The 288358-nt window shown below is 51.0% G+C and overlaps 2 protein-coding genes and 1 pseudogene across 3 annotated transcripts in view; all 3 read left to right on the forward strand.

Moving 5' to 3' along the window:
* The first annotated feature begins 26326 nt into the window (after window positions 1–26326).
* txnrd3 (thioredoxin reductase 3) lies at window positions 26327–78995 on the forward strand. The gene is made up of 16 exons (XM_086002129.1): window positions 26327–26670; window positions 34345–34405; window positions 37032–37141; window positions 41259–41363; window positions 43325–43397; window positions 43938–44057; window positions 44947–45089; window positions 49124–49239; window positions 51839–52064; window positions 52987–53079; window positions 56102–56178; window positions 65416–65572; window positions 66190–66297; window positions 70985–71080; window positions 75949–76083; window positions 77362–78995. The coding sequence occupies exons 1-16, from the start codon at window positions 26557–26559 to the stop codon at window positions 77431–77433; spliced, it is 1806 nt and encodes a 601-aa protein (XP_085858255.1). The 5' UTR covers window positions 26327–26556; the 3' UTR covers window positions 77434–78995.
* Window positions 77774–239227, forward strand: LOC147111338 (uncharacterized). The gene is made up of 33 exons (XM_086000011.1): window positions 77774–77861; window positions 85043–85130; window positions 89712–89905; window positions 91291–91374; window positions 93386–93495; window positions 95885–96007; window positions 97237–97310; window positions 110605–110822; window positions 113275–113440; window positions 114194–114400; window positions 115854–116015; window positions 118068–118151; window positions 119415–119580; window positions 121089–121163; window positions 124028–124180; window positions 125704–125806; window positions 127012–127117; window positions 129291–129490; window positions 134781–134875; window positions 138042–138131; window positions 145024–145138; window positions 148330–148478; window positions 151539–151686; window positions 155520–155593; window positions 182983–183108; window positions 185798–185825; window positions 191185–191231; window positions 192851–192870; window positions 223598–223642; window positions 229781–229923; window positions 236860–237043; window positions 237760–237961; window positions 239110–239227. The coding sequence occupies exons 1-32, from the start codon at window positions 77774–77776 to the stop codon at window positions 237944–237946; spliced, it is 3852 nt and encodes a 1283-aa protein (XP_085856137.1). The 3' UTR covers window positions 237947–237961; window positions 239110–239227.
* A 33620-nt stretch (window positions 239228–272847) lies between these two features.
* LOC147111339 (carbohydrate sulfotransferase 11 pseudogene) overlaps window positions 272848–288358 on the forward strand; it is a 59535-nt pseudogene continuing 44024 nt past the window's right edge. The window contains exon 1 of the transcript XR_015080085.1: window positions 272848–272937. The product of XR_015080085.1 is annotated as a carbohydrate sulfotransferase 11 pseudogene (transcript). The remainder of the gene's footprint in view (window positions 272938–288358) is intronic.

The following is a 288358-nucleotide window of genomic DNA, read 5'->3' on the forward strand; positions in this document are numbered from 1 at the left end:
TACGCCCAGATTGAAAAGGAATGTCTAGGCTTGGTAGTTGGACTAGAAAAGTTTCACGGCTACATATATGGACTTCCCACCTTCACAGTTGAGACAGACCACAGCCCACTGGTTGCCATCATAAAAAAGAACCTGAATGAGATGTCTCCAAGGATTCAACAACTCATGATGAAGCTGCAAAGATATGACTTTGAACTGATCTACACACCAGGCAAATACATAGTGTTAGCAGATGCACTATCCCGAGCACCCACAATGAGTCATGTGAGCTCTACTGAAGAAGACGTGGATGTTCATGTGAGTATGGTCACTGCTGTGCTGCCCGTGTCAGACACAAAATCAAAGCAAATAGCAGAAGAAACAGCAAAAGATACAGTATTACAAACAGTAATAGAGAACATTCATCATGGTTGGCCAAAAGGTACCTGTCCAAAATATTTTCACATAAGGTCAGAATTGAGTGTCGCAAGTGGACTATTACTAAAATAGAACAGAATAGTCATTCCACAGGCTCTACGTCGAGACATGCTCAAAAGGATTCATGAGGGACACCTTGGAATTGAAAAATGCAAAAGGAGAGCAAGAGACACTGTTTATTGGCCTGGCATAAATAAGGACATTGAGAACATGATAGGCAAATGTGAGACATGTCAGAAACACCAAAACAAACAAGCAAAGGAACCAATGATAGTAGCTGACATGCCAACAGCACCATGGCAAAAGGTTGGTATGGACCTTTTTCATTTAAATGGTAAAGACTATTGTGGTAAACCACTGTTTGTATTCCACTGTGTACATGTCTGTACATGCCTTGGCTGACTCCTCCCATGAGTCCAGGTATAAAGGTGACTGCTCCACAGTCCCTCTGTATTCTGGACTGGTCGACCACTCGAGGCACACCTTCATTCTCTTGTTAATAAAAGCCTGTTAGTTACTCGCTTAACCTCAGTCTTTTGAGTAATTGATAGCGCATCAATTTTATTAACAAGATTTTTTATAATGGAGAAGATCCTCACACCAGCATGCCTGGACTTAGACCATCGGGAGGCGGACGCATCCACCAAGTTTGCTCACTGGCTTAAGTGCTTTGAAAAATTCCTGATCGCCTCCGCTGCAACGGTCAAATCGGATGAGGACAAACTGGATGTCCTGATCTCCAAAGTGAACCACCGAGCGTACTCGGTCATCCAGGACGCGACCTCGTACACGGCTGCTCTCAAGCTCCTCAAGGACCAGTACACGCGCCCAGTGAACGAGGTGTACGCCAGGCACCTCCTGGGGAGTCGTAAACAACAACCTGGGGAATCGACCGAGGAATACCTTCAGGCACTGTCTGTGCTTGGCCGGGCCTGTGGTTGTAAGGATGTAAAGGCCGCCGTGTACACAGAGGAACTTATCCGGGACGCTTTTGTAGTGGGCCACAGGTCCAATTACACCCGACAGCGACTGTTGGAGCAGAGTGACCTCGACCTCAACAAGGCCTCTGAACTCGCACTATCATTGGACGCAGCCTACTGGGGCATGGATGCCTACTCCTCTGCACCGTGGACGCCGCGGGGAACGACAGCCTGGGACACGGTAGGACCGTCTCATAGCGCCGTGCCACCCCAGCCACATCCCAGCAACGGCCCAACTACCGCAGCAGTGTCCCAAGGCCAGAAATGCTACTTCTGTGGCCAGTCCAAACACCCCAGAGCGCGCTGCCCGGCGAAAAATGCGATCTGCTCGGGCTGCGGGAAGAAGGGACACTACGCCAGCGTCTGCAGGGCCAAAGCCACCCCGAACCCCAGCAGCGCCGCGTGTGGGCCGTGCGGGCCGCCATCTTGGGCCTCCCCAGCCATGTGCGAACCACCGGAACAGCAGCCATTTTGGACGCCTCCAGCCACATGGGGATCATGGACGCCGCCATCTTGGACGCCAGCCGCCATCTTGGCCCCCAACACCGCCTCATCTGATACCCGCAACGACACACCGACCCCTACGCTGGCCTCCGTTACGCTGGACCAAGCGAGACCGCACCAACTGGCCCGGTCCACAATGGACATTAAGGTAAATGGTCACGATACAATCTGCCTTTTTGACTCTGGGAGCACGGAGAGCTTCATCCACCCCGACACGGTGCGGCGTTGCTCTCTCCCAGTCCTGCCTGTGCACCAGCGGATTTCTATGGCCTCCGAGTCCCAGTCGGCGGACATTGGCGGCTACTGCGTGGTGACACTCTTAGTAGACGGGACTGTGTACGATAATTTTAAACTTCTGGTCCTGCCCCACCTCTGCGCTGCCGTCCTACTGGGGTTAGATTTCCAGTGCCACCTTAAAAGTGTTACGATGGCGTACGGTGGACCCCTCCCCCCACTCACAGTCCGCAGCCAGCAGCTTCCAAATTGCCCGCCGCGCACCAGGTGCAACCTCTCCACACTCAGAGTCACCCCCCTGATATACCTATCAATTCATCCAATGAAAAGCGACGAGTTAAGAAAGTAACTATAGGTTTTTATTGGCTAAATAACAGAGCCCACCCTCGTGGGTGATCGGATCCAACAAGGAGGAATACCGGCCAGTCGACCACCTTTATACCTGGGCAGGTAGGTGGAGCCATGGGCGGAGTCCGCAGTGGTCAGCCCAGGTATAACAGCATGACAAGAGGCGACCTCGTATAGTGATACAACAGTGTGAACAGTGATAACGATATAACAGTGATAACTATAGTGTAACGATAGTGAACGACAAAAGTGGTTTACCACATTCACCCCTTGTTTAGATTTGAGTCCGGCGGGGTGAAGTGTACTACCAGTTCTGGTAAGTCAGTCTGTCCGGAGGCCTCGTAAGCCTTTCTGATCGTCGCAGCGGCGGTGTTGCATTCTCCGGTGTTGATGCTGGTGTCTGCGTGGTCGGCGAAGGCTTGTTGGATCCGATCACCCACGAGGGTGGGCTCTGTTATTTAGCCAATAAAATTGATATACCTATCAATTCATCCAATGAAAAGCGACGAGTTAAGAAAGTAACTATAGGTTTTTATTGGCTAAGTAACAGAGCCCACCCTCGTGGGTGATCGGATCCAACAAGGAGGAATACCGGCCAGTCGACCACCTTTATACCTGGGCAGGTAGGTGGAGCCATGGGCGGAGTCAGCAGTGGTCAGCCCAGGTATAACAGCGTGACAAGAGGCGACCTCGTATAGTGATACAACAGTGTGAACAGTGATAACGATATAACAGTGATAACTATAGTGTAACGATAGTGAACGACAAAAGTGGTTTACCACCCCCCCCCCCCCCCCACTGTTTGCTAACCTCACCCCCGACTGTAAGCCCATCGCCACAAAGAGCAGGCGATACAGTGCCGGGGACAGGGTTTTCATTAAAACCGAAGTGGAGCGGCTCCTGAAGGAGGGGGTTATTGAGGGCAGCACCAGCCCCTGGCGAGCCCAGGTTGTGGTCGTTAAGACCGGCGAGAAGCAGAGCCTGGTCATCGACTACAGCCAGACAATAAATCGCTACACCCTGCTGGACGCTTACCCACTCCCCCGCATAGCTGATATGGTCAACCAGATCGCGCAGTACCGCGTCTTCTCGACCATTGACCTGAAATCAGCGTACCACCAGCTCCCTATCCGCCCTGAGGACCGCCAGTATACTGCCTTTGAGGCAAACGGCCGCCTCTATCACTTCCTTAGGGTTCCCTTTGGCGTCACCAACGGGGTCTCCGTCTTCCAAAGGGAGATGGACTGGATGGTCGATCAAAATGCGTTGCAGGCCACTTTCCCATATCTGGACAATGTGACCATCTGCGGCCATGACTTGCAGGACCATGACGCAAACCTCGAAAAATTCCTCTGCACCGCCCAACTCCTGAACCTGACGTATAACAAGGAGAAGTGCATATTCCGCACAACCCGCCTCGCCATCCTTGGCTGTGTTGTGGAACACGGAGTCATCGGTCCCGACCCCAACCGGATGCGCTCCCTTATGGAACTCCCACTGCCCCACTGCCTCAAGGCCCTGAAGAGGTACCTAGGGTTTTTCTCCTATTACGCCCAGTGGGTCCCCTACTATGCGGACAAGGCCCGTCCGCTGATCAAGTCCACCTCTTTTCCCTTGACGGCAGAGGCCCGCTTAGCCTTCCACCGTATCAAGGAAGACATTGCCAAAGCCACCATGCACGCAGTGGACGAATCCATCCCCTTCCAGGTGGAAAGCGACGCGTCCGACTTTGCCCTGGCCGCTACCCTTAATCAGGCGGGGAGACCCGTGGCCTTCTTTTCACGAACCCTCCAGGGCCCGGAGACCAGACACTCCGCTGTTGAGAAGGAGGCCCAGGCTATTGTGGAGGCTGTGTGTCATTGGAGGCACTACCTGGCCGGAAAACGATTTACCCTGCTCACTGACCAGCGTTCAGTTGCTTTTATGTTTAACAACAAGCAGAGGGGCAAAATCAAAAACGACAAGATCTTGAGGTGGAGAATCGAACTTTCCACCTAGAATTACGAGATCTTGTACCGGCCCGGGAAGCTCAATGAACCCCCGGATGCTCTATCGCGTGGCACCTGCGCCAGCGCGCAGATCGATAGACTGCGGGCCCTCCACAATGACCTCTGCCATCCGGGGGTCACCAGGTTCTTCCACTTCATCAAGGCCCGCAACCTGCCCTACTCCATTGAGGAGGTCAGGACCATGACCAGGAACTGCCAAGTCTGCGCTGAGTGCAAACCGCACTTTTATAGACCAGACAGGGCTCACCTGATAAAAGCCACTCGCCCCTTCGAGCACCTGAGCGTTGATTTTAAAGGGCCTCTCCCCTCCTCCGACCGTAATGTGTACTTCCTCAACATTATTGATGAGTACTCCCGTTTCCCGTTCGCCATCCCCTGCCCGGACATGACCAGTGCCACGGTCATCAAATGTCTAAACGACCTCTTCACCCTGTTCGGTTTCCCCAGCTATATCCATAGCGACCGGGGCTCATCGTTTATGAGCGACGAACTCCGCCAGTACCTGCTCGCTAGGGGTATTGCCACAAGCAGGACCACCAGTTACAACCCCCGGGGGAACGGACAGGTGGAAAGAGAGAATGCGACAGTTTGGAAGGCCGCCCTGCTAGCCTTAAAGTCTAGGGGCCTTCCGACCTCCCGCTGGCAGGATGTGCTACCCGATGCGCTCCACTCTATTCGGTCACTGCTCTGCACTGCCACTAATGCCACCCCTCATGAGAAAATGTTTGTCTTCCCAAGGAAGTCCACATCGGGGACATCGCTACCGCCATGGCTGACGTCCCCAGGGCCGGTCCTACTGAGAAGACACGTGAGGACCCATAAAACGGACCCCCTGGTCGAGAGGGTCGACCTCCTCCACGCCAACCCCCAGTACGCTTACATTGCGTACCCGGACGGGTGGGAGGACACAGTCTCCATACGAGACCTCGCACCCTCGGGGGCCCCAGTAACCCACTACCCACTACCACCCCCCCCCCCACGATCCAATATCCAACCCCAGCAGACGGCAGGCCTGGGCCCCGCGACCCGCTCGACACCCACGAGGGCTACACACCAGTGCCCCAGCCTACGCGGGACTCGACGCCGGAAGCTTCACTACCCCTGCCGTCGCCACGTCGATCACAGCGGCAGACAAGACCTCCGGAGAGACTCCAATACACAAACTTTTAATACACTTCACCCCGCCGGACTCATTTTTAAACAAGGGGTGAATGTGGTAAACCACTGTTTGTATTCCACTGTGTACATGTCTGTACATGCCTCGGCTGACTCCTCCCACGAGCCCAGGTATAAAGGTGACTGCTCCACAGTCCCTCTGTATTCTGGACTGGTCGACCACTCGAGGCACACCTTCATTCTCTTGTTAATAAAAGCCTGTTAGTTACTCGCTTAACCTCAGTCTTTTGAGTAATTGATAGCGCATCAACTATCTAATAGTGATTGACTACTATTCTAACTATCCTGAGATGGCGCTGCTCTCAAGCACCACAGCAAGCAGTGTCATAATGCATGTGAAATCCATCTTCGCCAGACATGGAATTCCCAGGATTGCCGTTAGCGACAATGGTCCGTGCTTCAACTGTAAGGAGTGGCAACAGTTTGCAGCACATTATGACTTTCAACATATCACATCCAGTCCTTTGTATGCTCAGTCGAATGGTAAGGCAGAGAAAGGTGTTCAAGTTCTCAAGCAGCTACTGAAGAAAGCAACAGAAAGCAAGTCTGATCCTTATCTCGCCCTGCTGAGCTACCGAGCCTCACCTTTAGACTCTGGTTCTTCACCTGCTGAACTCCTAATGGGTCACAAGTTGCGTACCACGCTACCCTGCTGTGCAAAAGAAAAGCAGAGTAAGGAACTGAGACAGAGACTTCAACTGTTAAAGCTGAAACAGAAATCATACTATGACAAGTCATCCAAAACTCTGAAACCATTGACAAGGGATGATGTTGTCAGGATTGAGGATCCAGATGCATGGAACAGGAAAGCTACAGTTCTTGAGGAAGTAGGACCAAGGTCATACACTGTTAGAACTGAGGAAGGACAGATTCTCAGGAGGAACCGCCGTTCCCTCCTAAAAACACAAGAGACTATCGAAGAGCAAATCGATGACAATGCCGCAACTGAATCTTGTCACTCACCACCAGAACAATCTAACACAAATACACATACAGGCTCTCATGAAAACACATCAGACTTACCTGTGCTGAGAAGATCCACACGTGAAGTAAAAAAGCCTGATAGACTTAATCTTTGAGTACAAAGAAAACTACATTGAAAATGTATTGACTGTTGAAGATGTTTATGTTGTTATTGATTGATATTGATTGATACTGATTTTGTTTAACCTCAAAGAAAGGGGGATGTAATGATCAGTAACCTGTCATTCTGGAATGGTACACTAGGTGGTGCTGTATGTATATAAGAGTGGGCTACCCACGATGCAGGAGGCTACCCACAAGGCAGCAGTCAAGATGGAGGACTCTACAGATACTGTACCTAGTCCACATGTGCTCAATAAAGTGTCTAGCAAAAGCTAGCTGTTCTTAATAAAAATGACTAGTTATTAATGACTAGCTTGAGCAGTGGTGCAAGGGAGAGGGATTTAAATTATTGAGGCATTGGAACCAGTTCCTGGGGAGGAGTGACCTGTACCAAGGGGACGGTCTACACCTGAACTGTGAGGGAGCCGATGTCCTCGGGGTAATATTTTCTAGGGCGGTTCGGGAGGATTTAAACTAATTTGGCAGGGGGATGGGAACCTAGGTAGTGGAAAAGAGGGAAGTCATATGAAGTCAGAAATAGATGGTAGAAAGGTGAGAAGCAATAAGCAAAGGAGAGAAACACAAAGGGCCAAACTAATTCATAATGAGAGTGTGAAAAAAGCAAGCCTGAAGGCTTTGTATCTTAATGCTAGAAGCATTAGGAACAAGGTGGATGAATTAGTTGTGGAAATAGAGGTAAACAAGTATGATTTGATTGGGATTACAGAAACGTGGCTGCAGGGTGGGCAAGGCTGGGAACTTAACATCCAGGGATATACAATATTTAGGAAGGATCGGCAAAAAGGTAGGGGAGGTGGGGTAGCATTGCTGGTAAAGGAGGGGATTAATGCAATGGAAAGGAAGGATATTAACTCGGATGAAACGGAATCTGTATGGGTAGAAATGAGAAATAGCAAGGGGAGGAAAACGTTAGTGGGTGTGATATATAGGCCTCCAAATAGTAATATGGAGGTGAGGGAAGGCATAAAAAGGGAAATTAGAGAAGCGTGCGATAAGAGCACAGCTGTCATCATGGGTGACTTTAATTTACATATTGATTGGACTACCCAAACTAGTAAAAATTCTGAGGAGGAGGAATTCCTGGAATGTTTTCGGGACGGTTATCTGGACCAATATGTCGAGGAGCCGACTCGAGATCAGGCCATTTTAGACTGGGTATTGTGCAATGAGAAGGGACTTATCAGCAATCTTCTTGTACGAGGCCCCTTGGGTCAGAGCGATCATAATATGATCGAGCTCTCAGTCGAGATGGAGAGTGAGGAAATTGAATCAGAGACTAAGGTCCAGAACTTAAATAAAGGGAATTACGAGGGTATGAGACGGGAATTGGGTAAGATTGATTGGGTGGTGTTTCTGGGGGGATTGACAGTGGATAGACAATGGCAAGCATTCAAAGATAGAATGGAAGAATTCCAGAACATGTTTATACCGGTTTGGCACAAAAATAAACCTAAAAAGGTGACTCAACCGTGGATAACAAGGGAAATTAGGGACAGCATAAAATAAAAAAAAAGGGCATATTAACTGGCAAAAAAAAGCACCAGACCGGAAGATTGGGGGCAGTACAAGATACAGCAAAAGAGGACAAAGGGATTAATCAGGAAGGGGAAAATAGAATACGAAAGTAAACTTGCAGCAAACATAAAGACAGACTGCAAAAGCTTTTATCGGTATATCAGGAGGAAAAGACTGGTAAAATCCCAAGTCGGTCCCTTGCAGTCCGATTCGGGAGAATATATAATGGAGAATAAGGAAATGGCAGACCAATTAAACTCATACTTTGGTTCTGTATTCACAAAGGAGGACACAAATAACCTCCCAGGAATATCGGCAAACATAGGGACTAATGAGAGGGAGGAGCTGACAGAAATTAGTATCTCTAGGGATATGGTGCTGGGTAAGTTGAGGGGACTGAAGGCCGACAAATCCCCGGGGCCTGATAAACTACATCCTAGGGTACTTAAGGAGGTGGCCTTGGAGATAGCAGATGCTCTAAGGATCATCTTCCGGAACTCCATTGACTCGGGAACAGTACCCGTGGATTGGAGGGTAGCTAATGTTACCCCAATATTTAAAAAGGGGGGTAGAGAGAAAGCAGGGAATTATAGACCAGTAAGCCTTACATCGGTTGTGGGCAGAATGCTAGAGTCCATTATTAAGGATAAAATAGCGGAGCACTTGACAAATGGGGAAAGGATCGGACAGAGTCAACATGGATTTACAAAGGGTAAATCGTGTTTGACTAATCTGCTGGAATTTTTTGAGGAAGTAACTGGTAAAATAGATGGGGGAGAGCCAGTGGATGTGGTGTACCTTGACTTCCAGAAAGCCTTCGATAAGGTTCCACACAAAAGATTATCATGCAAAATTAAGGCTCATGGGATTGGGGGCAAAGTATTAACGTGGATAGAGAACTGGCTGGCGGATAGAAAACAGAGAGTTGGAATAAACGGCTCGTTTTCGGAGTGGCAGGCAGTGACCAGCGGGGTGCCGCAAGGATCTGTCCTGGGACCCCAGCTGTTCACAATATATATAAATGATCTGGATCAGGGAATTGGATGCAATATTTCCAAATTCGCTGACGACACTAAACTAGGAGGAGGGGTGGGCTCTGATGAGGATGTCAGGAGGCTACAGTGCGATTTGGACAGGTTGGGGGAATGGGCGGATACGTGGCAGATGCACTATAATGTGGATAAATGCGAGGTTATCCACTTTGGGGGTAAAAACAGGAGGGTAGATTATTATCTAAATGGCAATAGATTGGGAGATGGGGAAGTGCAGAGGGACCTGGGTGTTCTTGTGCACCAGTCACTGAAGGAGAGCATGCAGGTGCAACAGGCGATTAAGAAGGCAAATGGTATGTTGGCCTTCATATCAAGGGGGTTCGAGTATAGGAATAGGGATACCTTACTACAGCTGTACAAGGTGCTGGTGAGACCGCATCTGGAGTATTGTGTACAGTTTTGGTCGCCCCATCTGCGGAAGGATGTTCTTGCCATGGAAAGAGTGCAACGGCGATTCACCAGGCTGATACCTGGAATGGCGGGAATGACCTACGAAGAGAGATTAAATAGTTTGGGCTTGTACTCACTGGAGTTTAGAAGATTGAGAGGGGATCTCATCGAAACATATAAAATTATGGCAGGCCTGGACAGGCTGAATTCAGAGAGAATGTTTCCAATGGCCGGGGAGCACATAACCAGGGGCCACAGTCTAAAAATAGCGGGCAAATCATTTAAAACAGAGATGAGGAAGAATTTCTTCACTCAAAGAGTGGTGAGCCTGTGGAATTCCCTGCCACAGAGGGCTGCGAAGGCTAATTCAATAAATATTTTCAAGAGAGAATTGGATATATTTCTGAAGGCTAAGGGGATTAAGGGTTACGGAGAAAAGGCGGGGACGGGGTACTGAACTGGTAAGATCAGCTATGATCTCAGACGAAGATCAGCCATGATCTCATTGAATGGCGGAGCAGGCTCGAAGGGCCGAATGGCCTACTCCTGTTCCTATCTCCTATCCTATCTCTATAACAGGTGTGTGGTAACTACCGAGGTATCTCCCTTCTTTCTTCGACAGGAAAAGTGCTTGCCCATGTCCTTGCTAACAGACTTTTGCCGTTATCTGCGGAGGTGCTTCCGGAGTCGCAGTGTGGTTTCCGACCATCCAGAGGAACAGCTGATATGATCTTCACAGCACGTCAATTACAGGAGAAATGCCGTGAACAAAAGCAACCACTGTTTATAGCTTTCACAGACTTAACTAAAGCTTTTGACACCGTCCACTGCCAGACTTTATGGCATATCTTGTCTAAGCTTGGTTGCCCCGATAAATTCATCTTAGTTCTGAGGCTGCTACATGACAACATGTCCGCAGCAGTTCTCAGCAGTAGCGGTTCTATTTCAGAGCCCTTTACAGTTGAGACAGGAGTAAAACAGGGCTGCATCATTGCTCCAACCCTTTTTGCAATGTTCATCTCAGTTATCCTCCACCTCATCGGCAATGATCTGCCCACTGGAATTCAAATCCTTTACCGTACTGATGGCCGACTTTTCAATCTCAACAGGCTTAAGGCCAAGAGCAAAGTCTCCATCACTACCATTATAGAGTTACAGTATGCAAATGATAACGCCATCACAGCTCTTTCCGAGCATGATCTACAAAACACCTTGAATGCTTTTTCCAGAGCCTACAAACTTCTGGGCCTCACCATGAATATAAAGAAAACCCAGGTGCTCCACCAGCCATCACCTAATCAACTTGCAACTCCTCCCTCTATAAAGATTGATAATAACACCCTTGAAAATGTCAACACCTTTCCATATCTTGGTAGCCATTTATCCTCCAAAGCTGACATTGATTCTGAAATCCATCACCGCCTGAGTTGTGCAAGTGCAGCCTTTTCTAAACTGAGGAGGAGAGTCTTTGAAAATCATGACCTCCAAGTCCAAACTAAAATTCTTGTATACAAAGCCATCATCCTTCCCACCCTTTTATATGGAGCTGAAACCTGGACTACGTACAGTAGACATCTCAAAGCCTTAGAGCAATACCACCAACGCTCTCTACGCAAAATCTTGAGGGTCAGCTGGGAGGACAAGCGTACCAACTGGAGTATACTTGAAGAGGCCAATATCTACAGCATCACTACGCTCATCATGCAGCATCAACTCCGATGGATTGGACATGTCATTCGCATGTCAGACTCACGTCTCCCAAAACAGGTTCTGTACTCCCAGTTGAAGGAAGGGCAGAGGTCTCCTGGTGGTCAAAAGAAGCGTTACAAAGATAACATCAAAGTAATCCTTAAAAAGTTCCATATCGATATTAATAACTGGGAGAAAATCGCACTGGACAGAGACAATTGGAGAAAATGCATCCACAACGGTGCCGCACTACATGAAAAGAATCTCCAGCGTGCCGCTGAGGATAAACGCCAGCGCCGTAAGGAGAGACAACTTAAGAAGACCCATACTCCAGTCACGACCAATAGTCTTACATGCCCACACTGTAGTAGAGTCTGTGGATCTCGGATTGGCCTCCACAGTCCCTGAAGACCCACAAGTAGATGACTGATGAAGGACATACCATACTCGAATTCGAGTGGTCGCCGATGATGATGACTGAGGGAGCGCTGCACTGTCGGAAGGGCAGTACTGAGGGAGTGCCGCACTGTCGGAGGGGCGGTACTGAGTGAACGCCGCACTGTCGGCGGGGCAGTACTGAGGTAGCACTGCACTGTTGGAGGGGCAGTACTGAGGGAGTGCTGCACTGTCGGAGGGGCAGTACTGAGGGAGCGCTGCACTGTCGGAGGGGCAGTACTGAGGGAGCGCCGCACTGTCGGAGGGGCAGTACTGAGGTAGCACTGCACTGTTGGAGGGGCAGTACTGAGGGAGTGCTGCACTGTCGGAGGGGCAGTACTGAGGGAGCGCTGCACTGTCGGAGGGGCAGTACTGAGGGAGCGCTGCACTGTCGGAGGGGCAGTACTGAGGGAGCGCTGCACTGTCGGAGGGGCAGTACTGAGGGAGTGCTGCACTGTCGGAGGGGCAGTACTGAGGGAGCGCTGCACTGTCGGAGGGGCAGTACTGAGGGAGTGCTGCACTGTCGGAGGGGCAGTACTGAGGGAGCGCTGCACTGTCGGAGGGGCAGTACAGAGGGAGCGCCGCACTGTCGGAGGGGCAGTACTGAGGGAGTGCTGCACTGTCGGAGGGGCAGTACAGAGGGAGCGCCGCACTGTCGGAGGTGCCATCTTTTGGATAAGATATTAATCCAAGGCCCCACCTGCTCTCTCAGGCGGATTTAAAAGATCCCACGGCCACTATTTTGAAGAAGAGCAGTGGAGTTCTCCCCGGTGTCCTGGGCCAATATTTATCCCTCAATTAACATCACAATAACAGATTATCTGGCCATTATCACATTGCTGTTTGTGGGATCTTGCTGTGTGCAAATTGGCTGCCGCGTTTCCTACATTACAACAGTGACTACACTTCAAAAAGTACTTCATTGGCTGTAAAGTGCTTTGGGACGTCCTGAGATTTTGAAAGGCGCTATAGAAATGCAAGTCTTATTTATATTTTACTAGCTGGAGTGCCCGGCGGTGCCGAGGGAACTCAAGAACCCTGTGCCAGACAGAGAGAGGGGGGGGAAGGAGAGAGAGAGGGGGGGGAAGGAGAGAGAGAGGGGGGGAAGGAGAGAGAGAGGGGGAAGGAGAGAGAGAGAGAGAGAGGGAGGGAAGGAGAGAGAGAGAGGGAAGGAGAGAGAGAGGGAAGGAGAGAGAGACAGAGAGAGAGAGGGAGAGAGAGACAGAGACAGAGGGAAGGAGAGAGAGAGGGAGCGAGAGAGGGAAGGAGAGAAAGGGGAAAGGGTTGTGGGGGGAAAGGGGTGGGGGGAAAGAGGGGGGAAGGGGGGAAAGAGGAGAAAGGGGTGGGGGGAAAGAGGAGGGGAAAGAGGGGAGGGGAAGAGGGGGGAAAGGGAAAGGGGGGAAGGGTGTGTGTGGGAGGAGGGGAAGGGGGTGTGTGGGAGGGGGGAAGGGGGTGTGGGGTGTGGAGGGAGGGGGGTGGAAAGGGGGTGTGAGGGAAGGGGGTGTGGGGGAGGGGGGAAAGGGGGTGTGTGGGAGGGGGGAAGGGGGGGTGGGAGGGGGGGAAAGGGGGGGTGGGAAGGGGGTGTGGGGGGGAAGGGTGTGTGGGGGAGGGAGTGTGTGGGAGGGGGGTGGGAGGGGGGAAAGGGGGGGTGGGAAGGGTGTGTGGGGGGGGGAAAGGGGGGTGGGAAGGGGGTGTGGGGGAAGGAGGGGGGAAGGGGGAGCCAGCAGACCCTCTCCCCTCTGCCAGTGTTGAGAGTTGCGCTGCCGGCGGCGGTTGCAGAAGGCTAGGCCCCGGGGCCTCGGGCACCCGCACTGACATGGCCCAGCCGAGCCCAGCGCCCCAGGCAGCCCGAGCTCCGCAGCCACCGTTCGGCCGCAGGCCACAAAGCACCCGAGCCCAGCGCCGGCGATGGCTCCGCGGAGCTCCGTACCGCCCCGCCAGCCTTTACAAAGATGGTGGCGGTGGCTACGCTCGGCTCAGGCCCGCCCCGCCAGCCTTTACAAAGATGGCGGCGATCGTGGGCCGCTTGTTGAGTGGGACGGGAGGTGCCTAGCTCGGGCGTGGCTGGGGAGGAGAGGCTGAGGCTTCGAGGCCTGCAGGCGGGGTAACCCTGGAAGGTTGCGGCGCCCGGCGGAGGTAGCGAGTCAAGAGGGAAAAAAAAAGGGTGAAAGGCAGGAAAATTAATGAGATTAGAGAAAATATTTACAAATTAATTAACTTTTTTAAAAAACAATTTAATTGTGTTTTAAAAGCAACTTTTTTTTTTGCTGGAAATCTAGATTTGAAAATAAACACGCAGAAAGTGGGAAAAATAAATGAAGAGTTAGGAATCAAGATGGCGGCCACTCACCTCAGCTCAGAAGGATTAGGCCCGCCCACACACGCAATGAAATGCCCCCCGTGACGCACCGATTGGTCAACCATCAGGTTAATCCCCTGTACGATTGGTCAACCATCACGTCACTCAAAGCTAATGAGCGGAATGTTGCCATTTTTTGAACATTTTTTGTATACTGTGTGAACAATTTTTGTCTGACCAAAAAGTAAATACGCCTATTAGAGTCCCCAAATGATAAGCTTTCTTTTGATATAACATATGTGTAGGTACGCGCTATAACTTTTGATTGTATAGCCGGACAGACAGACAGAAAGACAGACGGAACGACGGAAAGACAGATGGACCGTTTTATATATATAGATAGATTTTACTAACTCACTATACTCTCCTCTCAGGGGGTTCACCTCATATTTAACAATTCTATTTTCACTGATACATTACTGTTTTTAATATTTTTTCAGATTCTCTCCTCATTTAAGGTGATTCACAAAAGACATGAGGAAAAACTTTTTTACACAACGAATGGTTAGGATTTGGAATGCACTGCCTGATAGGGTGGTGGATACAGATTCAATAGTAGCCTTCAAAAGGAAATTGGATGAACACTTGAAGGAGAAAAAATTGCAGGGATACGGGGAAAGAGCGGGGGAGTGGGACTAACTGGATTGCTCTTCGAAAGAGCCGGCGCAGACTCGATGGGCCGAATGGCCTCCCTCTGTGCTGTATTATTCTATGATTCTATGATTCATGCTCCCTCCTTATTCTCCTCTCTTAATATCTTTCCTTAGCTTCTCACATTCTCGCCTATTTTTATTGTACCAACAGGCCCCATAAAGCCTCTTCAATTTTAATTTGTTTCTAACCTTTCTTTACCCACAGAATTCTAAAGCTTTAAGTTGGTCTCTTTTAAAAAAAAAAAATGGTATATCTTTATTCTGCAACTTTGCAATCTCCTTTTTACAAGTATCCCATTGTCGGTCTACCGTCCTGTGTGCCAATTTCTCTTTTTTAAAATTCTTTATTCAAGTATAACAGTACTTATACAACTCATCAATTACAAAGTAAATCCATTACATCCATTGACCACAATAAGAAAAGAATAAAGCCTTAAAAAACAGCTTTATGGTTAACAATATAAATGCAATGATAAATTTTTACAAATAAATCAATAATATTTACAGTACAAACTACCACTATTTCAATAAACCAAGAAAAAACCCCCGTATCACACCAATCCTACTGGCATCGTTTATCCATTCAATCGTTCAATCATCCATTCGTTCGCTTGTTCGCTCGAGCGTAAGTTCCATTGTCCTGTGTGCCAATTTCTCTTACTGCCTCACCTCAGCTAGCTCACTCGACAATTTTCTCAAATTTGCCCTATTCCAATCTGGCACCCTTGTTTTTTGTACTAAGTTTTGTAATTACTTTTCTATTTGGACTGATAGTATAACTAAATATAAACGAAATGGTACAATTTAAAGGTGTGCAGGAACAGAGAGACCTGGGGGTGTACGTACACAAATCTGTGAAGGTGGCAGGACAGAAGGCTGTTCAAAGAGCACACGGGATCCTGGGCTTTATTAACAGAGGCACCGAGTACAAAAGCCAGCAAGTTATGGTAAACCTTCGTAAATCACTGGTGAGGCCCCAGCTGGAATATTGTGGCCAATTCTGGGCATCGCACTTTAGGAAGGATGTCAAGGCCTTGGAGAGGGTGCGGAGGAGATTTACTGGAACGGTCCCAGGGGATGAGGGACTTCAGTTATGTGGAGAGACTGGAGAAGCTGGGGTTGTTCTTAGAGCAGAGAAGGTGAAGCTGAGATTTAATAGAGGTGTTCAAAATCATGAGGGGTTTTGATGGAGTAAATAAGGAGAAACTGTTTCCAGTGGCAGGAGGGTCGGTAACCAGAGGACACAGAGTGAAGATAATTGGCAAAAGAACCAGAGACGACAGGAGAACTATTTTTATGCAGCGAGATGTTATGATCTGGACTACACTGCCTGAATCAATAATAACTTACAATAGGGAATTGGATAAATAATTGAAGGGGAAAATTATGCAGGGCTGTGGGGAAAGAGCAGGGGGAGTGGGACTAATCGGAGAGCTCGACCAAAGAGCCGGCACAGGCACAATGGGCCGAATGGCCTCCCTTTTGCTGTATCAGTCTATGGTTCGATGACCGTAAACCATATGGTTATTACTCCTGAGGAGCTCACCCACATTGAACTTGATCAGACCATATGTTGAAACTCCATGTGACAGACAGTGACTGAGGATATTAGGCAGGGTGACTGAAGACTTGGTCAAAGAGGTTTGCTTTAAGGGGGGTCTTTAAAGGGAAGGGATCTGGGGAGGGGGAGGAGTTTAGGTAGGGAATTCCAGAGGGTGGGACTAGGTGGCTGTAGACTTGGTCACCAACGGTGGGACCAAGTGGTCAGAGTCAGAAGAATGGAGAGATTGAGGAGAGTTGCAGTGATGGAGGAGGTTACAGAGATAGGGATGGGGCCAAGACATGGAGGGATTTATATAGTGCCTAATGTAGAAAAACATCCCAAAGGTGAGAATTTTGAATTTGGTGGACTGCGTGCCAATGTAGCTCAGTGAGGACAGAGGTGATGAGTTGGCATGACTTAGTAGGACACGGGCAGCAGAGTTTTGGATGAGCTGAAGTTTACGGAGTGTGGAGGATGGGAGGCCGGCCCGGAGAGCGTCGGAATCATTGTCTCTGGAGGTGACAAAGGCATGGCTGAGTGTTTCATTATAGGTATATCGGAACAGGAAGAGGCCATTCACTATTCCACTGTTCAATTAGATCATGGCTGATCTGTTTCTTAGCTCCATCCTCCCATCTTGGTTCCATAACTCTTGATACCCTTGGGCTAAGGCAGGCGTGGTAGTGGGCGATATTACGGTGGTGGAAATAGGTAGTCTTTGTGATGGAGGGGATCTGGAGCTGGATGCTCTGCTGGGAATTGAAGAGGTCGCTACGATTACGAAGAGTCTGGTTCAACCCGAGACAGTGGCTGGGCTGGGAAATGGAATCAGTGATGAGGACAATGAGTTGATGATGGTGGTGGGAAGTGGGGTGGCGAAGACAATGGTTTCAGCCTTCCCAATGTTTAGCTGGATGAAATTGCGGCTCATCCAAGACCGGATGTCGGACAAGCAGCCTGACAACACAGAGGTGGAGAGGGATGGTGAAGAGGGTTTACATAGAAACATAGAAGATAGGAGCAGGAGTAGGGCATTCGGCCCCTCGAGCCTGCTCTGCCATTCAATGCGATCATGGCTGATCATCCAAATTCAGTACCCTGTCCCTGCTTTCTCCCCATACCCCTTGATCCCTTTAGCCTTAAGAAATATATCCAACTCCTTCTTGAATATATTTAATGAATTGGCCTCGACTGCCTTCTGTGGTAGAGAATTCCACAGGTTCACCACTCTCTGGGTGAAGAAATTCCTCCGCATTTCTGTCCTAAAAGGCCTACCCCTTATCCTTAGACTGTGACCCCTGGTTCTGGATTCCCCGACCATCGGGAACATCCTTCCTGCATCTAGTCTGTCCAGTCCTGCCAAAATTTTATAAGTTTCAATGAGATCCCCTCTCATTCTTCTAAACTCCAGCGAGTACAAGCCCAATCGACCCAATCTCTCCTCATACGTCATTCCTGCCATCCCAGGTATCAGCCTGATGAATCTTCGCTGAACTCCTTCCATGGCAAGAATATCCTTCCTCAGATAAGGCGACCAAAACTGCACACAATACTCAAGGTGTGGTCTCACCAAGGCCCTGTACAACTGTAGCAAGACATCCTTGTTCCTGTACTCAAACCCTCTTGCTACGAAGGCCAACATACCATTTGCCTTCTTAACCGCCTGCTGCACCTGCATGCTTACCTTCAGCGACTGGTGCACAAGGACACCCAGGTTTCATTGCACTTCCCCTTCTCCCAATCTATTGCCATTCAGATAATAATCTGCCTTCCTGTTTTTGACACCAAAGTGGATAACCTCACATTTATCCACGTTATATTGCATCTGCCATGCTTCTGCCCAATCACCCAACCTGTCCAAATCATCCTGTAGTTTTTTGGCATCCTCCTCACAGCACACACGTCCAACCAGCTTTGTGTCATCTGCAAATTTGGAGATATTACATCTAGTTCCTTTGTCTAGATCATTAATATATATTGTGAATAGCTGGGGTCCAAGGATCGATCCCTGCGGTACCCCACTAGTCACTGCCTGCCACTCAGAAAAAGACCCGTTTATTCCAACTCTTTGCTTTCTATCTGCCAACCAGTTCTCTATCCAAGTCAATACCTTGCCCCCAATCCCATGTGCCTTAACTTTACACGCTAATCTCTTATGTGGGACCTTATCGAAAGCCTTCTGAAAGTCCAAATACACCACATCCACTGGTTCTCCCTTATCTATTTTACTAGTTACATCCTCAAAGAATTCCAGTAGATTAATCAAGCACGATTTACCTTTTGTAAATCCATGTTGACTTTGTCCGATCCTGTCACTGCTTTCCAAGTGATCTGCTATTACATCTTTTATAATGGACTCTAGCATTTTCCCCACTACCGATGTCAGGCTTACCAGTCTATAATTCCCCGTTTTCTCGCTACCACCTTTTTTGAATAGTGGGGCAACATTAGCTACCCTCCAATGCATGGGTACTGTTCCAGATTCCATCGAATGTTGGAAGATGATCAGCAATGCATCTACTATTTCTAGGGCCACTTCCTTAAGTACCCTAGGATGTAGATTATCAGGCCCTGGGGATTTATCGGCTTTCAATCCCATCAACTTCCCTAACACCATTTCCCTACAAATACTGATTTCTTTCAGTTCCTCCCTTTCATCAGACCCTATGTTCCCCGACATTTCTGGGAGGTTATTTGTGTCCTCCTTTGTGAAGACAGAACCAAAGTATGAATTTAGTTGGTCTGCCATTTCTTTGTTCCCCATTATAAATTCCCCTGATTCTGACTGCAAGGGACCTACGCTTGACTTCACCAATCTTTTTCTCTTCACATATCTATAAAAGCTTTTACAGTAAGTTTTTATGTTCCCTGCCAGCTTACTCTCATATTCTATTTTCCTTTCTTAATTAATCCCTTTGTCGTCCTTTGTTGAATCCTAAACTGCTCCCAATCCTCTGGATTACTGCTTTTTCTGGCCAATTTATATGTCCTCTCCTTGGATCTTATGCTATCCCTAATTTCCCTTGTTAGCCACGGTTGAGTCACCTTTTTTGTTTTATTTTTATGCCAAACTGGGATGAACAAATTCTGTAGTTCATCCATGCGGTCTTTGAATGTTTGCCATTGCCTATCCACCGTTAACCCTTTGAGTGACATTCCCCAATCAATCCTACCTAATTTGCGCCTCAGACCATCGTAGTTTCCTTTATTTAAATTGAGGACCCTAGTCTCTGAGTCAACTACTTCACTCTCCATCTTAATGAAGAATTCTATCATATTATGATCGCGCCAACCCAAGGGGTCTCGTACAACAAGATTGCTAATTAATCCTTTCTCGTTACATAATACCCAGTCTAAGATGGCCTGATCTCTGGTTGGTTCCTCGACATATTGGTCCAGGAAACCATCCCGTAAACACTCCAGGAATTCCTCCTCCATGGTATTGTTACTAATTTGGTTAGCCCAATCTATATGTAGATTAAAATCACCCATGATGACTGCTGTACCCTTTTTGCACGCTTCTCTAACATAGGATTACATAGGATTACTCAGGATATATGGCACAGAAACAGGCCATTCGGCCCAACCAGTCCATGCCGGCGTTTATGCTCCACTCGAGTCTCCTCCCGTCTTTCCTCATCTAAATCTATCAGCATAACCCCCTATTCCCTTTTCTATCATATGCTTGTCTAGCCTCCCCTTAAATACATTTATACTATTGGCTTCAACCACTGCTTGTGGCAGCGAGTTCCACATTCTCACCACTCTCTGGGTAAAGAAGTTTCTTCTGAATTCCCTATTGGATTTCTTGGTGACTATCTTATATTGATGGCCTCTAGTTTTGCTCTTCCCCACAAGTGGAAACACTCTCTATGTATCCACTCTATCAAAACCTTTCATAATTTTAAAGATCTCTATTAGGTCACCCCTCAGCCTTCTCTTTTCAAGAGAAAAGAGACCCCGCCTATTCATCCTTTCCTGATAGGTATACCTTCGCATTTCTGGTATCATCCTTGTAAATCTTCTCTGCACCCTCTCCAGTGCCTCTATATCCTTTTTATAATATGGCGACCAGAACTGTACGCAGTACTCTAAGTGTGGTCTAGCCAAGGTTCGATACAGGTTTAGCATAACTTCCCTACTTTTCAATTCTATCCCTCTAGAAATAAACCCTAGTGCTTGGTTTGCCTTTTTTTATGGCCTTGCTAACCTGTGGCGCAACTTTTAGTGATTTGTGTATTTGTACTCCGAGATCCCTTTGTTCCTCTACCCCACCTAGACCCGCACCCTCCAAGTAATAAGTGATCTCCCTATTCTTCCTACCAAAATGTAATACCTCACATTTATCTGTGTTGAAATTCATTTGCCAATTATATGCCCGTTCTGCAAGTTTATTAATGCCCTCCTGTAATTTGTTGCAGTCCTCCTCAGTATTGACTATCCTCCCCAATTTGGTGTCGTCTGCAAATTTAAAAATTGTGTTTTTGATGCCAAAGTCTAAATCGTTAATGTAAATTGTGAACAGCAGTGGTCCCAGCACTAATCCTTGTGGAACACCACTACCCACCTTCTGCCACTGTGAATAGCTACCCTTTACCCCACTCTCTGCTTTCTGTCTTGAAGCCAGCTAGCAATCCATCCTGCTACTTGTCCCCTGACTCTGCATTCTTTGACCTTATTCATTAGTCTATTATGTGGTTCTATTTTCAGACCCTCAAAATCAGCTTTTTTCCAATCTATTACCCTGGTCTTTGTCATACTTAGGTCCTTCTCAATTATTTTCTTAAAGCGTATTATATTATGGTCACTATTGCCTAGATGTTCCCCTACTTTTACTTCTCTTATTTGCTCTGGTTCATTCCCCATTACTAGGTCCAATAGCGAATCCTCCTTTGCTTTTTACATATTGGGTTAGAAAGGAGTCCTGTACACATTGTAGGAACTCCATTCCCTTATCCCGTTTACCTACCTCTTCTGTCCAATTAATAGTTGAAATCCCCCATGATTATTAATCTATGTTTTTTACTTATTTCTCCATTTGTTTGCGTATTTCTTCCTCCCTGTGAGCATGTGGGCACTGACCCCAGTCAGTGAGACAACAACAACTTGTATTTAAGCCACATAAGAAGATGTTAGGATAGGGACATAGACAGGCTAAGTAAGTGGGCAGAGACTTGGCAGATGGAATACAATACTGGAAAGTGTGAGGTTATGCACTTTGGCAGGAAAAATCGTAGAGCAAGTTATTATCTTAATGGCAAGAAACTGGAAAGTACTGAAGTACAAAGGGATCTGGGGGTCCTGGTGCACGAAACTCAAAAGGTTAGTATGCAGGTGCAGCAAGTGATTAAGAAGGCCAATGGAATGTTGGCTTTCATTGCTAGGGGGATAGAATATAAAAATAGGGAGGTATTGCTTCAGTTGTACAAGGTATTGGTGAGACCGCACCTGGAATACTGCATACAGTTTTGGTGTCCATACTTAAGAAAAGGCATACTTGCTCTCGAGTCAGTACAAAGAAGGTTCACTCGGTTAATCCCGGGGATGAGGGGATGGACATATGAGGAGAGGTTGAGTAGTTTGGGACTCTACTCATTGGAGTTCAGAAGAATGAGAGGCGATCTTATTGAAACATATAAGATTGTGAAGGGGTTGGATCGGGTGGATGCGGGGAGGATGTTCCTGATGATGGGTGAAACTAGAACTAGGGGGCATAGTCTTAGAATAAGGGGCTGCTCTTTCAAAACTGAGATGAGGAGGAACTACTTCACTCAGAGGGTGGTAGGTCCATGGAATATGCTGCCCCAAAAAGCTGTCGAAGCTACATCATTACATAAATTTAAAACAGAAATAGACAGTTTCCTAGAAGAAAAGGGAATTAAGGGTTACGGGGAGCGGGCAGGAATTTGGACATGAGTTTAGGTGCGGATCGGTCATGGCCCTGTGGGTAGCGGAGCGGGCCCAGGGGCCGTGTCGCCTGATCCTGCTCCTGTTTCGTGTGTCTAATTCTGTTAGATTCAGGAGATAGTCCTGTCATAGTGGATTGGCGGTTAGGATCAGATCAGCCATGATCTTATTGAATGGCAGAGCAGGCTCGAGGGGCCAATTGGCCTACTCCTGCTCCTATTTCTTATGTTCTTATGTTCTAAAACTTGGCCAAAGAGGTAGATTTTAAGGAGCATCTTAAAGGAGGAGAGAGAGGTAGAGAGACCAATGTTGCCCCAAATTTTTTTTGTGTGCACGGCCCATTCAAAGTTTTGCGCACGTAGGAAATTTCACATTGGAAAAGGCAGTCCTGGGCTGCGTGGCCACGCAGCTTACAGGGAGCATTGGTAGTGAGGTGGAGAGGTTTAGGGAGGGAATTCCAGAGCATGGGGCCATGACAGCTGAAGGCAGGGCCACCAATGGTGGAGCGATGGAAATCAAGGGATAGAAACATAGAAGATAGGAGCAGGAGTAGGCCATTCGGCCCCTTTCAATGAGATCATGGCTGATCATCCAAATTCAGTACCTGGTCCCTGCTTTCTCCCCATATCCCTTGATCCCTGTAGCCTTAAGAACTATATCTAACTCTTTCTTGAATATATTTAATGAATTGGCCTCAACTGCCTTGTGTGGTAGAGAATTCCACAGGTTCACCACTCTCTGGGTGAAGAAATTCCTCCTCATCTCTGTCCTAAATTGCTTACCCCTTATCCTTAGACTGTGACCCCTGGTTCTGGACCCCCCCGCCATCGGGAACATCCTTCCTGCATCTAGTCTGTCTAGTCCTGTTAGAATTTTATAAGTTTCAATGAGATCCCCTCTCATTCTTCTAAACTCTAGCGAATATAAGCCCAATCGACCCAATCTCTCCTCATACGTCATTCCTGCCATAGAGTCAGAGAGTTATACAGCACAGAAAGAGGCCCTTCGGCCCATCGCGTCCACGCCGGCCATCAAACCCTATCTAATCTAATCCCATTTTCCAGCATTTGGTCCGTAGCCTTGTATGCTATGGCATTTCAAGTGCTCATCCAAATGCTTCTTGAATGTTGTGAGGGTTCCTGCCTCTACCACCCTTTCAGGCAGTGAGTTCCAGATTCCAACCACCCTCTGGGTGAAAAAGTTCTTCCTCAAATCCCCTCTAAACCTCCTGCCCCTTACCTTGAATCTATGCCCCCTTGTTATTGACCCCTCTACTAAGGGAAAAAGTTGCTTTCTATCTACCCTATCTATGACCCTCATAATTTTGTACACCTCAATCAGGTCCCCCCTCAGCCTTCTCTGCTCCAAGGAAAACAACCCCAACCTGTCCAGTCTTTCTTCATAGCTGAAGCGCTCCAGCCCAGGTAACATCCTGGTGAATCTCCTCTGCACCTTCTCCAAAGCAATCACATCCTTTCTATAGCGTGGCGACCAGAACTGCACACAGTATTCCAGCTGTGGCCTAACCAGCGTTTTGTACAGCTCCATCATAACCTCCCTGCTCTTATATTCTATGCCTCGGCTAATGAAGGCAAGTATCCCATATCCCTTTTTAACCACCTTATCCACCTGTTCTGCTGCCTTCAGGGATCTATGTACATGCACACCAAGGTCCCTCTGATCCTCTGTCTTTCCTAGGGTCTTACCATTCATTGTGTATTCCCTTGCCTTGTTAGTACCTCCAAAATGCATCACCTCACACTTTTCCGGGTTAAATTCCATTTGCCACTGTTCTGCCCATCTGACCAACCCATCTATATCGTCCTGCAGACTGAGGCTACCCTCCTCGCTATTTACCACCCCACTAATTTTCGTGTCATCTGCGAACTTACTGATCATACCTTTTACATTCACATCCAAATCATTAATGTAGACCACAAACAGCAAGGGACCCAGCACCGATCCCCGCGGTACCCCACTGGACACAGGCTTCCAGTCACAAAAACAACCTTCGACCATCATCCTCTGCCTTTTGCCACTAAGCCAGTTTTGGATCCAATGTGCCAAGGCACCCTGGATCCCATGGGCTCTTACCTTCTTGACCAGTCTCCTATGCAGGACTTTATCGAAAGCCTTACTGAAATCCATGTATACCACATCCACTGCACTACCCTCATCCACACACCTAGTCACCCCCTCGAAAAATTCAATCAAATTGGTCAGACATGATCTTCCCTTGACAAAGCTATGCTGACTATTCCTGATTAATCCTTGCCTCTCCAAGTGGAGACTAATTCTGTCCCTCAGAATTTTTTCCAATAATTTCCCTACCACTGATGTTAGGCTCACTGGCCTGTAATTCCCTGGTTTATCCCTACTACCCTTCTTGAATAATGGTACTACGTTAGCTGTTCTCCAGTCCTCTGGCACATCCCCTGTGGCCAGAGAGGTTCTGAAAATTTGTGTCAGAGCCCCTGCAATCTCCTCCTTTGACTCACACAGCAGCCTGGGATACATCTCGTCCGGGCCTGGGGATTTATCCACTTTTAAGTCTGCTATCCCAGGTATCAGTCTGGTGAATCTTCACTGCACTCCCTCCATGGCAAGAACATCCTTCCTCAGATAAGGCGACCAAAACTGCACACAATACTCAAGATGCGGTCTCCCCAAGGCCCTGTACAACTGCAGTAAGACATCCTTGTTCCTGTACTCGAACCCTCTCGCTACAAAGGCCAACATACCATTTGCCTTCTTAACCGCCTGCTGCACCTGCATGCTTACCTTCAGCGACTGGTGCACAAGGACACCCAGGTCTCGTTGCACTTCCCCTTCTTCCAATCTATTGCCGTTCAGATAATAATCTGCCTTTCTGTTTTTGCCACCAAAGTGGATAACCTCGCATTTATCCACATCATACTGCATCTGCCATGCATCTGCCCAATAACCCAACCTGTCCAAATCATACTGGAGTTTCTCTGCATCCTCCTCACAGCACACACGCCCACCCTCAAGAGGCCAGAATTGGAGGAGGGCGGAGATGGCGGCGGTTTGTGGGGCTGGAGGAGGGCGGAGAGGGCGGCGGGTTGTGGGGCTGGAGGAGGGCGGAGATGGCGGCGGGTTGTGGGGCTGGAGGGGGGCGGAGATGGCGGCGGGTTGTGGGGCTGGAGGAGGGCGGAGATGGCGGCGGTTTGTGGGGCTGGAGGAGGGCGGAGATGGCGGCGGGTTGTGGGGCTGGAGGAGGGCGGAGATGGTGGCGGTTTGTGGGGCTGGAGGAGGGCGGAGATGGCGGCGGGTTGTGGGGCTGGAGGAGGGCGGAGATGGCGGCGGGTTGTGGGGCTGGAGGAGGGCGGAGATGGCGGCGGGTTGTGGGGCTGGAGGAGGGCGGAGATGGCGACGGGTTGTGGGTTGGAGGGGGGTCACAGAGGGGGGGAGGGGTGCCTGTCTGGGCCCACCCCACAGTGCAGGAAGCCCACAGCCCACTAAGAGGCGCTCTGGCGCGGTGCTGTGTTGCCATGGAAACAGGCTCCTGACTCCAGCCCTTGGCAGTGCCTCAGTGGTCCTGCAACACCGTTCACCCGCAGAATAAATCCCACTTGCGCACTACACATGGTTTTATTTAATGTGATGCGGGCAGCGGTGGCAGAATACATTAAAAAAAAGAAAAATTAAGTGTTCATCAGGACCCCCTTTTAGGCAAGTGCGGGAGACAGCTTCGGGGGGAGTGGGCGGGGCTCAGGCAAGCCGGAGCATGCGCAGTGGCTGAGTGCGGAGTGGGGGGGGCTCAGGCGAATCGGAGCATGCGCGGTGGCTGGGAGCGGGGGGGGGGGGTGGGCGCGGTTGAGCATGCGCAGTGGCTGTAAGCGGGGTGGGCGGGGCGCGGCTGGCGAGGCGGAGCATGCGCAGTGGGTGAGTGTGGGGTGGGCGGGGCTCAGGCAAGCCGGAACATGCGCAGTGGCTGGGAGCGGGGTGGGCGGGGCGCGGCGGCGAGGCGGAGCATGCGCAGTGGGCTTTTCTAGCCGCCAGTCGGAACACACAGCGTTGTCGAGCGAAGAGTCGAGAAGGTTCCGGCGCCCTCTCCGCCTACCGAATAAATCCCTGGCGCCGATTGAAAGCAATAATTCCATTTTCCGCTGCATTGATGATTTTCATGAGGTAAAAGTGAGCCGAAGGAGGTGCTTTTCAGTCGTTGTTCGAGCGGGACGCGTCGCTTCAGTCGGTCTACCACCGTCCCCGGCAGCATGGCGCCGACCGGCTCCTCCGCTTCCGAGGAGCTCAAGATCCGCATCCAGCGGCTCATCGACTCGAATCTGGTGATGGTGTTCAGCAAGAGCTTCTGCCCGTACTGCAAGAAGGTGAGTGCGGGGCGTGAGGTGGGTGAGGGGGGTAATGTGGGCTTTTCTCCGGCCCCGTCTCTCGGGTGGAGCCAGCTAAACTGTCCTTCTTGCCATATTGCGTTGTAAATTGCTGTGTGGAGTTACAATTGTCATCGCCTATGTAAACATGTCACGCTGTACTCGGTGCTGCAGCGCCCCCACTGGCGGAGGTTGTAGTTACACCCACCCTCATTGCATTTCTGCAGCGCCTTTCACATTCTCAGCACCTCCCAGAGCGCTTCACAATGAAATACTTTAACTGTAGTCACTTTTGTAATGTGGGAAACCTGGCAGCCAATTTGCGCAAAGCAAGCTCCCACAAACAGCAATGTGATAATGACCAGATAATCTGCCTTGGTGATGTTGATTGAGGGATAAATATTGGCCAGAGCACCTGGAGAGAACTCTCCTGCTCTTCAAAATAGTGGCTGTGGGATCTTTTGTGTCCATCTGAGGGGGCAGACGGGGCCTCTGCTTAACGTCTCAGCCGATAGACGGCCCCTCCGACGGTGCGGCGCTCCCTCAGTACTGCCCCTCCGACGGTGCGGCGCTCCCTCAGTACTGCCCCTCCGACGGTGCGGCGCTCCCTCAGTACTGCCCCTCCGACGGTGCGGCGCTCCCTCTACTGCCCCTCCGACGGTGCGGCGCTCCCTCAGTACTGCCCCTCCGACGGTGCGGCGCTCCCTCAGTACTGCCCCTCCGACGGTGCGGCGCTCCCTCAGTACTGCCCCTCCGACGGTGCGGCGCTCCCTCAGTACTGCCCCTCCGACGGTGCGGCGCTCCCTCAGTACTGCCCCTCCGACGGTGCGGCGCTCCCTCAGTACTGCCCCTCCGACGGTGCGGCGCTCCCTCAGTACTGCCCCTCCGACGGTGCGGCGCTCCCTCAGTACTGCCCCTCCGACGGTGCGGCGCTCCCTCAGTACTGCCCCTCCGACGGTGCGGCGCTCCCTCAGTACTGCCCCTCCGACGGTGCGGCGCTCCCTCAGTACTGCCCCTCCGACGGTGCGGCGCTCCCTCAGTACTGCCCCTCCGACGGTGCGGCGCTCCCTCAGTACTGCCCCTCCGACGGTGCGGCGCCCCCTCAGTACTGCCCCCTCCGACGGTGCGGCGCTCCCTCAGTACTGCACTGGAGTGTCAGCCTAAATTTATGTGCTCAAATCTCTGGAGTGGGACTTGAACCCACAACCTTCTAACTCGGGCGAGTGAGAGAGTGCTGCCCACTGAGCCACGACTGACACTAAAAGAGCTGTATAAATACCAGAACATCACAACAGAGCCTAATTCTGTTCACAAATGCATAATTTCTAGTTTAAGTTCCTGCATAATCGGCTGCCTTAAATGCATAATGGTGAATGTGAAACTTTCATACATGATGTGTATCAACTGGGGCTCAGTGGGTCGCACTCTCTCGCCTGAGTCAGAAGGTTGAGAGTTCAAGTCCCACTCCAGAGAGTTGAACACACAATCTAGGCTGACACTCCAGTGCAATACTGAGGGAGCGCTGCACTGTCGGAGGGGCAGTACCGAGGGAGCGCTGCACTGTCGGAGGGGCAGTACCGAGGGAGCGCTGCACTGTCGGAGGGGCCGTCTTTCGGATGAGATGTTAAACCGAGACCCCGTCTGCCCTCTCGGGTGGATGTAAAAGATCCCATGGCACTATTTGAAGAGCAGCAGGGGAGTTCTCCCCGGTGTCCCGGCCAATATTCATCCCTCGATCAACATCAGTTTTAAAAAATAAAAAAAAATAAAAAAAAATATCTGGTCATTATCACATTGCTGTTTGTGGGAGCTTGCTGTGTGCAAATTGGTTGCTGGGTTTCCTACATTACAACAGTGACTACACTTCCCAAAATACCTCATCGGCTGTAAAGCGCTTTGGGATGTCCAGTGGTCGTGAAAGGCGCTGTAGGAATGCAAATCTGTCTTGTCAAAGATTAGCTTGTGTCCTTGTATTGGTTCAAGCACCTCTCCAGGATTGGAGTACATCTAAGATCAACCTGGTACTGAGGGATGGAGTGTTGAATATTGAAGCGCTGTCTTTGGGGTCGTCGTCGTACGTGTCTTCACACTGTTCCCTTTGGGGAACTGTATGAAGTGGTGGAAGGATTTCTGGCCGTGTTAACGCTCCTTCCGTGACCGTAACCATCTACATACCAGCCATTAGGGTGGTTAGTCCTATGGCGGGCGGCTTTTACGGGCTCCCACAGCCCATACGAGGGGGGCTGACCACCCACACCCACGGACGCAAGTATCCCGCTGGATGTCAACCCAGAATTTAGAGCCGGAGCTCAGTCCCGGCAAGTGGAGTCGGAGTGGAGCGGGGTTCGAAACCCTACACCTTCTGGCCCAGCGGCGGGGATGCTACCGCTACGCCAAAGGCCCACTCTGTCTTTGGGGTGATGTATATTAAATGAGATCATGCATTCCTGTCTCATATGCCTGTTCACAATGTACAATATCTCCTGGTGCTATTTGAATGGAAGAGTTTCTCCTGGTGTCTTGGCCAATGTTGCTCCCTCAACCAACACTTACCAAAACAAATTACCTGCTCATTTATGTCAATCACAGTTTGTAGCTTGTTGCAAATTGGCTATTGCATTTGTCTACATAATGTGACTGCACTTTAGAAGTAATTAACTCTGTAAATAAAAGTTTGTTTGTTCTTTCTGCCTTATTCCAGTAACTCTTTTTTGTTTTGTGTGTGGCACTTTGTAATGTCCTGAGGCTGTTCCCTGCCGTGGAGAAAATGCAGAACCGATTCACTAAGATGATGACTGGGATGCGATGGTTTAGTTCTGAAACTAGAGAAATTGGTGTTCTCTGTTAGAACAGATTAGGAGAGCTAATGGAGGTACTCAATATTGAGGCAAAAATGTGGGGGAGGGTGAAGAGAGGGAACTTTGGAGTCTGTAACTGGAGTGCATAACTTTATCAAAACAACAGAGAGGGGCAAGGTTTAACGTGGGGGTTGTAAGATATGGAATGCCCTACCAGAAACAGTGGTGGAAACTGAACTCATAATGGCGTTTAAAATGAAAGTGGATAAATATTTGGGCGGGGGTTATTGGAAAGGCACCTGCTTTCAAAGCAGGCACAAGTATGATGGGCAGGATAGTCTCCTTTGCTATAAAATGCTGTGATTCACAGCTGCAGCCAGTCCTATCCTTGTGAACAGTGCCACCAGAGCTGGTCCAGCTGTCTTTCTCCTCCCTAACTTGGGGAAGCTGAAGACGACTGCAGTGCCCCTTCCACTTTCTTGGCTGAGATCTGCATAGGACGAAGTTGAGAATTCCCAGTCTGCATGTCTAATCTCACTGGATAAGCTTGCTAAGTCATTTGGAGGAGCCCCCATTTTAAATGCATGTAAAGTGTGGTAAATTATAATGTATTTATAAAATTAATCTTAATTTATTTTGATTTTGTAGAACTATTAGGGTCACTTGTCTTGCTGGTGAGCAACTTGCCATGTTTCCAAAAAAATGGGGTCATAAAATTTCTGACCTAATCTAAATTCAAGTTTTTTGAGCGCTTTGCATATCAAAACTAATGGTGAGATCTGACAAACTATTTTCTACCATCCGTTATGAACGGTTCAAATACTTGGCTCATCTGCCGCTGAAACCCCTCTAGACTTGACTGTTCCAACGTTCTCCTGGCTGGCCGACCTCCCACGATCTACCTGTTGTAAACTTTGTCATCGGAAACTGCTGCCCGTGTCCTAACTCGCACCAAGTCTCGTTCACCCATCACCCCCTGTGCTCACTGCCCCGTGTCCTAACTCGCACCAAGTCTCGTTCACCCATCGCCCCCTGTGCTCACTGCCCCGTGTCCTAACTCGCACCCAGTCCCGTTCACCCATCACCCCCTGTGCTCACTGCCCCGTGTCCTAACTCGCACCAAGTCTCGTTCACCCATCGCCCCCTGTGCTCGCTGCCCCGTGTCCTAACTCACACCCAGTCCCGTTCACCCATCACCCTCTGTGCTCACTGCCCCGTGTCCTAACTCTCGCCCAGCCCCGTTCACCCATCACCCCCTGTGCTCACTGCCCCGTGTCCTAACTCACGCCCAGTCCCGTTCACCCATCACCCCCTGTGCTCACTGCCCCGTGTCCTAACTCACACCCAGTCCCGTTCACCCATCACCCCCTGTGCTCACTGCCCCGTGTCCTAACTCACACCCAGTCCCGTTCACCCATCACCCTCTGTGCTCACTGCCCCGTGTCCTAACTCTCGCCCAGTCCCGTTTGCCCATTGCCCCCTGTGCTCACTGCCCCGTGTCCTAACTCACACCCAGTCCCGTTCACCCATCGCCCCTTGTGCTCACTGCCCCGTTTCCTAACTCACACCCAGTCCCGTTCACCCATCACCCCCTGTGCTCACTGCCCCGTGTCCTAACTCACGCCCAGTCCCGTTCACCCATCACCCCCTGTGCTCACTGCCCCGTGTCCTAACTCACACCCAGTCCCGTTCACCCATCACCCTCTGTGCTCACTGCCCCGTGTCCTAACTCTCGCCCAGTCCCGTTTGCCCATTGCCCCCTGTGCTCACTGCCCCGTGTCCTAACTCACACCCAGTCCCGTTCACCCATCGCCCCTTGTGCTCACTGCCCCGTTTCCTAACTCACACCCAGTCCCGTTCACCCATCACCCCCTGTGCTCACTGCCCCGTGTCCTAACTCACGCCAAGTCCCGTTCACCCATCTCTCCCTGTGCTCACTGCCCCGTGTCCTAACTCACACCCAGTCCCGTTCACCCATCACCCCCTGTGCTCACTGCCCCATGTCCTAACTCACACCCAGTCCCGTTCACCCATCGCCCCCTGTGCTCACTGCCCCGTGTCCTAACTCGCACCCAGTCCCGTTCGCCCATTGCCCCCTGTGCTCACTGCCCCGTGTCCTAACTCACACCCAGTCCCGTTCACCCATCTTCCCTGAGCTCGCTGACCTACATTAGCTCCTGGTTAAGCAACGCCTCAGTTTTCAAATCCCCCCCCCCCCCCCCATGTCCTCGCCCCCCCCCTATCTCTAATTTCCTCCAGCCCCACAACCCTCCGATATCTGCATCCCTCTAATTCGGTGCTGTTGAGTAGCCCCGATTTTAATCGCTCCACCATTGGTGGCCGTACCTTCACTGCCTGGGCCCCAAGCTCTGGAATTCCCTCCCTAAACCCTTCCACCTCTCTCCTTTTAAGACACTCCTTAAAACCGACCTCTTAGACAAGTTTTTGCTCATCTATCCGAATATCTCCTTATGTGTTTTGGTGTTGAATTTTATTTGATAACGCTCCTGTAAAGCGCCTTGGGACATTTTACTAGGTTAAAGGTGTGATATAAATACAAGTCATTGTCGCGTCCGTCGTTCTGTAACAAATGCCTTGAACACTGTATCTTTTGATCATCTAACTTTCCTGGCAGCTCGATTGATCAGGTGTTGCTATTTGAGTGAGCTTTCCATGTTACAATGTAATAAATATATTCACTTGTTTTTCCTGTCATATTTTACATAACCAGGACTGGAGAAGGGAAAATGAGATGACAATGTTCTCTCATAACCCCTATCATAAACAAGTGCATCTTAAGTCCCCTTTCCCCAAACAAAATCACTCTTTGCACTGCAGAATTGTTTTGCAGGTGGGGTGGCGGGGGCGGGAAAGGGGTGGCGGAGTAAGTGGCAAGCAAAAGTTGCCATTTTTCTTAAGGTGAGCCAAGTTTGAAGTTATTTTATGCTGTCACAGCCACACATTTGGTAAGTTCTCCTAAAGCCACTTCAATCAGTGTAGACAATGTGTCGGGTGTTGGCCTTTTAGTGCCGTGAGAGGTGAGGCAGAAGTAGTATCTTCTGACTTCTGTAAGTATACCAAAAATCCAACTTTTCCTGAATAGTAGGAGCCAAATTGTCTAACATTTTCGGTTCCACTTTACTCTGCCTTATTGAACTCCTTGAAGTGGTAAAAGTTGTGAATAATTTGCTTTATTAAATTTTCCCCCTACCTGCATAATTTCCATTTTGTGGTATAATTGAATGTTTCTGCTTTAATGCCAAGTTTTTTTCCTCCCTCTTCAGAAAGTGCTTACTCATTTCCACAGGTGCTGGTAGCCTTCTGGTGCAAATGGCCATTCTTTGTGTAAACATAAATGGTGTCATGCTGTTCTGTCATGGGGGGAACATCATGACCAAAGCAGATTCTGCCTGCAGGATCCTAGGATAGCAATCGGTGTTGGAACCACAATTTTATTTCCTCATTCCTTCCCACCCCGCTCTTTTTTTTTTCTCCCCCCACCCCCCCCCCAAAAAAGTTGGGAAGACTTTAGTTTCAGTGCTCACGCTGTTGTCCTGTCAGCCAACCCACACTAAAAGTGAAATCTGAGATCCTCCCCGAGTTACATGCTTCACATAACACATTTACTTACCATTGGCACGGTAGCATAGTGTTTAGCACTGTTGCCTCAGCGCCAGGGACCCGGGTTCAAATCTGGCCTCGGGCGACTGTCTGTGTGGAGTTTGCACATTCTCCCTGTGTCTGCGTGGGTTTCCTCCCACAGTCCAAAGATGTGCAGGTTAGGTTGATTTGGCTATGATAAATTGACCCTTAGTGTTAGGGGATTAAATACGTGGGGTTACGGGAATAGGGTGGGATATGTGTCGGTGCAGGCTCGATGGGCCGAAATGGCCTCTATCTGCACTGTAGATTCTGTGATTGAGGTTGCATGTTCACTTTTAAATGCCACATCTTCCAGTTTAACCATAGACTGAGACTCCCATGGAGTAGTGAGGTCATCAGCTTTGTTTAGTAAGGATGTGCTGCAGCTGTGTCGCCTTCTGTGTGGCGTATCTTGTTTTCTATATTTATTGACTCACTTATTTCTCTGTTGTGTAACGAGCAGTGTCTGTTTTTAAGAACTTCAGGATGTGGTGTGTGTGTGTCTTTTGCCCCACATGCTCGCTGACACTAAGTGGTTCCCTCCCCATCGGTTGATTTTCATTGTGTCTGGCTCCCTACATGCTCTTGCTCCCTTCCTATCTTTGTACACTCCTCCAGCCCTACAACCACTCTTCCCTTTGAAAGAAGTGCCTAATACTTTCCGAACATTGCCGAGATTGAGAATCCCTTCTGTATTGTGCCTCCTCACTTGTCACTGACTATCAGGAGTTGATTGGCTAGATTAAAATATCTTAATATACCAAGCATTCTAAATGTAAACCAGCAACACAACCTTACAGATGCGATGGACCTAGGTTCCATTACTGCTCTATGGTGAGTTTGCTGAATGCATCGGCGCAGTGGTTTATGCTCTAAAACTGGCCTCTTGCCTGACGGCTATTGCTACTGAAAAATGTGGCTAGCAAGATTGGCTTGGCTGTGAAGCTCTCCAAGGTCAAATAGGCTGCCTACACTTTTTTTTTGTTTGCACATAAACAGTCCTCAGATGGGTGAGGTACTGAAACACTGCCTGTGGAATCATACCCCAGCAAGAGTGAGCACCTTCAGGATGGGAGAGGGATCATGTATAAGCCCAGTGTTTTTTGACATTGATTTGTGGTGCAGAATACGGTACTTTGGAGTACTCCATATATATGGTGAATGTGGACATTTTTAGTTCTGTTGGCACTCGTTTTTTATAATGCCTGTCTCTTTTATGTTTTGTTTTATGTAGGTTAAAGAACTGTTTAAAGGCCTGGACGTTGATATTCATGTTGTGGAAATTGATTTAATAGGTAACATTATTCTTTACTGTCCAAAATATAAAAGCTTAATAGTGTTTTTTTCCCATTCCATTCCAAGATACTGTTTAATATTTGACATGCTGCCACTTATCAGTGTAGACTTGACCTTCAGTGGAACTTGCAAATAAAGGGGAAAATGCAGAGTCATGCAGAGCAAGGGAAATATTCACATTCCAGCCCATGCTTGTTTGTTTTTGAGAGATAGCTGTGTTATTTTATGACTACAGTCCATAATATACAATGAAGCTGCTGCTGAATCATACTCGTGCCTTAATTTTCTTTCCTCTTGTGAAAGTGTTACACTGGGATATCGTTCCATAAGAATGGCAACACTCCGGTATCTCACCCGAGTGGTTAGTTTGTCTGCGGGCCACCTGGCTATCAAATATTTGCTTTTCAGGAGGAGACACTGAATAGTAATCGGGGCAAGGAACCGTATTTATTTTAAGATGAATTGTACACTCATTGCCTCACGTTTTTTAAAGTAGGAGACACCAGGTACTTTCCACTCCTGGAGGGTCCAGTTAAACTTGTTGACGAGCAGCGATCAGAAATAACTTTACTCTACCCTCTTGGTCAGAGAATGGTGTCTAGCATAGGGTGAAATAACACCTTTAGAATCACAGAATGATACAGCACAGGAGGCCATTTGTCCCATCATGCCTGTGCCGGCTCTTTGGTAGAGCTATCCAATTAATCCCACTCCCCTGCTCTTTCCCCATAGCCCTGTGTGTTTTTTTCCCTTCGTGTTTTGAAAAGTTACTATTGAATCTGCATTCCAGATCACAACAACTTGCTGCGTTTATTTGAAAAAGAAAGTTTCCTCCTACTTCCACTTGGGAGTAATTTTTTTTAACTAGTTTTCGTCCCCCTTCTACTTGAGAAACATAGAAGATAGGAGCAGGAGTAGGCCCCTCGAGCCTGCTCTGCCATTCAATGCGATCATGGCTGATCATCCAATTTCAGTACCTGGTCCCTGCTTTCTCCCCATATCCCTTGATCCCTTTAGCCTTAAGAAATATATCTAACTCCTTCTTGAATATATTTAATGAATTGGCCTCGACGGCCTTCTGTGGTAGAGAATTCCACAGGTTCACCACACTCTGGGTGAAGAAATTCCTCCTCATCTCTGTCCTAAATGGTTTACCCCTTATCTTTAGACTGGGGGGAAAAAATAAATAAATCATGCCATTAGAGATGTTCAGCAGTGGACTAGAGAATTCAGAGGGTTGGCCAAACAAAAAATGGATTCAGAAAGGAAATTTTCATCTGAAGTAATTCATGAGAGCAAGCTTTCATTTATACCGTGCCTTTTTTGTCCTCCAGATGTCGCAAAGCACTTTATAGCCAATTAAGTACTTTTGAAGTATAGCCACTGCTGTAATGTAGGAAACGTGGCAGCCATTTGTGTACAGTAAGGTCCCACAAACAACAAAATTCTATGGAAAAGAGGGGATAATTGAGCAAACTAGATGGACCAATAGGTTTTTCCTGTAATAAGTGTAACAACTTTCAAACCAAATCTGTGATAGCTGAAGGATGTGTAGAGCAGTAGTTTTCATCTTGCTGGAATTGCTTTTAAACTATCAAGACACCAGTGGGTTTCTTAAACTCAGCAACTCAAATTGGAAGGTGTTTCACAGAATCATAAAATGCTACAGCACAGAATTCGGCCCATTGTGCCTCTGCTCTTTGACAGAGCTGTTCCAATTTAGTCCCAAACCCCAGCTTTTTCCCCATAACCCTGAAAATGAATCCTCTTCAAGAACATGTCCAAATGCCTTTTGAAAGTTTCTGTGGAATCTGATTCCACCACCCTTTCAGGTAGTGCGTTTCAGATCCTTCTCGAGGGCAATAAACAGCGCCCATATGCCAGGAATGAATTAAATAAAAATCCCAGCTTCTCCAATCTCTCTACATCACTGAAGTCACTCATCCCTGGTACCATACTAGTAAACCTCCTCTGCACCTTTTCCAGGGCTTTGACATCCTTCCAAAGTGTGGTACCCAGAATTGTACGCAATACTCGAGCTGAGGCCTAAGTTTAGCATGACTTCCTTGTTTTTGTATTCGGTGCCCCTATTTACAAAGCCAGGTAACCCATATGCTTTCTTAACCGCCTTAGCAACCTACCCTGCCACTTTCAAAGTGCCTCTGCTCTTGCACCCCCCCCCCTCTCAAAATAGTACCATTTAGATCATACTGCCTCTCCATGTTGTTCCCTCCAAAGTACATCACTTTACACTTGTCTGCATTAACTTGCATCTGCTGTCTGTCCTCCCTCTTTCTAAGACCTGTTTGGACTGCTTCACCAGTCACTATATATGATTTAGCACAGCTGAATCCACACCAGTAAGTCCTCTTGTTTGGTGCAGCTCTGTTTATATGATGCTTGATCCACCCTTCCTTTCCCAGCATTCAAAACCAGACTTTTTTTACTTTAAATTACCAGTTGCTGACCCAAGAGAGGCATTTGAGTGGACTGCACTTCATTCACAGCACACCAATATCTTGTGTATTACAATTTCGGATTATAGAATTTTCTGTTTGGCCACCTTGCTATCATGATACTAAGTTGGACGTTTTTTGCATATGGCTTTTCTCTTTTTTTCCCCAGAGGGGGGACCCGAGATGCAGGAAACATTGCACGAAATGACTGGTCAGAAGACAGTTCCCAATGTATTTGTTAACAAGGCTCATGTGGGTGGCTGTGACAAAACTCTGCAGGTAATGAGGTTTTTGGTGAAAATGCACACACCTGACCACTAAATATTCCATACAACAGTAATTCTGTAAAGGAAATAGCTTTGCAATTGTCTAGCTCCTGTCATGTGTTTCTTATTTATGCTTTACTCTGTCATTATTTAGGAATGCAGTCTGAAGTGTAGTTTAAAAGTTGCACGATTGGGTGTGGAGTCCATTTAAATGGGTATTGGGACTTTCTGGATAAATGTGCTGCCTGCTGTGATGATGGAACTATATGGACCAAGAGTGAGCCAGGTTGGATTCCTCAGTCTGTCCCAGGTTAACTAATCTCATCCTGAGGCTGTGTTCGGGGTGTTACAGTTGGTCTCTGTACCGAGGGTAGGGAGGGGAAACGGCCGGGGTTCCTGCTCCCAATTGTTAACCAGCAATCCTTGCTGGGGAAATATGCATGTTTGGACGTTGGATGTGTGCAGAATCTGACTTGGTCATGGTGCTCTATCAATTTGTAAAGCTTGCGGACCTACACTGTGCTCAAAGAATAAATTGGGGGGAACAATAAGTGTTGAATCCGGTCACTGATGTGAACTATTACCTGCTTCAAAGAAGGGTTTTGAGAAGGTTGATGGAGCGACCCTGCAAACCTCTATCTTTGGCAAAGTGACGGGGGAGTGGTAAGAGAAGTGTGCTTTCTCTGCATCGACTCCCCAGCACCGGTTTCCTTTTTAGCTGTTTGCGTTGTAGAATTTCTTCCAACCCTACTCGAGGGTAGAAACTTCCATGAGAGCTGTCTGCCAGAGCCCAGGCATTGCAACAACAACAAAAAAAACTTGGTACAGAGCAAGGCTGGATTTGAGTGCTGAATGCCAGACTTGGGATAGGATGTCATTCCTTGCTCTGTCTAATGGCTGTCCCTCTTCTGGCAGGGAGATTATACATACTGTCTTTGGTTCTTGCCTCTTTTCCCATTTGACTGCACTGTCCCTATGAGAATGTGTGGGGGGGTTTTCTCCTGTAACTGGGTGGTTTGAATGTTGATTCATTTGGTTACTTCATTTCCCACCATTCAATCCTGTTTAAAAGTAGTGGGAGAGGGGTGTCGAAATATTTACACCTGCTTTAATTTTCTTTTAGGGAAGGAAGTAGTATTTCCTGAAGTAGGGCATCTGTAGCTGGTGTAGAAGGGACGTCCATAATGGTCTCATCACTCTACTTTCATTGCCTCTCGCAGCCTGGTCCCTGTGCATCTTACCAGCTTGTGGGGGGGGGGGGGCATTTTTCCCCCCTTTGTCTCGTGGCTAGTGGCACTAAGACTGATTCTTGAAATGCCTTACTGCTGCTGCTGTGGCCTAAATCTGGCTACTGAGCATAGGTCAGCGATTGAGCCCACGATATTGAAGGAACTGGCTTCTCTATAGATTGAAGATAATTTTACAATAGCCAGAGAGCTGTCCTGCGAAGAGGTTATGCACTGTGTGGTGAAAGGGTTACTGGGACACTTGACCTTAACGATAATGCATGCGGATAGTCATGTGTTTTCTGTAGGTAGGTGGTCTGTTTCAGGGCGTTGGTTCTGACTTGAACCTTTCTCTCTCTGGCAGAATGAAAGGAAGTGGGGATGTTAATTTCAAGAAGTGCTTTCTGATTTTGAGGAAGGAAGACCGAGAATTGTGAGCAATGGGGAGAGTAACTTTAGTCATGATCCAAAAGGGAAGAGAAGGTCATATTCAAGGGGGTGGAAAACTGGTAATGAATAGAAATTTTAAAAAATAGAAGCAAAGAGAAGGTAGACACATCAGTAAAGGCCAGAGATGGGCTGGACAATGTTTAACTATATTTTCCCTCGTTGCCTCATGATTTTTTTTTGGGAGGGCGGGGGATTAAATGTTGTGATCAATGTTGCAGCATTTTTCTGTCATCCAAATTGCACTTGAGCAACAGGATGAGTTAGTGGAAGAAACAAAACAGTGAGGGAAGTTTTAATCTGTACTGAAAATGGCTGATTTTCCTCATTCTGAGGCCCTTGAAATTCAGGGGATCGAGAAGAAAGAAAACACTTCCGTTTTTCTTCACGTATTGCGAGACGTTTAGTAAGCTGGCTTAAAAATCTATATAGATGGTGAAATGTTACAAAATCTTGACATTGCAAGGTTGAGATATCTGACCTCAGTGTCTCCGTCTTGAGATTGTGTTGCCTTCTTGGAACGTGTGAACATAATAGGAGCAGGAATCGGCCATTCGGCCCCTTTACCCTGCTCCGCTATTCAATAAGATCATGGCTGATCTTCTACCTCAACTCCACTTTCCTGCATTATCCCCATATCCCTTAATTCTCTTAATATACAAACATCTATTGATCTCTATCTTGAATATATTCAATAACTGAGCTTCCACAGCCCTCTGGGGTAGAGAATTCCAAAGATTCACCACACTTGAGTGAAGAAATTTCTCCTCATCTCAGTCCTAAATGACTGACCCCCTTATTCTGAGGCTGTGACCCCTGGTTCTAGACTCCCCAGCCAGGAGTAACATTCTCCCTGCATCTACCCTGTCAAGCCTGTAAGAATTTTGTATATTTCAATGAGATCACCTCTCATTGTTCTAAACTCTAGAGAATATAGGCCCAGTCTACTCAATCTCTCCTCATAGGACAATCCCCCCCCATCCCAGGAACCAGTCTGGTGAACCTTTGTTGCACTCCCTCTAAGGCAAGTATATCCTTCCTTAGGTAAGGAGACCAAAACTGTACACAATACTCCAGGTGTGGTCTCACCGGGGCCCTATATAATTGCAGTAACACAGCTTTACTCTTCTACTCAAATCCTCTTGTAATAAAGGCCAACATACCATTTGCTTTCCTAATTGCTTGCTGTACCTGCATGTTAACTTTCAGTGATTCGTGTACAAGGACACCCAGGTCCCTCTGAACACCAACATTTCCCAATCTCTCACCATTTAAAAAATACTCTGCTTTTCTATTTTTCCTACCCAAGTGGATAACTTCACATTTCTCCACATTATATTCCATTTGCCATGTTCTTGCCCCACTCACTTAGCCTGTCTCTATCCCCTTGAAGCCTCTTTACATCCTCCTCACAACTTACATTCCCACCCAGCTTTGTATCATCAGCAAACTTGGATATATTACATTTGGTCCCCTCATCCAAATCACTGATGTAGATTGTAAATAGCTGAGGCCCAAGCACTGATCCTTGCGGTACCCCACTAGTTACAGCCTGCCAACCCGAAAATGACCCGTTTATTCCTACTCTCTGTTTTCTGTCCATTAACCAATCCTCAATCCATGCTAGTATATTACCCCAATCCCATGAGCCCTAATTTTGTTTAATAACCTCTTGTGTGGCACCTTATCGAATATCCAAATACACCACATCTACTGATTCCCCCTTCTCTATTCTGCTAGTTATAACCTCAAAAAGCGAAGATTCGTCAAGCACGATTTCCCTTTCATAAATCTGTGACTCTGCCCAATCCTATTATTATTTTCTAAGTGCCCTGTTACCATGTCCTGAATAATAGATTCTAGCATTTTCCCTACTGCTGATGTCGGGCTAACTGGTCTGTAGTTCCCCGTTTTCTCTCCCTCTTTTCTTAAATAGTGGGGTTACATTTGCTACCTTCCAATCTGCAGGAACCGTTCTAGAATCTATAGAATTTTGGAAAATGCCACTATCCCTAAGGTGATGATATCTTTGATCTTTATGGGGAAGGAGCAAAGGCGGAGGGTAATTTGGTGACCATTACAAGCCCACCTGCACAATCTTAGTGGCAGCTTAAAGGACATTGGCAGAGGCCTGGGAACCGGTCAACTCCTTGCCCTCTTCAGGGAATGGGGAAGAAAAAGTGAAAGCCTAATGGAGCCTATATTGCGATATTTCAGTTTGGCTGCAACAATCTCTGAAGTGATTTGAGGAATGGAGCACTACCCATTCCCACAGCAAGTTTGGTACAGGTTGAAAATTTCTCTTGTCAACCTTGGGAGCACCCTGGTGTGCAAGTGTGACCCTTCCATTCTCCATGCCAGCTATCTTTGATATCTTTACGCCTGCCTGTTTAATGTTGCTCCTCTAGCAAACCAAGCTATCCCAAGTATGCTTCAGTGGTTGTGTTTTTCCTACAGGCTCATGATGATGGCTTGTTGAAGAAACTCTTGGATGGAGGTGAAATGTATGATTACGACCTCATAGTTATAGGTGGTGGTTCTGGAGGACTTGCAGCTTCGAAGGTATAGTGTGCATGACCCCTGGCTTTTATGCAGGGACAGTGGAAATAAATACTGGAAAGTACAATCTGATAAAAGTCATCCATAAAATTTGTGCAATTGGAATACATTATTTGTGAAATTTGGTGCAGAGGTTGCTTAGCAACCCAGCCCCCTTTATCCAATTGATGTCATATTTAACTGATCTCTTCAGTTCAGATTTTTTGAGATTTACACTACATACTCGAGTTCAGTGTCCCTGACCACTCATGTAAGTCAACCGATCAAGTGTGCCTGACGAACCAGTGCACCTTTTCCTGCCCAATATCCAGGTAGATAGTGACAAAAGGTTGACCTGAAATGTTAACACTCTGTTTCTCTCCGCAGATGTTGTCTGACATGCTCAATGTTTCCAGCATTTTCTGTCTTTATTTCAGATTTCCACAATCTGCAGTTCTTAGCTTTTTGCCGTGGGATCTTTTATGCCCACCTGAGGGCAGACAGGGCCTCAGTTTAACTTTTCACCCAAAAGACAGCAACATTGGCCCACGGTCTGGCAATGCCTCGCTTTTAAAATTCTCAGTTTTCAAATCCCTCCATGGCCTCTTTTTCTCTTCTCTCTTTTCCCCCCCCCCCCCGCCCCAATTTCTGTAACCTACTCTGCGCTCCTCCAATTCTGGCCTTTTGCGCATCCCTGATTTTCATCACTCCACCATTGGCGGCCACTCTTCAGCTGCCTGGGCCCTAAGCTCTGAATTCCCTCCCTAAATCTCTCTGCCTCCCTCCTGCTTTAAGACCATCCTTAAAACCTACCTTTTTTTAACCAAGCTTTTGGTTGCCTGTTCTAATACCTCCTTATGTGTCTTGGTATCAAGTTTTGTTTGTTAATGCTCCTGTGAAGCACCTTGGGACATTTTACCTAGTTAAAGCTGCTATAATCAATGTAAGTTGTTGTATTTTCCTTTAGCCTCAGTATGTCGAGGCATGGTGGGGCTCTAAAGCCCAAGCATGAGCAGATGTGTGATGCTACCTTGGGAGGTGCCTTCACAGTAGTATGGTGGGATTGTATGTTCAGATATCGTATCTGGCTTAGTCTATTGGTACACCAGTTAAGTGCCACTCTGTTGTACAACTTTATTGAGAGAAAAGTTCAAGTGTTTTCTGTGCTCATGCATTCCCCAAAAAATTGGAATTCTAAAGATTCAGGGAGTGGTAGTATGGAATTAAATGGTTTGTTCTTTAGATTATGTAGAGTATCTATTTACTGTGTGGCCCTGAGCTGGGTAGAATTTTTGACTTCATTGGCCAATTCTTTTTCTAATTCACACTTTTTTTGGTTAACAATCAAAGTAAAAAAAAAAAAAAACTTGTGTTGTCCCTTTTTAACAACATATAAAGTGCCTTGGGACATTTTTCATGGGATGTGGGAGTGAAGTGGAAAGGAGAGGGAGAATTCGTTCTGATAGAGATGGTCTTTAAAGTCAGAGAGAAAAGTAGAGCGGCAGAGGGGTTTAGGTGAGCCCTTGCTCTTCACTGAAGGCTGTAATATAATCCAGTGCAGTATTGATGCCAGACATGAAATCAAAAGACTTGCGGTTATTTTGGATTGCAAGTACGAGTAGCTTTTATTGGCTGCTTGCATAACTAATGTCATTTAGTGCTGGAGTGGATATGGGGGAGAAAAGCTAATACAGTGCCACATTTTGGGAATTATGCAGTGCTGCTCTTAACTGGCTCCATTCACTTGGAGGAGCAAGTCAAATATTTCCTTTGGCAGCTATCAGCATTCTTTTGATTTAACTGAAATGTCTCGAAGACATAATTTATTAACTGCAGTTTTTAACCCTTTTCTGTACCTGAGTTTTTTTCCTGGCAGGTTTAGTGCAATAGGTTGGATTCAACTGAACCACTAATTCTGTACATTGGAGTAAACCTTTGGTTGACTTTGTCTACAAGTGATTTAAATATGTCTTTGCTGTTTACAGGCGGCTGCCACCCTTGGAAGGAAAGTCTTGGTGTTCGACTATGTTGTGCCAACGCCTATGGGGACTTCATGGGGTACGTTTTTTGTGCCTCCCCTATTTTAGCTGGAATTATTTTTCATGCATTTCAACATGTATTTAAATGTCACCGCTGCACCGAGAGCTAACTTGCACAACCTAATTAGGCTGTAGATTAGTCTTCAGATTCTTCTGGTGGTAGATTATTTTGCTATAGTTCCACATCTCGAACCTGGGTTTAGTCCTACCCAAAGCACTGGGGTTGAAATGCTCCTGATAGAACCCTGGGTGTGGATTGTTTATATCTAGCACCCTCGGAACCAGAGTATGTGTCACAAAACTATGTAACTGCACAAAACTTGCTACTCATTCTTGATTTGAGATTATTGACAGAAATGCCTACCTTCAGGGGAGGTGAGAGGAATCTAGATTTCAGTTTATTTTGTTCAAAACATGTACTATACATTTCAGAAGGCCATTGCTTTATTTAATTTTTCTGGAAAAAGTATTTATGGTTGACTGTGCACAACCGCGTTGATATTTTGACCGTTCTCTTGAATTAATTTGCCCCAGCCCAGCCTTGCCTTTCTGTTTTCAGGACTTGGCGGCACCTGTGTAAATGTCGGTTGCATTCCGAAGAAGCTGATGCACCAGGCCGCTATCCTCGGCCAGGCCCTAAAGGACTCCCATACATTTGGCTGGGAGTTCGCTGACAAAGGTAAGACTTCAAGTAACTCACCTGCTGTTTTGACTATTTTGGGCTTTACAAGCTGGTTTCTTTACGTACAAGACAGCTAGTCAACATAGCTGGAAGGGGTGTAAAATAGATGGGGCTATTTCCTATGGTGGGGAGATTGAATTCAATAAATCTGATTGGTACCAGAAAATGACATGCTACTAGTTCACTAATGCCCTTTGGGGAAGGGAACCTGCCACCTTTACCTGTTCTGTCCTGTGACTCCAGTTGGTGGTTGACTCTCGATACCCTCTGAACAAGTAACTTGATTGTAAAAGCCCCTAGGAGATGGGTAATAAATGGGACTTTATCAGCGTTGCCCACACCAAAGAACAATTTATAAAAAAAAACCTTTTCCTCTTGTCCTTCCCCCCACTTAGCCACTGGTTGTTTGAGCTGGACTTGTCTGAAGGGAGCTTACTATTAGAGCTACAGTACATGGAAATGTGCCATTCAACCCAACCAGTCGACATTTGCCCTCCACACAAGCAAATAGTCCCAATTGCATTTACCCATCCTGTTCTTGTATCCCTTTAGCCCCATTTCCTCCTTCTACCTATCTAATCTTGAATGCCAACATAGTTGGGATCATTTTCACCTACACCGTCTGAGCAGCAAAACATAGCTTTATATTTTATGACTTTGAAGCCACAGCTTATTTGTAGGTAAACAAATGCAGGGCAGAATTGCTGCCTTTAAGCTGTTTGACCTATTTACTTTTATTTGTAAGCATTTAATAACTGTACTGGGAGTTTCTCCAATAACAGAAACCTTCAGTGTTGGCAGCAGCAGAGTTCAAGATTCTGCACGAGGCTGTTGAAACTAAATGATCAAAGCTAGGGAAAGTGATCTTGGTTTGTATGAATTACAGTTCACCACAACTGGGGCACGATGAAAGAAGCTATCCAGAACTACATTGGCTCTTTGAACTGGGGCTACAGGGTGGCCTTACGAGACAAGAAAGTAACTTATGTTAATGGCTATGCAGAGTTTGTGGAACATCACAAGGTGAAGGTACGTAATGTCGTGCTTTTGTTCATAGCATTACTTTGAACCAATTTCTGGAATTACACTTCCTCTGTTATCTCAACGCCACCTTAATTTAAAAAAAAAACACACTTCTGCTATTTGGAAAGCAGGACAGATGTTTAGTCCCTGTAAAGTGATGCTGGGTTGCAAGGCTTGGAATTTGTTCGCTGTGGTTGCACCCCAGGTAGGAAAGCCAGAGTGCACGTGGTGTGTTTTTTGTCCTAGTTCGTGTATTGATGCCTCTGCTTGTTGAGGATTAGTTCTCTTTGGTGTTTCTCCTGAGGGATCTCATTGTTGCAGTTGTGTAAAATGATTCCAGATAGGTGGTTATTTAAGATGTGGGGCTTGGTGATCCGATGGATGGGTGTGTTACAAGGTCTTCCAAAATTGAACAGAATGCAGATTGTGTTACAGCCTAGAACACTCCAACATTCTGTCTGAAAACCTTTCCACTTCAGTCTTGGCTGTTTTAAAATCCAGATATTTTAATGTTGCTTGTATGGCTGCTTCTTGATCAGTATCTCAAATTACACTACAAAAATAACTGACTGGGTTATTTTTCATTTGCTGTTTGTGGGATCTTGCTATCTGGCTGCTGCATTTACCTGCATACGTGACGACAGTTTCAGTAGTAACCTGTTGGCTGTACAGTGCTTTGGGACATGAAGGATACATGTGTAAATGCATTTTTTTCTTCATCTAATCAGAATTGGCCACATTGCAAAATCTGTCTGGGCTCCAACTCTGAACAGCATGACAGTTGACCTGTAGTTTTAAGATAAAAGCTTATTTATGTTTTATAGCGATAGACATATTGGCAGCAAAGTTTTTAATGAGGAAAATGTTTTTATGGGAAGCAGCTGTGTGCTCTATGCAAGACTTTTAATACATGGGTAGTCTTATTCTTGTGACACGATCACTTTTCCAGAAGTAGTAATCTTAATTTAGCTATGTTTCCTCTTTTGGAACAAGAAGGCATTGGATTGGACAGTTGGCTAGATCATGTAGCGTTACATGACTACAAATTAAAAACTGAGTAATGCAATGGTGGACATTTAGAATGAAATGATCACATTCTGCTAAGCCAGTTCATTAGACTTATTCAAAGTATTGGGGGGAAAATGGCACGAGCCAACATGCTGTGAAATAGTTTCTTCTGTGATTCATGGAACTGTAGAGGTTTATAGCAGAGAAGCAGGCTATTTGGCTTGTCTCTCTGCTGGCTCTTTATAGTGACAGCCATGGCTCAGTGTGTAGCACTCGCCTGAGTCAGAAGGTTGTGGGCTCAAGTCCCACCCCCGAGACTTGAGCACAAAATCTGGGCTGACACGCCAGTGCAGTACTGAGGGAGTGCTGCACTGTCGGAGGTGTCGTCTTTCAGATGAGACGTTAAACTGAGGCACGTCTGCTCTCGGGTGGACGTAAAAGATCCCTAGATATGAAAGGTCACTATTTCAAAGAAGAACTGGGGCATTCTCCCCGGTGTCCTGGCCAATATTTATCCCTCAAGCAATATAACAAAAACAGATGATCTGGTCATTATCACATTGCTATTTGTGGGAGCTTGCTGTGTGAAAATTGGCTGCTGCATTTCCTACATTACAGCAGTGACTACACTTCAAAGTACTTCCAAAGCACTTCACAGCCAATGGACGTCCTGAGGTTGTGAAAGGCACTATATAAATGGAACATAGGAACAGGAGGAGGCCATTCAGGCCACACAAGCCTGCTCCACTATTCAGTGAGATCATGGCTGAACTGCAACCTAACTCATCTACCCACCTTTGGCCCATATCCCTTAATACCATTGGTTAACAGAAAGCTATCAATCTCCGATTTAAAATTAACAATTGATCTAGCATCAATTGCAGTTTGCGGAAGAGAGTTCCAAGCTTCTACCACCCTTTGTGTGTCGAAGTGTTTCCTAATTTCACTCCTGAAAGGTCTGGCTCTAATTTTTAGACTCTGCCCCCTAGTCCTAGAATCCCCAACCAGCGGAAATAGTTTCTCTCTATCGACCCTCTCTGTTCCCCATAATATCTAGAAAACTTCGATCAGATCACCCCTTAACCTTCTAAAATCTAGGGATTTGTGTAATCTCTCCTCGTAATTTAACCCTTGAAGTCCAGGTATCATTCTGGTAAACCTGCGCTGCACTCCCTCCAAGGCCAGTATATCCTTCCTAAGGTGTGGTGCCCAGGTGCAAGTATTTTTTCTTTTTGCTAGATCACTCCAAAGTTAATCCTGTTGCTCCACTGTTTCTCCATAGTCTTGTGTGCCTTCCTCGGCTTCACGCATGTATTCATTATTCCATTTTTAAAAAGATGCCTCAACCACTCTATTGTGGCAAAGCATTCCCTGCTCCAACAATCCTCTGTCTGCAAAGAAATTCCTCTTCACATTTCTCCTCATTTTAATCATTTTAATTTGTTGACTCCTCGTCATTGACTCACCAACCAGAGGGAATAGTGTTTTCCTATTCACTTCATTTAAAAACCCTATAATTAAATCTTCTCTGCTCGAGTGGAAGTAGTCCCAGTAGATCCATTCTCTCCCCATAATTGAAGTTTCCCATCCCTGGCATCGTCTTACTGAATCCATATTGTACATACTCTCTGCCCTTTCTAGAATAGGATGCTTAAAACTGCATACACTACCCGGACCTTGCTAATGTTTTATATAAATGCACATACTCTATGCCCTTACTTATAAAACCCAAAATTCTATTGGACTTTTTGGTGACTTTATCTGCACTTTCAGGGAATTGGGTATTTGAGCCTCAAGGTCTCTGTTCATCCACATATTTCCCTGTATTTCCATTGTGTATATTCCCCATTCCTTGGTTTTGTTCTCCTAAGATGTGACCTCACACCCACATCAAATTGCATCTGCCACATGTCTACCCATTCACTAACCTTTCTGCCTTCCTGACCTCTTAAACCTCCTTACTATATTTCTCAAATCTCCTTTTGTGTCAGCGGCCACTTTCAAAATTGTGCTTCTTGTACCCAAGTCCAAGTAATACATGTGTATATACACAGAAGAAAGGTGGACCCAGTACTGACCCCTGGGGTACACCACTTCTGACCTTCAGTTGGTGTAATAGCCATTTACCCAAACTTTGTTTTCTGCCCACCAACCAACTTTCTCAGTGGTGCTAGATTTCCTCTTATACCATGCGGCTGAAATTTTCTATCCAGTCGCTTGTGAAGCATCTTATCAAATGCCTTCTGAAAATGCATGTGGTGCATATACCTGCATTCCCTTAATCCACTTCAAAACTCTCTTCAATGTATCAATCATGACTTGCTTTTAACACCATCATGCTGGCTATTCATGAATCCATAGTTTCTGTTGCTTGTTAAATTTCTCTCATTGCCAGCACTGTAACCACCACTATTTTACCCTAATGGCATACAGCGCAAAGTGCACTCACCAGACACTCGGACAAAAACTATAATTGTACACTTTACCAGGCTGTATCAATATTGCCCCTCCAGCATTATGCTTTACTGAATTAAGTCCAAGTGATAACACCATAATGCCTGGTTAGGGTGTTAATGACACAGACCTATATGCAAATCTCTAGTCACTCTTGGCTAAGGGATGGTGTGACGCATGTTACAAAGAGAAGAGAATGACTTGCAAAGGCAATAGATTAAATTTCATGGCTGGTTAAACATCGGAAAGGAGTCCTGGTGCATTTTTTTCTGTAACATAAAAGTTGGCTCGAGTATATGGCAGATTTGCCACTTTATACTTGCTGTGATTGGAGAAAGGTATACTCACTAGTAGCAGGATTTCAGCAGCACGCTGTCTGCAGTAGCATTGCTTGCTTAAACCCTCTTTGTTCATTTTATCTTGATTTCTTTCATGGGCTAAATACTCCCAAGTGAATTTTTCTGTTTCTTTTTCATTTGAACCACCTCTGTTTGTTTAAATTGTTGCTGAGCAGAAAGCCATGTTTTAAAAAAAATTTCTTCCTCCTCCTCCTGCCCCCCCCCCCCCCCCCCCCCCAGGCAACCAGCAAGCGGGGTAAAGTGACCTACCACTCGGCAGAGAAATTCATCATTGCGACAGGTGAAAGACCTCGTTATTTAAATGTACCAGGCGATAAAGACTATTGCATTACCAGGTATGTTTCCTTCCTCAACAACTGAGTGCTTTTTTTTTTGGCATTCTTTTTTTCACCTGTTTTTGATCTAGCTGTGAGGGCAGGGAGAGGGAGATGACCTGCTTCCCAGCTTGTGATTTCACTCTTTCATACAGCTGATCACACAGGCGTGCACTCGGACTCAAACTTGGTGGGTAAATGCACCAGCTGCACTCTTAAAGAGCCATGAAGGTTCAAGTCCCAGGTTTGATCTGTGCTAAATTAGCTAACAGTTGTTTCCCCTGATTACTATCCATTGACTCTTGCTAGAAGTTGTTTGTCAGGTGCAGACTGAATCTAGCTTGCCTGTGGTGATCTCCCCCGCCCCCCCTCGCTATTTGCTTTCTTGGCTCATATGAAACTTGGGCATGCTGTTGAAAGACTACTGCCACCTGCAGAATCATGATAGTGGTGGTCAGTACCTTCTGGTGAGGAAATAGAGACACTAGAATTATTCCTTTTTAAAGGGATGCCGTAAGGGGAGTGTTCTGAATCTCTCTCTCCTCCTGCCCTCCCACTAGGCGAGAGCTCAAGGTCTCAATCTGAAGCATGGTTGTACCCAGAGCAGTTTAGTTTAGCTATGACGGATGCAGAACATGTGTAAATTTCCACCAACAACAACTTGTATTTATATATAGAAACATAGATAAAAGATAGGAGTAGGCCATTCGGCCCCTCGAGCCTGCTCCGGCATTCAATGAGATCATGGCTGATCATCCAAACTCGGTACCCTGTCCCTGCCTTCTCCCCATATCCCTTTAGCCTTAAGAAATATATCTAACTCTTTCTTGAATATATTTAATGAATTGGCCTCTACTGCCTTCTGTGGTAGAGAATTCCACAGGTTCACCACTCTCTGGGTGAAGAAATTCCTCCTCATCTCAGTCCTAAATGGCTTACCCCTTATCCTTAGACTGTGACCCCTGGTTCTGGACTCCCCCGCCATCGGGAACATCCTTCCTGCATCTAGTCTGTCTAGTCCTGTTAGAATTTTGTAAGTTTCAATGAGATCCCCTCTCATTCTTCTAAACGCCAGCGAGTACAAGCCCAATCGACCCAATCTCTCCTCATACGTCATTCCTGCCATCCCAGGTATCAGCCCGGTGAATCTTCGCTGAACTCCCTCCATGGCAAGAACATCCTTCCTTTAATGTAAAACGTCCCAAGGTGCTTCACAGCAGTATTATAAGACACAAAATTTGACACCAAGCCACATAAGGAGAAATTAGGGGAGGGCTTGGTCAAGAGGTAGGTTTTAAGGAGTGTCTTAAAGGAGGAAAGCGAGGTTTAGGCAGGGAATTCCAGAGCTTAGGGCCTAGGCAACAGAAGGCACGGCCACTAATAGTTGAGCTATTATAATCGGGGATGCTCGAGGGCAGAATTAGAGGAGCGCAGCTATCTCTGGGGTGGGTGGTTGTGGGGCTGGAGGAGATTAGAGATAGGGAGGGGCGAGGCCACGGAGGGATTTGAAAACCAGGATGAGAATTTTGAAATCGAGGCGTTACTTAACCAGGAGCCAGTGTAGGTCAGCGAGCACAGGAGTGATGGGTGAACCGGACTTGGAGCGAGTTAGGACACGGGCAGCCGAGTTTTGGATGACCAAGTTTACGTAGGGTAGAACGTGGGAAGCCGGCCCGGAGTGTGTTGGAATAGTCAAGTTTAGAGGTAACAAAGGCAAGGATGAGGGTTTTAGCAGCGGATGAGCTGAGGCAGGGGCAGAGATGGGGCGATGTTACGGAGGTGGAAACAGGCGGTCTTTGTTATGCCGCAGATATGTGGTTGGAAGCTCATTTCGGGGTCAAAAATGACACCAAGGTTGCGAACAGTGTGGTTCAGTCTCCGATAGATGTTAGGGAGAGGGGTGGAGTCGGTGGTTAGGGAATGGAGTTTGTGGTGGGGACCGAAGACAATGGATTTTGTCTTCCCAATAATTAATTGGAGAAAATTTCCGCTCATCGGACAAGCAGTCTGACAATACTTGGGTTTCCAGCAGTATGCTTCTCCGTCAACTATAACAACAACTTATTTATATAGTGCCTTTAATGTAATAAAATGTCCCACGGCGCTTCACGGGAGTGTTTTCAAAAAAGAACTGAAGTCTTGATCTCGACAAGAACTGTAGAGCAGTTAAAACAATTTTCAGCAAAGGAAATGCTATCGATTGTTTTCTTTAAAGAAATTCTATTATCATTAAACTCATTAAAATCATTTTCCTCCTATGCCACATGGTGATCTCTCAGAAGGGCAACTGGCTCCAGTGTGTGTCTGAAAGTGGCTGAGGTATGTGAGCAGCTGTTGTTTTCTGTTTCCTGCCCTTTACCCAAAAGTGAGTTTTTGGTGTGATCTTTCGTACCATTCTGTGATGGCACCTGGTTTTTATACCATTTACTATCGTACTCCAATGCACTGGAGGGAAGGGGAACTTTGTTTTTATGAAGACTACGTTGGAACTTTCAAATGGGGAGAAAAATCAGTCTAACCCACAAATTTGAATTATGACTGGAAGCGAGGAGAAGGAAAAGGGTCTATTGCTCAGTTAGTAAAGCAAACCATATTTGTTTTTCTCATTTTGTTTCTGCAGTGATGATCTTTTCTCTCTGCCTTACTGCCCGGGGAAGACTCTGGTTGTTGGTGCTTCCTATGTCGCACTGGAATGTGCAGGGTTCCTTACTAGCCTGGGGTTGGACGTTACTGTTATGGTGCGCTCCATTTTTCTGCGAGGATTTGACCAGGAAATGGCAGAGAAAGTAGGAGCACATATGGAATCTCACGGGGTGACATTTCTGAAGAAATATGTGCCGGTCAAGGTAATGCCTGTTCCTGTTATCTGCATAATGTTTTAAATTTTTCAGTTCTTAAAACTGTAGGTACAAGGGCTGCTACCATACATTGGGCAATATCTAAATAGTTAAAGTCTTATGCGCCTTCATTGTGGGTGGGGGGGGGGGGGGAGGAGTAAAAGAGACTAGTACAATGTGGTGTGTTCAGTTAACATACACTAGGAGCAACCTTGGTTCAACAGTGCTTTTGGAGCAGAGGTCCTGGAAATATTGGGAGCAGTGGGGAGGGTGGCCTGGGAACACTGGGATTGTTCTGTGATGTGGGAATGTGGCCTGAAGGTTTGTGATCAGAGGCGGCTGGGGTTAGAGGGCAGTCTGGAGTGGAGTTCAGGGGGTGGTTTCGGGGCATTGGATGGGGCCAGTGGGTGGCAGTATTGGGGGTTGCTGGGATCGAGCAGTTTTGGAGGATGGGGAAGAGCAGGATTTAAAAACTGGGGTGAGGTGCAGGAGGATGGGACACGAGCTGCCATTGGCCCCCTTTTAAACTATCCGGTCCAACTACATGCCCATCCATCAGCCTTCTTCCCTGCGTATGTCACCCTGTTGGACCTTTTAATTATCTATCTCCTGCCCCCTCCCCTTTCCCCATCGTCAGCTAATTCCTGTATTTACTGCTAATTCCTGTATTTACTGCATTAAATTTTCTGCTACTTAAAATTAATGGGCATGAATTCATAGACTGAGGGGGCACAATTTGTCCGTGATCCTGGTGTGCAGAACATTTACCTTCAGTGTGCTGTTGGTGAGTTTGCCAACTTATACAGTCTCTAATAATAAATTTCCAGAAGACATCAAATTATCTTCAAGCTCTAGTGCATTATTCATGCGGTTTCCAAGTTTTGTATAACATTTCCTTAAGCCTCGGTTTGTTACCCAATTGTCTTTGTAGATTGAGCAGCTGGAGGCCGGAACCCCTGGAAAAATTCAAGTGACTGCAAGGTCCACAACGAGTACAGAGTTAATTTATGGTGAATACAACACTGTGAGTATAATGCTGCTTGCTGGTTTTCCATCTGTTAGTAGGTGAGGTGTGTTGCAGAAACAAAAATATAAAATGATGGCACATGGACAAAATAATGTTATAAACAGTGGATGTTAAAACACTACTCTACATTGAAGGAATTGATTTTTATATAAATGTATTTTTTGTCTTTCTCTCCGGAGAGCATTGATTTTTATGCTGGGTAGTTGCACAAGCAGCCAATACCTTGCAATTCTGTGTGAGCTTGCACTGAATGTCAGCGGGATATCTGACTGTGACGAGGCATCTGAGCTCAGACTGAGTTTGTCTTCACCTGACCCACAACCACAGGATAGCAGTGGGGAGGAGTAAATTTTACTTGCCACAGTTCAGGACACCGAGTCCAATTCTATATACCCTGATTGTGATTAGCTAACTCCCGATTGACCAGTGAAACGGGGAGAAAAAGATGTGGCAGCAGAGGGAGATGGAAGTTTCCTATCCTTTTAAATAGCACAAGCTGCAATTGTGCTGCTTCTCCAACTGCATGTGTGTAAAGTGTCCTCTTTATAAAATGCAAAAGTAGCCTAGTGTTTGAAGTTATTTAATTGTGCAAAACGGGGAAAGGATTAATGTAACTTAATAGAAAACTGTTCCTGTGGTGCCGATGTTCTTTTTAAAAATGCTGCTTCTGATCTAGCTATAGGGTTTTAATTACATGTCCACGACGCTTCAAATCCCCGAATAACCTTGGTAATTTAGTACTTTTCATAATCTGAGTCCTTAAAATTTACATTGAGGAAGATGATGGTATGTGGCCGCTGGGGGACAAGGGGTTCAACACATCAAAATTACTATATATTTTAAAATAAAGCATTTGCAACTGTACTCGAGCTTTGTAAAGTGGTTTGTTTCACAAGATTGGGAAAAGTAGCCTAGTTTCCAAGTGAATCTGACTCCATGGTACGTTCTTAATTGAACATCCTTCTATCATTAATGGCTTCAAGGCGAGAACATAGGAACAGGAGGAGTCCATTGACCCCCTCCAGCCTGTTCCGCCATTCAATGAGATCATGACTGATCTGCGACCTAACTCCACATACCCGCCTTTGCCCCGTATCCCTCAATACTCTTTGGTTAACAAAAATCTATCAACCTCAGATTTAAAATTAACAATTGATCTAGCATCAATTGCCATTTGCGGAAGAGAGTTCCAAACTTCTACCACCCTTTGTGTGTAGAAGTGTTTCCTAATTTCACTCCTGAAAGGTCTGGCTCTAATTTTTAGACTATGCCCCCCTAGTCCTCGACTCCCCAACCAGCGGAAATAGTTTCTCTCTATCTACCCTATCTGATCCCCTTTAGTATCTTGAAAACTTCGATCAGATCACCCCTTAACCTTCTAAATTCCAGGGAATACAACCCTAGTTTGTGTAATCTCGCCTCGGAATTTAACCCTTGAAGTCCGGGTATCATTCTGGCAAACCTACGCTGCACTCCCTCCAAGGCCAATATATTCTTCCTAAGGTGTGGTGCCCAGAACTGCTCCCAGTGCTCCAGGTGTGGTCTAACCAGGGTTTTGTACAGCTGCAGCATAACTTCTACCCCCTTGTATTCTAGTCCTCCAGATATAAAGGCCAGCATTCCATTAGCCTTTTTGATTATTTTCTGTACCTGTTCCTGACATTTTAATGATCGATGTACCTGGACCCCCCAAGTCTCTTTGGACATACACTGTTTTTAGCCTTTCACCATTTAGAAAGTACCCTGTTCTATCCTTTTTGGGTCCAAAGTGGATGACCTCACATTTGCCTACATAGAAATCCATGTTCTGGATGACTAGACCTGATTGCTGATTTGTCCCCTTGGAGGACAAGACACAACCAGCAGTTTCTCTGGAATGTGTAATTAGATCCTCCCTGCCTACGTAATCAGTTACTTTGCAAAGTGTAATTTGAGCCAATCTGACTGACCCCAGACAGAACAGAGCTCACTTGGAACAGACAGGGCTCACCCTCATGGGTTAAGACCTTCTCCCACCTCTCTTTTTCTCTTCCCCGCCCCCCCCCCCCCCCCCCCCCCCCATAAGTTCCTAACCTCCACCCCAAGTTTCTGACTTTAACCCATGCCCAAGTTCCTTTCTCCCCCCCCCCCCCCCCCCCCCCACCCCTCATAGATGGGGCATTGTGCATGGGTCACAGATTGTTAACATGTTTATTGGGTATCAAGTAAATAGTGACAGCTTTGAGAAACCAAGCAGGTGCAGGGGGATGAGAGGGAGAGGGTGGTGCGGGTGTAAAGGGGGTGGGCTTGGAAGAACATGATCCGTCTTAGCATCTAGAGATCTCTCCTCTCCTCTCATTCCTCCTTCCTTTCTCATTCTTTCCCCCCCCCCCCCCACTTAGACCTGGATCACATTCTTCCCCCATCCCCGCTGTGCCCTCCCTGCTCTTTACACCCTCTGAGTTCCTGACTCGTCTCTCCACCACCGTTAATAGGTACTGTGAATAGTTGAGGCCCCAACACCGATCCCTGCAGGACACCACTAGTCACATCCTGCCAATTTGAGTACCTGCCCATTATCCCTACTCTCTGTATCCAGCCGCTCAGCCAATTTCCTAGCCAGGTCAATAATTTGTCCTCAATTCCCTGGGCTTCTACCTTAGTTAACAGTCTCTTATGTAGGACTTTATCAAATGCCTTCTGGAAGTCCATATAAATAACATTCCCCTGTCCACTACTTTAGTCAACTTGTCAAAAAATTCAGTTAAGTTTGTCAGGCACGACCTACCTTTCACAAATCCATGCTGGCTCTCTCTGAACACCTCGGAAATTTTCAGCTGATCAGTCACCCTGTCCTTAATTATAGACTCTAGCAATTTCCCGACAACACATGTTAGGCTAACTGGTCTATAATTCCCTGGTTTCCCCCCCCTCGCCATTCTTCAATAGCGGAGTGACGTGCAATTTCCAATCTAAAGGGGGCGGGGGGGGAAGCTGCCGTTAATAATTAACGGGAAACTCGATGCTGTTTTTCCTCCAGGTGTTAATCGCTGTGGGACGTGATGCTTCTACCAAACACATTGGCCTAGAAAAAGTTGGTGTTGTTCTCAATGAAAAGTAAGTTGTATGATTCTTTTAAATAAAAACTTCCAGAAGAATACTTGAAATATCAAACTTTAATCTAGCCTGCAAATTCCAAACGGTGTGATTTACTGGATCGCTAGTGTGTGGCAACGGGGTGTGCAAGTTGACTCCTCTCCCTACTATTCTGTTCATTGGATGCTTCGACAATCTTGCTGACGAGCTGCAAGGTGTTTGCTGTCCAGGTTCTTGTGTGAATAATTGCAGCAGAAGTGAGGTATTGCCTGGTGCCATAAGGAGCTGGGCCTTTTCTGGAGGAGAGAAAATTGATGTCAATATATTGGATTATACAGGAATTGGATGAGGAAAGAACTACATTTCGGGTGGGGGGGAAATACCTCCATAGCTGCTTGCTTCAAATTCTCAAATGTAAACTTCTGTGGATGGCGCAAAATTGGCCTGGATAAACACTGAGCCGAAACGCTTCAAAGCTTCAGTTGTGTGCTTCAGGGTTTCCAGGTAATGGAGGTCAGTACTGTCTCTGCAGCATCTGTTTTGATCCTGCGCCTCTGGCGTGCTGTTTGCATGTACAGGAAACTTTGTTATATCCGGCACCGACGGGACCGAGCTGTTGCCGATCTATCAAAACTGCCAGACATGCAAAGTTAATTTTGAAGCATACGGAGGTTTTCATCTCTGTATCTGACAACAAACACTGTTGCTTAGCAACAGCTTGTAAACAGTTGGCCTGTATCTTGGAAGCGTCTCTGTAGCTTAGCAACAGCTTCAGAGAGACTTTCCAGAGCCCGACTGTTGAAAACAAAGCCACGAGAAGAAAAAAAACCCTAACAAAACGGCTCCTGATTTCTGCCGTTAGATCGAGGTTTCCGGACATACAACCTCCGGATAAACCAAAGTTTCCTGTACTTCCCAGTTTGTAGCAGAGGAAGAGCCTGGATTTGGATCAAAATCTCTTGTTTAGGCAAGATTTTGTTTTCCCTTCCTTCTCCCCCCACCCCTTGCTGTGAACAGCAACCGAGTTTTTTTTCTCTCATGTGGAGTGATTCCTCCAGTGGTGAGGGGCAGCCTCCTACAGTTGTCCTCCAGTGGTGAGGGGCAGCCTCCTACAGTTGTCCTCCAGTGGTGAGGGGCAGCCTCCTACAGTTGTCCTCCAGTGGTGAGGGGCAGCCTCCTACAGTTGTCCTCCAGTGGTGAGGGGCAGCCTCCTACAGTTGTCCTCCAGTGGTGAGGGGCAGCCTCCTACAGTTGTCCTTTTTCCATTTGGACACTTGCCTCTGTTCTCTGAAATAAGTGCTTTTTTTTTTTAATGCCCTACTTTTAAAATTGGAGGGTATAAGTGGGAATTCAGGCAAAATTGAGCTACTTGTCTATTGCCCTTAATTTGTTTTTTAAATGGCACCATGCCTATAGGCTGACACTATTGTGGTGCTGATACGCTGCTGCAGTGTTGGAAATGCTGCCTCAGCTGAGACATCAAACTGAGGTCCTGACTGTTAAAGAATCATACGGAACCCCGACATCCTACCTGCCCATAAACCCAGAAAGCCCCACAGGAAGGCATGATTGGGCAACTTGGAATACACCTGAGCTATTAGATTTGCTTTTACTGTTTGCTGCGGAAGCTTCACATAGGACAAATGACCCAGTTATGGGACACCCCCAGCATAGGCGGGGCCCTTCATCTTCCTGCCAAAATACCCAGACTCTTGGTGTCTGGTTTCCCAGCGCGTGTTTATTCTCCTCCTGTATTACGCTGTAACAAGTCTTGTAGTGACTTTGAAAACTGCAATTATTTTTGGAATTAAACTAATAAAAGCTGAACAAAAAAACATACTATTTAAAGAGAAGCAGGGGTCTGACAATTTCTCTTAAAGTCCTTTTGTGCAGGCATTTGGATGCTGGAAGGTTAAAGTACTACGCTCAAGTAGAAACCTTTCTTCCCCATCCCTAGGAAAAATGTTACTTTGGTTTCCCCATCAAAGTAAAGGGACTGCAGATTCCAAATTTAGTGCATTTGAGAATATAATCACACAATCTACTTTTAGGTCCAAATAATAGAACCAGAAAAATCAATTGTTTTAGAACAGTGACTTGTGTGAACTGACAGTCTTCTAATTAATAGCGGATCTGTGAAATATACAATGGCAATGTGAACAGGAGTGACTTGTGCCAAAATTAAAAATTGTGTTGATCCTGAAATCTCCTTGTGACTAGATTTGGATTACACTAGATAAATTCCCTGCTGCTTTTGGCAAAGGTGGGGTGAGGCAATGAATTGGCAGTTTTTAAACTTGACTGCAATCCAACTTGTATTAGGGAACGCCCAACTGTAAAGCTGACCTCAGTTGCTTGTGAAACTTACCTTCCCTCTGTCTGGTAGCACTCCAGAAGCTGCTTGATGTTTCACATTACACATGCTACTGATGGCTTCCAGGTGTACGTGTTCGAGTTACTGCTGCTTCCAGCTGAAATCCTAGTTACCACACTGATCTTGCAGGAGGCGTACGAAGTTTTCGTGGAACTCCTCTTGTAAATTTTTACCCACTAGGAAAAATGCCCAAAACTGCAGCTTTGCATTAGTGTTCCCAAGACAGCAAAATGATGGAAGGTGTCTGACCGTGCTATCAAGCGGCACTCACTCACCAATAACCTGCTCACCGATGCTCAGTTTGGGTTCTGCCAGGACCAATTCACTCCAGACCTCATTACAGCCTTGCTCCAAACATGGACCAAAGAGCTGAATTCCAGAGGCGAGGTGAGAGTGACTGCCCGTGACATCAAGGCAGCATTTGACTGAGTGTGGCATCAAGGAGCCCTAGTAAAACTGAAGTCAATGAGAATTGGGGGGGGGGGGGAACTCTCCACTGGCTAGAATCCTACCTAGCACAAAGATGGTTGTGGTTGGAGGCCAATTATCTCAGCCCCAGGACATCACTGCAGGAGTTCTTCAGGGCAGTGTGTCGGCCCAACCATCTTCAGCTGCTTCATGAATGACCTTCCCTCCATCATAAGGTCAGAAGTGGCGATGTTCACTGATGATTGCAGTGTTCAGTTTCATTTGCAACTCCTCAGATAATGAAGCAGTCCATGCCCAAATGCAGCAAGACCTGGGCAACATTCAGGCTTGGGCTGATAAGTGGCAAGTAATATTCATGCCACGCAAGAGTCAGGCAACGACCATCTCCTACAAGAGAGAGCCTAACCACTGCCCCTTGACATTCAAAGGCATTACCATCGTCGAATACCCCACCATCAATATCTTGCGTGTCGCCATTGACCAGAAACTTAACTGGAACAGCCACAAATACTATGGCTACAAGAGCAGGTCAGAGGCTGGGTATTCTGTGGCGAGTGTCTCACCACCTGACTCCCCAAATCCTTTTCACCATCTACAAGGCACAAGTAAGGTGTGATGGCATACTCTCCACTTGCCTGGATGAGTGCAGCTCCAACAACACTCGAAGCTTGACACCATCCAGGACAAAGCAGCCCGCTTGATTGGCACCCCATCCACCACCATAAACATTCACTCCCTCCACCACCGGCACACCGTGTCTGCAGTGATTACCATCTACAAGATGCACTGCAGCATCCTGCCACGGCTTCTGCGGCAGCACCTCCCAAAGCCGCAACCTCTACCACCTAGAAGGACAAGGGCAGCAGGTGCATGGGAACACCACCACCTGCAAGTTCCCCTCCAAGTCACACACCATCCTTACTTGGAAATATATCGCCGTTCCTTCATTGTCACAGGGTCAAAATCCTGGAACTCCCTCCCGAACAGCACTGTGGGAGTACCTTCACCACACGGACTGCAGCGAATCAATAAGGCGGCACATCACCACCTTCGAGGGCAATTAGGGATGGGCAATAAATGCTGGCCTTGCCAGCAACACCCACATCCCAGGAACAAATAAAAGTTGTCTAAACTAGACAATGAAATGGCACCATATCTGACTTGTAGGTGGAGGCACAGTGGTATTCAGCCAGGAGGACGTGGCCCTGGGCGTCCTTGACATTGATTGAGGACCCCGTGAACTCTCATGGCATCAGGTCAATCATAGGCAAGGAAACCTGCTGATTACCACCTACCACCCTCAGCTGATGAATCCGTACTCCTTCATGTTGAACAGCGCTTGGAAGAAGCACTGAGGGTAGCAAGGGTACAGAATGTACTCTGGGTGGAGGACTTCAATGTCCATCAGAGTGGCTGAGTTATACCACTTGTGGTAAACCACTGTTTGTAGTCCTGTTTGTACTCCACTGTGTACATGCCTGGACATGCCTCGGCTGACTCCTCCCACAGGTCCTAGTATAAAGGTGACTGCTCCCCAGCCCTTTGTATCCTGGACCGGTCGACCACGCGAGGCAGACCTCCATTCTGTTGTTAATAAAAGCCTTTAGTTACTCTTCTAACTCAGCCTTTTATGAGTAATTGATAGCGCATCACCACTACTGGCCGAGTCCTGAAGGACATAGCTGCCAGACTGGGCCTGCGACAGGTAGTGAGAGAACCAACAGGAAGGAAGAACGCACTTGACCTTGTTCTCACGAATCTACCTGTCACAGATGCATTTGTCTGTAGGAATGACCACCGCATAGTCCTTGTGGAAACTTAGTCTTGACTTCAAACTGATGACACCCTCCATCGTGTTGTGTGGTACAGGTAGACTATCCTTTATCCGAAAACCTCAGGACCAGCTGTGTTTCGGTTTTCGGAAAATTTCGGATTTCAGAAGGTATTTTATAAGACTGGGAAATTTGTCGTTGGGGGTTGTCGGGGGTGGGGGTCGGCAGGGGTCGGGGTCGTGCGCACGACTTACGCTGAACGAAAAAACTTTCGGTTTTTAGAGGTTTTTGGTTTTCGGCAGTTCGGATAAAGGATAGTCTACCTGTAATACCAACGTGCTAAATGGGATAGATTCAGAACAGATCTGGCAGCTCAAAACTGGGCATCCATGAGGCGCTGTGGGCCATCAGCAGCAGAATTGTGTTCCACTGTAATCTCATGGTCCAGCATATTCCTCACTTTACCATTGCCATCAAGTTAGGGGACCAACCCTGGTTCAATGAGGAGTGTAGAACAGCGTGCCAGGCGCTGCACCAGGCGTACCTAAATATAAGGTGCCAACCTGGGGAAGCTGCAACATAGGACTACATGCATGCTAAACAGAAGCAACCTTAAGGATAAGGGGTAAACCATTTAGGACTGAGCTGAAGAGGAATTTCTTCACCCAGAGAGTGGTGAACCTGTGGAATTCTCTACCACAGAAGGCAGTAGAGGCCAATTCATTAAATGCATTCAAGAAGGAGTTAGATATATTTCTTAAGGCTAAAGGGATCAAGGGATATGGGGAGAAAGCAGGGACCGGGTACTGAATTTGGATGATCAGCCATGATCTCATTAAATGGCAGAACAAGCTCGAGGGGCCGAATGGCCTACTCCTGCTCCTATCTTCAACAGATCAGATCAAAGCTCTGCAGTCTTGCCCTATCCAGTTGTGAAGGGTGGTGGACAATTAAGCAACTAACTGGAGGAGGCTCCATAAACCTCCCCATTCCTCAATGATGGCAGAGCCCAGCACATGAATGCAAAAGACCAGGCTGAAGCGTTTGTAACCATCTTCAGCCAGAAGTGCTGAGTGGATGATCAATCTCGGCATCTTACGGAGGTCCCCACCAACACAGAAGCCAGTCTTCAGCCAATTCAAATCACTCAACGTGATATCAAACTGCTGAGTGCACTGGCTACAGCAAAGGCTATGTACCCCGACAACATCCTGCCTGTAGTGCTGAAGATTTCTGCTCTAGAACTAGCCGCACCTCTAGTCAAGCTGTTCCAGTACAGCTACAACGCTGGCATCTACCCAACAAGTGGAAAATTGCCCAGGTATGTCTTGTCCACAAAAAGCAGGACAAATCCAATCTGGCCAAATACCACCCCATCAGTCTACTTTCAATTATCAGCAAAGTGATGGAAGGTGTTGTCGACAGTGCTATCAAGCGGCATTTACCAGTAACCTGCTCATCGATGCTCAGTTTGGGTTCCGCCACGACCACTTGGCTCCAGACCTGATTACAACCTTGGTCCAAACATGGATGAATGAGCTGAATTCCAGAGGTGAGGGTGACTTGACATCAAGACTGTGGCATCAATAAGCCCTAGTAAACATGAAGTCAATAGGAATCTTGTGGGGGGGGGGGGTTAACTCTCCATTGGCTGGTGTCATACCTAGCACAAAGGCAGGTAGTTGTTGGAGGCCAATCAACTCGGCCCCAGGACATCACTGCAGGAGTTCCTCAGGGCAGTGTCCTGGGCCCAACCATATGCAGCTGCTTCACCAATGACCCTCCTTCCATCATAAGGTCAGAAGTGGGGATGTTCCACCATCTACAAGACACATATCAGGAGTGTGATGGAATACTCTCCCCTAGTTTGGATGAGTGCAGCTCCAACCGATCGGACAGATGGCTGGCGTGCGCGAACGACTCTCATTCGTTTTCTCGCTCCTCCTTCTCGTTCTCTCTGAACTACCCAAGAGTGTTAGACTAGGGTCCGTATTGGTCCACTCTCCTGAAGAGTGTTAGGCCACCGTTTCCATTCTTGGGAGCCCCTCACTCAACGGTCTGAGCTAAGAGTTCTTCCTTTTATTCTCTTTAGGGGTGGGCCTGAGGTAGAATAATGGACAAGACCATTTAACCTATAGAGGTTCCCCTTAAAACAAGGTGCCCAATGGCATGTCGAGTTCTTTGTCTAAACTTACCGATGAAGACCCTCCCTCAAGGGGTCTTCACAACCATTGCACGTGCTTTCTGTACTTGACCAATCATGGCCCTACAGAACGATAGCAAAATGATAAAGGGTCTTGATAAAGGGTTTGACCCGAAACGTTGACTCTAATTTCTCTCCACGGATGTTGCCTGACCGCCTGAGTTTTTCCAGCATTTTCTGTTATTATGGCCCTACAGAAGTCGAGGACTGTCTTCCCTTATCTCATCCTGTCTTGTCCCCCCTGGTGCAGCCAGTGCGAGTACCAGGCACAGCTTTGGGCCATTAAATCGGAAGCCCAAGCCAGAGCTGTCTGCTCAACTAGCCACTATCCAAACTATCTCCCCTTAATCTAACAGACTATTCCATCCTGCGATGGTACCTTAACTCCCATAAATTCCTTTTATTCTATGTCCTTTATACTAATTAACTTTTATCTTCAAGCAGTTCTGTTAAACTCCAAATTCTACTGTAACATTATAATGTTATTAGTAATAATGGAAGAAACATAAAGATGCAACAACTGAGTCAAAATCCTAAACTTACAAACAACAGACAGCTATCCTGTTGTTAGCTGACAAGGCCATACTATGGGCCCCTGTGTGGGACATTGCCTCATCTAATTTAACTGAAAGGGAATAAAGGGTTACGGGGAGCGGGCAGGAATTTGGACATGAGTCTAGGTTCGGATCGGACATGGCCCTGTGGGTAGCAGAGCGGGCCCAGGGGCCGTGTAGCCTGATCCTGCTCCTATTTCGTGTGTCTAATTCTGTTAGATTCAGGAGATGGTTCTGTGATAGTGGATTGGCGGTTAGGATCAGATCAGCCATGATCTTATTGAATGGCGGAGCAGGCTCGAGGGGCCGATTGGCCTACTCCTGCTCCTGTTTCTTATGTTCTAAGACATTTTGTCTCAAAGTCTAATACAAGAAACTTTTTTTTATCCAGCACGGACAGGACCGACGTGGTGCCGGTTCATCAAAAATTCCGGATAACCGAACGCTATAGTAAAAGATAGGGAGAGCTGACAGCTCCGTATAAAGCAACAAACTCTTGTTTAAACTGTAGAACAATGGCCACAAGTTTCAAGCGTCTCTGTAGCTTAGCAACAGCTGCAGCCACACCCTTGCACAGCAACAGCTGGAGGAAGGCAAATACAATATGAAGTAAAACCTACTCCTGAATTTTGCCGGTTAACCGAGATTTCAGGTTATTTTGGTGCCGGTAAATCTCAAGTTTCCTGTACAAGCCTCCAGTAAAGCACAACTTATACTTTAACCCCTTATTTGTCTCGTGCACTAATACAATCATTTAAACACAGTATTATTCGTTAGTTTCATTCACATAACCATATATTTTTAGGCACCCCAGTTTCCAACAAACAACACAAGCTCGACACCATCCAAGCCAAAGTAGCTCCCTTGATTGGCACCCCATCCACCACCTTAAACATTCACTCCCTCCACCACCGGCGCACCGTGGCTGCAGTGTGTACTATCTACAAGATGCATTGCAGCAACTCGCCAAGGCTTCTTCGGCAGCACCTCCCAAACCCGCGACCTCTTCCACCTAGAAGGACAAAGGCAGCAGGCGCATGGGAACACCACCACCTCCAAGTTCCCCTCGAGTCACACACCATCCTGACTTGGAAATATATCGGCCGTACCTTCATCGTCGCTGGGTCAAAATCCTGGAGCTCCCTCCCTAACAGCACTGTGGGAGCACCCTCACCACACGGACTGCAGCGGTTCAAGAAGGCGGCTCACCACCACCTTCTCGAGGGCAACTAGGGATGGGCAATAAATGCCGGCCTTGCCAGCGACGCCCTCATCCTGTGAATTAATTTTTTTTTAAGTGTTACTTCAAAACTGCTTGTCCCTTTTCCCAAAGTGTGCTGTGTAAATGAATATGCTCAATTTTGAGCAAATCTGAACACCCGTTCCCACCTCTTCATGCGTAAAGTATTGATGACTGCATCGATGTGAAGCCCTTATTCACAGTAATTAAGCTGATGTGTGGGATGAAGGCCAAGGAATGCACTTTAGTAGCAATGGACAGGTGGGATGTTTTCATTTGGTGGAATGAAAAATAGTATTTTAAGTGGGATCTGTCTTGCCCTTTGATTGTGTTCTGCCTCTGATGTACTATATGCATTCCTTGGAAACATGATCCTAGACCTTTGTGAAAGCTGTTGGGAGCATGTGTGATCTCTCTCAATTCTAGATGAAATGATCAGTCATCGCAAGGATTAAATAAAAATAACACTAACACTGTCTGCTGTGGTTTTGTCTGTAAATGGATTAATCTCTTTAATATCTGTAATAGGCCTTTGATGGTCTTGAAGTTGGTTAGAAAACTTAAGATGGGTGGGGGGGGCTAAATATTACATTTATAGGCTGCTGGTTATTGAATATCTTAAGTTGGACTAGCTTAGAAAGCAAAATGTATTGTTGCAATAAGTTTACTTTGAATGCATTCTTTAGAAATGGGAAAATTGCGGTGGATAGTGAAGAAAGGACCAACGTGCCATACATCTACGGTATAGGAGACGTTCTTGATGGCAAGCTGGAGCTCACCCCTGTTGCTATTCAAGCTGGGAGGTTGCTTGCACGCAGACTGTACGCAGGTGCTACTCTGAAGGTAAGGTGTTGTCGTGTGTACTGTGGCTGCACTGTCGGTGCAAAACCTGCATGCTTTGTGTGGCTGCTCCAACGGTACAGCCAAGAAAACTGAAGATTCCGGGTTCTCCGACTGGTCTCTGCGCTCACTCGGTCTCGGTAGGAGCAGTGATCAGGGCCTTGTCTGCCCTTGGGCTGAAGAGGAAGGAGATCAGTCACGACTCTTGCTCCCAAATTGATAGCTGACTCCTGCTGGGGAGTGCTCATGTTTGGACCTGGGGTGGAGTGGATCAGGCACCTGCCAGTTAACCTGCTGGTGCTCTCTCTAGGCTCAGAGTCGCTTTGGGTGAGGCACCACACTGCCTGTGGAGCTGTAGCCCATGAGCCACTGCCTATGGGGGAAGGGTGAGAATTGTCAAAGTATTTGTCATATCTTGGGAGTTTTTTTTTAAACAAGAACTTGGATGTAGCCACTATTTGTTTTGCATAATGAAACTTTTTGTTTTAATGTATTTCCCTTGGTATCAAGATATAAACCAGTAGGAATGTAACTTGCAATATTGGCCTTCAACACAGTAACATTAAAATAAAACTGAATAGTGGCAAGTACTGCATCAATTCTATTAATTTATTTTTCAGTGTGACTACGTCAATGTATGCACAACCGTCTTTACCCCTTTGGAGTATGGATGTTGTGGGCTGTCTGAGGAAAATGCCATAGCACTTTATGGAGAGGAACATATCGAGGTAGGGACCGGATTGTTTTTGTGTTTCAGTTAAATGGAGACCTTGTATATTTTTTTGTCTCAAACTCCCTTTTGTGTGGCAAGCTGAATGGATCTCTTGCTTCCCGAAGAGTTCATTTATAAAAACTGATCATTGACAGACCTGTTATTGATGGTTTGGATGCCTCTGGCTATTGTTTAAGCTCCTTGCTGGTGTGATCATTGATACTTGAGCTTGCACAGCGACAATTTTTTGGGGGCATGCGGCACATTCAAAATACCACGCATGCGCAGCTTTTCCCCATTGAAAAGCCAGCGAGCTTGCTGCACGGGAGACCCAGAGCACTGCTTAAAGAGAACATTGCTCAGCGGTATGTTTAATTGATCTTCATTTCTAAGTTCTTCAAACAGTGCAGGTTGGCCTACTTCCAACTGTTATACCTCTGCGCTCCCTGGACCAGTGCTGATGTTTCAACTGCTTTTATAAGTAGTTGATCACTGGTGAAGGAGTAATCGCTCTCATTCACGGTGGCATAGTGGTTAGCACTGTTGCCTCACAGCGCCAGGGACCCGGGTTCGAATCCGGCCTCGGGCGACTGTCTGTGTGGAGTTTGCACATTCTCCCTGTGTTTGCGTGGGTTTCCTCCGGGTGCTCCGGTTTCCTCCCACAGTCCAAAGATGTGCGGGTTAGGTTGATTGGCTATGATAAATTGACCCTTCGTGTTAGGGGGATTAAATACGTGGGGTTACGGGGATAGGGTGGGATATGTGTTGGTGTAGGGGTTACAGGGATCGGGTGGGATATGTGTCAGTGCAGGCTCGATGGGCCGAAATGGCCTCTTATCTGCACTGTGGGGTTTCTGTGATTCTGGGTTTTTGTGTAAAGTATTGGATGTAAAAAGACAGTAAATATGAACAATAGAGTATCTATTTTAGACCTCTTCAATGTTCCCTGTAATTTTTTTTGGTGCATGGACCCTTTAACTAGCTGCGTGGCCCATTTTTCGTGCATGCACATTTATTTCTATTGTAAAGCCGGTGAGCGACCTTTTGCGGGATCTCCAGACCACTGCGTGGCCGCGCAGCTTAATGGGAACATTGCTTGTAGTAAATGTCAGTTGCTGCTGGGAGTACTGAAGCAAGATAACTCTGAATGACCTGGGTATCTTGGACCTCTCTGTTCCCCAAGCTTGCATTCTAATTGAAACTATGAATATAACCTGTTCAACCTGAACTTGCCTTCAGTTGATCAAATCCTTGAAATGGTGCATGGAAGTTCAACAGACCAATCGGTTTCCAATAGACCAGTGGTGTGAATGCGACCAGTGGATATATTATGTATATCTCGCTATGTGCTCTTTGTACAGAAAGCTTCGAGAGCAATGTCTCCCACGCACAATGTGGCATTTGGTCCTAGGCCTGTCGATGCTGCTGTGCAGGGGGTGTGCAAGAACCAACGGGTGGGTTTCTTTCCTCTAGGGCCTGTGCTTCCTATACAGGCTGGGATCAGGGACTTGTGGGGTCACTCGTGCAAAGCTACATTTCATTGATTTGCTCTTTGTTATTGCTACTGTACCTTAAACGTATGTCTAGTTAATTACTGAGTTTCTATTATGTTGGTACTCAACTTTACAGAACCGGGCTTTTGGAGGCCTGTATGGGGGAATTGAATCCATGGGGCCCATTCAATTGGGGTCTCTTCTTTGGCTAGGGAAAGGTTCCTTTTGATTGTCCAGTGGCTCCGATTGAAAGTATGTGGATGTGGAGTGAAAGCAAGTATTCAGTAGTGATGCTCCCAGTGGTTGAACAATCTGCTGGCTCTTGCGGTCTAGACTCGTGTGAAAAATGCTCTTGTACAGGAGAGGAGGGAGGCAATTTTAGTTGGGGGAGAAGTCCGAACTGGTGGTCCATATTACATGTTTGGAGCTCCAATATGGTGCTGACTAGAATTTGTTCTGTTGACCGCAGCATGACTTCAGTGTTATGAACTTTATATGTTCCAGTTTCTGGTGCCAAGGAATTTAAAATGTAAATGGATCCTTTCCCTTGCAAGTGGGCTGATGGTCACCACACGAGTGTTATTGTGGGAAAGGGAAGTAACCGTGCACGATTTACTGAGTTTCACCTGGCATCCATCAAGATACAGAATACCTTTTAATAATGTGCTCGTATCTATTCCTGTGCTTGGACTTCTTTTACTCTGCTCCTTAAAGGCTCATTTAAATAGTTGGCTAATACTAAATTAGTCTGGTCTGTAACGGAATATGGCTGTGTTCAGTGCTGCAATGGGTGGAGAAATTCGTGGCAGTGTTGTGTATTTGATAACACTTTAGTACTGCATACTTTGCTCATTTTCCACCGGCTCCCCCCAAGCCCTGTGGAAGGCTTTCTCTGAGCTGTGCACTGCCTCTAGCTGAGGGAGTCAGACCAGGACCTGAATTTTGACCATTATTGCTTAATTTGCAGCTGTGCATGAGCAGCTTTAGGAAAGGAGGGTGGGTGAGTAGGTAAATGGCGCTTACCTACTTCTCTACCCTGGTGTGGCTGAAGCCAACTATGCAGAATGTAATAGCGAAATGCAGAATGTAATGCAAGCCTACATGTTGCTATTCTAGCAAAGGTTGCAGCTGTTTTACTGTGTCCGCTCACTTCCTCCAGTTCCTACGTGCAAGGGCATGAGTGGTACCGAGCCTTCCGTAACCATATGTGCTCATTCTGATCTGCAGAACACAGTTTGAGGCAAAGAGGATATTAGGTGGGTGAAGAATCTTGAGTCTTGAGGATTTGGATTGCATATTTACTCCTGCCACTAGTTTTCAGCAGGAGGGCAGAGGTTTAATCACTTACTTGGATTAATTTCATAAGGAAAGTTAGAGTTTGAAGTACTTTTATTTTGTGTTTTGCGAAAGGCTTCTCAAAGGTGACTGCTTTTAGTAATCAAAAGTAAATGAGCAATTGAAACTGAAGATTTTGCATGGCCTAGAGCCATGAGGTGTGGAGTGAGACGGGTGACGTTCGTGGTGTAAGTAGGTGTCTTTATGTTGGAGAGGATATGGAATAAAAACTCAGCTCTGTCAAATCAGACACCAAGGTTGCGAATATTCTAGTTGAGTCCAACAGTGGTTGGGGAAGGGGATTGAGTTTGTGGCAGGGGCTGTGGATGGCTTCGGACAGCCTAATTTTTAACTGGAAGAAATTGCAACTCATCCAAGATTGGATGTCCGACAAGTAGAGAGGCAGTAGAGGGGTGGAGAGATGGAGCCGGGTGTCGTCTGCGTACACTTGGAAGCTGCCCTGTCTTTGGGTGATGTCGCCAAGGTGCAGTGTGTAAATGAAGTGGGGGGGTGCAAGAATCGATGCTTGGGGAAGGTCAGGAGTAATGATACAGGGTGGGAAGTGATGGCATTGCTTGAGATGTGTTGGTCATGACTGGATAGATGAGAGTGGAACCAAGCAAGGGCAGTCCCACTGAGCTGGACAATGGCGAAGTGGTGTTAGAGGACGATGGTGTGATTGTGTCAAAGGTGGCAGCGAGGACAAGGAGGAATAGTGTACCACGGTCAGAGTTGCAGAAGATGTAGTTTTTTGACTTTGATCAGGGCAATTTCATTGCTGCGGCAGGAGCGGAAACCTGATTACAGATTCAAAGATGGAATTATGAGAAAGCTGGACACTGATTTGGGAGGTGGCAATATGTTCAAGGACTTTGGAGAGGAATGGGAGATTTGAGATGGCGTGGTAGTTTGCAAAGGACAGGAGTTTTTTGAGGAAGGGGGCGAGTACGATGACTACGAAAGGGAGTTGAGCAGCACCCGAGGAGAGGGAGATATTTATGTCCGTTACTTGGGGGCCAGGAAGGGGATTAGACTGACCATAGTGGGAATGGGGTTGAGAGCCACTCTGGGACAAGGTGAGCTTGGAGAGGGAGGAGTGGAGATAAGAGTAACTGAGAAAGACATGGGATCAGGGCTGGAATGGGTGGAAGTGAGGCAGAGGCAGTTGACTCCTTTGCTGATAAAGGAAGCCCGTAAGCTCCTGGTGATGGGAGGGGGCATGGCAGAAAATTTGGAGTCAGTAGCAAGTGAGTAGAGTTTATGGTGAGGGCCAAAGACGTCCGCTTTGTTTTTAACCAGTGCTGAGCTGGAGGAAGCTATTGTGTGATGGGATTTGATGTCTGACGAGCGTTCTGATCGGATGCAGGACACCCGTGGAAGTGGCGGAGAGGTATAGTTGGTGTCGTCAGCATATGTGAGGAAGCTAACTCTAGATAAATGTTACCAAGGAACAGCAAAACTGTTGGTGTTGTGGGTGGAATTATCGTATGTCCAGACAAATCCTGCACGTGTCTGTCTCACTTAAGTGTGTCCGTACAAAAGATTGCATTTTTCCAATTCTTGACGAACTTTTGCCACATCTTTCAACTTTCTTACTGTATCCTCCAACTTGATGAACAACGCTGTGGGCAATCCACTAGCAAAACAAATGAATGCCGTCATTGACCGGTGAAAAATTGACCAAATGTATTATTCATGTTGCTGAAATCTTGTAGGGAGGAAGCTACCCATATTTGTTAAAATACTGGCAGAATGCTTCACTTTGCAGCTGCAATTTTTTTTTAGTGAAACCATTTGCGCAGCATTTGCTCTCAGTTGGGTGTTTTTCTTTGTTCTAATATAAATTGTGCTGAATATCCATCTTGTGCCTTTCAGGTGTATCACAGCTTGTTCTGGCCACTGGAATGGGCAATACCAGCGAGGGACAAGAATGGCTGCTATGGCAAGGTGATTTGTGCGAAGCTGGATCACGTAAGTTTTTTTGTTTGGCAGCAAAATGTTTTCTCTAGGATTTGTAGGAATGTTCTTGTGCAGTGTTTACTTTGGGTGCTTGAAATTCAGTTGCTCCTTCATCCCTGCTCAAATTGCACGAGTAGATTCTGCAACTTTGTTAGTGAGTCGGAGCAAAACTTCGCCGGAATGTTGCAGCAGATGGACTTGTGCAAAATTTCTGCTTCCAAGTTCCTCTCCTAAAGAAGCTGGCACCTGCTAGGTTATTGTTCCATGGATAGCAGTTTCCCCCCCCCCCCCCCCCCACCCACCCCAGTATCTTTCTCAACCGGTATTGGAGTGCGAGCCAAGACTATTTAGGTAGGCATTTCACTCATGGGGGAAATTGCAGCTGAACCCAAATCTGCTTGTGCTCGGCACACATCCCTTCCCTCGTTCTCTCCTCCTCTTTCCTCGATAACATTTTATCACCATTTAGAAATTCAGTGCCAGGTTTCTTTCTTTCGGTCAAAATATTTTCAGCTCCATGTCTTTTCCCGCTTGTGGCTGTATAACTAGATTTTAGTTCGTGGGATGTGGGCGTCACTGACGAGGCCAGCATTTATTGCCCCTCCCTAGTTGCCCTTGAGAAGGTGGTGGTGAACCGCTGCAGTCCGTGTGGTGAAGGTGCTCCCACAGTGCTGTTAGGGAGGGAGTTCCAGGATTTTGACCCAGCGCGATGAAGGAACGGCCGATATACTGCCAAGTCAGGATGGTGTGAGACTTGGAGGGGAAGTTGGAGATGGTGATGTTTCTATGTGCCAGCTGCCCTTGTCCTTCTAGGTGGTAGAAGTCGCGGGCTTGGGAGGTGTTGTCAAAGAAGCCTTGGCGAGTTGCTGCAGTGCATCTTGTAGATGGTACACAATGCAGCCACGGTACACCGGTGGTGGAGGGAGTGAATGTTTAAGGTGGTGGATGGGTGGGCTGCTTTGTCCTGGATGGTGTCGAGCTTCTTGAGTGTTGGAGCTGCACTCATCCAGGCAAGTGGAGAGCATTCCATCACACTGCTGACTTGTGCCTTGTAGATGGTGGAAAGGCTTTGGGGAGTCAGGAGGTGAGACACTCGCCGCAGAATACCCAGCCTCTGACCTCTTGTCACAGTATTTATGTGGCTGGTCCAGTTAAGTTTCTGGTCAATGGTGACCCCCAGGATGTTGATGGTGGGCGATTTGGCGATGGTAATGCTGTTGAATGTCAAGGGGCGGTGGTTAGACGCTCGCTTGTTGGAGATAGTCATTGCCTGGCACTTGTGTGGTGTGAATGTTACCTGCCACTCATCAGCCCAAGCCTGAATGTCGTCCAGGCCTTGCTGCATGTGGGCATGGACTGCTTCATTATCTGAGGAGTTGTGAATGGCACTGAACACTGTGCAGTCATCAGCGAATATTCCCACTTCTGACCTTATGATGGAGGGAAGGTCATTGAAGCAGCTGAATATGGTTGGGCCTAGGACACTGCCCTGAGGAACTCCTGCAGCGATGTCCTGAGGCTGTGATGATTGACCTCCAACCACCACAACCATCTTCCTTTGTGCTAGGTATGACTCCAGCCAGTGGAGCGTTTCCCCCCCCCCCCCCCCCCCCCCCCCCCCCCCCCCCGATTCCCATTGAATTCAGTTTTACTCGGGCTCCTTGGTGCCACACTCGGTCAAATGCTGCCTTGATGTCAAGGGCAGTCACTCTCCCCTCACCTCTGGAATTCAGCTCCTTTGTCCATGTTTGCACCAAGGTTGTAATGAGGTCTGGAGCAGAGTAGTCCTGGCAGAACCCAAACTGGGCATCAATGAACAAGTTATGATGAGTAAGTGCTGCTTGATGGCACTGTCGACGACACTTTCCATCACTTTGCTGAAGATTGAGTAGACTGATGGGGTGGTAATTGGCCAGATTGGATTTGACCTGCTTTTTGTGGACAGGACATACTTGGGCAGTTTTCCAAATTCAGATAGATGCCAGTGTTGTAGCTGTACTGGAACAGCTTGGCAAGAGGCGCGGCTAGTTCTGGATCACAAGTCTTCAGCGCGACAGCCGGGATGTTGTCGGGGCCCACAGCCTTTGCTGTATCCAGTGCGCTCAACTGTTTCTTGATATCATGTGGAGTGAATCGAATTGGCTGAAGACTGGCTTCTGTGGTGGTGGGGACCTCAGGGGGAGGCTGATATGGATCATCCACTTGGCACTTCTGGCTGAAGCTGGTTGCAAATGCTTCAGCTTTGTCTTTTGCACTTGCGTGCGGGGCTCCACTATCATTAAGGATGGGGATATTCATGGAGCAGCCTCCTCCTGTTAGTTGTTTAATGGTCCTCCACCATTCACGACTGGATGTGGCAGGACTGCAGAGCTTTGATCTGATCCGTTGCTTGTGGGATCGTGTAGCCCTGTCTATAGCATGCTGCTTCTGCTTTTTAGCATGCATATAGTCCTGTGTTGCAGCTGCCCCAGGTTGGCATAGCATTTTTAGGTACGCCTGGTGCTGCTCCTGGCATGCTCTTCTACACTCCTTATTGAACCAGGGTCGGTCCCCTGGCTTGATGGTAATGGTAGAGTGAGGGATATGCCGGGCCATGAGGTTTCAGATTGTGGTGGAATACAATTCTGCTGCTGCTGATGGCCCACAGCGCCTCATGGATGCCCAGTTTTGAACAGCTATATCTGTTCTGAATCTATCCCATTTAGCATGGTGGTATTGCCACAGAACGCGATGGAGGATATCCTCAGTGTAAAGATGGGACTTCGTCTCCACAATGATTGTGCGGTGGTCACTGCTACCAATTGACATGCATCTGCGACGAGTAGATTGGTAAGGACGAGGTCAAGTAGGCTTTTCCCTCGTTGGTTCTTTCTCCACCTGTCGCAGGTCCAGACTGGCAGCTACGTCCTTCAGGACTCAGCCAGCTCGGTCAGCAGTGGTGCTACCGAGCCACTCTTGGTGATGAACATTGAAGTCCCCCACCCAGAGTACATTCTGTGCCCTTACTACTCTGTGCTTCTTCCAAGTGGTGTTGGAGTACTGATTCATCAGCTGAGCGAGGGCGGTAGGAGGTTTCCTTGCCCATGCTTGACCTGAAGCCATGAGACCTCCTGGGGTCCGGAGTCAATGTTGGGGACTCCCAGAACCACTGTGCCACCTCCTGGTGGGTCTGTCCAGCCGGTGGGACAGGACATACCCAGGAGTTCGGGACATTGGCTGAAAGGTATGATTCTGAGTATGACTGTCAGGCTGTTGCTTGACTAGTCTGTGGGACAGCTCCTAATTTTGGCACAATTCCCCAGTGCAGGGTCGACTGGGCTGGGTGTGCTGTTGTCGTGTCCGTAGTCAATGCCGGGTGGTCTGTTTTTTATTTTAATTTTTTTTCGTAGTGGTTTTTTTTACAATTGAGTGGCTTACTAGGCCATTTCAGAGGGCAGTTAAGAGTCAACCACATTGCTGTGGGTCTGGAGTCACATATAGGCCAGACCGGGTAAGGACAGCAGATTTCCTTCCCTAAAGGACATTAGTGAACCAGCTGGGTTTTTACGTCAATCCGATAGTTTCATGGTCACCATCACTGATACTAGCTTTTTATTCCAGATTTATTTCATTAACTGAATTTAAATTCCCCAGCTGCGGTGGTGGGATTTGAACTCCTGTCTCTGGATCATTAGTCCAGGCCTCGGGATTACTCGTCCAGTGACATCACCACGATGCTACCGTTCGTCAAAACAATTTGTAGGATGGGAATAGCTGCACCAGAGGGGAGAGATCCTCCTTTTCCTGAAGGGGCCCCTTGTCTGAGCTATTCAAGCATGGAAGTATTTACCCTTCATGTTCCAGACAATGGGTGGCTACTTCAGAACTTTAGCTGAATTTGTGACTGACCACTTGGTGGTCATGAATAATTCCGTTTCATTCTATACCGTTCTTTTAGTGTTAGATCTGGGTGTAAAGCAAGCATTGCATGTTGGAAAGGAGCTTGGCTAATGTGTGGTACAATATGTAAGATGCATGATGTCATAGTATTGTACATCTGTATTGCAGATTTGTACTAGTACTTGCGGCAGCCATGGCTGCATAGAATTCGATGCTGTCACTTGGATTTTGGTATTTTCATACGATTCCAACTTGCAGTATAAATAAAAGTGCAGTTCTAGATTCTGTCTTGAACATTTGTAGCTGTGTAATTGGGGTGGGGTGGGGGGGGGGAGGGGAGAGAGAGGAAAGGTCGGTAATGTGATTTGGAGCACAAGATGCATGCAAAACATGAAAATGCATCTCTTCTCGTTTTGAATACCTCTTAATGTCTCTTCACTTCTGTTGTTCTCTCCCAGCCTGGCCTCTTAATCTATTTCATTCCCTGTGCCTCTTTAGTCTTGACAAAGGGTTTTGACCCAAAACATTGACTCTATTTCTCTCTCCACGGATGTTGCCTGGCCTGCTGAGTTTTTCCAGCGTTTTCTGTTGTTTTGGATTTCCACATCTGCAGTATTTTGCTATCGAAAATGTATTGACTTGATGGATGTGTTTTTCTGTAGCAGAATGATATCAGTATCTTCAATAAGCCCAAGGAAACACTCGACTTGCTCATTTTCTCTTGGGAGAGTGTTTTTTTTTATAACTACATCAATGTCTGTTGAACTCTACATTCCACTTGGATTCCTGACTGAGATTATCAAATTACTGACTCACTTGTAAATATTGTCATTTAAAATCCGTGTGTTGGAAATGAGGTGTCACTGTGACACAACCTATTCCTTGTATGCAAACATAGTTCCAATTTTTTTAAACCTCCTTTTACTTGAAAGAAAATTCATTGTACAAGTGACATCTGCTGTCTGCAGCTCTCCTGAAATTAACTTTCCTCCTGGTTCCAGGATCGAGTGGTGGGGTTCCACGTGCTTGGTCCGAATGCTGGTGAAATCACTCAAGGTTTCGGTGCAGCAATGAAGTGTGGCATGACCAAAGATCAGCTGAACAGTGTCATTGGCATACATCCAACCTGTGCAGAAGTAAGACTGAGGTTTTTTCTTTCTTCTCTCTATCCCCTCTCCCTCCTTTTATCAGCTACTGTATTGCAAAAAAAAATGCATTGAGAAGTATATGATCCCATTGTGGCTTTCTCTTTTACTTCCCAGCTTGCTTTCCCTTCTCTAGTAGAGTTTCACAGGTGCTGGCACCCTATTGTCAGAATTACCTTTTTGTGGTGGACTATTTGATCATTGGGGAGAAGCATCAGCACAGCTTGACCCAGTCTGCACTTGACCTATGCTTCATTTTCTCCAACAGGAGGCTCTGGATAGACATCAATTAGAGTCCCCTTTTCCAGCTCTGTGGCACGGGGGCCAATTGTGGTGCCCCATAACTTCTCGGCTAACTCCGCACTAATTAGGGATTGACTGTAGAGTGTTCTGGTGTATGCTCAGCATTGCATCATGGCCCTTTGTACTCGCTGAACCTGGAGAGAAACACTCCCGTGGTACCTTGCCTGTCGTTTGTTTCACTATGGTGAAAGCCTGGGGGTGGGATGGTAAATATTTTGGATATCATTCCACAGGGTTAGTTCTTCACTTAGAACAGAGGCCATAAGTAGGGATACTTATTCTGGTAGTGATTGCCATCTGGCTGCTTCTTGTAAACTGTCAGTCAACTCGTTGTAAACTGGGTTATTTTTTTATTTTATTCATTCACTGGATGTGGGCATCGCTGGCAAGGCTATTTATTGCCATTGAGAAGGTGGTGGTGAGCCGCCTTGAACCGCTGCAGTCCGTGTGGTGAAGGTACTCCCACAGTGCTGTTAGGGAGGGAGTTCTGGGATTTTTACCCAGTGACAATGAAGGAACAGCGATATATTTCCAAGTCAGGATAGTATGCGACTTGGGGGTGGTGGTGTTCCGATGCGCCTGCTGCCTTTGTCCTAGGTGGAAGCGGTCGTGGGTTTGGGAGGTGTTGCCGAAGAAGCCTTGGCGAGTTGCTACAGTGCATCTTGTAGATGGCGGTGCACCAGTGGTGGAGGAAGTGAATGTTTAAGATGGTGGATGAGGTGCCAATCAAGCGGGCTGCTTTGTCCTGGATGGTGGTGTTGGCGCTGCACTCATCCAGGCAAGTGGAGAGTATTCCATCACACTCCTGACTTGTGCCTTGTAGATGTTGGAAAGGCTTTGGGGAGTCAGGAGGTGAGACACTTGCCGCAGAATACCCAGCCTCTGACCTGCTCTTGTTGCCACAGTATTTATGTGGCTCCCTCCTACTTGCAGTTTGTCATTTAATGGCTTTATTTTTGTTTGCAGGTGTTCATTTCTATGGACATAACCAAGCGATCAGGTGTGGACATTAGCAAGAAAGGAGGTTGCTGAGGTTAAACCCTGCTGTTGTAATGCTGCTGCCCTCTGCGTGCACTGGCCCTGCTCCCTGGCTGGCTCAACCTGCATCTTGTGGCACTCAGGTAAAACTAACATCAATCACAGCAGGAGCAAACCAAAGTCAAAAGCCGCCATGAAAACACTCCAAATGGTGCAGTGCCTTGAGTTGCGCTCAGCACTGGTCGCAGCAGAGGATCACGGGTGCACGTGGGGCACGCAGCTCAACGGCGGGGGATAAACCTCGGTATGAACATTTGAACCCCAAACCTGCTTGGAAGGGCATTGAAGAAAGAGCGTGCCTCCTTGAAGTTTTGGCCTGGAACCTGATCTGAGGCGGGCCATGACGGATGACTTAACAAGCAAGGTCTGGAACTTCTACGTCCATGAAACTTCTACGTCCAATCAAATGACTGCGCTTCCTTTGTGTGGTGAGACTTTAGTCTTGTGGAACAGTTTGAAGTCTCGCCTGGTAATACTGTTCCTTAAAAAATGTATGTTGGTCTGCTGATGGGGATGGGATGAATGTTTTTTTTCCTCTGTACAGTGTAGGTAACTAGCATTGTACTCAATGTTTGTAAGTTTAAAAAAAAAAAAAAAAAAATCAAGAACTTGTCTGTAAAGAAACATGTCCTGTTTGATTCATATTTAAACACTGTACAATATCAATCTTAAACCTTTTTTCACCAAAAAAAGCACACTGATTATGTTTCAGGAAGCGTGGGCCTGAATGCTTCGCGTTTTGTTTAGAGTGAGGAGCTGCTTTGTGTCTACACTTTGCTATTCTATCCCGTTTTTTAAACTTGGCAAAGTCTATAATGGGAGTAACCAACTGCCGCTGACCAAACTTGATAAGTGTGGGTGTTTTTTAAAAAAAAGAAAGTGAGTGGGGAATCTGTGACTCTAAACTGCTTTTTGCAGATACTCGTATTCAAAATTGGTGTCTCTGCAGTGGAATTGGGACTTTGCATGGATATATTGGTGAATGAGCTTAAACTTTTTTTTGTTTCTTATACTTCTATGGCTATCTAAATGAGTGCTGGACTGTTGGTCAAAAGCTGTTCCAAACTCTCTCTCTGTTATGACATTCTAGCTTGAGTTTCTCTCACTGTTTTTGTTTACTTGTAGATGGTTATTTTTGGTTCATCAGCCAGCCATTTTAGAACACTGCATTGCTCCACTCCTCTCACTTACTGTTTAGGTTAAATTTAAGATTGTTTCTGTTTATCCAGCGTCACTTCCTGTTCTTTCATTCTCTCATCCTCCCCCCTCATTTTTTAATTTGGAACACTTGCATACCAAGCTGAGTTTGCATACGTGTACTGTCCCATTTTGTGGCTTTGTGTGGTATGTTTGAGGGTAACCATGCCAGTCGGTGCTTGATATTTAATTGGGATGATTTATCTTTTTTGCATTTGTTTATCACTGGTACCCATCTGATCGGAATTTTTTCAGTCGCATTTGATTGTATTCGGCCTCGGTGAGAAGCACTAACTCGAACAATTCCATTGTGAACAAAGTTTGTTACTCAAAATGCATTAAAAAAATCCATATCGAACTCAAAACCGTGTGTAAGGAGTGTCCTTCTGTTCTGGCAACTAGACTGGGTTGGTATTGTAAATATATTTGTGGCCTATGGATGTTGCAGTTGAATTAAACGTGGCTGTTGCATCAAGTGTATTCGGAACGTCTGTTGCGCTCTCTAAATTTGTGACCCATTTTCATTTATGTAAACTTTTTTTATTCGTTCATGGGATGTGGAAAGGCCAGCATTAATTGCCCTTGAGAAGGTGGCGGTGAGCCGCTGCCTTGAACCACTGCAGTCAGTGTGGTGATGGTGCTCCCATAGCACTGTTAGGTAGGGAGTGCCAGGATTTTGACCCAGTGACTGAAGGAATGGCGATATATTTCCAAGTCAGGATGGTGTGAGACTTGGAGGTGATGGTGCCTGGTGCCCTTGTTCTTCCAGATGGTAGAGGTCGTGGGTTTGGGAGGTGCTGCCGAAGAAGCCTTGGCGAGTTGCTGCAGTGCATCTTGTAGGTGGTACACACTGCAGCCACGGTGTGCCGGTGGTGGAGGGAGTGAATGTTTAAGGTGGTGGATGGGGTGCCAATCAAGCGGGCTGCTTTGTCCTGGATGGTGTCGAGCTTCTCGAGTGTTGTTGGAGCTGCACTCATCCAGGCAAGTGGAGAGTATTCCATCACACTCCTGACTTGTGCCTTGTAAACGGTGGATTTTAATACTGTTCTACAGTTCATTGTTGCCATTGTATGTGCCAGCTCTTTGCTAGAGCATTTTACTAAAACCAGATGCTATTTAGTCCTCTACTGAAATAACCACTGAAAAGTTCAGTTTATATTCAGGAGTTGATAAAATGCTGGATTGACTCTTTCCTGAATACAACTAAACACACACACAATGGGTTGTGTGCTGGAAAAATGCATGAAAACCACATGGAAGCTTTTCAGGTTAAATTGTTTTTGTGGTTACAACTGAAGCAGCCCATGCACTGTCACCAGTACATTATCAACTGAGGGACCTTGGCTGCTCCTTACCTACATTTTTTACTTAGTGGAAATTCTGCTTTAACAAATTGCTCTCTTCTGCCTTCGCTGGCTCCTGTCCCCCTTTTTACATTCAAAATCCCTCATCTATGAATTCCACTTGCCTTGTCCTCTCTGACCTTCTCCAGTTCCCTACATGCTCCATTCTTCTGACTTTGGACTTTCTCTTGTTCATTCCAGCCTTCACTGCCACCATTGGTGACGGGACGTCCAGCTGCCTGGTTCCTATTCTCTGGAAATCCCTCCCTAAAATTCTCCACCGCCACCCCTAGCATCATATAATAATACAGCACAATGATACCAAGGACGAAACACTTCAGTTATCATTCTGTGAAATGTGCTCTACATCCTCTGCCAGGGATGGCAGACTTCAGTTATGTGGAGAGACTAGAGAAGCCAAGATTGTTCTCCTTAGAGCATGGGGTGATTTAATAAATGCTCAAAATTATGAAGGGGTTTTGAAAGAGTAATGAGAAACTGTTTCCAGTGGCAGGTGGATCGGTAACCAGAGGACACAGATTCATTTATTTAATGCAGGGAGTTATGATCTGGAATGCATTGCCTAAACGGCTGGTGGAAGCCAGTAATGTAGAGTGTCTAGAGAAGCTGGGATTGTTCTCCTTGGAGCAGAGATGGTTAAGCGGCGATTTAATAGAGGTGTTCAAAATGGAGAGGTTTTGAAAGAATAAATGAGAAGCTGTTTCCAGTGGCAGGAGAGTTGGTAACATGAGGACACAGATTTAACAGGGGTGTTGTGGAAAGAAACCACTCGAGTCACGGGTAGGCTGTGATATGAGAGAAACTTTATTACAAGCATGCAGGGGAGAGCCTTCAGTGTACCGAAGTCTCTCAAATTTACAATGGTTGTCGCAGTATATTTATATATAATCAATCTGTGACCGATAATTGTTCAACCATTAATTACTGGTTACGTAGGCTTTGGCAGATACTTCCCGCTATCTCGGCTGTCCCGGACCCAAGGTCATAAGAACATAAGGTGCCACACAAGATTATTGCTTAAGATAAAAAAATCACGGGATTGGGGGTAATATTCTGGCATGGCTAGAGGATTGGCTATCTAACAGAAGGCAGAGAGTTGGGATAAATGGTTCATTCTCAGACTGGCAATCAGTAACTAGTGGTGTTCCGCAGGGGTCAGTGCTGGGTCCCCAACTCTTTACAATCTCTATATTAACGATTTGGAGGAAGGGACCAAGTGTAACATATCAAAGTTTGCAGATGATACTAAGATGGGAGGGAAAGTAGTGAGTGAGGAGGACATAAAAAACCTGCAAGGGGACATCGACAGGCTAAGTAAGTGGGCAGAGATTTGGCAGATGGAATACAATACTGGAAAGTGTGAGGTTATGCACTTTGGCAGGAAAAATCGTAGAGCAAGTTATTATCTTAATGGCAAGAAACTGGAAAGTACTGAAGTACAAAGGGATCTGGGGGTCCTGGTGCACGAAACTCAAAAGGTTAGTATGCAGGTGCAGCAAGTGATTAAGGCGGCCAATGGAATGTTGGCTTTCATTGCTAGGGGGATAGAATATAAAAATAGGGAGGTATTGCTTCAGTTGTACAAGGTATTGGTGAGACCGCACCTGGAATACTGCATACAGTTTTGGTGTCCATACTTAAGAAAAGACATACTTGCTCTCGAGTCAGTACAAAGAAGGTTCACTCGGTTAATCCTGGGGATGAGGGGGTGGTCATATGAGGAGAGGTTGAGTAGATTGGGACTCTACTCATTGGAGTTCAGAAGAATGAGGCGATCTTATTGAAACATATAAGATTGTGAAGGGGTTGGATCGGGTGGATGTGGGGAGGATGTTCCCGATGATGGGTGAAACTAGAACTAGGGGCATAGTCTTAGAATAAGGGGCTGCTCTTTCAAAACTGAGATGAGGAGGAACTACTTCACTCAGGGTGGTAGGTCCATGGAATATGCTGCCCCAAAAAGCTAGAAGCTACATCATTACATAAATTTAAAACAGAAATAGACAGTTTCCTAGAAGTAAAGGGAATTAAGGGTTACGGGGAGCGGGCAGGAATTTGGACGTGAGTCGAGGTTCGGATCGGTCATGGCCCTGTGGGTAGCGGAGTGGGCCCAGGGGCCGTGTAGCCTGATCCTGTTCCTATTTTGTGTGTCTAATTCTGTTAGATTCAGGAGATGGTTTTGTGATAGTGGATTGGCAGTTAGGATCAGATCAGCCATGATCTTATTGAATGGCGGAGCAGGCTCGAGGGGCCGATTGGCCTACTCCTGCTCCTATTTCTTATGGTCAAGCTTCCCATCATACCTTGCAGTTAGTTACATTTTAATAGCATAGCTTCTGACACAACTATAATACACATTTAAAGGTTATCCAAACCTATGGGTTACCCTATCAGTCCCTCCTGTTGGCCCTTGGTCAGACCTCGTCTGATCCAGGTAGGACATACTGAAATCTCTGAATTCTCTACCTGCTGGATTGTCCAGGGATCCAACTGGACTCCCGCAAGTGCCCAATCCATCAATGACATGGTCCTCTTACAGCCTCACCAATGTCCTAGTGACATTGACTGTGCTTGGGACCCAGTCGGCCAGATTTATATCGCATATGCGTCCCACTTTTCCCCAGTCTCTGTGGCACCTTGGCTACTGACACCGGGGCGTATCCCCTATTTGACATCACCACCACTTGGGATATCATCCATTTTTGATAGCAGCAGATGCATATACTGATAAGGACAAGCATGGAGGCGATGGCGGCTGCCATTCTACCTATGTCCCACCAGTTAGGCTGTCTGGCTCTCCTACTGGGCCTGTGGCTGAAGGTCACTGCCTTTTAGTTCCCAGTCTTCTCGCCGTTCTTTGGTCAAGTCCACCTCCACTCTTCCCCGTGAAGGCCTGTTTACTCCGTGCAATGTATTCCATTGTGACATTCAAGACCTGTTCCACTGCCACCCTAGCGGCCCTCCCTGGTGTATCATCCACACTCAACTCCTCACCCCACCATGGGCTGAAGACCAGGCCAGCGAGGGTTCTGCCTGGTAGATGGAAATCTCCCAAGGTGAGGGTCTGAAACTTGTAGGCGAAACGTATGATTTCAAGGTGCTGCACAGGAGTATTTTAAGACAACAAATTTGACACCAATCCACATAAGGATAAATTAGGGCAGGTGACCAAAAGTTTGGTCAAAGAAGTAGGTTTTAAGGAGCGTCTTTAAAGGAGGAAAGAGAGGTTAGTGAGGTGCAGAGGTTTAGGGAGGGAATTCTGGAGTTTCATGCCCTGGCAACAGAAGGCATGACCACCAATGGTGGAGCAATTATAATCGGGTATGCTGAAGAGGGCATAGAGCATAAGAACAGTAGGAGTAGGCCATACGGTCCCTCAGGCCTGCTCCTCCATTCAATAGGATCATGGCTGATCCGAACCTAGACTCGCGTCCACTTCCCTGCCCGTAACCCCTAATTCCCTTATCAGCTAGGAAACTATCTCCGTTTTAAATTTATTTAATGTTGCAGCTTCCACAGCTCTCTGAGGTAGCAAATTCCATAGATTTACTACCCTCTGAGTGAAGAAGTTTCTCCTCATCTCAGTTTTGAAAGGGCAGCCCCTTATTCTAAGATTATGCCCCCCTAGTTCTAGTCTCGCCCATCAGTGGAAACATCCTCACCGCATCCACCCGATCAAGCCCCTTCACAATCTTTTATATGTTTTGATAAGATCACCTCTCATGCTTCTGAATTCCAATGAGTAGAGGCCCAACCTACTCAACCTTTCCTCATAAGTCAACCCCCTCATCTCCGGAATCAACCGAGTGAACTTTCTCTGAACTGCCTTGAGAGCAAGTATATCTTTTCTTAAATATGGAAACCAAAACTGTATGCAGTATTCCAGGTGTGGCCTCACCAGTACCCTGTATAACTGCAGCAAGACTTCCCTGCTTTTATACTCCATCTCCCTTGCAATAAAAGCCAAGATTCCATTGGCCTTCCTGATCACCTGCTGTACCTGCATACTAACCTTCTGTGTTTCATGCACCAGGACCCCCAGATCCCTTTGTACTGTAGCACTTTGCAGTTTCTCTCCATTTAGATAATAACTTGCTCTTTGATTTTTTTCTGCCAAAGTGCATAACCTCACACTTTCCAACATTATATTCCATCTGCCAAATTTCTGCCCACTCACTTAGCCTGCCTATGTCCTTTTGCAGGTTTGTCATGTCCTCCTCACAAAGATGGGAGGGAAAGCAGTGAGTATCATCGGCAAACTTGGATATGTTGCACTTGGCAGAATTAGGAGTGTAGATATCTCGGCGTGGGTTGTGGGGCTGAAGGAGATTACAGAGCTAGGAAGGGGTGAGGCCATGGATGGATTTGAAAACAAGGATGAGAATTTTGAAATTGTGAAAGGGTTTTTTGCTATTGAATGCTTTTTAGTACTGTATGGTGCTGACAGCCTTTAATCTCAGCACAAACTGACAAACCCTTGGACAACAGTCCAATTTGTTTTGGTACTGGACACTGGATGAATTGATGTGTAATCTAGTGTCCAGTTACTCCATGGCTGGATTATGGGCTCCAGTCTCTGCAGTGGGACTTGAACCCACGACCTTCAGATTCCAAGGAGAGAGAGTGCTACCCACTGAGCCATGGCTGACACCTACTTATTGTGAGGGTATGACTAGCTGAACCAAAATATCGAGAATAAGGTTGCTGTCCCATCCCCTTTTCTTTATTGAGGTCCCTGTTGAACCCATTAACGTTGTAGAGAGAGGAGGGTGCTGGGGTGGGGCGTCATTGCATTAAGTGCCGGCGGGAGGTAATTCTCGCGCACAGAATGGTGGGCGATCCCTTTAAGTGTTTGCTGTGTTTTGGTTCGAATGGGATTTAAACGCTTCTGTTCACCGGGAGGAATCAGCGAGTGAGCTCCTCACCACCCAAATAATCAGGCGCATTGGTGTTGCTGCTGTCGGAGCGCCGGGAGATCGGCAAACCGGCAGATTGTTGGCAATTGCACGGGCGCCGTTTGCTGAATCTGAATTGTTTTTTGTTCTAAGACCGCAGGTTCACTCATAGCCCAGGAGGGGCTGCGGAGGGAGATTTATCCCAGAACAAGGGGAATCCTCGTTCAGGCATCCCCCGAAGGTAAAGGGAAAGGACTTGTGACAGAGATAGTGTCAATAGCGGCTTGGAACTCCAGCAACTTCTCCAACCCCACTGAACTACTCACCCCTAGCCCCAACCCAACCACTGAACCCTAACCCCTAAACCCAACCACTGAACCCCAACCCAACCACTGAACCCTAACCCCAACCCAACCACTGACCCCCAACCCCAACCACTGACCCCCAACCCAACCACTGAACCCTAACCCCAACCCAACCACTGAACCCTAACCCCAACCCAACCACTGACCCCCAACCCCAACCACTGACCCCCAACCCAACCACTGAACCCTAACCCCAACCCAACCACTGACCCCCAACCCCAACCACTGACCCCCAACCCAACCACTGAACCCTAACCCCAACCCAACCACTGACCCCCAACCCCAACCCAACCACTGAACCCTAACCCCTAAACCCAACCACTGAACCCCAACCCAACCACTGACCCCTAACCCAACCACTGAACCCTAACCCCAACCCAACCACTGAACCCCAACCCAACCCCTAACCCCAACCACTGACCCCTAGCCCCAACCACTGACCCCCAACCCAACCACTGAACCCTAACCCCAACCCAACCACTGAACCCTAACCCCAACCCAACCACTGAACCCCAACCCAACCACTGACCCCTAAGCCCAACCACTGACCCTAACCCCCAAGCCTAACCCTTACGCTAACCCTGACCCCAACTCCTAACCACCATTGTAACATCATCGATGATGCAGGCTGACCGCGGTGTCAAAGGTCACTCCAAAAGGGAAGGACAAAGGGAAAGGTCAAATCAAGGGAAAACTCCTGTGTCGCCAAATAGAACTTCAATCATTATCTCCCAAATTGATTCTTGCCACAATTATGTACAGCTACATTGTGTTACAACAACTTGCATTTATATAGTGCCATTAATGTAGGAAATTGTCCCAAGACGCTTCACAGAAGCGTTACAAGACAAAAACGGGACGCTGAGCCAAAGAAGGGGTTATTTGGAGGGGTGAGTAAAGCCTTGGTCAAAGAGGTGTTTTTAAGGAGGGTCTTGTAGGAGGTGGAGAGTTGTCGAGGTTTGGGGAGGGAATTCCAGAGCTTAGGGCCTAGATGGCTGAAAGCATAGCTGCCAATGGTGGAGTGAAGGGAGTGGGGGAATGCCTAAGAGGCCATAGTTGGAGGAACTCTGAGTACTTGGATGATTATAGGGCGAGAGGGAGGGACGGGAATTTTAAATTCGAGGTGTTGGTGGACCGGGAGCCAATGTAGGTCAGTGAGCACAGCGGGTGATGGGGGAGTTGGACTTGCTGCAGGTTAGGACACCGGCTGTGAATGAGCTGAAGTTCATGGTGGATGGGAGGCCGGCCTGGAGAGCATTGGAATAGTCAGATCTGGGGAAGGATGTGCTTGCCATGGAAGGAGTGCAGCGAAGATTCACCAGGCTGATACCTGGGATGGCAGGAATGACGTATGAGGAGAGATTGGGTCGATTGGGCTTGTACTCGCTGGAGTTTAGAAGAATGAGAGGGGATCTCATCGAAACCTATAAAATTCTGTCAGGCCTGGACAGACTAGATGCAGGAAGGGTGTTCCCGATGGTCGGGGAGTCCAGAACCAGGGGTCACAGTCTAAGGATAAGGGGTCGGCCATTTAGGACTGAGATGAGGAGGAATTTTTTCACCCAGCGAGTGGTGAACCTGTGGAATTCTCTACCACAGAGGACGGTGGAGGCCAGTTCATTAAATATATTCAAGAAAGAGTTGGATATATTTCTTAAGGCTAAAGGGATCAAGGGATATGGGGAGAAGGCAGACAGGGTACTGAATTTGGATGATCAGCCATGATCTCATTGAATGGCGGAGCAGGCTCGAAGGGCCGAATGGCCTACTGCTCCTATCTTCTATGTTTCTATGGAAGTGACCAAACCATGGATGAGGGTTTCAGCAGCGGATGGGCTGAGGCAGGGGCGGTGCCAGGCAATGTTCCGGAGGTGGAAGTAGGCGGTCTTGGTGCTGGAAAGGATATGGGGTCAGAAGCTCAGCTCGGGGGTCAAATGGTACGCCGAGTTAGCGAACAGTCGGCTTTGACCTGAGACACTCGCTAGGGAGAGGGATGGAAGCAGGGGGCGAGGGAACAGAGTTTGTGGTGAGGCCACAGCTGACACACTAAACCGAGGCCATGTCTCCCCTTTCAGCTGGACGTAAAAGATCTCATGGCAATATTTCGAAGAAGAACAGGGGAGGTCTCCCTGGTGTCCTGGCCAATACTTAACCCTCAACCAACCGCATTAAAAAAAAAAAAAAAAATCTTATCATCTCTGGTGATTGTGGGACCTTGCTGTAGCAACAGTGACCACACTTCAAAAGTACCTCCTTGGTTGTGAAGCGCTTTGGGACGTCCAGAGGATGTGAAAGTCGCTATATAAATGCAAGTTCTTGCTTTGATTTATGATCAATCCATCAATGAAGCAAAAGCTCTTCCCAAGCCCCCAGGCCAATGAAATGCAAACGGGACAAGCCAGTGAGTAAGAAAGAGGAGGTTAATTCACCACTCCCTCAAAGGTCGGTGACTCGGAGCAACACTGTGAATTTACTCTTCTGAGGGCCAAGATGACTCCGTTCCCTTTGGCTTTGAGGGGCCAGATGGCCATAAGAATTAGAAACATAGAAACTAGGAGCAGGAGTAGGCCATTCGGCCCTTCGAGCCTGCTCCGCCATTCAACGAGATCATGGCTGATCATCCAAACCCTAGCACCCGGTCCCTACACTGACAGGCAACCCCGCAACCCCACCTATTTAATCCCCCCTAACACTAAGGGCCAATTTTTATCATGGCCAATCAACCTAATCCGCACATCTTTGGACTGTGGGAGGAAACCGGAGCACCCGGAGAAAACCCACGCAAACACGGGGAGAATGTGCAAACTCCACACAGACAGTCACCCGAGGCCGGATTCGAACCCGGGTCCCTGGCGCTGTGAGGCAACAGTGCTAACCACTATGCCACCGTGCTGCCCTTAGGAACAGGAGTCGGCCATTCGGCCCCTTGAGCCTGCTCCGCCATTCAATAAGATCATGGTTGATCTTCGACCTCAACTCCACTTCCCCGCCTGATCCCCATATCCCTCGATTCCCTTAGTGCCAAACCTCATTGGTGTAGTGGAGGTGACCAAATCCTGGCAGTGGCAGCCAGAACCTTGCAGGGAGGGGCGGAAAGGGACTCCACATGCTCTAAGCTTGTGCTTGTCACAGAACAGGATTGTTGGAACAGCCATCACACACCGGCGAAGGGGGCGATCCGCCAGCGGCGCGGCACCAACCAGCCTCCTGTGCACCACCGTGAGCGGGCGTGTGCCTGAGCCAGTCCTCTGACCATGTGAGGTGGGCAACCAGCCCGACGTTTGAATCATGTCTGCGGGAGGACTTAGGTGAGTAAAATAACGAACCGCGTCGTGTACAATTCAGGCTCGGGGACGTTCGAGAAACTGTGCGGTGTAAGTTGGTCTTGGGCAGTAGCGCGGCTTACTGCCCATTTTACGCCCCGCCCCCTGTTCCGTTGACTTTGGTGGAAAATCGGACAGAGTGTAAAAGGTGCCGGCAAAATCAACATTTTTTTTGACCCCTTTCCTCTCATTGCCAACTGGGCACATTTTCCAAAATAGCTCTGCCTCTTCATAGTACGTACACTTTTGATCTCATTCTGTTGTACCTGTCCTGGGAGTCTTTGATGGGACAGTGTAGAGGGAGCTTTACTCTGTGTCTAACCCGTGCTGTCCCTGCCCTGGGAGTGTTTGATGGGACAGTGTAGAGGGAGCTTTACCCTGTATCTAACCCGTGCAGTACCTGCCCTGAGAGTGTTTGATGGGACAGTGTAGAGGGAGCTTTACTCCGTATCTAACCCGTGTTGTACCTGCCCTGGGAGTGTTTGATGGGACAGTGTAGAGGGAGCTTTACTCTGTACCTGGCCCGTGCTGTACCTGCCCTGGGAGTGTTTGATGGGACAGTGTAGAGGGAGCTTTACTCTGTATCTAACCCGTGCTGTACCTGCTCTGGGAGTGTTTGATGGGAAAGTGTAGAGGGAGCTTTACTCTGTATCTAACTCGTGCTGTACCTGCCCTGGGAGTGTTTGATGGGGCAGTGTCAATGGAGCTTTACTCTGTATCTAACCCGTGCTGTCCCTGCCCTGGGAGTGTTTGATGGGACAGTGTAGAGGGAGCTTTACTCTGTATCTAACCCATGCTGTACCTGCCCCGGGAGTGTTTGATGGGACAGTGTAGAGGGAGCTTTACTCTGTATCTATCCCGTGCTGTACCTGCCCTGGGAGTGTTTGATGGGACAGTGTAGAGGGAGCTTTACTCTGTATCTAACCTGTGCTGTACCTGCCCTGGGACTGTTTGATGGGACAGTGTAGGGGGAGCTTTACTCTATATCTAACCCCGTGCTGTACCTGCCCTGGGAGTGTTTGATGGGACAGTGGACTCCCAAAATGAAAACATGTTCCATTTTGTCATTCCCCCATGAAGAACAGAAAAAATAGTTTAAAAATATTTTTATGGCTTTTCTTTATCTTAATAAAGGTCGCAGAAGGGCGGCGATGGAACACAAGTCGGAACAGAATATGAGAATTTCAAAGTAGGGCTAAAATTGTTTCATGATGGGGATACGCTGGGCACAACCCCCTCAGTGAGGTCGGGGGCCCATGTCCTGAATTTCAACCCAATTTTGACATCAAACTTCGCTTTGCCCAGAAACCGGACAGAAACCGTGGGAGGTGAGATCCTGGAGTAGATTAATGCAACCCAGGCTGGAAACCACATTGTCAGCTCATCTGATGACTGAATGGATAGAGGCATCACTCAGTATAGAGGGACCTTTACTCTGTATCTAACCCGTGCTGTACCTGCCCTGGGAGTGTTTGATGGGACAGTGTATAGGGAGCTTTACTCTGTATCTAACCTGTGCTGTACCTTGCCTGGGAGTGTTTGATGGGGCAGTGTAGAGGGAGCTTTACTCTGTATCTAACCCGTGCTGTACCTGCCCTGGGAGTGATTGATGGGACAGTGTAGAGGGAGCTTTACTCTGTATCTAACCCGTGCTGTACCTGTTCTGGGACTGATTGATGGGACAGTGTAGAGGGAGCTTTACTCTGTATCTAACCCGTGCTGTACCTGCCCTGGGAGTGATTGATGGGACAGTGTAGAGGGAGCTTTACTCTGTATCTAACCCGTGCTGTACCTGTTCTGGGAGTGATTGATGGGACAGTGTATAGAGGGAGCTTTACTCTGTATCTAACCCGTGCTGTACCTGCCCTGGGAGTGTTTGATGGGACAGTGTATAGAGGGAGCTTTACTCTGTATCTAACCTGTGCTGTACCTGTTCTGGGAGTGATTGATGGGACAGTGTATAGAGGGAGCTTTACTCTGTATCTAACCCGTGCTGTACCTGCCCTGGGAGTGATTGATGGGACAGTGTAGAGGGAGCTTTACTCTGTATCTAACCCGTGCTGTACCTGCCCTGGGAGTGATTGATGGGACAGTGTAGAGGGAGCTTTACTCTGTATCTAACCTGTGCTGTACCTGCCCTGGGAGTGTTTGATGGGACAGTGTAGAGGGAGCTTTACTCTGTATCTATCCCGTGCTGTACCTGCCCTGGGAGTGTTTGATGGGGACAGTGTCGAGTACTTAAAAATCTGTTACATCTCTAACATTTTCCAGTTCTGATGAAGGGTCATCGACCTGCGACGCTAACTCTGTTTCTCTCTCCACTGATACTGCCTGACCTGCTGAGTGTTTCCAGCATTTTTTGTTTTTAGTTACAACCGATATTAATACAGTTTAAGCGGTGCCTGTGTAATCGGCACCTATGGTGATGCAGAATGGTTAGCGTTATTTGCCCAATATTGGAACCTTTAAAAGGCAATTGGACATGTACTTGAAGAGGACTGATTTACAGAGCTATGGGGAAAGAGCAGGGGGAATGGGAATAATTGGAGAGCTCTTTCAAAGAGCCGGCACAGGCACGGTGGGCCGAATGGCCTCCTCCTGTGATGTAAGTTTCTCGGATATAGGTAGCTGCCCGTTATAAGCACAGACAGTTTTAAGTGGGAACTATATTAAAGTTTAATGTAAAGTCATCATTTCCTTTTCCGCTCTCCAGTCACCTACAACAGTAAGATACGAAGACTGATTATGCTGGATGGCCTGGGCTGTTTGAGCTTGTCTGTGGATCCTGGTGGTGGAGGTAAGCTTGTCCCCAGGTAACCTTTAACTGTGCACAGTCCAGGGATTCCGCGCATTCCTGAGGGAGACGTAAATTGCCAGAGTGATGTCAGAGCGCGATCCCACCTGTCTGCTCTGGCGGGCGTTACGCCATCCCATGGCAGTGTCAGCCGTGGCTCAGTGGGCAGCACTCTCTCTCGCCTCTGAGTCAGAAGGTTGTGGTTCTTGAGACTTGAGCCCATAATCCAGGCCCGACACTCCCAGTGCAGTACTGAGGGAGCGCCGCACTGTCGGACGTACAGGACTGAGGGAGCGCCGCACTGTCGGAGGGGCAGTACTGAGGGAGCGCTGCACAGTCGGAGGGACAGTACTGAGGGAGCGCCGCACTGTCGGAGGGGCAGGACTTAGGGAGCGCCGCACTGTCGGTGGTACAGGACTGAGGGAGCACCGCAGTGTCGGAGGGGCAGTACTGAGGGAGCGCTGCACTGTCGGAGGGACAGGACTGAGGGAGCGCCGCACTGTCGGAGGGGCAGTACTGAGGGAGCGCCGCACTGTCGGAGGGGCAGTACTGAGGGAGCGCCGCACTGTCGGAGGGGCAGTACTGAGGGAGCGCCGCACTGTCGGAGGGGCAGTACTGAGGGAACGCCGCACTGTCGGAGGGGCAGTACTGAGGGAGCGCTGCACTGTCGGAGGGGCAGTACTGAGGGAGCGCCGCACTGTCGGAGGGGCAGTACTGAGGGAGCGCCGCACTGTCGGAGGGGCAGTACTGAGGGAGCGCTGCACTGTCGGAGGGGCAGTACTGAGGGAGCGCTGCACTGTCGGAGGGGCAGTACTGAGGGAGCGCCGCACTGTCGGAGGGGCAGTACTGAGGGAGTGCCATACTGTCGGAGGGGCAGTACTGAGGGTGCGCCGCACTGTCGGAGGGGCAGTACTGAGGGAGCGCCGCACTGTCGGAGGGGCAGTACTGAGGGAACGCCGCACTGTCGGAGGGGCAGTACTGAGGGAGCGCTGCACTGTCGGAGGGGCAGTACTGAGGGAGCGCCGCACTGTCGGAGGGGCAGTACTGAGGGAGCGCCGCACTGTCGGAGGGGCAGTACTGAGGGAGCGCTGCACTGTCGGAGGGGCAGTACTGAGGGAGCGCTGCACTGTCGGAGGAGCAGTACTGAGGGAGCGCCGCACTGTCGGAGGGGCAGTACTGAGGGAGTGCCATACTGTCGGAGGGGCAGTACTGAGGGTGCGCCGCACTGTCGGAGGGGCAGTACTGAGGGAGCGCTGCACTGTCGGAGGGGCAGTACTGAGGGAGCGCCGCATTGTCGGAGGGGCACTACTGAGGGAGCGCCGCACTGTCGGAGGGGCAGTACTGAGGGAGCGCCGCACTGTCGGAGTGGCAGTACTGAGGGAGCGCTGCACTGTCGGAGGGGCAGTACTGAGGGAGCGCCGCACTGTCGGAGGGGCAGTTCTGAGGGAGTGCCATACTGTCGGAGGGGCAGTACTGAGGGAGCGCTGCACTGTTGGAGGGGCAGTACTGAGGGAGCGCCGCACTGTCAGAGGGGCAGTACTGAGGGAGCGCTGCACTGTCGGAGGTGCCGTCTTTCAGATGAGACTTTAAACCGAGGCCCCGTCTGCTCTATCAGGTTGACATGAAAGATCCCATGGCACTATTTTGAAGAAGAGCAGGGGAGTTCTCCCCGGTGTCCTGGGGCCAATATTTATCCGTCAACCCACATCACTAAAAAACAAATGATCTGGTCATTATCACATTGCTGTTTGTGGGAGCTTGCTGTGCGCAGATTGGCTGCCGGGTTTCCCACATTACAACAGTGACCACACTTCAAAAAGTACTTCATTGGCAGTAAAGCGCTTTGGGACGTCCTGAGGTCGTGCCTCGTGATCTATAAATGCAAGTCCTTTCTTTTAGAGTGTGTGTGTGTGGGAGGGTGGGTGCAATTGAACAGGAAAACCATTGCAAAAATATGTGGAAATGGGACTTATTTCCATGTGATTACTCTTTTACCCCTCTTGTTTATCTGCAGGTAAAAGGGAATTGGAGTTTTCCAAACATCATTACGGCAATTTAAAGCAAATCACCTACTGCAGCAAGTTCAATGTCTACTTTGTCCTTGGAAAGGATTGCTCACTGAAGGTATGATAGATTGTCTTCAAGGAAATTCCAGAGCTCGGAACCTCGGCAGCTGAAGGCACGGCCGCCAATGGTGGAGCGAAGGAAGTAGGTAAAGCGCGAGAGGCCAGAATTGGAAGAGCGCAGAGATGTCAGAGGGTTGTAGGGCTGGAGGAGGTTACAGAGATAGAGAGGGGTGAGGACATGGAGGGATTTGAACCGACAGCCAGTGTAGGTCAGCGAGCACAGGGGGTGATGGGTGAACAGGACTTGGTGCGAGTTAGGACACGGGGTAGTGAGCACAGTGGGTGATGGGTGAACGGGACTGGGTGCGAGTTAGGACATGGGGCAGTGAGCACAGGGGGTGATGGGTGAACGGGACTGGGTGTGAGTTAGGACACGGGGCAGTGAGCACAGGGGGTGATGGGTGAACGGGACTGGGTGTGAGTTAGGACACAGGGCAGTGAGCACGGGGTGATGGGTGAACGGGACTGGGTGTGAGTTAGGACACGGGACAGTGAGCACAGGGGGTGATGGGTGAACGGGACTGGGTGTGAGTTAGGACACGGGGCAGTGAGCACAGGGGGTGATGGGTGAATGGTACTGGGTGTGAGTTAGGACACGGGGCAGTGAGCATAGGGGGTGATGGGTGAATGGGACTGGGTGTGAGTTAGGACACGGGGCAGTGAGCACGGGGTGATGGGTGAACGGGACTGGGTGTGAGTTAGGACACGGGGCAGTGAGCACAGGGGGCGATGGGTGAACGGGACTGGGTGTGAGTTAGGACACGGGGCAGTGAGCACAGGGGGTGATGGGTGGAGGGGACTGGGTGTGAGTTAGGACACGGGGCAATGAGCACAGGGGGTGATGGGTGAACGGGACTGGGTGTGAGTTAGGACACGGGGCAGTGAGCACAGGGGGTGATGGGTGAACGGGACTGGGTGTGAGTTAGGACACGGGGCAGTGAGCACAGGGGGTGATGGGTGAACGGGACTGGGTGTGAGTTAGGACACGGGGCAGTGAGCACGGGGTGATGGGTGAACGGGACTGGGTGTGAGTTAGGACACGGGGCAGTGAGCACAGGGGGTGATGGGTGAACGGGACTGGGTGTGAGTTAGGACACGGGGCAGTGAGCATAGGGAGTGATGGGTGAACGGGACTGGGTGTGAGTTAGGACACGGGGCAGTGAGCACGGGGTGATGGGTGAATGGGGCAGTAAGCACAGGGGGTGATGGGTGAACAGGACTGGGTGCGAGTTAGGACACGGGGCAGTGAGCACAGTGGGTGATGGGTGAACGGGACTGGGTGTGAGTTAGGACACGGGGCAGTGAGCACAGTGGGTGATGGGTGAACGGGACTGGGTGTGAGTTAGGACACTGGGCAGTGAGCACAGAGGGTGATGGGTGAATGGGACTGGGTGTGAGTTAGGACACTGGGCAGTGAACACAGTGGGTGATGGGTGAACGGGACTGGGTGTGAGTTAGGACACGGGGCAGCAGAGTTTTGGATGAGCTGAAGTTTACGAAGAGGGAGGGTCATTTAAGAAACGGTTGGATGCTGTGCTGGGGGCTCTGTCGGGTGTTTCTGGATGAATGAGCCAAGACGGGCCAAAGGCCTTCCTCAGCTAAGTAGCGGGGGTGGAGGGCAGGGGAGGGTCGCCAACCCTCCAGGATTGCCCCGGAGTCTCCAGGAATTAAAGATCAATCTCTGGGACACTGCGGCGAACAAAAATCCAGGAGAGGAATCATAGGGTGTTGAAAAAATTGGGTTTTTTTTCATTTTCTTTGAACACTGAGTTATAAAAGTACTGGAGAGGGAAGAAAAAGGCTGTTTGACCAGCTGGGGCGGTTGGAGCATTAGATCATGTGATGAAACCCCCAGGAATATGTCCAACCAGAGTTGGGAACCCGAGAATCACAGAAATTTACAGCACAGAAGGAGGCCATTCGGCCCATCGTGTGTGTGCCGGCCGACAATGAGCTCTCCAGCCTAATCCCACTTTCCAGCTCTTGGTCCGTAGCCCTGCAGGTTACGGCACTTCAAGTGCATATCCAAGTACTTTTTAAATGTGATGAGGGTTTCTGCCTCTCCCACTCTTTCAGGCAGTGAGTTCCAGACCCCCACCACCCTCTGGGTGAAAAAGTTCACCTCAAATCCCCTCTAATCCTTCTCCCAATTACTTTAAATCTCTGCCCCCTGGTTATTGACCTCTCTGCTAAGGGAAATAGGTCCTTCCCATCCACTCTATCCAGGCCCCTTGTAATTTTATACACCTCAATTAAACCTCCCCTCAGCCTCCTCTGTTCCAAGGAAAACAACCTCAGCCTATCCAATCTTTCCTCATCGCTAAAATTCTCGGAGGGCTGGGGGCAGCACTGAAGGATTCTTACTGAACTGTTTGCTTTGCTTCCAGGTGTACAACAAGGATTTCTTTGAAACATTTGCAGTTCTCAACTCGGACCTGCAACTCGTGAAGTCCATAATATTCAACCCAAAGACCGATGAGCTCATCACTGGAGGGGTTGGAGGAGTCAAGGTAAAACTCTTGGGACCTTCTATTCCGCGAGTTTCTGGCTCCCTCTCTGGAGCCTCTCAGCAGCTAGAGAAGGGATCAATTATCCTACTCTAGTAAAAGATCGGGGCCTACAGCAGGCTTCATAGGAGCAGGAGGAGGCCATTCAGCCCCTTGAGCCTGTTCCGCCATTCAATTAGATCATGGCTGATCTGTGACTTAATTCCATTTACCCGTCTTGGCTCCATATCCCTCGATTTCAATTGGAATATGATACAGATTGATACCTGGACGGGGTGTAGCGCAGATTCATCAGAATGATACCGGGGCTAAAAGGGTTAAATTATGAGATTAAAAACAGAAAATGCTGGAAATACTCAGCAGCTCAGGCAGCATCTGTGGAGAGAGAAACCGAGTTAACGTTTCAGGTCGATGACCCTTCGTCAGAAGGGTTAAACTATGAGGACAGGTTGCATAGACTAGGTTTGTTTCCTTTGAGTATAGAAGATCTATAGAGTATAGGGTGATCTAATTGAAGATTACTGGAGTTGATGGGGTCGAGAGAGAGAAACTATTTCCTCTGGTGGGGGGAGTCCAGAACAAGGGGGCAGAACCTTAAAATTAGAGCCAGGCCGTTCAGGGGTGATGTCAGGAAGCACTTCTTCACACAAAGGGTGGTGGAAATCTGGAACTCGCTCCCCAGAAAGCTGTTGAGGCTGGGGGTCAATTGAAAATGACAGAAAAAACTGAGATTGATAGATTTTTGTTGGGTATTAAGGGTTACGGAACCAAGGCGGGTAGATGGAGCTAAGATACAGATCAGCCGTGATCTCACTGAATGGCGGAGCAGGCTCGAGGGGCTGAATGGCCTCCTCCTGTTCCCATGTTTAACCGCTGATGCTCTCTGTGGCGTTGTTGTGTTACTGAGGAATCCCCTTTCGTGACCAAACATGTTCCCCACACACAGCAGGGGCCAGTGGGTGGTGATCGGAAGCAGGAATCCACAGACCAGGACTGCAGAAGCCAATTCCTCCAACCGCCTCCCCCCACCCCTGACACCACCATCCCGTTTGAGATGGGCTAATCCAGCACAAGTTGCGGATTGAGCCTCCCCGAACTGTGAGGGTCAGTACCACACCTGGCTGTGCTTTTATACACTGCGCCTTCTGGGGGGCGGGGGGGTGGTGGGGGGAGGGGGAGGGGGGGAGGGGACTGCTCCTTTCAATGACCCGATTTCTTTTCTTGCTCCACAGTTTTGGAAGTACAAAATGAACCAGAAGAACATCAATAAGATCGTCCCCATGTCAAACTATGAACTTTTCTTGAGGTATTGCGAGATGACGGAGTGAACATTTTAAAATAAAATACCGTATCCTAAACATGGAACAGTAAATAAATGTTTTTTATGTCCTGTATGTTGCTCTAATAATGCTTTTAATGTCAGCTGTGGCTCAGTGGGCAGCACTCTCTCTCTCTCTCTCTCTCTCTCTCTGTCTCTGTCTCTGTCTCTCGCTCTCTCTGTCTCTGTCTCTGTCTCTGTCTCTCTCTCTCTCTCTCTGTCTCTCTCTCTCTCTGTCTCTCTCTCTCTCTGTCTCTCTCTCTCTCTGTCTCTCTCTCTCTCTGTCTCTCTCTCTCTCTCTCTCTGTCTCTCTCTCTCTCTGTCTCTCTCTCTCTCTGTCTCTCTCACTCTCTCTCTCTCTCTCACTCTCTCTCTCTCTCTGTCTCTCTCTCTGTCTCTCTCTCTCTCTCTCTGTCTCTCTCTCTCTCTGTCTCTCTGTCTCTCAATTCAATTCAATTCAATTCAAATCGCTTTATTGGCATGACAAGTTACATCTTATGTTGCCAAAGCATTGGAAAACATTCATGTTTGTTCACAAAAATACAGATCTATCCATACAGTGTATAAACAGATATATCCCTGAGTGTATAAATATACTTTCATATAATTTATATATACTCTTATCTTTAGTGGTTGTCCCTCTGTTTATGGCAAGCTGTAACATAGTGTGCCGCTAGTGTTATGCAACTTCTCTCTTCCCCTAGTAGGTATGGGAGTTTTTGGTCGTCATTCAATTTTCTGAATTGCGGGCATATTTTTGTAAATTTTGGGTAGAAATTCTCCCTTATGCCCTGATATTTTCTACAAGCTGTGAGGAAGTGCATCTCTGTCTCCACCATTCCCTGACTGCAGTGAGAGCATATCCTGTCCTCTCTTGGTAGCCGGGTCTGCCTGTGTCTACCTTTTTCGATCGCCAGGCTATGTTCACTAAGTCTGTACATTGTCAGGATTTTTCTCAGTTTGCTGTCCTTTACCATGGTCAGGTAATCAGCTATGTTGTATTGTCTGTTTAGGGCCAAGTAGCAATTGAGTTTGCTTTGGGTTTTTGTTGTTTCTGCCCAATATGTCAGATATTTTTCCTTTTGCTTAGCGACGATTGTGTTGGGTCGAATTCTTTGTGTTACGCTGTCACTGTCCTGGGGCTGGTTATTGTTAGTAGTGTTAGTAGTTACTTCACTGAGTCCCACGACTAGTTGACTGAGGGTATTCTTCTTTATGGTCAGCTCTTGGCATTTCATGGCGTCGTAGTGATAGCATTGGGGGTTGCTCATTTGTAGGTGATTCCAAAATTTGGTGGCTCTTTTTTGGATAGTGATTATTAATGGATATTGGCCTAGTTCCGCCCTGCATGCATTGTTTACTGTTTTCCTTTGAGTCCGGAGGATACTTTTACAGAATTCTGCATGTAGGATCTCAATTGGGTGTTTGTCCCATTTTGCAAATTCTTGTTGTGTTAGCGGTCCCCATACCTCACTGCCATAGAGTGCAATTGGTTCAATTACTGATTTGAAAATTTTTAGCCAAATGCTAATTGGGATTTCTATTTGGATTGATTTTTTAATGGCATAGAAAGCCCTTCTTGCTTTCTCTTTCAGTTCATTCACAGCCAGTTTGAAGTTTCCCGTAGAACTGATTTTTAAGCCCAAGTATGTGTAGTTAGTGGTTTGTTCAATTTTGGTTGTTCCTAGTGTGAAATTTATTTTGGGTCCCTGATGTCTGGATCTTTGCTGGAATACAAGGACTTTGGTTTTTTGGGGATTTATTGTCAGGGCCCAAGTCTGGCAGTACGACTCCAGCAGATCCAGGTTCTGCTGTAGACCCTCCTTAGTTGGTGACAGCAGAACCAGGTCGTCTGCATAGAGGAGGAATTTAACCTTGGATTCATATAGGGTGAGGCCGGGTGCTGTAGATTGTTCAAGTCGTTTTGCCAATTCATTTATGTAAATATTAAAGAGTGTCAGTGAGATTGGCGAGCCCTGCGTCACCCCCCGCCCCTGTGGGAAGTATTTTGTTTGTTTGTCTCCAATTTTAACTGCATATTTGTTGTTTGTATACATTGATTTAATTACATCATATGTTTTTCCCCCTACCCCGCTTTCGATAAGTTTCAGGAATAAACCGTCATGCCAGATGGAGTCGAAAGCCTTCTGGAAATCTATAAAGCATGCGTAGATTGGTGAACGTGTTTGTCAATTAGGGTCTGTAGGGTGAAGATATGATCTGATGTTCTATAGTTTGGCAGGAATCCAATTTGGCTTTTACTCAAGACATTGTGCTCCTCAAGGAAGTTTATAAGTCTTTTGTTTATGATGCTACAGAATACCTTCCCCAGGTTACTGTTTACACAGATGCCTCGATAGTTATTTGGGTCGACTTTGTCCCCACTTTTGTATATGGGCGTTCTGAGTCCTTTGTTCCAGATATCAGGGAAGTAACCGACACTCAGAACCAAGTTGAAGAGTTTTAGGATAGCCAGTTTCATTTTGTCGTCTGTGTGTTTAATCATCTCGTTTAGTATGCCGTCTGTCCCGCAAGCTTTTCCTGGTCGCAGGTCCTTGAGTTTTTCAAAAAGTTCTTTTTCTGTTATTATGGAGTCTAACGGGTTTTGGTTATCTTTTATGGCCATTTCTAGCTTTTCCAGTTTTTTGCATATTTGGTGTTGCTCTGGCCTTAGTGTGTTTTTCTGGTATAATTTTTCAAAGTGGTTTTCCCATGTGTCCCCATTTTGAATGGCCAATTCATCGTGTTGTTTTTTGTGTAGTGTATTCAAGTTGTCCCAGAAACAATTGGAATCAATGGATTCCTCCATGGAGCTGAGTGTATTCTTAATATATTGCTCTTTTTTGGTTCTGAGTGTGTTTCTGTATTGTGTTAGTGTCTGACAATAAGTAAGGCGTAATTCCTCGTTTTCTGGATGTCTGTGTTTTTGGTTTGATATTTTTCTAAGTTTTTTCCTCATGTTATGGCAATCTGGGTCAAACCATTTTTCATAGTTTTTTGTTTTGGGTTTGTTCTTGCGAGCTTTCAAGTTTTCACTTGTTGCCAAATTATCAAAAATATTGTTTAGGTTATTTACTGCCCGGTTTACGCCTTCTTTATTGTGAGTGTATATGTTATCCAGAAAGGTGTCCAAGAGAGCTTGAGTTGATGCATTGCTAATTGTTTTCTGGTATTTTTCCGTGTCGTTTTTGGCCCATCTGTACGATTTTTTGGTGTTGTACAGTTTACTGGGTTGTGTTTCTATGTTGTTTGTTTCTGTCTTTTTGAGATGCATAGTAATTTGACTGTGATCTGACAGTGTTGTTTGTGGTTTGACTGTGAATGCTCTGAAAGAGGATGGGTCCAAATCTGTAATCATATAGTCTACTGTGCTGCAGCCAAGAGGTGAGCAATAGGTCGATCTTCCTAGGAGGTCTCCTATGAACCTACCATTGACAATGTACAGACCCAGGCTTCGACAGAGCTGTAGGAGCTGTTTTCCGTTGGTATTTGTCTGCTTGTCGCAGTTATGCCTGTATGGAAGGGAAGGGATATCGAAGTGGTTATTCCCGAATATGTAATTGTTTCCCTGATTATTGGTGAAGTCTGGTTCTTCGCCCGTTCTTGAATTGAGGTCCCCACAGATCAACACGTTCCCCTGGGCCTGGTATTGGATAATTTCCCCCTCTATGTTGGAGAAGGTGTCCTCTTTAAAGTACGGGGAATCCATTGGGGGGGATATAAAGTGCGCAAATGTAAACATCTTGGCCTAGAAATTGAGTTGACGCCGCGCCAGGGCTTTAGCGCCGGAAATTTAGCGCCGGCGCTAATTCCCTTGCGCGCGCCAAAAATTCAGTAGCGCCGCGCCCAGACGGCTGCCGGCGCTACTGGCGGGCGTGAGCGCCTCCCAATGGGCGCTGAGTGCCGCATTGCGGCGCTAATCCGGCGCTGCGGCACCCGATGCGGTGCGGCAGGCTGGGGAAGTGCAGGCCTCCTCCTCCCGTTAAGGAGGCGCTGCCTTCACCCGATCGCTGGCCGTTTGATTTTTTCAAAAATGAGCCCGGCACCTCGGACAAGTGCCGGGCTTGCAGGCCAGACGCATCTGTTCCGCGGGGGGCGGGTGGAGTAGTCCGGGGAGGGAGGTGCGGGCAGGCGGCCGCCGCGCGACCTTAATGCGCCGGCGCTAACTTGTGTAAGACTCGGTTGCCAGAGTCTTAGTTGCGGCTGCCACGGGCGAGGCGGCCGCAACTGAATTTCGGCGTTCGGGCGCGTTGCCACGGCAACCGGGACGCTGCGCACACCGATGACGTCATCGGTGCCGGCGCAGCGCTACCGGTGCAACGCCGCTTTAGGGCCCCAGGGAATTTTTCAACTGGCCATAACTCTGGCGCTAGTCCCTCTAGCGCCTCAAAAGCGGCGCTAAGGCTAGTGAATTTCTAGGCCCTTGGGTGTTAGAGATAATCTCCCTCTCAATTTTGAGCCACATGTGGTTTTCGCCCTTTTTATTTAAATTTGATATAATTCTTAAGTTCTGTTTTAAACCAGATCAGTATGCCTCCGGAGTCTCTGCCTTGGGTTACTCTTGGTAATTTATTGGAGGGGACCACCAGCTCAGTGTACCCTTGGGGACAGCCAGTGTGTCCTTTTCCTTTATACCAAGTTTCCTGTAAAATGATAATATCTAGACCTTTAGTTTCATCTATGAACTCTGGGGTCCTACTCTTCACGTCGAGCACCGAAGAGCGTAGACCTTGGATATTCCAGGTCGAAATATATAAGGATTTCATGTTAAGTTTGATCTTTTACTATGATAGGTTAAAGAGTGGTACGTGTTTGTCGTGTCTAAGTGTGGGAAAGAAAGATCATCTCAGTTGTCTATAAAAGTTAATACTATTTGGTTACAGTTCTTTCTATTAATTAGTCCTTGATCCATAAGGCGGAAGTAGATGCTGCTGCACATCTGCTTATTGTCTCTTAATGGATTGTCTCTGTCTGAGGTATTGCGTACGTCCTGTGCATCTCTCCCTCTGTCTGGCTGGGAGCGGTCCTGTTCCCCTGTGGGACAGGAGTGGTGCAGGTCTGATGTTGTGCATGGGGATCCTCTCTGGTCTCGGTTGGTGTGGTGGTGGTCTTTGTAGTGGTCCTGATATGTACCCCGCTGATCTCTGGTGGTCGGGGGGGGATCCTCTTGGAGTCTGGGTATGGACCCGGTTAAAAGCGACGTCCTTCAGGGCTTTAGCAAAGATCGATATTCTTTTCCTTTGGATGTGGACGTAGTCGTAAAGACATTCCTCATCGAGGGTGGGGTGTTGGGCCAGGTGCACGTTGTGTTTTGATTCGCAGTCTCTTGCTATGCTGGCATTTATCTCATGAATTGTGTTGTTGTTGAAGTCTGTTCTCGGCAATATTGTGGAAACAGTGATTCTAGTGTTTGGAAATGTATTGCTTGCCTTCCTAATCACTGCTCTGAGCGATGTTGCTACCTCTTTCTGTTGGGCCTTTAGGTCATTTGTGCCCGTGTGTATTATTATGTGTTGGGGGGAGCCTAATCGGGTTTTGGTCAGCCATCCCATGGCTCTGTCTGTTGTTGGGCACCAGATCTTTTCTACTTTACTTCTAGGGAAGAGCTTTTTCTCCCATAGAAATTTCCCATTTGAGTCTATGAGTATTACGATATCAGCCTTGTTTGTGTTTACTGTCTGGTGGCTTTCGCCTGGACTCATAGTGTGTGTGTTGGGCTGGGGTGTCTGGTGTGTGCGTTCCTCTTGTGAGCGGCTCGCTTGTGGTTCCACGGTGGTGGGGGAAGATTGAGATTCAGTATGCTGGTCGGTCTGTGTGGCACCCCTTGTATTGTGTGTCTGCTGCTGTTGTTCCGTGTGGGAGTGCAGCCGTTCCGTCGGGCTCTGTCTTGTCTTATCTCTAGCCTCTGGTTGCTGGTCTAATGGTGTTATCTCTCCTCTATGGCTCTCTTCGTTTTCCTGCAGCTCTTTCACCCGATTCCCAAGTAGATTCACCTGGTTCTCAAGTAGATTCAGCTCTCTCTTGTATCTCTCCCTCTCTTGCTTTTGTTCGTGATTCATTTTAAGGAACTCCTCTCTAAGTTTAACCATCTCTATCTCTAATTGATTAAATTTATCTTTTAGTTGTATCTGGCTGTGTGATCCCGGGGTATGTGTCTGGTCGACCCTGGAAGGCTCACTCACTTCCTGGCTATGCTGCTCTTCTCTTGGTGAGCTGGAATTGGTAGGGGGACTATGTGTGGCTTCCTCCCTGGTAGTTATGCTAGGGTTTGTCAGTTGTATCATGTGGCTGTGGGTCCCTGGGGTTAGTGTCTGGTTTGAACTGTGTGGCTCGTTCACCTCCTGACCAGGCTGATTTCCTCCTGGTAAGTTGTCAATGTTAGGGGGAGTGCGGGTCGCTTTTCCCCTGTTAGCCACTCTGGGGCTGTTCCTTCCCCTCTCAGTTATTCCTTTCAGTGTCTTGAAGGCCGTTGCAAAGTTGTCGAGGTTGCCTTGCACTAATATTGTTCCGGTATTGTACATGTTGACAGTCGTGGTTGCCCTGTCTCCTGGTGTGTTAATTTTCATTTTGGACCCATTAGCGGTTTTTTCTAGCTTAACCCTGGTATAGTGTGATTTTATTGCTGTGATCCAAGCCGCTGGCTGATCTGAGTAGAAAATGAGGTTACATTTTGTCCCAGTGTTGTACCAGTCAGCAAAAAGAGTTTCTGGTTTTTCTCTCATCTGCTCATGCTTGATCGATTTTATAGCATTTTTTGTGGTGTTGGGGGGAATCTGGAAGCGGTTGCTCTCAGTGTCCCTCGGGGGCTGTTGTGGCTCCTCTGATTCGCTCATTATTGGTAGTGTAGAGAAAGTATTGTTGATCTTAGAATAAGCTTTTCTGGGGCCCCGGGTTTGGTGTTTCCCTCTCCCTGTTCGCGACCTTTCCCGGTCCCCCTCTCCGACCCCGTGGTCCCTGGGCCTCGGCTCCTGGGTTCACCCTTCCCAGGTCTGAGTCTGTGAGCCGCTGTTTCCCGGTGCCTCCGGGCTGTTCCCCTCCCCCTCAGAGGTCTCTGGGCCTCTGTCTCGGCCTGGCTCCTCGGACCTTTCCCTGGCTTCAGTCTCCCTCCCTGGGCCCTGTACTCACAGTCTTGGTTGGGAGCCTTCTGGTTGCTCCCCTTCTCCTCAGAGGTCTCTGTGCCTGATGGCCTGGCTCCTCGGGCCTTTCCCGTGCTTTCTATCTCACCTCGGCTGTGCCTCGTTCCTGTTTGGGTGCTGGATTGCTGGACTGCGGCTCGAGTCCTCTCGGCTGTGCCCCGTTCTCGATCGGGTGCTGGATTTTGGGCTGCGGCCCGAGTCCCCTCGGCTGTGCCCCGTTCTCGATCGGGTGCTGGATTTTGGGCTGCGGCCCGAGTCCCCTCGGCTGTGCCCCGTTCTCGATCGGGTGCTGGATTTTGGGCTGCGGCCCGAGTCCCCTCGGCTGTGCCGATTGCTGGATTGCTGGACTGCGGCTCGAGTTCCCTCGGCTGTGCCCCGTTCTCGATCGGGTGCTGGATTTTGGGCTGCGGCCCGAGTCCCCTCGGCTGTGCCGATTGCTGGATTGCTGGGCTGCGGCCCGAGTCACCTCGGCTGTGCCGGGTGATGGATTGCTGGGCTGCGGCCCGAGTCCCCTCGGCTGTGCCGGTTGCTGGATTGCTGGGCTGCGGCCCGAGTCCCCTCGGCTGTGCCGGGTGATGGATTGCTGGGCTGCGGCCCGAGTCCCCTCGGCTGTGCCGGTTGCTGGATTGTTGGGCTGCGGCCCGAGTCACCTCGGCTGTGCCCCGTTCCCAATCGGGTGCTGGATTGCTGGGCTGCGGCCCGAGTCCCCTCGGCTGTGCCCCGTTCCCAATCGGGTGCTGGATTGTTGGGCTGCGGCCCGAGTCACCTCGGCTGTGCCGGTTGCTGGATTGCTGGGCTGCGGCCCGAGTCCCCTCGGCTGTGCCCCGTTCCCAATCGGTTGCTGGATTGCTGGGCTGCGGCCCGAGTCCCCTCGGCTGTGCCGGTTGCTGGATTGCTGGGCTGCGGCCCGAGTCCCCTCGGCTGTGCCGGGTGATGGATTGCTGGGCTGCGGCCCGAGTCACCTCGGCTGTGCCGTGCTGGATTGCTGGGCTGCGGCCCGAGTCACCTCGTCTCCTCGAATCGCTTTGCCTCGGTCCCGATGCTGCCGATTCAACTGCTGCTGCTGAGGCCCCGTGTGGCTGCTGTTCGGGTTCTTCTATGGTTTGTGTAATTCTTCTCTTATTTCTTTTTGCTTTGGCTTTTTTTCCTTTTATTTTTTCTCTATTTTCCTCTGGTTTTTTTTCTTTGGTAGTCTTTTTGGCGGTCTTTTCCTTCCTTACTTTATCTAGACTAATCTAAACTTAAACTAAACTAAACTAAACTAACTTAACTAGAAATAAATTTAATTTTAAAACCTTTTAAAACTTGAAATGAAACTTTTTTTCCCCACTTTAGACACTAAAAACACTAAAAATTCAGCAGCCCATCTTCAGCGTGTGTATTCACTCCGTCTGGCTCTCTGTCTCTCTCTCTCTGTCTCTCTCTCTCTGTCTCTCTCTGTCTCTCTCTGTCTCTCTCTCTCTCTCTCTCTCTCTCTGTCTGTCTCTCTTTCGCTATTTCTCTCTCTGAGTGCCGCACTGTCGGAGGTGCCGTCTTTCGGATGAGACGTTAAACCGAGGCCCCGTCTGCCCTCTCGGGTGGATGTAAAAGATCCCACGGCCACTATTTCGAAGAAGAGCAGGGGAGTTCTCCCCGGTGTCCCGGCAAATATTTATCCCTCAACCAATATCACTAAACACAGATCATCTGGTCATTATCACATTGCTGTTTGTTTCTTTCTTTCTTTCTTTTGAAAGGAATTGATAGGGTAGATAGATAGAAACTTTTTCTGCTGGTGGGGGCAGTCTAGGACAAGGGGACATGACCTTAAAATCAGAGCCAGGTCATTCAGGAGAGAAGTTGGGAAACACGTCTTCACACAAAGGGTGGTAGAAGTGTGGAACCCTCTCCCACAAAGAGCAGGAGATGCCGGGGCCAGTTAATCATTTAAAATCTGAGATCGAGAGAGGATGGAGTTAAGATACAGATCAGCCATGATCTCATTGAATGGTGGAACAAGCTCGAGAGGCTGAATGGACTCCTCCTGTTCCTATGTCCCTAGCTGCAGCCTAAAAGCCCGCCAACACAGGCTGAAGACCGGCCACCCTCGGGTGAGGGGCTTTGTAGTGACCAAGGTCTGTGGAGACAATAACTCAGCAAGGATCATTAACTAGAGGATGGGAGAGTTATCAGGGGATGGGGGGTGTGGGGGGTGGGGTGGTGGTGCGGGGGGTGGTGGTGTGGAGGAGGATGGAACTGCTGTGTATGTGAGCGCTGACCACTATCTCTGTAACCCCCTCCAGCCCTACAACCCTCTGAGATCTCTGCGCTCCTCCAATTCTGGCCTCTTGCGCATCCTCCGATTTCCATCGCTCTAGTTTGTATCAAAGTTAATGGCATTCCCTCAATGGGCTGCTCCACCATTGGTGGCCGTGCCTTCAGCTGCCTGGGCCCTAAGCTCCGGAATTCCCTCCCTAAACCTCTCTGCCTCTCTCTCCTTTTATGACACTCCTTAAAACCTGCTCCAATGACCAAGCTTTTGGTCACCTGTCCTTATGTGGCTCGGTGTCAATTTCTTTTTGTCTGATAATTGCTCCTGTGAGTGCCTTGGGGAGGTTTGTACTGCGTTAGAGGTGCTGTATAAATGCAAGTTGTTGCTGTGTGACTGAGGGCCCATCGTGTGTGTGTCCTTTAGAAACAGAAAAATAGGAGCAAGAGTAGGCCCTTCGAGCCTGCTCCACCATTCAATATGATCATGGCTGATCCTCTATCTCAATACCATATTCCCGCTCTCTCCCCATACCCCTTGATGCCTTTTGTGTCTAGAAATCTATCTATCTCCTTCTTAAATATATTCAGTGACTTGCTCTCCACAGCCTTCTATGGTAGAGAATTCCACAGGTTCACCACCCTCTGAGTGAAGAATTTCACCTCATCTCAGTCCTAAATGTCCTACCCCATATCTTGAGGCTGTGACCCCTCGTTCTAGACCCCCCAGCCAGGGGAAACATCCTCCCTGCATCCCGTCTGTCTAGCCCTGTCAGAATTTTATACGTTTCAATGAGATCCCCTCTCATTCTTCTAAACTCTAGTGAATACAGGCCTAGTCGACCCAATCTCTCCTCATACGACAGTCCTGCCATCCCAGGAATCAGTCTGGTGAACCTTCGCTGCACTCCCTCTATGGCAAGTATATCCTTTCTTGGGTAAGGAGACCAAAACTGCACCCAGTACTCCAGGTGTGGTCTCACCAAGGCCCTGTATAACTGTAGTAAGACATCCTTGCTCCTGTACTCAAATCCTCTTGCAATGAAGGCCAACATACCATTTGCCTTCCTAACTGCTTGCTTCACCTGCATGTTTGCTTTCAGTGACTGGTGTACAAGGACACCCAGGTCCCTTTGTACATCAACATTTCCCAATCTAGCACCATTTAAATAATACGCTGCCTTCTGTTTTTCCTACCGAAGTGGATAACTTCACATTTATCCACGTTATACTGCATCTGCCATATATTTGCCCACTCACTCAACTTGTCTAAATCACCTTGAAGCTTCTTTGCATCCTCCTCAGAACTCACAATCCCACCTAGTTTCGTGTCGTCAGCAAACTTGGAAATATTACATTTGGTTCCCTCATCCAAATCATTGATATATATTGTGAATAGCTGGGGCCCAAGCACTGATCCCTGTGGTACCTCACTAGTCACCACCTGCCACTCCGAAAAAGACCCACTTATTCCTACTCTCCGTTTCCTGTCTGTTAACCAATTTTCAATCCATGCCAGTATATTACCCCCAATCCCATGTGCTTTAATTTTGCACACTAACCTCTTATGTGGGACTTTATCAAAGGCCTTCTGAAAATCCAAATACACCACATCCACTGGTTCTCCCTATTCTACCAGTTATATCCTCAAAAAACTCCAGTAGGTTTGTCAAACAAAATTTCCCTTTCATAAATCCATGTTGACTTTGTCTAATCTAGGTGATATTTTCTAAGCGTCCTGTTATCACATCCTTTATAATAGACTCTAGCATTTTCCCTACTACTGATGTTAGGCTAACCGGTCTGTAGTGCCCTGTTTTCTCTCTCCCTCCTTTTTTAAATAGTGGGGTTACATTTGCCACCCTCCAATCTGCAGGAACTGTTCCATAATCTATAGAATTTTGGAAGATGACAACCAATACATCGACTATTTCCATGGCTACCTCTTTTAGTACTCTGGGATGCAGATTATCAGGCCCTGGGGATTTATCAGCTTTCAGTCCCATTAATTTCTCCAGCACTATTTTTTTACTACAGGTAGACTATCCTTTATCCGAAAACCTTGGGACCAGCTGTGTTTCGGTTTTTGGAATTTTTCGGATTTCAGAAGGTTTTTATCTCCGTATCTGGCAACAAACACTGTTGCTTAGCAACAGCTTGTAAACACTCGGGCCCTGCCTTGGAAGCCTCTCTGAAGCTGTTGCTAAGCTACAGAGACTCTTTCCACAGCCTGACTCTTTTATTTATAAAAAAAAAAAAAAAAATGCTAGGGGAAGAAAAAAAACCTAACAAAACGGCTGCTGATTTCTGCCGTTAGATCAAGGTTTCCGGCTCCCCCTGCTCCGTATCTGAATTCCTTGACTTAGCGGGGGTCTGGGGCTCGACTGCCGCCGCCAGTTGTGGGAAAGCCGGATATCGGCTGACTCCTACACTAAGCTGGCCCGCAAATCAGGTCGGGGGGGGGGAAGAAAAGATGATCGGGCGGGCCGCTGCAGCTATCGGACGGGCCGCTGTATTGTTGGGTTCACTCTCCCGGTACCTCCTTCACACTGCCCGGCTCGGCCTGCAATCTCCTACCCAGGAGGGAACTCTTGTGACCCTCTGCCCTGCTCACAGGGAAAGGCAGAGCTCCCGGACCACTCCTGTCATGTTTGGCGCCACTCGGGTCATGTCGTGCGCACGACTTACGCTCCACAAAAAAACTTTCGGTTTTTAGAGGTTTTCGGTTTTCGGAAGTGCGGATAAAGGATAGTCTACCTGTAATACTCATTTCCTTTAATTCCTCTTTCTCACTAGACCCTTGGGGGGAGAAATTCGGTATCGCCCCATTTGGGGCGCAATTATCGGCCGGGCGCAAAGTTTAGCGCCTGGCGCTAATTATCACCTCCGACTGCAAATTTGGCTTTTATAGCCCCTGGAGGTGATTGGAGCGCTAAATCAGGCGCTTCACACCTGTCTTAAGACGCAAAGGCCGAGGAGCGAGGCGCTACCTCAGAGCGCTGGCGAAGCTCATGTGATGTCAGTCAGCAATGGAACACAGACACATTGGCGCCGGCCAGTTCTTAAAGGGGAGTTCTGATGAATGGTCATCGACCTGAAACGTTAAATCTGTTTCTCTCTTCACAAATGCTGCCTGACCTGCTGAGTTTCTCCAGCATTTTCTGTTTTTATCTTAAAGGGGAGGGTTTATCTTGGTCGCCATCCACATCCTGTTCATTGCAGCCTTGAGTCTCGGCCTGGAGAGACCTGTACATCAAATCTGCTGGAAAGAACAATGGAGAGACCCAGGGAAAGAGCTCAGAGTGCAGCCCCCACAGTCTCTTCTAAATCGATACAAGGAAGGGCAAATCAAAATGAACCTGCAAAGTGCTGCTCAGTACCCAAAACTCCTTCACACAGCGTTGAATCTCTCCAGAAGACTCTCTCTCACTCTCTCAGAATGCTTGGTGCAAAAATGTCACCAACAAAAAAAGGCAGGAAGCGGTCGCCTTTAAATCGCGCTCCCCCAGTCCCTTTCTGACAGCATAACGCTCCTCTCAACCTGTCGTTGCTAGCGGCAGGCGTTAAGGCAGGGGGCGCCACTCAATATCCAGTCTGGGGCGCTACCGGGACGTTGCGCACTCGACTGACGTCACGATCTGCCGGCGCAGGAGATCGTGGCGGTAGTGTTTAGCGCCGCCGCAAAATGTCTGGTCAATTTCGCGAGAGGCGCAGATATCGCCGCGCCCGGGCGCTAGTTGGTTTGTGCCCCACTTAGTGCCCTCTTAAGGCGCTAATGGGTGGCGCTACCAACCGAATTTCTCCCCCTTGGTTCCTTAGCATTTCTGGGAAGTTATTTGTGTCCTCTTCCATGAGGACAGAACCAAAGTATTTGTTTCATTGCTCTCTGTATTTCCCAGGGCCGACTATCCTCATATGGGAGGAAACTGGGTGACCAAGGTGGAGCTGGACGTGGCCACTCAGCAAGTCTTCTGCTGCTCCGTCCAGGCCCTGTTCTGTTATAACACGGAGGGGAAGCTGCTCCTGGAGATCCCCAACCCCCACAAATGTTCGCCTACGGCCTGCATCTACTCGCCCTACACCAAGGTGATACTGACCTGCTCCGGAGACTGCGAAAGTAAGCTTCAACATTTTCCCATTCCCACCTGCATTCCGTTCTTGTCGGGGCTCCGAGAAAGGTGCTGGCCTTTATCTCCAGGGGGCTGGATTACAAAGGGGAGATAGTGATGCTTCAGTTGTTCAGAGCTCTGGTCAGACCCCCTCTGGAGTCACTGGGTTCAGTTCTGGGCCCCGCCCCTCGGGAAGGATATATCGGCCTCGGAGGGGGAGCAGCGCAGATTCACCGGAATGATACTGGGGATAAAAGGGTTAAATTACGAGGGCAGGTTGCACAGACTGGGCTTGTCTTCCCTCGAGTTTAGAAGATTAAGAGGTGATCTGATCGAGATGTTTAAGATGATTAAAGGATTCGATCGGGTCGAGAGAGAGAAACTATTTACTCTGGTGGGGGGAGTTCAGAACAAGGGGGCAGAACCTTAAAATTAGAGCCAGGCCGTTCAGGGGTGATCACAGAATCACAGAAACCCCACAGTGCAGATAGAGGCCATTTCGGCCCATCGAGCCTGCACCAACACACATCCCACCCGATCCCCATAACCCCTACACCAACACATATCCCACCCTATCCCCGTAACCCCACGTATTTAATCCCCCTAACACTAAGGGTCAATTTATCATAGCCAATCAACCTAACCCGCACATCTTTAGACTGTGGGAGGAAACCGGAGCACCCGGAGGAAACCCACGCAAACACGGGGAGAATGTGCAAACTCCACACAGACAGTCACCCGAGGCCGGATTCGAACCCGGGTCCCTGGCGCTGTGAGGCAACAGTGCTAACCACTATGCCACCGTGCTGTCAGGAAGCACTTCTTCACACAAGGGCTGGTGGAAATCTGGAACACTCTCCCCCAAAAAGCTGTTGGGGTCGGGGGGTCAATTGAAAATTTCAAAACTGAGATTGGTAAGATTTTTGTTGGGTATGGGTATTAAGGGTTACGGAACCAAGGCGGGTAGATGGAGTTAAGATACAGATCAGCCGTGATCTGATTGAATGGCGGAGCAGGCTCGAGGGGCTGAATGGCCTCCCCCTGTTCCCATGTTTAACCGCTGATGCTCTCTGTGGCGTTGTTGTGTTACTGAGGAATCCCCTTTCCTGACCAAACGTTCATTTTTGGCCAATGGAAGGATTGTTTCCCAGGATCTCAAAATGATGGAGCGCCCTCGCCTTATGTTTTCATTCTCGGGATGTGGGCGTCGCTGGCACGGCCGGCATTTATTGCCTATCCACTAGTTGCCCCGAGAAGGTGGTGGTGAGCCGCCTTCTTGAACCGCTGGTAGTGGTTTGATACAAACTGAGTGTCTTCAGAGGGAGGGTAAGAGTCAACCACGTTTGGTGTGGGACTGGAGTCACCTATAGGCCCAGACCGGGCGAGGACGGCAGGTTTCCTTCCCTGAGGGACATCAGTGAACCGGTTGGGTTTTTACGACAATCCGACAGCTTCATGGTCACTTTTACTGAGACCGGCTTTTTATTTCCAGATTTATAAGACTGGATGCAAATTCTCAAACACATGTTCTGTTACTAGTCGACTAACATAACCAGCGTAATCCATTAACTATTCCTCAGCATTGCTCTAATGGCCAAACAGCCTTTTTTCCTCCATCTCCAACTTTTTTTGTAACTATTAATTGAAAACTTAAAAGAAAATGAAACCCCCCCCCCCCCACCCCCCCACAATTTTGTTTAACGCCCCCGGTGATTTTTCTCGCCTGGGTTTTTTTGCGCGCGGCCAGTGTCTTGGAGATTAATCCTCGATTCCTGGAGACTCCAGGGTATTCCTAGAGGGTTGGGAACCCTAGTTTGTATCGAGGTTAACGGCGTTCCCTCATTGGGCCGCTCCACCATTGGCGGCCGTGCCTTCAGCTGCCTGGGCCCCGAGCTGTGGAATTCCCTCCCTAAACCTCTCCGCCTCTCTCTCCCCTCCTTGAAGACGCTCCTTAAAACCGACCTCTTTGACCAAGCTTTTGGTCCCCTGTCCTAATATCTCCTTCTGTGGCTCGGTGTCAAATTTCTGCCTGATTATCGCTGCTGTGAAGCACCTTGGGACGCTTTACTGCGTTAAAGGATGTTCCCGATGGCGGGGAGTCCAGAACCAGGGGTCACAGTCTAAGGATAAGGGGTAAGCCATTTAGGACTGAGATGAGGAATTTCTTCACCCAGAGAGTGGTGAACCTGTGGAATTCTCTACCACAGAAGGCAGTAGAGGCCAATTCATTAAATATATTCAAGAAGGAGTTAGATATATTTCTTAAGGCTAAAGGGATCAAGGGATATGGGGAGAAAGCAGGGACCGGGTACTGAATTTGGATGATCAGCCATGATCGCATTGAATGGCGGAGCAGGCTCGAGGGGCCGAATGGCCTACTCCTGCTCCTATCTTCTATGTTTCTATATAAATGCAAGACTTTGATGTTTCTCACCCTCAAACACTTTTACGTTCTTGCAGTCAAGGCCTGGAGCAACAAAGGGACCTTCACCCACACATTTACGGGGCACAGCCGCGCAGTCACAAACCTCCTGCTCCACCCCGAAACCAGCTCCATCTTTATGTCGGGCTCGAGGGACGGCACTGTCAGGCTCTGGTCGCTGGACACCTTGAGCCAGATTGTGAGGTAAAAGGCCAGCTCTGTGAGCACCAAGAGACAGAAATAAAACTCCCAGCTCTATACAGCGCCTTTCACACCGTCCCAACACTCTTCACAGCCAATGAAGTACTTTTTGGGGTGTAGTCACTGTTGTAATGTAGGAAAGGCGGCTGCCAATTTGCGCACACCAAGATCGCACAAACAGCAGTGAGATATACCAACAGCTAATCTGTTTTGCCCAACATCTCTCTCTGTCTCAGTGCCAGTGCTGAGGGAGTGCGGTACTGTCAGAGGTGCCGTCTTTCGGATGAGACGTTAAGCCGAGGCCCCGTCTGCTCTCTCAGGTGGACGTAAAAGATCCCGCGGCACTATTTCGAAGAAGAGCAGGGGAGTTCTCCCCGGTGTCCTGGCCAATATTAATCCATCACTAAAACAGATTATCTGATTATTATCTCTCTGCTGTTTGTGGGAGCTTGCCGTGCGCAAATTGCTTGCTGCGTTTCCTACATTACAACAGTGACTACACTTCAAAAATACTTCATTGGCTGTGAAGCGCTTTGGAACATCCTCAGGTCATGAAAGACGCTATAGAAATGTAAGTTAGTCTTTCCTTACTTGCTTCCTTCCCCTTCCTACCCTCCTTCCTTCCCTCCCTACCCTCCTTCCTTCCTTCCCTCCCTCCCTCCCTTCCCTCGCTGTCTCCCTCAGGTTAGTGTATTGGCACCGATAGTGTATAGAGTCGATGGTAACTCTGTGCCCTTTACCTGTTTGGGGATTCAGTCTGCCTGTGTTTGAGGAGGGCATCAAGTGGATGGGACTGACCGAGACCGACCTGCTGTACTGCTGCTCAACCAAACACTGCCACAGCTACACCCTCAACTACTTCACCCACTTCTGGAGCCAGATCGGCAGCTCCATCACCCACATGGGCCTCGCTGCGGCCAAAGGAAGAACAACCAGAGTAGCCGTGCTGCAAAGAGACAGCAGGTAGGAGGAAGGTGAGGGCGGGGTGGGGGTGGGGGCTGGGGTGGGGTGCGGTGGGCGGGGGATGGGGGAAGGCTGACAGGAGAGGTTCGCAGGCTGACATCGAACCCCAGGAGCATAAGAATTAGGAGTGGGAGTAGGTCATGCGGCCCCTCGAACCTGCTCCGCCATTCAGTAAGATCATGGCTGATCATCGACCTCAACTCCACTTTCCCGCCCGATCTCCATATCCCTCGATTCCCCGAGAGTCCAAAAATCTATCGATCTCAGCCTTGAATATACTCAATGACCCAGCATTCACAGCCCTCTGGGGCAGAGAATTCCAAAGATTCACCACCCTCTGAGTGAAGAAATTCCTCCTCATCTCAGTCTTAAATGGCCGACCCCTTATCCTGAGACTATGCCCCCTAGTTCTAGACTCTCCAGCCAGGGGGAAACAACCTCTCAGCATCTACCCTGTCAATCCCCCTCAGAATCTTATAGGTTTCAATGAGATCACCTCTCATTCTTCTAAACTCCAGAGAGTATCGGCCCATTCTACACAATCTCTCATCATTGGACAGCCCTCCCATCCCAGGAATCAATCTAGTGAACCTTCGTTGCACCGCCTCTAAGGAAAGTATATCCTTCCTCAGATAAGGAGACCAGAAGGAGTGTTGTGGAGGCAGGACGGGCCCCCGCTTCTCCCAGCTCCGTGTCAAAGTTCCATCAAAGGCCTGGAAAACCAGGCCCAGCACTTGACATCCCTCGAGGGGGTAGCCTGATTTCCCTGAGGAGGCCCTAGTTGGCCGTGGCTCAGTGGGCAGCACTATTTTTCTCGTGCCTGAGTCACAAGGTTGTGAGTTCTAGTCCCACTTCAAACCCTTGAGCACTAAATCCAGACTGACGCTCCCAGTGCCAGTACTAAGGGAGCGCTGCACTGTCAGAGGGGCAGGACTGAGGGAGCGCCGCACTGTCGGAGGGGCAGTACTGAGGGAGCGCTGCACTGTCAGAGGGGCAGTACTGAGGGAGCGCCGCACTGTCGGAGGGGCAGTACTGAGGGTGCGCTGCACTGTCGGAGGGGCAGTACTGAGGGTGCGCTGCACTATCGGAGGGGCAGTACTGAGGGAGCGCCGCAATGTCGGAGGGGCAGTACTGAGTGAGCGCCGCACTGTCGGAGGGGCAGTACTGAGGGAACGCCGCACTGTCGGAGGGACAGTACTGAGGGAGCGCCGCACTGTCGGAGGGGCCGTCTTTCAAATGAGACATTAAACCGAGGCCCCGTCTGCTCTCTCAGGTGGAACGTAAAAGATCCCATGGCACTAATTTTGAAGAAGAGCAGGGGGAATTCTACAGTTCAAAAGATGTTCATTGTTTAAAGGCGCTTATTATGAATGCAGGTTGTTTTTGTTGTTGTAAAAAGCCTCCTGGCCCACAATCGATCCGATCCAATCGGTTTTCTGCCCTCTGATTCTAGCCTGCGGATCATATCGCAGTGTCTGGGGGCGAAGTTGTCCTTGGTGCTTCCTCTTCCTCTGGATCCTCTGGTGCAGAGCGCAGCGAGCTACACGTACAACAGGGCCCAGAGCCTGGTCTTCTATCTGGTGAACCCCGCACAGATCTGGATCTACACCGTCAAGTAAGACGCGGAAGGGGGGAGGTCACACCGGGGTTCCTTCTCCCCGACGCCCCTTCTCCCGGCTCGACGCGGGTCCGACCGACTGGGCGGTCCCAACTTTTAACATAAGAACAGAAGAATTAGGAGCAGGAGTCAGCCATTCAGCCCCTCGAGTCTGCTCCACCATTCAATAAGATCACGGCTGATCTTCCACCTCAACTCCACTTTCCCACCCGATCCCCATATTCCTTGATTCCCCTAAAGTCCAAAAATCTATCGATCTCAGCCTTGAATATACTGAACGACTGAGCCTCCACAGCCCTCTGGGGCAGAGAATTCCAAAGATTCACCGCCCTCTGAGTGAAGAAATTCCTCCTCATCTCAGTCTTAAATGGCCGACCCCTTATCCTGAGACTGTGACCCCTAGTTCTAGACTCTCCACCCAGGGGGAAACAACCTCTCAGCATCTACCCTGTCAATCCCCCCTCAGAATCTTGTATGTTTCAATGAGATCACCTCTCATTCTTCTAAACTCCAGAGAGTATAGGCTCATTCTACACAATCTCTCATCATCCCAGGAATCAGTCTGGTGAATCTTCATTGCACTCCCTCTAAGGCAAGTATATCCTTCCTTAGATAAGGAGACCAGAACTGTGCCCAGTACTCCAGGTGTGGTCTCACCAAGGCCCTGTACAATTGTAGCAAGACTTCCTTACTCTTGTACCCGAACCCCCTTGCAATAAAGGCCAACATGCCATTTGCCTTCTAATTTCTTGCTGGGTAATTTCACTTGCATTGGTACTGGTTCTGTTCCCGGGCTCGTGATCCAGGAAACGTGAGTTCAAATCTCACCAGGGCAGTTTGAGAATTTTAATCTAAAAGAATCTGGAAATAAAAAGCTGGTCTCAGTAACAGTGACCATGAAACTGTCGGATTGTCGTAAAAACCCAACTGGTTCACTAATGTCCCTTCAGGGAAGGAAACCTGCCATCCTCACCCGGTCTGGGCCTACAGGTGAATCCAGTCCCACAGCAGGGTGGTTGACTCTGAAGTGGGCCGAGCGAGACTCTCAGTTTGTATCGGTTCAAGAAGGGAGGCCCATCGCCACCTTCTCCGGGCGACCAGGGACGGGCAATAAACACCGGCCTTCCCAGCGACACCCACATCCCCAGAATGAATTTTGAAAATGGTTGGCGCCCTCGGGAGGAAACTGGGAGGAAAGAGATTTTTTGGCAAGTGCTGGACCAGCCCCCAGCCCCACAGAACGCTGGCCTTTGTGATCCTGTGGGATGGTGCTGCAAGGGCCTGACTCACTAGGCGGAGATATTCAAGCAGTCTCCTTTCGCAGTCCGCTGTAGAGCTTGGTGTTGCTCTCCACAGCCCGCTGAGCACCCCGCCCTGCCTTCCAGAACCTTCCTGCAGATTGAGCCTGCTCTGCGCATGGCAGCGAGGCCGCAGGCTGGACGTGGCTAAGTTGCAGCTGACGGGCCTCGATTTACACAGTTAAACCCTGAACTCTACTCCTTAAGTGCAAAGACTGTGATTTATTTCCTCTCCCGCTGTGTCTAATGCATAACAAGTTTTAAAATTGTTATTGTCCCACCGACTCTGCCTCGCAGAGGGTCTCGGGGCAACGTCAGCGGCTGGTGTGACACTAAGGTCGCACAGTCCGAGGCCAGGACCCAAGGCCCCCCCCCCCCCGCCCCCCCCCCGGTTGCTGCTGGGTACGCTGATCTCAGACAGGCCGATCGCTGGCGGGCTCTACACTTGTCCTCAGTGCCCCCCCGCGGCCAGGGAGGGAAACGAGATCAGGCCGCGTGCTCTGCCTTAGACACGCTTTGAATGGTTGTGCTCCAGAAACGTGGCGCTCTGTGTGAAAACTGTAGTAGAAGATATCACGACAGTGCGTTCAGAACAGCGATCGTAAGCCCTTGTGTGTCTGTGTGTGTGTGTGAGTCTGAGTGTGTGAGTGAGGGTGGGGGAGGGGTATGTTGGGGGGAGGGGTGACAGTATATATTAATAAATGCCTGATTTGTGCTGTTAACCTCTCCTCACCGTCTCAATCTCCTGTAGGACCGATCCAGCCTGCAGGATTGCTGTGTGGACTGTTCTGGAAAATATGAACATTGCTAACAGTGGCCAGCAGTCGGCCAAGATGTAAGTACGACTGAGAACCTTTGGTTTAGGGAGAGTGTAGAGGACTGGACGAGCCCGGTGTGGCTCATGGGGCCTGTTGCTGTGCTGAGGGACGGTCACGTCCCACGGCCCCTCACAGCTTTCTCCAGATACTCACCCAACATCCGAATTTACTGATCGATTCCATCCCCACTCCCTCCATCCCTCTGACACATTCACCACCCGCTGCGTAAAGTAAATCGAAACTCTCGTTTAACACTCCGGTTTCTAAGTTGTTAAAGAGATAGAACCAGGGGTCATAGTCTCGGAATAAGGGGTCGGCCATTCAGGACTGAGATGATGAGAAATTTCTTCACTCAGAGGGTGGTGAATCTTTGGAATTCTCTGCCCCAGAGGGCTGTGGAGGCTCAGTCGTTCAGTATATTCAAGACAGAGATCGATAGATTGTTGGATATTAAGGGAATCAAGGGATATGGGGATAGGGCCGGTGAATGGAGATGAGGCAGAAGATCAGCCGTGATCTCATTGAATGGCGGAGCAGGCTCGAGGGGCCGAATGGCCGACTCCTGCTCCTATTTCTTATGTTCTTATGATTAAAAAAAAAGAAAGACTTGCATTTCTATAGCGCCTTTCACAGGAAGTCCCAAAGCGCTTTACAGGCAATGAAGTGCTTTTTGAAGTGTAGTCACTGTTGTAATGTAGGAAACACGGCAACCTATTTGCGCACAGCAAGCTCCCACAAACAACAATGAGATCATGACCAGATCATCTGTTTCAGTGATGGTTGGTTGAGGGATAAATATTGGCCCCAGGACACCGGGGATAACTCCCCGGCCCTTCTTCGAAACAGTGCCATGGAATCTTTGACATCCACCTGAGAAAGCAGACGGGGCCTCGGTTTAAAGTCTCATCTGAAAGACGGCACCTCAGACAGTGCAGCACACCCTCAGCAGTGCACTGGAGTGTCAGCCTAGATTTTTGTGCTCAAGTCTCTGGAGTGGGACTTGAACCCACGACCTTCGGACTCAGAGGCCAGAGAGAGACAGAGACAGAGAGAGCTGCCCACTGAGCCAGGGCTGACACAGGAGGAGGCCATTCAGCCCCCTCGAGCCCATTACATATGAACATAAATCCTTCAGAGATTTGAACACCTCCTGTTAAATCTTCCCTTAACCTTCTCTGCTCGAAGGAGAACAACCATCAATCTGTGAGGTAGATAAATGTGTAACCCTGCGAGCTTGGTCACCATTACCTATTTTGCCTTTTGTCTGTTGAATTTATCAGACCTGTTATCGAGGGCCTGAGTTTGTCTCCATTTGACGTGAGCCTGTGGAAGGCACCGCTGTGTGAGTGCTGCTGCGTAGCGAGCCTGTCCTCTCGCCTCTACTATTCCACCGTGGAAGGGCTTGCTTGTGCCGACTGCGAGGAGTTCCTGCTACTGGGCCTAGAGGTAAGGTGGAATGTAGGAACAGGAGGAGGCCATTCAGCCCCTCGAGCCTGTTACACAGGAACAAGAGGAGGCCATTTAGCCCCACGAGCCTGTTACACAGGAACAGGAGGAGGCCATTCAGCCCCTCGAGCCTGTTACACAGGAACAAGAGGAGGCCATTCAGCCCCACGAGCCTGTTACACAGGAACAGGAGGAGGCCATTCAGCCCCACGAGCCTGTTACACAGGAACAGGAGGAGGCCATTCAGCCCCTCGAGCCTGTTACACAGGAACAAGAGGAGGCCATTCAGCCCCACGAGCCTGTTACACAGGAACAGGAGGAGGCCATTCAGCCCCTCGAGCCTGTTACACAGGAACAAGAGGAGGCCATTCAGCCCCACGAGCCTGTTACACAGGAACAGGAGGAGGCCATTCAGCCCCTCGAGCCTGTTACACAGGAACAGGAGGAGGCCATTCAGCCCCTCGAGCCTGTTACACAGGAACAGGAGGAGGCGATTCAGCCCCTCGAGCCTGTTACACAGGAACAGGATGAGGCCATTCAGCCCCTCGAGCCCATTATCTAGGAACATAAACCCTTCATAATTTTGAACACTTCTATTAAATCTCCCCTTCACCTTCTCTGCTCTAAAATCAATCCCAGCTTCTCCAGTCTCTCCACATAACTGAAGTCCCTCATCCCTGGGACCATTCTAGTAAATCTCCTCAGCACTCTCTCCAAGGCCTTGACATCCTTCCTAAAGTGCGGTGCCCAGAATTGGACACAGTATTCCAGCTGGGGCCGAACCAGTGTTTTATAAAGGTTTAGCATAACTTCCTGGCTTTTGTATTCTGTGCCTCTATTTATGAAGCCCAGGATCCCGTATGCTTTTTTTAACAGCCTTCTCAACTTGCCCTGCCATCTTCAATGATTAGCGTACGTACACCCCCAGGTCTCCCTGTTCCAGCACCCACTTTAAAATTGTACCCTTTAGTTTATTTTGCCTCTCCTCATTCTTCCTACCAAAATTGATCACTTCACACTTCTCTGTGTTAAATTTCATCTGCCATGTGTCTGCCCATTTCACCAGTCTGCCTATGTCCTCCTGAAGTCTGTTACTATCCCCCCTCACTGTTTACTACATTTCCAAGTTTTGTGTCACCTGCAAACTTTGAAATGATCCCCAAGTCCAGGTCATTAATATATATCAAAAAGAGCAGTGGTGCTAATACCGACCCCTGGGTAACACCGCTGTATACCTCCCGCCAGTCTGAAAAACCACCGCTCACCACCAATCTCCGCTCACCACCAATCTCTGCTTTCTATCCCTCGGCCAATTTGGTTTCCACGCTGCCGCTGCCCCTTTAATCCCATGGGCTTCATTCTTGCAAACATCTCTGCGTTAAGCCCGGGACTGCTGGTCTGTGGGCCTCAGTTAGCAGCTGTCTGTGTCTGGAGAGCTTCACTGGCCTTTCCTGAGGGGCCGCAGGGTGAGTGTTGGCTGATTCCTGGTGACCATTTCCCTTTGACAGGATGGTCGGATCCTGTTCATGGACACCGAGGTGGAAAACCTGAAGTACTTCGAGATCCAAGCGCACAAGAACCCGGTGAGTCACCAGTCTACGGAGGCCCCCCGGGCGGGTCGCAGCAGGGCATCGCCATCTCTGCTCGGAGTGATTCCTGCAACTTTCATCACATGACCTCCCACCTCCACTCTCTCTCGCCATTGGTCGCCTGACAAGTCCATCCTTACATAAAAACAGAGAATGCTGGAAATACTCAGCAGGTCAGGCAGCATCTGTGGAGAGAGAAACAGAGTTAACGTTTCAGGTCGAGGACCCTTCGTCAGAACTGGAAAAAGGTGGAGATGGAACAGGTTTTTAAGCAAGTGCAGGGGCCGGGAAAGGGGGGAGGGGAGGAAAGAACAAAAGGGAAGGTCTGTGATAGGAGGGATTAAATGACAAAAGGGATGATGGTGCAAGGCAAGAGGAGATGGTAATGGGACAAGTTAAGAAACAAAAGATGACTCTAGATGAAGTGTAAATGGCGATGGCAGAATGATCGACAGCTGCCATGTGAGAGAGAGAGAAAAAAAAGATAGGGGCCGAGGTTATGATCTGAAATTGTTGAACTCGATGTTGAGTCCAGAAGACTGTAAAGTGCCTAATCGAAAGCTGTTCCTCGAGCTTACGTTGAGCTTCATTGGAACAGTGTAAGAGGACAGTGACGTCAGAGTGGGAGTGAAGCGGAGAATTAAAATGACAGGCGACCGGAAGCTCAGGGTCACCCTTACAGACTGAACGGAGGTGTTCCGCAAAGCAGTCACTCAATGTAAGGGTAAACCGAGAGAACTTCTTCTCCCCGAGACGGACCCTCTGATATAAAGGGTCGACGTCCACCTTATTCCCAATCAATCACTTGGAGTCCGGAGGTTCGTTCGGTAAACCAACTTTATTTACAAGCCGACAGGGGAGACTCTCATGCTGGGATGAATGCTCTCCGATCGCTAAGATCCCCTGCCTTATATACAGTTTTTTGTTCTAAGTCGTGGCTTACATCATACAGTTGATTTCGGGTGCAAATTCTTGCGACCCGTGTGCACATTTTGACCGTTACAGTCCTGTGACCCCATATGTTATCTTTACCACATTCCTCAATTGGTAGCTAACGGTTTGTGCACATTATTCAAGTAGCAACTGACAGTTTGACCATTTGACCACATTATTCAATTAGTAGCTGATGGTTTGTGCACATTATTCAGGTAGCAACTGACAGTTTGACCATTTGGCCACATTCCACCATATTTCCCTATGGGACATGTACATTGGATATATGCTCGGTGCCTCAATTCCCTTATTTTAGCCCTTTTAACTCTTTCACCCAGTCTGCGTTTAGTCTCCCCAATGTAGAGGAGACCGCATCGTGAGCAGCGAATACAGTATACTAAATTGCAAGAAGTACAAGTAAATCGCTGTTTCACCTGGAAGGAGTGTTTGGGGCCCTGGACAGTGGGAAGGGAGGAGGTAGAAGGGCATGTGTTGCATCTCCTGCACTTGCACGGGAAGGTGCTGGGCGAAGGGGAATGGGTGTTGGGGGTGATAGAGGAGTGGACCAGGGTGTCGCGGAGGGAGCAGTCCCTTCGGATAGAGGATTGGTTAACGGACAGAAAACAGAGTAGGGATAAATGGATCTTTTTCGGGTTGGCAGGCTGTAACTAGTGGGGTGCCGCATGGATCAGTGCTTGGGCCTCAGCTATTTACAATCTATATTAATGACCTAGATGAAGGGACCGAGTGTAATGTATCCAAGTTTGCTGACGATACAAAGCTCGGTGGGACAGTAAGCTGTGAGGAGAACAGAGAGTCTGCAAAGGGATATAGATAGACTGAGTGAGTGGGCAGGAAGGTGGCAGATGGAGTATAATGTGGGGAAATGTGAGGTTATTCACTTTGGTAGGAAGAATAGAAAAACAGAATATTTTTTAAATGGTGAGAAACTTTCAAATGTTGGTGTTCAGAGAGATTTGGGTGTCCTCGTGCAAGAAACACAGAAAGCTAGCGTGCAGGTACAGCAAGCAATAAGGAAGGCAAATGGCATGTTGGCCTTTATTGCAAGGGGGTTGGCGTATAAGAGTGAGGAAGTCTTGCTCCAATTGTACAGGGCCTTGTTGAGACCACACCTGGAGTACTGGGCACAGTTCTGGTCTCCTTATCTAATGAAGGATATACTTGCCTCGGAGGCGGTGCAACGAAGGTTCACTAGATTGATTCCTGGGATGAGAGGGTTGTCCTATGAGGAGAGATTGAGTAGAATGGGCCGATACTCTCTGGAGTTTAGAAGAATGAGAGGTGATCTTATTGAAACATACAAGATTCTGAGGGGGATTGACAGGGTAGATGCTGAGAGGTTGTTTCCCCCTGGCTGGAGAGTCTAGAACTAGGGGTCATAGTCTCAGGATAAGGGGTCGGCCATTTAAGACTGAGATGAGGAGGAATTTCTTCACTCAGAGGGTGGGGAATCTCTGGAATTCTCTGCCCCAGAGGGCTGTGGAGGCTCAGTCATTGAGTATATTCAAGGCTGAGATTGATCGATTTTTGGAATCTAGGGGAATCGAGGGATATGGAGATCGGGCGGGAAAGTGGAGTTGAGGTCGATGATCAGCCATGATCTTATTGAATGGCGGAGCAGGCTCGAGGGGCCGAATGGCGGAGCAGGCTCGAGGGGCCGTGTGGCGGAGCAGGCTCGAGGGGCCGAATGGCGGAGCAGGCTCGAGGGGCCGTGTGGCGGAGCAGGCTCGAGAGGCCAAATGGCCGACTCCTGCTCTTACTACTTATGTTCTTCTCAAGGGCAATTAGGGATGGGATGCCAGCAACGCCCACATCCCGTGAGCCACGGTTAACAAGAGTTTGTGATTATTGGGCTTCACTGCAATTTATTAACCGCTTACTCACCTGAAGGGAATGCATTACAGGTGATCTTCATGAAGCATGACATGGTACACAGTCAGCTGCTGAGCCTGGGCCAAGAGGCATCGGACAAACGTCTAAAGATCTGGAGTCTGCCCAAACTGCATCTGCTCCACGAGGTGCCAATCCCGCGAGACGTCGTCACATTCTCAAGAATAGTAAGTGAAACTGGGACTCTCACTCTCACAAACACACAGACATTCACACAGACGCTCCCACAGACGCTCGCGCAGACGCTCGCGCAGGCGCTCTCGCTCTCGCTCGCGCTCACACAGACACACAGTTAGACACTGGCTCTGCATCTCTGGGAGGCCTCAACATAGCTCATTGCCCCAGTTGGCCGAGGACCTTCTCTCCCTCCCTCACACTCAACCACCTGAGTGTCGGCAGATTTCCCAAACCCAGCTCCTGATTGGGCGCAGTGTGTAGAACTTGGCAATCGGCAGGGAAGAGGGGCCAGGGCACTATGTGTCCTGATAGAGGGAGCACCGCATCGAATTCATTCCCATCTGAGTATGGGGCTATAATCAGCCTGCCTGCTCCTTCATCACTGCTCTTTGCTCGCCGTGTGTGTGCCCACTGTGTGTGTGTGTGTGTGTGTGTGTGTGTGTGCGCCCTCAGCATGATTGTGAGAGGTTTCTTCCCCCCCCCCCCCCCCATCATGGTATAATCCCCTGCCACCATTAACTGTCAACATTGGAGGTGTCAGCCGTGGCTCAGTGGGTGGCGCTCTCTCTCGCCTCTGAGTCCCACTCCAGAGACTTCGGCCCATAATCCAGGTTGACACTCCAGTGCAGTACTGAGGGAGCGCTGCACTGTCGGAGGGGCAGTACTGAGGGAGCGCCGCACTGTCGGAGGGGCAGTACTGAGGGAGCGCCGCACTGTCGGAGGGGCAGTACTGAGGGAGCGCCGCACTGTCGGAGGGGCAGTACTGAGGGAGCGCCGCACTGTCGGAGGGGCAGTACCGAGGGAGCGCCGCACTGTCGGAGGGGCAGTACCGAGGGAGCGCCGCACTGTCGGAGGGGCAGTACCGAGGGAGCGCCGCACTGTCGGAGGGGCAGTACTGAGGGAGCGCAGCACTGTCGGGGGGGCAGTACTGAGGGAGCACCACACTGTCGGAGGGGCAGTACTGAGGGAGTGCCGCATTGTCGGAGGGGCAGTGCTGAGGGAGCGCTGCACTGTCGGAGGGGCAATGCTGAGGGAGTGCTGCACTGTCGGAGGGGCAATACTGAGGGAGCACTGCACTGTCAAAGGGGCAGTACTGAGGGAGCGCTGCACTGTCGGAGGGGCAGTACTGAGGGAGCGCTGCACTGTCGGAGGGGCAGTACTGAGGGAGCGCTGCACTGTCGGAGGGGCAGTACTGAGGGAGCGCTGCACTGTCGGAGGGGCAGTACTGAGGGAGCGCTGCACTGTCGGAGGGGCAGTACTGAGGGAGCACTGCACTATCGGTGGGCAATACTGAGGGAGCGCTGCACTGTCGGAGGTGTCGTCTTTTGGATGAGATGTTAAACCGCAGCCCTGTCCGCCCTCTCAGGTCATGTGCTCAAGTCTCTGCAGTGGGGTCTCGAACCCACGACCTCTGACTCCGAGGTGAGAGTGCTACCAATGAGCCGTGACTGACCGCTAGACACAAGTAAAAAAAAAGTCAATAAATTAAGTTTCTGATTGGCTTGACTTTCAGGGCAGCCAACTATGTCTGGGACTCGAGTCCGGAATGATTGTCTTCAGTGATATTATGGCCACAGATTCCATGGTGCTGTCGTTTTCTCCGATTGTGTCACAAGGTAGGCATCCTTGAAATGCAAGCGCACCAAATGGTGAAGCACATCGTGGAGGAATATCCCAAGGATACGGAGCCCTACACAGGACGGGAAGATCCCAGGGATACTGAGCCCCACACAGGACAGGAAGATCCCAGGGATACGGAGCCCCACACAGGGCAGGAAGATCCCAGGGATACGGAGCCACACACAGGATGGGAAGATCCCAGGGATACGGAGCCCCACACAGGATGGGAAGATCCCAGGGATACGGAGCCCCACACAGGATGGGAAGATCCTAGGTTTGGGCTCTTGATGGTGCTGGGTTTAGGTGGAGCCGAGGTAGGGAATCTGCCTTGGTTGTGATGCAGCCATAGTCGGAGAGCCCGCGGACTCCTGGTGACCATCGTCACTTGTGAGAATTGGCCAATCGAGTCGGCAGTCGCCAGCGCGAGTCGCGGTAAATGGTGTACGATAACCCCGCTCACCTAAGCAACAGTTAGACAAGACACCACACCCCTCAAACCCCCAGCCACCCTCCTACTCACCATATCCCTCAACCCCCTCGTAATTTGACCCCTGGAGTCCGGGTGTTATTCTGGTAAACCTACACTGCACTCCCTCCAAGGCCAATATATCCTTCCTAAGGTGTGGTGCCCAGAACTGCTCACAGTGCTCCAGGTGTGGTCTAACCAGGGCCTTGTACAGCTGCAGCATAACTTCTACCCCTTGTATTCTAGTCCTCTAGATATAAAGGCCAGTATTCCATTAGCCTTTTTGACTATTTTCTGTACATGTTCATGACATTTTAATGATCTGTGTACCTGGACCTCGAAGTCTCTTTGGACCTCCACTGTTTCTAGGTTTTTCAGAACTATATAATGGAGGGTGGGGTGGGGGTGGGGCAAGGAGCGATTCTGTGATCTGGCCATCCCAACACCAACTGTAAGCCGTGTGGGGGTGGGGGGGGAGGAGCTGTCCCATGGAATTTCAGGCCTGCTTCCTAAGGCCCCCCCAGTGTTGGTGGGCAGGGGGTGATCGGAGCGTCTGACTGTAATTTCCAGATCCCGAGACCCCTCCGGCCCACCGACCCCTCCGGCCCACCGACCATTCGGGCCCTCCGACCACTCCGGCCCTCCGACCACTCCGGCCCAGTGACTGCCTTCGTCTCGTTGAGCTTGACATTGGCTGTCTCTTTTTCCGAAGTCACAATCTCTCCCTTTCTTTAGATTTAGACGCTAACAATGAGTGGGAGGAGAAGCGGGCGACCGACCAGACGGGCCAGGCAGTGGTTGTTGACGCCTGCGCCGAGCAAAACATCTTTCTGAGCTGCAGGTGAGTGCGGACACTCCCGAGATCAGAGGCTGCTGGTACTGTCTGGGGAGGCACTGAGACAGACCGACCAGGAACATCACTGTGCCGTTATATCGCGCCTTGAACCGCGTAAAACGTCCCAAGGTGCTTCACAGGAGCGTAAATCAGACAAAATGTGACACCGCGCCACATCAGGAGATATCAGGGCAGGTGACCAAAAGCTTGGTCAAAGAGGCAGGTTTTAAGGAACGTCTTAAAGGAGGAGAGAGAGGTGGAGAGGTTTAGGGAGGGAATTCCAGAGCTTGGGGCCCAGGCAGCAGAAGGCACGGCCGCCAATGGTGGAGCGATTATAATCAGGGATGTTCAACAGGCCGGAATTGGAAGAGCACAGATATCTCGGGGGGGTTGTGGGGCTGGAGGAGGTTACAGAGAGAGGGAGGGGCGAGGCCAATGAGGGATTTGAAAACAAGGATGAGAATTTTAGAATCGAGTGGTCCCTGATTTGATCTCCTGTTTACTGAAACCGATCTGTGCTGGGGCAATGAAAGTGACCCCGAGGGAAAGCAGGCTTCCCGCTCCGAATCGTTATCCAGTGAAGCCTGCTGGCTTGTGCATGCAGGCCTGAGAAGGTTGGCCGAGGCAAGGGCTGTGGGTGCACATGCCGTGCGGTCACTTGGATCAGCTGTCGGAGGTGCCGGGGCTAAAGTTAATCTGCTACCCCAATGCAAGATGTCCACTAAGGGGGTGAAATTCATCTACGCCCCGTAGCGAGCAATGGGCCTGTAGCGAGTCTGCTGCCCGTTTTATATCGTGCCCGATTGGGTGCCGATTCGCTGTGAGCCCATTGAGCACTACTACAACTTGAATTTATATAGCGCCTTTAACGTAATGAAATGTCCCAAGGCGCTTCACAGGAGCGTAAATCAGGAAAAATTTGACACCGAGCCACATCAGGAGATATTAGGACAGGTGACCAAAAGCTTGGTCAAAGAGGTTGGTTTTAAGGAGTGTCTTAAAGGAGGCGAGAGAGGTAAAGAGGTGGAGAGGTTTAGGGAGGGAATTCCAGAGCTTGGGGCCCAGACGGCTGAAGGCACGGCCGCCAATGGTGGAGAGGTGAAGTTCACCCCTTAAGAGCGCAATGTAGGTTAGTCTATTGAGATAACTGGGGATAATGTGATAGAGTATCTGGCCTTGTCTATGGAAGCTAGTTCTCCAGCAGCCTCCAGTCCCTGCTCCCGATCATTATCTGATGAGGAGGGTGAACATTGGCTGAGTGATGGGATTGGGCTTGGCTTTGATAACTTCCCAGGGTTGAGTAGGCGGTTGACTGGCTAGGCTCCCATGCGAAGACCGGCTCTGTTGGCCAATGCTACCCAAGAAATCACAGCACAGCGTCATAAGGAGAGGAAAATTGGAGGGAAACCAACCCCAAATAATAAAATGAACGCCTAAAATAGAGAATGTTGAAAAGACACAACCTTGCACAGGAAGAGTTTCATGGTATTGTATAGAATTACATAGAATGTACAGCACAGAAACAGGCCATTCGGCCCAACAGGTCCGTGCCGGTGTTTCTGCTCCACACCAGCCTCCTCCCACCCTCTTCATCTCACCCCATCACCATATCCTTCTATTCCTTTCTCCCTCGTGTTTATCTCGCTTCCCCCTAAATGTATCTCTGCTATTCGCCTCAACCACTCCCTGTGGGAGCGAGTTCCACATTCTCACCACTCTCTGGGTAAAGAAGTTTCTCCTGAATTCCCGATTGGATTTATTAGTGACTATCTTATATTGATGGCCCCTAGTTCTGGTCTCCCCCACAAGTGGAAACATCTTCTTTACGTCTACCCTATCGAACCCCTTCATAATCTTAAAGACCTCGATCACGTCTCCCCTCAGCCTTCTCTTTTCTAGAGAAAAGAGCCCCAGCCTGTTCAATCTTCCCTGATGGGTATAACCTCTCAGTTCTGGTATCATCATTGTCAATCTTTGTTGCACCTTCCCCAGTGCCTCGATATCCTTTTTGTAATATGGAGACCAGAACTGCCCGTGTGGTCTAACCAAGGCTCGATACAGGTTTAACAGAATTTCTCTGCTTTACAATTCTGTCCCTCTAGAAATGAACCCCAGTGCTTGGTTTGCTTCTTTTATCACCTTATTAACCCGTGTTGCTACTTTTATTAACTTGTTGCAGTGGTGACGATGTGCTAAAGATCTGGGATGTGTTCGGCTCTCTGTTGACTGAGGTTGTTCTGGATTATACACTCACCTTCGCGTGCTTCCTCAACAACCAAGGCGACATACTGATTGGCTTCAAGGACCACCTATTCCTGATACCTCACAGAAAGCTGATGATCGACATCAAGGATGCCGTGTCTGATAGTTCAGCAAAAGGTACGTCGTCCGATTCTATCGAAGCTCAAGAACGTTGGCCATGAGTGGCACAGCAGATTCCTTGGGGGCAGACTTCACGATCTTCGGTGTTGGAGAGGGGAAATGTGGAGAAATTAATTCATACAGAGGGCTGTTGAAATCTGGAATGCACGGCCTGAGAGGTTGCTGGAATCAGATTCCACGGGAACTTTCAAAGGGCAATTGGACAAGTACTTGAAGAGGATTAAATTTGCAGGGTTCTGGGGAGAAAGCTGGGGAGTGGGACTAAATTGGAACAGCTCTGTCAAAGAGCCGGAGCAGGCACGATGGGCCGAATGGCCTCCTCCTGTCCTGGCCAATATTTATCCCTCAACCAACATAACAAAAACAGATGATCTGGTCATTATCACATTGCTCTTTGTGGGAGCTTGCTGTGTGCAAATTGGCTGCTGCATTTCCCACATTACAACAGTGACTACACTCTTTGAAAGATCTCTCCAAAAGGTTTTGACTTATGTCCACAACAACAACTTGTATTTATATAGCGCCTTTAACATAGTAAAACGTCCCAAGGCGCTGCACAGGAGTATTATAAAACAGAATTTGACACCGAGCCACATAAGGAGAAATGAGTGCAGATGACCAAAAGCTTGGTCAAAGAGGTCGGCTTTAAAGGAGGAGAGAGAGGTAACGAGGCGGAGAGGTTTAGGGAGGGAATTCCAGAGCTCGTGGCCCAGGTAGCTGAAGGCACGGCCGCCAATGGTGGAGCGATTAAGATCGGGGATGCTCAAGAGGACAGAATTTGAGGAACGCAGATATCTCGGAGAGTTGTGGGGCTGAAGGAGATTACAGAGATAGGAAGGGGCGAGGCCATGGAGGGATTTGAAAACCAGGGTGAGAATTTTGAAATCGAGGCGTTGCCGGACCGGGAGCCAATGTAGGTCAGTGAGCACAGGGGGTGATGGTCACTTATTTCTATGACGATGTGCTGGTGTCTTATATTGATATAATAATCGGCATTAGTTCCGTAGAAATGCAATAGTAGGTCATTCCAATAGGGAGGTGATGGGAGGTTATTCCCCTGGGAAAGTTATGGTTGGTTATTCCCTTTGGGATGTGATGGTGAATTACTGACGAATGTTGGGAATCTCTGCCTCTACAGGGCATGTGGGGCCTGAGTGAACAACAACTGTATATCTCCCTCACCAATCAATTCAAGGATTGTGAAATTAACTGCGCAAGGACTGAGAGGGAAGTGTAAGTTAGAGTGAGTGAATTCAATGTCAAATCAGGTACAGGAAGGGAAATAAAGAGAGGGAAAGAAAGACTGGATTAAGAGAGCGATTTAAAATAATTCTCCAACAACAATTAAAACCTGAAGGAATGAGACTCCAGACTTGTAATAGTTAGTATTCAGTGGCAGTTTGACTGGCAGTAATAAACACTTATCAGGTCAATCTAAGGGAACGTAGACTTGATTTAACTTTCAGTGGCGAGTTCACTTTGTAATTACTGCACCAATACAGAAACTTCCCGTCGGTCAGTGCATGTCAATGGTGAGCCAGACATAAGAAGGTAAGAAACAGGAGCAGGAGGAGCCCACACGGCCCCTCGAGCCTGCTCCAATGTGCAATAAGATCATGGCTGATCTTTCACCTCAACTCCACTTTCCCGCCCGATCCCCATGTCCGTTGAAACGCTTAGTGTCCAGCGAGAAGCCTTTATCGCGAAGCTAACGGCACATCTCGGGCTGCAACTTCTGGATTTCCAGGAATAATCACGCATCTGCTCCTCTCCCGAAGTTGCCGTGGCGCCATTAGCCTCACCGTTACTTCGACAGCAAATATTGGGTCAATATTGCGATGCCAAAGATGAGTGGGGAACGTGGAATTTCCACTCACATTTAAAAAGAAGAATCTGTTGTGCAATTAATTTTTGGGCGTTTTCCAGGTTCTGTGCTGAGCTTGCGAGGGCAGTGGAGGAGCTGATAGAGTCTTGTACTCGTCATCGAGATCAGGTCCTCCTCTCTGAAAAGTGCGGGTGTGTGAGGGTAAGGTAGATGTCCCGGGTAGGGTATAACATCTCCCCCATTTCCTCCCTCCCCACCCCCCCCCCCCCAACGCCCCTCTCCTCACAGTCAAATAAAAAAGACTTGCATTATAGCGCCTTTCACGACCTCCGAGTGAGTGCAGACGCAAGCGTCGTCTGCATACTGTAATTCGACAACAGAGGATGGGATGACCTTGGATCTGGACTGGAGGCGACGGAAGTTGAACAGTTTCCCATTTGTTCTGTAAATTAGCTCCATTCCAGCGGGGAGCTTACTGAGGGTGAGATGGAGCATTGCAGCAAGGAAGATCGAGAAGAGCTTTGGTGCGATGACACAGCCTTGCTTGACCCCGGTTCGTACGTGAATTGGGTCTGTGGTGGAACCGTTGGTCAGGATCACGGCTTGCATGTCGACGTGACAAACTTTTGAGGGCAGCCGAATTTGAGGAGGACACTCCATAATCCCTCACGGTTGACAATGTCGAAGGCCTTTGTGAGATCAAAGGCGGCCATGTACAGCGGTTGGTGCTGTTCCCTGCATTTCTCTTGTAATTGACGTGCGGTGAAGATCGTGTCCATTGTGCCCCTTAGTGGGCGGAATCCACATTGCGACTCTGGGAGGTGCTCTTCAACCACTGGGAGAAGGCGATTGAGGGGGATTCTTGGGATGATTTTCCCTGTGGCAGACAGCAGGGAAACTCCTCTGTAATTACCGCAATCGGACTTGTCACCTTTCTTGAAGATGGTCACAATTACGACGTCTCTGAGATCCCCTGGCATGCTCTCCTCCTTCCAGATCAGAGAAATGAGTTCATGAATTCGCGCCAGTAGTGCTTCTCCGCCGTGCTTTAGTGCCTCGGCAGGGATTCCATCTGCTCCTGAGGACTTGTTCTTCGGTTGTCAGATGGCCTTTTCAACCTCATGCTGGGCTGGGGTTGTGCTGAGATGGTGGCGGGTAGCATGCTGCGGGATGGAGTTGAGGACACTCGTGTCGAAGACAGAGTCATGGTTAAGGAGATCTTCGAAGTGCTCCTTCCAGTGGGCAGTGACTGCTTCCCTGCCCTTGATGAGTACCTCCGTTCTTGGTGCACAGCAAGCTCCCACAAACAGCAATGTGATAAAGACCCGATAATCTGTTTTTTGTTATGTTGGTTGAGGGATAAATATTGGCCAGGACACCGGGGAGAACTCCCCTGCTCTTCTTCGAAATAGTGCCATGGGATCTTTTACATTCACCTGAGAGAGCAGATGGGGCCTCGGTTTAACGTCTCATCCAAACGACGACACCTCCGACAGTGCAGCACTCCCTCAGCACTGCACTGGAGTGTCAGCCAAGGTTTTTGTGCTCAAATCTTTGGAGTGGGACTTGAACCCATGACCTTCTGACTCAGAGGCGCGAGAGTGCTACCCACTGAGCTATGGCTGCCAGCCTTCCAACATTCACTGTCTAGCCTCAGACACGGAGACTGGGCACTTGGGTGAGGCCAGGGCGTCAGGATCATTTGAGAAACCATTCGATGCTGTGCTGGGGAGAGGGTAGGCTTGGTATTGTTGGAATGAGGTGAGCAAGAGAGCTGAAGGGCCTTCATTGTCTGAACTGATCTTGTGAGGTGCCAGAGGTTGCTGGGACCATCGAGTTATCTTCCCCTGACATAGAAATTACTGGACGATAAAAGACCGAGGTCCCTCTAGTTCGCCTTCGACCACCCTGGTAGTCACATGATCCAACGATAATAGAGTTGTTGATCAATCTCTATCAGTGAGTCTCCAACAGACCCAGACACGAGGTGAGGAAAACCCCCAGTGGGGGAGAGCTTTGGGAACCAGAGGTCCAAAGTCACCTGTTCTTCCCGAGCTCGCTACACTCCCCACACGTCACGTCTGAAATGATTCGTACCCAGGCAGTAGTTCACCAGAGGAAGGGAGCAAATGGGGGAGAAAGAAAATAAAATCTGTGTAACATAATCAAAGTAGGGACACGAGGCCGCCCTCGACATTATTCCATTGTTATTGAGAAATTGAGGTGAAGGGGTAAGGCCCACGGGGCAGGGCGCCAGCAAGGTCACATCGAATCTGCAGCGCAGAAACAGGCCATTCGGCCCCTCTGCTCCGTGCTGGTGTTTCTGCTCCACTCGAGCCTCCTCCCACCCCTCTTCATCTCACCCCATCACCATATCCTTCTATTCCTTTCTCCCTCATGTGTTTATTCAGCTTCCTCTTAAATGTATCTCTGTTATTCACCTCAACCACTCCCTGTGGTAGCGAGTTCCACATTCTCACCACTCTCTGGGTGAAGAAGTTTCTCCTCAATTCCCTGTTGGATTTATTGGTGACTAGCTCATAGTTATGGCCCCTATTTTCAGACTCTTTCCCCCAACCCCCCTGCCCCTTCCCCCCGCCATACAAGTGGAAACACCTCTACGTCAACCCTATCGAACCCCTTCATAATGATAAAGACCCCTATTATTAAAGATGAAGTCATTCAAGAACTGGTGGTTAAATAACGGCAAGTTTGGGGTTTTATAAGAACATAAGAATTAGGAGCAGGAGTCGGCCATTCGGCCCCTCGAGCCTGCTCCGCCACACGGCCCCTCGAGCCTGCTCCGCCACACGGCCCCTCGAGCCTGCTCCGCCACACGGCCCCTCGAGCCTGCTCCGCCATTCAATAAGATCATGGCTGATCTTCGACCTCAACTCCACTTTCCCGCCCGATCCCCATATCCCTCGATTACCCTACAGTCCAAAAATCAATCGATCTCAGCCTTGAATATACTCAACGACTCAGCATCCACAGCCTTTTGGGGTCGAGATTTCCAAAGATTCACAACCCTCTGAGTGAAGAAATTCCTCCTCATCTCAGTCTTAAATGGCCGACCCCTTATCCTGAGACTGACCCCTGGTTCTAGACTCTCCAGCCAGGGGGAAACAACCTCTCAGCATCTACCCTGTCAATCCCCCTCAGAATCTTTTATGTTTCAATGAGATCACCTCTCATTCTTCTAAACTCCAGAGAGTATCGGCCCATTCTACTCAATCTCTCCTCACAGGACAGCCCTCGCATCCCAGGGATCAATCCAGTTTTTTATAAGAATATGGGAGGCAGGAAAGAATGAGGAAGGTGAAGAGTTCCACACAGATGGATCCAGCGAGAGATCTCCAATCTGGCCCCCGCCCCCGGATTCAGTTAAAACCTACTGGGGAGATGGGTTGTTCCAAGCTTTCTCGATGCTCACCCAGCTATTCTCTGTCTTTCCGCCTTTAGAATCATATATTTACGAGGATCCGGCCATTAAATATGAATTCAAGGACCAGGTACAACATGAGACAGAGTCTCCTTTGGATATGGATTCTTATCTGGTAGGTTGGAAGGTCTCTGTATCTTTGGCAGCTTTTTTTTTCCAAAAAGGAGACATTTAATAATGTTCTGATTTTTCTTTATCCATTCATTCATTCTCGGGATGTGGGCGTAACCCGCGCTGTACCTGCCCTGGGAGTGTTAGATGGGACAGTGTAGAGGGAGTTTTACTCTGTATCTAACCCGTGCTGTACCTGCCCTGGGAGTGTTTGATGGGACAGTGTAGAGGGAGCTTTACTCTGTATCTAACCCGTGCTGTACCTGCCCTGGGAGTGTTTGATGGGGCAGTGTAGAGGGAGCTTTACTCTGTACCTAACCCGTGCTGTACCTGCCCTGGGAGTGTTTGATGGGACAGTGTAGAGGGAGCTTTACTCTGTATCTAACCCGTGCTGTACCTGCCCTGGGAGTGTTTGATGGGACAGTGTAGAGGGAGCTTTACTCTGTATCTAACCCGTGCTGTACCTGCCCTAGGAGTGTTTGATGGGACAGTGTAGAGGGAGCTTTACTCTGTATCTAACCCGTGGTGTACCTGTCCTGGGAGTGTTTGATGGGACAGTGTAGAGGGAGCTTTACTATGTATCTAACCCTGTGCTGTACCTGCCCTGGGAGTGTTTGATGGGACAGTGTAGAGGGAGCTTTACTCTGTATCTAACCCATGCTGTACCTGCCCTGGGAGTGTTTGATGGGACAGTGTAGAGGGAGCTTTACTCTGTATCTAACCCGTGCTGTACCTGCCCTGGGAGTGTTTGATGGGGCAGTGTAGAGGGAGCTTTACTCTGTATCTAACCCGTGCTGTACCTGCCCTGGGAGTGTTTGATGGGACAGTGTCGAGGGAGCTTTACTCTGTATCTAACCCGTGCTGTACCTGCCCTGGGAGTGTTTGATGGGACAGTGTAGAGGGAGCTTTACTCTGTATCTAACCCGTGCTGTACCTGCCCTGGGAGTGTTTGATGGGACAGTGTAGAGGGAGCTTTACTCTGTATCTAACCCGTGCTGTACCTGCCCTGGGAGTGTTTGATGGGACAGTGTAGAGGGAGCTGTACTCGATATCTAACCCGTGCTTGGGAAATTGGGAATTGATTCCATTGTCCAGCACTAACATTTCTCACCATGATTCACATTAAAATAATTTACATCCCCTCCCCACCCGCTGCCCGCAGACTGCGCTGACCTTTGTTAGGTGGCTACAATTGGACTGAGTACCCCAGGCTAAAGGGAAAATAATCAGCCATGGTCCCCGCTCCTGATCCCGAAACATTGTCCCCCTGCTGCAACGTGCGTGCATGGACATCAAGCGTAGGTGGGCTTCCGGCTCGGCTCTGGATTTTCCCTTTTCCCCCCTCCCCCCATGGCCGACTGCCCTCCTGGCACTAGCTGACTGTGCCCACACGTGGAGAAGTGTCACTTGGGCACTGGAGGGAGGCGCATGTCCTTGGAGCCCATACCCCAGGGAGTCTGAACAACTTCAACAGAGAAGGGCAGACCACGGGGGTGGGTGGGGTAGGGTCAGAAGAAAATCAATGGGAAACTTTTCATAAATTTCAGCAGTGCTTGCCTGAATTTCAGCTTGCCAGGAAACATAAGAACATAAGAACCAGGAGCAGGAGTCGGCCCCTCGAGCCTGCTCCGCCACACGGCCCCTCGAGCCTGCTCCACCACACGGCCCCTCGAGCCTGCTCCACCACACGGCCCCCCGAGCCTGCTCCACCACACGGCCCCTCGAGCCTGCTCCGCCACACGGCCCCTCGAGCCTGCTCCGCCACACGGCCCCTCGAGCCTGCTCCACCACACGGCCCCCCGAGCCTGCTCCACCACACGGCCCCTCGAGCCTGCTCCGCCACACGGCCCCTCGAGCCTGCTCCGCCACACGGCCCCTCGAGCCTGCTCCGCCACACGGCCCCTCGAGCCTGTTCCGCCACACGGCCCCTCGAGCCTGTTCCGCCACACGGCCCCTCGAGCCTGCTCCGCCACACGGCCCCCCGAGCCTGCTCCGCCACACGGCCCCCCGAGCCTGCTCCGCCACACGGCCCCCCGAGCCTGCTCCGCCACACGGCCCCCCGAGCCTGCTCCGCCACACGGCCCCCCGAGCCTGCTCCGCCACACGGCCCCCCGAGCCTGCTCCGCCACACGGCCCCCCGAGCCTGCTCCGCCACACGGCCCCCCGAGCCTGCTCCGCCACACGGCCCCCCGAGCCTGCTCCGCCACACGGCCCCCCGAGCCTGCTCCGCCACACGGCCCCTCGAGCCTGCTCCGCCATTCAGTAAGATCATGGCTGATCTTCGACCTCAACTCCACTTTTCCGCCCTATCCCCATATCCCTTGATTCCCTAGAGTTCAAAAATCTATTGATCTCAGCCTTGAATATACTCAAAGACGGAGCCTCCACAGCCCTCTGGGGCAGAGAATTCCACAGATTCACCACCCTCTGAGTGAAGACATTTCTCCTCATAAAAACATAAACATAGAAGATAGGAGCAGGAGTCGTCCATTCGGCCCCTCGAGCCTGCTCCGCCATTTAATGAGATCATGGCTGATCATCCAAATTCAGTACCCTGTCCCTGCCTTCTCCCCATATCCCTTGATCCCTTTAGCCTTAAGAAATATAACTAACTCCTTCTTGAATATATTTAATAACTGCCTTCTGTGGTAGAGAATTCCACAGGTTCACCACTCTCTGGGTGAAGGAATTCCTCCTCATCTCAGTCCTAAATGGCTTACCCATTATCCTTAGACTGTGACCCCTGGTTCTGGACTCCCCGCCATCAGGAACATCCTTCCTGCATCTAGTCTGTCCAGTCCTGTTAGAATTTTATAAGTTTCAATGAGATCCCCTCTCATTCTTCTAAACTCCAGCGAGTATAAGCCCAATCGACCCAATCTCCTCATACGTCATTCCTGCCATCCCAGGTCATCTCAGTCCTAAATGGCCGACCCCTTATCCTGAGACTGTGGCCCCTGGCTCTAGACTCCCCAGCCATGGGAAACATCCTTCCAACATCTACCCTGTCAAGCCCCTTAAAAAAAAAATTTACATTTCAATGAGATCACCTCTGATTCTTCTAAACTCCAGGGAAAGTGTCCGTCACCCCAAGTGGCCAGAACGCGTACCCATGGTGTGCCAGGTGGCTGTTTGTTTTTCTGAACTGTGGTCTGGCTTTGTCCTTTCAGGTTCCTTTCAAGTATTTGGAGGTGCTGACGGATTTAACGGAGGACATCGCCATCTCATTGAGCTTCCCGAGCGAATCGGAAAACGAGGCGGTGAGTCGCCAACCGCGCGATCCACAGGGCGTGGGTGTCAGCTTGACTCAGTTGGCTTCCTCTCGCCCCTCGGGGTCAGAAGGTCGTGGGCTCGGACACTGCTCCTGATCCATGAAATCATAGACATTCACGGCAGAGAAGGAGGCCATTCGGCCCTGTAGGTTACGGCACTTCAAGTGCATATCCAAGTACTTTTTAAATGTGATGAGGGTTTCTGCCTCTACCACCCTTTCAGGCAGTGAGTTCCAGACCCCCACCACCCTCTGGGTGAAAAACGTTCTCCTCAACTCCCCTCTAATCCTTCTCCCAATTACTTTAAATCTCTGCCCCCTGGTTATTGACCTCTCTGCTAAGGGAAATAGGTCCTTCCTGTCCACTATTGAGGCCCCTCATAATTTTATACACCTCAATACTGAGGGAGCACTGCACTGTTGGAGGGGCAGTACTGAGGGAGCGCCGCACTGTTGGAGGGGCAGTACTGAGGGAGCGCTGCACTGTCGGAGGGGCAGTACTGAGGGAGAGCCGCACTGTCGGAGGGATAGTACTGAGGGAGCGCCGCACTGTCGGAGGGGCAGTACTGAGGGAGCGCCGCACTGTCGGAGGGGCAGTACTGAGGGAGAGCGGCACTGTCGGAGGGGCAGTAATGAGGGAGCGCCGCACTGTCGGAGGGGCAGTACAGAGGGAGCGCTGCACTGTCGGAGGGGCAGTACTGAGGGAGAGCCGCACTGTCGGAGGGGCAGTACTGAGGGAGTGCTGCAATGTCGGAGGGGCAGTACTGAGGGAGTGCTGCACTGTCGGAGGGGCAGTACTGAGGGAGGGCCGCACTGTCGGACGGGCAGTACTGAGGGAGTGCTGCACTGTCGGAGGGGCAGTACTGTGGGAGCGCCGCACTGTCGGAGGGGCAGTACTGTGGGAGCGCCGCAATGTCGGAGGGGCAGTACTGAGGGAGTGCTGCACTGTCGGAGAGTCAGTACTGAGGGAGAGCCGCACTGTCGGAGGGGCAGTACTGAGGGAGTGCTGCAATGTCGGAGGGGCAGTACTGAGGGAGCAGCCGCACTGTCGGAGGGTTAGTACTGAGAGAGGGCCGCACTGTCGGAGGGTCAGTACTGAGGGAGCACGGCACTGTCGGAGGGGCAGTACTGAGGGAGTGCAGCACTGTCGGAGGGGCAGTACTGAGGGAGCGCTGCACTGTCGGAGGGGCAGTACTGAGGGAGTGCTGCACTGTCGGAGGGGCAGTACCGAGGGAGCGCCGCACTGTGGGAGGGTCAGTACTGAGGGAGCGCTGCACTGTCGGAGGGGCAGCACTGCGGTAGTGCCGCACTGTCGGAGGGGCAGTACTGAGGGAGCGCTGCACTGTCGGAGGGACAGTACTGAGGTAGTGCCGCACTGTCGGAGGGGCAGTACTGAGGGAGCACTGCACTGTCAGAGGGGCAGTACTGAGGGAGTGCTGCACTGTCGGAGGGGCAGTACCGAGGGAGCGCTGCACTGTCGGAGGGGCAGTACCGAGGGAGTGCTGCACTGTCAGAGGGGCAGTACTGTGGGAGCGCTGCACTGTCGGAGGGGCAGTACTGAGGGAGTGCTGCACTGTCGGAGAGTCAGTACTGAGGGAGTGCTGCACTGTCGGAGGGGCAGTACTGTGGGAGCGCCGCACTGTCGGAGGGGCAGTACTGAGGGAGTGCTGCAATGTCGGAGGGGCAGTACTGAGGGAGCGCCGCACTGTCGGAGGGTCAGCACTGAGGGAGGGCCGCACTGTCGGAGGGTCAGTACCGAGGGAGCACTGCACTGTCGGAGGGGCAGTACTGAGGGAGTGCTGCACTGTCGGAGGGGCAGTACTGAGGGAGTGCTGCACTGTCGGAGGGGCAGTACTGTGGGAGCGCCGCACTGTCGGAGGGGCAGTACTGAGGGAGTGCTGCAATGTCGGAGGGGCAGTACTGAGGGAGCAGCCGCACTGTCGGAGGGTTAGTACTGAGAGAGGGCCGCACTGTCGGAGGGTCAGTACTGAGGGAGCACGGCACTGTCGGAGGGGCAGTACTGAGGGAGCGCTGCACTGTCGGAGGGGCAGTACTGAGGGAGTGCTGCAGTGTCGGAGGGGCAGTACTGAGGGAGCGCCGCACTGTGGGAGGGTCAGTACTGAGGGAGCGCTGCACTGTCGGAGGGGCAGTACTGCGGTAGTGCCGCACTGTCGGAGGGGCAGTACTGAGGGAGCGCTGCACTGTCGGAGGGACAGTACTGAGGTAGTGCCGCACTGTCGGAGGGGCAGTACTGAGGGAGCGCTGCACTGTCGGAGGGGCAGTACTGAGGGAGCGCTGCACTGTCGGAGGGGCAGCACTGAGGGAGCGCCGCACTGTCGGAGGGGCAGTACTGAGGGAGAGCGGCACTGTCGGAGGGGCAGTACAGAGGGAGCGCTGCACTGTCGGAGGGGCAGTAATGAGGGAGCGCCGCACTGTCGGAGGGGCAGTACAGAGGGAGCGCTGCACTGTCGGAGGGGCAGTACTGAGGTAGTGCCGCACTGTCGGAGGGGCAGTACTGAGGGAGCGCTGCACTGTCGGAGGGGCAGTACTGAGGGAGTGCTGCACTGTCGGAGGGGCAGTACTGAGGGAGCGCCGCACTGTGGGAGGGTCAGTACTGAGGGAGCGCTGCACTGTCGGAGGGGCAGGACTGCGGTAGTGCCGCACTGTCGGAGGGGCAGTACTGAGGGAGCGCTGCACTGTCGGAGGGGCAGTACTGAGGTAGTACTGCACTGTCGGAGGGTCAGTACTGAGGGAGCACGGCACTGTCGGAGGGGCAGTACTGAGGGAGTGCAGCACTGTCGGAGGGGCAGTACTGAGGGAGCGCTGCACTGTCGGAGGGGCAGTACTGAGGGAGTGCTGCACTGTCGGAGGGGCAGTACCGAGGGAGCGCCGCACTGTGGGAGGGTCAGTACTGAGGGAGCGCTGCACTGTCGGAGGGGCAGCACTGCGGTAGTGCCGCACTGTCGGAGGGGCAGTACTGAGGGAGCGCTGCACTGTCGGAGGGACAGTACTGAGGTAGTGCCGCACTGTCGGAGGGGCAGTACTGAGGGAGCACTGCACTGTCGGAGGGGCAGTACCGAGGGAGTGCTGCACTGTCAGAGGGGCAGTACTGTGGGAGCGCTGCACTGTCGGAGGGGCAGTACTGAGGGAGTGCTGCACTGTCGGAGAGTCAGTACTGAGGGAGTGCTGCACTGTCGGAGGGGCAGTACTGTGGGAGCGCCGCACTGTCGGAGGGGCAGTACTGAGGGAGTGCTGCAATGTCGGAGGGGCAGTACTGAGGGAGCGCCGCACTGTCGGAGGGTCAGCACTGAGGGAGGGCCGCACTGTCGGAGGGTCAGTACCGAGGGAGCACTGCACTGTCGGAGGGGCAGTACTGAGGGAGTGCTGCACTGTCGGAGGGGCAGTACTGAGGGAGTGCTGCACTGTCGGAGGGGCAGTACTGTGGGAGCGCCGCACTGTCGGAGGGGCAGTACTGAGGGAGTGCTGCAATGTCGGAGGGGCAGTACTGAGGGAGCAGCCGCACTGTCGGAGGGTTAGTACTGAGAGAGGGCCGCACTGTCGGAGGGTCAGTACTGAGGGAGCACGGCACTGTCGGAGGGGCAGTACTGAGGGAGCGCTGCACTGTCGGAGGGGCAGTACTGAGGGAGTGCTGCACTGTCGGAGGGGCAGTACTGAGGGAGCGCCGCACTGTGGGAGGGTCAGTACTGAGGGAGCGCTGCACTGTCGGAGGGGCAGTACTGCGGTAGTGCCGCACTGTCGGAGGGGCAGTACTGAGGGAGCGCTGCACTGTCGGAGGGACAGTACTGAGGTAGTGCCGCACTGTCGGAGGGGCCGTACTGAGGGAGCGCTGCACTGTCGGAGGGGCAGTACTGAGGGAGCGCTGCACTGTCGGAGGGGCAGCACTGAGGGAGCGCCGCACTGTCGGAGGGGCAGTACTGAGGGAGAGCGGCACTGTCGGAGGGGCAGTACAGAGGGAGCGCTGCACTGTCGGAGGGGCAGTAATGAGGGAGCGCCGCACTGTCGGAGGGGCAGTACAGAGGGAGCGCTGCACTGTCGGAGGGGCAGTACTGAGGTAGTGCCGCACTGTCGGAGGGGCAGTACTGAGGGAGCGCTGCACTGTCGGAGGGGCAGTACTGAGGGAGTGCTGCACTGTCGGAGGGGCAGTACTGAGGGAGCGCCGCACTGTGGGAGGGTCAGTACTGAAGGAGCGCTGCACTGTCGGAGGGGCAGGACTGCGGTAGTGCCGCACTGTCGGAGGGGCAGTACTGAGGGAGCGCTGCACTGTCGGAGGGGCAGTACTGAGGTAGTACTGCACTGTCGGAGGGGCAGTACTGAGGGAGAGCGGCACTGTCGGAGGGGCAGTACAGAGGGAGCGCTGCACTGTCGGAGGGGCAGTAATGAGGGAGCGCCGCACTGTCGGAGGGGCAGTACAGAGGGAGCGCTGCACTGTCGGAGGGGCAGTACTGAGGTAGTGCCGCACTGTCGGAGGGGCAGTACTGAGGGAGCGCTGCACTGTCGGAGGGGCAGTACTGAGGGAGTGCTGCACTGTCGGAGGGGCAGTACTGAGGGAGCGCCGCACTGTGGGAGGGTCAGTACTGAGGGAGCGCTGCACTGTCGGAGGGGCAGGACTGCGGTAGTGCCGCACTGTCGGAGGGGCAGTACTGAGGGAGCGCTGCACTGTCGGAGGGGCAGTACTGAGGTAGTGCTGCACTGTCGGAGGGGCAGTACTGAGGGAGCGCTGCACTGTCGGAGGGGCAGTACTGAGGGAGTGCTGCACTGTCGGAGGGGCAGTACTGAGGGAGCGCTGCACTGTCGGAGGGGCAGTACTGAGGGAGCGCTGCACTGTCGGAGGGGCAGTACTGAGGGAGCGCTGCACTGTCGGAGGGGCAGCACTGAGGTAGCGCCGCACTGTCGGAGGGGCAGTACTGAGGGAGCGCCGCACTGTCGGAGGGGCAGTACTGAGGGAGCGCCGCACTGTCGGAGGGGCAGTACTGAGGGAGCGCCGCACTGTCGGCGGGGCAGTACTGAGGGAGCACTGCACTGTCGGAGGGGCAGTACTGAGGGAATGCTGCACTGTTGGAGGGGCAGTACTGAGGGAGTGCTGCACTGTCGGAGGGGCAGTAATGAGGGAGTGCTGCACTGTCGGAGGGGCAGTACTGAGGGAGCGCCGCACTGTCGGAGGGGCAGTACTGAGGGAGCGCCGCACTGTCGGAGGGGCAGTACTGAGGGAGTGCCGCACTGTCGGAGGGGCAGTACTGAGCGAGCGCCGCACTGTCAGAGTTACCATCTTTCGGCTTGAACGTTAAGCCGAGGCCCCGTCGGCCACTGCCAGTTCTCCAGGCCTGAGTTGAAGGCCTCGTGGCGCTAATCCGAGGAAAGAAGGACGGTTTTTCCCGATTCCCTTGTCAACATTCCTCCCTGAGGATGGTTTTGGGGAATTCAGTTGTTTGCCTGACCAACCCCTTACTTAGAATGTCAACGCGGTCTGGGCTCAAACATGTGGAACAGTCACTTGGGGAAAGGAAGGAGATTGCATTTATTCAGCTTCTTTCACGTCCTTGCAACATCCTAAATCACCCCATAACCAATCATCACTTTTATAGTGCAGACACCGTTGGTAGGTAGCCAAGCACGGCAAGATCCCACCATGCAGTCAGGAGTGTGATGGAATACTCTCCACTTGCCTGGATGAGTGCAGCTCCAACAATACTCGAGAAGCTCGACACCATCCAGGACAAAGCAGCCCGCTTGATTGGCACCCCATCCACCACCTTAAACATTCACTCCCTCCACCACCGGCGCACCGTGGCTGCAGTGTGTACCATCTACAAGATGCACTGCAGCAACTCGGCAAGGCTTCTTCGACAGCACCTCCCAAACCCGCGACTTCTTCCACCTAGAAGGACAAGGGCACCAGGCGCATGGGAACACCACCACCTCCAGGTTCCCCTCCAAGTCACACACCATCCTGACTTGGAAGTATATCGGCCGTTCCTTCATTGTCACTGGGTCAAAATCCTGGAACTCCCTCCCTAACAGCACTGTGGGAGCACCTTCACCACACGGACTGCAGCGGTTCAAGAAGGCGGCTCACCACCACCTTCTCAAGGGCAACTAGGGATGGGCAATAAATGCCGGCCTTGCCAGCGACGTCCACATCCCGGAACAAATAAAAAAAATACAGCAAATGAGATCAGTACCCAGTTAACCTGATATTTGATGATGTTGTTTGAAGGAGCATACTGTCCCCATGGAGATCCCCTTGACCAATCACTGATATAAACTGACCCATGGAGATCCCCCTGACCAATCACTGCTGGACACTGACCCATGGAGATCCCCTTGACCAATCACTGCTAGATACTGACCCATGGAGATCTCCCTGACCAATCACTGATAGACACTGACCCATGGAGATCCCCCTGACCAATCACTGATAGACGCTGACCCATGGAGATCCCCCTGACCAATCACTGCTAGACACTGACCCATGGAGATCTCCCTGACCAATCACTGCTAGATACTGACCCATGGAGATCTCCCTGACCAATCACTGATAGACGCTGACCCATGGAGATCTCCCTGACCAATCACTGCTAGATACTGACCCATGGAGATCCCCCTGACCAATCACTGCTAGATACTGACCCATGGAGTTCCCCCTGAACAATCACTGATAGATACTGACCCATGGAGTTCCCCCTGACCAATCACTGCTAGATACTGACCCATGGAGTTCCCCCTGACCAATCACTGATAGATACTGACCGATCGAGTACCTCGTGAATAATCAGAGGGGGAACGACCCAGAGGAATATATGGAGACAATGAAATTGATAAATATCAGACCGCCTCCTGAGAGCCGCACTGTTTCCTTTCAGACACCCTATCAGTATATGCCAGCTTCCACTGAAACCTACAATTCCCCGGCCAGCTCTGTTGTATCATTGAAGATCGACCACCTCTCACCAGGACCAGACCTGGACAATCAAGAAGGTAAGGAGCTACTTCTCCTCGCACTCTGCCCCCTGCCAGGGGGGGGCGAAGGGCTGAAACAGCCGCACTCTGTGATTCTTGGCGCAGTCTGCTGGACTCGGGCACGGGCTGGCGCTCGGCCTGTTACCCCCCCCCCCCCCCCCCCCCCCACCGTCCCTAATCTCCAACCCAATCACTGCTGTCGAGGGCCTCGCGGTTTCACCCCCTTACACGGCCGTGAGAACATTTCTTGCAGCGGCTGCGAGTCTCACAGCTGTCTTCATTAGGGAGCGGGGGAGGCCATTCAGCCCCTCAAACCAATTCCGCCATCCAATCAAATCATGGCTGATCTGCAATCTTAACTCCATCTACCCGCCTTGGTTCCGTAACCCTTGATACCCTTACCCAACAAAAATCTATCAATCTCAGTTTTGAAATGTTCGATTGACCTCCAGCTTTTGGGGGCGAGAGTTCCAGATTTCCACTGCTCTTTGTGTGAAGAAGTGCTTCCTGTGAAATTGATTCCTGGGATGAGAGAGTTGAGCAGGTTGGGCCGATACTCTCTGGAGTTTAGAAGAATGAGAGGTGATCTCACTGAAATGTATAAAATTCTTAGAGGGCTTGACAGGGTAGATGCAGGGAGGATGTTTCCCCCTGGCTGGGGAGTCTAGAACCAGGGGTCACAGTCTCCGGGTAAGGGGTCGGCCATTTAGGACTGAGATGAGGAGGAATTTCTTCACTCAGAGGGTGGTGAATCTTTGGAATTCTCTGCCCCAGAGGGCTGTGGAGGCTGAATCGTTGAGTATATTTAAGGCTGAGATCGATAGATTTTTGGATTCTCGGGGAATCAAGGGATGTGGAGATCGGGCGGGAAAGTGGAGTTGAGGTCGAAGTCCAGCCATGATCTTATTGAATGACGGAGCAGGCTTGAGGGGCCGAATGGCTGACTCCTGCTCCTAATTCTTATTTTCTGACATCACCCCTGAACGGCCTGGCTCTAATTTTAAGGTTCTGCCCCCTTGTTCTGGACTCCCCCCACCAGAGGAAATAGTTTCTCTCTGTCCACCCGATCGAATCCTTTAATCGTCTAAATCATCTTAAGCACCATACTATAGATTCAGAATCAATACATTGTTTAGGGATAGGGTAGTTTAGTGTAGAGATTGTGACTTCAAATCCCAACCCGGCAATTGGAGAACTATTCGAAAAATATGGAAATAAAAAACTGTCGGATTGTCATAAAAACCCAACCGGTTCACTGATGTCCCTCAGGGAAGGAAACCTGCCGTCCTCACCCAGTCTGGGCCTATACGTGACTCCAGTCCCACACCAACATGGTTGACTCTTAACTGCCCTCTGAAGTGGCTGAGTGAGACGTCAAGAGGAAGTCCCACCATGACCTTCTCCGGGCAACTAGGGAAGGGCAATAAATGCCGGCTTTGCCAGTGAGCTCCACGTCCCCAGAAAGAATTAAAACAGATGAAGCATCTGATTGTGAGATTGTCACTGCAGACGAATAATGCTGCCCTTGGAGAGCATTTTGTTAGAAGAGGTTAGGGCAATGAGTTGGCACATGGGCCCTGGAATCTGGGTTTCAATCCTACTCCATGGTTGAATGGGGCAGTGTAGAGGGAGCTTTACTCTTTATCCACATATCTGCGCCATAACTAAGACCGCCTATTTCCACTTCTGTAACATCGCCCGTCTCCGCCCCTGCCTCAGCTCATCCGCTGCTGAAACCCTCATCCATGCCTTTGTTACCTCCAGACTTGACTATTCCAACACACTCCGGGCCGGCCTCCCACATTCCACCCTACGTAAACTTGAGGTCATCCAAAACTGCCCGTGTCCTAACTCGCACCGAGTCCCGTTCACCCATCAGCCCCCTGTGCTCACTGCCCCGTGTCCTAACTCACACCCAGTCCCGTTCACCCATCACCCCCTGTGCTCACTGCCCCGTGTCCTAACTCACACCCAGTCCCGTTCACCCATCACCCCCTGTGCTCACTGCCCCGTGTCCTAACTCACCCAGTCCCGTTCACCCATCACCCACTGTGCTCACTGCCCCGTGTCCTAACTCGCATCCAGTCCCGTTCAACCATCACCCCCTGTGCTCACTGCCCCGTGTCCTAACTCACCCAGTCCCGTTCACCCATCACCCACTGTGCTCACTGCCCCGTGTCCTAACTCGCATCCAGTCCCGTTCAACCATCACCCCCTGTGCTCATTGCCCTGTGTTCTAACTCACACCCAGTCCCGTTCACCCATCAGCCCTTGTGCTCACTGCCCCGTGTCCTAACTCGCACCCAGTCCTGTTCACCCATCACCCACTGTGCTCACTGCCCCGTGTCCTAACTCACACCCAGTCCCGTTCACCCATCACCCCCTGTGCTCACTGCCCCGTGTCCTAACTCACACCCAGTCCCGTTCACCCATCACCCCCTGTGCTCACTGCCCCGTGTCCTAACTCGCACCCAGTCCTGTTCACCCATCACCCACTGTGCTCACTGCCCCGTGTCCTAACTCACACCCAGTCCCGTTCACCCATCACCCCCTGTGCTCACTGCCCCGTGTCCTAACTCACACCCAGTCCCGTTCACCCATCACCCCCTGTGCTCACTGCCCCGTGTCCTAACTCGCACCCAGTCCTGTTCACCCATCACCCACTGTGCTCACTGCCCCGTGTCCTAACTCACACCCAGTCCCATTCACCCGTCACCCCCTGTGCTCGCTGACCTACTTTGGCTCCCGGTTAAGCAATGCCTCGATTTCAAAATTCTCATCCTTGTTTTCCAATCCCTCCACGGCCCTCGCCCCTCCCTATCTCTGTAACCACCTCCAGCCCCACAACCCTCCGAGATCTCTGCGCTCCTCCAATTCTGGCCTCTTGAGCATCCCCCGATTTCCATCGCTCCACCATTGGCGGCCGTACCTTCAGCTGCCTGGGCACCGAGCTCTGGAATTCCCTCCCTAAACCTCTCTACCTCTCTCTCCTCCTTTAAGACGCTCTTTAAAACCGACCTCTTTGACCAAGCTTTTGGTCACCTGTCCTAATATCTCCTTATGTATCTTGGTGCCAAATCTTGCTTGATAATCGCTCCCGTGAAGTGCCTTGGGACATTTTACTGCATTAATGGTGCTATGTAAACACAAGTTGCTGTTGTTGTTGTCATGTCATGTGCAGCTCCTTTACACTCTACGTTGACTCACAGGAACTCAGATGATCCAACAGCCAAGTGAAGAAGGTGCAAAGTTGCTGCAGCATGCCGCTTCCGAGTTATCGCAGCCGGAGCTCGGTGACTCGCCCACTCACACACTGTATCGAGCCTTGACGGGCGTGGAGTCTAAAGCGGAGAGCGAGGTGAGTCCGAGAGAAACGAGTTGAGTGCCTGTCGCAGTCTCACTGCCAGCCGTGCAGGGTCCGCAGCTCAAGACTCCAGCGCTGAATGGGTGGTGAGGGTTCAACTGTGCAGCATCTGGGTCCTGGTTTCTTTCTCTGTTGACCCCCATCTACCCTCTTGCTGCCCACAGGAAGTGGGATTTGCCACTGACGCTCTTTGCTGAATTTAGGGTAGGTTGTTAGGGTGCAGCAGAGGGCACTTTACTCTGTCTCTAACCCGTGCTGTACCTGCCCTGGGAGTGTTTGATGGGATAGTGTAGAGGGAGCTTTACTCTGTATCTAACCCGGGCTGTACCTGCCCTGGGAGTGTTTGATGGGACAGTGTAGACGGAGCTTTACCCTGTATCTAACCCATGCTGTACCTGCCCTGGGAGTGTTTGATGGGAAAGTGTAGAGGGAGCTTTACTCTGTGTCTTTGATATGCTGTGAGAATAAATGTAACTAATTTTTAGTAGCCGCAAAACTTCGGAGACTAAACAACCTTCGAATGACTGAATCCAACTGTTGCACAATGTCAAGCTGACAAGGAAGCAGTGAAACTGCACTAACCTGACAGCTGTGACTCATTCCTCATGATCCCTTTAAGTAGCGCCCCTGGAGCCGGCTACCAGCTACCGACTGCTTCACGCCTCCTCTCCCTGTTGCTGTCAGGGTGAGGCGCTAAGGCGGGGGGGCACGATAATTAATAACAACAGAGGCTGAAGACAGTCGTACATCCCGCCCACAGAGATATACGATTGACATGTTGGCCCCGGCCGTGACCCAAATTTCGCAGATCGGGCACCCAGTGAGCGTTGCATGCTCACTGACGTCACGATCTGCCTGGCGCTGAAGTCCCCGGCGCTAACTCGTAGCAGCGGCCAGATTTGGCGTGCGGCGCTGGATTCGCCTCGCCACGGCGCTACTGCCTCAGCGCCCCATTAGTACCCCCGCCAGGCGCTAACTGGAGACGCTAAGGTACCGAATTTCTCCCCCCTTGTGTTTGGATAATTGATGCCGAATCCCAGGCTGGGGGCCGACAAGCCAATGGTATTTCTCTGTGGGAGGGAGGTACGACTGTCCTCAGCCTCTGTTGCGATATCAACCGGACCCCAATGGCCTTCTAACAGCAGTCCAGCGGGCTTGTCCAGCACAGTGACAGGCTACAAGAGTCAGTGTCCGACTCCTCTGTGGGGCCAGGAGGAGCAGGAGCGACCCTCCAGGCCCCAGTAAGAATCTCCGGACTTGACCAGTCGCCTGCCGGACAGCTGCCTCTTGCTGGACGATTCAGGCCGGAGGGATGTAACTGAGGCTCGGGAGTTAAAATAGCCACGGGCCTAAAAGTGATATCATCCGTGGTGAGGGGGGCAGGGGAGGCTGACACTCGCCCTGCCCCGCCAACCACTCGGATCCCACTCCCAGTTAAAATCCGCCTTCCCCCCACCCCCACCCCCACTCTCTGTTTAAACTGATATACACGAAGACTGGTCTCCCCTAATGGTGACTGGATGTCTTGGGGGCTCAGGGTAGGGGGGTGTGGGGGTAAGAAACTAGTGGAAGGATGGGAGTAAAACCAGCAACACTGGAATCGGCAAAGTTCCAGCCCTGGGTCTATCCTACGGTCAGTGCCACAGTGGGTTCAGGTCCCACTCCAGAGACTTGAGCACATAATCCACACTAACTCTCCAGTGCCAGTACTGAGGGAGTGCAGCACTGTCGGAGGGGCAGTACTGAGGGAGTGCAGCACTGTCGGAGGGGCAGTACTGAGGGAATGCAGCACTGTCGGAGGGGCAGTACTGAGGGAGTGCAGCACTGTCGGAGGGGCAGTACTGAGGGAGCGCTGCACTGTCGGAGGGGCAGTACTGAGGGAGCGCTGCACTGTCGGAGGGGCAGTACTGAGGGAGTGCAGCACTGTCGGAGGGGCAGTACTGAGGGAGTGCAGCACTGTCGGAGGGGCAGTACTGAGGGAATGCAGCACTGTCGGAGGGGCAGTACTGGGGAGTGCTGCACTGTCGGAGGGGCAGTACTGAGGGAGTGCAGCACTGTCGGAGGGGCAGTACTGAGGGAGTGCAGCACTGTCGGAGGGGCAGTACTGAGGGAATGCAGCACTGTCGGAGGGGCAGTACTGAGGGAGTGCAGCACTGTCGGAGGGGCAGTACTGAGGGAGCGCTGCACTGTCGGAGGGGCAGTACTGAGGGAGCGCTGCACTGTCGGAGGGCAGTACTGAGGGAGCGCTGCACTGTCGGAGGGGCAGTACTGAGGGAGTGCAGCACTGTCGGAGGGGCAGTACTGAGGGAGCGCCGCACTGTCGGAGGGCAGTACTGAGGGAGCGCTGCACTGTCGGAGGGGCAGTACTGAGGGAGCGCTGCACTGTCGGAGGGCAGTACTGAGGGAGCGCTGCACTGTCGGAGGGGCAGTACTGAGGGAGTGCAGCACTGTCGGAGGGGCAGTACTGAGGGAGCGCCGCACTGTCGGAGGGCAGTACTGAGGGAGCGCTGCACTGTCGGAGGGGCAGTACTGAGGGAGTGCAGCACTGTCGGAGGGGCAGTACTGAGGGAGTGCAGCACTGTCGGAGGGGCAGTACTGAGGGGGCGCTGCACTGTCGGAGGGGCAGTACTGAAGGAGCGTCGCACTGTCGGAGGTGCCGTCTTTTGGATGAGACATTAAACCGAGGCCCTGTCTGCCTCTCAGGTGGACGTATAAGATCCCGTGGCAATATTTTGAAGAAGAGCAGGGGAGTTCTCCCCGGTGTCCTGGAGCCAATGTTTATCCCTCAATCAACGTCACTAAAACAGATTATCCGGTCATCATCACATTGCTGTTTGTGGAATCTTGCTGTGCGCAAATTGGCTGCCGCGTTTCCCACATTACAACAGTGACTACCCTTCAAAAGTACTTTGTTGGCTGTAAGGCGCTTTGGGACGTCCTTCCCTCCTTTCTTTCTTTCTGTGCTATTGTTAAAGGGGCCGGGCCTGGGCGAATCACTTGTTGATTTGGTTTTTTTGACCGTCCTCTTTCCCGCGTGTTTTGGCTGCGACACAGCTGCTGACGGAGGAGAGCGGGACGACGCCCATAGAAGATATAAAGAAGCAGCTGCACTCCAGCCATGTGGCGGTCACCTTGTTCCGAATGCAGCCCCCGCTGGAGGTGAATTGGGAAAAGGCGGACAGTGCCGAACTGCTGAGAAGAGGTAGGAACTGGCCGACGGTCAAAAGGCCGGGGTCTGTCTAGTTCACCCTTTCTACGATCCCGGAAGTCGCATGATGCGAAGATAATGCAGTGGTTGACCAATCAGAGTGGGTACGGTTGCAGAGTGGTAATGTCACTGGGCTAGTAATCCAGAGGCCTGGACTAATGACGTGAGTTCAAATCCCACCACGGCAGCTGGGGAATTTAAATTCAGCTAATTAAATAAATCTGGAATAAAAAGCTAGTATCAGTAATGGTGACCATGAAACTATCGTAAAAACCCATCTGATTCACGAATGACCTTTAGGGAAGGAAATCTACCACCCTTACCCGGTCTGGCCTATATGTGACTCCAGACCCACAGCAAGGTGGTTGAATGTTAACTGACCTCTGAAATGGCCGAGCGAGACACTCATTTAAGGGCAATTAGGGATGGGCAATAAATGCTGGCCTTGCCAGTGATGCCACATCCCATGAATAAATTTTTAAAAATGAGTCTACAACAGACTCAGCCATGAGGCGAGGAAAACTCCCAGTGGGGGAGAGCTTTGGGAACCAGAGGTCCAAAGTCACCTGTTCCTCCCGAGCTCGCTACACTCACCACACGTCACATCTGAAATGGCTCGTACCCAGGCAGTAGTTCAGCTGTGGCTCAGTCCGTTTCTCTCTTGCCTCTGAGTCAGAAGGTTGTGGGTTCAAGTCCCACTCCAGAGACTTGAGCACAAAATCCAGGCTGACTCTCCAGTGCAGTACTGAGGGAGTGCTGTACTGTCGGAGGGGCAGTACTGAGGGAGCGCCACACTGTCGGAGGGGCAGTACTGAGGGAGCAGCACTGCACTGTCGGAGGGGCAGTACTGAGGGAGCGCCGCACTGTCGGAGGGGCAGTACTGAGAGAGCGCTGCACTGTCGGAGGTGCCATCTTTCGGATGAGACATTAAACCGAGGCCCCGTCTGCTCTCTCAGGTGGACGTAAAAGAACCCATGGCCGCTATTTTGAAGAAGAGCAGGGGAGCTCTCCCCGGTGTCCTGGGCCAATAATTATTCCTCAACTGACATCACTAAAACAGATTGGCCTAGAAATTCGGTGGGCTGCGCCACCAGTTAGCGCCTAAAGAGGGCACTCAGTGGCTTTAGCGCCACTGGCCACGCCTCCCGCGATAGTTAGCTGGGGCGCTAATGGCAGCGTTAGCCTGTTGCGCTGCGCCGCCACTGATGACGTCATCGGTGTGCGCAGCGCCCCGTTACCACCCCGATCGCGATATTTGTTAGCGTGCGCCTCTGTAACGCCATTCGCAAATCGCGCCCGGTTCACGGGGCCTACCTGTGGTGGCAGTGGCGCAAATTAAGGTGGAGGTGTGGGGCGGCCATTTTTTTCGGTGGCCGCCTGCCAGCACCTCGGTCCCCGGCCTCCTGATCCCCCCCGCCCCGGGCAGTGCCGGCTGTGTCCCGAGAGTGCTGGGCTCTTTTGCCGGCACTCGCGATTGCTCATCGCGCTGGTGCTCATCGCGCTGGTGCAGGCCCCTCCCCCTTAAGAAGGGCAGCAAGGCCTGCAGTACCGCAGTGCGCCGTGCCGCAGCATGTGGCGCTGCGGCACGTTGCGCTGCGATATTCAGTTTCAGCACCCTAAGGGGGACGCCGGGCGCCTCAAGCAGTGCCCCGAGTTCCTCTTGGGACGTTCAAGATGAATTTCCGGCGGGCGCAACTGCTCCGATCGCAGCGGTAATTCCGACGCCCAGGCGAGCTGGGCGCCCCGTTTGCGGCTCCACCGAATTTCTCCCCCATTATCTGTACATTCATCTCATTGCTCTTTGTGGGAGCTTGCTGTGCACAGATTGGCTGCCGTGTTTGCTACATTACAACAGTGACTAAAAGTACTTTATCGCCTGTGAAGCGCTTTGGGGCGTCCTGAGTTTATAAACACATTCACACACATGAACACATACAGTAACTTACGTACAGACACATGAACACACTCACATGTTAACATATTTACACACACACGGACATTAACACGCACACACAAATACATACAAACACACACTCAAACACTCACGTACACAAAGGGGAACGAACCTCCACCCAGGAAGCAGTATTGGAGACCAGCTTCAGTTCCGCACAGTTGCCCTGGCTAAGGTCTCACCTGAATAAAATCCAAGCCCCAAAAATTCTCCCGATAGCGCCTGGTGAACACACGTAGGAACAGGAGGAGGCCATTCAGCCCCTCGAGCCTGTTCCACCATTCAGTGAGCTCATGGCCGGTCTGTATCTTAACTCCATCCACCCACCTTGGCTCCATATCCCTTAATACCCTTGTCTAGCAAAAATCTATCGATCTCAGATTTAAAATAATTAACTGAGCCCCAGCATCGACTGCTTCTTGTGGGAGAGGGTTCCACACTTCTACCACCCTTTGTGTAAAGAAGTGTTTCCTAACTTCTCTCCTGAATGGCCTGGCTCTGATTTTAAGGTGATGCCCCCTTGTCCTGGACTGCACCCACCAGTGGAAAAAGTTTCTCTCTATCTACCCTCTCAATTCTTTCCAAATTCCTAAAAAATTCAATCAAATCCCCCCTTAACCTTCTACATTCCAGGGAATACAAACCGAGTTTATGTAATCTCTGCTCACAATCTAACCCTTGGAGACCTGGTCACATTCTGGTGAATCTACACTGCGCTCCTTCCAAGGCCAATAGATCCTTTCTAATTGCAGCTTTCGTTTACCACAGTTGCTGTGGCTAATACCTCACCTCAATAAAATCTAAACCCCAAAATTTCTCTCTCACGCTTTCCACGTGTTCCACTCCAAACGGGTGCATTGTCCGCACTTGGGAACCCTGGGGCCGAGCTGCCAATGTGGTGCAGCCTCCTACCTACCGCCCCACCACCCGACCTCGCACCCCTTTCTCTGGCAGTTCTTCGCCCTGGGAATAGGAGGCGGACTTGGGGCACTGCAGCAGGCAATCTCAGGAGTGTTTGATGGGACAGTGTAGAGGGAGCTTTACTCTGTATCTAACCCATGCTGTACCTGCCCCGGGAGTGTTTGATGGGACAGTGTAGAGGGAGCTTTACTCTGTATCTAACCCGTGCTGTACCTGCCCTGGGAGTGTTTGATGGGACAGTGTAGAGGGAGCTTTACTCTGTATCTAACCCGTGCTGTACCTGCCCTGGGAGTGTTTGATGGGACAGTGTAGAGGGAGCTTTACTCTGTATCTAACCCGTGCTGTACCTGCCCTGGGAGTGCTTGATGGGACAGTGTAGAGGGAGCTTTACTCTGTATCTAACCCGCGCTGTACCTGCCCTGAGAGTGTTTGATGGGACAGTGCAGAGGGAGCTTTACTCTGTATCTAACCCGCGCTGTACCTGCCCTGAGAGTGTTTGATGGGACAGTGTAGAGGGAGCTTTACTCTGTATCTAACCTGTGCTGTACCTGCCCTGGGAGTGTTTGATGGGACAGTGCAGAGGGAGCTTTACTCTGTATCTAACCCGCGCTGTACCTGCCCTGAGAGTGTTTGATGGGACAGTGTAGAGGGGGCTTTACTCTGTATCTAACCTGTGCTGTACCTGCCCTGGGAGTGTTTGATGGGACAGTGCAGAGGGAGCTTTACTCTGTATCTAACCCGTGCTGTACCTGCCCTGGGAGTGTTTGATGGGACAGTGTAGAGGGAGTAAAGCTCCCCCCACTGCTCTACTTTTCTTGTCATCCTGGTTGTGTTCTAGGCTGATGCCAGCAGTAAGAGGCTTTGATGGTTGTTGCATTTTGCCATTTACGCCTATCTCGCTGGGGTTTTCGTCCTCCCCACGGCTCTGAGTTCTGGTTCATTTTCTCTCCGGCAGGTTTGAAGCTCGACTGCTTTATGATGGGAAAACAACAATGGAGGAAGAGCGGGCCCCTCTTCCCAATTAGAAAGGTATTGTCCATTGCAGCCACTAGGAGTGGTCCCATCATCCATGGTATCTTCGGTGAACACTTGGTGCAGACGGCTATTTCCATTTGGAAACGTGTCAGCTGTGGCTCAGTGGGTCGCACACTCACGTCCGAGTCAGAAGGTCGTGGGTTCAAGTCCCACTCCAGAGACCTGAGCCCAAAAATCCAGGCCGACTCTCCCAGTGCCAGTACTGAGGGAGCGCCGCACTGTCGGAGGGGCATTACTGAGGGAGTGCCGCACTGTCGGAGGGACAGTACTGAGGGCGCGCCGCACTGTCGGAGGGGCAGTACTGAGGGAGCGTTGCACTGTCGGAGGGGCAGTACTGAGGGAGCGTTGCACTGTCGGAGGGGCAGTACTGAGGGAGCGCCGCACTGTCGGAGGGGCAGTACTGAGGGAGCGCCGCACTGTCGGAGGGGCATTACTGAGGGAGTGCCGCACTGTCTGAGGGAGTGCCGCACTGTCGGAGGGACAGTACTGAGGGCGCGCCGCACTGTCGGAGGGGCAGTACTGAGGGAGCGCCGCACTGTCGGAGGGGCAGTACTGAGGGAGCGCCGCACTGTCGGAGGGGCAGTACTGAGGGAGCGCCGCACTGTCGGAGGGGCAGTACTGAGGGAGCGCCGCACTGTCGGAGGGACAGTACTGAGGGAGCGCCGCACTGTCGGAGGGGCAGTACTGAGGGAGCGCCGCACTGTCGGAGGGGCAGTACTGAGGGAGCACCGCACTGTCGGAGGGGCAGTACTGAGGGAGCGCCGCACTGTCGGAGGGGCAGTACTGAGGGAGCGCCGCACTGTCGGAGGGACAGTACTGAGGGAGCGCGGCACTGTCGGAGGGGCAGTACTGAGGGAGCGCGGCACTGTCGGAGGGGCAGTACTGAGGGAGCGCGGCACTGTCGGAGGGGCAGTACTGAGGGAACGCCGCACTGTCGGAGGGGCAGTACTGAGGGAGCGCCGCACTGTCAGAGGGGCAGTACTGAGGGAGTGCCGCACTGTCGGAGCGGCAGTACTGAAGGAGTGTCGCACTGTCGGAGGGGCAGTACTGAGGGAGTGCTGCACTGTCGGAGGTGCCGTCTTTCGGATGAGACGTTAAACCGAGGCCCCGTTTGCCCTCTCAGGTGGATGTAAAAGATCGCACAGCCGCTATTGGAGGAAGAGCAGGGGAGTTCTCCCCGGTGTCCTGGGGCCAATATTTATCCCTCAATCAACATCGCTAAAACAGATAATCTGGTCTTTATCACATTGCTGTTTGTGGGATCTTGTGTGTAAATTGGCTGCCCCGTTTCCTACATTACAACAGTGACTACACTTCAAAAATACTTCATTGGCTGTGAAGCGTTTTGGGATGTCCTGAGGTGGTGAAAGGCGCTACATAAATGCAAGTCTTTCTCCAACAAGCTCTGGCAGGATGTGCACTCGACACTGGGGTTCAGGAAGGGCTAAAGAAGCACGCGGGGTGAAAGGTGGAGCTGCTTCCCAACGGTTCTGTTGACAAAGGGACTGCCGGTGTGGTACTGGTCCCCCACGGACCTGGAAAAGCCACAGTTGAATCCGCAGTTTACGCTCATTTAGCCGGAACAATGGGGGACACAAAGTCAGGAGAGGGGAATATGGAGAAAAAACTTGCAAGGGATGTCAAAGCTAAGATTAAAAAAGTTTTTAGAAATGCGTGAAGAGAAAGAGAGCGGTAAAGGAGAATGTTGTGCCATTAAAGACTGATGCAGAAGATTATAATGGATATTAAGGAAATGGCAGACTTGTTCAGTGAGCATTTTCTAATTGTTTTCACAGTGGAGGAAGAGGACAAAGTTCCAGAAGTACAAGTTAACTTAAATACAGGTCAAGGGGAGGAAGTTAGTGGATTTAATATATGTAATTTTAAAAAAGGCAATGGAGAAAATAATGGGACTTAAGATAGTTAAATCTCCAGGACCTGATGGTTTCCACACTAAAAGAAATAGGTGAAAAAATTGCGGATGTGTCAGTCATAATTTTCCAAAGCTCTCTGGGTTCGGGAATTGTGCCTTTGGATCAGAAAATACCACCCCATTATTTAAAAAAGAGGGAGAAACCAGGTAGCGACAGACCCGTCCGTTTAACATCAGTTGAGGGGAGGTTCCTGGAATCAATCCTTAGGGACTGAGTGACTGAGCACTTAGACAGGAATCAGCTGATCACAGAGAATCAGTCTGGATTTGGGGTGGGTAGGTCATGTCTGACTAATCTAGTTGAATTGTTTTGAGGAGGTCACTAGCCTGGTGGATAGGGGAGTGTCGATGGATGTTGTTTATATGGACTTCCAGAAGGTATTTGAAAAGGTTCCGCACAAGAGGTTATTAGCAACAGATTATTAGCAATAATTAGAGCGCGTGGAATTGGAAGTAACCTTTGTGAGATTGGTTGATAATAGGAGACAGAGAGTGGGGATAAAGGGAACGTTCTCTGATTGGTGGGATGTGACGAGTGGTGTTCCCCAGGGATCTGTTCTGGGACCTCAACTTTTCACCATATTCATCAATGACTTGGATGAAGGAATCGAGAGTTGTTTATCCAAGTTTGCAGATGACACTGAGTTAGGAGACGCAGGACAGGCTTTTAGGCTTTTAACATACAATTTTACATATTATAGTTATACAAAAATGTTTTACCAAATCATACAAATGCACCCTATCCTACAGTAGATGGGAGCAGGAAGTTACAGAGGGACGTAGACAGACTAAGCGAGCGGGCAAAACTGTGGCAGATGGAGTTCAATGTGGGGAAGTGCGAGGTGGACTGAGATCTGAGAAAGAAAATCGGAATATCTTCCTAATGGTGAGAGACGAGGAGGTGTGGAGGAGCAAAGGGGTTTCAGTGTCCATGTACACACATCACTAAAAGCCAGTGCACAGGTGCAAAAAGTAACCAGAAAGGCTAATGGAATGTTGGCCATTATCTCCAGGAGTCATAGAGTTATACAGCACAGAAAGAGGCCCTTCGGCCCATCGCATCCGCGCCGGCCATCAATCCCTGTCTAATCTAATCCCATTTTCCAGCATTTGGTCCATAGCCTTGTATGCTATGGCATTTCAAGTGCTCATCCAAATGCTTCTTGAATGTTGTGAGGGTTCCTGCCTCTACCACCCTTTCAGGTAGTGAGTTCCAGATTCCAACCACCCTCTGGGTGAAAAAGTTCTTCCTCAAATCCCCTCTAAACCTCCTGCCCCTTACCTTGAATCTATGCCCCCTTGTTATTGACCCCTCTACTAAGGGAAAAAGTTCCTTTCTATCTACCCTATCTATGCCCCTCATAATTTTGTACATCTCAATCAGGTCCCCCCTCAGCCTTCTCTGCTCCAAGGAAAACAACCCCAGCCTGTCCAGTCTTTCTTCATAGCTGAAGCACTCCAGCCCAGGTAACATCCTGGTGAATCTCCTCTGCACCCTCTCCAAAGCAATCACATCCTTTCTATACTGTGGCGACCAGAACTGCACACAGTATTCCAGCTGTGGCCTAACCAGCATTTTGTACAGCTCCATCATAACCTCCCTGCTCTTGCCTTCATTAGCCGAGGCATAGAATATAAGTATCCCATATGCCTTTTTAACCACCTTATCCACCTGTTCTGCCTTCAGGGATCTATGTACATGCACACCAAGGTCCCTCTGATCCTCTGTCTTTCCTAGGGTCTTACCATTCATTGTGTATTCCCTTGCCTTGTTAGTCCCTCCAAAATGCATCACCTCACACTTTTCAGGGTTAAATTCCATTTGCCACTGTTCTGCCCATCTGACCAACCCATCTATATCGTCCTGCAGACTGAGGCTACCCTCCTCGCTATTTACCACCCCACCAATTTTCATGTCATCTGCAAACTTACTGATCATACCTTTTACATTCACATCCAAATCATTAATGTAGACCACAAACAGCAAGGGACCCAGCACCGATTCCTGCGGTACCCCACTGGACACAGGCTTCCAGTCACAAAAACAACCTTCGACCATTACCCTCTGCCTTCTGCCACTAAGCCAGTTTTGTATCCAATGTGCCAAGGCACCCTGGATCCCATGGGCTCTTACCTTCTTGACCAGTCTCCTATGCGGGACTTTATCGAAAGCCTTACTGAAATCCATGTATACCACATCCACTGCACTACCCTCATCCACACACCTAGTCACCCCCTCGAAAAATTCAATCAAATTGGTCAGACATGATCTTCCCTTGACAAAGCCATGCTGACTATCCCTGATTAATCCTTGCCTCTCCAAGTGGAGACTAATTCTGCCCTCAGAATTTTTTCCAATAATTTCCCTACCACTGATGTTAGGCTCACTGGCCTGTAATTCCCTGGTTTATCCCTAATACCCTTCTTGAATAATGGTACTACGTTAGCTGTTCTCCAGTCCTCTGGCACATCCCCTGTGGCCAGAGAGGTTCTGAAAATTTGTGTCAGAGCCCCTGCAATCTCCTCCTTTGCCTCACACAGCAGCCTGGGATACATCTCTTCCGGGCCTGGGGATTTATCCACTTTTAAGCCTGCTAAAACCGCTAGTACCTCCTCCCTCTCGATGCTAATATGTTCAAGTATATCACAGTCCCCCTGCCCGATTTCTATGTCTACATCATCCTTCTCCATAGTGAACACAGATGCAAAAAATTCATTTAAAACCCCACCTACATCTTCTGGCTCCACACACAGATTGCCACTTTGGTCCCTAATGGGCCCTACTCTTTCCCTAGTTATCCTCTTGCCCTTAATATACTTATAAAACACCTTTAGGATTTTCCTTTATTTTGCTCGCCAGTGTTATTTCATGGCCCCTCCTCGCTCTCCTAATTTCTTTCTTAAGTATCCCCCTGCACTTTTTATACTCCTCTAGGGCTTCCTCTGTCTTTAGTCCTTTGTATCTGCCAAAAGCCCCTCTTTTTTTCCTAATCCATTCTCGTATATCCCTTGACATCCAAGGTTCCCTGGGCTTGTTGGTCCCACTCTTGACCTTTACGGGAATATGTTGCCATTGTACTCTCTCAATTTCCTTTCTGAAAGACTCCCATTGCTCTGATGTGGATTTTCCTACAAGTAGCTGATCCCAGTCCACTTTGGCCAGATCCTGCCTTATCATATTAAAATCAGCCTTCCCCCAATTTAGAACCTTTATTTCCGGTCCATCTCTGTCCTTTTCCATGACTACCTTAAATCTCACCGAATTATGGTCACTGTCACCAAAGTGCTCGCCTACTAACACTTCTTCCACTTGGCCGGCCACATTCCCTAGAATTAGGTCCAGTACTGCCCCCTCTCTTGTAGGACTTTCTACATGCTGGCTCAAAAAGCTCTCCTGGATGCACTTTAAGAATTCTGCACCCTCTAAGCCTTTCACACTCTGACTATCCCAGTTAATATTGGGGAAGTTGAAATCCCCCACTATTATTACCCTATTATTTGCACATTTCTCTGAGATTTGCCTACATATCTGTTCCTCTATCTCCCCCTGACTGTTTGGAGGCCTATAGTATGCTCCCAGCAAAGTGCTTGCCCCCTTTTTGTTTTTAAGTTCTACCCATTTGGCCTCATTAGAGGAACCTGTTAATATATCATCCCTCCTTACAGCAGTAATTGACTCCTTAATTAATATTGCGACACCCCCTCCTCTTTTACCCCCCCCTCTGTCTCGTCTGAAGATTCTATACCCCGGAATATTGAGCTGCCAGTCTTGCCCCTCCCTCAACCATGTCTCCGTGATAGCAACAATATTCATACTCCCATGTGTTCATCAACACCTTCAGTTCATCCACCTTATTCGCAAGACTCCTTGCATTAAAATAAATGCAACCTAGCCTTGCCCTACTCCCTTGTGCCGTTACATATTTGCTCTGCCTTCCAAGCTGACTTGTTTTTTCCTCTATATTTGGCTGTACATCACCCCCTATTATAGCTCCACTCTGTATCCCATCCCCCTGCCAAGTTAGTTTAAACCCCCCCCCCCCCCCCAACAGTGCTAGCAAACCTCCCCGCAAGGATATTTGTCCCATTCTGGTTCAGGTGCAACCCGTCCGACTTGTACAAGTCCCACCTTCCCCAGAAGCAGACCCAGTGATCCAGGAAACTAAAGCCCTCCCTCCTGCACCAACTCTTTAGCCACGCATTCATCTGCTCTATCCTGTCCTATACTCACTAGCACGTGGCACCGGGAGTAATCCAGAGATTACAACCTTTGAGGTCCTGCTCTTTAATCTGCTACCTAGTTCCTGTTATGTTCATAAATAAATAGACATTTTCATTATGAACAGCTAGCTTGAGCTAGTCACTTTATTCAGCCATGTGGACTAGTGTACAGCATCCATCTTGACTACTGCATTGTGGGTAGCCCCACTTTTAAACATACAGCTCCACCTAGTGTACCATTCTAGAATGACATGTTACTGATCATTACATCTCCCTTCCTTAGAGGTTAAACAAAATCAATATCAATCAATCATAATGACATGAACATCATCACAACAGTCAATACATTTTCAAAGCTTTACTTTATGAACTCTAAGCTTTTCATTCTTTTATTGTAGTTTTCTTTGTACTCAAAGATTAAGTCTATCAGGCTTTTTTACTTCACGTGTAGATCTTCTCAGCACAGGTAAGTCTGATGTGTTTTCATGAGAGCCTGTATGTGTATTTGTGTTAGATTGTTCTGGTGGTGAGTGACAAGATTCAGTTGCGGCATTGTCATCGATTTGCTCTTCGATAGTCTCTTGTGTTTTTAGGAGGGAACGGCGGTTCCTCCTGAGAATCTGTCCTTCCTCAGTTCTAACAGTGTATGACCTTGGTCCTACTTCCTCAAGAACTGTAGCTTTCCTGTTCCATGCATCTGGATCCTCAATCCTGACAACATCATCCCTTGTCAATGGTTTCAGAGTTTTGGATGACTTGTCATAGTATGATTTCTGTTTCAGCTTTAACAGTTGAAGTCTCTGTCTCAGTTCCTTACTCTGCTTTTCTTTTGCACAGCAGGGTAGCGTGGTGCGCAACTTGCGACCCATTAGGAGCTCAGCAGGTGAAGAACCACAGTCTAAAGGGAAGGCTCGGTAGCTCAGCAGGGCGAGATAAGGATCAGACTTGCTTTCTGTTGCTTTCTTCAGTAGCTGTTTGAGAACTTGAACACCTTTCTCTGCCTTACCATTCGACTGAGCATACAGAGGACTGGATGTGATGTGCTGAAAGTCATACTGTGCTGCAAACTGTTGCCACTCCTTACAGTTGAAGCACGGACCATTGTCGCTAACGGCAATCCTGGGAATTCCATGTCTGGCGAAGATGGATTTAACATGCATTATGACACTGCTTGCTGATGTGCTTGAGATCAGTGCCATCTCAGGATAGTTAGAATAGTAGTCAATCACTATTAGATAGTCTTTACCATTCAAATGAAAGAGGTCCATACCAACCTTTTGCCATGGTGCTGTTGGTAAGTCAGCTACTATCATTGGTTCCTTTGCTTGTTTGTTTTGGTGTTTCTGACATGTCTCACATTCGCCTATCATGTTCTCAATGTCCTTATTTATGCCAGGCCAATAAACAGTGTCTCTTGCTCTCCTTTTGCATTTTTCAATTCCGAGGTGTCCCTCATGAATCCTTTTGAGCATGTCTCGACGTAGAGCCTGTGGAATGACTATTCTGTTCTGTTTTAGTAATAGTCCACTTGCGACACTCAACTCTGACCTAATGTGAGAGTACTTTGGACAGGAACCTTTTGGCCAACCATGATGAATGTTCTCTCTTACTGTTTGTGACACTGTATCTTTTACTGTTTCTTCTGCTATTTGCTTTGATTTTGTGTCTGACACGGGCAGCGCAGCAGTGACCATACTCACATGAACATCCACGTCTTCCTCAGTAGAGCTCACATGACTCATTGTGGGTGCTCGGGATAGTGCATCTGCTAACACTATGTGTTTGCCTGGTGTGTAGATCAGTTGAAAGTCATATCTTTGCAGCTTCATCATGAGTCATTGAATCCTTGGAGACATCTCATTCAGGTTTTTTTTAATGATGGCAACCAGTGGGCAGTGGTCTGTCTCAACTGTGAAGGTGGGAAGTCCATATATGTAGCCATGGAACTTTTCTAGTCCAACTACCAAGCCTAGACATTCCTTTTCAATCTGGGTGTATCAACACTCAGAATCAGTCATAGACCTGGAGGCATAGGCAACAGGCTTCCAATCTTCACCTTCTGCTTGTAGCAAGACCGCGCCTAGGCCATCTTTTGATGCATCTGTTGACACTTTGATTCTCTTTGTTGGGTCAAAGAAGGTGAATACAGGTGTGGTTGTCAGCACTGTTTTGAGGTTCATCCACTCTTGTTCATGTCTTTCTGTCCATGCGAACTCATTTGTTTTATATGTAGCAGGTCTCGCAGACAGGCTGTCTTGGCTGACAAGTTAGGAATGAACTTTCCAATGAAGTTTATCATCCCCATGATGCGTAGCACTCCTTTTTTGTCAGTGGGTCGGGGCATTTTGAGTATGGCGTTTACTTTTTCCATATCTGGCTCTATTCCTTTACCAGATAGATTATCTCCGAGGAAAGTGACTTCCTGGACGCCAAACTGACACTTGGCTTTGTTGAGCTTCAGTCCATTCCGGCGTATGCTCTGTAGCACTTTAGTCAGTCTCTCATTGTGTTCTTTCAGTGTGGAACCCCAGATGATGATGTCATCAACATAGACCCAAACTCCTTCCAGACCTTCAATTATGTGTTCCATCGCTCTATGAAAGATTTCAGATGCAGCTATTATCCCGAAAGACATTCTGAGGAAACAATACCTGCCAAATGGTGTGTTGAAGGTACAGTATTTGGTGCTCTCTTCATCCAGTTTTAGTTGCCAAAATCCTTGTGAGGCATCAAGCTTTGTGAAGTATCTGGCACCTGACATTTCGCTGGTGATTTCTTCTCGCTTGGGAATCTAGTAGTGTTCACGTTTTATGTTTGCATTTAAGTCCTTTGGATCCATGCATACTCTTAGATCATTGTTCTTTTTCTTTACACATACCATGGAGTTAACCCAGTCTGTCGGCTCTTCGACTTTCCTGATGACTCCTCGTGTGGTCATTCTGTCCAGTTCTTTCTTGAGCCGGTCACGCAGGGGTGCTGGAACTCTCCGTGGAGCATGTACCACTGGCTGAGCATCCTCCTTTAGCTGGATCTTGTAAGTGAATGGTAGAACTCCAAATCCTTTGAACACATCCTGGAAATTACTCACTACAGAATCCACTGAGTCATCTGGTCTGCTTATGGCACAGTTTATACGGTAGACTCTCTTGACCAGTTCTAAGTCCTCACAAGCTTTGTCACCTAGTAGTGAATCAAGTCCTTCAGCCACAACAGAAACCATGAGATGATGCACTTTGTCTTTGACTGCCACTTTAAGTCTGCATACACCTAAGCTATCTATTTTCTGTCCATTATAGTTCTTCAGTAGTACTGACTTTTTCTGTATTTTGGGCTTTTCTTTCATATTTTTAATGTCACTCATACTGATTAAGTTTGCTTTTGCCCCAGTGTCTAGTTTCAATGTAACTAATGCTCCATTTACCTGCAGTGACATTATCCATTTGTCATCTTTTACTACATTAACTTTATGTTCAGCATTGTCCATTACTGAGGGCAGCACATTTTCTGTATCCTTTTCGATATTGTCACATGACACCATTCCTACAAAAAATGTCTCACTTAATTCAGTGTCCTCAATCACATTGACTTGTTGCCCTTTCTTTGTTTTTACTTTTGAAAAGCATTGTTTGGCAAAGTGATTCTTTCCATTACATTTTGTGCACATTTTCCCAAACGCTGGGCATTGTCGTGACTGGTGTTTGTAACCACAGCGTTTACAATTAAAAATTCCTTCCTCTGATTGCTTTTCATTTCTATTCTGCCCACGTTTCTTCCCCTTGTAGGACACAGCACCGATAGCAGCACTATCACTTACTACAATCGCATTATTATTAATTTCACTGAAAGTCTTCGTGTGCTTTTGAGCTAGCTCACTGGCATGGCATATTTTCACAGCATTCTCCAATGTTAGTTCGGTTTCTCTCAACAGACGTTCCCTGACCTTTTTATCATGAGTACCAAACACAATCTGGTCACGAATCATGGATGATTTCAGTTCAGAGAAATTACATGTCTGTGCTTTCAGTTTCAGATCAGTCACAAAGCTATCAAAAGTCTCATTTTGCTGCTGTGTCCGTGAACGGAACACGTACCTCTCATAGGTCTCGTTCTTTTTGGGAGAACAATGTGTATCAAACTTCTTTAGCACATCATCCATCTTTTCTCTGTCCTCCTCTTGATCAAATATAAACGTATTAAATACCTCTATCACCTATGGACCTGCAACCGTGAGCAACAACGCTATTTTCCTTGCGTCTGGCATCGTACCGAACCCGATGGCAGCAATGTAGAGTTCGAATTGTTGTTTGAAAGTCCGCCAATTGCAGTCGACATTCCCCGTGAGTTTCAAACCCTCCGGTGGCTTCAAATTCTCCTTGTCGCGTTTCACAATATTCAGCAGATTTTACCACTTCTGGTACCATGTTATGTTCATAAATAAATAGACATTTTCATTATGAACAACTAGCTTGAGCTAGTCACTTTATTCAGCCATGTGGACTAGTGTACAGCATCCATCTTGACTACTGCATTGTGGGTAGCCCCACTCCTAAACATACAGCTCCACCTAGTGTACCATTCTAGAATGACATGTTACTGATCATTACAGCTCCCTAAATTCTTGCTGCAGGACCTCCTCCCTCTTCCTACCCATGTCGTTGGTCCCAATGTGAACCACGACCTCTGACTGTTCACCCTCCCCCTTCAGAATGCCCTGCAGCCATTCAGTGACATCCTTGACCCTGGCGCCAGGGAGGCAACAAACCATCCTGGAGTCACGTCTACTGCCACAGAAACACCTATCTGTTCCCCTTACGATAGAATCCCCTACCACTATTGTTCTCCCACTCTTTTTCCTCCCTTCCTGAGCAGCAGAAGCACCCTCGGTGCCAGGAAGTTGGCTGCTGCTGCCTTCCCCTGGTAAGTCATCCCCCTCAACAGTATCCAAATCAGTATACCTGTTTGAGAGGGGAATGGCCACAGGGGTCCCCTGCACTACCTGCCTGCTTCTACTGCTCCGCCTGATGGTCACCCATTTCCCTTCTGCCTGTGCAGCCCTTACCTGCGGTGTGACCAACTCACTAAATGTGTTATGCACGACCCTCTCAGCATCGCGAATGCTCCAAAACTCATCCATCCGCAGCTCCAGTGCCTCAATGCGGTCTACTAGTAGCTGCAGCTGGATACATTTCCGGCACACATGGTCGTCAGGGACACCGGCAGTGTCCCTGAATTCCCACATAACGCAGGAGTTGGACCTCAAAGTGAGGAAGTGATGCTTCAGTTGTTCAGAGCTCTGGTCAGACCCCCTCTGGAGTAACTGGGTTCAGTTCTGGGCCCCGCCCCTCAGGAAGGATCTATCGGCCTTGGAGGGGGAGCAGCGCAGATTCACCAGAATGATACCGGGGCTAAAAGAGTTAAATTATGAGATAAAAACAGAAAATGCTGGAAATACTCAGCAGGTCAGGCAGCACCTGCGGAGCGAGAAACAGAGTTAACGTTTCAGGTCGATGACCCGTCGTCAGAAGTGGAAAAAGCTGGAGATGGAACAGATTTTTAAGCAAGTGTAGGGGCTGGGAAAGGGGGGAGGGGAGGAAAGAACAAAAGGGAAGGTCTGTGATAGGATGGAAGGCAGGAGAAATTAAATGACAAAAGGGATGATGGTGCAAGGCAAAAGGAGAGGGTAATGGGACAAGTTAATAATGAAAAGATGGCTCTACATGAAGTGTAAATGGCACTGGCAGAATGATCGACAGCTGCCATGTGAGAGAGAGAGAGAGAAATAAATAAATGGAAAAAAAGATAGGGGCAGAGGTTATGGTCTGAAATTGTTGAACTCTGTTGAGCCCAGAAGGCTGTAAAGTGCCTAATCGAAAGATGAGGTGCTGTTCCTCGAGCTTACGCTGAGCTTCGTTGGAACAGTGTAAGAGGCCGAGGACGCAGATGTCAGAGTGGGAATGGAGCGGAGAAGGGGGCAAGCTATTGACTTGGATAGAGAACTGGTTGGCAGACAGAAAGCAAAGAGTTGGAATAAACGGGTCTTTTTCCGAGTGGCAGGCAGTGACTAGTGGGGTACCGCAGGGATCGGTCCTTGGACTCCAGCTATTCACAATATATATTAATGATCTAGACGAGGGAACTAGGTGTAATATCTCCAAATTTGCAGACGACACAAAGCTGGGTGGGCGTGTGTGCTGTGAGGAGGATGCCGAGAAACTACAGGATGATTTGGACAGGTTGGGTGATTGGACAGAAGCATGGCAGATGCAATATAACGTGGATAAATGTGAGGTTATCCACTTTGGTGGCAAAAACAGGAAGGCAGATTATTATCTCAATGGCAATAGATTGGGAAAAGGGGAAGTGCAAAGAGACCTGGGTGTCCTTGTGCACCAGTCGCTGAAGGTAAGCATGCAGGTGCAGCAGGCGGTTAAGAAGGCAAATGGTATGTTGGCCTTCGTAGCGAGAGGGTTTGAGTACAGGAACAAGGATGTCTTGCTGCAGTTGTACAGGGCCTTGGTGAGACCACACCTTGAGTATTGTGTGCAGTTTTGGTCGCCTTATCTGAGGAAGGATGTTCTTGCCATGGAAGGAGTTCAGCGAAGATTCACCAGGCTGATACCTGGGATGGCAGGAATGACATATGAGGAGAGATTGGGTTGATTGAGCTTATACTCACTGGAGTTTAGAAGAATGAGAGGGGATCTCATTGAAACTTATAAAATTCTGACAGGACTAGATGCAGGAAGGATGTTCCCGATGGTCGGGGAGTCCAGAACCAGGGGTCTCAGTCTAAGGATAAGGGGTAAGCCATTTAGGACAGAAATGAGGAGGAATTTCTTCACCCAGAGAGTGGTGAACCTGTGGAATTCTCTACCACAGAAGGCAGTAGAGGCCAATTCATTAAATATATTCAAGAAGGAGTTGGATATATTTCTTAAGGCTAAAGGGATCAAGAGATATGGGGAGAAAGCAGGGACCGGGTACTGAATTTGGATGATCAGCCATGATCGCATTGAATGGCGGAGCAGGCTCGAGGGGCCGAATGGCCTACTCCTGCTCCTATCTTCTATGTTTCTATGAGAATTAAAGTGACAGGCGACCGGAAGCATGGGGTTCCCCCTTACGGACTGAACGGAGGTGTTCCACAAAGCGGTCACCCAATCTGCGTTTGGTCTCCCCAATGTAGAGGAGACCACATCGTGAGCAGTGAATACAGTATACTAAATTGCAAGAAGTACAAGTAAATTTTCACCTGGAAGGGGTGTTTAGGGCCCTGAACAGTGGAAAGGGAGGAGGTAAAAGGGCATGTGTTGCATCTCCTGCACTTGCACAGGAAGGTGCCGGGTGAAGGGGTGTTGAGGGTGATAGAGGAGTGGACCAGGGTGTTGCGGAGGGAGCGGTCCCTTCGGAATGCTGAAAGGGGAGGTGAGGGGAAGATGTGTTTGGTGGTGGGATCACGCTGGAGGTGGCGGAAATGGCGGAGGATGATCTGTTGAATGTGGAGGCTGGTGGGGCGAAAGGTGAGGACAAGGGGAACTCTATTGTGGTTCCGGGAGGGAGGGGAAGGGGTGATGGCAGAAGTGCGGGAGATAGAACGGACACGGTCGAGGGCCATGTCAACCACAGTAGAGGGGAATCCTTGGTTGAGGAAAAGGGAAGACATGTCGGAAGCACTGGTGTGGAAGGTGGCATCATCAGAGCAGATGCGGCGGAGATGGAGAAACTGGGAGAATGGAATAGAGTCCTTACAGGAAGCGGGGTGGGAGGAAGTGTAGTCCAGGTAGCTGTGGGAGTCAGTGGGCTTGTAGTGAATGTTTGTCAATAGCCTATCCCCAGAGATGGAGACAGAGAAGTCGAGGAAGGGAAGGGAAGAGTCAGAGATGGACCATGTGAAGGTGAGGGAAGGGTGGAAGTTGGAAGCAAAGTGAATGAAATTTTCCAGTTCGGGACGAGAGCAGGAAACGGCACCAATACAGTCATCAATGTATCGGGAAAAGAGGTGAGGGAGGGGACCCGAGTAGGACTGGAACAAAGAGTGTTCCACATATCCCACAAAAAGGCAGGCATAGCTAGGACCCATGCGGGTTCCCATAGCAACACCTTTAATTTGGAGGGAGCCAGACAGCCAGACAGAGTGAATACACACGCAGAAGATGGGCTGCTGAATTTTTAGTGTTTTTAGTGTTTAAAGTGGGGGAAAAAAAGGTTCATTTCAAGTTTAAAAAGGTTTTAAAGTTAAATTTAGTTCTAGTTAAGTTAGTTTAGTTTGTTTAGTTAAGTTTAAGTTTAGTTTAGTCTAGATTAAGTAAGGAAGGAAAAGACCACCAAAGAGACCACCAAAGGAAAAAAAAAACAGAGGAAATTAGAAAAAAAAAGCCAAAGAAAAAAAAGAAATAAGGGGAAAAAAAAAAATATACAAACCAAAGAACAGCGGCCGCACGGGGCCACAGCAGCAGCAGAAGCGAGGTGACTCGGCCGCATCGGGAACCGAGGCGCGAAGGCCGCACGGAGACGCAGCGGCAGCCGGAGCGAGGAGACTCGGGGAGGCCGCTTCGGGAAACGAGGCGAATCGGGGAGGCTGCACGGAGACGCAGCGGCAGCCGGAACGAGGTGACTCGGGGAGCCCGAGCGGCGAACGAGACACGGCCCGATCGGCGGCCACAGTCCAGCACCCGAGCGATGACCGCAGTCCAGCACCCGAGCGACGGCCGCAGTCCAGCACCCGTGCGACGACCGCAGTCCAGCACCCGAACGGCAAACGAGGCACAGCCCGAGCGGCGGCTGGGCTAGAAAGCCCGGGAAAGGCCCGAGGAGCCAGGCCCAGAGACCTCTGAGGAGAAGGGGAGCAACCAGAAGGCTTCCAGAAGCAAACCAAGACTGTGAGTACAGGGCCCAGGGAGGGAGACTGAAGCCAGGGAAAGGCCCGAGGAGCCAGGCCGAGACAGAGGCACAGAGACCTCTGAGGGGGAGGGGAACAGCCCGAAGGCACCGGGAAACAGCGGCTCACAGACCCAGACCTGAGAAGGGTGAACCCAGAAGCCGAGGCCCAAGGACCACGGGGTCGGAGAGGGGGACCGGGAAAGTTCGCGAACAGGGAGAGGGAAACACCAAACCCGGGGCCCCAGAAAAGCTTATTCTAAGATCAACAATACTTTACCAAAAATGAGCGAATCAGAAGATCCACAACAGCCCCGCTTCCAGATTCCCCCCAACACCGCAAAAAAAGCTATAAAAGCGATCAAGCATGAGCAGATGAGAGAAAAACCAGAAACACTTTTTGCTGACTGTTACAACAATGGGACAAAAAGTAACCTCATTTTCTACTCAGATCAGCCAGTGGCTTGGATCACAGCAATAAAATCACACTATACCAATGTTAAGCTAGAAAATACCGCAAATGGGTCCATAATGAAAATTAACACACCAGGAGACAGTTCAACTACGACGGTCAACGCGTACAATACCGGAACAATATTAGTGCAAGGCAACCTCGACAAATTTGCAACGGCCTTCAGGACACTGAAAAAATTAACTAAGGGGGGAAGGAACAGCCCCAGAGTGGCCCGCACTCCCCCCAACATTGACAACTTACCAGGAGAAAATCTGCCTGGTCAGGAGGTGAACGAGCCACACAGTTCAAACCAGACACTAACCCCGGGGAACCACAGCCACACGATACAACTGACAAACCCCAGCATAACTACCAGGGAGGAAGCCACACATAGTCCCCCTACCATTCCCAGCTCACCAAGAGAAGAGCAGCATAGCCAGGAAGCGAGTGAGCCCTCCAGGGCCGACCAGCCTAGCCAGGAAGTGAGTGAGCCTTCCAGGGCCGACCAGACACATACCCCGGGATCACACAGCCAGGTACAACCAAAAGATAAATTTAATCAATTAGAGATAGAGATGGTTAAACTTAGAGAGGACTTCCTCAAAATGAATGACGATCAAAATCAGGAGAGGGAGAGACACAAGAGAGAGCTGAAGCTACTTGAGAACCAGGTGAATCTACTTAGGAATCAGGTGAAAGTGCTGCAGGAAAAAGAAGAGAGCCATAGAGGAGAGATAACACCATTAGACCAGCAACCAGAGGCTAGAGATAAGACAAGACAGAGCCGGACGGAACGGCTGCACTCCCACACGGAACAAAAGCAACAGACACACAATACAAGGGGTGCCACACAGACCGACCAGCATACTGATTCGCAATCTTCCCCCACCACCCTGGAACCACAAGCGGGCCGCTCACAAGAGGTATGCACACACCAGACACCCCAGCCCAGCACACATACTATGAGTCCAAGCGAAAGCCACCAGACAGTAAACACAAACAAGGCTGACGTCGTAATACTCATAGACTCAAATGGGAAATTTCTATGGGAGAAAAAGCTATTCCCTAGAAGTAAAGTAGAAAAGATCTGGTGCCCAACAACAAACAGAGCCATGGGATGGCTGACCAAAGCCAGATTAGGCTCCCCCCAACACATAATAATACACACGGGCACAAATGACCTAAAGACCCAACAGAAAGAAGTAGCAACATCGCTCAGAGCAATGATTAGGAAAGCAAGCAGTACATTTCCAAACACTAGAATCACTGTTTCCACAATATTGCCGAGAACAGACTTCAACAACAACACAATTCATGAGATAAATGCCAGCATAGCAAGAGACTGCGAATCAAACCACAACGTACACCTGGCCCAACACCCCACCCTTGATGAGGAATGTCTTTACGACCACGTCCACATCCAAAGGCAAAGAATATCGATCTTTGCTAAAGCCCTGAAGGACGTCGCTTTTAACCGGGTCCATACCCAGACTCCAAGAGGACCCCCCCCCGACCACCAGAGATCAGCGGGGTACATATCAGGAACACTACAAGGACCACCAACACACCAACCGAGACCAGAGAGGATCCCCATGCAAAACAACAATATCAGACCTGCACCACTCCTGTCCCACAGGGGAATAGGACTGCTCCCAGCCAGACAGAGGGAGAGATGCACAGGACGTACGCAATACCTCAGACAGAAACAATCCATTAAGAGACAATAAGCAGATGTGCAGCAGCATCTACTTCCGCCTTATGGATCAAGGACTAATTAATAGAAAGAACTGTAACCAAATTGTATTAACTTTTGTAGACAACTGATGTGATCTTTTTTTTCCCACACTTAGACACGACAAACACGTACCACTCTTTAACCTATCATAGTAAAAGATCAAACTTAACATGAAATCCTTATATATTTCAACCTGGAATATCCAAGGTCTACGCTCTTCACTGCGAGAAGTGAAAAGTAGGACCCCAGAGTTCATAGATGAAACTAAAGACCTAGATATTATCATTTTACAGGAAACTTGGTATAAAGGAAAAGGACACACTGGCTGTCCCCAAGGGTACACTGAGCTGGTGGTCCCCTCCAATAAATTACCAAGTGTAACCCAAGGCAGAGACTCCGGAGGCATACTGATCTGGTTTAAAACAGAACTTAAGAATTACATCAAATTTATAAAAAAGGGCGAAAACCATATGTGGCTCAAACTTGAGAGGGAGATTATCTCAAACACCCAAGATGTTTACATTTGCGCACTTTATATCCCTCCAATCGATTCCCCGTACTTTAAAGAGGACACCTTCTCCAACATGAAGGGGGAAATTATCCAATACCAGGCCCAGGGGAACGTGTTGATCTGTGGGGACCTCAATTCAAGAACGGGCGAAGAACCAGACTTCACCAATAATCAGGGAAACAATTACGTTTTCGGGAATAACCACTTTGACATCCCTTCCCTTCCATACAGGCATAACTGCGACAAGCAGTCAAATACCAACGGAAAACAGCTACTACAGCTCTGTCGAAACCTGGGTCTGTACATTGTCAATGGTAGGTTCATAGGAGACCTCCTAGGAAGATCGACCTATTGCTCACCTCTTGGCTGCAGCACAGTAGGCTATATGATTACAGACTTAGACCCATCCTCTTTCAGAGCATTCACAGTCAAACCACAAACAACACTGTCAGATCACAGTCAAATTACTATGTTCCTCAAAAAGACAGAAACAAACAACATAGAAACACAACCCAGTAAACTATACAACACCAAAAAATCGTACAGATGGGCCAAAAACGACACGGAAAAATACCAGAAAACAATTAGCAATGCATCAACTCAAGCTCTCTTAGACACCTTTCTGGATAACATATACACTCACAATAAAGAAGGCGTAAACCGGGCAGTTAGTAAACTAAACAATATTTTTGATAATTTGGCAACAAATGCAAACTTGAAAGCTCGCAAGAACAAACCCAAAACAAAAAACTATGAAAAATGGTTTGACCGAGATTGCCATAACATGAGGAAAAAACTTAGAAAAATATCAAACCAAAAACACAGACATCCAGAAAACGAGGAACTACGCCTTACTTATTGTCAGACACTAACACAATACAGAAACACACTCAGAACCAAAAAAGAGCAATATATTAAGAATACACTCAGCTCCATGGAGGAATCCATTGATTCCAATTGTTTCTGGGAAAACTTGAAAACACTACACAAAAAACAACACGACGATTTGGCCATTCAAAATGGGGACACATGGGTAAACCACTTTGAAAAATTATACCAGAAAAACACACTAAGACCAGAGCAACACCAAATATGCAAAAAACTGGAAAAGCTAGAAATGGCCATAAAAGATAACCAAAACCCGCTGGACGCCATAATAACAGAAAAAGAACTTCTTGAAAAACTCAAGGACCTGCGACCAGGAAAAGCTTGCGGGACAGACGGCATACTAAACGAGATGATTAAACACACAGACAACAAAATGAAACTGGCTATCCTAAAACTCTTCAACTTGGTTCTGAGTGTCGGTTATTTCCCTGATATCTGGAACAAAGGACTCATAACGCCCATATACAAAAGTGGGGACAAAATCGACCCAAACAACTATCGAGGCATCTGTGTAAACAGTAACCTGGGGAAGGTATTCTTTAGCATCATAAACAAAAGACATAAACTTCCTTGAGGAGCACAATGTCTTGAGTAAAAGCCAAATTGGATTCCTGCCAAACTATAGAACATCCGATCATATCTTCACCCTACAGACCCTAATTGACAAACACGTTCACCATAACAAAAGCAAAATCTACGCATGCTTTGTAGATTTCCAGAAGGCTTTCGACTCCATCTGGCATGACGGTTTATTCCTGAAACTTATCGAAAGTGGGGTAGGAGGGAAAACATATGATGTCATTAAATCAATGTATACAAACAACAAATGTGCAGTTAAAATTGGAGACAAACAAACAAAATACTTCCCACAGGGGCGGGGGGTGACGCAGGGCTCGCCAATCTCACCGACACTCTTTAATATTTACATAAATGGATTGGCAAAACTACTTGAACAATCTACAGCACCCGGCCTCACCCTATATGAATCCAAGGTTAAATTCCTCCTCTATGCAGACGACCTGGTTCTGCTGTCACCTACTAAAGAGGGGCTACAGCAAAACCTGGACCTGCTGGAGTCGTACTGCCAGACTTGGGCCCTGACAATAAATCCCCAAAAAACCAAAGTCCTTGTGTTCCAGCAAAGATCCAAACATCAGGGACCCAAAATAAATTTCACAGTAGGAACAACCAAAATTGAACAAACCACTAACTACACATACTTGGGCTTAAAAATCAGTTCTACGGGAAACTTCAAACTGGCTGTGAATGAACTGAAAGAGAAAGCAAGAAGGGCTTTCTATGCCATCAAAAAATCAATCCAAATAGAAATCCCAATTAGCATTTGGCTCAAAATTTTCAAATCAGTAATTGAACCAATTGCACTCTATGGCAGTGAGGTATGGGGACCGCTAACTCAACAAGAATTTGCAAAATGGGACAAACACCCAATTGAGATCCTACATGCAGAATTCTGTAAAAGTATCCTCCGGACTCCAAGGAAAACAGTAAACAATGCATGCAGGGCGGAACTAGGCCAATATCCATTAATAATCACTATCCAAAAAAGAGCCACCAAATTTTGGAATCACCTACAAATGAGCAATCCCCAATGCTATCACTACGACGCCCTGAAATGCCAAGAGCTGACCATAAAGAAGAATACCCTCAGTCAACTAGTCCTGGGACTCAGTGAAGTAACTACTAACAATACTAACAATAACCAGCCCCAGGACAGTGACAGGGTAACACAAAGAATTCGACCCAACACAATCGTCGCTAAGCAAAAGGAAAAATATCTGACATATTGGGCAGAAACAACAAAAACCCAAAGCAAACTCAATTGCTACTTGGCCCTAAACAGACAATACAACATAGCTGATTACCTGACCATGGTAAAGGATAACAAACTGAGAAGAACCTTGACAAGGTACAGACTTAGCGAACATAGCCTAGCGATCGAAAAAGGCAGACCAGGCTGCCAAGAGAGGACAGGATATGCTCTCACTGCAGTCAGGGAGTGGTGGAGACAGAGATGCACTTCCTCACAGCTTGTGGAAAATATCAGGGCATCAGGGAGAATTTCTACCAAAAATTCTCACAAATATGCCCTGATTTCAGAAATCTGAATGACAACCAAAAACTCCCATTCCTACTGGGAGAGGAGAGAAGCTGTATAACACTGGCGGCACACTATGTTACAGCTTGCCATGAACAGAGGGACAACCAGTAAACTAAGAAAAGAATATATATAAACAATGCGAATGTATACTTATACACTCAGGGATATACCTGTTTATACACTGTATGAATAGAACTGCGTTTATGTGCTAAACCATAAATGTATTTTGATGCTTTGGCAACATAAGATGTAACTTATCATGCCAATAAAGTGATTTGAATTGTGAATTGTGAATTGTGAGTGGAGTCAAAGGAGAAGTTGTCCAATGTGCGAACAAGTTCAGCCAGGCGGAGGAGGGTGGTGGTGGATGGGGACTGGTTGGGGCTCTGTTCAAAGAAGAAGCGGAGCGCCCTCAGGCCATCCTGGTGGGGGATGGAGGTGTAGAGGGATTTGGACATCCATAGTGAAAAGGAGATGTTTGGGGCCAGGAAACTGGAAACTGTTAAAGTGGCGGAGGGCGTCGGAAGAGTCGCGGATGTAGGTGGGAAGAGACTGGACAAGGGGAGAAAAAATAGAGTCGAGATAGGAAGAGATAAGTTCCGTGGGGCAAGAACAGGCTGAAACGATGGGTCTACCAGGGCAGTCCTGTTTGTGGATCTTGGGAAGGAGGTAGAAGCGGGCTGTGCGGGGTTGGGGAACTATGAGGTTGGCGGCCGTGGAGGGAAGATCTCCAGAGGAGATGAGGTCAGTGACAGTCTTGGAAACGGTGGCTTGATGTTCAGAAGTGAGGTCATGGTCCAGGCGGAGGTGTCAGAGAGTTGGCGTTCAGCTTCCGCTAGGTAGAGGTCGGTTCGCCAAACAACAACAGCACCACCCTTGTCAGCAGGTTTAATGACAATTTTGGGTTTGGATCTGAGAGAATGGAGTGCTGCAAGTTCAGAGGGAGGTAGGTTGGAGTGAGTGAGGGGAGCAGAGAAATGGAGACGGCCGATGTCACGCCGGCAGCTTGCAATGAAAAGATCTAGAGGGAGGGGTCCAGGTAGAATGAGAATTCTGAAAACGGGAGAAAGGGTCAGCCGTGCGGGGGCGTTGGGGGAAGTCTCCTGGCCAAAGAAGTGGGCACGGAGACGAAGGCGGCGGAAAAAGAGCTCAGCATCGTGCCGAGCTCGAAATTCATTGCGATGTGGGCGTAAGGGGATGAAGCGCAGGCCTTTGCTGAGGACAGGTTGCGCAGACTAGGCTTTTATTCCCTCGAGTTTAGAGGATTAGAGGATTGAGGGCAGTGAGCACAGGGGGTGATGGGTGAACGGGACTGGGTGTGAGTTAGGACACGGGGCAGTGAGCACAAGGGGTGATGGGTGAACGGGACTGGGTGTGAGTTAGGACACGGGGCAGCGAGCACAGGGGGTGATGGGTGAACGGGACTGGGTGTGAGTTAGGACACGGGGCAGTGAGCACGGGGGGTGATGGGTGAACGGGACTGGGTGTGAGTTAGGATACGGGGCAGTGAGCACGGGGTGATGGGTGAATGGGACTGGGTGTGAGTTAGGACACGGGGCAGTGAGCACGGGCTGGTGGGTGAACGGGACTTGGTGCGAGTTCTGACACGGGGCAGTGAGCACAGGGGTTGATGGGTGAACGGGACTGGGTGTGAGTTAGGACATGGGGCAGTGAGCACAGGGGGTGATGGGTGAACGGGACTGGGTGTGAGTTAGGACACAGGGCAGTGAGCACGGGGTGATGGGTGACCGGGACTGGGTGTGAGTTAGGACACGGGGCGGTGAGCACGGGGTGATGGGTGAACGGGACTGGGTGTGAGTTAGGACACGGGGCAGTGAGCACGGGGTGATGGGTGAACGGGACTGGGTGTGAGTTAGGACACGAGGCAGTGAGCACAGGGGGTGATGGGTGAACGGGACTGGGTGTGAGTTAGGACACGGGGCAGTGAGCACAGGGGGTGATAGGTGAACAGGACTAGGTGTGAGTTAGGACACGGGGCAGTGAGCACATGGGGTGATGGGTGAACGGGACTGGGTGTGAGGACACGGGGCAGTGAGCACAGGGGGTGATGGGTGAACGGGACTGGGTGTGAGTTAGGACACGGGGCAGTGAGCACAAGGGGTGATGGGTGAACGGGACTGGGTGTGAGTTAGGACACGGGGCAGCGAGCACGGGGGGTGATGGGTGAACGGGACTGGGTGTGAGTTAGGACACGGGGCAGTGAGCACGGGGTGATGGGTGAACGGGACTGGGTGTGAGTTAGGACACGGGGCAGTGAGCACAGGGGGTGATGGGTGAACGGGACTGGGTGTGAGTTAGGACACGGGGCAGTGAGCACGGGGTGATGGGTGAACGGGACTGGGTGTGAGTTAGGACACGGGGCAGTGAGCGCAGGGGGTGATGGGTGAACGGGACTGGGTGTGAGTTAGGACACTGGGCAGTGAGCACAGAGGGTGATGGGTGAACGGGACTGGGTGTGAGGACACGGGGCAGTGAGCACATGGGGTGATGGGTGAACGGGACTGGGTGTGAGGACACGGGGCAGTGAGCACGGGGTGATGGGTGAACGGGACTGGGTGTGAGTTAGGACACGGGGCAGTGAGCACAAGGGGTGATGGGTGAACGGGACTGGGTGTGAGTTAGGACACGGGGCAGCGAGCACAGGGGGTGATGGGTGAACGGGACTGGGTGTGAGTTAGGACACGGGGCAGTGAGCACGGGGGGTGATGGGTGAACGGGACTGGGTGTGAGTTAGGACACGGGGCAGTGAGCACGGGGTGATGGGTGAATGGGACTGGGTGTGAGTTAGGACACGGGGCAGTGAGCACAGGTGTGATGGGTGAACGGGGCTGGGTGTGAGTTAGGACACGGGGCAGTGAGCACAGGGGGTGATGGGTGAACGGGACTGGGTGTGAGTTAGGACACGGGGCAGTGAGCACAGGGGGTGATGGGTGAACGGGACTGGGTGTGAGTTAGGACACGGGGCAGTGAGCACAGGGGGTGATGGGTGAACGGGACTGGGTGTGAGTTAGGACACGGGGCAGTGAGCAGAGGGGGTGATGGGTGAACGGGACTGGGTGTATGTTAGGACACGGGGCAGTGAGCACAGGGGGTGATGGGTGAACGGGACTGGGTGAGAGTTAGGACACGGGGCAGTGAGCACAGGGGGTGATGGGTGAACGGGACTGGGTGAGAGTTAGGACACGGGGCGGTGAGCACAGGGTGATGGGTGAACGGGACTGGGTGCGAGTTAGGACACGGGGCAGTGAGCACAGGGGGTGATGGGTGAACGGGACTGGGTGTGAGTTAGGACACGGGGCAGTGAGCACGGGGTGATGGGTGAACGGGACTGGGTGTGAGTTAGGACACGGGGCAGTGAGCACGGGGTGATGGGTGTACGGGACTGGGTGTGAGTTAGGACACGGGGCAGTGAGCACGGGGCGATGGGTGAACGGGACTGGGTGTGAGTTAGGACACGGGGCAGTGAGCACAGGGGGCGATGGGTGAACGGGACTGGATGTGAGTTAGGACACGGGGCAGTGAGCACAGGGGGTGATGGGTGAACGGGACTGGGTGTGAGTTAGGACACGGGGCAGTGAGCACGGGGCGATGGGTGAACGGGACTGGATGTGAGTTAGGACACAGGGCAGTGAGCACAGTGGGTGATGGGTGAACGGGACTGGGTGTGAGTTAGGACACGGGGCAGTGAGCACGGGGTGATGGGTGAACAGGACTGGGTGTGAGTTAGGACACGGGGCAGTGAGCACAGGGGGTGATGGGTGAACGGGACTGGGTGTGAGTTAGGACACGGGGCAGTGAGCACAGGGGGTGATGGGTGAACGGGACTGGGTGTGAGTTAGGACACGGGGCAGTGAGCACAGGGGGTGATGGGTGAACGGGACTGGGTGTGAGTTAGGACACGGGGCAGTGAGCACTGTGGGTGATGGGTGAACGGGACTCGGTGCGAGTTAGGACACGGGGCAGTGAGCACAGGGGGTGATGGGTGAACGGGACTGGGTGTGAGTTAGGACACGGGGCAGTGAGCACAGGGGGTGATGGGTGAGCGGGACTGGGTGCGAGTTAGGACACGGGGCAGTGAGCACGGGGTGAGGGGTGAACGGGACTGGGTGTGAGTTAGGACACAGGGCAGTGAGCACAGAGGGTGATGGGTGAACGGGACTGGGTGTGAGTTAGGACACGGGGCAGTGTGCACAGTGGGTGATGGGTGAACGGGACTGGGTGTGAGTTAGGACACGGGGCAGTGAGCACGGGGTGATGGGTGAGCGGGACTGGGTGCGAGTTAGGAAACGGGGCAGTGAGCACAGGGGGTGAGGGGTGAACGGGACTGGGTGTGAGTTAGGACACAGGGCAGTGAGCACAGAGGGTGATGGGTGAACGGGACTGGGTGTGAGTTAGGACACGGGGCAGTGTGCACAGTGGGTGATGGGTGAACGGGACTGGGTGTGAGTTAGGACACGGGGCAGTGAGCACAGGGGGTGATGGGTGAATGGGACTGGGTGCGAGTTAGGACACGGGGCAGTGAGCACAGGGGGTGATGGGTGAACGGGACTTGGTGCGAGTTTGGACGCGGGGCAGTGAGCACGGGGTGAGGGGTGAACGGGACTGGGTGTGAGTTAGGACACGGGGCAGTGAGCACGGGGTGATGGGTGAACGGGACTGGGTGTGAGTTAGGACACGGGGCAGTGAGCACAGGGGGTGATGGGTGAACGGGACTGGGTGTGAGTTAGGACACGGGGCAGTGAGCACAGGGGGCGATGGGTGAACGGGACTGGGTGTGAGTTAGGACACGGGGCAGTGAGCACAGGGGGTGATGGGTGAACGGGACTGGGTGTGAGTTAGGACACGGGGCAGTGAGCACAGGGGGTGATGGGTGAACGGGACTGGGTGTGAGTTAGGACACGGGGCAGTGAGCACAGGGGGTGATGGGTGAACGGGACTGGGTGTGAGTTAGGACATGGGGCAGTGAGCACAGGGGGTGATGGGTGAACGGGACTGGGTGTGAGTTAGGACACAGGGCAGCAGAGGTTCGGATGAGCTGAAGTTTACAGAGGGTGGGAGGTAGGAGGCCGGCCAGGAGTGCTTTGGAATAGTCGAGTCTGGAGGTAACAAATGCATGGATGAGGGTTTCAGCAGCAGATGAGCTGAGGCAGCGGCGGAGACGGGCGATGTTACTGAGGTGGAAGTAGATGGTCTTGGTGATGGAGCGGATACGGGATCGGAAGCTCGGCTTAGGGTCAAGGAGGACACCGAGGTTGCAAACAGTCTGGTTCAGCCTCAGACAGATGCTAGGGCGAGGGACGAAGTTGGTGGCTAGTGAACGGAGTTTGTGGTGGGGCCCGAAGACAATGGCCTCGGTCTTCCCAATATTTTAATTGGAGGAAATTTCTGCTCACCCAGCACTGGCTGTCAGACAAGCAGTGCGACAAATCAGAGACCGTGGAGGGGTCGAGAGAGGTGGTGGCGAGGTAGAGCTGGGTGTCGGCAGCGTCGATGTGGAACATGACGTCGTGCCGAGGGGCAGCGTGTGGATAGCGAAGGGTGGGGCGGGGGGCGGGCGCTACCGTGCTCCCATCGGACGTCTCGCGTATCTGCCCACCTGGGAAGGGGTCAAAAAAAAATCCAAACAGCCTTCCCACTCCTGATTCTGATCCCGCCGGATAGCGTGCAAAAGTGTGGAGGACAGGCACGGACAGGATGAGCCTGACGCAGTTGAATAGCCTCCTGACCCTCAGTGTCGGGAGTGCCGCTCACACACGGGCAGTGGCCACGTGGATGTTGACCAGCACCCGGCAAAGCTTAATCAGAGGGAGAAAGATGCTTGGAATCGTTTTTTTACACAATGTAAAGTAAACTTAAACGATTATATATACAAATTTTTTTTAAAATTGGAGGACACTCACCTCCGTACATTATTTTTAATGTTGAAACGCTGCCGGCAGGCGCTCCTGACGCAAGCTCGTCTGCCAATATGGCGGGCAGCGTAATTCCTCTCCGCCATTTTCAGGCCTTTGTAGTCCGCTGGGCACCTGAAAAACAGGCACAACACGGCACAATGTTTAGATGGGGGAGAAGTGGTTTTGGTAAATCCCCTCCTCCACCATCTCTTTCTTTCTCTCTCTTTCTTTCTTTCTTTCTTTCTTTCCCTCTTTCTTTCCCTCTTTTTCTTTCTCCTGCAGCTGATAGGACCATCGCACCCCTTGTAACCAGCTGCTCTGGAGGTGCCGAGCACTGACCTGGCGAGACTGCCTCAGCCCCAGGTTCGCCCCCGCCCCGCCCTGCCCCTTTGCTTTCTGCCCTCCATTACCCCCGCCCGGCGAGACGTGGCACAGTCTCCGTTTGGAGCCTTCTTGCTGAGATTGGGATTCCCGGGGGAGGGGGCGGGGGGTCTTGAACTCGAGCCCATCTCCCATTGCAGACGGAAGTGGCAGATGAGCAGGAACAGCATCCGGAGTGAGGCTGCTGTGCATTTCGCCCCCACCCCCCCCCCCGCTACATCCCGAATCGGAGCCTTCTGACGAGGAGGAGGAGTAAATCACGGGGCGGGTGCAGAGAAGAGAAAAATACTTTGTGCAATATCTGAAGGAAAGGTTCATTTGTTTTTAATGGTTCCTCCTGGTTGTCTAGCAGGATGTCGTCCGGCAGCCTCTGTTCCTGGATATTTACGAGAACAAGGCAGCTCTCAACAAAAAGTTGAGAAAGAAGCACAGAAATGACACGAAAAGGAAGTTAAAAATCCCCACATTTACTAAGGTAAGAAGACCATGAGAAGGGTGGAAGCCCCGGGGCGTGGGAGCCGTGGTCCGTGTGTCAGGATCTCTCCCATTGCTTCATTCAGCAGGACTCACCGGTCCAGAGCACGGTTACCACATTCCGTTCACCCATCGCCCCCACCGTGCTTGCTGACCGACATTGGCTCCCAGTCCGGCATCTCCTTAATTCTAAAATTCTGATGATTGTTTTTAAATCCCTCCATGGCCTCGCCCCTCCCTCTCTCTCTGACCTCCTCCATCCCCACAACCCCTCGAGATCTCTGCACCCCTCCAATTCTGGCCTCTTGCGCATCCCCAATTTTAATCGCTCCACCATTGGCGGCCGTGCCTTCAGCCGCCTGGGCCCCGAGCTCTGGAATTCCCTCCCTAAACCTCTCTGCCTCTCTCTCCGTTGTAAGAAGTTCCTTAAAAATCTACCTCTTTGACCAAGCCTGTCCTGATATCTCCTTATGTGGCTCGGTGTCAAATCTTGTCTGATAATCACTGCTGTGAAGCACCTTGGGATGTTTTACTACGTTAAAGGCGCTATATAAATACAAAGCTGTTGTTACTGAAGGTGGAGCTCTGGAGGAGGTAAGGGACTTCCTCCCCTCGCACTGTGCCCCCTGCTGGGTCTACAGGGCTGAAGTGGCCGCCCTCTGGTCCTTGGCACAGTCTGCCAGACTCGGGCACGGTCCAGTGCTCTGTCTGATACCCCCGGCGCCCCGAATCTCCGAACCAATCACTGCTGTCGAGACTCCTCTACCAGCAGCAGGTCCTCGGGGGCTCACCGCTTATACGGCCATGAGACTCTCAGCTTTCTTTTCGGAACATTAGGATCAGGAGGAGGCCATTCAGCCCCTCGAGTCTGTTCCCCCATTCAGTGAGATCATGGCTGATCTGTATCTTAACTCCATCTACCCACCTTGGTTCCGTAACCCTTAATACACTTACCCAAAAAATCTCAGTTTTGAAATTTCCAATTGACCCCCAGCCTCAACAGCTTTTCGGGGGGAGAGAGTTCCAGATTCCCACCCCCCTTTGTGTGAAGAAGTGCTTCCTGACATCACCCCTGAACAGCCTGGCTCTAATTTTAATGTTCTGCCCCCTTGTTCTGGACTCCACAACCTCCCCCCGCCCCCCCCCCCCGCCAACCCCCCACCCCGCACCCCGCCACCAGCATTGTCACTAATCTAACTGGCCAAAAGATGGATGAGCAGTGTGGGAAGTGGAAAGTTTGCCACGCTGGTGATGCTAGTGTGTGCCGTGTGTAAGACTCACTGCAGCAACTCGCCAAGGCTTCTTCGGCAGCACCTCCTAAACTCGCGACCTCTCCCACCGAGAAGGACAAGGGCAGCAGGCGCATGGGAACACCACCACCTCCAGGTTCCCCCCCAAGTCACACACCATCCTGACTTGGAAATATATCGGCCGTTCCTTCATCGTCGCTGGGTCAAAATCCTCCCTAACAGCACTGTGGGAGCACCTTCACCACACGGACTGCAGCGGTTCAAGAAGGCGGCTCACCACCACCTTCTCAAGGGGCAGCTAGGGATGGGCAATAAATGCTGGCCTTGCCAGCGACGCCCACATCCCGAGAATGAATGTAAAAAAAAAAGCTTGAAAACTCCATTCCTCCGACTGCAGCATCGCCCCTCCCCCCACCCGCCCGCTACCCCACCCCCCTGCTTCACCCCCATCCTCCCCCGCTTCACCCCCATCCTCCCCCGCTCCACCCCCATCCCCCACCCCATCCCCCTGCTTCACCCCCATCCTCCCCCGCCCCACCCCCATCCCATCCCCCTGCTTCACCCCCATCCTCCCCCGCTCCACCCCCATCCCCCTGCTTCACCCCCATCCTCCCCTACTCCCATCCCCACCCCCCACCCCATCCCCCCGCTCCACCCTTGGCAGCCGTGCTTCTGCTGCCTAGGCCTCAAGCTCAGGAGTTCCCTCCTCTCCGCCTCTTTACCTCTCTCTCCTCCTTGACACCGATCTCTTTGACCAAGGATTTGAGCACCCCTCCTAATATCTCTTCCTCTTGCCTGCATTGACGTGAAGTGCCTTGGGATGATTTTCTACGTCAAAGGCCCGACTCAGTTTCTGTGATAGTAGCTGCAGAGCTCATTACGGCAACAGATAGCGTTTGATCCATTTGCGGCAGCGGCGAATTCGCACCCAGTCCCGTTCACCCATCACCCCCTGTGCTCGTTGACCTACATTGGCACCCGGTCCGGCAACGCCTCGATTTTAAAATTCTCATCCTCATTTTCAATGGGCCTCGCCCCTCCCTATCTCTGTAACCTCTTCCGGCCCCACAACTCCTCCGAGATCTCTGCGCTCCTCCAATTCTGGCCTCTTGCGCATCCCCGATTTTAATCACTCCACCATTGGCGGCCGTGCCTTCAGCTGCCTGGGCCCCGAGCTCTGGAATTCCCTCCCTAAACCTCTCCGCCTCTCCTCCTTTAAGACCCTCCTTAAAACCGACCTCTTTGACCAAGCTCTTGATCATCTGCCCCAATATCTCCTTATGTGACTCAGTTTCAAAGTCTGTTTGATAATCGCTCCTTGGGATGTTTTACTGCGTTAAAGGCGCTATACAAATGCAACTTGTTGTTGTTGGTGTTCTCCTCAGTATAGTAGACTTGTTATCCTCAATGGTGACTGAATGTGTTTCCTTCATTCCTCAGAGGTCCAGGAAAACACCGGCAGATTTAGGTGAGCACAGCATTTAGTAACACTTCTATCCCTCGGTTAGACTTGTGGGACAGGGTGGAGCAGTGGGATTGGCACTAGTCTTACATCCCAGGGATCCTAGGTACAAATCCAGTTCAGAGATATGGGGTGAAGTGAGTTTGCAAGCGTGTGGACACAGCTCAAAATGGTCCCCACTCCAGAGCAAAGTTGGCAGATGTCATTCAGAGAGACCATAAGTGCATGAAATGGCAACAGGAATATCTCACCAATCGTGCGGTTGCAGATTGGGCTGAGTCCCATTGATGGGACAGTGGGAGCTTTACTCTGTATCTAACCCGTGCTGTACCTGCCCTGGGAGTGTTTGATGGGACAGTGTAGAGGGAGCTTTACTCTGTATCTAACCCGTGCTGTACCTGCCCTGGGAGTGTTTGATGGGACAGTGTAGAGAGAGCTTTACTCTGTATCTAACCCGTGCTGTACCTGCCCTGGGAGTGTTTGATGGGACAGTGTAGCGGGAGCTTTACTCTGTATCTAACCCGTGCTGTACCTGCCCTGGGAGTGTTTGATGGGACAGTGTAGAGGGAGCTTTACTCTGTATCTAACCCATGCTGTACCTGCCCTGGGAGTGTTTGATGGGACAGTGTAGAGGGAGCTTTACTCTGTATCTAACCCGTGCTGTACCTGCCCTGGGAGTGTCTGATGGGACAGTGTAGAGGGAGCTTTACTCTGTATCTAACCCATGCTGTACCTGCCCTGGGAGTGTTTGATGGGACAGTGTAGAGGGAGCTTTACTCTGTATCTAACCCGTGCTGTACCTGCCCTGGGAGTGTTTGATGGGACAGTGTAGAGGGAGCTTTACTCTGTATCTAACCCGTGCTGTACCTGTCCTGGGAGTGTTTGATGGGACAGTGCAGAGGGAGCTTTACTCTGTATCTAACCCGTGCTGTACCTGTCCTGGGAGTGTTTGATGGGGACAGTGTAGAGGGAGTTTTACTCTGTATCTAACCTGTGCTGTACCTGTCCTGGGAGTGTTTGATGGGGACAGTGTAGAGGGAGCTTTACTCTGTATCTAACCCATGCTGTACCTGTCCTGGGAGTGTTTGATGGGACAGTGTAGAGGGAGCTTTACTCTGTATCTAACCCGTGCTGTACCTGTCCTGGGAGTGTTTGATGGGGACAGTGTAGAGGGAGCTTTACTCTGTATCTAACCCGTGCTGTACCTGTCCTGGGAGTGTTTGATGGGACAGTGTAGAGGGAGCTTTACTCTGTATCTAACCCGTGCTGTACCTGTCCTGGGACTGTTTGAGGGGGACAGTGTAGAGGGAGCTTTACTCTGTATCTAACCCGTGCTGTACCTGCCCTGGGAGTGTTTGATGGGACAGTGTAGAGGGAGCTTTACTCTGTATCTAACCCGTGCTGTACCTGCCCTGGAACTGTTTGATGGGACAGTGTAGAGGGAGCTTTACTCTGTATCTAACCCGTGCTGCACCTGGCCTGGGAGTGTTTGATGGGACAGTGTAGAGGGAGCTTTACTCTGTATCTAACCCGTGCTGTACCTGCCCTGGGAGTGTTTGATGGGACAGTGTAGGGGGAGCTTTACTCTGTATCTAACCCGTGCTGTACCTGCCCTGGGAGTGTTTGATGGGACAGTGTAGAGGGAGCTTTACTCTGTATCTAACCCGTGCTGTACCTGCCCTGAGAGTGTTTGATGGGACAGTGTAGAGGGAGCTTTACTCTGTATCTAACCTGTGCTGTACCTGCCCTGGGAGTGTTTGATGGGACAGTGTAGAGGGAGCTTTACTCTGTATCTAATCTGTGCTGTACCTGCCCTGGGAATGTTTGATGGGACAGTGTAGAGGGAGCTTTGCTCTGTATGATTTTTCTCCCGTGTTTTTGCTCACAGCAGTGTCCGAAAAAGAATCCTTAATTCCAGGAGACCCTAGTGTGAGCAGTAGAGGAAGGAACTGAACCTGTCTCTCGAGAAAGGCAGGGTTCAAGGTGGTGGCGTGAGATTGAGATCAATCAAAGAGCGGTGTGCCAGTTGGAGGTTGTCGTTACACAAACAGGCCATTTGGCCCAACCAATCCATGCCGATGTTTATACTCCACACGAGCCAAAATAGTGGCCGTGGGATCTTTAGCCTCCACCTCGGGGAGCAGATGGGGCCTCAGTTTAAAGTGTCATCCAAAAGATGGCTCCTCCGATACTGCGGTGCTTTTTTGGACTGCCCTGGAGTGTCAGCCTGGATTTTGTGCTCAAGTCTCTGAATTTGTACTTGAACCCACATCCTTCTGACTCAGAGGCGAGAGAGAGAGAGTGACCCACTGAGCCACGGTTGACACACTGCACTCTGCCATCTTCTCATTGCTCTTAAAAATTATTTCGCTTCTATGAAATTGGTGCCGTGACTTTCTGTTTTTTGCTATGCGCCTTTCTGCCCACAAGCCCCAATTCCGATTGTACTGGATCCGCAGATCCAATGGACCCAGTGCTATGGTGGGAAGTTCCAATCCCAGTCCTCAACTAATGCTGCTTAGATCCGAACACGTGGTGCCCAGAGTGTGGCTCAGGAATGACTCTCCCCCCACACGCACCACTGCGCCCCTCCTCCCACCGTGCAACCCCGCACCGACACAGCTGTGATGGGGAAAACTGCAGCAAGTGCTCGTCCGACCATCCACCCTCCTTGGTGCTGTGATATTCATCCATCGTTCGCTGCGAGATTCATCCATCGTACACTGCGATATTCACCCATCGTACGCTGCAACATTCATCCATCGTACGCTGCGATATTCATCCATTGTACGCTGCAATATTCATCCATCGTAAGCTGCGATATTCACCCATCGTAAGCTGCGATATTCACCCATCGTAAGCTGCGATATTCACCCATCGTAAGCTGCTATATTCACCCATCGTAAGCTGCGATATTCACCCATCGTAAGCTGCGATATTCACCCATCGTACGCTGCGATATTCACCCATCGTAAGCTGCGATATTCACCCATCGTAAGCTGCGATATTCACCCATCGTACGCTGCGATATTCACCCATCGTAAGCTGCGATATTCACCCATCGTAAGCTGCGATATTCACCCATCGTAAGCTGCGATATTCACCCATCGTACGCTGCGATATTCACCCATCGCACGCTGCGATATTCACCCATCGTAAGCAGCGATATTCACCCATCGTAAGCTGCGATATTCACCCATCGTACGCTGCGATATTCACCCATCGTACGCTGCGATATTCACCCATCGTACGCTGCGATATTCACCCATCGTACGCTGCGATATTCACCCATCGTACGCTGCGATATTCACCCATCGTACGCTGCGATATTCACCCATCGTACGCTGCGATATTCACCCATCATAAGCAGCGATATTCACCCATCGTACGCTGCGATATTCACCCATCGTAAGCTGCGATATTCACCCATCGTACGCTGCGATATTCACCCATCGTACGCTGCGATATTCACCCATCGTACGCTGCGATATTCACCCATCCTAAGCAGCGATATTCACCCATCGTACGCTGCGATATTCACCCATCATAAGCAGCGATATTCACCCATCGTACGCTGCGATATTCACCCATCGTACGCTGCGATATTCACCCATCGTACGCTGCGATATTCACCCATCGTAAGCAGCGATATTCACCCATCGTAAGCTGCGATATTCACCCATCGTACGCTGCGATATTCACCCATCGTACGCTGCGATATTCACCCATCGTACGCTGCGATATTCACCCATCGTACGCTGCGATATTCACCCATCGTACGCTGCGATATTCACCCATCGTACACTGTGATATTCACCCATCGTACGCTGCGATATTCACCCATCGTACACTGTGATATTCACCCATCGTAAACTGCGATATTCACCCATCGTACACTGTGATATTCACCCATCGTACGCTGCGATATTCACCCATCGTACACTGTGATATTCACCCATCGTACGCTGCGATATTCACCCATCGTACACTGTGATATTCACCCATCGTAAACTGCGATATTCACCCATCGTACACTGTGATATTCACCCATCGTACGCTGCGATATTCACCCATCGTACACTGTGATATTCACCCATCGTAAACTGCGATATTCATCCATCGTACGCTGCGATATTCACCCATCGTACGCTGCGATATTCACCCATCGTACACTGTGATATTCACCCATCGTAAACTGCGATATTCATCCATCGTAAGCTGCGATATTCACCCATCGTACGCTGCGATATTCACCCATCGTACGCTGCGATATTCACCCATCGTACACTGTGATATTCACCCATCGTACGCTGCGATATTCACCCATCGTAAGCAGCGATATTCACCCATCGTACACTGTGATATTCACCCATCGTACGCTGCGATATTCACCCATCGTACGCTGCGATATTCACCCATCGTACGCTGAGATATTCACCCATCGTACGCTGCGATATTCACCCATCGTACGCTGCGATATTCACCCATCGTACACTGTGATATTCACCCATCGTACACTGTGATATTCACCCATCGTAAACTGCGATATTCACCCATCGTACGCTGTGATATTCACCCATCGTACGCTGCGATATTCACCCATCGTACGCTGCGATATTCACCCATCGTACACTGTGATATTCACCCATCGTACGCTGCGATATTCACCCATCGTACGCTGCGATATTCACCCATCGTACACTGTGATATTCACCCATCGTACGCTGCGATATTCACCCATCGTACACTGTGATATTCACCCATCGTAAACTGTGATATTCACCCATCGTACGCTGCGATATTCACCCATCGTACGCTGCGATATTCACCCATCGTACACTGTGATATTCACCTGTCATAAGCTGCGATATTCACCCATCGTAAACTGCGATATTCACCCATCGTACACTGTGATATTCACCCATCGTACGCTGCGATATTCACCCATCGTACGCTGCGATATTCACCCATCGTACACTGTGATATTCACCTGTCATAAGCTGCGATATTCACCCATCGTAAACTGCGATATTCACCCATCGTAAACTGCGATATTCACCCATCGTACACTGTGATATTCACCCATCGTACGCTGCGATATTCACCCATCGTACGCTGCGAAATTCATCTATCGTACACTGTGATATTCACCCATTGTAAACTGCGATATTCACCCATCGTAGAGCTGCGATGTTCACCCATTGTAAGCTGCGATATTCACCTATCGTAGAGCTGCGATGTTCACCCATTGTAAACTGCGATATTCACCCATCGTAAACTGCGATATTCACCCATCGTAAGTTGCGATATTCATCCATCGTAATGTTCACCCAGATTTTGTTGTTTCTCCCCTCTGTGTCTGTAGGTAGCAAGGCTTCAGGTTTGCAGCCGGATGACGAGGTTCAACTTTCGGTAAGATTCAAGGAGATGTCACTCACTGACACGCAGGAATCACTCAGAGAGAAAGGGAGAGACAGAGACAGAAAGACTGAAAAAACTTGTACTTACATATATATTATATATGACAGTGTAGAGGGAGCTTGACTCTGTATCTAACCAATGCTGTACCTGCCCTGGGAGTGTTTGATGGGACAGTGTAGAGGGAGATTTACTCTGTATCTAACCCGTGCTGTACCTGCCCTGGGAGTGTTTGATGGGACAGTGTAGAGGGAGCTTTACTCTGTATCTAACCCGTGCTGTACCTGCCCTGGGAGTGTTTGATGGGGCAGTGTAGAGGGAGCTTTACTCTGTATCTAACCCGTGCTGTACCTGCCCTGGGAGTGTTTGATGGGACAGTGTAGAGGGAGCTTTACTCTGTATATAACCCGTGCTGTACCTGCCCTGGGAGTGTTTGATGGGACAGTGTAGAGGGAGATTTACTCTGTATCTAACCCGTGCTGTACCTGCCCTGGGAGTGTTTGATGGGACAGTGTAGTGGGAGCTTTACTCTGTATCTAACCCGTGCTGTACCTGCCCTGGGAGTGTTTGATGGGACAGTGTAGAGGGAGCTTTACTCTGTATCTAACCCGTGCTGTACCTGCCCTGGGAGTGTTTGATGGGACAGTGTAGAGGGTCTTTGCTCTGTATCTAACCCGTGCTGTACCTTCCCTGGGAGTGTTTGATGGGACAGTGTAGAGGGAGCTTTACTCTGTATCTAACCCGTGCTGTACCTGCCCTGGGAGTGTTTGATGGGACAGTGTAGAGGGAGCTTTACTCTGTATCTAACCCGTGCTGTACCTGCCCTGGGAGTGTTTGATGGGACAGTGTAGTGGGAGCTTTACTCTGTATCTAACCCGTGCTGTACCTGCCCTGGGAGTGTTTGATGGGACAGTGTAGAGGGAGCTTTACTTTGTATCTAACCCGTGCTGTACCTGCCCTGGGGGTGTTTGATGGGACAGTGTAGAGGGAGCTTTACTCTGTATCTAACCTCATGCTGTACCTGCCCTGGGAGCGTTTGATGGGACAGTGTAGAGGGAGCTTTACTCTGTATCTAACCCGTGCCGTACCTGCCCTGGGAGTGTTTGATGGGACAGTGTAGAAGGAGCTTTACTCTGTATCTAACCCATGCTGTACCTGCCCTGGGAGTGTTTGATGCGGCAGTGTAGAGGGAGCTTTACTCTGTATCTAACCCGTGCTGTACCTGCCCTGGGAGTGTTTGATGGGACAGTGTAGAGGGAACTTTACTCGGTATCTAACCCATGCTGTACCTGCCCTGGGAGTGTTTGACGGGACAGTGTAGAGGGAGCTTTACTCTGTATCTAACCCGTGCTGTACCTGCCCTGGGAGTGTTTGATGGGACAGTGTAGAGGGAACTTTACTCGGTATCTAACCCATGCTGTACCTGCCCTGGGAGTGTTTGACGGGGCACTCGATGAAGGTGCTCTGTTCGCCAGCACTGACATCGCTTATCTTGACGAGGATAAAAGCCGCTGCACACGCGATGGGAGTAATCTCTGATCGTGACAGAGCTGTGCACCTCGCCACCTGCTTTTTTGTGCCATTTTTGTAAACATTCCTCTTCCTTTCTGCAGGAATGGAGAAAACAACAAAGGTGAGTGCATTTATAAATAATGAGTGTCGTGAGAGCCAGGTCGATGTGATAAAGAATTATTTTGCATTTCTCCAGCGCCTTTCACATCCTCAGGACGTCCCAGAGTGCTTTACAGCCAATGAAGTACTTTTTGAATCATAGTCACTGTTGTAATGTAGGAAACACGGCAGCCAATTTGCGCACAGCAAGCTCCCACAAACAGCAATGTGATAATGACCAGATAATCTGTTTTTAGTGATGTTGGTTGAGGGATAAATATTGGCCCAGGACACTGGGAATAACTCCCCTGCTCTTCAAAATAGTGGCCATGGAATCTTTTACATCCACCTGGTTCAATGTCCCATCCAAATGACGGCACCTCCGACAGTGCGGCGCTCCCTCAGTACTGCCCCTCCGACAGTGCAGCGCTCTCTCAGTACTGGCCCTCCGACAGTGCAGCACTCCCTCAGTACTGTCCCTCCGACAGTGCAGCGCTCTCTCAGTACTGCTCCTCCGACAGTGCAGCGCTCTCTCAGTACTGGCCCCCTGACAGTGCGGCGCTCCCTCAGTACTGCCCCTCCGACAGTGCAGCGCTCCCTCAGTACTGCCCCTCTGACAGTGCGGCGCTCCCTCAGTACTGCCCCTCCGACAGTGCGGCACTCCCTCAGTACTGCCCCTCCGACAGTGCAGTGCTCCCTCAGTACTGCCCCTCCGACAGTGCGGCGCTCCCTCAGTACTGCCCCTCTGACAGTGCAGTGCTCCCTCAATACTGCCCCTCCGACAGTGCGGCGCTCCCTCAGTACTTCCCCTCCGACAGTGCGGCGCTCCCTCAGTACTGCCCCTCCGACAGTGCGGCGCTCCCTCAGTACTGCCCCTCCGACAGTGCGGTGCTCCCTCAGTACTGCCCCTCCGACAGTGCCGCGCTCCCTCAGTACTGCCCCTCCGATAGTGTGGCGCTCCCTCAGTACTGCCCCTCCGATAGTGCGGCACTCCCTCAGTACTGCCCCTCCGACAGTGCAGCGCTCCCTCAGCACTGCACTGGAGTTTCGGCCTAGATTTTTAATAAGAACATAAGAACATAAGAAATAGGAGCAGGAGTAGGCCAATCGGCCCCTCGAGCCTGCTCCGCCATTCAATTAGATCATGGCTGATCTGATCCTAACCGCCAATCCACTATCACAGAACCATCTCCTGAATCTAACAGAATTAGACACATGAAATAGGAGCAGGATCAGGCTACACGGCCCCTGGGCCCGCTCCGCTACCCACAGGGCCATGACCGATCCGAACGTAGACTCACGTCCAAATTCCTGCCCGCTCCCCGTAACCCTTAATTCCCTTTACTTCTAGGAAACTGTCTGTTTCTGTTTTAAATTTATGTAATGATGTAGCTTCGACAGCTTTTTGGGGCAGCATATTCCATGGACCTACCACCCTCTGAGTGAAGTAGTTCCTCCTCATCTCAGTTTTGAAAGAGCAGCCCCTTATTCTAAGACTATGCCCCCTAGTTCTAGTTTCACCCATCATCTGGAACATCTTCCCTGCATCCACCCGATCCAACCCCTTCACAATCTTATATGTTTCAATAAGATCGCCTCATTCTTCTGAACTCCAATGAGTAGAGTCCCAATCTACTCAACCTCTCCTCATATGTCCATCCCCTCATCCCCGGGATTAACCGAGTGAACCTTCTTTGTACTGACTCGAGAGCAAGTATGTCTTTTCTTAAGTATGGACACCAAAACTGTCCGCAGTATTCCAGGTGCGGTCTCAAGTCTCTGGAGTGGGACTTTGAACATACAACCTTCTGACTCGGATGTTGAGATGAGATAGAGATCGAGAGAGTGTGGCCCACTGAGCCATGAATTCGGAACAGAGGCTGCACTTCAGCAGGAGCCGGTCAGAGCTGACACAGCCAGTTTATTATTTGAATAACAACAGAAGACGCTGGAAAAACTCAGCGGGCCAGGGCAACATCCGTGGAGAGAGAAACAGAGTCAACGTTCCAGGTCGAAACCCTTCGTCAGAACTGAGGAAAAAAAAGGCAGGAAATGAAACAGATTAAGAAGCAAGTAGGGGGAGGGGAAATGGGGGAGGGGATGAAAGATCAAAAGGGAAGGTCTGGGAGGGGCGAGGAGACATTGAGGTATTCAAGGCGAGACGAGATGGTAATAGGACAAGTAAAGAGACAAAAGATGGCTCTAGATGAAGTGTGAAATGCGCTGGCAGAGTGAGAGACAGCTGCCGTGTGGGAGAGAGAAAAAAGGAAAGGATCAAACACGAGAAGGGAAACTGAAAGCAATGAAGATGAACAAGGTTGAAGAGCCAAACGGAGGTCCCGTCGAAGAGAAGAGCAGAACTACCTGGGATGGCAGGAATGACGTATGAGGAGAGATTGGGTCGATTGGGCTTATATTCGCTGGAGTTTAGAAGAATGAGAGGGGATCTCATTGAAACTTATGAAATTCTAACAGGACTAGACAGACTAGATGTAGGAAGGATGTTCCCGATGGTCGGGGAGTCCAGAACCAGGGGTCACAGTCTAAGGATAAGGGGTAAGCCACTTAGGACAGAGATGAGGAGGAATTTCTTCACCCAGAGAGTGGTGAACCTGTGGAATTCTCTACCACAGAAGGCAGTAGAGGCCAATTCATTAAATATATTCAAGAAGGAGTTGGATATATTTCGTTAGATATATTTCTTAAGGCTAAAGGGATCAAGGGGTATGGGGAGAAAGCAGGGACAGGGTACTGAGTTTGGATGATCAGCCATGATCGCATTGAATGGAGGAGCAGGCTCGAGGGGCCGAATGGCCTACTCCTGCTCCTATCTTCTATGTTTCTATGTTTCTTCAAGGTGGGCATTCCTAGAAGAGACGTGGCAGTGAACCAAACACTAATACAATAGCAAAATACTGCGGATGCTGGAAATCCGAAATAACAACATCTTGGTTGAAATTTAGATCCCTGTTGCTGAAATAGGCTTTTGTGATTTTTGTCCATTTTGATTTCCCCCCTCACCTCCCCTGACATTCTGTGAGGTTCACTGGCTGTCGATCGCCCTCTGGTTCTGTCTCTGCCACTGGGAGTCTGCAGAGGGTTCCGGCACAGATTCAGCCCATTCGGCCCATCAAACTCTGTTGACTTTCTCCACAAGTCTAATCCCACTCTCCCCCTCACTCCCCGCCCCTTTAATATCCCACCCAGTCTAATCCCACTCTCCCCCTCACTCCCCGTACCCTTTAATATCCCACCCAGTCTAATCCCACTCTCCCCCTCACTCCCCGTACCCTTTAATATCCCACCCAGTCTAATCCCATTCTCCCCCTCACTCCCCGCACCCTTTAATATCCCACCCAGTCTAATCCCACTCTCCCCCTCACTCCCCGCACCCTTTAATATCCCACCCAGTCTAATCCCACTCTCCCCCTCACTTCCCCCCCCTTCAATATCCTACACAGTCTAATCCCACTCTCCCCCTCACTCCCCATATCCATTAATATCCCACCCAGTCTAATCCCACCCTCCCCCTCACTCCCCGCACCCTTTAATATCCCACCCAGTCTAATCCCACTCTCCCCCTCACTCCCCGCACCCTTTAATATCCCACCCTGTCTAATCCCACTCTCCCCCTCACTCCCCGCACCCTTTAATATCCCACCCAGTCTAATCCCACTCTCCCCCTCACTTCCCCCCCCTTCAATATCCTACACAGTCTAATCCCACTCTCCCCCTCACTCCCCATATCCATTAATATCCCACCCAGTCTAATCCCACTCTCCTGCTCACTCCCCGTGCCCTTTAATATCCCACCCAGTCTAATCCCAGTCGCCCCTCTCACTCCCCGTACCCTTTAATATCCCACACAGTCTAATCCCACTCTCCCCCTCACTCCCCGTACCCTTTAATATCCCACCCAGTCTAATCCCATTCTCTATCCTGCTGCAGTCAAATAGCTTGCTGACGCACTCATACACACAAGGAGCTACCAGCGGGAGCCTGGTTCCCATGGCATCCAATCCCCAGAAAGAGTCAGGAGAGGAGATGCCGCAATGTTCTCTGCCGTTTAATGCCAGCTGTGCCGCACTTGCTGCTGGCTGGCTCCAGGTGGCAGTGCCCCCCAGCATTTCCCGGCTGTGAGCCGCCACACACTGGCTGAGCCGTGAGGAGCCGCTGCCCGTCAGCGGGAGGGACTTTAATCATACAGGCTGGCGTGCTCCAGACCGCGGTGTGTCAGGGCCAATCACACTCTGGTTCCTGCATCCTCTGTCTTCGTTTCTGACACCATTACAATCCCTTAGCCTGTTAATCTTATATCAGATCCATGTTATCCCGTGTGAATCACGCTCCACCCCGCGTGTTATCCCGTGTGAATCACACTCCACTCCGTGTGTTATCCCGTGTGAGTCACGCCCCACCCCGCATGTCCCAGGACGTCCCAAAGTGTTGTAATATAGGAAACGCGGCAAACAATTTGCGCACAGCAAGCTCCCACAAACAGCAATGTGATAATGACCAGATCATCCGTTTTAGTGATGTTGTTTGAGGGATATATATTGGCCAGGACACCGGGGAGAACTCCCCTGCTCTTCTTCGAAATAGTGCCATGGGATCTTTTACATCCACCTGAGAGAGCAGACGGGGCCTCGGTTTAACATCTCATCCGAAAGACGGCACCTCCGACCGTGCAGCACTCCCTCAGTACTGCCCCTCCGACAGTGCGGCGCTCCCTCAGTACTGCCCCTCCGACAGTGCAGCACTCCCTCAGTACTGCCCCTCTGACAGTGCAGCACTCCCTCAGTACTGCCCCTCCGACAGTGCAGCACTCCCTCAGTACTGCCCCTCCGACAGTGCGGCGCTCCCTCAGTACTGCCCCTCCGACAGTGCGGCGCTCCCTCAGTACTGCCCCTCCGACAGTGCGGCGCTCCCTCAGTACTGCCCCTCCGACAGTGCAGCACTCCCTCAGTACTGCCCCTCCGACAGTGCAGCGCTCCCTCAGTACTGCCTCTCCGACAGTGCAGCACTCCCTCAGTGCTGCCCCTCCGACAGTGCAGCGCTCCCTCAGTACTGCCCCTCCGACAGTGCAGCGCTCCCTCAGTACTGCCCCTCCGACAGTGCAGCGCTCCTTCAGTACTACCCCTCCGACAGTGCAGCGCTCCTTCAGTACTGCCCCTCCAACAGTGCAGCACTCCTTCAGCACTGCACTGGAGAGTCAGTCTGTATTTTTGTGCTCAAATCTCTGGAGTGGGACTTGAACCCACAACCTTCTGACTCTGAGGTGAGAGACAGAGACAGGCAGACAGAGAGAGACAGGCAGACAGAGAGAGACAGGCAGACAGACAGAGAGACAGATACAGAGCTGCCCACTGAGCCATGGCTGGCTTGTCTCCGAGAGTGTTGGAGTGACTCCCATTCACTGAGTTGGCAGCCGGTGCCTTGGGTGTGTGGGAGAGCAGGTGTAGATCAGCCCCAAATAAACTCTCGACTCATCAAAGCTCTGCGTCAAATGCACCTTCCAACCGCCGACTTTCATTTGAAGAAACCCTCGGGACACACAACAGAACTGAATTACAGGCTGCAGTTCAATATTGTGGTATAATTATAAGAGGCTTTGTACATCAATGAGTGGAATTTGAGATCCGCCCGAGTCAGTGTTAAAGATACTTCTTAGACTTCACCCGGTGTCTCTCTCTCTCTCTCTCTCTCTCTCGCTCTCGCTCTCGCTCTCTCTCTCTCTGTCTCTGTCTCTGTTGTGTCTGTACCTTTCTACCTAGACACAATTAGAACTCAGAACTCAGAGATTCAAACATGAAGTGCTTTATGTGGAAAGGGTGGACAGCTTTAAGTTCCTCGGAGTCCACATCATGGAAGACCTCTCCTGGTCCCTCAATACCTCCTCTCTGGTGAAGAAGGCCCAGCAGCGCCTATATTTCTTAAGGAGGCTGAAGGGATGTAACCTGTCACCCCTGATCCTCTCTAACTTTTACCGCTGCACAATAGAGAGCATCCTGACGAACTGTATCACAGTATGGTATGGCAGCTGTAGCTACTATGACTGGAAAGCCCTGCAGCGGGTAGTCAAAACTGCCCAACGCATTACCGGCACCCGGCTACCGACCATAGAGCACATATACCAGAAACGCTGTTTACGGAGGTCACGGTCCATCATCAAAGACCCTACCCACCCCAGCCACAGTCTGTTCGCCCTTCTGCCATCTGGGAGACGCTACAGATGCATTCGCACCCGTACGACCAGATTTAGGAACAGCTTCTTTCCCAGGGCTGTCATCCTACTGAACTCCACAAATAAACTCTAAAGCCTGCACATCTGCCAATGCACTTTATTATGGTTATGTTTATGTTAATGTATTACAAGCCAAATGTATGTTGAATGTTTAAATGTCTTAATCTAAATGTACACTCTCGGGAGCCGCAAGCCTACATTTCGTTGTACTGCACTTGTGCACTAACAATGACAATAAAGTTGATTATTATTATTATTATTATATTAAAAAGAAGGTTCTGGAGAGTACCGAACAAAGAGAACTAAAACTTAACAAGAGAACAACCCCAACCATTTATCTGCTGTGACAGCGCCACTGCAGGTGGGAGGAGAACACACAATACAGGATACCGGCGGTCATCACTGGCTTCCACAGCAGTAGGCATTGACACAGGCCTGGATGGAGAAGGTGCCTGTGTCAGTCGAAAGTCAGGAGTTTGCACAGGTGGAGCAGTCTCTTTGACTTCCTGTGTTGGAGAAGAGCACTGTGGCAAAGGATGCTGGTTTGCGGTATCATCCGGAAACAGTTCAGGCCAACCAGCCGTTGGAGCCTCTGTGGCTGTCTCTGCTCCTAGCAACAGTTGATCTGTGTGTCTTCTCCAGACGACGTCCTCAGCAGTCTCAACCGTGTAAGACACAGGACCCGTCTGCGCGATCACCGTAGCAGGAACCCATTTCAGTCCAGTGTTGTAGTTTCGAGCTAGGACGTGCTCTCCCGGATGAAACCGTCTCTCCTTGGCTCTTTTCTCTCTCTTTTCAACTTGAGCTTGTTGTTGACGATGGACAACCTGCTCTGCCCTTGGAGGTTTGAGTAAGTCAAAACTTGTCCGCAACTGCCTCTTCATCATGAGCGAAGCGGGGGAAGTTTTGGTTGTGGCATGCGGCTCGTTCCTGCAGGACAACAGGAAGCTATTCAGACGTTGGTGGATTGAGCCCTGACTTTGCGATGCCTTCAAGGCGTGCTTCAAACTTTGCACGAACCTTTCTGCCAGGCCGTTAGTAGAGGGATGATAGGGTGCAAACCTGATGTGTTGGACACCATTTACATGCAGGAAGGTTGCAAATTTTTGTGATACAAATTGTGGACCGTTGTCACTTACGAGTTGTTCCGGTGAGCCATAACGGCTGAACATCTCACCAAGTTTCTCAATTGTTTTCTCTACCGTGGTAGACCTCATCACAGCGACCTCCGGCCACTTGCTACGAGCGTCCACAACCACCATAAACATCTTCTCTTCGAAAGGACCGGCGAAGTCCACATGTACTCGCTGCCACACTTCTTCAGGCCAATCCCAGGGGTGTAGGGTTGCCAGCTGTGGAACATTCCGGACCCTTTGACATGGGGAACATGTTTTGGCTTTCTCCTCCATATTTCCATCGAGACCTGGCCACCAGAAGTAGCTTCTTGCCATTTCCTTCATCCGAACCATCCCACTGTGGCCTGTATGAAGTTGTTGCAGTATAGGTTCCCTCAGAGGTGGCGGAATGATGACACAGCGTCCCCAAAGAAGACAACCTGCCTGGACGGAGAGCTAATTTCTTTTTGAAACGTAAGGTTTCAAACTAGGAGAATCTCCTATAGCTCTCCCTCGAATGACATCGCCCATTACCTCAGACAGGACTGGGTCGTTGCAGGTGTACCTTCGCACCTGAACTGCAGTGACAGGTGCTCCCTCCACTCTTCTAAAGTAGAAGATGTCTATCTGACGAGGCTCTGGGGGAGTAACAGGCAAGGGCAGCCTCGAGAGACCGTCTGCGTTGCCGTGCAAGTCTGATTTGCGATATTTGATGTTGTATGTGTGTCCTGACAACAGTAAAGCCCACCTTTGCATCCTGCTTGCAGCAAGAGATGGAATTCCGGTGTGGGTCCCGAAGATTGAAATCAATGGACGGTGGTCCGTCAGGAGTGTGAACCTTCTCCCAAACAGGTACTGATGAAATTTTCGAATTCCAAAAACGATTCCCAAGGCCTCGCGCTCGATCTGCGCATAGTTACTCTCGGCCTTGTTCAAGGTGCGTGATGCGAAGGCGATAGGTTTCTCTTCCCCAGAAGGTATGATGTGGGATATGACTGCTCCCACACCATATGGTGATGCATCATATGCTAGCTGCACGGGTAGCTTTGGGTCGAAGTGTGTCAGGACCTCCGACTTCAGCAATGATTTCTTTGCTTGGGCGAAAGCTTCGTTGCACAGTTCAGTCCATTTCCATGTTTTGCCTTGACATAGCAACTGATGTAACGGCTTCAACAATGTTGCTAAGTCTGGAATAAACTTCCCATAGTAGTTAAGTAGCCCCAGAAATGAACGTAACTGGCTCACATTCTGGGGTGCTGGGGCCTCCACGATCGCCTTGACCTTTGAAGGCGCCTTATGCAGGCCAGTAGCGTCAATCACATGCCCCAGGTACTCGACTGAAGACTGAAAGAATTCACATTTGTCTTTACGAACTCTGAGTCCGTACTCTTTCAGTCGTTGTAGTGTCGCATCCAAGTTCAGAAGATGATCCTCATTTGTCCCAGTGACAAGGATGTCGTCCAGGTAGCACTGGACTCCTGGCAGTCCACTCAAAACCTGATCCATTGCCCTTTGGAATAGAGCAGGGGCCAACGTAATTCCAAACGGAAGGCGGCAGTACCGGTATAGCCCCTTGTGTGTCACAATTGTCAGCAGCTCCTTTGATTTGTCATCGACATGCATTTGTAGATAAGCCTGGCATAAGTCTATTTTGCTGAACTTTTGCCCTCCGGCCAGGCCCGTAAACAGATCACCAATGAGGGGAAGAGGGTACTGTTCCACAGACAGCACCGGGTTAATAGTCACTTTAAAATCCCCGCAGATTCGAACAGATCCATCCTTTTTCAGGACAGGAACAATGGGTGTGGCCCATTTGCTCACGCTCACAGGCTCCAGGACTCCATCCTCGACTAAGGCCTCCAAGTTAGCCTCAACTTTTGGCCTAATTGCATAAGGTACAGGTCGGGCTTTGTGAAACTTCGGCTTGCTGTCAGGTTTAAAGTCCAGTCTCACGCTGATCTTTTTCATGCTCCCAAGTTCACCATTGAAGAGTTCTGCATGTTTGTTTAAAACTGCAGTCAAACCTGACTCCCCTTTTGACATCATGCGGACTGCAGGCCAGTCCAGCGTGATTTTCTCTAGCCGCGCACGTCCCAGTAGAGATGGGTAATTTCCCTTTACCACATATAGTGGCAGTTTCGCAGTCTGTCCGTTTAATTTAACTGTCACCTCAATGGCGCCTCTCATGGCCACAGGTTCGCCGGTATACGTCTTTAGCACAATGTTTGTTGGCTGAAGGGTAAGATGCTTTAGCATTTTGTTGTAGACAGTGTCTGAAACAAGGGACACAGCCGCGCCTGTGTCCACCTCCATCCGCACTGATTGTCCCTCCACCAGTGGTGACACTGAAGCGCTATCGATTCTAATAAAAGGCCGAGTAGAGTTCAGAACAACAGGCTTTTATTAACTACTGAATGCAACTACAAACAGATCAGGACTATGCTTCTAGTGGACGACCGAATGGCAGAGAGCTGCCGTGCAGCCGGCCTTATACCAGGCAGCCAAGGGCGGAGTCAGCTGAGGCATAGTCAGGTATAACAGTGAAGCAAGAGTGAACGACAACAACAACAATAGTGAACACAGTGAACGACAGTGGTTTACCACATTCACCCCTCGTTTAAAATTAAGTCCGGCGGGGTGAAGTGTATCAAAAGTTCGAGTAGGTGAGTCTGTCGGGCGGCCTCGTTTGCCGTCGAGATCTTCGTGGCGACGGTTGAGATGGTACAGCTTCCAACGACGCGTCTTGAACGGGATCGAGCACCGGCGTATCGTCCCCTTTGGTGTTGGGTGGGCGAGTGGACTCCGGCCACTGGGGTGGAATGGACAGGGGTGAGAATTGGGTCTACTGAATTTTGGGCTGTGTTGAAGGGGGTCGTGGTGGAGGGCAATGGTGACGGGTCAGTGGACCCCGAGGGTGCCAGATCTCTAATGGAGACTGTATCCTCCCGCCCGTCCGAGTATGCCACGTAGGCGTACTGGGGGTTGGCATGGAGGAGGTGAACCTTCTCTACCAGGGGAGCCATTTTGTGGGACCTTACATGCTTCCTCAGCAGGATGGGCCCTGGGGACGTCAGCCAGTGTGGTAGTGAGGTACCGGATGTGGACCTCTGGGGAAAAACGAACATTCGCTCATGGGGGGTGGCGTTGGTGGCAGTACACAGCAGTGACCGGATGGAGTGGAGCGCATCAGGTAGGACATCCTGCCAACGGGAGGTCGGAAGGCCCCTAGATTTTAAGGCTAGGAGGGCCGCCTTCCAGACCGTCGCGTTCTCTCTTTCAACCTGTCCGTTCCCCCGGGGGTTGTAGCTGGTGGTCCGGCTTGAGGCAATACCTCTCATGAGCAGGTACTGACGGAGTTCGTCGCTCATGAAGGACGAGCCCCGGTCGCTATGAATATAGCTGGGAAAACCGAACAAAGTAAAGAGGTTGTGCAGGCATTTAATGACCGTAGCGGTGGTCATGTCCGGGCAGGGGATGGCGAAAGGGAAACGGGAGTACTCGTCAACTATGTTGAGGAAGTACACATTACGGTCAGAGGAGGGGAGGGGCCCTTTAAAGTCGACACTCAGGCGCTCAAAGGGGCGGGTGGCCTTGATCAGGTTTGCTCTGTCAGGCATATAGAAGCGCGGCTTGCACTCTGCACAGACTGGGTAGCTCCTGGTCATGGTCCTGACCTCCTCGATGGAGTAAGGCAGGTTGCGGGCCTTGATGAAGTGGAAGAACCTGGTGACCCCCGGGTGGCAGAGGTCGTTGTGGAGGCCCCGTAGTCTATCGATCTGCGCGTTGGCGCATGTGCCTCGCGATAGAGCATCTGAGGGTTCGTTGAGTTTCCCGGGCCGGTACAAGATGTCGTAATTGTAGGTGGAAAGTTCAATTCTCCACCTCAAAATCTTGTCATTTTTGATTTTGCCCCTCTGCTTATTATTGAACATAAAAGCAACTGAACGCTGGTCAGTAAGCAGGGTAAATCGTTTTCCAGCCAGGTAGTGCCGCCAGTGGCGCACCGCCTCCACAATGGCCTGGGCCTCCTTTTCCACAGAGGAGTGTCTGAGTTCGGAGCCCTGGAGGGTTCGTGAAAAGAAGGCCACGGGTCTTCCCGCCTGGTTAAGGGTAGCGGCCAGGGCAAAGTCGGATGCATCGCTCTCCACCTGGAAGGGGATGGACTCGTCCACCGAGTGCATGGTGGCCTTGGCAATGTCATCTTTTATACGGTGAAAGGCTGAGCGGGCCTCCGCCGTCAGGGGAAAGGAAGTGGACTTGATAAGTGGACGGGCTTTGTCCGCATAATGAGGGACCCACTGGGCGTAATAGGAAAAGAAGCCCAGGCACCTTTTGAGGGCCTTGAGACAGTGGGGCAGGGGAAGTTCCATCAGGGGGCGCATCCGGTCAGGGTCAGGACCGATGACTCCGTGTTCCACCACGCAGCCAAGGATAGCGAGGCGGGTTGTGCGGAATATGCACTTTTCCTTGTACGTGAGGTTTAGGAGTTGGGCCGTGCGAAGGAACTTATCAAGGTTGGCGTCATGGTCCTGCAGGTCATGGCCGCAGATGGTCACGTTGTCCAGGTAGGGAAACGTGGCCTGTAACGCATTCTCGTCGACCATCCGGTCCATCTCCCTCTGGAAGATGGAGACACCGTTGGTGACGCTGAAAGGAACCCTGAGGAAGTGAAAAAGACGGCCGTTTGCCTCGAAAGCTGTGTACTGGCGGTCCTCAGGGCGGATAGGGATTTGGTGGTATGTTGCCTTGAGGTCAATGGTCGAGAAAACGCGATATTGCGCTATCTTATTAACCATGTCGGCTATGCGGGGGAGAGGGTATGCGTCCAACTGGGTGTACTTGTTGATTGGCTGTAGTCGATGACCAGGCGCTGCTTGTTGCCGGTCTTAACGACTACCACCTGAGCTCGCCAGGGGCTGGTACTACCCTCAATAATCCCCTCCTTCAGGAGCCGCGTCACCTCAGATCTTATAAAGGATCTGTCCCCGGTGCTGTATCGCCTGCTCTTTGTGGCGATAGGCTTGCAGTCGCGGGTGAGGTTAGCGAACAGGGGGGGGTGTGATTTTGAGGGTGGAGAGACTACAGGTGGGGCGCGGTGGGCAATTTAAAAACTGCTGGTTGCAGACAGTGAGTGGGGGAAAAGGTCCACCGTATGTCAAGGTGACACTCTTAAAGTGACGATGAAAGTTCCAACCCCAGCAGAACGGCAGCGCAGAGATGTGGCAGGACGAAGAGCTTTACATTTTTATAAACGGAGCCCCTCACCGAAAGGGTCACTACGCAGTAGCCGCCGACGTCTGCTGAGTGAGATTTTGAGGCCATGGAGATCCGATGGCGCGCTGGCAGGACCGAGAGGGAATAATGCCGTACCGTATCAGGGTGTATGAAGCTCTCCGTGCTCCCGGAATCAAAAAGGCAAGTTGTGGCGCGGCCATTTACCTGGATGTCCATCGTGGACCTGGCTAGCTGATGGGGTCTGGATTGATCCAGCGTAATGGAGGCCGCTGTGGAGTCGGGAGCGTCGCTGTAAAACCCCGGTGGGGTGGTGGGTGAGTCGGGGGCCCGTTGGCAAAATGGCGGACAAAATGGCGGCGTCGGAGAAGAAGGACAAAATGGCGGCGCCCATGACGATCCCGATCCCCACGAGGCTGGAGGAAGGCAAGATGGCTGCTCCCACGAATCGCAAGCGGCGCTGCTGAAGGTAGGGGTCTTCTGACTTCTGCAGACGCCAGCGTAGTGTCCCTTCTTACCGCAGGCAGAGCAGACAGCGTTTTTCGCCAGGCAGCGCGCCCTGGGGTGTTTGGTTTGGCCACAGAAATAACATTTCTGGCTCGGGCGGGACATCGCTGCAGCAGTTGGGGCCGGGGCCCGGGGCGGCGCCACGTCCCAAGATGGCGGCGGCCGCGACATCCACGAGGCGGCCGCACGGTCCGGGGAGTAGGCCTCCATGTTCCGATGGGCTACGTCCAATGAAAGGGTGAGTGAAATCGCCGCCTTCAGGTCGAGCACGCTACTTTCCAGCAGTCGCTGCCGTGTGTGAGTGGACCTGAGGCCCGCAACGAGGGCGTCCTGGATGAGCTCCTCCGTATGTTCCGTGGCTGATGCTTGCATTCGCAGGCTCGGCCGAGTTCCTTCAGCGCCCGTATGTATGCTTCTGTGGGTTCCCCGGGCTGTTGTTTACGGGACCCCAGGAGATGTCTTGCGTAAACATAGTTGACCGGGCGTGCATATTGTTCCTTTAAAATGTCGATAGCCCCCTGGTAGCTCGTAGCGTCCCGGATAAGGGCAAAAGCTCGGTGGTTTACTTTCGAATTCAGCACCCTGAGCTTGTCGGCGACGGTCTCGCCGGATGCAGCCAGAAAAGACTGAAAACAGTTCAACCAGTGTGAGAACTTAGCAGGCGAGTCCGGTTCTTGCGGGTCGAGTTCCAGGCACTTGATCTTAAGTATCTGCAGCATTGTTATTTTTTTGTTTTTTGTCAGTAGTTAATAAAATTGAAGCGCTTTCGATTCTAATAAAAGGCCGAGTAGAGTTCAGAACAACAGGCTTTTATTAACTACTGAATGCAACTACAAACAGATCAGGACTATGCCTCTAGTGGACGACCGAATGGCAGAGAGCTGCCGTGCAGCCGTCCTTATACCAGGTAGCCAGGGGCGGAGTCAGCTGAGGCATAGTCAGGTATAACAGTGAAACAAGAGTGAATGACAACAACAACAACAACAATAGTGAACACAGTGAACGACAGTGGTTTACCACAGACACCCAGTAGTCATTTGGACCACCTGCAACCGTCAGTATGTGCACCTCTTCCTCCTCAGAGGTGTCGCTCCCCTCTGTTTTGCTTGTTCCATCATACTGCACTGAATGAACACTCTTTTTCTTCTCTTGTCCAAATACAGACATTTTGCTTTCATGCTTCCCAGCTCTTCTTTTTTTACCTCTACAGGCACGTTCAATGTGACCTTTTTTGCCACAATTTCGGCATTCCCGCTCCGTACACCAGCAGTCATTAGCGTGATGGCCCGTTTTCCCACAACGGTAACGTGCCGTTCCGCGCCCTTTTAGGCTCAGACGACACCTTGTGAACTCTCCCTGTTGAACTCAACTGGTGAGCCTCCTTTTCCGCCATCTCCATGGAGACACTAACTTCAATGGCCTTTTCAAGAGTAAGGTTGTCCTCATTAAGAAGGCGCTTCTGTGTGGCTGCACTTAGCAGACCACACACAAGTCTGTCTCTAATGGTGTCATTCAGCACCTCCTTGAACTCGCAGTGTTCTGACAACCTTTTTAAAGCAGCAATAAACATCGTCACTGATTCCCCCTCCTCTTGATTCCATTTGTGAAATCTAAATCTCTCAGCAATAACCAGAGGTTTTGGTGAAAAATGTGCTCCAAGAATTTCCACGAGTTGTTTATATGTTTTAGTTCCTGGCTTATCTGGCTGTACAAGGCTGCGAAGTAAATTGAATGTCTTTGCCCCCATTATACTCAAAAAGGTAGGCAAGACCTTTTCGTTTGCCACCGCATTCGCCAAAACAAAATAGTCAAAACGTTCCGTATAAGCGCTCCATTGCTCCACATTTTTATCAAAATCACTGATGTTTCCTAATATAGTAGCCACTCACGTTTCAAATTTTAATTTCTGTTTACTCACTGCACCCGTAACGTTAATGTGATGCTGCAATCTCTTCTGAGTGTTTTGTAGTCGAAAACAAGAAAGTTCCCACAACGCAGATTCATCCGATCCTCGTCGCCAATTTGTTGTGTCTGTACCTTTCTACCTAGACACAATTAGAACTCAGAACTCAGAGATTCAAACATGAAGTGCTTTATTCAAAAAGAAGGTTCTGGAGAGTACCGAACAAAGAGAACTAAACTTAACCAAGAGAACAACCCCAACCATTTATCTGCTGTGACAGCGCCACCGCAGGTGGGAGGAGAACACACAATACATAACAGTCTCTCTCTGTCTCTCTGTCTCTCTCTCCAATTCCAATTCCAATTCCAATTAAAATGCTTTATTGGCATGAAAGTTTACAGAGAACCATATTGCCAAAGCTTACATAGCAAAAAGGTACAGTTTTCCAACATTCTGTAGGTGTCAATCGATTTGACATTTGTTGGGTATATACAATATTACTTTTAAACAATATTAATTTTAAACAGTCTTTGTACTTCATTTGGTACGTTCAATATTAATTTTAAACAGTCTTAATTTTAAACAGTCCTCAGGTTGTGACATGTTGTTACATATTTGGCCCCAAGGTATGGTCTGTCTCCTTCTCCTAGGACTAATCTCAATTTTGACAGATCATCCAATTCCTTGAAATCTGGGGTTGTTTGGCTTAGCTTGTTGAATAATATGTTTCTTGATGTGTTGAATTTTTCGCATTTTAGGAGGAAATGCATTTCTGTTTCAACCTCGCCAGCCAGACATTGATCGCATATTCTATTCTCTCTAGGCTGCCAGGATTTCTTGTATCTGCCTTTTTCAATTTCCAGTTGGTGGTCGCTTAGTCTGTACCTGGTGAGGGTCTGTCTCTGTTTTGTGTCTCTGATGGTCGTGAGGTAGTCTGCCAGTTTATATTCTCTTTTTAGGGCCCGGTAACATTCTAATCTGCTTTGGCTTTCGGTTATTTTGTTCCAATGTTCCAGGTAGGTTTCTTTGCATTTTTTAATGATTTGGTTCACTCGGATTGGTGTTTGGGTGGCTGTGTTGGTCTGGGGCTGGTCAGGGTCCGGCTGAGTACTTAGTTTCCGTAGCAGCTGACTCAGGGGACTCTTTTCTGGGTTTAGCTCTTGGGTCTGAAAGGCTTTGAAATGAAGGGTGTCTGGGGAGCTAGATTTGAGGTGATTTAGGAAGTTTAGTGCTCGTTTTTGGATGTTTATTATCAGTGGGTATCTGCCTAGTTCGGCTCTGCATGCATTTGTTGGCGTTTTCCTTTGGGTGCGAAGGATGCTTCGGCAGAATTCTGCATGTAGGGCTTCTATTGTATGTTTTTCCCATTTAGTGTAGCTTTGGTGATTTAGCGGGCCCCATACTTCACTACCGTACAGTGCAATGGGCAGGATTATGCTGTCAAATATTTTGAGCCAGATTTTGATTGGGATTTGGATGTTGTAGAATTTTCTTTTTATTGCATATAGGGCTCTTCGGGCTTTTTCTTTTAGTGCATTCACTGCTATGCTGAAGCTCCCTGATGCTGTAATAGTTAGACCAAGGTAGGTGTAGCTCATAGTGTGTCCTATAGTGATATCACTGAGGGTAAACTGGTATTTGTTTTCCTGACATCTGGGCCTTTTTTGAAAAATCATGATGTTGGTTTTCTTTAGATTTACTGTTAGAGCCCAATTTTGGCAGTATTTGTCGAGTAGGTCTAGTTGTTGCTGTAATCCCTGTTCTGTGGGAGACAGCAGAACCAGGTCGTCCGCATAGAACAGGGATTTCACTTCTCCATCTAGGAGACGGAGACCTGGTGACTCGCTTTGCTCCAGCATGTCTGCTAATTCATTTATGTATATGTTGAACAGGGTCGGGCTCAAATTGCAGCCCTGCCGGACGCCTCTTCTCTGGGTGAAGAAATCGGTGCGTTTGTCTCCAATTTTGACCCCGCATTTGTTTTTCAGATACATTGATTTAATAAGGTCATAGACTTTGCCCCCTATTCCACATTGAAGAAGTTTATAATAGAGCCCTTCGTGCCATATAGAGTCAAAGGCTTTCTTGAAGTCGATGAAACAGGCGAATATTTTCCCATTTTTTGTTTGGTGTATATGTTTTTCAATGAGGGTGTGAAGGGTATAGATATGGTCGGCGGTGCGGTGTTTTGGAAGAAAGCCTATTTGGTTTTTTCTGAGGATATTATGTTTGTTAAGAAAATCAAGTAATCTACTATTTAGAATACTGCAGAATAACTTCCCTAGACAACTGTTGACACAGATGCCGCGGTAGTTATTTGGGTCTGATTTGTTTCCGCTTTTATATATGGGGGAGATTAGTCCTTGGCACCAGATATCGGGAAAACAGCCTGAACGTAATATGATGTTGAATAATTTGAGTACCGCACCCTGCATCTCCATATTGCTGAACTTGAGCATTTCATTTTTGATGTTGTCTGGGCCACAGGCTTTCTTTAGGTGGAGAGATTTTGTTTTTGTGGCCATTTCTTTCCATGTGATTGGGGAGTCTAGAGGGTTTTGGTTGTCTTTGATTGTTGCTTCTAATGTGTGGAGTTTTTCTGTGACCTGATGTTGACTTGGGTTTGTTTCGTTTATTGGGATGTCTTTGTAGAGGTTTTCAAAATGTGTTCTCCAGATGTCGCCATCTTGGATTGGTAATGCTTGCAATTGTGTTGTACTCAGGTTATTCCACATTTCCCAGAATTGTTTTGGGTTGGTGGAGTTTTCAATTTCTTCTAGTATTTTGTGGGTATAGTTTTGTGTTTTGTTCCTAATGGTGTGTTTATATCTTTTGAGGGTTTCATTGTATCTAGTACGTAGGTCCGGATTGTTTGGTTGGCGATGCTTTTGGTTTGATATTTTTCTCAGGTCTTTTCTGGCATTTTTGCATTCGTGGTCAAACCATTTCTTATTTTTATTTTGTCTTTTGTGACTCTTCCTCTTCTGTTTCACGAGGTCGGCTTTTACAGCTGCCTCATGAAAGATCATATTTATATCCTCTATGGCCATGTTTACCCCATCTCTGGTGATCTCATATAGATTTTCTTTAAATTTTGAAATTTTACTTGTGAGATCAGGTGAATTTAGTGCTGTGATGAATTTATCTCCACTGTCTGGGGCCCATCTGTATGTCTGGTTTATTTTATGTAGCTTACTGGGTTCCTTTTTTGTGTCTGTAGTTTGGGCAGAAAGTTTAAGGTACACATTTATTTGGTTATGGTCTGAGAGGGGGGATTGCTGCCTGACAGTGAATGCGTTGATATCGCAGGGGTCCAGGTCAGTGATTGTATAATCCACCACACTAGACCCAAGAGTTGAGGAATATGTGAGTCTCCCTAAGGAGTCCCCTCTGAACCTACCGTTAACTATGTACAGGCCTAAGGCTCGGCAGAGTTGCACTACCTCCCTACCGCTTTTATTTATTTCACAATCGAGGTTGTTTCGGTTTGCGATGGCTGGTGTGACATATAGAGGGGTCTGGCCAAACACATGGTTGTTGCCCTGTGGGTCTATGAAGTCAGGTTCACATCCTGTCCTTGCATTTAGGTCCCCACATAGTAGCACCTTTCCTTGGGCCTGGAAATGGCTGATTTCCATGTGGAGAGTGTCAAATATCTCCTCTTCAAAATATGGCGATTCTATTGGAGGTATGTAGATCGCACATAAGTAAACATCGTTTTTTACTATTCCTATATTTTTATCTAATTTTAGCCATACGTGTGATTTTCCCTGTTTTATCGGTGAGATGTGTTTGTTCAGTTCTCTTTTATACCACACCAGGATTCCCCCGGAGGTTCTGCCCTTGCGTGTCTTAATGTTCTTTACTGAAGGCACAATAATTTCATGGTACATTGGGGGACAGTGGGTCGGCATGTCCTTTTGGCACCATGTTTCTGTTAACACAATTATATCAATGTCTTTTATAGCTTTTAGGAATTCAGGGTCTGTACTCTTCATCCCAAAAGTTGAGGAGCGGAGGCCCTGGATATTCCAGCAGCTTATGTGGAAAGAACGCATTTATATAGTTCAATAAAACGAAATAAAATGGACCTATTTTGTGGGATGAGTGTGGAAACACTATTTTCTATAATGCTAAATGATGATTTAGTATAAATTTCATGAGGCATGCACATATATCTATCTAATAGTAGTAATAATACTGATAAGATAACAATAATGATAATGATAAATAACAATATTAATAATTTCTCCGGCTTTCTATCAGGCTGTTCAGCATCGTCATGATCTTTCTCAGTTCTTGGTCTACAGTCTGTGGTCTAGAGGGGGGTCTTGGGTTCTGTTGTTGGTTTTGTAAAGGGGGGTGGGGGACATTGGTGGTCCTGTTTGGGTTACGGCTCCCAATGGTAGAGGGGGTGGGAGGGCTGCGTCTTTTGGCAGTGTTTATGAGGTTTTTTGCAAAGACCCACATCCGCTGTTTGAGTAGATGTATTTCGTCATAGAGGTCCCTTGTGTTGATGTTTGGATGATGGGCCAGGTAGACGTTGGGGAAGACAGAACATCTCGTGTCGATCTCCCTGTTGGTGTTGTGGATTATATAGGCTGGGGTGTCCTTTCTGGGCAGTAGTGTGGAGATCACGATCCGCGCCTCGGGGAATTCCTTGCTGGCCTTTTCCGCCATCCTGTCTCTCTCTCTCTCTGTCTCTCTCTCTGTCTCTCTCTGTCTCTCTCTCTCTCTGTCTCTCTCTCTCTCTCTGTCTCTCTCTCTCTCTCTGTCTCTCTCTCTCTGTCTCTCTCTCTGTCTGTCTGTCTCTGTCTGTCTCTCTCTGTCTGTCTGTCTCTGTCTGTCTCTCTCTCTCTCTCTCTCTCTGTCTCTCTCTCTCTGTCTGTCTCTCTGTGTCTCTCTCTCTGCGCCCCTCTCTCTCTGCCTCTCTCTCTGTCTCTCTCTCTCTCTTTGCCTCTCTCTCTCTGCCCCCCTCTCTCTCTGCCCCTCTCTCTCTGCCCCTCTCTCTCTGTCTCCCTCTCTCTCTCTCCCTCTCTGTCTCTCTGTCTCTCTCTCTGTCTCTCTCTCTGTCTCTCTCTCTGTCTCTCTCTCTCTCTGTCTCTGTCTCTCTCTCTGTCTCTCTCTCTCTCTCTCTGACTCTCTCTCTCTCTGTCTCTCTCTCTGTCTCTCTCTCTCTCTGTCTCTCTCTCTCTCTGTCTCTCTCTCTCTCTGTCTCTCCATTCCATTCCATTCCATTCAAATGCTTTATTGGCATGAAAGTTTACAGAGAACCATATTGCCAAAGCTTACATTGCAAAAAGGTACAGTTTTCTAACATTCTGTAGGTGTCAATCGATTTGACATTTGTTGGGTACATACAATATTACTTTTAAACAATATTAATTTTAAACAGTCTTTGTACTTCATTTGGTACGTTCAATATTAATTTTAAACAGTCTTAATTTTAAACAGTCCTCAGGTTGTGACATGTTGTTACATATTTGGCCCCAAGGTATGGTCTGTCTCCTTCTCCTAGGACTAATCTCAATTTTGACAGATCATCCAATTCCTTGAAATCTGGGGTTGTTTGGCTTAGCTTGTTGAATAATATGTTTCTTGATGTGTTGAATTTTTCGCATTTTAGGAGGAAATGCATTTCTGTTTCAACCTCGCCAGCCAGACATTGATCGCATATTCTATTCTCTCTAGGCTGCCAGGATTTCTTGTATCTGCCTTTTTCAATTTCCAGTTGGTGGTCGCTTAGTCTGTACCTGGTGAGGGTCTGTCTCTGTTTTGTGTCTCTGATGGTCGTGAGGTAGTCTGCCAGTTTATATTCTCTTTTTAGGGCCCGGTAACATTCTAATCTGCTTTGGCTTTCGGTTATTTTGTTCCAATGTTCCAGGTAGGTTTCTTTGCATTTTTTAATGATTTGGTTCACTCGGATTGGTGTTTGGACGGCTGTGTTGGTCTGGGGCTGGTCAGGGTCCGGCTGAGTACTTAGTTTCCGTAGCAGCTGACTCAGGGGACTCTTTTCTGGGTTTAGCTCTTGGGTCTGAAAGGCTTTGAAATGAAGGGTGTCTGGGGAGCTAGATTTGAGGTGATTTAGGAAGTTTAGTGCTCGTTTTTGGATGTTTATTATCAGTGGGTATCTGCCTAGTTCGGCTCTGCATGCATTTGTTGGCGTTTTTCTTTGGGTGCGAAGGATGCTTCGGCAGAATTCTGCATGTAGGGCTTCTATTGTGTGTTTTTCCCATTTAGTGTAGCTTTGGTGATTTAGCGGGCCCCATACTTCACTACCGTACAGTGCAATGGGCAGGATTATGCTGTCAAATATTTTGAGCCAGATTTTGATTGGGATTTGGATGTTGTAGAATTTTCTTTTTATTGCATATAGGGCTCTTCGGGCTTTTCCTTTTAGTGCATTCACTGCTATGCTGAAGCTCCCTGATGCTGTAATAGTTAGACCAAGGTAGGTGTAGCTCATAGTGTGTCCTATAGTGGTATCACTGAGGGTAAACTGGTATTTGTTTTCCTGACATCTGGGCCTTTTTTGAAAAATCATGATGTTGGTTTTCTTTAGATTTACTGTTAGAGCCCAATTTTGGCAGTATTTGTCGAGTAGGTCTAGTTGTTGCTGTAATCCCTGTTCTGTGGGAGACAGCAGAACCAGGTCGTCCGCATAGAACAGGGATTTCACTTCTCCATCCAGGAGACGGAGACCTGGTGACTCGCTTTGCTCCAGCATGTCTGCTAATTCATTTATGTATATGTTGAACAGGGTCGGGCTCAAATTGCAGCCCTGCCGGACGCCTCTTCTCTGGGTGAAGAAATCGGTGCGTTTGTCTCCAATTTTGACCCCGCATTTGTTTTTCAGATACATTGATTTTATTAAGGTCATAGACTTTGCCCCCTATTCCACACTGAAGAAGTTTATAATAGAGCCCTTCGTGCCATATAGAGTCAAAGGCTTTCTTGAAGTCGATGAAACAGGCGAATATTTTCCCATTTTTTGTTTGGTGTATATGTTTTCCAATGAGGGTGTGAAGGGTATAGATATGGTCGGCTGTGCGGTGTTTTGGAAGAAAGCCTATTTGTTTTTTTCTGAGGATATTATGTTTGTTAAGAAAATCAAGTAATCTACTATTTAGAATACTGCAGAATAACTTCCCTGGACAACTGTTGACACAGATGCCGCGGTAGTTATTTGGGTCTGATTTGTTTCCACTTTTATATATGGGGGAGATTAGTCCTTGGCACCAGATATCGGGAAAACAGCCTGAGCGTAATATGATGTTGAATAGTTTGAGTATCGCACCCTGCATCTCCATATTGCTGAACTTGAGCATTTCATTTTTGATGTTGTCTGGGCCACAGGCTTTCTTTAGGTGGAGAGATTTTGTTTTTGTGGCCAGTTCTTTCCATGTGATTGGGGAGTCTAGAGGGTTTTGGTTGTCTTTAATTGTTGCTTCTAATGTGTGGAGTTTTTCTGTGACCTGATGTTGACTTGGATTTGTTTCGTTTATTGGGATGTCTTTGTAGAGGTTTTCAAAATGTGTTCTCCAGATGTCGCCATCTTGGATTGGTAATGCTTGCAATTGTGTTGTACTCAGGTTATTCCACATTTCCCAGAATTGTTTTGGATTGGTGGAGTTTTCAATTTCTTCGAGTATTTTGTGGGTATAGTTTTGTGTTTTGTTCCTAATGGTGTGTTTATATCTTTTGAGGGTTTCATTGTATCTAGTACGTAGGTCCGGATTGTTTGGTTGGCGATGCTTTTGGTTTGATATTTTTCTCAGGTCTTTTCTGGCATTTTTGCATTCGTGGTCAAACCATTTCTTATTTTTATTTTGTCTTTTGTGACGCTTCCTCTTCTGTTTCACAAGGTCGGCTTTTACAGCTGCCTCATGGAAGATCATATTTATATCCTCTATGGCCATGTTTACACCATCTCTGGTGATCTCGTATGGGTTTTCTTTAAATTTTGATATTTTACTTGTGAGATCAGGTGACTTTAGTGCTGTGATGAATTTTTCTCCACTGTCTGGGGCCCATCTGTATGTCTGGTTTATTTTATGGAGCTTACTGGGTTCCTTTTTTGTGTCTGTAGTTTGGGCAGAAAGTTTAAGGTACATATTTATTTGGTTATGGTCTGAGAGGGGGGATTGCTGCCTGACAGTGAATGAGTTGATATCGCAGGGGTCCAGGTCAGTGATTGTATAGTCTACCACACTAGACCCAAGAGTTGAGGAGTATGTGAGTCTCCCTAGGGAGTCCCCTCTGAACCTACCGTTAACTATGTACAGGCCTAAGGCTCGGCAGAGTTGCACTACCTCCCTACCGCTTTTATTTATTTCACGATCAAGGTTGTTCCGATTTGCGATGGCTGGTGTGACATCTAAAGGGGTCTGGCCAAACACATGGTTGTTTCCCTGTGGGTCTATGAAGTCAGGTTCACAACCGGTCCTTGCATTTAGGTCCCCACATATTATCACCTTTCCTTGGGCCTGGAAATGGCTGATTTCCATGTGGAGAGTATCAAATAACTCCTCTTCGAAATATGGCGATTCTATTGGAGGTATGTAGATCGCACATAAGTAAACATCTTTTTTTGCTATTCCTATATTTTTATCTAGTTTTAGCCATACGTGTGATTTTCCCTGTTTTACCGGTGAGATGTGTTTGTCCAGTTCTCCCTTATACCACACCAATATTCCCCCGGAGGTTCTGCCCTTGCGTGTTTTAGTGTTCTTTACTGAGGGCACAATGATTTCATGGTACATTGGAGGACAGTGGGTCGGCACGTCCTTTTGGCACCATGTTTCTGTTAACACAATTATATCAATGTCTTTTATAGCTTTTAGGAATTCAGGGTCTGTACTCTTCATCCCAAAAGTTGAGGAGCGGAGGCCCTGGATATTCCAGCAGCTTATGTGGAAAGAACGCATTTATATAGTTCAATAAAACGAAATAAAATGGACCTATTTTGTGGGATGAGTGTGGAAACACTATTTTCTATAATGCTAAATGATGATTTAGTATAAATTTCATGAGGCATGCACATATATCTATCTAATAATAGTAATAATACTGATAAGATAACAATAATGATAAATAACAATATTAATAATTTCTCCGGCTTTCTATCAGGCTGTTCAGCATCGTCATGATCTTTCTCAGTTCTTGGTCTACAGTCTGTGGTCTAGAGGGGGGTCTTGGGTCAGGTATAAAAGCACGGTTCTGTTGTTGGTTTTGTAAAGGGGGGTGGGGGACATTGGTGGTCCTGTTTGGGCTCCCAATGGTAGAGGGGGTGGGAGGGCTGCGTCTTTTGGCAGTGTTTATGAGGTTTCTTGCGAAGACCCACATCCGCTGTTTGAGTAGATGTATTTCGTCATAGAGGTCCCTTGTGTTGATGTTTGGATGATGGGCCAGGGAGACGTTGGGGAGGACAGAACATCTCGTGTCGATCTCCCTGTTGGTGTTGTGGATTATATAGGCTGGGGTGTCCTTTCTGGGCAGTAGTGTGGAGATCACGATCCGCGCCTCGGGGAATTCCCTGCTGGCCTTTTCCGCCATCCTGCTCACCGCCCTAGCAGTGCCTTCCTGTAGGGTGCGTAGGTCGTTCGTGCCTGTGTGGATCACAATCCATTTGGGGCTTCCAAGGGATTCTTTGTTCAGGATCTTCATTGCTTGGTCTGTGTTGCTGCACCATTTTTTCAGGACTTGATGGTCTGGGAACAGCCTCTGGGGGTCCAGAAACTTTCCGTTGGAGTCGGTCAGCAGGACCGCCTGAGGGGCTGGTTTTTCAGACTGGGTAACAGTAGTCTGGGTAGGACTCGCCTGGTGGCTGGTTGTTGGCTGGGTTTCTGGGATATGTTGTGTGGCAGGCGCGGGGTTTGGGGCTTTCGGTGTGTCATCGTTTGGGGGGGTATCTGTCGGTTTTTGTGTTCCTGTGTGTGAGGACTGGGTAGCAGTAGTCTGGGCATGACTCGACTGAGGGCTGGTTGGAGCGGGGTTTGTGGCTTTCGGTGTGTCTTCGTGTGGGGTGGCATCCGGCGGGTTCTGTGTCCTTGTGTGTGTTTTTGTGTCCTCAGGTTTTTGGACCTTAAGAGGTTTGTGTTGCCTGCTGAGCCTTTCTACGGTCTCCTTCGTTTTGTTTTGTTGAGTACGGAGTTCTTTGATCTCATTTCTTTGCTCCTCTATGGTCTTTCTCAGTTTGTGGATGGTGGACTCGTGTTCCGTTTTTAGCTGTTTGAATTCCTCCTTCAAATTCTTGGCCAGTGTTTCTCTGTATTCGTTGAAATCAAGTTCTAGTTTGGCCAGATTCTCTTTCATCATTTTGTTTTCGTTGAGAGGTGTGGGGGGGGTGGAGATGGACAGGGAGGTGTTTTCCTCTGCTGGTCTCTCTTCTTCTTCCTCCACTTGGCTCTCATCATCCTCTGTTCGACTCTCTTTTGCTTCCTGTCCATTGGTCCTCTTTGTGTCTGCCTTAGTTTTCAACTGGGGGAATTCCTTTTCGAAGGAGTCCAGATTTTCCACATTCCCCTGTATCATGATCTTTCTATTTTTGTTGTAGTAGCTTATGGTTAGCAGGGGGTCATCTTTATCTAGGTTTCCATCTTTACATATTTTCAGTCTGCCTCCACTGCCAATACCTTCACTGGAGACGTATGCGTAGTGTTTTTGTAAAGTCTCCTTCCAGGAGGTGACGTATTCGGTGTAGAATATGAGGTTGTTCTTCAGCTTAGTCCCTTTGTGTGTGGTATAGTCAACGTAGAGGATCTCTGGGTTATTTTTTAGTGTTGTGTACTTGTATTTTTCCTTTGCTTTATTTTTTGTGCATTGCTCAGGATATATCATTTCCCTGCTCATTGTAGTCGTTTGTTTTTTGTCTCAGATAGATAACTTTTTTTTTCTCTTTTTTGTGTCGTGTTCCACCTTAGCCCACTTTTAGGTCCAAAATTGGGAGTTTTTCAGGGGTTCATCTTTGATATAGCTGCTCTTAAAGGTTTATCTTTCTCTTTCTCTCACAGGCTCTTGGTTCGGGTAGTTTATCGTTTCTCTCGGGTTTCTATTCCTTTTCCTCGCGGGTTTGTTCTTTTTTCAGGTTTTTTTCGAACTAAATTTAAATAAAATTAAACTTTTTCCGAACTAACTTTAACTAAAATGAAACTTAGGTAGAATTAGGTAAAACTTATTTCTCCGGCTTTATTTTTTTTTTTTTTTTTTTTCTTTCCTCTTCCGACTCTCTCACTCGCTCTCCGGGTCTCGGACTCGCTCTCTCTCTCCGTGCTCCAAACTCGTCCACTCTCCGTGCCCCGGACTCATTCGCTTTCCGCGCTCTGGGCGGATCTCTTCGCGTCGTCGTGTCGGTCTCAGGCCCCCGGGTTTTTTGACTCACCAGGCTGTTTTTTGCCCTGGTCTCCCGGTCTCCGTTCCCGCGGTCTCTGGGCCTCGCGGTCTCGGGTTCACCCTCCCCAGGTCTCTTACTCGTTTTCCCGGTTCGGGCCGCTCCTCCCGTTCTCCGACCTTGCGGTCTCGGGTTCACCCTCCCCAGGCCTCTTACTCGTTTTCCCGGTTCGGGCCGCTCCTCTCGTTCTCCGACCTCGCGGTCTCGGGTTCGCCCTCCCCAGGCCTCTTACTCGTTTTCCCGGTTCGGGCCGCTCCTCCCGGTCTCCGATCCCGCGGTCTCTGGGCCTCGCGTTCTCGGGTTCACCCTCCCCAGGCCTCTTATTTACTGTCCTGGTTCGGGCTGCTCCTCCCGGTCTCCGGTCTCGCGGTTCAGGCCTCTGTCTCAGTGTGTATCTGTGATTCTCTCAGCGCTCTCTCTCGCTGTTTCTCTCTCGCTATTTCTCGCTGTTTCTCTCTCTCGCTGTTTCTCTCGCTGTTTCTCTCTCCCGAGTTACTCGGAGCAGCTCTCTCTCTCTCTCTCTGTCTCTCTCTCTGTCTCTCTCTCTGTCTCTCTCTCTGTCTCTCTCTGTCTCTCTCCCTGTCTCTGACTCTCTCTGTCTCTCTGTCTCTCTGCCTCCCTCGCTCCCTCTCTCTCTCTCGCTCTCTCGCTCCCTCGTTCTCGCTCTCTCTACCTCTCGCTCTCTCTTGCTCTGTCTCTGTCTCTCTCTCTCGCCCTGTCTCTCTCTCTCGCTCTGTCTCTCTCTCTCGCTCTGTCTCTTTCTCTTTCTCTCTTTCTCTCTCTCGCTGTCTCTCTCTCGCTGTCTCTCTCTCTCTCTCGCAACTGAGTCAGAAGGTTGTGGGTTCCAGTCCCACTCCAGAGACTTGAGCACAAAAATTCAAGGCTGACACTCCAGTGCAGTACTGAGGGAGTGCTGCACTGTCGGAGGTGCCGTCTTTCGGATGGGACGTTAAACCGAGGCCCCGTCTGCTCTCTCAGCTGGATGTAAAAGATCCCACAGCCACTCTTTAAAGAAGAGCAGGAGAGCTCTCCCCGGTGTCAATATTTATCCCTCAACTAACATCACTGAAACATTATCTGGTCATTTATCTTGGGACGAAAAATTGAGTCGCGCCCCAGGAAAAATTAGCGCCCCCACGACCAAAATTGAGTGGTAGCACCCCAAGAGGGAAGTGGAGTGCTACCGGAAGCGCCTCGCCTCCCTCTCGGGGCGCCGTGCCGTGGTACTGCAGGCCTTCCTTCCCTTCTTAATGGGGAGGGGCCTTGCGCAGCGCGACCCGGGGCCCCACTGGGCCACCAGGGATCGGGAGTGCCGGCAGAAGAGCCCGGCTCTCGAGAAGTGCCGGGCTCACGGAGCGCAGCCGGCACTCCGCGGGGGGGGGGGGGGGTGGGTCAGGAGGCCGGGGACGGGAGCGGAGGCAGGTACTGGCAGGCGGCCAGCAACAAAAATGGCCGCCCGGCACCTCGCCTTTATTTAGCGCTGCACCGGCCGCAGGTCGGCCCCCCGACCCCGTCGGACATAGCATCCGGCGGTAAGTCAGGGGGCGCTCCCGAAGATCGCGGCAGGGGCGCTGCACACAGTGATGACGTCATCGCCCGCAGCGCCGCGGGGCGCTAATGGTTAGTGCCGCCGCTAACCTCCCACTGAATTTCGCGGGGCACTAACAGGAGGCGCAAAGCAACCGAATTTTTCCCCCTTGATGTTTGTGGGATTTTTTTAAAAGTTATTCATTCACGGGCTGTGGGCGTCACTGGCGATTCCAAATTTCCCTTTGGTACAACTGAGTGTCTCGCTCGGCCATTTCAGAGTCAACCACGTTGCTGTGGGTCTGGAGTCACATATCGGCCAGACCGGGTAAGGGCGGCAGATTTCCTTCCTTAAAGGACATTAGTGAACCAGATGGGTTTTTACGACCATCACCATTACTGATACTAGCTTTTTATTCCAAATTTATTTAATTAACTGAATTTAAATTTCCCAGCTGCTGTGGTGGGATCATTAGTCCAGGCCTTTGGATTACTAGTCCAGTAACATAACCACTATGCTACTGGGATCTTGCTGTGTGGAAATTTAATGCTGTGTTTTCTTACAACAGTGGCTGAACTTAAAAGTATTTCATAAGCTGTGTCCTTGGGCTGTCTGGGGGCTGTGAAAGGAGCTATATAAATGCAAACACCTTCGTCTTTAATGGTTTGGCTGTAAATCGCAGCGTTTAGTCTAGTACATCGGGATAGAAGTCCATCTAGATCGCCTTCGACCATCCTGGTAGTCACATGATCCAACAATAATGGAGTTGTTGACCAATCACAGCAATCAATCTCTATCCGTGAGTCTCCAACAGACCCAGACACGAGGCGAGGAAAACCCCCAGTGGGGGAGAGCTTTGGGAACCAGAGGTCCAAAGTCACCTGTTCCTCCCGAGCTCGCTACACTCACCACACGGCATGTTGCAAATTAATGTATCCCAGGATGGTACTGAGCCCCAGAGACCGGCCGCGCCACACATTCAATCTTTGGCCTTTGGCAAGCTAAGTGATCCCAGACAGGTTGGTGGTAGGGTCTGAAATTGGCCTCAGCATCGCTGCGTTATTGAGCAGAGAGCAGACAGACAAAATCAGGCAGGGTTCCTACTCCTGTTTGATGTCTAGTGATCTTGGCTGAAGAGGGTGTTTGTGAGCAGCCACGACCTGTCACTCAGAGACTAGACTCATGCAAGATGAATTGGGTGAGGCATCAGCAGCTTCAGGGAGGGGACCCGTACCCCAGTGAGAGTCAGCACCTTCAGGGAGGGGGCCCGTACCCCAGTGAGAGCACCTTCAGGGAGGGGGCCCGTACCCCAGTGAGAGTCAGCACCTTCAGGAGAGGAGGGGACCCGTACCCCAGTGAGAGTCAGCATCTTCAGGGAGGGGACCCGTACCCCAGTGAGAGTCAGCACCTTCAGGGAGGGGACCCGTACCCCAGTGAGAGTCAGCACCTTCAGGAGAGGAGGGGACCCGTACCCCAGTGAGAGTCAGCACCTTCAGGGAGGGGACCCGTACCCCAGTGAGAGTCAGCACCTTCAGGGAGGGGACCCGTACCCCAGTGAGAGTCAGCACCTTCAGGAGAGATGGGGACCCGTACCCCAGTGAGAGTCAGCACCTTCAGGGAGGGGACCCGTACCCCAGTGAGAGTCAGCACCTTCAGGAGAGATGGGGACCCGTACCCCAGTGAGAGTCAGCACCTTCAGGAGAGGAGGGGACCCGTACCCCAGTGAGAGTCAGCACCTTCAGGAGAGATGGGGACCCGTACCCCAGTGAGAGTCAGCACCTTCAGGGAGGGGGCCCATACCCCAGTGAGAGTCAGCACCTTCAGGGAGGGGACCCGTACCCCAGTGAGAGTCAGCACCTTCAGGGAGGGGACCCGTACCCCAGTGAGAGTCGGCACCTTCAGGAGAGATGGGGACCCGTACCCCAGTGAGAGTCGGCACCTTCAGGAGAGGAGGGGACCCGTACCCCAGTGAGAGTCAGCAGCTTCTGGAGAGGAGGGGACCCGTACCCCAGTGAGAGTCAGCATCTTCAGGAGAAGAGGGGACCCGTACCCCAGTGAGAGTCAGCACCTTCAGGAGAGATGGGGACCCATACCCCAGTGAGAGTCAGCACCTTCAGGAGAGATGGGGACCCGTACCCCAGTGAGAGTCAGCACCTTCGGGAGAGGAGGGGACCCGTACCCCAGTGAGTGTCAGCACCTTCAGGAGAGGAGGGAACCCGTACCCCAGTGAGAGTCAGCACCTTCAGGAGAGGAGGGGACCCGTACCCCAGTGAGAGTCAGCACCTTCGGGAGAGGAGGGGACCCGTACCCCAGTGAGTGTCAGCACCTTCAGGAGAGGAGGGGACCCGTACCCCAGTGAGAGTCAGCACCTTCGGGAGAGGAGGGGACCCATACCCCAGTGAGTGTCAGCACCTTCAGGAGAGGAGGGAACCCGTACCCCAGTGAGAGTCAACACCTTCAGGAGAGGAGGGGACCCGTACCCCAGTGAGAGTCAGCACCTTCAGGAGAGGAGGGGACCCGTACCCCAGTGAGAGTCAGCAGCTTCAGGAGAGGAGGGGACCCGTACCCCAGTGAGTGTCAGCACCTTCAGGAGAGGAGGGGACCCGTACCCCAGTGAGTGTCAGCACCTTCGGGAGAGGAGGGGACCCATACCCCAGTGAGAGTCGGCACCTTCAGGAGAGGAGGGACCCGTACCCCAGTGAGAGTCAGCACCTTCAGGAGAGGAGTGGACCCGTACCCCAGTGAGAGTCAGCACCTTCAGGGGAATGGGGCAGGTGGAAATGTATGCTGAGCATGCATTGTACTTGGATTAAATTTCTCTCTTTCAACAGTTCAGCAGGATCTCCTACGGACTGGATTAACATGGAGTTACAGAGGTAAAGTAAACTCTACATTTGAGATTAAATGGGTGGGTAGAGTCCATGATAGGGTAGAGTGTACATGGGCTGTGGGAGGAGATTAAATGGGTGGGTAGAGTCCATGATAGGGTAGAGTGTACATGGGCTGTGGGAGGAGATTAAATGGGTGGGTAGAGTCTATGATAGGGTAGAGTGTACATGGGCTGTGGGAGGAGATTAAATGGGTGGGTAGAGTCCATGATAGGGTAGAGTGTACATGGGCTGTGGGAGGAGATTAAATGGGTGGGTAGAGTCCAGGATAGGGTCTTCTTCTTCTTCTTAGGCAGTCCCTGGGAACCGAGGATGACTTGCCTCCACATTAAAAATGAGTTCTCAGGTGACTGATGAGTCCAATGCGGGACCTACAGTCTCTGTCACAGGTGGGGCAGACGGTGGTTGAAGGGGCGGGTGGGTGGGGTGCTTGGGTTGAAGGGGCGGGTGGGTGGGGTGCTTGGGTTGACGTGCGCTCCTTGCGCTGCCTGCGCTTGGCTTCCGCAACCTCCCAGAGATGCCGGGGAACATAGGGTCTGATGAAAGGGTGGAACTGAAAGAAATCAGTATTTGTAGGGAAATGGTGTTAGGGAAATTGATGGGACTGAAGGCCGATAAATCCCCAGGGCCTGATAATCTACATCCCAGGGTACTTAAGGAAGTGGCCCTAGAAATAGTAGATGCATTGCTGGTCATCTTCCAGAACTCGATAGACTCTGGCACGGTACCCATGGATTGGAGGGTAGCTAATGTTACCCCACTATTCAAAAAAGGTGGTAGAGAAAAAGCGGGGAATTATAGACCGGTAAGCCTGACATCGGTAGTGGGGAAAATGCTAGAGTCCATTATAAAAGATGTAATAGCAGAGCACTTGGAAAGCAGTGACAGGATCGGACAAAGTCAACATGGATTTACAAAAGGTAAATCATGCTTGACTAATCTACTGGAGTTGTTTGAGGATGTAACTGGTAAAATAGATAAGGGAGAACCAGTGGATGTGGTGTATTTGGACTTTCAGAAGGCTTTCGATAAGGCCCCACATAAGAGATTAGCGTGCAAAATTAAGGCACATGGGATTGGGGGCAAGGTATTGACTTGGATAGAGAACTGGTTGGCGGACAGAAAGCAAAGAGTTGGAATAAACGGGTCGTTTTCCGAGTGGCAGGCAGTGACTGGTGGGGTACCGCAAGGATCGGTCCTAGGACCCCAGCTGTTCACAATATATATTAATGATCTGGACGAGGGAATTGGATGTAATATCTCCAAATTTGCAGACGACACAAAGCTGGGTGGGAGGGTAAGCTGTGAGGAGGATGTCGTGAAACTCCAGTACGATTTGGACAGATTGGGTGATTGGGCAGAAACATGGCAAATGCACTAATGTGGATAAATGTGAGGTTATCCACTTTGGTGGCAAAAACAGGAAGGCAGATTATTATTTGAATGGCAATAGATTGGGAGAAGGGGAAGTGCAAAGAGACCTGGGTGTTCTTGTGCACCAGTCGCTGAAGGTAAGCATGCAGGTGCAGCAGGCGGTTAAGAAGGCAAATGGTATGTTGGCCTTCGTAGCAAGAGGGTTCGAGTACAGGAACAAGGATGTCTTGCTACAGTTGTACAGGGCCTTGGTGAGACCGCACCTTGAGTATTGTGTGCAGTTTTGGTCGCCTTACCTGAGGAAGGACGTTCTTGCCATGGAAGGAGTGCAGCGAAGATTCACCAGGCTGATACCTGGGATGGCAGGAATGACGTATGAGGAGAGATTGTGTCGATTGGGATTATACTCACTGGAGTTTAGAAGATTGAGAGGGGATCTCATCGAAACCTATAAAATTCTGTCAGGCCTGGACAGACTAGATGCAGGAAGGATGTTTATGATGGCCGGGGAGACCAGAACCAGGGGTCATAGTCTAAGGATAAGGGGTAAGCCATTTAGGACTGAAATGAGGAGGAATTTCTTCACCCAGAGAGTGGTGAACCTGTGGAATTCTCTGCCACAGAGGGTGGTGGAGGCCAGTTCATTAAATATATTCAAGAAAGAGTTGGATATATTTCTTAAGGCTAAAGGGATTAAGGGATATGGGGAGAAGGCAGGGACAGGATACTGAATTTGGATGATCAGCCATGATCTCATTGAATGGCGGAGCAGGCTCGAAGGGCCGAATGGCCTACTCCTGCTCCTATCTTCTATGTTTCTATGCTTGCTCCCGGCGAAGAGACTTGAGGTGTTCGGCGCCTTCCCGGATGCTCCTCCTCCACTTTGTGCGGTCTTGGGCCCGGGATTCCCAGGTGTCGGTGGGGATGTTGCACTTTTTTAAGGAGGCTTTGAGGGTGTCCTTGAAGCATTTCCTCTGCCCACCTAGGGCTCTCTTGCCGTGTCGGAGCTCCGAGTAGAGCACTTGCTTTGGGAGTCTCGTATCAGGCATGCGGACGACGTGGCCCGTCCATCGGAGCTGATCGAGCGTGGTCAAAGCTTCGATGCTGGGGATGTTGGCCTGAGCGAGAACACTGACATTGGTGTGCCTATCCTGCCAATGGATTTGCAGGATCTTGCGGAGGCAGCGTTGGTGGTACCTCTCCAGTGCTTTGAGGTGCCTGTTGTACATGGTCCATGTCTCTGAGGCATACAGCAGGGCGGGTATCACTGCTGCTCTGTAGACCATGAGCTTAGTGCCGGGTTTGAGGTTGTGGTCTTCAAACACTCTCTTCCTCAGGTGACCGAAGGCTGCACTGGCACACTGAAGGCGGTGCTGGACTTCGTCATCGACGTCTGCCCTTGTTTACAGTAGGCTCCCGAGGTATGGAAAGTGGTCCACATTGTCCAAGGCCTTGTCATGGATTTTGATAATCGGGGGGCAGTACTGTGTGGCGGGGGCAGATTGGTAGAGGACCTTTGTCTTACGGATGTTTAGTGTAAGGCCCATGCTCTCGTACGCTTCAGTGAAGGTGTTGACGATGGTTTGGAGTTCGACCTCCGAGTGAGCGCAGACGCAAGCGTCGTCTGCATACTGTAATTCGACGACAGGGGAAGGGACGACCTGGACTGGAGGCGACGGAGGTTCAACAGTTTCCCGTTCTGTAAATTAGCTCCACTCCAGTGGGGAGCTTACTGAGGGTGAGATGGAGCATTGCAGCAAGGAAGATAGAGAAGAGTGTTGGTGTGATAGGGGAGAGTGTACATGGACTGTGGGAGGAGATTAAACAGGTGGGTAGAGTCCATGATAGAGGAGAGTGTACGTGGGCTGTGGGAGGAGATTAAATGGGTGGGTAGAGTCCGTGATAGGGGAGAGTGTACATGGGCTGTGGGAGGAGATTAAATGGGTGGGTAGAGTCTGTGATAGGGGAGAGTGTACATGGGCTGTGGGAGGAGATTAAATGGGTGGGTAGTGTCTGTGATAGGGGAGAGTGTACATGGGCTGTGGGAGGAGATTAAATGGGTGGGTAGAGTCTGTGATAGGGGAGAGTGTACATGGGCTGTGGGAGGAGATTAAATGGGTGGGTAGAGTCCGTGATAGGGGAGAGTGTACATGGGCTGTGGGAGGAGATTAAATGGGTGGGTAGAGTCTGTGATAGGGGAGAGTGTACATGGGCTGTGGGAGGAGATTAAATGGGTGGGTAGAGTCTGTGATAGGGGAGAGTGTACATGGGCTGTGGGAGGAGATTAAATGGGTGGGGAGAGTCTGTGATAGGGGAGAGTGTACATGGGCTGTGGGAGGAGATTAAATGGGTGGGTAGAGTCTGTGATAGGGGAGAGTGTACATGGGCTGTGGGAGGAGATTAAATGGGTGGGTAGAGTCTGTGATAGGGTTGAGTGTCCATGGGCTGTGGGAGGAGATTAAATGGGTGGGTAGAGTCTGTGATAGGGGAGAGTGTCCATGGGCTGTGGGAGGAGATTAAATGGGTGGGTAGAGTCTGTGATAGGGGAGAGTGTCCATGGGCTGTGGGAGAAGATTAAATGGGTGGGTAGAGTCTGTGATAGGGGAGAGTGTCCATGGGCTGTGGGAGGAGATTAAATGGGTGGGTAGAGTCTGTGATAGGGGAGAGTGTACATGGGCTGTGGGAGGAGATTAAATGGGTGGGTAGAGTCTGTGATAGGGGAGAGTGTCCATGGGCTGTGGGAGGAGATTAAATGGGTGGGTAGAGTCTGTGATGGGGGAGAGCGTACATGGGCTGTGGGAGGAGATTAAATGGGTGTGTAGAGTCTGTGATAGGGGAGTGTGTCCATGGGCTGTGGGAGGAGATTAAATGGGTGGGTAGAGTCTGTGATAGGGGAGAGTGTACATGGGCTGTGGGAGGAGATTAAATGGGTGGGTAGAGTCTGTGATAGGGGAGAGTGCACATGGGCTGTGGGAGGAGATTAAATGGGTGGGGAGAGTCTGTGATAGGGGAGAGTGTCCATGGGCTGTGGGAGGAGATTAAATGGGTGGGTAGAGTCTGTGATAGGGGAGAGTGTCCATGGGCTGTGGGAGAAGATTAAATGGGTGGGTAGAGTCTGTGATAGGGGAGAGTGTCCATGGGCTGTGGGAGGAGATTAAATGGGTGGGTAGAGTCTGTGATAGGGGAGAGTGTCCATGGGCTGTGGGAGGAGATTAAATGGGTGGGTAGAGTCTGTGATAGGGGAGAGTGTCCATGGGCTGTGGGAGGAGATTAAATGGGTGGGTAGAGTCTGTGATAGGGGAGAGTGTCCATGGGCTGTGGGAGGAGATTAAATGGGTGGGGAGAGTCTGTGATAGGGGAGAGTGTACATGGGCTGTGGGCGGAGATTAAATGGGTGGGTAGAGTCTGTGATAGGGGCGAGTGTCCATGGGCTGTGGGAGGAGATTAAATGGGTGGGTAGAGTCCGTGATAGGGGAGAGTGTCCATGGGCTGTGGGAGGAGATTAAATGGGTGGGTAGAGTCTGTGATAGGGGAGAGTGTCCATGGGCTGTGGGAGGAGATTAAATGGGTGGGTAGAGTCTGTGATAGGGGAGAGTGTACATGGGCTGTGGGCGGAGATTAAATGGGTGGTAGAGTCTGCGATAGGGGAGAGTGTACATGGGCTGTGGGAGGAGATTAAATGGGTGGGGAGAGTCTGTGATAGGGGAGAGTGTCCATGGGCTGTGGGAGGAGATTAAATGGGTGGGGAGAGTCTGTGATAGGGGAGAGTGTACATGGGCTGTGGGAGGAGATTAAATGGGTGGGGAGAGTCTGTGATAGGGGAGAGTGTACATGGGCTGTGGGAGGAGATTAAATGGGTGGGGAGAGTCTGTGATAGGGGAGAGTGTCCATGGGCTGTGGGAGGAGATTAAATGGGTGGGTAGAGTCTGTGATAGGGGAGAGTGTCCATGGGCTGTGGGAGGAGATTAAATGGGTGGGTAGAGTCTGTGATAGGGGAGAGTGTCCATGGGCTGTGGGAGGAGATTAAATGGGTGGGTAGAGTCTGTGATAGGGGAGTGTGTCCATGGGCTGTGGGAGGAGATTAAATGGGTGGGTAGAGCCTGTGATAGGGGAGAGTGTCCATGGGCTGTGGGAGGAGATTAAATGGGTGGGTAGAGCCTGTGATAGGGGAGAGTGTCCATGGGCTGTGGGAGGAGATTAAATGGGTGGGGAGAGTCCAGGATAGAGAACGGTCCTAAAGGAGTTGATAATTCACCTCCCACCCTGCCCCCCTGGTTTGCTGAGAGGGGCTCGGATTAACATCGTATCTGAAAGATGGCACTGCCGACAGGGCAGCATTCCCTCAGTGATGCACCGGGCGGGGCGCGTCAGCCTCTGGAATGGGGCTCGACTCCACGAACTTCCCACTCAGAGGCGAGAGAGTGTTACACAGCAAGGCACGGCTGAACACGTGGGGGGGGGGCGGGGGCACGGGGGATAGAAACCTGGGAAGGGGGGTAAAGTGGGGGGGGGCACGGGGGATAGAAACCTGGGAAGGGGGGTAAAGTGGGGGGGGGCACGGGGGATAGAAACCTGGGAAGGGGGGTAAAGTGGGGGGGGGGCACGGGGGATAGAAACCTGGGAAGGGGGGTAAAGTGGGGGGAGGGCAGCAACAGTAAGAAACATAAAAAAATGTTACGCCGGGAAAGAATCTTCGGGAATGGCGCTGGAACGCATTTTAAACGGAACGGGAATTGTCCTCTTTACCACCAGGCGGGCGGCACAGCAGAAAACCAGGTCGGAGCGCGAGGCGATGAATGAGGAGCGACGTTTGCTGCAAGAAATGCAACGCATCAAGCGCCAACGCAGTTTGCAGAGGCACGGGAGCTGCATCCAACCGCAACCTGTGCAACAAGGTGCGGAACCTCTCTCTCTCTCTCCCTCTGTCTCTCTCGCTCTCTGACTTTCTCTCTCTCTCTCTCTCTGCCTCTCTCTCTCCCCCTCTCTCCCACGCGCAGGACGGTCTGGGGTCAGAGCGTTGCTTTGCTCTTTCAGTTGTTTTTTGGGGGGGGTCTGTTTCCTGACTGTTTTACCCCCAGGGCTCTCGGTGGGAGGGCAGCACGGGCTTTGACCAGCGTTGCTCTTAGAGCGAGCTCGGTGACTCTATCTCCCCCTTCCTCCCCGCTTCCTGATCCAGCAGTGAGGGGACTGACCCCTGCCCCATGACCCCTGATACTCGGGTCGCCAACCACTCCAGGATTGACCCCGGAGTCTGCAGCAACTTAACCTCCTGGGACACTGGAGGCAGTGGAAAAAAACCCAGGAGAAAGTTATCGGGGGCGTTAAAAAATTTTTTTTAAAGTGCGCGGTTTATTTTTCCCCATTTTTTTTTTTGGAACACTTTTGTTTATTAGTTATTATAAATATATTGGAGATGGTGGAGAAAGGCTGTTTGACCGGGCGGGGCGGTTGGAAATGCAGGTCATGTGGTGAAAGCTCCAGGAACAGGGTCGACCAGTGTTGGTGGCCGTGTCTGGCACTGACCGCACAGAACGTGATCTCCGAATCTCTCCACGTGGCAGCGTCTGTGAGCTCTGCCTCGACTCGCCTTTTGTAATTTAAAGAAAGAAAGTCTTGCATTGCTCCAGCGCCTTTCACGACCACCGGACGTCCCAAAGCGCTTTACAGCCAATGAAGAATTTTTGAAGTGTAGTCACTGTTGTAATGTGGGAAACGCGGCAACCAATTTGCGCACAGTAAGCTCCCACAAACAGCAATGTGATAATGACCAGATAATCTGTTTTAGTGATGTTGGTTGAGGGATAGATATATTGACCCAGGACACTGGGGAGAACTCCCCTGATCTTCTTCGAAATACTGCCATGGGATCTTTTATGTCCATCTGAGAGAGCAGACAGGGCCTTGGTTTAATATCTCATCTGAAAGACAGCACCTTTGACAGTGCAGCACTCCCTCAGCACTGCACTGGGAGTGTCAGCCGAGATTTTTGTGCTCAAGTCTCTGGAGTGGGATTTGAACCCACAACCTTCTGACTCCGAGGCGACAGAGAGCGTGCTGCCCACTGAGCCACGGCCGACAGCCGACACTCCTGGGAAACTGGGTAAGAATACTCCACACCAGTCTCCACCCATTCCCTCTGCCTCATCTCAGCCTTTTAGCACATCTTTCTATTCCCTTTTCTCTCCTGTACTCGTGTAGTTTCCTTTTGAAAGCATCTAAGCTATTTGCCTCAACCACTCCCTGTGGTAGTAAGTTCCATATTCTCAACACTCTCTAAAGACATTTCTCCTCATTTTCCGATTGGATTTTTTAAAATTCATTTTTTTATGGGATGTGGGCGTCGCTGGCAAGGCCAGCATTTATTGCCCATCACTCGTTGCCCTCGAGAAGCGGGTGGTGAGCCACCGCCTTGAACCGCTGCAGTCCGTGTGGTGAAGGTGCTCCCACAGTGCTGTTAGGGAGGGAGTTCCAGGATTTTGACCCAGCGACGATGAAGGAACGGCCGATATATTTCCAAGTCAGGATGGTGTGTGACTTGGAGGGGAACTTGGAGGTGGTGGTGTTCCCATGCGCCTGCTGCCCTTGTCCTTCTAGGTGGTAGAGGTCGCGGGTTTGGGAGGTGCTGCCGAAGAAGCCTTGGTGAGTTGCTGCAGTGCATCTTGTAGATGGTGCACACTGCAGCCACGGTGCACCAGTGGTGGAGGGAGTGAATGTTTAAGGTGGTGGATGGGGTGCCGATCAAGCGGGCTGCTTTGTCCTGGATTTATTAGTATCTATCTTGTATTGATGGCCCCTAGTTTTGGATTCTCCCACAAGTGGAAACATTCTCTCCACATCGACCCTGGCCAACCCATTAATGATTATAAAGACCTCGATCAGGTCACCTCTAAGTCTTTTCTTTTCTAAAGGAAAAAGCCTTAACCTGTTCAATCTTTCCCGATAGCTGTAATCTCTCAGTTCTGGTACCATCCTTGTAAATCTTTCTTGCACTTTCGCCAGTGCTTCTACTGCCTTTTTATAGTATGGAGACCCAGAACTGTTCACTGTGCACCAAGTACTCAATTTGGAAAACTGCCCAGGTATGTCCTGTCCACAAAAAGCAGGATAAATCCAATCTGGCCAATTACCGCCCCATCAGTCTACTCTCAAACATCAGCAAACTGATGGAAGGTGTCATCGACAGTGCTATCAAGCAGCACTTACTCACCAATAACCTGCTCACGGATGCTCAGTTTAGGTTCCATCAGGGCTACTCAGCTCCCGACCTCATTACAGCCTTGGTCCAAACATGGACAACGGAGCTGAATTCCAGAGGTGAGATGAGAGTGACTGCCCTTGACATCAAGGCAGCATTTAACCGAGCGTGGCATCAAGGAGCCCTAGTAAAACTGAAGTCAATGGGAATCAGGGGGAAAACTCTCCACTGGCTGGAGTCATACTTAGCACAAAGGAAGATGGCTATAGAATCATGGCAATTTACGACACAGAAGGAGGCCATGTCTGTGCCGGCCGACAAAGAGCTATCCAGCCTAATCCCACTGTCCAGCTCTAGGTCCGTAGCCCTGTAGGTTACGGCACTTCAAGTGCGTATCCAAGTACTTTTTAAATGCGATGAGGGTTTCTGCCTCTACCACCCTTTCAGGCAGTGAATTCCAGACCCCCACCACCCTCTGGGGGAGAAAAGTTCTCCTCAACTCCCCTCTAATCCTTCTACCAATTACTTTAAATCTCTGCCCCCTCGCTATTGACCTCTCTGCTAAGGGAAATAGGCCCTTCCTATCCACTCTATCCAGGCCCCTCATAATTTTATACACCTCAATCAAGTCTCCCCTCAGCCTCCTCTATTGCAAAGAAAACAACCCCAGCCGATCCAATCTTTCCTCATAGCTAAAATTCCCAGTCCTGGCAACATCCTCATAAATCTGCTCCGACGATGCCACCTTCCACACCAGTGTTTCCGACATGCCTTCCTTTTTCCTCAACCGAGGATTCCCCTCTACCGTGGTTGACACGGCCCTTGACCATGTGCATTCCACTTCCCTTCCCCTCCCTCCCGGAATCACGATAGGGTTCCCTGTGTCCTCACCTTTCACCCTACCAGCCTCCACATTCAACGGATCATCCTCTGCCATTTCCGCCACCTCCAGCGTGATCCCACCACCAAACACATCTTCCCCTCACCTCCCCTTTCAGCATTCCGTAGGGACCGCTCCCTCCGCAATACCCTGGTCCACCCCTCAATCACCTCCAACACCTCCTCCCCTTCCTCTGGCACCTTCCCGTGCAAGTGCAGGAGATGCAACACCTGCCCTTTTACCTCCTCCCTTCCCACTGTCCAGGGCCCCAAACACCCCTTCCAGGTGAAACAGCGATTTACTTGTACTTCTTGCAATCTAGTATACTGTATTCGCTGCTCACGATGGGGTCTCCTCTACATTGGGGAGACCAAACGCAGATTGGGTGACCGCTTTGCGGAACACCTCCGTTCAGTCCGTAAGGGCGACCCCGAGCTTCCGGTCGCCTGTCACTTTAATTCTCTGCTCCACTCCCACTCGGACCTCTCCATCCTCGGCCTCTTACACTGTTCCAACGAAGCTTAACGTAAGCTCGAGGAACAGCACCTCATCTTTCGATTAGGCACTTTACAGCCTTCTGGACTCAACATCGAGTTCAACAATTTCAGACCATAACCTCGGCCCCTATTTTTTCGGATGGCAGCTGCTGATGATTCTGCCATTCCCATTTACACCTCACCTGGACCCATCTTTTGTTTCTTTACTTGTCCCATTACCATCTCCTTTTGCCTCGCGCCATCATCCCTTTTGTCTTTTAACCTCTCCTGCCTTCCACCCTATCACAGACCTTCCCTTTTGTTCTTTCCTCCCCTCCCCCCTTTCCCGGCCCCTACACTTGCTTAAAAACTTGTTACATCTCCAGCTTTTTCCAGTTCTGACGAAGGGTCATCGACCTGAACCGTTAACTCTGTTTCTCGCTCCACAGATGCTGCCTGACCGGCTGAGTGTTTCCAGCATTGTCTGTTTTTATTTCAGATTTCCAGCATCCGCAGTATTTTGCTTTTGTTTCCTTGTAAATCTCCTCTGCACCCTCTCCAGTGCAATCACATCCTTCCTGTAATGTGGTGACCAGAACTGCACGCAGTACTCTAGCTGTGGCCTAACTAGTGTTTTATACAGTTCAAGCATAACCCCCCTGCTCTTATATTCTATACCTCGGCTAATAAAGGCAAGTATCCCGTATGCCGCCTTAACCACCTTATCTACCTGTCCTGCTACCTTCAGGGATCTGTGGACATGCACTCCAAGGTCCCTCTGATCCTCTACACTTCTCAGTGTCCTACCATTTAATGTGTATTCCCTTGCCTTGTTAGCCCTCCCCAAATGCATTACCTCACACTTCTCTGTATTGAATTCCATTTGCCACTTTTCTGCCCACCTGACCAGTCCATCCATATCTCCCTGCAGTCTACAGCTTTCTTCCTCCATCAACCACACGGCCAATTTTTGTATCAATTATGGTTGTGGTGGTTGAAGGTCAATCATCACAGCCCCAGGATGTCACTGCAGGAGTTCCTCAGGGCAGTGTCCTAGGCCCAACCATCTTCCGCTGCTTCAATGACATTCCCTCCATCATAAGGTCAGAAGTGGGGATGTTCACTGATGATTGCAGTGTTCAGTTCCATTCGCAACTCCTCAGATAATAAAGCAGTCCATGCCCGCATGCAACAAGACCTGGACGATGTTCAGGCTTGGGCTAATAAGTGGCAAATAACATTCGCGCCACAGAAGTGCCAGGCAATGACTATCTCCAACAAGCGAGAGTCTAACCACCGACCCTTGACATTCAACGGCATTACCATCGCCAAATCCCCCGCCATCAACATCCTGGGGGTCACCATTGATCAGAAACTTAACTGGACCAGCCACACACATACTGTGGCAACAAGAGCAGGTCAGAGGCTGGGTATTCTGCGGCGAGTGTCTCACCTCCTGACTCCCCAAAGCCTTTCCACCATCTACAAGGCACAAGTCAGGAGTGTGATGGAATACTCTCCACTTGCCTGGATGAGTGCAGCTCCAACAATACTCAAGAAGCTCAACACCATCCAGGACAAAGCAGCCCACTTGATTGGCACCCCATCTACCACCTTAAACATTCACTCCCTCCACCACCGGTGTACCGTGGCTGCAGTGTGTACCATCTACAAGATGCACTGCAGCAACTCGCCAAGGCTTCTTCGGCAGCACTTCCCAAACCCGTGACCTCTTCCACCTAGATGGACAAGGGCAGCAGGCGCATGGGAACACCACCACCTCCAAGTTCCCCTCCGAGTCATACATCATCCTGACTTGGAAATATATCGTCGTTCCTTCATCGTCGCTGGATCAAAATCCTGGAACTCCCTCCCTAACAGCACTGTGGGAGTATCTTCACCACACGGACTGCAGCAGTTCAAGAAGGCGGCTCACCACCACCTTCTCGAGGGTAATTAGGGATGGGCAATAAATGCTGGCCTTGCCAGCGACGCCCACATCCCATAAACAATTTTTTTTTTAATGCACTGTGACGGCGATTACCCTCCCCCACGGCGCCCTGACTCCTCGCGCGCCTCATCGAGCTAGTTGTGCTTCATGAGAAGGAAGATGACTTGGGCAAAGGTGGGAATGATGAGAGCTCCCCAACAGGAAATGTTGGAGGATGTTTAGTCTGTGGTGTGATTGGATTTGCTAAAGAATTACATTAAAAACATAAGAATTAGGAGCAGGAGTCGGCCATTTGGCCCCTCGAGCCTGCTCCGCCATTCAATAAGATAATTGCTGATTTTCAACCTCAACTCCACTTTCCCGCCCGATCTCCATATCCCTCGATTCCCCTAGAGTCCAAAAATCTATCGATCTCAGCCTTGAATATACTCAACGACTGAGCCTCCACAGCCCTCTGGGGCAGAGAATTCCAAAGATTCACCGCCCTCTGAGTGAAGAAATTCCTCCTCATCTCAGTCTTAAATGGCCGACCCCTTATCCTGAGACTATGTCCCCTAGTTCTAGGCTCTCCAGCCAGGGGAAACAACCTCTCACCATTTACCCTGTCGATCCCCCTCAGAATCACAGAATCACAGAAATCACAGAAACCCCACAGTGCAGATAGAGGCCATTTCGGCCCATCGAGCCTGCACCGACACATATCCCACCCTATCCCCGTAACCCCACGTATTTAATCCCCCTAACACTAAGGGTCAATTTATCATAGCCAATCAACCTAACCCGCACATCTTTGGACTGTGGGAGGAAACCGGAGCACCCGGAGAAAACCCACGCAAACACGGGGAGAATGTGCAAACTCCACACAGACAGTCACCCGAGGCCGGATTCGAACTCGGGTCCAGAGAGTATCGGCTCAATTTACTCAATCTCTCCTCATAGGACAGCCCTCTCGTCCCAGGGATCAATCTAGTGACCCTTCGTTGCACCGCCTCCAAGGCAAGTGTATCCTTCCTTAGATAAGGAGACCAGAACTGTGCCCAGTACTCCAGGTGTGGTCTCACCAAGGCCCTGTACAATTGGAGCAAGACTTCCTCACTCTTATACTCCAACCCCCTTGCAATAAAGGCCAACATGCCATTTGCCTTCCTAATTGCTTGCTGTACCTGTACCTAAATTTTAATGAGCTTTTGTTTTGTAACGCTTGTGTGAAGTTTCTTGGGGATGTTTTTGCGATGTGAAAGGCGCTATATAAATACAAGTTATTGTTCTTGAATTAACTCAATGTACTGCGGCCGCACCGTGACTGACTGGCTGACCCTTTGCTTCCAGTGATGGAGGCTCACGCAGAGAAAACGTCTCCTCCGGTTATCCAAAGCTGCCCACTGTCTCGCCCCAGCCGCCCTCGAGGGCGGGTACCATACCCGCTCTCGCTGAAGTTCCCGCCATGGCTCCCGCCGGTTGGAAAACTGGCGATTCCTGGTCAGCCGCCTTTTCCAGAGGATCCCCAGAACCGGTCAGCTGACTTTGTGACCCATGGGGAGGGGGAGGTGAGGGAGGGGAAGGTGAGGGAGGGGGAGGTGAGGGAGGGGGAGGTGAGGGAGGGGGAGGTGAGGGAGGGGGAGGTGAGGGAGGGGAAGGGGGCTGGGGAGGGGAGAGCGGAAGGAGGGGGAAGTGGGGGGAGGGGGAGGGGGGGCAGAGGGAGGGGGAGGGGGCGGGGAAGGGGGAGAGGGAGGCGGGGTCAGGGAGAGGCGACGGGGTCAGGAGGGAGGGGGGAGAGGAAGGTGGCGAGAGGGGACGGGGTCAGGGAGAGGGACGGGGTCGGGGGAGGGGGAAAGTGGGGGGAGGGGGCGGGGAAGGGGAGAGAGGGGACGGGGTCAGGGAGAGGCGATGGGGGGAGGGGAAGGTGGAGAGAGGGGACGGGGTCAGGGAGAGGCGATGGGGGAGGGGAAGGTGGAGAGAGGGGACGGGGTCAGGGAGAGGCGATGGGGGGAGAGGAAGGTGGAGAGAGGGGACGGGGTCAGGGAGAGGGACGGGGTCGGGGGAGGGGGAAGTGGGGGGAGGGTGAGGGGGAAGTGGGGGGAGGGGAAGGGGTGGAAGTGTGGGAAGTGGGGAAGGGGTGAGGAGGGTAAGGGGGGAAGGGGGAGGGGATGGGGAGGGCGGAGGAAGGGTGAGGGGGGTCAGGGCTCTCCGATGGCCCCGAAGTCCAACCTATTGTTTGTGTTTCCCCAGCATGTTGGTCGTAGTGAGAGACGCCTACGCTCCCCCTAAGATGCCGGTGCCGACGCCCCTGGAGGAGAGGCTGCTGAAGGAACGGTTCCCAAACTACAAGCTCCCGTTCACTAAACACGGGCCCAAGCTGATTGAGAGGAAAGTCTACACCCTGTCAACAACCACCACCTGTATCCCCTTGAAATGACGAGCTGAATGTTGGGTATGAAGTTCCGAGTGTTCAGACTAGTCAAATCCCTCCATGTCCTCGCCGCTCCCGATCTCTGCAACCCCCTCCTACAACTCCCGAGATCTCTGCGATCCTCCATTCCGGCCTCCTGCGCATCCCCCGATTTTAATCGCTCCACCATTGGCGGCCCTGCCTTCAGCTGACTGGGCCCTAAACTCTGGAATTCCCTCCCTAAACCTCTCCGCCTCTCTCTCCTCCTTTTTGCAATCTTCCTTTTGTATTAACTACGTCTCTCAATTTGGTCTCATCTGCAAATTTTGAAATTACACTTCCGATTCCCAAGTCCAGATGATTAATATAAATTGTAAACAACAGTGATCCCAGCACCGATCCCTGTGGAGCACCATTTCCCACCTTTTGCCAGTCTGAATAACTGCCCTTAACCTCTGCTCTCTGTTTTCTGTTTTGTAGTCAGCTTGCTATCCATTCTGCTACCTGCCCCCTGATTCCCCTTGCTCTAACTTTAGTCATGAGTCTGTTACATCTTTGAGTAAAGTTTCCATTATCTTTCCTACCACTGATGTTAAGCTAACTAAGTTCCTGGGACTTGCTCTATCTCCCATTTTCAATATAGGAATCACATTAGCTGTCCGCCAGTCCTCTGGCACTATTCCCTTTTCTAAAGAACTGTTGTATATATGTAACGGTGCCTCTGCTGTCTCTTCCCTAACCTCTTTTAATATGATGAACCTACACAGTCACACAATAGTCTACAAGTCAGAGGAGGGCAAGACCAAACTGTACAGGCAACTGGTCAGACCGACCTCGAGCACTGGCTCCAGTTCTGGTGATCTATAGTTTAATCCTTTAAGCCCCGGTATTATTCTGGTGAATCTGTGTTGCTCCCCCTCCGAGGCCGATCTATCCTTCCTGAGGGGCGGGGCCCAGAACTGAACCCAGTGACTCCAGAGGGGGTCTGACCAGAGCTCTCTACAACTGTGATGTAACTCCCACCCTTGTGTATTGCAGCCCCCTCGATACAAAGGCCAACATTCCGTTAGCCTTTCAAATTATTTTTTGTACCTGCGCACTGGCTTTGAGGGGCGTGACTGTCGAGGAAAGAGACTGAAGCAGCGTCACTCCAACCTGAACTAAAGTCAAACCCTTCATTTGCTTTTCAGCTTCTCGTGTGCTTGAGAGAAATCCGTGAGATCTGGAATTCCCAGAAAGCTGTGCAACGTGGAAAGTGAAATGCTGCATCTATTTAATGATTGAAATAAAGGAGGCTGTTGTTCAGTTTCACTTTATACGTGTCATTCTTTTGTAGTTGTGAACCTGTTTTATTTTAAAGCTCCCTCTACACTGTCCCACCAAACACTCCCAGGGCAGGTACAGCACGGGTTAGATACAGAGTAAAGCTCCCTCTACACTGTCCCATCAAACACTCCCAGGGCAGGTACGGCACGGGTTAGATACAGAGTAAAGCTCCCTCTACACTGTCCCATCAAACACTCCCAGGGCAGGTACAGCACGGGTTAGATACAGAGTAAAGCTCCCTCTACACTGTCCCACCAAACACTCCCAGGGCAGGTACAGCACGGGTTAGATACAGAGTAAAGCTCCCTCTACACTGTCCCATCAAACACTCCCAGGGCAGGTACAGCACGGGTTAGATACAGAGTAAAGCTCCCTCTACACTGTCCCATCAAACACTCCCAGGGCAGGTACAGCACGGGTTAGATACAGAGTAAAGCTCCCTCTACACTGTCCCATCAAACACTCGCAGGACAGGTACAGCAGGGTTTAGATACAGAGTAAAGCTCCCTCTACACTGTCCCATCAAACACTCCCAGGGCAGGTACAGCACGGGGTTAGATACAGAGTAAAGCTCCCTCTACACTGTCCCATCAAACACTCCCAGGGCAGGTACAGCACAGGTTAGATACAGAGTAAAGCTCCCTCTACACTGTCCCATCAAACACTCCCAGGGCAGGTACAGCACGGGTTAGATACAGAGTAAAGCACTCTCTACATTGTCCCATCAAACACTCCCAGGGCAGGTACAGCACGGGTTAGATACAGAGTAAAGCTCCCTCTACACTGTCCCATCAAACACTCCCAGGGCAGGTACGGCACGGGTTAGATACAGAGTAAAGCTCCCTCTACACTGTCCCATCAAACACTCCCAGGGCAGGTACAGCACGGGTTAGATACAGAGTAAAGCTCCCTCTACACTGTCCCACCAAACACTCCCAGGGCAGGTACAGCACGGGTTAGATACAGAGTAAAGCTCCCTCTACACTGTCCCATCAAACACTCCCAGGGCAGGTACAGCACGGGTTAGATACAGAGTAAAGCTCCCTCTACACTGTCCCATCAAACACTCCCAGGGCAGGTACAGCACGGGTTAGATACAGAGTAAAGCTCCCTCTACACTGTCCCATCAAACACTCGCAGGACAGGTACAGCAGGGTTTAGATACAGAGTAAAGCTCCCTCTACACTGTCCCATCAAACACTCCCAGGGCAGGTACAGCACGGGGTTAGATACAGAGTAAAGCTCCCTCTACACTGTCCCATCAAACACTCCCAGGGCAGGTACAGCACAGGTTAGATACAGAGTAAAGCTCCCTCTACACTGTCCCATCAAACACTCCCAGGGCAGGTACAGCACGGGTTAGATACAGAGTAAAGCACTCTCTACATTGTCCCATCAAACACTCCCAGGGCAGGGACAGCATGGGTTAGATACAGAGTAAAGCTCCCTCTACACTGTCCCATCAAACACTCCCAGGGCAGGGACAGCACGGGTTTAGATACAGAGTAAAGCTCCCTCTACACTGTCCCATCAAACACTCCCAGGGCAGGTACAGCACGGGCTAGATACAGAGTAAAGCTCCCTCTACACTGTCCCATCAAACACTCCCAGGGCAGGTACAGCACGGGTTAGATACAGAGTAAAGTCCCTCTACACTGTCCCCATCAAACACTCCCAGGGCAGGTACAGCACGGGTTAGATACAGAGTAAAGCTCCCTCTACACTGTCCCCATCAAACACTCCCAGGGCAGGTACAGCATGGGTTAGATACAGAGTAAAGCTCCCTCTACACTGTCCCATCAAACACTCCCAGGGCAGGTACAGCACGGGTTAGATACAGAGTAAAGCTCCTGTAGTGTATGTAACCGTCTACCTTTAAGAGACTATTGTATGTAACCGTTCACCTTTAAGAGAACTATTTTAGGTGTGGCACTACTTGTTTGGCTTCTGTATACGGTAATACCGACGGTGACCACACCGGTATATAAGTGCTGTGGCATGATTTATAGGGCAGATTCGCCCTGACCTTCGAATAGTAAAGTCCTGTTGTATGTTGCTCCTGAAGTCTGTGTCGTAATTAACTGCACAACCCACAGACTTTACAGCTCCCTCTACACTGTCCCATCAAACGCTCCCAGGGCAGGTACAGCACGGGTTAGATACAGAGTAAAGCTCCCTCCACACTGTCCCATCAAACGCTCCCAGGGCAGGTACAGCACGGGTTAGATACAGAGTAAAGCTCCCTCCACACTGTCCCATCAAACGCTCCCAGGGCAAGTACAGCATGGGTTAGATACAGAGTAAAGCTCCCTCTGCACTGTCCCATCAAACACTCCCAGGGCAGTACTGAGGGAGTGCTGCACTGTCGGAGGTGCCGTCTTTCGGATGAGATGTTAAACCGAGGTTCCGTCTGCTCTCTCAGGTGGACGTTAAAGATCCTCTGGCACTATTTCGGAGAAGAGCAGGAGAGTTCTCCCTGGTGTCCTGGTCAATATTTATCCCTCAACCAAGATCAGTAAAACAGATGATCCGGTCATTATCACATTGCTGTTTGTGGGATCTTGCTGTGCACAAATTGGCTGCCGCGTTTCCTACATTACAACAGTGACTACACTTCAAAAAGTACTTCATTGGCTGTAAAGTGCATTGGGACGTCCTGGGACACGCGGGGTGGAGTGTGACTCACACGGGATAACACACGGGTTGGAGCGTGATTCACACGGGATAACATGCGGGGTGGAGATAAAGAATGTAAAGTAGAAACATAACTGAGCTCCATTATAAAGATAATTAATAGATGAATTGAATTTTGAATGACAACATGGTGATTCAGTGCCCCTGCTCTATAACTCGAGCTTGGTGTGTGTAAGGTGGTGGAAAATGATTGTCACTTCCTGGGTTAGTTTGTTCCAGCCACTGACACGTGCAGCCAGCCCACCTGTGGAAATATATCAAAGTGTTCCACTGTTGTTAGTGCATCAGCGAAGCACTGATGTTAGCCTATTAATGTAACTGGCAGCATGATAGAAAGACAGAAGACAAACTCGCATTTCTATAGCGCCTTTCACTACCTCAGGACGTCCCAAAGCGCTTTACAGCCAATGAAGTACTTTTTGAAGTGTAGTCACTGTTGTAATGTAGGAAACGTGGCAGCCAATTTGTGCACAGCAAGATCCCACAAACAGCAATGTGATAAATGACCAGATAACCTGTTTTAGTGATGTTGGTTGGGGGATAAATATATATAAAACATCTCAAGGCACTTCACAGGAGTGTTATCAGACAACATTTGACACCGAGCCACATAAGGAGATATTAGGACAGGTGACCAAAGGCTTGGTCAAAGAGGTCGGTTTTAAGGAGGGTCTTAAAGGAGGAGAGAGAGACGGAGAGGTTTAGGGAGGGAATTCCAGAGCTCGGGGCCTAGGCAGCTGAAGGCACGGCCGCCAATGGTGGAGCGATGGAAATCGGGGGATGCTCAAGAGGCCAGAATTAGAGGAGCGCAGAGATCTCGGAGGGTTGTGGGGCTGGAGGAGGTTACAGAGAGAGGGAGGGGGCGAGGACCATTGAAAACAAGGATGAGAATTTTAAATTCGAGGCGCTGTCGGACCGGGAGCTGCTAAAACGTGGACAGCTGGAACGTTTGATGATAACTGAATCGGGAACGAGCATTGGTTGATTTTTCTTGGCACCCAAAGACTGAGTAAATCTCGGCTGCAGGCCTGGTTACTCTGATTCATTATTTACCAAAACTTGTATCGTGTTCACTGACAGCCGGGGAATCTGGGCCAGATCATGAACAAGAACAATAACACTTTCCTTTTTTAACCAATTGATTAAGTTGTGAATCTCATGTCTTAATTTGATTGTTACAATCAGCAGCTATTGGCATATATTTATGTCACTTTGTTTAAAAAAAAGCATTTGGCAGAATTTATAGTCAGTAAGAGCAGGTAAATATTCTTCTCGAGCATTAGCTTGCCTCGGACGCACTGTCCCTTCTGAGTGAGAGGTTCGTGGGTTCAAGCCTCACTCCAGAGACTTGAGCATGTAGTCCAGGCTGACACTCCCAGGGCAGTGCTGAGGGAGCGCTGCAGTTTTTTTTGGGATGTGGGCGTCGCTGGCAAGGCCAGCATTTATTGCCCATCCCTAGTTGCCCTTGAGAAGCCGCCGCCTTGAACCACTGCAGTCCGTGTGGTGAAGGTACTCCCACAGTGCTGTTCGGGAGGGAGTTCCAGGATTTTGACCCAGCGACTGTAGTGTATGTGCCTTTAAGAGCCCCCTGTGTACTGTAATGCCGGTAATGGCCACTCGGGCTATATAAGCCTGTATATTGTGTTGTATCAGTTAGTTCACCTCCAGACTTTGTTCAGTAAACACCTGTGAAACTAACTCCTGCCTTCAGTGTCTCTATTAACACACGGATACAACAGTGGCGACGAATTGGAAACGGACTTACCTGCAATTCGGCAGCACCTCAAGGACATCGATTCCTCAGACGTCCAAAGTCGAAGAAAAGCAAGAAAAAAAAACAAAAAACTGTGGTTTCACCAGCTAGCCGAGCTGGTGGCAGGTACTGCAATAACCCTTCCTGGGCGGTGGGCTGGGGCTCCATCGGCTGGCTCTGCAGCGAGGCCAAGCAGCGAAGGCGGTGGCAAGCAGAAACAGACAGGGGGGAGCACTCGGGAGACGGCCGGCGCTGCAAAGCAGGTCGGCGTTCGGACCTAGCAGAGGGGGGGAAAAGTCCCAGAGAGTCCGGCGGGAACGAGTCTCCACCTGTAAATAAAAAAATTAATTTAAAAAAAACGCGGAAAACAGCGTTGTCAGCAGCAGCAGCGGCGGGAAAGCGTGGGGAGCGCCATATTTTTTCTGCAGGGAAGAAAGGAAAGCGCGGGAAGCGCCATTTTTTTTCCAGGATGCCTAAGGCTGGCAATATTGATGCTTTTGATAATGATATAGAGGATTGGACCACATATGTGGAAAGAGTGGCGGTATATTGCACAGCAAATGGAATAGAAAATGATAAAAAGGTGTCAGCACTTCTAAATCTAATGGGCGCAAAGACATACGGGCTGTTACGAAACTTAATCACTCCAGCCAAACCAAAGGACAAGAATTTTAAGGAAATTGTTGATACCCTACAGGAGCACTTAAACCCAACACCGCTGCTGATAGCGGAACGATTCAAATTCTTCAAGAGGAATCAGCACAAGAATGAAAGTAACGCTGATTACCTCACCGAATTAAGAAAGCTATCAAAGCACTGCCAATTCGGGGCAGGACTGGCAGATTCTCTTCGAGACAAATTCGTCTGCGGTCTCCTAAGTGAAGGAACACAGAAAAGGCTGCTTTCTGAGAAAGATTTGACACTGGACAAGGCTTTCAGTATGGCTGTATCATACGAAGCAGCCGCAAGAGGAGCTGCAGAGATACAGCAAAAGACACAGGACTTCGGCACCCATGAAATGACACAGGGTTTCGAGAGATGTTATCGCTGCGGCAGATCCACCCATGACCAGAGGGACTGCTGGTTCAAGGACAAAGCATGCAGGCAATGTGGAAAGATTGGACACATTGCACGGGTATGCCGATCTGGACAAAAAAAATCCATGGCCAGGAAAAAAAAAATCAATAAAGAAAAGTACAGAAAGGTACAAATGATGACGGACAGTAGCTCCGAAGATCAGAAGAGCGATAGCGACTCCGGAAACAAGAGACTAAGCTGTCTCAAATTACATAATGTAATTGCCAAAGAAGATTACCAGACCATTTGGGTTACCCTCACGATAGCAGGGTCCCCAGTTAAAATGGAGCTAGATACAGGATCAGCTCTGACCGTCATAAATCGACGGGATTACGAGCGGCTATTTCCGCATATACCTTTAAAAGACACATCCATTATCTTGAAAACATATACGGGGCAGAAAGTATACCCCAAAGGAAAAATAAGGGTGCCTGTTGTATACAACGGCAAAGAAATACAGAAGTTGTATTTATACGTTCTACAAGATGGTGGTCCACCGCTGTTGGGACGTGAATGGATCAGGAAGATACGTTTAGACTGGCACTCCATTTAGGCACTGACGGTGACCAGTAAGGAAAAAAATGATGATGACGTCATACCTGAACGATTAAAAGACATCTTGGCCAACGCCAAGGAAGTGTTTCAAGAGAAACTAGGAACCTTGAAAGGCATCACCGCCTCAATAAAAGTGGAAGATGCGGCAATTCCCAAGTTTTTTAAGGCAAGGCCGGTGCCATACGCAATTCATCCAGCAGTCGAGGCAGAGCTGGAGAATTTGGAAAAGGCAGGCGTATTATCCAAGATAGATTGGAGCGAGTGGGCAACACCCATCGTCCCGGTCATGAAGAAAACGTTGAATAATGATAAATCTGAAGAACAGAGAAAAATTCGCATCTGTGGAGACTTCAAGGTGACTGTAAACCCGGTCCTTCACACGGTACAGTATCCTCTTCCGAGGATAGAAGATATTTTCACCTCACTATCCGGAGGGAAACGTTTCACCAAAATTGACTTGGCACAGGCATATCTACAGATGGAGGTTAAAGAGGCCTCTAAAAAATCTCACGATAAATACACACAAAGGCCTGTACCAGTACAATCGACTGGTTTTCGGAGTAGCATCAGCTCCAGCTATCTGGCAAAGAGCTATGGAGCAAGTCCTCCAAGGGATTCCGGGGACTCAATGCTACCTAGACGACATCCTTGTAACAGGAGAAAACGACAACGAGCACCTTGCCAATTTGGAGCAGGTGCTCACTAGGCTGAGAGAACGGGGCCTACGAGCAAATCGCCCCAAGTGCGAATTTTTCCAGAAACAAATATCATATTGTGGCCACATAATTAATAAGGAAGGGTTGCATAAGTCACCTGAAAAAATTGAAGCGGTCATAAAAGCCCCAGCACCTGAAAATGTTTCACAATTAAGGTCGTACCTGGGATTGATAAATTACTATCATAAATTTTTACCGAACTTATCAACTCTTCTGCACCCTCTTAATGAACTGCTACAAACAGGAGTAATTTGGAAATGGAGCGAAGACTGTAAACGTGCCTTCCATAAATGCAAAGACTTAATCACGTCCAAGGAAGTTTTGGCTCATTACAACCCATCACTGCCAATCAGACTGGCGTGCGATGCATCCCCTTACGGCGTAGGAGTGGTATTATCGCATAGATTCCCTGATGGCTCGGAACAGCCGATAGCTTTTGCGTCACGCTCATTGAACTCAGCTGAGCGTAACTATGCCCAAATCGACAGGGAAGCACTCAGCCTGGTATGGGGAGTGAAGAAATTCAACCATTACCTACACGGACAAAAATTTACCTTGTTGACTGACCATCAACCCCTCATCTCCATATTCAACCCTAAAAAGGGTGTTCCCATTATGACAGTGCAAAGGCTACAGAGGTGGTCCCTTTTTCTAGGGGCACACCAATATGACATAGAATACAAAGGATCAAAACAGCATGGGAATGCTGACGGTTTATCGCGCCTACCATTGCCAACGGTAGAAGAGGCACCTACAGTAGACCCAGTGGAGATGTTCCACTCTACCATAGTGGAATGTCTACCAGTAACAAATTCTGCCATTGAAAGGGAAACGAGAAATGACCCGACTCTCTCACGGGTCTACGATTTAACAGTGAAGGGATGGCCAGCACATGGCGAACCACTGTTGCCAGCATTCTCGCAAAGAAGAGAACAGCTGTCAGTGTGCCGAGGAACCTTGATGTGTGGATCCAGAGTGGTGATTCCACCCAAACTCCAGGATAAAGTGCTAAAGGAGCTTCACAAGGGGCATCTGGGTGGAGTGAAAATGAAGAACCTAGCCAGGGCATTTGTATGGTGGCCAGGTATCGATGGAGACATCGAAGAAATGACCAAGAGCTGCCTAGGATGCCAGAAGGTCCAAAACGCTCCACCACAAGCCCCTCTACATCCATGGGAGTGGCCCTCATCTCCATGGCAAAGGGTACACATCGACTTTGCTGGTCCATTTATGGACTCAATGTTCTTAATCGCGGTTGATGCACACTCCAAGTGGCCAGAGGTAATAAAGATGTCCTCCACCACCACGGAAAAAACCATCACAGTATTAAGGACCATATTTGCCAGGAATGGGCTGCCTGAACAGATCTGTTCTGATAATGGACCACAATTTGTGTCCGAAGAATTCAGGAAGTTCTTAAAAAACAATGGGGTTAAGCACTACACGTCCGCCCCATACCATCCCGCCACCAATGGATTGGCTGAAAGGTTTGTCCAGACCTTCAAGAAGGCCATAAAGGCCATGGGTAATGAAGACATAAAACTTCAGCATAAGGTAGATAACTTCTTGTTTGCATACAGGAATGCAACACATATGGTTACAAACCAAACTCCCACCATGATGTTCTTCAATAGAAGCCTAAGATGCCGGCTGGATTTGATCAAGCCAAACATCAGAAGGGACGTGGAGAACCGGCAATTTCAAGGCATGAATGAAAGGCCAACTAGAACCTTCCAGATAGGTCAACAAGTTTTGGCCCGGGACTACTGTACCGAGAAATGGCAGCCTGGAACTATTTGCACACGACTAGGACCGCTGATGTATACCGTGGACATTGGAGAAAGCATAATAAGGCGCCATGCTGACCAGATCATAGAGTCATCCGAAAAGGGACAACCTACACCACAACTCTATACGCCTAATGATGAAGTAGAGATACCCATAGTATCTACCTCCGATCCGGTGATACTGGAACCAGATGAACCCGACACTGGCATTCAATCCGAATCAGCCTTGCCAAAAGAACCTACTACACCACCAGAAACGACTACACCACCGAGGCGTTATCCGGACCGAGTCAGGAAGCCTCCAGAGAGACTGACTTATAATTGATTAACTGCAGCAATGTGTAGATTATTGTTCTTGTAACATGTAATTAATGATTACTTAAAATATTATGTACTGGTTGGCTAAAAGGGGAGGAATTGTAGTGTATGTGCCTTTAAGAGCCCCCTGTGTACTGTAATGCTGGTAATGGCCACTCGGGCTATATAAGCCTGTATATTGTGTTGTATCAGTTAGTTCACCTCCAGACTTTGTTCAGTAAACACCTGTGAAACTAACTCCTGCCTTCAGTGTCTCTATTAACACACGGATACAACAGCGACGATGAAGGAACGGCCGATATATTTCCAAGTCAGGATGGTGTGTGACTTGGAGGGGAACTTGGAGATGGTGGTGTTCCCATGCGCCTGCTGCCCTTGTCCTTCTAGGGGGTGGAGGTCGCAGGTTTCGAGGCTTTATCAGAGGTGCTATCCTTTAGATAAAATGTTAATTCAAGGCCTAGTTTGGCAGGATGTTGGCAGGAATATTCAAAGAAATTGACAGGTTGGGTGATTGGGCAGAAACATGGCAAATGCACTATAATGTGGATAAATGTGAGGTTATCCACTTTGGTGGCAAAAACAGGAAGGCAGATTATCTGAACAGCAATAGATTGGGAGAAGGGGAAGTGCAATGAGACCTGGGCGTCCTTGTGCACCAGTCGCTGAAGGTAAGCATGCAGGTGCAGCAGGCGGTTAAGAAGGCAAATGGTATGTTGGCCTTCGGAGCGAGAGGGTTTGAGTACAGGAACAAGGATGTCTTGCTGCAGTTGTACAGGGCCTTGGTGAGACCACATCTGGAGTATTGTGTGCAGTTTTGGTCGCCTTATCTGAGGAAGGATGTTCTTGCCATGGAGGGAGTGCAGCGAAGATTCACCAGGCTGATACCTGGAATGGCAGGAATGACGTATGAGGAGAGATTGTGTCGATTGGGCTTATACTCACTGAAGTTTAGAAGATTGAGAGGGGATCTCATTGAAACTTATAAAATTCTGTCAGGCCTGGACAGACTAGATGCAGGAAGGATGTTTCTGATGGCCGGGGAGTCCAGAACCAGGGGTCATAGACTAAGGATAAGGGGTAGGACATTTAGGACTGAAATGAGGAGGAATTTCTTCACCCAGAGAGTGGTGAACCTGTGGAATTCTCTACCACAGAAGGCAGTTGAGGCCAATTCATTAAATATATTCAAGAAGGAGTTGGATATATTTCTTGAGGCTAAAGGGATCAAGGGATATGGGGAGAAGGCAGGGACAGGGTACTGAATTTGGATGATCAGCCATGATCTCATTGAATGGCGGAGCAGGCTCGAAGGGCCGAATGGCCTACTCCTGCTCCTATCTTCTATGTTTCTATGATCTATGACCTGCCCACCTTCTCCACATATCCCTCAATCTCACCTCAGCTGTGAAGTCGAAGTTAAACCAGGTCACAGAATCCGTACTGTCTGGGATTCATGGTGTAAAGGCGCTCCACTCCCTCCCACTCTCTAACGGTGGCCTTGAGGTTAGAAGCCACTGTTAGAGGCACCACTCACTGTGATGGTTAACACCTGCACACACTCACACACACTCACACATACGCACTCACTCACACATACACACTCTCACACACACTCACACTCACCCACACAAACGCACTCACACATACGCACTCACTCACTCACACACCCACACACCCACTCACCCACACACTCACCCACACACTCACACACACACACACACACACACACACACACACACACACACACACACACTCACTCACTCACTCACTCACTCACTCACTCACTCACTCACTCACACACACACTCACACATACGCACTCACTCACACATACACACTCTCACACACACTCACACTCACCCACACACACTCACTCACTCACTCACTCACTCACTCACACACACTCACACCCACACTCACACCCACACACTCACCCACACACTCACACACACACACACACACAGTCACACACACACACTCACACACGCTCACACTCACAGGCTGGGCAGAAGACTGAGAACCCTTTGGGACGTTTGAGGTTGTGAAAGGCGCTATATGAAAGCAATGTTCTTTCTTTTCTCTGGCAAAGAGCCAACACAGACACGATGGGCCGAATGTCCTCTTTCTGTCCTTCCAAAGAACTTGGGGCAGAGCAAGTGTCAGCTCCTTCAAGAGAGAAAGAGGCAAAAATTGGGAATGCAGTAAACAGGGTTAAACCACATGTGGACAATTTGCATCAGCTGTGGCTCAGTGGGCAGCACTCTCTCTCTCTCTCGCCTCTAAGCCAAAAGGTTGTGGGTTCAAGTCCTCACTTGAGAGACTTGAGCACAAAAATCCAGGCTGACACTCCAGTGCAGAACTGAGGGAGCACTGCACTGTTGGAGGGGCTGTACTGAGGGAGTGCTGCACTGTCGGAGGGGCAGTACTGAGGGAGCGCCGCACTGTCGGAGGGACAGTACTGAGGGAGTGCCGCACTGTCGGAGGGTCAGTACTGGGGGAGCGCTGCACTGTCAGAGGGGCAGTACTGAGGGAGTGTTGCACTGTAAGAGGGGCAGTACTGAGGGAGCGTTGCACTGTCAGAGGGGCAGTACTGAGGGAGCGCCGCACTGTCGGAGGGGCAGTACTGAGGGAGCGCCGCACTGTCGGAGGGTCAGTACTGAGGGAGCGCCGCACTGTCGGAGGGGCAGTACTGAGGGAGCGCCGCACTGTCGGAGGGACAGTACTGAGGGAGCGCCGCACTGTGGGAGGGACAGTACTGAGGGAGCGCCGCACTGTCGGAGGGACAGTACTGAGGGAGTGCCGCACTGTCGGAGGGGCAGTACTGAGGGAGCGCCGCACTGTCGGAGGGGCAGTACTGAGAGAGTGCCGCACTGTCGGAGGGGCAGAACTGAGGGAGCGCCGCACTGTCGGAGGGGCAGCACTGAGGGAGCGCCGCACTGTCGGAGGGGCAGTACTGAGGGAGCGCCGCACTGTCGGAGGGGCAGTACTGAGGGAGCGCTGCACTGTCGGAGGGGCAGTACTGAGGGAGCGCTGCACTGTCGGAGGGGCAGTACTGAGGGAGTGCTGCACTGTCGGAGGGGGAGTACTGAGGGAGCGCTGCACTGTCGGAGAGGAAGTACTGAGGGAGAGCAGCACTGTCGGAGGGGCAGTACTGAGGGAGTGCTGCACTGTCGGAGGGACAGTACTGAGGGAGTGCTGCACTGTCGGAGTGGCGGTACTGAGGGAGCGCTGCACTGTCGGAGGGTCAGTACTGAGGGAGCGCTGCACTGTCGGAGGGGCAGTACTGAGGGAGCGGCGCACTGTCGGAGGGTTAGTACTGAGGGAGCGCCGCACTGTCGGAGGGGCAGTACTGAGGAAGCGCCGCACTGTCGGAGAGTCAGTATGAGGGAGTGCTGCACAGTCGGAGGGTCAGTACTGAGGGAGCGCTGCACTGTCGGGGGGCAGTACTGAGGGAGCGCTGCACTGTCGGAGGGTCAGTACTGAGGGAGCGCTGCACTGTCGAAGGGGCAGTACTGAGGGAGTGCTGCACTGTCGGAGTGGCAGTACTGAGGGAGCGCTGCACTGTCGGAGGGTCAGTTCTGAGGGAGCGCTGCACTGTCGGAGGGTCAGTACTGAGGGAGCGCTGCACTGCCGGGGGGCAGTACTGAGGGAGCGCTGCACTGTCGGAGGGGCAGTACTGAGGGAGCGCTGCACAGTCGGAGGGATAGTACTGAGGGAGCGCTGCACTGTCGGGGGGCAGTACTGAGGGAGCGCTGCACTGTCCAAGGGGCAGTACTGAGGGAGCGCCGCACTGTCGGAAGGAGAGTACTGAGGGAGTGCTGCACTGTCGGAGTGGCAGTACTGAGGGAGCGCCGCACTGTCGGAGGGGCAGTACTGAGGGAGTGCCGCACTGTCGGAGGGGCAGTACTGAGGGAGCGCCGAACTGTCGGAGGGTCAGTACTGAGGGAGCGCCTCACTGTCGGAGGGTCAGTACTGAGGGAGCACCGCACTGTCGGAGGGGCAGTACTGAGGGAGCGCTGAACTGTCGGAGGGTCAGTACTGAGGGAGCGCCGCACTGTCGGAAGGACAGTACTGAGGGAGCGCCTCACTGTCGGAGGGACAGTACTGAGGGAGAGCTGCACTGTCGGCGCGGCAGTACTGAGGGAGCGCTGCACTGTCGGAGGGTCAGTACTGAGGGAGCGCTGCACTGTCGAAGGGGCAGTACTGAGGGAGCGCTTCACTGTCGGAGGGTCAGTACTGAGGGAGCGCCACACTGTCGGAGGGACAGTACTGAGGGAGTGCTGCACTGTCGGAGTGGCAGTACTGAGGGAGCGCTGCACTGTCGGAGGTTCAGTACTGAGGGAGCGCTGCACTGTCAGAGGGGCAGTACTGAGGGAACGCTGCACTGTCGGAGGATCAGTACTGAGGGAGCGCTGCACTGTCGGAGGGGCAGGACTGAGGGAGCGCCGCACTGTCGGAGGGTTAGTACCGAGGGAGCGCCGCACTGTCGGAGGGGCAGTACTGAGGAAGCGCCGCACTGTCGGAGAGTCAGTACTGAGGGAGCGCTGCACAGTCGGAGGGTCAGTACTGAGGGAGCACTGCACTGTTGAAGGGGCAGTACTGAGGGAGCACTGCACTGTCGGAGTGGCAGTACTGAGGGAGCACTGCACTGTCGGAGGGCCAGTACTGAGGTTGCGCTGCACTGTCGGAGGGACAGTACTGAGGGAGCGATGCACAGTCGGAAGGTCAGTACTGAGGGAGCGCTGCACTGTCGGGGGGCAGGACTGAGGGAGCGCTGCACTGTCGGACGGTCAGTACTGAGGGAGCGCTGCACTGTCGAAGGGGCAGTACTGAGGGAGCGCCGCACTGTCGGAGGGACAGTACTGAGGGAGCGCCGCACTGTCGGAGGGGCAGTACTGAGGGAGTGCTGCACTGTCGGAGGGTCAGTACTGAGGGAGCGCCGCACTGTCAGAGGGGCAGTACTGAGGGAGCACTGCACAGTCGGAGGATCAGTACTGAGGGAGCGCTTCACTTTCGGGGGGCAGTACTGAGGGAGCGCTGCACTGTCGGAGGGTCAGTACTGAGGGAGCGCTGCACTGTCGAAAGGGCAGTACTGAGGGAGCGCTGCAGAGTCGGAGGGTCAGTACTGAGTGAGCGCTGCACTGTCAGAGGGTCAGTACGAAGGGAGCGCCGCTATGTCGGAGGGACAGTACTGAGGGAGCGCTGCACTGTCGGAGTGGCAGTACTGAGGGAGCACTGCACTGTCGGAGGGTCAGTACTGAGGGAGCGCTGCACTGTCGGAGGGGCAGTAATGAGGGAGCGCTGCACAGTCGGAGGGTCAGTACTGAGGGAGCGCTGCACTGTCGCGGGGAAGTACTGAGGGAGCGCTGCACTATCGGACGGTCAGTACTGCGGGAGTGCTGCACTGTTGAAGGGGCAGCAATGAGGGAGCGCCGCACTGTCGGAGGGGCAGTACTGAGGGAGCGCTGCACAGTCGGAGGGTCAGTACTGAGGGAGCGCTGCACTGTCGGGGGGCAGTACTGAGGGAGCGCTGCACTGTCAGAGGGTCAGTACTGAGGGAGCGCTGCACTGTCGAAGGGGCAGTACTGAGGGAGTGCTGCACTGTTGGAGTGGCAGTGCTGAGGGAGCGCCGCACTGTTGGAGCGGCAGTACTGAGGGAATGCTGCACTGTCAGAGGGGCAGTACTGAGGGAGCGCTGCACTGTCGGAGGGGCAGTAATGAGGGAGCGCCGCACTGTCGGAGGGTCAGTACTGAGGGAGCGTCGCACTGTCGGAGGGGCAGTACTGAGGGAGCGCCGCACTGTCGGAGGGGCAGTACTGAGGGAGCACCGCACTGTCGGAGGGGCAGAACTGAGGGAGCGCCGCACTGTCGGAGGGGCAGTACTGAGGGAGCGCCGCACTGTCGGAGGGGCAGTACTGAGGGAGCGCCGCACTGTCGGAGGGGCAGTACTGAGGGAGCGCTGCACTGTCGGAGGGGCAGTACTGAGGGAGCGCTGCACTGTCGGAGGGGCAGTACTGAGGGAGTGCTGCACTGTCGGAGGGGGAGTACTGAGGGAGCGCTGCACTGTCGGAGAGGAAGTACTGAGGGAGAGCAGCACTGTCGGAGGGGCAGTACTGAGGGAGTGCTGCACTGTCGGAGGGACAGTACTGAGGGAGTGCTGCACTGTCAGAGTGGCGGTACTGAGGGAGCGCTGCACTGTCGGAGGGTCAGTACTGAGGGAGCGCTGCACTGTCGGAGGGTTAGTACTGAGGGAGCGCCGCACTGTCGGAGGGGCAGTCCTGAGGAAGCGCCGCACTGTCGGAGAGTCAGTACTGAGGGAGCGCCGCACTGTCGGGGGGCAGTACTGAGGGAGCGCTGCACTGTCAGAGGGTCAGTACTGAGGGAGCGCCGCACTGTCGGGGGGCAGTACTGAGGGAGCGCCGCACTTTCGGAGGGTCAGTACTGAGGGAGCGCTGCACTGTCGGGGGGCAGTACTGAGGGAGCGCTGCACTGTCAGAGGGTCAGCACTGAGGGAGCGCTGCACTGTCGAAGGCGCAGTACTGAGGGAGCGCTGCACTGTCAGAGGGTCAGTTCTGAGGGAGCGCTGCACTGTCGGAGGGGCAGTACTGAGGGAGCGCTGCACTGTCAGAGGGTCAGTTCTGAGGGAGCGCTGCACTGTCGGAGGGGCAGTACTGAGGGAGCGCTGCACAGTCGGAGGGTCAGTACTGAGGGAGCGCTGCACTGTCGGAGGGGCAGTACTGAGGGAGCGCTGCACAGTCGGAGGGTCAGTACTGAGGGAGCGCTGCACTTTCGGGGGGCAGTACTGAGGGAGCGCTGCACTGTCGGAGGGTCAGTACTGAGGGAGCTATGCACTGTCGAAAGGGTAGTACTGAGGGAGCGCTGCAGAGTCGGAGGGTCAGTACTGAGGGAGCGCTGCACCGTCGGGGAGCAGTACTGAGTGAGCGCTGCACTGTCAGAGGGTCAGTACTGAGGGAGCGCTGCACTGTCGAAGGGGCAGTACTAAGGGAGCGCCGCTATGTCGGAGGGACAGTACTGAGGGATTGCTGCACTGTCGGAGTGGCAGTACTGAGGGAGCACTGCACTGTCGGAGGGTCAGTACTGAGGGTGCGCTGCATTGTCGAAGGGGCAGTACCGAGGGAGCGCCGCACTGTCGGAGGGACATTACTGAGGGAGTGCTGCACTGTCGGAGTGGCAGTACTGAGGGAGCGCTGCACTGTCGGAGGGTCACCACTGAGGGAGCGCTGCACTGTCGGAGGGGCAGTACTGAGGGAGCACAGCACAGTCGGAGGGTCAGTACTGAGGGAGCGCTGCACTGTTGGGTGGCAGTACTGAGGGAGCGCTGCACTGTCGGAGGGTCAGTACTGAGGGAGCACTGCACTGTCGAAGGGGCAGTACTGAGGGAGCGCCGCACTGTCGGAGGGACAGTACTGAGGGAGTGCTGCACTGTCAGAGTGGCAGTACTGAGGGAGCGCTGCACTGTCGGAGGGTCAGTACTGAGGGAGCATTGCACAGTCGGAGGATCAGTACTGAGGGAGCGCTGCACTTTCGGGGGGCAGTACTGAGGGAGCGCTGCACTGTCGGAGGGTCAGTACTGAGGGAGCGCCGCACTGTCAGAGGGGCAGTACTGAGGGAACGCTGCACTGTCGAAGGTGCAGTACTGAGGGAGCGCCGCACTGTCAGAGGGGCAGTACTGAGGGAACGCTGCACTGTCGGAGGGTCAGTACTGAGGGAGCATTGCACAGTCGGAGGATCAGTACTGAGGGAGCGCTGCACTTTCGGGGGGCAGTACTGAGGGAGCGCTGCACTGTCGGAGGGTCAGTACTGAGGGAGCGCTGCACTGTCGAAAGGGTAGTACTGAGGGAGCGCTGCAGAGTCGGAGGGTCAGTACTGAGGGAGCGCTGCACCGTCGGGGAGCAGTACTGAGTGAGCGCTGCACTGTCAGAGGGTCAGTACTGAGGGAGCGCTGCACTGTCGAAGGGGCAGTACTAAGGGAGCGCCGCTATGTCGGAGGGACAGTACTGAGGGATTGCTGCACTGTCGGAGTGGCAGTACTGAGGGAGCACTGCACTGTCGGAGGGTCAGTACTGAGGGAGCGCTGCATTGTCGGAGGGGCAGTAATGAGGGAGCGCTGCACAGTCGGAGGGTCAGTACTGAGGGAGCGCTGCACTGTCGCGGGGCAGTACTGAGGGAGCGCTGCACTATCGGACGGTCAGTACTGCGGGAGTGCTGCACTGTTGAAGGGGCAGTAATGAGGGAGCGCCGCACTGTCGGAGGGGCAGTACTGAGGGAGCGCTGCACAGTCGGAGGGTCAGTACTGAGGGAGCGCTGCACTGTCGGGGGGCAGTACTGAGGGAGTGCTGCACTGTCAGAGGGTCAGTACTGAGGGAGCGCTGCACTGTCGAAGGGGCAGTACTGAGGGAGTGCTGCACTGTCGGAGTGGCAGTGCTGAGGGAGCGCCGCACTGTTGGAGGGGCAGTACTGAGGGAATGCTGCACTGTCGGAAGGGCAGTACTGAGGGAGTGCTGCACTGTGGGAGGGTCAGTACTGAGGGAGCGCCGCACTGTCAGAGGGGCAGTACTGAGGGAACGCTGCACTGTCGGAGTGTCAGTACTGAGGGAGCACTGCACAGTCGGAGGATCAGTACTGAGGGAGCGCTGCACTTTCGGGGGGCAGTACTGAGGGAGCGCTGCACTGTCGGAGGATCAGTACTGAGGGAGCGCTGCACTGTCGAAAGGGCAGTACTGAGGGAGCGCCGCACAGTCGGAGGGTCAGGACTGAGGGAGCGCTGCACTGTCGGAGGGGCAGTACTGAGGGAGCGCTGCACAGTCGGAGGGTCAGTACTGAGGGAGCGCGGCACTGTCGGGGGGCAGTACTGAGGGAGCGCTGCACTGTCAGAGGGTCAGTACTGAGGGAGCGCTGCACTGTGGAAGGGGCAGTACTGAGGGCGTGCCGCACTGTCGGAGGGACAGTAATGAGGGAGTGCTGCACTGTCGGAGTGGCAGTACTGAGGGAGCACTGCACTGTCAGAGGGTCAGTACTGAGGGAGCGCTGCACTGTCGGAGGGGCAGTACTGAGGGAGCGCTGCACAGTCGGAGGGTCAGTACTGAGGGAGCGCTGCACTGTTGGGGGGCAGTACTGAGGGAGCGCTGCACTGTCGGACGGTCAGTACTGAGGGAGTGCTGCACTGTTGAAGGGGCAGTACTGAGGGAGCGCCGCACTGTCGGAGGGACAGTACTGAGGGAGTGCTGCACTGTCGGAGTGGCAGTACTGAGGGTGCGCCGCCCTGTCGGAGGGGCAGTACTGAGGGAGCGCCGCACTGTCGGAGGGTCAGTACTGAGGGAGCGCCGCACTGTCGGAGGGGCAGTACTGAGGGGGCGCCGCACAGTCGAAGGGTCAGTACTGCGGGAGCACTGCACTGTCGGTGGAGCAGTACAGAGGGAGCGCTGCACAGTCGGAGGGGCAGTACTGAGGGAGCGCCGCACTGTCGGAGGAGCAGTACGGAGGGAGCGCCGCACTGTCGGAGGGTCAGTACTGAGGGAGCGCCGCACTGTCGGAGGGGCAGTACTGAGGGAGCGCCGAACTCTCGGAGGGTCTGCACTGAGGGAGCGCCGCACTGTCGGAGGGACAGTACTGAGGGGGCGCCTCACTGTCGGAGGGACAGTACTGAGGGAGAGCTGCACTGTCGGTGTGGCAGTACTGAGGGAGCACTGCACTGTCGGAGGGTCAGTACTGAGGGAGCGCTGCACTGTCGGAGGGGCAGTACTGAGGGAGCGCTGCACTATCGGAGGGTCAGTACTGAGGGAGCGCTGCACTGTCAGAGGGGCAGTACTGAGGGAACGCTGCACTGTCGGAGGGTTAGTACTGAGGGAGTGCTGCACAGGCGGAGGGGCAGTACTGAGGGAGCGCTGCACAGGCGGAGGGGCAGTACTGAGGGTCGCCGCACTGTCGGAGAGTTAGTACTGAGGGAGCGCCGCACTGTCGGAGGGGCAGTACTGAGGGATTGCCGCACTGTCGGAGAGTCAGTACTGAGGGAGCGCTGCACAGTCGGAGGGTCAGTACTGAGGGAGCACTGCACTGTCGGGGGGCAGTACTGAGGGAGCGCTGCACTGTCGGAGGGTCAGTTCTGAGGGTGCGCTGCATTGTCGAAGGGGCAGTACTGAGGGAGCGTTGCACTGTCGGAGGGGCAGTACTGAGGGAGCGTTGCACTGTCGGAGGGGCAGTACTGAGGGAGCGCTGCACTGTCGGAGGGGCAGTACTGAGGGAGCGCCGCACTGTCGGAGGGACATTACTGAGGGAGTGCTGCACTGTCGGAGTGGCAGTACTGAGGGAGCGCTGCACTGTCGGAGGGTCAACACTGAGGGAGCGCTGCACTGTCGGAGGGGCAGTACTGAGGGAGCACAGCACAGTCGGAGGGTCAGTACTGAGGGAGCGCTGCACTGTTGGGTGGCAGTACTGAGGGAGCACTGCACTGTCGGAGGGTCAGTACTGAGGGAGCACTGCACTGTCGAAGGGGCAGTACTGAGGGAGCGCCGCACTGTCAGAGGGGCAGTACTGAGGGAACGCTGCACTGTCGGAGGGTCAGTACTGAGGGAGCACTGCACAGTCGGAGGATCAGTACTGAGGGAGCGCTGCACTTTCGGGGGGCAGTACTGAGGGAGCGCTGCACTGTCGGAGGGTCAGTACTGAGGGAGCGCTGCACTGTCGAAAGGGTAGTACTGAGGGAGCGCTGCAGAGTCGGAGGGTCAGTACTGAGGGAGCGCTGCACCGTCGGGGAGCAGTACTGCGTGAGCGCTGCACTGTCAGAGGGTCAGTACTGAGGGAGCGCTGCACTGTCGAAGGGGCAGTACTAAGGGAGCGCCGCTATGTCGGAGGGACAGTACTGAGGGATTGCTGCACTGTCGGAGTGGCAGTACTGAGGGAGCACTGCACTGTCGGAGGGTCAGTACTGAGGGAGCGCTGCATTGTCGGAGGGGCAGTAATGAGGGAGCGCTGCACAGTCGGAGGGTCAGTACTGAGGGAGCGCTGCACTGTCGCGGGGCAGTACTGAGGGAGCGCTGCACTATCGGACGGTCAGTACTGCAGGAGTGCTGCACTGTTGAAGGGGCAGTAATGAGGGAGCGCCGCACTGTCGGAGGGGCAGTACTGAGGGAGCGCTGCACAGTCGGAGGGTCAGTACTGAGGGAGCGCTGCACTGTCGGGGGGCAGTACTGAGGGAGCGCTGCACTGTCAGAGGGTCAGTACTGAGGGAGCGCTGCACTGTCGAAGGGGCAGTACTGAGGGAGTGCTGCACTGTCGGAGTGGCAGTGCTGAGGGAGCGCCGCACTGTTGGAGGGGCAGTACTGAGGGAATGCTGCACTGTCGGAAGGGCAGTACTGAGGGAGTGCTGCACTGTGGGAGGGTCAGTACTGAGGGAGCGCCGCACTGTCAGAGGGGCAGTACTGAGGGAACGCTGCACTGTCGGAGTGTCAGTACTGAGGGAGCACTGCACAGTCGGAGGATCAGTACTGAGGGAGCGCTGCACTTTCGGGGGGCAGTACTGAGGGAGCGCTGCACTGTCGGAGGGTCAGTACTGAGGGAGCGCTGCACTGTCGAAAGGGCAGTACTGAGGGAGCGCCGCACAGTCGGAGGGTCAGTACTGAGGGAGCGCTGCACTGTCGGAGGGGCAGTACTGAGGGAGCGCTGCACAGTCGGAGGGTCAGTACTGAGGGAGCGCGGCACTGTCGGGGGGCAGTACTGAGGGAGCGCTGCACTGTCAGAGGGTCAGTACTGAGGGAGCGCTGCACTGTGGAAGGGGCAGTACTGAGGGAGCGCCGCACTGTCGGAGGGACAGTAATGAGGGAGTGCTGCACTGTCGGAGTGGCAGTACTGAGGGAGCACTGCACTGTCAGAGGGTCAGTACTGAGGGAGCGCTGCACTGTCGGAGGGGCAGTAGTGAGGGAGTGCTGCACAGTCGGAGGGTCAGTACTGAGGGAGCGCTGCACAGTCGGAGGGTCAGTACTGAGGGAGCGCTGCACTGTCGGGGGGCAGTACTGAGGGAGCTCTGCACTGTCGAAGGGGCAGTACTGAGGGAGTGCCGCACTGTCGGAGGGGCAGTACTGAGGGAGCGCCGCACTGTCGGAAGGACAGTACTGAGGGAGTGCTGCACTGTCGGAGTGGCAGTACTGAGGGAGCGCCGCACTGTCGGAGGGGCAGTACTGAGGGAGTGCCGCACTGTCGGAGGGGCAGTACTGAGGGAGCGCCGCACTGTCGGAAGGACAGTACTGAGGGAGTGCTGCACTGTCGGAGTGGCAGTACTGAGGGAGCGCCGCACTGTCGGAGGGGCAGTACTGAGGGAGTGCTGCACTGTCAGAGGGGCAGAACTGAGGGAGCGCCGAACTATCGGAGGGTCAGTGCTGAGGGAGCGCCGCACTGTCGGAGGGTCAGTACTGAGGGAGCGCCACACTGTCGGAGGGGCAGTACTGAGGGAGCGCTGAACTGTCGGAGGTTCAGTACTGAGGGAGCGCCGCACTGTCGGAAGGACAGTACTGAGGGAGCGCCTCACTGTCGGAGGGACAGTACTGAGGGAGAGCTGCACTGTCGGAGTGGCAGTACTGAGGGAGCGCTGCACTGTCGGAGGGGCAGTACTGAGGGAGCGCTGCACTGTGGGAGGGTCAGTACTGAGGGAGCGCCACACTGTCGGAGGGACAGTACTGAGGGAGTGCTGCACTGTCGGAGGGTCAGTACTGAGGGAGCGCTGCACTGTCGGGGGGCAGTACTGAGGGAGCGCTGCACTGTCGGAGGGTCAGTACTGAGGGAGCACTGCACTGTCGGAGGGACATTACTGAGGGAGTGCTGCACTGTCGGAGGGACAGTACTGAGGGAGTGCTGCACTGTCGGAGTGGCAGTACAGAGGGAGCAGTGCACTGTCGGAGGGACAGTACTGAGGGAGCGCTGAACTGTCGGAGGGTCAGTACTGAGGGAGCGCCGCACTGTCGGAAGGACAGTACTGAGGGAGCGCCTCACTGTCGGAGGAGCGGTACTGAGGGAGCGCTGCACAGTCGGAGGGTCAGTACTGAGGGAGCGCCGCACTGTCGGAAGGACAGTACTGAGGGAGCGCCTCACTGTCGGAGGGGCGGTACTGAGGGAGCGCTGCACAGTCGGAGGGTCAGTACTGAGGGAGCGCTGCACTGTCAGGGGGCAGTACTGAGGGAGCTCTGCACTGTCGGGGGGCAGTACTGAGGGAGCGCTGCACTGTCGGACGGTCAGTACTGAGGGAGTGCTGCACTGTTGAAGGGGCAGTACTGAGGGAGCGCCGCATTGTCGGAGGGACAGTACTGAGGGAGTGCTGCACTGTCGGAGTGGCAGTACTGAGGGTGCGCCGCCCTGTCGGAGGGGCAGTACTGAGGGAGCGCCGCACTGTCGGAGGGTCAGTACTGAGGGAGCGCCGCACTGTCGGAGGGGCAGTACTGAGGGGGCGCCGCACAGTCGAAGGGTCAGTACTGCGGGAGCACTGCACTGTCGGTGGAGCAGTACAGAGGGAGCGCTGCACAGTCGGAGGGGCAGTACTGAGGGAGCGCCGCACTGTTGGAAGGACAGTACTGAGGGAGTGCTGCACTGTCGGAGTGGCAGTACTGAGGGAGCGCCGCACTGTCGGAGGGGCAGTACTGAGGGAGTGCTGCACTGTCAGAGGGGCAGTACTGAGGGAGCGCCGAACTATCGGAGGGTCAGTGCTGAGGGAGCGCCGCACTGTCGGAGGGTCAGTACTGAGGGAGCGCCGCACTGTCGGAGGGGCAGTACTGAGGGAGCGCTGAACTGTCGGAGGTTCAGTACTGAGGGAGCGCCGCACTGTCGGAAGGACAGTACTGAGGGAGCGCCTCACTGTCGGAGGGACAGTACTGAGGGAGAGCTGCACTGTCGGAGTGGCAGTACTGAGGGAGCGCTGCACTGTCGGAGGGGCAGTACTGAGGGAGCGCTGCACTGTGGGAGGGTCAGTACTGAGGGAGCGCCACACTGTCGGAGGGACAGTACTGAGGGAGTGCTGCACTGTCGGAGGGTCAGTACTGAGGGAGCGCTGCACAGTCGGAGGGACAGTACTGAGGGAGCGCCGCACTGTCGGAGGAGCAGTACGGAGGGAGCGCCGCAGTGTCGGAGGGTCAGTACTGAGGGAGCGCCGCACTGTCGGAGGGGCAGTACTGAGGGAGCGCCGAACTCTCGGAGGGTCAGTACTGAGGGAGCGCCGCACTGTCGGAGGGACAGTACTGAGGGGGCGCGTCACTGTCGGAGGGACAGTACTGAGGGAGAGCTGCACTGTCGGTGTGGCAGTACTGAGGGAGCACTGCACTGTCGGAGGGTCAGTACTGAGGGAGCGCTGCACTGTCGGACGGTCAGTACTGAGGGAGCGCTGCACTGTCGAAGGGGCAGTACTGAGGGAGCGCCGCACTGTCGGAGGGAATGTACTGAGGGAGTGCTGCACGGTCGGAGTGGCAGCACTGAGGGAGCGCCGCACTGTCGGAGGGGCAGTACTGAGGGAGTGCTGCACTTTCGGAGGGTCAGTACTGAGGGAGCGCCGCACTGTCAGAGGGGCAGTACTGAGGGAACGCTGCACTGTCGGAGGGTCAGTACTGAGGGAGCACTGCACAGTCGGAGGATCAGTACTGAGGGAGCGCTGCACTTTCGGGGGGCAGTACTGAGGGAGCGCTGCACTGTCGGAGGGTCAGTACTGAGGGAGCGCTGCACCGTCGAAAGGGTAGTACTGAGGGAGCGCTGCAGAGTCGGAGGGTCAGTACTGAGGGAGCGCTGCACCGTCGGGGAGCAGTACTGAGTGAGCGCTGCAATGTCAGAGGGTCAGTACTGAGGGAGCGCTGCATTGTCGAAGGGGCAGTACTAAGGGAGCGCCGCTATGTCGGAGGGACAGTACTGAGGGATTGCTGCACTGTCGGAGTGGCAGTACTGAGGGAGCACTGCTCTGTCGGAGGGTCAGTACTGAGGGAGCGCTGCATTGTCGGAGGGGCAGTAATGAGGGAGCGCTGCACAGTCGGAGGGTCAGTACTGAGGGAGCGCTGCACTGTCGCGGGGCAGTACTGAGGGAGCGCTGCACTATCGGACGGTCAGTACTGCGGGAGTGCTGCACTGTTGAAGGGGCAGTAATGAGGGAGCGGCGCAATGTCGGAGGGGCAGTACTGAGGGAGCGCTGCACAGTCGGAGGGTCAGTACTGAGGGAGCGCTGCACTGTCGGGGGGCAGTACTGAGGGAGCGCTGCACTTTCAGAGGGTCAGTACTGAGGGAGCGCTGCACTGTCAAAGGGGCAGTACTGAGGGAGTGCTGCACTGTCGGAGTGGCAGTGCTGAGGGAGCGCCGCACTGTTGGAGGGGCAGTACTGAGGGAATGCTGCACTGTCGGAAGGGCAGTACTGAGGGAGTGCTGCACTGTGGGAGGGTCAGTACTGAGGGAGCGCCGCACTGTCAGAGGGGCAGTACTGAGGGAGCGCTGCACTGTCGGAGGGGCAGTACTGAGGGAACGCTGCACTGTCGGAGTGTCAGTACTGAGGGAGCACTGCACAGTCGGAGGATCAGTACTGAGGGAGCGCTGCACTTTCGGGGGGCAGTACTGAGGGAGCGCTGCAGTGTCGGAGGGTCAGTACTGAGGGAGCGCTGCACTGTCGAAAGGGCAGTACTGAGGGAGCGCCGCACAGTCGGAGGGTCAGTACTGAGGGAGCGCTGCACTGTCGGAGGGGCAGTACTGAGGGAGCGCTGCACAGTCGGAGGGTCAGTACTGAGGGAGCGCGGCACTGTCAGGGGGCAGTACTGAGGGAGCGCTGCACTGTCAGAGGGTCAGTACTGAGGGAGCGCTGCACTGTGGAAGGGGCAGTACTGAGGGAGAGCCGCACTGTCGGAGGGACAGTAATGAGGGAGTGCTGCACTGTCGGAGTGGCAGTACTGAGGGAGCACTGCACTGTCAGAGGGTCAGTACTGAGGGAGCGCTGCACTGTCGGAGGGGCAGTACTGAGGGAGCGCTGCACAGTCGGAGGGTCAGTACTGAGGGAGCGCTGCACTGTTGGGGGGCAGTACTGAGGGAGCGCTGCACTGTCGGACGGTCAGTACTGAGGGAGTGCTGCACTGTTGAAGGGGCAGTACTGAGGGAGCGCCGCACTGTCGGAGGGACAGTACTGAGGGAGTGCTGCACTGTCGGAGTGGCAGTACTGAGGGTGCGCCGCCCTGTCGGAGGGGCAGTACTGAGGGAGCGCCGCACTGTCGGAGGGTCAGTACTGAGGGAGCGCCGCACTGTCGGAGGGGCAGTACTGAGGGGGCGCCGCACAGTCGAAGGGTCAGTACTGCGGGAGCACTGCACTGTCGGTGGAGCAGTACAGAGGGAGCGCTGCACAGTCGGAGGGGCAGTACTGAGGGAGCGCCGCACTGTCGGAGGAGCAGTACGGAGGGAGCGCCGCACTGTCGGAGGGTCAGTACTGAGGGAGCGCCGCACTGTCGGAGGGGCAGTACTGAGGGAGCGCCGAACTCTCGGAGGGTCTGCACTGAGGGAGCGCCGCACTGTCGGAGGGACAGTACTGAGGGGGCGCCTCACTGTCGGAGGGACAGTACTGAGGGAGAGCTGCACTGTCGGTGTGGCAGTACTGAGGGAGCACTGCACTGTCGGAGGGTCAGTACTGAGGGAGCGCTGCACTGTCGGAGGGGCAGTACTGAGGGAGCGCTGCACTATCGGAGGGTCAGTACTGAGGGAGCGCTGCACTGTCAGAGGGGCAGTACTGAGGGAACGCTGCACTGTTGGAGGGTTAGTACTGAGGGAGCGCTGCACTGTCGGAGGGGCAGTACAGAGGGTGTGCTGCACAGGCGGAGGGGCAGTACTGAGGGTCGCCGCACTGTCGGAGAGTTAGTACTGAGGGAGCGCCGCACTGTCGGAGGGGCAGTACTGAGGGATTGCCGCACTGTCGGAGAGTCAGTACTGAGGGAGCGCTGCACAGTCGGAGGGTCAGTACTGAGGGAGCACTGCACTGTCGGGGGGCAGTACTGAGGGAGCGCTGCACTGTCGGAGGGTCAGTTCTGAGGGTGCGCTGCATTGTCGAAGGGGCAGTACTGAGGGAGCGCCGCACTGTCGGAGGGACATTACTGAGGGAGTGCTGCACTGTCGGAGTGGCAGTACTGAGGGAGCGCTGCACTGTTGGAGGGGCAGTACTGAGGGAGCACAGCACAGTCGGAGGGTCAGTACTGAGGGAGCGCTGCACTGTTGGGTGGCAGTACTGAGGGAGCGCTGCACTGTCGGAGGGTCAGTACTGAGGGAGCACTGCACTGTCGAAGGGGTAGTACTGAGGAAGCGCTGCAGAGTCGGAGGGTCAGTACTGAGGGAGCGCTGCACCGTCGGGGAGCAGTACTGAGTGAGCGCTGCACTGTCAGAGGGTCAGTACTGAGGGAGCGCTGCACTGTCGAAGGGGCAGTACTAAGGGAGCGCCGCTATGTCGGAGGGACAGTACTGAGGGATTGCTGCACTGTCGGAGTGGCAGTACTGAGGGAGCTCTGCACTGTCGGAGGGTCAGTACTGAGGGAGCGCTGCATTGTCGGAGGGGCAGTAATGAGGGAGCGCTGCACAGTCGGAGGGTCAGTACTGAGGGAGCGCTGCACTGTCGCGGGGCAGTACTGAGGGAGCGCTGCACTATCGGACGGTCAGTACTGCGGGAGTGCTGCACTGTTGAAGGGGCAGTAATGAGGGAGCGCCGCACTGTCGGAGGGGCAGTACTGAGGGAGCGCTGCACAGTCGGAGGGTCAGTACTGAGGGAGCGCTGCACTGTCGGGGGGCAGTACTGAGGGAGTGCTGCACTGTCAGAGGGTCAGTACTGAGGGAGCGCTGCACTGTCGAAGGGGCAGTACTGAGGGAGTGCTGCACTGTCAGAGTGGCAGTGCTGAGGGAGCGCCGCACTGTTGGAGGGGCAGTACTGAGGGAATGCTGCACTGTCGGAAGGGCAGTACTGAGGGAGTGCTGCACTGTGGGAGGGTCAGTACTGAGGGAGCGCCGCACTGTCAGAGGGGCAGTACTGAGGGAACGCTGCACTGTCGGAGTGTCAGTACTGAGGGAGCACTGCACAGTCGGAGGATCAGTACTGAGGGAGTGCTGCACTTTCGGGGGGCAGTACTGAGGGAGCGCTGCACTGTCGGAGGGTCAGTACTGAGGGAGCGCTGCACTGTCGAAAGGGCAGTACTGAGGGAGCGCCGCACAGTCGGAGGGTCAGTACTGAGGGAGCGCTGCACTGTCGGAGGGGCAGTACTGAGGGAGCGCTGCACAGTCGGAGGGTCAGTACTGAGGGAGCGCGGCACTGTCGGGGGGCAGTACTGAGGGAGCGCTGCACTGTCAGAGGGTCAGTACTGAGGGAGCGCTGCACTGTGGAAGGGGCAGTACTGAGGGAGCGCCGCACTGTCGGAGGGACAGTAATGAGGGAGTGCTGCACTGTCGGAGTGGCAGTACTGAGGGAGCACTGCACTGTCAGAGGGTCAGTACTGAGGGAGCGCTGCACTGTCGGAGGGGCAGTACTGAGGGAGCGCTGCACAGTCGGAGGGTCAGTACTGAGGGAGCGCTGCATAGTCGGAGGGTCAGTACTGAGGGAGCGCTGCACTGTCGGGGGGCAGTACTGAGGGAGCTCTGCACTGTCGAAGGGGCAGTACTGAGGGAGTGCCGCACTGTCGGAGGGGCAGTACTGAGGGAGCGCCGCACTGTCGGAAGGACAGTACTGAGGGAGTGCTGCACTGTCGGAGTGGCAGTACTGAGGGAGCGCCGCACTGTCGGAGGGGCAGTACTGAGGGAGTGCTGCACTGTTGGAGGGGCAGTACTGAGGGAGCGCCGAACTATCGGAGGGTCAGTGCTGAGGGAGCGCCGCACTGTCGGAGGGTCAGTACTGAGGGAGCGCCGCACTGTCGGAGGGGCAGTACTGAGGGAGCGCTGAACTGTCGGAGGTTCAGTACTGAGGGAGCGCCGCACTGTCGGAAGGACAGTACTGAGGGAGCGCCTCACTGTCGGAGGGACAGTACTGAGGGAGAGCTGCACTGTCGGAGTGGCAGTACTGAGGGAGCGCTGCACTGTCGGAGGGGCAGTACTGAGGGAGCGCTGCACTGTGGGAGGGTCAGTACTGAGGGAGCGCCACACTGTCGGAGGGACAGTACTGAGGGAGTGCTGCACTGTCGGAGGGTCAGTACTGAGGGAGCGCTGCACTGTCGGGGGGCAGTACTGAGGGAGCGCTGCACTGTCGGAGGGTCAGTACTGAGGGAGCACTGCACTGTCGGAGGGACATTACTGAGGGAGTGCTGCACTGTTGGAGGGACAGTACTGAGGGAGTGCTGCACTGTCAGAGTGGCAGTACTGAGGGAGCAGTGCACTGTCGGAGGGACAGTACTGAGGGAGCGCTGAACTGTCGGAGGGTCAGTACTGAGGGAGCGCCGCACTGTCGGAAGGACAGTACTGAGGGAGCGCCTCACTGTCGGAGGGGCGGTACTGAGGGAGCGCTGCACTGTCGGAGGGTCAGTACTGAGGGAGCGCTGCGCTGTCGGGGGTTCAGTACTGAGGGAGTGCTGCACTGTCGGAGTGGCAGTACTGAGGGAGCGCCGCACTGTCGGAGGGGCAGTACTGAGGGAGTGCCGCACTGTTGGAGGGGCAGTACTGAGGGAGCGCCGAACTATCGGAGGGTCAGTACTGAGGGAGCGCCGCACTGTCGGAGGGTCAGTACTGAGGGAGCGCCGCACTGTTGGAAGGACAGTACTGAGGGAGAGCTGCACTGTCGGAGTGGCAGTACTGAGGGAACGCTGCACTGTCGGAGGGGCAGTTCTGAGGGAGCGCTGCACTGTCGGAGGGTCAGTACTGAGGGAGCGCCACACTGTCGGAGGGACAGTACTGAGGGAGTGCTGCACTGTCGGAGGGTCAGTACTGAGGGAGCGCTGCACTGTCAGGGGGCAGTACTGAGGGAGCGCTGCACTGTCGGAGGGTCAGTTCTGAGGGAGCGCTGCATTGTCGAAGGGGCAGTACTGAGGGAGCGCCGCACTGTCGGAGGGACAGTACTGAGGGAGTGCTGCACTGTCGGAGTGGCAGTACTGAGGGAGCGCTGCACTGTCGGAGGATCAGTACTGAGGGAGCACTGCACTGTCGGAGGGTCAGTACTGAGGTAGCGCTGCACTGTCGGAGGGGCAGTACTGAGGGGGCGATGCACAGTTGGATGGTCAGTACTGAGGGAGCGCTGCACTGTCGGGGGGCAGTACTGAGGGAGCGCTGCACTGTCGGACGGTCAGTACTGAGGGAGCGCTGCACTGTCGAAGGGGCAGTACTGAGGGAGCGCCGCACTGTCTGCGGGACAGTACTGAGGGAGTGCTGCACTGTTGGAGTGGCAGTACTGAGGGAGCGCCGCACTGTCGGAGGTGCAGTACTGAGGGAATTCTGCACTGTCGGAGGGGCAGTACTGAGGGAGTGCTGCACTGTCGGAGGGTCAGTACTGAGGGAGCGCCGCACTGTCAGAGGGGCAGTACTGAGGGAACGCTGCACTGTCGGAGGGTCAGTACTGAGGGAGCACTGCACAGTCGGAGGATCAGTACTGAGGGAGCGCTGCACTTTCGGGGGGCAGTACTGAGGGAGCGCTGCACTGTCGGAGGGTCAGTACTGAGGGAGCGCTGCACTGTCGAAAGGGCAGGACTGAGGGAGCGCCACACTGTCGGAGGGTCAGTACTGAGGGAGCGCTGCACTGTCGGAGGGGCAGTACTGAGGGAGCGCCGCACTGTCGAAGGGGCAGTACTGAGGGAGCGCCGCACTGTCGGAGGGGCAGTACTGAGGGAGCGCCGAACTGTCGGAGGGTCAGTTCTGAGGGAGCGCCGCACTGTCGGAGGGTCAGTACTGAGGGAGCGCCGCACTGTCGGAGGGGCAGTACTGAGGGAGCGCTGAACTGTCGGAGTGTCAGTACTGAGGGAGCGCCGCACTTTCGGAAGCACAGTACTGAGGGAGCGCCTCACTGTCGGAGGGACAGTACTGATGGAGAGCTGCACTGTCGGAGTGGCAGTACTGAGGGAGCGCTGCACTGTCGGAGGGTCAGTACTGAGGGAGCGTTGCACTGTCGGAGGGGCAGTACTGAGGGAGCGCTGCACTGTCGGAGTGTCAGTACTGAGGGAGCGCCACACTGTCGGAGGGATAGTACTGAGGGAGTGCTGCACTGTCGGAGGGTCAGTACTGAGGCAGCGCGGCACTGTCGGGGGGCAGTACTGAGGGAGCGCTGCACTGTCGGAGGGTCAGTACTGAGGGAGCGCTGCACTGTCGAAGGGGCAGTACTGAGGGAGCGCCGCACTGTCGGAGGGACAGTACTGAGGGAGCGTTGCACTGTCGGAGTGGCAGTACTGAGGGAACGCTGCACTGTCGGAGGGTCAGTACTGTGGGAGCGCTGCACTGTCGGAGGGGCAGTACTGAGGGAGCGCTGCACAGTCGGAGGATCAGTACTGAGGGAGCGCTGCACTGTCGGGGGGCAGTACTGAGGGAGTGCTGCACTGTCAGAGGGTCAGTACTGAGGGAGCGCTGCACTGTCGAAGGGGCAGCACTGAGGGAGCGCCGCACTGTCGGAGGGACAGTACTGGGGGAGTGCTGCACTGTCGGAGTGGCAGTACTGAGGGAGCACTGCACTGTCGGAGGGTCAGTACTGAGGTAGCGCTGCACTGTCGGAGGTGCAGTACTGAGGGAGCGATGCACAGTCGGAGGGGCAGTACTGAGGGAGCGGCGCCCTGTCGGAGGGACAGTACTGAGGGAATGCTGCACTGTCGGACGGTCAGTACTGAGGGAGTGCTGCACTGTCGGAGTGGCAGTACTGAGGGAGCGCCGCATTGTCGGAAGGGCAATACTGCGGGAATGCTGCACTGTCGGAGGGGCAGTACTGAGGGAGTGCTGCACTGTCGGAGGGTCAGTACTGAGGGAGCGCCGCACTGTCAGAAGGGCAGTGCTGAGGGAACGCTGCACTGTCGGAGGGTCAGTACTGAGGGAGCACTGCACAGTCGGAGGATCAGTACTGAGGGAGCGCTGCACTTTCGGGGGGCAGTACTGAGGGAGCGCTGCACTGTCGGAGGGTCAGTACTGAGGGAGCACTGCACTGTCGAAAGGGCAGTACTGAGGGAGCGCCGCACTGTCGGAGGGTCAGTACTGAGGCAGCGCTGCACTGTCGGAGGGGCAGTACTGAGGGAGCGCTGCACAGTCGGAGGGTCAGTACTGAGGGAGCGCTGCACTGTCGGGGGGCAGTACTGAGTGAGCGCTGCACTGTCAGAGGGTCAGTACTGAGGGAGCGCTGCACTGTCGAAGGGGCAGTACTGAGGGTGCGCTGCACTGTCGGAGGGGCAGTACTGAGGGAGCGCTGCACAGTCGGAGGGTCTGTACTGAGGGAGCGCTTCACTGTCGGGGGGCAGTACTGAGGGAGCGCTGCACTGTCGGACGGTCAGTACTGAGGGAGTGCTGCACTGTTGAAGGGGCAGTAATGAGGGAGCGCCGCACTGTCGGAGGGGCAGTACTGAGGGAGCGCTGCACAGTCGGAGGGTCAGTACTGAGGGAGCGCTGCACTGTCGGGGGGCAGTACTGAGGGAGCGCCGCACTGTCGCAGTGACAGTACTGAGGGAGTGCTGCACTGTCAGAGTGGCAGTACTGAGGGAGCGCTGCACTGTCGGAGGGTCAGTACTGAGGTAGCGCTGCACTGTTGGAGGGGCAGTACTGAGGGAGCGATGCACTGTCGGACGGTCAGTACTGAGGGAGTGCTGCACTGTCGAAGGGGCAGTACTGAGGGAGCGCCACACTGCCGGAGGGGCAGTACTGAGTGAGTGCTGCACTGTCGGAGGGTCAGTACTGAGGGAGCGCCGCACTGTCAGAGGGGCAGTACTGAGGGAACGCTGCACTGTCGGCGGGTCAGTACTGAGGGAGCGCTGTACTGTCGGAGGGCAGTACTGAGGGAGCGCTGCACTGTCGGAGGGTCAGTACTGAGGGAGCGCTGCACTGTCGAAAGGGCAGTACTGAGGGAGTGCTGCACTGTCGGAGGGTCAGTACTGAGGGAGCGCTGCACTGTCGGAGGGTCAGTACTGAGGGAGCGCTGCACTGTCGAAAGGGCAGTACTGAGGGAGTGCCGCACTGTCGGAGGGTCAGTACTGAGGGAGCGCTGCACTGTCGGAGGGGCAGTACTGAGGGAGTGCTGCACTGTCGGAGGGTCAGTACTGAGGGAGTGCTGCACTGTCGGGGGGCAGTACTGAGGGAGCGCTGCACTGTTGGAGGGTCGGTACTGAGGGAGCGCTGCACTGTCGGAGGGGCAGTACTGAGGGAGTGCTGCACAGTCGGAGGGACAGTACTGAGGGAGTGCTGCACTGTCGGAGTGGCAGTACTGAGGGAGCGCCGCACTGTCGGAGGGGCAGTACTGAGGGAATGCTGCACTTTCGGAGGGGCAGTACTGAGGGAGTGCTGCACTGTCGGAGGGTCAGTACTGAGGGAGCGCCGCACTGTCGGAGGGGCAGTACTGAGGGAACGCTGCACTGTCGGAGGGTCAGTACTGAGGGAGCACTGCACAGTCGGAGGGTCAGTACTGAGGGAGCGCTGCACTTTCGGGGGGCAGTACTGAGGGTGCGCTGCACTGTCGGAGGGTCAGTACTGAGGGAGCGCTGCACTGTCGAAGGGGCAGTACTGAGGGAGCGCCGCACTGTCGGCGGGACATTAATGATGGAGTGCTGCAGTGTCGGAGTGGCAGTACTGAGGGAGTGCTGCACTGTCGGAGGGTCAGTACTGAGGGAGCGCTGCACTGTCGGAGGGGCAGTACTGAGGGAGTGCTGCACTGTCGGAGGGTCAATACTGAGGGAGCGCTGCACTGTCGGAGGGGCAGTACTGAGGGAGTGCTGCACTGTCGGAGGGTCAGTACTGAGGGAGCGCTGCACTGTCGGAGGGGCAGTACTGAGGGAGTGCTGCACTGTCGGAGGGTCAGTACTGAGGGAGTGCTGCACTGTCGGAGGTGCTGTCTTTCGGATGAGACGTTAAACCGAGGCCTCGTCTCCTCTCTCAGGTGGATGTAAAAGATCCCATGGTACTATTTTGAAGAAGAGCAGGGGAGTTCTCCCCGGTGCCCTGGGGCCAATATTTATCCCTCAATCAACATCACTAAAACAGATGATCTGGTCATTATCAATGTTTGTGGGATCTTGCTGTGCGCAAACTGGCTGCCGCGTTTCCCACATTACAACAGTGACCACACTTCACAAAAAGCACTTCATTGATTATAAAGAGTTTTGGGACGTCCGGCGGTCGTGAAAGGCGCTGGAGAAATGTAAGTCTCTCCTCATTCTGCTTCTCAATGCAGCGGATTATTAGCAACAATACGGTACCGGAATGAACAAATCAGCGAGGGGTGAGGGGAGGGGGAGAGGGCAGAAAGTTTCAATTTCTCAGCCTCTCTTTGCAAACACAAAATAAAAAATCCCAAACATACAAAAGTGATTTTGATCTTTGCAAAAGGGTGGTGCCATTCCAGAAAAAAAAGTTTGAAAAAAAAAAGTTTTCAAGAAGTTGCTGAAGTTTCTGTCCCCTCCCCTCGGCTGAGGCGGTGGTAGGTCCCGGGAGAATGCGGCGCTACATTGTGGCAGGCGGTAGCGGGGTCGAGGGGGGCGAGGAGCCGGGAGCCTCCCGATCCCCCCCCCATTGCCGGAGCCTCCTCCCGGGTGACCAGCTGGATTTGACGGGATGAGGAGGAGCAGGAGCAGGATGGTCCGGATAGTGGCGCTGACCTGCCTCGGATCCTTGTTGCTGGCGGTGCTTTACTTGCAAGGCGGGTTTAACCCAGGTAATGTAACCGGTGAAAGCGAACCCTGACACCGCTTGGAAACTGACACCCCCCCCCCCCCCCGAAAAAAACCTCTAAACATCACAGGGAAATAGCCCCAGTCAGTTCATAAAAGTTTTAGAGAAAGTTAGAGCTTGAAGATGTCTGTCATCGGATGACATGTTTGACACGTTGTTAGATTTTTTTTGTCATCCCATTTCTTTAAAGACAGACTTGCATTTCTATCGAGCTTTTCACAACCTCAAGACGTCCCAAAGTGCTTTACAGCCAATTAAGTGCTTTTTTTTGAATTGGAGTCACTGTTGTAATATAGAAAAGGCAGCAGCCAAATTTCGCACAGCAAGCTCCCACAAACAGCAATGTGATAATGACCAGATAATCTATTTTTTTTAGTGATGTTGGTTGAGGGATAAATATTGGCCCCAGGACACCGGGGAGAACTCCCCTGCTCTTCTTTGAATAGTGACCATGGGATCTTTACATCCACCTGACAGGGCAGACGGGGCCTCGGTTTAACGTCTCATCCGAAAGATGGCACCTCCGACAGTGCAGCACTCCCTCAGCACTGCACTGGGAGTGTCAGCCTGGATTTGGTGCTCAAGTCTCTGGAGTGGGACCAGAACCCACAACCTTCTGACTCAGAGGAGAGAGAGCCAGAGAGAACGAGAGAGACAGAGAGCGAGAGAGAGAGTGCTACCTACCGAGCCAATGTTGGCACCCAAGAGGTTCAATCATTTTGAATCAAGTGGGCTGGGTATGTCCAGCGTTTCAAATGTAGCAAAATGCGAAAGCTGGAAATCTGAAATAAGAACAGCAAAATGCTGGAAACACTCAGGAGATCAGACAGCTGCTGTGGGGAGAGGAAGCGTTAATGTCTCGGGCTGTGACCTTTCGTCAGAACCCAAATGTAGTGTCGGTGTGTCATCTTAGCTGAGGGATTATTGTGGGCATCGGAAAACTGGTAGAGTCACAGACAGATTCCCCTCGGTGTCACTCCAGCAACAGCGAGCCTGCGGCAGGGACTCGGTGAGCCTTGCTCTTGTGGATTGACCTAGTTTTGTTTAACCACTTCACAAGGGTAGTGAACAACACCCGGGATATCTGTAAGGCTGATCGGCTCGTGTGTGTGTGTGACGTGTGTGTGTGTGTGTGACGTGTGTGTGTGTGTGATGGTGACGTGTGTGTGTGTGACGTTGGCGTGTGTGTGTGACGTTGGCGTGTGTGTGTGACGTTGGCGTGTGTGTGTGATGGTGATGGTGTGTGACGGTGGCGTGTGTGTGTGTGACGGTGGCGTGTGTGACGGTGGCGTGTGTGTGTGAGACGGTGGCGTGTGTGTGTGAGACGGTGGCGTGTGTGTGTGAGACGGTGGCGTGTGTGTGTGAGACGGTGGCGTGTGTGTGTGAGACGGTGGCGTGTGTGTGTGTGAGACGGTGGCGTGTGTGATGGTGATGTGTGTGTGTGATGGTGATGTGTGTGATGGTGATGTGTGTGTGTGTGAGATGGTGGCGTGTGTGATGGTGACGTGTGTGTGTGTGTGACGTTGGCGTGTGTGTGTGACGTTGGCGTGTGTGTGTGACGTTGGCGTGTGTGTGACGGTGACGTGTGTGTGACGGTGACGTGTGTGTGACGGTGGCGTGTGTGTGACGGTGGTGTGTGTTGTGTGTGACGGTGGCGTGTGTGTGTGACGGTGGCGTGTGTGTGTGACGGTGACGTGTGTGTGACGGTGACGTGTGTGTGTATGTGTGTGACAGTGGCGTGTGTGTGTGTGTGACGGTGGCATGTGTGTGTGACGGTGGTGTGTGTGTGTGTGTGACTGGTGTATGTGTGTGTGTGACAGTGACGTGTGTGTGACATTGGCGTGTGTGTGTGACTTTGGCGTGTGTGTGTGACGGTGGCGTGTGTGTGACGGTGGCGTGTGTGTGACGGTGGCGTGTGTGTGACGGTGGCGTGTGTGTGACGGTGGCGTGTGTGTGACGGTGGCGTGTGTGTGACGGTGGCGTGTGTGTGACGGTGGCGTGTGTGTGACGGTGGCGTGTGTGTGTGTGTGACGGTGGCGTGTGTGTGTGACGGTGGCGTGTGTGTGTGTGACGGTGGCGTGTGTGTGTGTGACGGTGGCGTGTGTGTGTGATGGTGGCATGTGCGTGTGAGACGGCGGCGTGTGTGTGAGACGGTGGCGTGTGTGATGGTGACGTTGGCGTGTGTGACGGTGACGTGTGTGTGTGTGACGGTGGCGTGTTGTGTGTGACGGCGGCGTGTGTTGTGTGTGACGGTGGCATGTGTGTGTGTGACGGTGGCGTGTGTGACGGTGGCGTGTGTGTGTGACGGTGGCGTGTGTGTGTGACGGTGGCATGTGTGTGTGACGGTGGCATGTGTGTGTGACGGTGGCGTGTGTGACAGTGGTGTATGTGTGTGTGTGTGTGACGGTGTGTGTGTGTGTGACAGTGGTGTATGTGTGTGTGTGACGGTGACGTGTGTGTGCGTGTGTGACGGTGACGTGTGTGACAGTGGCGTGTGTGTGTGTGACGGTGGCATGTGTGTGTGACGGTGGCATGTGTGTGTGTGACAGTGGTGGCATGTGTGTGTGTGACGGTGACGTGTGTGTGTGTGTGACAGTGGCGTGTGTGTGTATGACGGTGGCGTGGTGTGTGTGTGTGACGGTGGCGTGTGTGTGTGTGACGGTGGCGTGTGTGTGACGGTGGCGTGTGTGCGACAGTGGCGTGTGTGTGTGTGCGACGGTGGCGTGTGTGTCTGAGACTCTGAGTGTGTGAGTTACAAATTGCTAACAGCACTCATGGGAGCATCTGTGCAGTGGCCAGGATTATGTTTTTTTTAATGTGTTCAATTTGTTTTCAATTCCCTCCATGGCCCTCGCCCCTCCCTATCTCTGTGACCTCCTCCAGCCCTACAACCCTCCCGAGATCTCTGCGCTCCTCCAATTCTGGCCTCTTGAGCCTCCCCGATTTGAATCGCTCCACCATTGGCGGCCGTGCCTTCAGCTGCCTGGGCCCCGAGCTCTGGAATTCCCTCCCTAAACCTCTCCGCCTCTCTCTCCTCTTTTAACACACTCCTTAAAACCGACCTCCGTTACTATGTTAAAGGTGATATATAAATGGAAGTGGTTGTTGTTGTCATGCGTGGTTTCATGTCAGTTTTCTTTGCTTCAGCAGCTCGTCCAATGACTGAACTGTCACACTGGGCATCAGCAAGCTATTTGACTACGGGGCCATCACGCTTTAGTAGGGGAGTGTGATTCCTGACTTTACCGCCCCCCCCCTCGCCCCCAATACCCTGCTTCCCTAGCCTCCATGCTCCATGGGCGGGGTGATTGTGCCAATCATAGCCACACGCCCGCCTCCCCGGCTGAAATCAGGCAACTTGGTGCAGGCTGGTTTGTGGAACCTTCCTGCCTGTGTGGCTCAGTACCACCTTGGCGAGGCACTTGCTCACTGAGACACGGGGGCGGGAGTGATTCGCTGTCCAGAGTAAGCCAACAAATCAATGTCTATCAATCGTTCCTCGAGCAGGAAAGCGCTGCAAGTCTGTGGAGGTGAAAATTACAACAGTGGCTGGCACGAGGGAGGCAGCGGAAGTACTGAGATGGGTGACGTGGGGAATCTTGTTATATGTGGCCGGTAGTCAGTGGTGTAACTCTCTCTGGTGATTAGTCGGTCAGTGGTGTAACTCTCTCCGATGATTTGCTGTCAGTGTTTTCTACCAGTCAAATGTGGAGCTGCATTGACCCAACTCGCATCACACCCACTGCAAGGTGAAAATCACTCCCCGCTCCACAGGTACGGGGAGTCAGCCGTGGATCAGTGGGTGGCGCTCTCACCTCTGAGTCAAAAGGTTGTGGGTTCGAGTCCCACTCCAGAGACTTGAGCACATAATCCAGGACAACACTCCCAGTGCAGTGCTGAGGGAGCGCAGTACTGAGGGAGCGCCGCACTGTCGGAGGGGCAGTACTGAGGGAGCGCTGCACTGTCGGAGGGGCAGTACTGAGGGAGCGCCGCACTGTCGGAGGGGCAGTACTGAGGGAGCGCCGCACTGTCGGAGGGGCAGTACTGCGGGAGTGCTGCACTGTCGGAGGGGCAGTACTGAGGGAGTGCTGCACTGTCGGAGGGGTAGTACTGAGGGAGCGCCGCATTGTCGGAGGGGCAGTACTGAGGGAGCGCTGCACTGTCGGAGCGGTAGTACTGAGGGAGCGCCGCACTGTCGGAGGGGCAGTACTGAGGGAGCGCCGCACTGTCGGAGGGGCAGTACTGAGGGAGCGCTGCACTGTCGGAGGAGCAGTACTGAGGGAGCGCTGCACTGTCGGAGGAGCAGTACTGTGGGAGTGCCGCACTGTCAGAGGGGCGGTACTGAGGGAGCGCTGCACTGTCGGAGGTGCCGTCTTTTGGATGAGACTTTAAACCGAGGCCCTGTCTGCTCTCTCAGGTGGATGTAAAAGATCCCAGGGCACTATTTGAAGAATTGCTGGGGAGTTCTCCCCGGTGTCCTGAGTCAATATTTAGCCCTCAGCCAACATCAATAAAACAAATTACCAGTTCATTTATTCCATTTCTGTTTGTGGGACCTAAAGCACTCAGCTGTAAAGCACTTTGGGATGTCCTGAGGTCGTAAAAGGTGCTATAGAAATGCAAGTCTTTCTTTAAATACAATGCTCGGGGCAACTAGTGGATGGGCAATAAATGCCGGCCTTGCCAGCGACGCCCACATCCCGAAAATAAATTTTTATAACATTCTATTATCTGACTTTTCATTATGGCGGAGGGTCCAGGTTTAATTGTATTAAATTAAACGTGACTCTGGGCCAGGTGCGGTGAGATGTTCCTCCCCAGTTGTCTTCCCCTTTTACTCCTGAAGGCAGATTGTGTAACTGCGAGGCGGGGTAGCCTCACTGAGCCTGATCCTGCCCATGTCACTGGCCAGAGGGCATGCAGGGGTCAGGTAGCGTTCTATCGCAGGGAGCGAGGAGGCAAAACATCGTCGCCCTGGGGGTGATAGATGTCTTCTCGTGTCACCTCCATTCGCTGTTTACAGAACATGTCTTCATCTAAGGAGCTCAGGACCTCGGAGAGGGTGCGGAGGAGATTTACTGGAATGGTCCCAGGGGATGAGGGACTTCAGTGATGTGGAGAGACTGGAGAAGCTGGGATTGTTCTCCTTGGAGCAGAGAAGGTTAAGGGGAGATTTAATAGAGGTGTTCAAAATCATGAGGGGTTTTGATGGAGTAAATAAGGAGAAACTGTTTCCAGTGGCAGGAGGGTCGGTAACCAGAGGACACAGATTGAAGATAATCGGCAAAAGAACCAGAGGGGAGATGAGGAGAATGTTTTACGCAGCGAGTTGTTGTGATCTGGAATGCGCTGCCTGAAAGGGCGGTGGAAGCAGATTCAATAGTAACTTTCAAAAGGGAATTGGATAAATACTTGAAGGGGAAAAATTTACAGGGCTATGGGGAAAGAGCAGGGGGAGTGGGACTAATTGGAGAGCTCGACCAAAGAGCCGGCACAGGCTCAATGGACCGAATGGCCTCCTCCTGTGCTGTAGGATTCTGTGATTCACCCTGTCCACTTGGTGTAACCTATAACATAGCATGGCGCTCCAGTGCAGTACTGGGGAGCGCTCTGGTATCAGACCAGGTGTTAATTCAAGGCCACGTCTATCTGTCTGTTGAGATGTTACAGATCCCGCGGCACTCTCTCTTTGAAGAGGAGCTCGGTGTTCTCCCGGTGCCCTGGCCCACACTTCCCCTGTTCTCGCGCAAATGGGAGTAAGCAGTGCCTTCAGAGTGATTTCCGCGACCCCACTCAATTCTGTTTGGTCCCAGTGTTGAGGATTTACAGATTCGGGCCTGTCCTGGAGTTGTCAGCCTAGATTATGGGTTGGACGAAGATGTGAGATCCTAACAAAGCCAGGAAAGACTTCCGATAGCCTTCTCTGAGTAAACATGTCACACAGAACGATACGGCGCAGGAGGAGGCCATTCGGCCCACCCTGCCTGTGCCAGCTCTTTGGTCGAGCTCGCCGATCAGTCCCACTCTCCCCCGCTCTTTCCCCACAGTCTGGCAAATTTTCCTTTTCAAATATTTATCCAATTGCCTTTTGAAAGATGAGAGTAATTGCTGAAGTATTTAACCATTATTTAGGAGTTTAAAATATAGAGATAGAGTGGATAGGAAGGACCTATTTCCCTTAGTAGAGAGGTCAATAACCAGGGGACAGAGATTTAAAGTAATTGGTCGGAGGATTAGAGGGGAGTTGAGGAGAACTTTTTCTACCCAGAGGGTGGTGGGGGTCTGGAACTCACTGCCTGAAAGGGTGGTCGAGGCAGAAACCCTCATCACATTTAAAAAGTACTTGGATATGCACTTGAAGTGCCGTAACCTACAGGGCTACGGACCAAGAGCTGGAAAGTGGGATTAGGCTGGAGAGCTCGTTGTCGGCCGGCACGGACACGATGGGCCGAATGGCCTCCTTCTGTGCTGTAAATTTCTATGATTCTATCTATCAACGATGTTCAAAAAAGAATTGGGAGTAAGAACGGGAATAGTTTAAAGGTGAATGTAGGCTACAAAAAGGTGTTAAAATTTCTGGCGAGGACATATTGGGGAGGTTGTTGAAGCTCAAGGTAGGTGAGGCTCCATTGTCTCTGACCATCTGTCGGAGGTGCCATCTTTTGTGGCAGCCAATTTGCACACAGCAAGATCCCACAAACAGCAATGAGACCATTTTTTTTTAGTGTTGTTGGTTGAGTATTGGCCAGGACACCGGGGAGAACTCCCCTGCTCTTTTTCAAAATAGTGGTCGTGGGATCTTTTACGTCCACCTGAGAGAGCAGGCGGGGCCTCGGTTTAACGTCTCATCCGAAAGACGGCACCTCCGACAGTGCGGTGCTCCCTCAATACTGCCACTCCGACAGTGCGGCGCTCCCTCAGTACTGCCACTCCGACAGTGCGGCGCTCCCTCAGTACTGCCCCTCCGACAGTGCGGCGCTCCCTCAGTACTGCCCCTCCGACAGTGCGGCGCTCCCTCAGTACTGCCCCTCCGACAGTGCAGCACTCCCTCAGTACTGCCCCTCCGACAGTGCGGCGCTCCCTCAGTACTGCCCCTCCGACAGTGCGGCGCTCCCTCAGTACTGACCCTCTGACAGTGCAGCACTCCCTCAGTACTGCCCCTCCGACAGTGCGGCGCTCCCTCAGTACTGACCCTCCGACAGTGCGGCGCTCCCTCAGTACTGCCCCTCCGACAGTGCGGCGCTCCCTCAGTACTGACCCTCTGACAGTGCAGCACTCCCTCAGTACTGCCCCTCCGACAGTGCGGCACTCCCTCAGTACTGCCCCTCCGACAGTGCGGCGCTCCCTCAGTACTGCCCCTCCGACAGTGCAGCGCTCCCTCAGTACTGACCCTCTGACAGTGCAGCACTCCCTCAGTACTGCCCCTCCGACAGTGCGGCGCTCCCTCAGTACTGACCCTCCGACAGTGCGGCGCTCCCTCAGTACTGCCCCTCCGACAGTGCGGCGCTCCCTCAGTACTGACCCTCTGACAGTGCAGCACTCCCTCAGTACTGCCCCTCCGACAGTGCGGCGCTCCCTCAGTACTGCAGTGGGAGTGACAGCCCGGATTATGTGCTCAAGTCTCTGGAGTGGGACTTGATCCCACAACCACAATCACAACCTTCTAACTCACAGAGTGCCATCAACTGAGCCAAGGCTGACATGAAAGGGATTCGATCGGATCGATAGAGAGAAACTATTTCCTCTGGTGGGGGGGAGTCCAGAACAAGGGGGCAGAACCTTAAAATTAGAGCCAGGCCGTTCAGGGGTGATGTCAGGAAGCACTTCTTCACACAAAGGGTGGTGGGAATCTGGAACTCGCGCCCCACAAAGGCTGTGAATGCTGGGGGAGTTTTCAAGACTGAGATCGCTGGGTTTTTGTTGGGTGAGGGTATCGAGGGATGTGGAACAAAGGCGGGGAGATGGAGTTGAGGTGCAGGTCAGCCATGATCTGATAGAATGGCGGAGCAGGCTCGAGAGGGGCTGAATGGCCTCCTCCTGTTGCTGTGTAGGTGATTTAAAAAAAAAAGTTATTTACAGTTTACAAATGTCCCCGAGCAATTGCGTCTGCTCAGCCTGGAATCTCCGTTTGCACAAACCATCTTGTTTTCTCTTCTCATTTCCAATCCCTGACAGCTGCTAATCCTGGTTAAGGGGGTCAGGGGTGTGGGGCGGGAGCGGGGGCGGGCTGCCTGCCAAGTACAGCATCTGTGTGAAGAGTTGGAACCTGCCTCGTCTCCCGGTTCAAGCATTGCTCCTGGATTCCTTCCCTGGCAGATTGTGCTGGCGGTCCTTCCTCCTGTGGCTCACTGGGAAGCTGAGCTGCCTTGTGTGGTTCGGGAAATTCCGCAGCCCATCCCCAGATTGTGCCCAGAGAGCTGGAGCAACCGCCACATCTACCATTTATACGGCGCCTTTAGCGCAGTAAAACATCCCACGGCGCTTCACAGGAGCGATTGTCAGACAAAAGGAGATATTAGGACAGGCGACCAAATGCTTGGTCAAAGACAGCAAACTAACGGAGGACAGAGACAGCGAGAGAGGTGGAGAGATTCCTTCCACTTTGTGTCCACTGGGTGTTTTAATCCACTGTGTGTGTTTGGGGCTGGTGGGTGTTCCTGGATGACAATCATCCATTGTGTGTGTGTGTACCTGTGTAGGTTTATGTATATATGTGTGTGGGTGTGCCTGAGGGTGCGTCTCCCTCTCTCTCGGTCTCTCTCTCGGTCTCTCTCACTCTCTCTCTCTCGGTCTCTCTCGCTCTCTCTCTCTCGCTCTCTCTGTCTCTGTGTGTCTGTTGTGCCCCCTCACTGTGCTGGATTAATCACTTGCTAATCCCTCATTGAGCTCCTTTTTTATGAAAGTGAATTGTACGACAGAAGGCTGCAGCGAGCGAAGGATTAAGCAGCCTGCCTCTTGCGGCACTCGCCTGGTGTGTTGTCACAAGCGGTTGGACTGGAAGCTCTGACTGGATCAGCTGGAACAGGAAGTGTTGTAGATGGGTTCAGAAGGGTCAGTGTGTTGTGTAACCGCAGTCTGCGATCAGAGAGTTACAACAATACGCCCTGCCGCGGGGCAGAACCCTATTAGCTGCTGGTTGTAATTTGTTAACTGCTTTGGACAAAACTTGGTAGAAATCTGTCTTGGGCAGGTGCACAAAACGGCCATCGTCGCTCAACTACCCTGCCCAATATTCCCGTCTATTGAGGACCACGCGCTCTACACCCCGCCCGATATTCCCGTCTATTGAGGACCGGTCGCTCTGCACCCCGCCCGATATTCCCGTCTATTGAGGACCGGTCGCTCTACGCCCCGCCCGATATTCTCGTCTATTGAGGACCGGTCGCTCTGCACCCCGCCCGATATTCCCGTCTATTGAGGACCGGTCGCTCTACACCCCGCCCGATATTCCCGTCTATTGAGGACCGGTCGCTCTACGCCCCGCCCGATATTCCCGTCTATTGAGGACCGGTCGCTCTACACCCCGCCCGATATTCCCGTCTATTGAGGACCGGTCGCTCTACGCCCCGCCCGATATTCTCGTCTATTGAGGACCGCGCGCTCTACACCCCGCCCGATATTCCCGTCTATTGAGGACTGCCCGCTCTGCACCCCGCCCAATATTCCCGTCTATTGAGGACCGGTCGCTCTACGCCCCGCCCGATATTCCCGTCTATTGAGGACCGGTCGCTCTACGCCCCGCCCGATATTCTCGTCTATTGAGGACCGCCCACTCTGCACCCCACGCAATATTCCCGTCTATTGAGGACCGGTCGCTCTACGCCCCGCCCGATATTCCCGTCTATTAAGGGCCGCCCGCTCTATGCCCCGCCCGATATTCCCATCTATTGAGGACCGCCCGCTCTATGCCCCGCCCGATATTCCCATCTATTGAGGACCGCCCGCTCTACGCCCCGCCCAATATTCCCATCTATTGAGGACCGCGCGCTCTACGCCCTGCCCGACATTCCCGTCTATTGAGGACCGCGCGCTCTACGCCCCGCCCAATATTCCCGTCTATTGAGGACCGGCCGCTCTACGCCCCAGCCAATATTCCCATCTATTGAGGACCGCGCGCTCTACGCCCTGCCCGACATTCCCGTCTATTGAGGACCGCGCGCTCTACGCCCCGCCCGATATTCCCATCTATTGAGGACCGCCCGCTCTACGCCCCGCCCAATATTCCCGTCTATTGAGGACCGGCCGCTCTACGCCCCAGCCAATATTCCCGTCTATTGAGTGCCGCCCACTGTACACCCCGCCCGATATTCCCGTATATTGAGGACCGCCCATTCTACGCTTCTGCCTTTCTACCCCAATGAATTTTGAGCCTCGTATCAGACTGCAACTGAAATGGGGCTCGGTGTGATTTTCCCACCCCGGGGTTGGATGCCCTGGGATGAGGGGGCTGTCCTATGAGGAGAGATTGTGTAGATTGGGCCGATACTCTCTGGAGTTTAGAAGAATGAGAGGTGATCTCATTGAAACATACAAGATTCTGAGGGGGATTGACAGGGTAGATGCTGAGAGGTTGTTTCCCCCTGGCTGGAGAGTCTAGAACTAGGGGTCACAGTCTCAGGATAAGGGGTCGGCCATTTAAGACTGAGATGAGGAGGAATTTCTTCACTCAGAGGGTGGTGAATCTTTGGAATTCTCTGCCCCAGAGGGCTGTGGATGCTGAGTCTTTGAGTATATTCAAGGCTGAGATCGATAGATTTTTGGACTCTAGGGGAATCGAGGGATATGGGGATCGGGCGGGAAAGTGGAGTTGAGGTCAGTGATCAGCCCTGATCTTATTGAATGGCGGAGCAGGCTCGAGGGGCCATGTGGCCGACTCCTGCTCCTAATTCTCATGTTCTTATGACTATCCCGATGACACTTGCTCCCCAGGCTCACACGGGAAGGCTGGTCACTGAAGGGCCATCAGCACCCACAGAATGTACCCCATTAGGGATCAGCTAGTTCGAGAGATTTAGTGGGGTGGGGGGAAACTCGGGCTAGACCTCACTGGAATGATATCCGATCTACAGATGCTGCCTTCCAGGGATGGTGTCGCATGTACCGTCCATGTGAACTGTCCACACCGTGCCAATCTGTTAACCTTTCCAGTTGGTACCTCTAGGGAATTCTTCGGTGTCTGCGATTAACTTTCACCTTTCGCCCAGTGCAACAACAACTTACATTCATATAGCGCCCTTAACATAGTAAAACGTCCCAAAGCACTTCACAGGAGCGTAAATCAGACAAAATTTTGACCCCGAGCCACACGGAGATATTAGGACAAGTGAGCAAAAGCTTGGTCAAAGAGATCGGTTTTTAAGGAGCGTCTTAAAGAAAGAAAGACTTGCATTTCTATAGCGCCTTTCACGACCACCGGATGTCTCAAAGCGCTTTACAGCCAATGAAGTACTTTTGAAGTGCGGTCACTGTTGTAATGTGGGAAACGCAGCAGCCAATTTGCGCACAGCAAGCTCCCACAAACAGCAATGTGAAAATGACCAGATAATCTGTTTTTATTATGTTGGTTGAGGGAGAAATATTGGCCAGGACACCAGGGAGAACTCCCCTGCTTTTCTTCGAAATAGTGCCGCGGGATCTTTTACATCCACCTGAGAGGGCAGACCGGGCCTCGGTTTAACGTCTCACCCGAAAGACGGCACTGCCGACAGTGCAGCACTCCCTCAGCACTGCACTGGGAGTGTCAGCCTAACTTTTCGTGCTTAAGTCCCTGGAGTGGGACTTGAACCCACAACCTTCTGATTCAGAGGTGAGGGTGCGACCCACTGAGCCACTGGCTGACAAGGGAGGAGAGGGAGGTAGAGCGGTTGCGTCCCAGGCAGCTGAAGGTACGGCCACCAATGGTGGAGCGAAGGGGGTGGGAGGGGACACTCGAGGCCCAGAGGTGCAGGGAGTGAAGATGAATCTCATGGCGAGTCTGGGCGTGTGCCTGATTTATGGGCCGTGGTTTTACTGCCCATTTAAGCGAATGGGTGGGCCTGAGAATTAAACACACATCCAAGCTGGTGATCGGTGCTTCCAGGCCATAGATCAATCTTGGCCCTTATTTTTCTGAACACTTCCCCTCTCGATAACAATTCATCTCGGGATCTGGGCATCGCTGGCAAAACCGGCATCTATTGGCCATCCACTAGTTGCCCTTGAGAAGGCGGTGGGCCTTATTCTTGAACTGCTGGTAGAGGGATTGATACAACTGAGGGTCTCACTCGGCCACTTCAGAGGCCAAGTTGGTGTAGGACTGGAGTCACATATAGGCCCAGACCGGGTAAGGATGGCAGGTCCCCTTCTCGAAAGGGACATCAGTGAACCGATTGGGTTTTTACGATAATCGAAAGCTTCATGGTCACTTTTACTGACACCAGCTTTTTATTCCCAGATGAGTTGGGGGGTACAGTAGCAGAGTGGTAATGTCACTGGGCTAGTAATCCAGAGGCCTGGACTAATGACGTGAGTTCAAATCCCACCACGGCAGCTGGGGAATTTAAATTCAGTTAATTAAATAAATCTGGAATAAAAAGCTAGTATCAGTAATGGTGCCCATGAAACTATCCGATTGTGATAAAAACCCATCTGGTTCACTTAATGTCCTTTAGGGAAGGAAATCTGCCGCCCTTACCCGGTCTGGCCGATATGTGGCTCTCGACCCCTCGAGCCTGCTCCGCCATTCAATGAGATCATGGCTGATCTTTGACCTCAGCTCCACTTTCCCGCCCGATCTCCATATCCCTCGATTCCCCGAGAGTCCAAAAATCTATCGATCTCTGTCTTGAATATACTCAACGACTGAGCATCCACAGCCCTCTGGGGCAGAGAATTCCAAAGATTCACCGCCCTCTGAGTGAAGAAATTCTTCCTCATCTCAGTCCTAAATGGCCGACCCCTTATTCTGAGACTATGACCCCTGGTTCTAGACTCTCCAGCCAGGGGGAAACAACCTCTCAGCATCTACCCTGTCAATCCCCCTCAGAATCTTGTATGTTTCAATGAGATCACCTCTCATTCTTCTAAACTCCAGAGAGTATCGGCCCATTCTACACAATCTCTCCTCATAGGACAGCCCTCTCACCCCAGGAATCAATCTAGTGAACCTTCGTTGCACCGCCTCCAAGGCAAGTATATCTTTCCTTCGGTAAGGAGACCGATACTCAGCCGAGTCCTGTCCCAACACAAGACGTATTTTCCAGCAGGTGTCATCAGGGAGAAATCAGCCGTCGGAATCTTGTTTGGTTTCCGCCCCCACCCCCCCCCACCCGCCCCCACCAGTCCAGGGGTTCTGGGCCCATTGTACTACTTCTACCATCGTTCCCCACCCCCCCCGCAACCGAGATTAGCCAAATGCATAGACGAGAGAGGGGAGCTGGGACCACCCCTGTGGCTCCGTACTGGAATGGGCCGTGCAGTTACAATCTGGGCCATTGAGGCACAAAGATGCTTTTCTTTAAACGACAATGGTTAATGGAACTCGGAACTCGGGACCCCCCAGATGTAACCTGACGCTCCACCCGCCCCGCCCGATTGTGATTGAAATCCCTCGTGGCTCCTTCACCCCTGTAACCTCCTCCAGCCCCACAACGCTCCCTCTGCGACCTCTGCGCTCCCCCAATTCGGGAGGCACCCCCCCGATTTCCATCGCTGCACCATTGGCGGCCGTGCCTTCAGCTGTCTAGATCCTGAACCCTGGAATTCTCTCCCTAACCCTCGCCACCTCCTTCCCCATCCTTTAAGACCTTCCATGAAGCCTACTCTCTTTGACCAAGCTTTTGGTCACCTGCCCTAATATCTCCTCCTTTGGCTCAACCTCCATTTTTTGGATTTTCTGTGAAGCGCCTTGGGATGTTTTTCTACGTTACAGGTGCTATATGAATGCAAGTTGTCATTGTTGTTATGTGTTGCTGCGTAACGCACCCTAGCCTGGACCTTTTAAACTGATAAAGCGATTTGATCGGGTGGATAGAGAGAAACGATTTCCTCTGGTGGGGGGAGTCCAGAACAAGGGGGCACAACCTTAAAATTAGAGCCAGGCCGTTAAGGGGTGATGTCAGGAAGCAATTCTTCACACAAAGGGGGGTGGGAATCTGGAACTCTCTCCCCCGAAAAGCTGTGGATTCTGGGGACAATTGGAGCTTTCAAAACTGAGATTGATAGATTTTTATTGGGTAAGGGGATCGAAGGATATGTAGCAAAGGTGGGTGAATGGAGATAATAGATTGGTGGATCAGGCTCGAGGGGCTGAATGGCCTCCTCCTGTTTCTGACACGTCCCGTGTTGGGTTCGCTGTGTAAGATCCCACTGGCTAGTGAACATCGAGCTTCAGTGAGGATGGCTGTGTTTCCAAGATATGAAAATAGGCCAGGATGGAGGGGGAGGGACGGGGTGGATGGGAACCCCTTGGTGTACCCGGGCTGGGTTTAATACGCTGACAGTGTTCGCTGGGGGACAGAGAGGCAAGTAATGATACTGCAGTGTTTCCAAACAGCAGCCAGTCTCCCGTACACAAAGGTTTCCCTAGAAACTGCGAGCGCGGATCGAGGTATTCACTCCGTAAAAGCAGACCCTTATTCAGCAAATTCTTCTTCAAAAATAAACTGACAGAGCAGGAGACTCAAGGACGGTTAAACACAGGGCCAGAAGGAAATACAGATCTAGGCGAGAGAGGCTGGGCCCTGTGATAAGGCCCTGGATTAGAAAAGAAAGTCTTGCATTTCTCCAGCGTTTTTCACAACCACCGGACGTCCCAAAACGCTTCACAGCCATTGAAATACTTTTTCAAGTGTAGTCGCTGTTGTAATGTGGGAAACGCAGCAGCCAATTTGTGCACAGCAAGCTCCCACAAACAGCAATGTGATAAATGGCCAGGTAATCTGTTTCAATGTTGATTGAGGGATAAACATTGGCCAGGACACCGGGGAGAACTCCCCGGCTTTTCTTCGAAATAGTGGCCATGGGATCTTTTACATCCACCTGGCCTCGGTTTAATGTTCCATCCGAAAGATGGCACCTCCGACAGTGCGGCGCTCCCTCAGTACTGCCCCTCCAACATTGCAGCACTCCCTCAGTACTGCCCCTCTGACAGTGCAGCGCTCCCTCAGTACTGCCCCTCCGACAGTGCGGTGCTCCCCCAGTACTGTCCCTCTGACAGTGCAGTGCTCCCTCAGTACTGCCCCTCCGGCAGTGCAGCGCTCCTTCAGTGATGCCCCTCCCGGCAATGCAGCGCTCCCTCCGTACTGCCCCTCCGGCAGTGCAGCGCTCCCTCAGTACTGACCCTCCGACAGTGCGGCGTTCCCTCCATACTGCCCCTCCGACAGTGCAGCGCTCCCTCAGTACTGCCCCTCCGACAGTGCAGCGCT

This window comes from Somniosus microcephalus, chromosome 11 (assembly GCF_052327205.1).
Source record: "Somniosus microcephalus isolate GS21.2 chromosome 11, FLI_Smic_1.0, whole genome shotgun sequence".
Taxonomy (NCBI): domain Eukaryota; kingdom Metazoa; phylum Chordata; class Chondrichthyes; order Squaliformes; family Somniosidae; genus Somniosus; species Somniosus microcephalus.

Bases quoted from the DNA above. Each gene is read 5' to 3' on its own strand.
- LOC147111338 (XM_086000011.1), top strand. From the start codon at position 77,774: ATGACGGATGACTTAACAAGCAAGGTCTGGAACTTCTACGTCCATGAA. The intron at 185,826-191,184 runs GTGAGCACAGCA...CTGTGTCTGTAG, and splicing joins GAAAACACCGGCAGATTTAG to GTAGCAAGGCTTCAGGTTTG. The intron at 229,924-236,859 runs GTGCGGAACCTC...CTTTGCTTCCAG, and splicing joins ACCGCAACCTGTGCAACAAG to TGATGGAGGCTCACGCAGAG.